This window comes from Leptodactylus fuscus, chromosome 5, assembly GCF_031893055.1.
Source record: "Leptodactylus fuscus isolate aLepFus1 chromosome 5, aLepFus1.hap2, whole genome shotgun sequence".
Lineage (NCBI taxonomy): Eukaryota > Metazoa > Chordata > Amphibia > Anura > Leptodactylidae > Leptodactylus > Leptodactylus fuscus.
In genome coordinates, this window is record NC_134269.1 from 109,294,293 (window position 1) to 109,582,650 (window position 288,358).

Sequence of the window (288,358 nt, forward strand, 5' to 3'; positions counted from 1 at the left end):
TATTCTATTAGCCTGATGAAGTAGAGCTGAATGTGTGTGCTAAGCACACACATTCAGCTCTACTTCATCGGGCTAATAGAATGCATTGGCCAGCGCTGATTGGCCAGAGTACGGAACTCGACCAATCAGCGCTGGCTCTGCTGGAGGAGGCGGAGTCTAAGATCGCTCCACACCAGTCTCCATTCAGGTCCGACCTTAGACTCCGCCTCCTCCGGCAGAGCCAGCGCTGATTGGCCGAAGGCTGGCCAATGCATTCCTATGCGAATGCAGAGACTTAGCAGTGCTGAGTCAGTTTTGCTCAACTACACATCTGATGCACACTCGGCACTGCTACATCAGATGTAGCAATCTGATGTAGCAGAGCCGAGGGTGCACTAGAACCCCTGTGCAAACTCAGTTCACGCTAATAGAATGCATTGGCCAGCGCTGATTGGCCAATGCATTCTATTAGCCCGATGAAGTAGAGCTGAATGTGTGTGCTAAGCACACACATTCAGCACTGCTTCATCACGCCAATACAATGCATTAGCCAGTGCTGATTGGCCAGAGTACGGAATTCGGCCAATCAGCGCTGGCTCTGCTGGAGGAGGCGGAGTCTAAGGTCGGACCTGAATGGAGACTGGTGTGGAGCGATCTTAGACTCCGCCTCCTCCAGCAGAGCCAGCGCTGATTGGTCGAGTTCCGTACTCTGGCCAATCAGCGCTGGCCAATGCATTCTATTAGCCCGATGAAGTAGAGCTGAATGTGTGTGCTTAGCACACACATTCAGCTCTACTTCATCAGGCTAATAGAATACATTGGCCAATCAGCGCTGGCCAATGCATTCTATTAGCTTGATGAAGCAGAGTGTGCACAAGGGTTCAAGCGCACCCTCGGCTCTGATGTAGCAGAGCCGAGGCTGCACAAGGGTTCAAGTGCACCCTCGGCTCTCCTACATCAGAGCCGAGGGTGCGCTTGAACCCTTGTGCAGCCTCGGCTCTGCTACATCAGAGCCGAGGGTGCGCTTGAACCCTTGTGCACACTCTGCTTCATCAAGCTAATAGAATGCATTGGCCAGCACTGATTGGCCAGAGTACGGAATTCGGCCAATCAGCGCTGGCCAATGCATTCTATTAGCCCGATGAAGTAGAGCTGAATGTGTGTGCTAAGCACACACATTCAGCACTGCTTCATCACGCCAATACAATGCATTAGCCAGTGCTGATTGGCCAGAGTACGGAATTCGGCCAATCAGCGCTGGCTCTGCTGGAGGAGGCGGAGTCTAAGATCGCTCCACACCAGTCTCCATTCAGGTCCGACCTTAGACTCCGCCTCCTCCAGCAGAGCCAGCGCTGATTGGCCGAATTCCGTACTCTGGCCAATCAGCACTGGCTAATGCATTGTATTGGCTTGATGAAGCAGTGCTGAATGTGTGTGCTTAGCACACACATTCAGCTCTACTTCATCGGGCTAATAGAATGCATTGGCCAGCGCTGATTGGCCGAATTCCGTACTCTGGCCAATCAGCACTGGCTAATGCATTGTATTGGCTTGATGAAGCAGTGCTGAATGTGTGTGCTTAGCACACACATTCAGCTCTACTTCATCGGGCTAATAGAATGCATTGGCCAATCAGCGCTGGCCAATGCATTCTATTAGCGTGAACTGAGTTTGCACAGGGGTTCTAGTGCACCCTCGGCTCTGCTACATCAGATTGCTACATCTGATGTAGCAGTGCCGAGTGTGCATCAGATGTGTAGTTGAGCAAAACTGACTCAGCACTGCTAAGTCTGCATTCGCATAGGAATGCATTGGCCAGCCTTCGGCCAATCAGCGCTGGCTCTGCCGGAGGAGGCGGAGTCTAAGGTCGGACCTGAATGGAGACTGGTGTGGAGCGACCTTAGACTCCGCCTCCTCCAGCAGAGCCAGCGCTGATTGGCCGAATTCCGTACTCTGGCCAATCAGTACTGGCTAATGCATTGTATTGGCTTGATGAAGCAGTGCTGAATGTGTGTGCTTAGCACACACATTCAGCTCTACTTCATCGGGCTAATAGAATGCATTGGCCAGCGCTGATTGGCCGAATTCCGTACTCTGGCCAATCAGCACTGGCTAATGCATTGTATTGGCTTGATGAAGCAGTGCTGAATGTGTGTGCTTAGCACACACATTCAGCTCTACTTCATCGGGCTAATAGAATGCATTGGCCAATCAGCGCTGGCCAATGCATTCTATTAGCGTGAACTGAGTTTGCACAGGGGTTCTAGTGCACCCTCGGCTCTGCTACATCAGATTGCTACATCTGATGTAGCAGTGCCGAGTGTGCATCAGATGTGTAGTTGAGCAAAACTGACTCAGCACTGCTAAGTCTGCATTCGCATAGGAATGCATTGGCCAGCCTTCGGCCAATCAGCGCTGGCTCTGCCGGAGGAGGCGGAGTCTAAGGTCGGACCTGAATGGAGACTGGTGTGGAGCGACCTTAGACTCCGCCTCCTCCAGCAGAGCCAGCGCTGATTGGCCGAATTCCGTACTCTGGCCAATCAGCACTGGCTAATGCATTGTATTGGCTTGATGAAGCAGTGCTGAATGTGTGTGCTTAGCACACACATTCAGCTCTACTTCATCGGGCTAATAGAATGCATTGGCCAGCGCTGATTGGCCGAATTCCGTACTCTGGCCAATCAGCACTGGCTAATGCATTGTATTGGCTTGATGAAGCAGTGCTGAATGTGTGTGCTTAGCACACACATTCAGCTCTACTTCATCGGGCTAATAGAATGCATTGGCCAGCGCTGATTGGCCGAATTCCGTACTCTGGCCAATCAGCACTGGCCAATGCATTTCTATGGGGAAAAGTTAGCTTGCGAAAATCGCAAACTGACAGGGATTTCCATGAAATAAAGTGACTTTTATGCCCCCAGACATGCTTCCCCTGCTGTCCCAGTGTCATTCCAGGGTGTTGGTATCATTTCCTGGGGTGTCATAGTGGACTTGGTGACCCTCCAGACACGAATTTGGGTTTCCCCCTTAACGAGTTTATGTTCCCCATAGACTATAATGGGGTTCGAAACCCATTCGAACACTCGAACAGTGAGCGGCTGTTCGAATCGAATTTCGAACCTCGAACATTTTAGTGTTCGCTCATCTCTAATAGCTAGAGCTGTGAGAATTTAGGTTTCATGTGATACCAGAACCCCTTTACTTCTACAGCTGTGGATAAAGCCATTTAAGGTGACTATTCCCCCTCCCCTCTGTCAAATTGTTCCTGCCTGGTATCAGCTCAGTGACGCTAGGTTCACACCTGCGTTCATCTGTCCGTTCTGAGCTTTACGTCTTCTGCATGCCAGAAGTCGGAAAGCTCAGACCGGGTCCGGCCGTGAGCGGCAGTGAGCGTTTTATGCTCTCCGCCGCGAAACCGGATTTTTTTTATCCGGACACAGAGTACTGCATGTCCGACTCTGTGTCCGGATTATAAAACCCGGTTTCGCGGCGGAGAGCCTAAAACGCTCACTGCCGCTCACGGCCGGACATCTCTCTCACCCATTCAAATGAATGGGTGAGAAAGACTCCTGCAGGTTTCCGTCTCCTGCCTCTGTTTCAGGTAGGAAACGGAAACCTGAACTACGGAGTTCACAACGCTGATGTGAATGAGCCCTTAGAGGGGTGCTAGACAGAATTTTAGAGCCTGTTTTCTATTAAAAGGAGGTTAGATAGTTTAATTAAGTATATTATAAAAATGTTCAACTGAAGTGAAAGGCAAAGTTGCTGTGTAGCCCTATAGTAAAATGGTACTGTTAACTCTGGTACATCTGAGTGATCTGAGCATTGTGGGTTAGTGTAGGACCTGGTAGCCAGTTGTCAGTCTTTAATGGAAACTTGGCTAACTCCCACTGACTAAAATCCCTGAGGACCTCCTATGGCAGGTGTAGCGGCATCTGAAAAATTTCTAGGTGGGTAGTCCATGGGTGGGTCACTGGAAACTCCTGGCTAGCTGTCAGGTAGAGCAACTTAGGAAATTCACAGGTGGAACTAGGCCAAAAGTGAAGGAAGCAGGCTATTATTGACATTTTCGACAAGGTAGTCAATCCTAGTTGGGAGGTAGAATGTCTATTTAGAATACAGGGAGTCCGGAAAGTAAGTACACAAAATAAAAGGGTGTACTTTAGCCAGTATATGAAGCGGTTTTTTTTAATAATGAACATGTGATCAATTTAATCACTGTTATTTATTTACAAGAATTGCTCAAAGTGCTGGCCGCCTGCCTCGATGCAACGCTCGATGGAGGGTCGGGCATCGGTAACAACCGGAAAGTATTTTAAAATTTTTCTCCTGAGCACTACATGGTAAGGGCAGCTTATGTGAGAGAAGGAAGCAGCGATCCCAATCAGCAGCAGAGAGGCGAGTCCCCAGATCTGATTCCCAGGGTCGAACGAGGGGGGGGGGGGGGGGGGACCCTGGGTTGCTACCTTCAATAAAACGTCGTAAAGAAGGGAGAGGGTGCGAGGAGGGGCCTCAGCCTGTCCCAGCAGGCACTCCAATGCCGTGTGAGCAGGGGAAAGCAATGATTGCATGGAAAACTTACGCCTAAAAGCAGCTAACTGGTGGTATTCCAGACAGGACAGGGAGGAATCCGGAAAGGAAGTCTGCAGTTGAGCAAAGGAAGGGAGAGAGGAGGAGGGGCCGGGGAGCGATCCCAAATGGACATCGTTGAAGGCAACCTCTTTAACTGTCACCACCATCATCCGTTTTAGCCATGTGGTTACCATCATCTTTTGATGTGTGCCTTTTTTTTTTTCTTTTCTTGTTATGTACACTTTAATATTTCATTTTTCAGTTTCTGCCTTTTAAACTATTAACCTTAATGTAACTCCTAGGGGTATCTGAATACTGGGAGACAATTTTAGTATCTAGGTAAGGGGACTACTACAGGTCCAGTTCTACTCTAGAAATACTGTCTAGCTGGCATAATTACAGGTCACTTTGAACAAGATATGACAGCTACGAGTAAAGCTCATACTTGTGATAGCACACTGAAGTGATCATGTAGTGTTTTCAGGGCACGCACAAGTAAAGAACAACATGAGTGACCTCTGATTGAGTCATCATGTAAGCACTTGGATGTGAAGTGACAAGTATGACCCTCACGTTGCTTAAAATTTAGTTTATGATTATTAATCTTAGAGTCAGCAACTGGAAGTGTACCGTTTACGTACATTTGTCTCAATGGTGCAATATGTATGTACAGTAGATATTAGTGTATTGCTAACATTCAATTTAAAGGCAGCTTACAGGCTTTTATACAAGCTGCTGAAATCAGTTTGTATACTAATCTTTATGACACATATGTAAACAATCTACACACACACACACACACACACACACACACACACACACACACTTCTTCTTACTGGGTTTACATCCTTTTCATATTTGTCTATTCCTGCATTAGAACAAAAAAAGTGAAAATGATGGCAGTACCAAATCCATCAATGATGGATACCACAGGGCCTGACAGCCTGACAGACTAGATGAACATAGTTTATAGGGAGACTTAGAAATATTTAATTCTGTTATTTTGTGTCTGACTGAATGACTAAAGAAAACAAATATTTAGAAATGTGTTGCGTAGTTTCATTCTGCTACGTAATTACTGAAGTCTTACAGTAGGTCATGCTGAGTCACAATTTGAGTTGAGTCAGAATTACAAAAAAAAAAAAAAAAAAAAACAATGAAAATTATTTCTAGACAACTAAAAACCATTTAAGAAAGATCTAAAGGAAATTAAAAAAAATCCTCTGCTGTGCTCAAATGCAGTGCCCTCTAGTGGTAATAATAGGGATTTGTACCAGCGCTGTTTGCAATAATTAGGATTTCTACATCTGTTTATAAAAACAAATGGCCACTGCTTGATTTCAAGCCAGGTATGGGTTAACCATTAGCTTAATTACCTTATGTCCTAATTTTTTAAACTTCTTAAATAAGACCTGTAAGCTTTCATGCTTTTTAAAATCTTAACAAATATGTGTATTCCCCGTATAATAACAATTTTGGAACTTCTTTTTTTAGAACTCATTGTTGGGCCATTCTTACAGTATTCCTCTAAGTTTCTAGAAATTTATGAATAAATTGACAAGGAGGAATTCCAGGAAAAAAACCACAATGTAGAACTTCAAGAAAGTATTGTATGATGCTTTTTAATGCGCAATACAAATATTTATTAGAATACTATGTCAAGAGTGGTGATGACAGGTCCTGGCTGAAAATCAAAGTGGTTTACCATTAAACCAATTTAATGAGACTTTTTTTTTCTGGAACAATAGTCCTTATTAAATATTAATTCCTTTCTGACTCAAAGTGATGTCAGAAAAATGCTATATATGCATCTAAATATATTTGTTGCCTGAGCTCCTTGTGGCCTGAAGCAGGCAAATATCATTGCTTTTGTTTAATTTGCCAACAACCATTGCACTTTAAATATTGCATATGCTCAGAAGCAAAGCAGATGCAATAACTTCCGGTTGTTTTAAACCCCCAAAGGTACCCCCTGCCTACTGACTTACTTTATGATGCCAGCTTTGCTCCTATATGGTGAGATTGCAGTAGCCAGGAGCTTTGTGAAGGCTCCCAGGCCTGGCACAGGAATATACAGTACCTATTCTGGTTTGCCTCTGGCTAGCCTTAAAGAGGACCTTTCATTTCCTTGGGCACATATGGTTTTTTATACCACTAGAAAGCGGACAGTGCGTTGAACTCAGCGCACTGTTGGCTTTCCTGTTATGTCCCCCGGGGGAAGAGATATTGGTGCAATTACTGATAGCTCTTCACTGTCAGAAGCGTGTTCCTGATAGTCTAGCTGGGAACGCCCTTCCTGACAGTACTGTCCATAGCAGTATACTGTGGCGTTCCTTACCGCCCTGCGATGACACTGAGAAGTGAGGAACACATGCCCAGTAATAGTCTATGGACGAGTACTATCAGGAGGGAAGTATAGCACTATGGACAGTACTGTAGGGGGGGCTTTCCCAGCTAGACTTTTAGGAATGCCCTTCATCAATATTTCTTCCCCTCAGGTGAGCACATAATGGGAAAGGTGACAGTGCGCTGAATTCTGTGTACTGTCGGCTTTCTAACGGTATATAAAACCACATGTGTCCGAGAACAAGAAAGGCCCTCTTTAATAGTTACGTAGGGAATTTCCCATAGGCTGCAATACCGAAGTATGGCACAAATGATCTAGCCAAAAAGAGTTTCAAAAAATGTTTTAAAAAATATTTTACAAATAAAAAAACCTAAAAACCCCCCCTAGACTGGTTATTTGCATACTCTAAAATAAATATCTCAGTTACAGAGGTACAAATTTTCATGGGGAAAATGTTGTAACGTCCAAGTAAGCCTGACCAATATAACTATGTTACTGGTTTAATATACTTCAACTTGGTGACAGACTCTCTTTAACCCTTTCTTGACATTTTCCGTGCTAGGAAGGAAAGATAAAATTAAGTAACAAGTGATTAAAAAAGAACAAAAAAAAATCGGAAGCTATATCAGAAGAATGGAAAACTCCCTAGAACAAACCCCCACCTGCAACTCTCTCACATGGCTTGCAGTTGCTGACAACATGATATGATTTCCATTCATTTTTGGGAATAGACCCTAAAAAATATGATGCATAAGACTCTTCAATTAATTTTCAGTTTTCCTAAAGTGACACAGTGTTTTGTAATTTCTCACTGATTTACACTGCAGAGAAAAAGGGTAACAATGTTTTGAACTCACCCATTGGCAATTTTCTTCTAAAAAACATTAGCGCATTGGAGGCTTGAAAAAGCGCTCAGAGGAGCCTGAAACAGCTGTTGCCTTTTCTGTCGCCATATATGCTGATCCTTCCCTCTCAGATGGTTGTTTTTACATTAATGTTTACCCTTATAAAGGATGTTTGTTAGAAGAAAATCGTCAATGGGTGAGTGCTCCTCCTTTTTTCTTTTTTGCACTGTTTATTTTCAAATGCTATTTTTTGGATGTTGAGCACCCCCAACGTCTCCTCGTGGACCTGCTTATTAATTTCTGATTGGATCCATACATGTATCGAGTCAGCAGTGCCATCCTGATTCTTTTGTGATAAATGTTTTGAACTTTTGACTTTCATTCTCCATATCTCACCATCCACTACAGCTTAGAATATGAGACTACTATCATTTTGTAGACAATCATCCTGGCTCTCTCATACACAAATGTGACTTGCAACTATTTAGCATATGATTAGTTATACTGATTCTTGTGATGTAACTGCATTGTTACTGTTTTGCTCCTGGTGGTACAAAAATCTTTTTCTTCTTGTATACTACAAATTACAACCTATCACATTCCCTAATAACTAAGGCTCCATTCCCACGGAGTAAAGCGCCGCTCATTTAGACACGTAAACACGTGTCAGAGTGAGGTGCTTCAAAACAGATATCATTGACTTCAATGGGTGCCAGCTTACGCGCGCTACACATTGAAATCAATGGGAGGCTTTATAACCCATTGATTTCAATGTTTAGCGCATGTAAGCCGGCACCCATTGAAGTCAATGGGATCTGTTTTGAAGCACCTCGCTCTGACACGTGTTTACGTGTCTAAACGAGTAGCGCGTTACAACATGGGAACGGGGCCTAAGTGTGTTATTAGATTAATTCCTAAGCAAAAGCTCAATGATTCAAATCAAGGATCAGCCATGAAGAACTTTTTCCATAAAAAGAGAAATAGCATCATCCAGCTCATTCATAGCGGTTTCTCAGCCAAGAAAATTGTGACTGCCATGACAGATGGAGGAATACAAAATGAATCCATTCATCCATTCAAAAGCCAAGAAGTAGACGTCCAAGTAAAATATTGGAGTCAGCAAGTTGGTTTATCAAAAGGTCTATCAGTTCTGGAGCGACAAACATGGCAGTGGAAGTGACTCATATGCTTTGTAATAGTGAGATCACAGACATCCATGCAAGCACTGTGGAACATGTGTTAAGTCTGGAATGGTTACCCGAAAAAGGGTGAAGAAGCCTCAACTACAATATCGTCATAAGAAGCGTTGGCTCGAGTTTGCAAAAAAGTACATGAAGTGGACAGTAGAAGATTGGAAAGAAGAGGAAGAGGTGGCTTTTGTGGTTCATAATAGTGAGATCACAGAGGTCCATGCAAGCACCATGTGACGCACATTTCACAAGTCTGGAATGATGGCCTGAAAAAAGGTGAAGAAGACTCGATTGATTTCAATATCATCATAAGTACAAAAAAAAAAAAAGTACAAAAAGTGGACAGTAGAAGATTGGAAAGGTGATTTGGAGCAATGAGATGAAAGTCAATAGATGGGCTCTGATGGATGCAAATGAATCTGAAAGAAACAAGGGAAGAGGGGGCTAACAGATTGAGAAATTGTAGGAACTGTCAAGTTTGGTGGAGGTAGCTTGATGGTATATGGTTGTTTCACAGCCAAAGGCATTGGAACTTGACTAGGATTGATGGTGATTAGAGATGAGCGAACACTAAAATGTTCGAGGTTCGAAATTCGATTCGAACAGCCGCTCACTGTTCGAGTGTTCGAATGGGTTTCGAACCCCATTATAGTCTATGGGGAACATAAACTCGTTAAGGGGGAAACCCAAATTCGTGTCTGGAGGGTCACCAAGTCCACTATGACACCCCAGGAAATGATACCAACACCCTGGAATGACACTGGGACAGCAGGGGAAGCATGTCTGGGGGCATAAAAGTCACTTTATTTCATGGAAATCCCTGTCAGTTTGCGATTTTCGCAAGCTAACTTTTCCCCATAGAAATGCATTGGCCAGTGCTGATTGGCCAGAGTACGGAACTCGACCAATCAGCGCTGGCTCTGCTGGAGGAGGCGGAGTCTAAGATAGCTCCACACCAGTCTCCATTCAGGTCCGACCTTAGACTCCGCCTCCTCCGGCAGAGCCAGCGCTGATTGGCCGAAGGCTGGCCAATGCATTCCTATGCGAATGCAGACTTAGCAGTGCTGAGTCAGTTTTGCTCAACTACACATCTGATGCACACTCGGCACTGCTACATCAGATGTAGCAATCTGATGTAGCAGAGCCGAGGGTGCACTAGAACCCCTGTGCAAACTCAGTTCACGCTAATAGAATGCATTGGCCAGCGCTGATTGGCCAATGCATTCTATTAGCCCGATGAAGTAGAGCTGAATGTGTGTGCTAAGCACACTCATTCAGCACTGCTTCATCACGCCAATACAATGCATTAGTCAGTGCTGATTGGCCAGAGTACGGAATTCGGCCAATCAGCGCTGGCCAATGCATTCTATTAGCCCGATGAAGTAGAGCTGAATGTGTGTGCTAAGCACACACATTCAGCACTGCTTCATCACGCCAATACAATGCATTAGCCAGTGCTGATTGGCCAGAGTACGGAATTCGGCCAATCAGCGCTGGCTCTGCTGGAGGAGGCGGAGTCTAAGGTCGGACCTGAATGGAGACTGGTGTGGAGCGATCTTAGACTCCGCCTCCTCCAGCAGAGCCAGCGCTGATTGGCCGAATTCCGTACTCTGGCCAATCAGCGCTGGCCAATGCATTCTATTAGCCCGATGAAGTAGAGCTGAATGTGTGTGCTAAGCACACACATTCAGCACTGCTTCATCAAGCTAATAGAATGCGCTGATTGGCCAATGCATTCTATTAGCCCGATGAAGTAGAGCTGAATGTGTGTGCTAAGCACACACATTCAGCACTGCTTCATCACGCCAATACAATGCATTAGCCAGTGCTGATTGGCCAGAGTACGGAATTCGGCCAATCAGCGCTGGCTCTGCTGGAGGAGGCGGAGTCTAAGGTCGGACCTGAATGGAGACTGGTGTGGAGCGATCTTAGACTCCGCCTCCTCCAGCAGAGCCAGCGCTGATTGGCCGAATTCCGTACTCTGGCCAATCAGCGCTGGCCAATGCATTCTATTAGCTTGATGAAGCAGAGTGTGCACAAGGGTTCAAGCGCACCCTCGGCTCTGATGTACGGAACTCGACCAATCAGCGCTGGCTCTGCTGGAGGAGGCGGAGTCTAAGATCGCTCCACACCAGTCTCCATTCAGGTCCGACATTAGACTCCGCCTCCTCCAGCAGAGCCAGCGCTGATTGGCCGAATTCCGTACTCTGGCCAATCAGCACTGGCTAATGCATTGTATTGGCGTGATGAAGCAGTGCTGAATGAGTGTGCTTAGCACACACATTCAGCTCTACTTCATCGGGCTAATAGAATGCATTGGCCAATCAGCGCTGGCCAATGCATTCTATTAGCGTGAACTGAGTTTGCACAGGGGTTCTAGTGCACCCTCGGCTCTGCTACATCAGATTGCTACATCTGATGTAGCAGTGCCGAGTGTGCATCAGATGTGTAGTTGAGCAAAACTGACTCAGCACTGCTAAGTCTGCATTCGCATAGGAATGCATTGGCCAGCCTTCGGCCAATCAGCGCTGGCTCTGCCGGAGGAGGCGGAGTCTAAGGTCGGACCTGAATGGAGACTGGTGTGGAGCGATCTTAGACTCCGCCTCCTCCAGCAGAGCCAGCGCTGATTGGTCGAGTTCCGTACTCTGGCCAATCAGCGCTGGCCAATGCATTCTATTAGCCCGATGAAGTAGAGCTGAATGTGTGTGCTTAGCACACACATTCAGCTCTACTTCATCAGGCTAATAGAATACATTGGCCAATCAGCGCTGGCCAATGCATTCTATTAGCTTGATGAAGCAGAGTGTGCACAAGGGTTCAAGCGCACCCTCGGCTCTGATGTAGCAGAGCTGAGGGTGCACAAGGGTTCAAGTGCACCCTCGGCTCTCCTACATCAGAGCCGAGGGTGCGCTTGAACCCTTGTGCAGCCTCGGCTCTGCTACATCAGAGCCGAGGGTGCGCTTGAACCCTTGTGCACACTCTGCTTCATCAAGCTAATAGAATGCATTGGCCAGCACTGATTGGCCAGAGTACGGAATTCGGCCAATCAGCGCTGGCCAATGCATCCCTATGGGAAAAAGTTTATCTCACAAAAATCACAATTACACACCCGATAGAGCCCCAAAAAGTTATTTTTAATAACATTCCCCCCTAAATAAAGGTTATCCCTAGCTATCCCTGCCTGTACAGCTATCCCTGTCTCATAGTCACAAAGTTCACATTCTCATATGACCCGGATTTGAAATCCACTATTCGTCTAAAATGGAGGTCACCTGATTTCGGCAGCCAATGACTTTTTCCAATTTTTTTCAATGCCCCCGGTGTCGTAGTTCCTGTCCCACCTCCCCTGCGCTGTTATTGGTGCAAAAAAGGCGCCAGGGAAGGTGGGAGGGGAATCGAATTTTGGCGCACTTTACCACGTGGTGTTCGATTCGATTCGAACATGGCGAACACCCTGATATCCGATCGAACATGTGTTCGATAGAACACTGTTCGCTCATCTCTAATGGTGATCTCAATGCTGAGCTATATGTGAGCTATATGTGAGTATCCTACAAGATGAGTTATTTCATACACTCAAGTACTATGGGTATGAAAAGGACGACATATTGTTCTAGCAGGACAATGACCCGAAGCATACATTGAGATAGCGATGCTCTGTGTTGTGGCGTCAGCAAAGGGACATGGGTCAGGCGTCGACTATTGAAGCTTATGTGGTGCAGTGCTTGCCGTACAGTCCTGGTGGAAATTGGGTGCTGGCGCCCCACATTCAAATCAGTGGCGATTTGGCCTACAGTACACCATCGAGAGCCCTGTACAACTCTGCGGAGATGACGTGACGTCCGTTCATAAAACACTCGTGGTTGACCAGTGCTCCGGTTTATGCGCCTGCCAGTGTTGACTCTGCAATATTGCAGGTCCACCTGAGACACTGTTGACCTCGGAAACCCAAATTCCCGGGTAATCTCCAAAATGCTATGCCCATATGTCTTACACCAATTATCATCCCACATTCAAATTCACTAAGCTCGCAACGTGCTGCCATGTTCATGAGACACCTGTCTGCATCAGACTGCTCAGATATTCTGGCGACACTAGTGCCATAGGCTGCATCACGTCACACTGTTTGACACAACTGGCCCTGGGGCACACCTTCCCGTGACTTTTGGCCAGTCCGTGTATTTTGAACAGATTATTCAAGCTGCATTAATGCCCAGTATATTGAATTCTTTCACAGTCTTCTTGATCATTTATGAGATGTTGGCAATAAGTAGTTTCCACTTAGGTGAGATTTTAAATTCTTTTCTATATTTATTGTGTATTTATTAATATCTACCTGTGCATATTGTTTGTTTTAATGTATGGGTGTCATTGTGATATTAAATACATATAGGATTTTACTCCTTTTAGATGAAAAGTTATACTTGTTTGCTACCTGCTGTAACACCAGGTTGTTTTTAAAGGGGTGTCCAGTTCATTTTTTATTTATAACCTATCCCCAGCATAGCTGAGCAATCTAAGATCATAGAGGTCTGACACCTGGGACCTCTGCTGATTTGCTATTTGAAGGGGCAGCAGCACTAAATACGAGCACCTTGACCTCTTCACTTTTTATATTGCACTCTGTCTGTTTCATAGGGCCATGCAATGCAATTCCAGCCTCATCCCACAGAAATGAACGGGTCAAGACTGTAATTATATTGCACAGCTGCTGTGAAACAGATGCTGTGTAATGTAAACTGAGAAGAGGTCACATTGCTTATATGAGCGCTTTAAAAAGCTGATCAGCAGGGGTCCAGAGTTTTGACCTATTGATGACCTATGCGATATTTGTGTCAGATATTGTTTTATCTTGACTCAACTATATTGACTATTTTATTTGCTTTATTATTTATGTACGGTTTTATTTTATGTACAGTGTTTTTAAGGGCATACCATATTGGTCTCCTGAATGAAACGGATTGTTCCTGGGCCAAGACAAGACATTTCCAGTTTTTTTTTGTTTTGGGCACTGAGCACTAGGTGCATTTGTTTGTTTGAGAAAACTGGGGTCTGCTAACAAAGACGCTCAAAAAATCTAAAAGATAAAGCATAAATATATATATATCATTTCAAGAAATTCCATTTTCAGCTAAATATACTATAGACTTGAAAAGGTATAACATAATAGCACGGCAGTTAAAGTTTCTTTCTTGGTGTATATTTATTATTAGAACTAGTATACCATAAAGCAGACATATGCTGTAACAATGTATGATTTCTAAGACTATAAAGTGAGCACTATATACTATATATATACAGACTATCACATCCTCAATGCCTAGCCGGCTGTGTTGCGTAGAATTACCAGCAGATGGCGCTCTTCCAGACCTGCTGCCAGAACGGTTCTTGACTGCTTTGTACTCACTGCCCAGGAAAGGAGCCTCATTGACGTGCACGGGGTTTTGGTGCAATGCGAATTATCTCTCAAGTCATTATTGAGTTAGTGCTGTCAGGCTGAGCAGGGAGCTCACACACAGGCTACAGTGTGCTATCCCCATAACAACATGCACTAATCCTCCTCTGATAGCACAGTAGCAGTAGGGGGAGCCCAGCCTGCAATTGGCAGCACCACCCCCTGCTTGTGTCTGATAACACTGCCATGCATTGCTGTCTGCAGGGAGGGAGCTCTCTATGACAGGGGATACCTGCTCTTCAGTTCTCCTCACCTCCCAAGTGCACAGCTCAGTGCAGGACTTATGTCAGGCTGGAGTGGCTGCTGAACACCAGAGCAGCACATCCTTCAGCTGAGGAGGATTCACCTTCAATGTAACAGAACGGTGACATATTGAGACTGATTGGCTCTGCTTATTTGGGGTTAAGCAAACCAGGAAGTATTTATTGAAAGAGGAATTGACAAGGGACAGGAGGAAGGGGCATCGTGAGGTGAACTATTGCCTTGTGCTTGACAGCCGAAGTCTTACTTGTTGCCATGGCTCGGGAGAACGGAGAGAATAGCACCTCCTGGAAGAAGCAGGTGGAGGACATAAAGAAGATTTTTGAATTCAAGGAGGTTCTTGGCTCGTAAGTACAGAATTGTCTCGAGAGGTACATTGTGTCTGAGTGGGCACAAGAGGACTGTCATAATGTATCTGGTACATAAAGTGATGGGCTACATGGAGTATTTGAGGCAAGGATGTTTACATGGAGTGCGGGAGAACAGAGGTTTAGCCATGTGCATGAAGTGAGGGAAGACTGTGCTGTGGCACATGGAGGGAAGGCAGTGCTGTGGTTCATGGAAAGACTGTAGTTCTGTGGTACATAGTGTGTGTGTAATACTGTGGTATCTGAAGAGAGGGTAATGCTGTGGTACCTGGGGAGAAGGTAATGCTGTGGTACATAGTGAGGGTACTGGAGTGGTATATAGTGAGGGTACTGGAGTGGTACATAGGGAGTAATGCCGTGGTATCTGGAGAGGGGGTACTGGACTGGTACGTAGTATGGGTTGTGCTGTGGTACTGGAGAAGAGGGTACTGGAGTGGTACGTAGTGTGGGTAGTGCTGTGGTACATAGTGTGGGTAGTGCTTTGGTACTTGGAGAGAGGGTAGTAGATAGATACATGGAGAGAAGGCAGTGCTCTGGTTCATGGAGAGAGGGTAGTGCCATGGTATATGAAAAAAAGGATCGTCATGGTGCATGAAGGGGTGGTAATGGATAAAATGAGTAAAGTGGACTGTGGTGAGGGAAGCAGTGATGTGGCATATGAAGTGAGAGAGGGTGATGCAGTATGGTGCACAGTGGAGTGGTACATGGCGTGGAGGACAGTGGAGTGGTACATGGCGTGGAGGACAGTGGAGTGGTACATGGCGTGGAGGACAGTGGAGTGGTACATGGAGTGGAGGACAGTGGAGTAGTACCTGGAGTGGAGGACAATGGAGTTGTATATGGAGTGGAGGACATTGTAGTGGTACATGGAGTGGGGGACAGTGGAGTGGTACAATGAGTGAAGGAGTACAGTGGTATTGTACATAAGGTAAGCAAAAGCAGTGGTGAAAAATATGACATAAGGCGATGGCAGGGGTGTGGTATAGATGGTAAATCAAGAAGTGTATCGTGTGAGTGAGATTGGACAAGTCTGTGGTATCTGATCAGACAGAGGATGAGCAGAAGCTCAGTTAAGGTGGAGATTCCAGTTTTGAGTGTGTATAGTACAGTATATACAGTAGCCATGGGCATCATGTAGCTGCTACTTAGTTTAGCACTATCATTCTAACTTTCTAAACACTATCCCTAAGGAAAGAAGGCTTCATTGTATAAAATATGTTTTATATAATAAGTTGCAGTGTACATGGTAGATTATAGATAAAAGAAATAATATGCTGTTGTGTGTATCTTTTTATGTTGGGGCTAATCTTAACTATTGATGTAATCCTATCCTTCCTACTAATCCTAATGTGAAAGTTTGTGTGTTTGTTTGGATGTTTGTTCCTCAATCATGCAAAAATGGCTGCAGGGATTCAGCTGACATTTGGCACATGCATACATTGGAACCTGGAATGAAACATAGGCTACATATTTTCCCGGTATATGCCCTCACATCACCACGGCAAGCCCCGAATTTGCTGTGCTGCAAGGCTAACAGAGCTGAGATGACGTCATCCACCGTTCTTCAGCCGCTTTCTAATAGGCCTGCTGCATTGTGTGGGCGGTGCTAAAGATGCTGTACATGCTGGCAAACATGGCGCCTACTGCAAGCTCCGGAGCAAGCGGCCGTGCTGTGGGTGTGCGAGAAGTCCCTTGGCTGTGTCTGCTTTGTGCGCACGCTGGGGGACTGAATGGTTCTGCCTCTGCCGGGGAGGGGTCACCTGCACCACTGTCAGCAATGATGGGTCAGCCTGCTGTGCCGCAGTGGATGAAGGCAGATGCGACCTATGGAGTCTTCCAGACAGTCCGGCATGTAGCGCAGTCGCTGTCTACAGTCACACACAGTATTGCATGCCTAATATTTCCTATGCCGCGGGAGGGTTTTTTTGGAGGAAAGGCGGTGGGTCAGTGGTTGGGGGGGTGCCGTCCCACACCTGCGTACACTGAATAAGGGGGGGGGGGGCGGGTCTGTTGTCGGGTGGGTTGCGGGGGGGGGGGTTGGTACTAGTGGTTTTGTATAATGCAATAGGTGATTTGCAATCTGAACACTGTGCGTGCTCGAGCTGAAGATGCTAAACAGGTTGATACATCATTTTTTTGAGAATAGATACAATGTATTTTTGTTTTGTTCATTTATATCTCTCCTTTTTCTGGGGCAGTTGTCAAGAGGACAGACTGAAAAGGTTGAGAATCTGAGTCTGTCACTGCTAATAATCTTGGTGGTGAAAGGCTTTTATCTTCATTGGTTGCCAATGGATACAACCATGAATGCAGGAACTTTCTATGGTCTGGAACTTGTTAGAAATTAGCCATGATTTCTTTATTTTGGTCAGGTTATCAGGCAGAAATCTTGACCAGGTTTCTGACAAGAGAAGATCTTTCAAACTCTGCAAACTTTGTAAAAACTTATTTGTAAAAATGTTTAACTTTTAAAGGTATTTTCCAGCCCCAAATCAATTTTACATACTGATGATCTATCGACAATATAGGTAGAGCAGTGCACTGACAGGAGTAGAGCAGTGAACTGAATATTTGCCCTATCTAAAAGATAGTCTAACTATGACTAAGTTGGTATTTAATATAAACATAACACATTGCAAATCATTTATCTGTACGAACCCCACACAGATCAGTTGTTGCATTAGTATCTGGCTGCTGCTGGATTGCCCTGTTCTTATTCTAGTAGTAGTTCTGCAATTCTCTGGAAGCACCACTATGCAGTAGATGGGGCTTCTGTGCCTTGCCTCATGCTTGAATAAGGCTGCGTTCATACGGAGCAATACAGTCCTATGGTGAGGTGTTTTAGGAGGAGGAATTTGAGTCAGTTTCCTGACCAAAAAAACTCTGTGTGAACGCATCCGGTTCTGTACCTGCTCCCCATCCACTAGCAACGTCTGCTACCGGAAAGCTCCTACAGTTGATATGTGCGTAGTCTGGGTGGCAGACCCCCACAGATCACATAATGATAAACTATCCTGTGAATAGGTCACCATTATGAAAAATCAATTTCAGCCTGGAAAACCCCTTTAATTGTCTAAAAGTTTAAATATGGTTATGTTTTTGCAAAATCTATTTAAATGACAGGTTATACCAAAATTTTTCTTACCAAATTACATATTACTCTGCTCAGCTCCTCCTGCTCTCTAACATTCAACTTCTAGATTGATCTGCATCTTCATGCGACAGGTATACGTTACAATATAGGGTAGAGAGGTGAACTGAATCTTTTCCACAACTAAAGGACAGTTTACCTATGACTATATTGGTATTTCATATAATCATAACACATTGTAATTCATATATGGATACTGCTTTACAAATAAAAGGAGGTTGCTTTTATTTTCTAAACTGTGTTAGGGCGAGTTCACACGGAGTTTACGGGCACACATTCTGGCACGTATACACGTGTCAGAATGTGAGGGCTCAAAACAGATCACATTCATTTCAATGTATCGTTACGGGCGTATAACGCACGTAATTTTTCCAGAATGCCTGCCCATAAACTCCGTGTGAACTCGCCCTTAGGCTGGGTTCACACTAGGGCTGGCTCCCCGTTCAGGGATTCTGTTCCCCTCTCCGCTTGAAAAATGTGGGAAGAAAAGCGCTGCAAGTAGTGCTTTTCTTTTCGCACTTTTTGTGCAGAAACCAGGCAAACCCCATTATAGTCTGATGTCTGGGGGTCACCACTTTCAGCAGATTAGACTTCCGTTCGGAGGGTCCCCAAGCGGAACTCCTAATGGAAACGCAAACGCAGATGTGAACTTAGGCTTAGGTTTTTGAGTTTACAGTGGAATGTTCGTGAATGGGACTCCATCCTATCCCTCCACCCACTTTTAGAAAAGTGGTGAAACCAGCGTAAAAACTCAATTTGTGACTATTTTAGTGGTTATCGACTTGTTAACAACAAAATCGTAGCACAGATTCTTAGTGAATCAACAGCTATGTTTTATTCGGAAACACCTCCGTATTTCAGAGAATAGGGAGAAGAGCATGTCCCAGGAACAGGCTTGGTTAGGTTGTCAAGTTTACTCCTACTGTGTATAGGGAGATTCCTGTCAAGCAGAGCTGGGCAGGATGAAGCTGACATGAGACTATTCTGCCTGTTTCTGGCTTTTTTTTTTTTTTTTTAAATTTAAACTATGTTTTCCCATTTGTTTTGGCTGCATAGATATCCGAAAACGCAAGGCTTAAAAAATCTACCCCACTGTGTTTTAATATCTCTCTTGATATGTATGGTATTGTACTCTGTTGGACAGAGCTATGGAGGCCACATCAAATGTCATGGCTGCTCACATAGTGGTTTTCTAATATAATTTATCTGCCCATTGCCCTGATCACTTTGACACTATAGTTGTCTGAAATGCATAGGGAATTACAATGGAGACAATCTTTATGGGTTGCATATTTCTGCTTTCCTAGGGCAGCACTAGGACTCCAACTGATTGTGATACAACCTAGGTTGAGCCATTAGTATGTAGTATGCCACTCTTCTCAGTACTGCAAAAAAAAAACAACAAAAAAATGAGGGACGCGCATATTTTTTTTTGTCATTGAAGTCTATATTAAACAAATCTTTCTATGGCATCCATTTTCATTTATTTTACATTTTTTTTTAATTTAAAATGGAGGCATGAACTGTATAAAAAAACAAAAAAAAAAAAAACTATGATGTGATCCCAAGTTTAATATTCAGAATTTGATATTTCAGTGACTATAAATTTATAGCAAGAACCCTAAAGTAATAGGACGGAGCTTGTTACCTCACTAGATATAGTTTTACAGGTCATATGTATGACCTGTAGTACTAAAATGAGTTAGGCTGGGCGTACAGTAGGCAGGCCTTTAAGGTCTGTAAATAATTTTTTTTTCTTGAAAATATGAATTCATGTTTCAGGGTAATTACTTTAAGCTTGGAATTTCCAGTTTGATGATGATCTCATAGTTTCTTGTACGTAGCAGAACAAGACTGAAACCCATTAGTAAACTGCTGCTTTTATATGACAAGACTTGAAACTTGATTGGGTGCATTTCTTATAGTGTTAGAGAAAGAGGGATGTTCTGCAAAATAGATTCAATAAGCAAACGTAGAAAACCAGCTGCTTGCTTCTGTCTTTCCTTCTGCAGGTTCTGTGGTGTGTTTACCATGGTTTGTTGGATTATATGGGGATAAAGTCTGCCTTTTCTGGGAAACTAAGAACCAATAGTTGTGTTAGTAAGATTAAGATCTAATAAAGCACTGTCAGAATATCCGACTAGATAGCCACACTTTACCAGAGGTCATATACTGACCTATTTATTTCTTCCCTCTGCAAATCTGAGGTCCACAAATGAGTACTCTGTAACAGGGCTGGACAGCAATTTGTCAACCAGCCAGTGAAAGGAGCACTTTACTTAAAATCTAGACTGACCTGGCCCAATGTCACTACCAATCCTGCCTAGTGTTTGGCTTTGCTTTTGCTCTATCCTTCCCTGATCAATTAATTCTGGATGACTGCAAGAACTCTAGATATGTATATTTGTAGGCTTGTTCAAGTTGTATAATGTAGACCTAAAATGCTTTAAATTAACATGTTATATACCATGATGCAATAAAATTTCAATTGACATTGATGGAGTATTTCTGAATAAATAAAACTGTACTTAAAGTAACTAAACATGGGGGTCATAACCTAAAAAAACAGGACTCCCTTGTCACTTATCTCTCGACAATCTAGTTCTGATGCTGCCCAGCTCCCTGTGGCTCTTTGCTTTCTTGTGTTCAACAACCACAGCTATTGCATGTAAATGACGGCACAGTGAATCACTAGCTGCTAGATTTTTTTTTTCTAGTGGTAGAGCCCTATATAACACTTTCCATTTCTAATGTCAGTTTAAGATTTGCTATGTCATGGTACATAACACATTAAATGTTATTATCAGAGACAGCCCCTTACAAAATGCAACCCCAGAGTGATCAACTTCTGTTATCTCTGAGAGACCACTGATTTTACAGGCTAAGCTGCACCCAGTCATATATTTCTCCAAGTGGCTATCCATTCTGGATCATAACATTGATATGTCTTCATAGGGCAAATAAAGAGGGCTTGTCCTCATAAGACAGGCCGTTAAATAAAGCTATGTAGCATTTAAAAAATATATACATCGCTATAAATGTATTGCTACCCTGTTTCCCCGAAAATAAGTCATCCCCCAAAAGTAAGACATAGCAGAGGTTTTGTTGAATTGCCTAATATAAGGCACCCCCCGAAAGTAAGACATCCCCCAATAATACGGTAATAATCTTTCTGCACAAAGATTGTATGAAGAAAAACATTGCGCGATGTTCTGTGTGCATAGATATGCCGGCTGCTGACGCCGCTGCAATACGTTATATCCACTGTTCCTGCTGCAGTAGGATGAGCTGGGAGATGCCCGTGGACATACACTAAGCATCATATGCGGCGGGGGGGTCCACTCTCCCAGCTCATCCCACAGCAGCAGGAACAGTGGATACAAATAATGGGATCACAGCAGCAGCAGCCGCGGGCTTTCCTGTGAAAACAGAGCACCGCACACAGCGTTCAGCCGGCTGCAATGTTTTTCTTTATACAATCTTTGCACAATCTTAGCACATAAGACATCCCCTGAAAATAAGACATAGCATGTCTTTAGGACCAAAATTTAATATAAGACACTGTCTTATTTTCGGGGAAACAGGGTATGTAGATCTTTTTGTTATTTTATGACAATTATGATTTCTTAATGATTTAAAAGTATGAAGAAATATGATTACTGTAGAAATGTCCCTATACCTAAGCATAAAAACTATTTTTTTGTATTATACAGTTGAGCCTTATGAAAATGCAGGCTTCACATTGTTTTTCGTTGTGAGTGGCTGATTTGTGATTTTAGATGAGTAGTCAGAATATAAGGTGAACAGGTGGACTAAGATGGTGCTCTCTCAGCACCTTGTACAATCTGCGGTTATCACTGTTACCCTAGAAGCAGGAGATTAAACAAACAGTATTTCACTTTTTTTAAGAGCAGGAAATGAGTATGGGGCAAACAACTTCTGTTAAACGCTTGTTACTTTAACTCTTTCTATACCCAAGATTTGGCATCTTCTCTAGCTCATTTTACATGAAAACATGTTTTGTCACCAGTCAGATGAAGATAGTGATTAGATGTTCCTATGTCAGCAAGCAAGCAAATGCTTTTCTAAATTCTCTGTTCACTGAATGGCAAAGAAAGATCACATTATTGGATCATAGATCCTTTAGACTCCCAGCAGCCACGCGTCTAAAATTCTTTTACCCACAATAGCCTTTTTTACCTGTAAAATCCTGCAGCCGTGGGTAAAGTTTCAGCCATGTGTAGCCTTTTATTTTCTGTGAAAAAAAGATATATTAAAGACAAAAAGTGAAACAGTTTCTCAACACTGAGGTTAGCAAACATAGAGACTTTAACAAGAAAATGACAGCAGTTGTTATAACACTCATTCACAGAACACACTTGGCAGAGACTTACAAGAAGAAACATGAGAGGGATCCCAGGTCTGAAGAAAGCTATCATTGGTTCCCCTGGAATCATATTTGTTAATTTCTAAAGCATCTCTCAATTTTGGTGTGAACAATGTTCAGCATCAATCCTATTAGACTAAAGCTGTGTAACTTTTACACCGTGCAAAGTTAAACTAGATAGTCTTAGGTTCAGGTACTGTGTTGCAGCTTTTTTTTTTTTTTTGTTTGTTTTGAGCCAAAGCCAGGAGTGGATTGAGCAGAAGGTAGAAGAATATGAAGCTTCCTATGTATTTCCCATTCCTAATGTAGCCACGCTTGGCTGTGGCTCAAAATACTGCTACAATGTGTGCAATAAAAAAAGCTGTTTTTTTCGTATTGTGGGGTCATAGGTTAGCATATTAAGCCACGCCTCCTTTTCAAGAAGCTCCACCAACATGTCATACAAGGTGCACAAACTGTTAGAAAGTGTCTAAAACCCATAGAAAATGAGGTGTAAAACATGTTCAGTAGTTATATGTTGCAAATCACAATACTATTCTGGTGCATGTTTATTATTTTATCTGCCAATATGTTTTTCATAAAAATGATAAATTACAGCTAGTCTTTGCCTGTCCTTTTGAATTATTTATATAGTCAGTTGAACAGTAAGTTAGGGATTTGACTGCTGACTCTGGGTAACTGCTCTACTTTTTAACTGCATTAGTTTTTTACACTGTTGTAATTAAAGGGAGTCTGTCACTAGGACACAGCAGCATATCAAGCCAACCAGATGTTAGGTTAGGGTCACATAAATCAAATAGATAACGCATAGTTTATGGGTTAAAAGGAAATTAAATCCTAACAAGACTCTGGAGAAAAAGTCACAGCCATGAAGTGGCTTGCTCCTTTCTCTGTATCTGTCAGGAACTTCAGTTTTGTTACTATTGTTTTAAAGGTTACCATGCCCACCTGGGAAGCTTCTGCAGTGTCTCTGGGCTTAGCCAGTCAGCAGCTGAGGAGGCATATTTAAACTCACTTCCTTCTCAGTCATGTGCCTTCAATTGGTTGTGTCTTGTCTGGCTTTCATACCCGGTTCTTTGTGCTACACAACTTCATAATCTTAGATCTCTGAGACCTGACCCTTGGTTTGATAATGTATAGACTAGATATTCCTTCCCAAACTGACTACTGGCCTGGACATTCACTCTCCTGATTTGTCACCCTGATCCTGATTGACCTTGTAAGTTTATTGTGGGTTCTGACTTGATTTCTGATAGTGGAGTGTTTATTTCCTGCCTTGCGGCTGGTGATTATGGAGGACTTGGGGTGTCAGTGATATTTCAGTGCTGTGTAGAATTTAAACAGCTATCAGCCTGATATTGCGATTTTCTGATGTTTGTTCCAGGGACTCTACCATAACAGTATCACGTGGTTGGATATCCAGAAGACTGCCAATCACTGTAACCAGGACTCTCACTGTCTCTCGTAAGAGTCCTCTCAGGACATACTCTGCTTTTTTACACAAAAATTCTGCATCAGAATGATAAAAATGTATACATCACAGAGCTGAGATGCTCTCTCTTTGTCATATAATACTGAGATAGGACAGCAGAAATCTCCTGACAGTTTTGCTTTAAGGACTAAAGTAAAAAGCATGATTTGAGAAATCTATTTTTAGTCCATATAGAACATTAAGGTTGTGCAGTAAAATTGTAGTGTTGTTACTATTTCAGGTCCTGCAGTCTGTTAGTTTGTGACATCCTGATTTCCTATCCAGTGAAGCATTCCATGTTTATATTTGCCTGCACTTTGCACATCATGCTCTGTGTATCTGTAATTCACTCTGACTTCACTGAATTGCCTAGAGCTGACTAATCATTGAGGAAAAAACAGGCATGCATCAGAAGTAGAGTGAATATGGGGTTCTTGCTTTTTTTTGCTTGCAGATAAATATACCCTTCCTTCTGAAAGGTATCTAAATGTCTTTCCTGTTCACTTCAAACACCTTTCAGTTTTGCTCTTATTTTTAATTCACTGATATGTTATCATTCCATATAAAGTAAAAACTTTGTACATTTTAGTATCAGTACTGTGTTTCCAACATTTTGTTACATCCCAACAAATATGATCTTAATTTATCTTTACCCCTTAACAATGTTAGGGCCGGGTTCACACGGGATTGTTTGTTTCGGTTCAAAATACAGGTAGCCGCAACTGAATGCCGGTGCAGTACACTGGCATCCAGTCGCCCAATCCGCTCCGTATTAGGCCCAAATGAATGAGCCTAGTCGGGAGGAGGGAGTGTCTTCAGGAGGATTCGTGAGGCAACTCCGCCTGAAGAATGAGCATGTCCGTTCTTTTTTCCTGGAGATGGAAAAACAGCTCTTGGAAAAAAGAACTGACCTGCTCCCATTGATTTCAATGGGAGTCGTCTTTTTGGTCAGGATTTTGAGGCGGATACGGCCTCAAAATCCTGACCAAAATACCCTGTGTGAACTCAGCCTTAGGCTGAAGCCTCATGTTGGCAAAATACATTACAGTACCTGCAAAGTGGATGAGATTCTGGCTAATCCAATCTTTACATCGCTGAAAAAAAATCTACAGTAGAAAAGTTGTGTTTTTGAAAATGACATCATATCAATTATGCCTGTGGGAACACTACAAAGGAAAATTCATCAAAGTCGCAATTAAAAAATGCAGTGGGAAAAAATGTGATGCGTTTCCGTCACGTTTTTTTCCGCAGTGTTTTTTTGCTGCACTTTATTTTATGGGGCCTTAGCCTTAAGGCCAGAGCCCCATGGGACAGAAACACTGCAATTTGCCCGTGGCAGAAACACCGCAGGAAAAATCACAGCGTTTTACAGTAGATGGGATTCTAGCAAAGTAGATGGGATTCTAGCCAATTCCATGGCCACTTTGCGGTAAAAACAGTGGTGCAGACACGCTGCGATTTCCAAAACTGGTGCAGTTGACATACTGTGATTTGGAAATCACAGCATGTCAATTATTCCTAAGGAAACGCCGGGGTTTCCCTATAGGTATAATCGTAACAGAAAGTCTGCTGATGACAATTCTGTGACCTTTATGTCTAAAGTAATGCGGGAAGAACTGTGATGTGTTGCCGTCTCTGTTTTTCCCGTAGCGCTTTTTTGCTGTGGGACGTCCTGTGGGGCCTTAGTTTTCTGATGTTTTAAGGGGGCCTAACCTTTTTTATTTTCTGGTTTCCCAAAATAGTTATTGATTTGTTTGTTTGTTTTTTTTCAAGACAAATGGAGCCATTTTTTAAATATCTATTTGTTTTGTTAGGAGTTTGTAAAAAGGAAAAACATTTTATTTTTGTTAATGGTTCTATATTATTGATATTGAGGAAATGTTGTTGCAGTTTCTATTCACTACATGCTTATTGTGCACTACGTAGTCTACAGTGGTGAAGATAGAAGCAGTTGGCGTCTCCTCGGACCCTGACAGCCAGGCGCCTGACCTGCTCCTGCTAGACTGCAGTGGCTTAAATCTGCACTACACATTTACAGTGCATGGTTTTAAGCATAAAGAGATTATCTAGCACTCAGAAGATCCTATGTAGTAGTTCCTGTACCATTTCTCTTTAATGAGACACATTACCTCTTCTGACCCATGCCTAGACCTCTTACAAAGCCAGCCAGTGCCCTTCTCTGCACTGAAAGCGCCTACAACCTTAAAATATCTGTCTGCAGATGGCTCCCCCTTCCTTTCGAAGGAGTTATTTTGGTTTGGCTATTATTCCCAGATTATGTTCTTAGTTTTTTTTTTTGTTTTTTTTTTGAAAACCATGAATTCTAGGGAGCTACCTTCCAAAAGGTGTCGCTAGAGTATGTTCCTCTTTTGCACAAATAAGGTTTTACTGTATTTGCATATTCCTTACCCAGAATTCTTAGCAGGGCATGCTTGATCTGATAAGTCCTTTCTCCCCCTGATCAGAAATAGGAAGCCTTCTTACCCAAATAGAAGGATAATAAACTTTGCTAAATATTTTCTTGAGCTATTCAGATGATTGACATCTCTAACCATAACATAAATGTCTGGTCAGTGATGCTTTGTTTTGTCACTATTTCCAGAATTCAGCGGCAAACGTAGCGTTTTTTGGCTGCTGCAGAAACACAGCAGAAAACTTCAGTGTTCTACAGTACCAGCAAAAGGAATGAGATTCTGGTTACTCTCATCCACACGTTGTGGTAAAAAAAAAAAATGTAGAAAATCTGCGTTTTCAAAACTGCTAGCAGCATGTTAATTCTACCGACAGAAATGCAAACATTTTCCCTATCATTTTAATATGGGAATAAAAAACCGTAGAGAATAATGCACCTAAAAAAACGCAATGAAAACTACTGCAGAAAAAAACGATTAGTTTTTGTGTTTGTTTTAACTGCGGTATGCTATATGTGGCCTTTGCCTTAATATTCTTCTCCAGATCACAAGAAAACTATGTTTTCCTATTAACCCCATCTATTTAGATTTAGTAGCAGAATAGCTGGAAATAACTGCCTTTTCTTCAAAGGTCCGGTAATGGAGCGATTCATTTCTGTAGATCTTGGGAAGGGCTCTCAGTGGAATTACTAAGTGAGCAATCTTGTAAGTGTGAAGTTTAGCCCATGCCTCTTTAAAACCATATGCCCTTCTCAAAATATACCTTAGATGAATAAAAAAAACAAAAAAACAAATACAGTAATGGCATCACAGTATTGCAAAATAGGCTTGTGAGACTGTATGGATGCACATTAATTTTATACGTTTTGTAATGAAGAATTGACATTTGTGTGACCTACATCAGTTCTATACTGTAAAATCATCATTTATAGCTGAAGGCTCTTGTGTTCCTGACTCTGGTCAGCAGCATTGTATTGTGCATGTTGAGCATTGTGAATGTCAAATTGATTTAATCCAGTTTATAGTTAACGGTACATTGCTATGGAAGTATTTATTTTTTGTGGCTGATGGAGGGGTCAACAGATGTATTTGGTTTTTTTTGGTTTTTTTTCTAATCACAAATTGCCTTTGTACCTTCACCCATATAGTTAGGAAATTTCTGTTTTAACAGGTTGTCTCAATTTTATAACTATCAGTATTTTTATCAAGCTTTTATTTGTCTTTTTACAAATGATATTTTTTTTTATAAACTGTAATTTTTTTTTAAGTTATACAAATTATACGCACAACTGATATTTTCAATAACAGTGGTGCTATAACCCTTCCCATATCCCACTCCTTGCATTAGATGCAGTTATTTTATTTCTTCAATTAAAGTCTATCACCAGCCAAAAAGTAGACCCTGCTTCTGAATTCTTACAGATGGGTCTACCCTTAACTTAGCCCTTATTTGGTTAAAAACTCAATTTCTCATGAAGCCAATTTAATATACGGTAATATTGTGGCATTTTTGCAAAGTGTTTGACTAGCTGCAGTTCACATCCCAACGACAGTGTAATCGCACAGAGAAATATAGGATCTCCCTTTGTGATAGCATATATAACAAAAACCTGTGTATCTCATGATACACATACTGTATATACTCATGCAACCATGAGTATAGGTAAGGGGAGATATATCTGTAAGTGTAGTCACACTGCAGCAATTTTTTTCTGTAAGCTCCGCTTTATTTTTCCTGTTGTATTTCAGCATAGCGGTATACTCTAAATCTACATGCAGCAAACTCCCTAGACTGTGAATAAAGCAGCTTTGCCTGCCTTTCTTGCAGCAGAAAATACCAGCAGTGTATCAGGTACCTAACAGTCCATGAGTTGTATCCAACTATCTACTGCACAGAAACAAAGTCTCTGAAGTTACAGATGGCCATACAATTAAGATTGGTGTAAGATCAACCCCTTAATTTTGAGACCTTTCCAGATCAAGCTACTGTCTGGCATTTATGGGGGAGAGCATTAAAAAACAAAAACCTTCTCTGCTTTTCTCCAATGGTAGCCATTGGCACACAACACATGCACTTTCTCTTTCCAAGTAGCAGGCTAAGATGCCTCTGCTGCGATGAATGGAATCTATGTCTGTGGAAACTTGATAGCCTGGATCTGGCAGATCTTTTTTTTTTTTTTTTCTTTTTTTTTTTCTTTCTCTCTCTCTCTTTTGTTCTGACACCTTCACTCCACCTTGTCTCTTTCTATCCTGTTTTATTTCTTGTCCTTAGGGTTAGTTCACACGGGGGCAATGAGGCAGATTTTGACAGCAGATTTTGCCTCAAAATCTGGCTTCATACAATGGTGGTCTATGGAGACTGCTAGCTTTGCTTTTTTTCTGCTAGCAGAAAAAAGAAGCGACATAACCTTTCTTCAGGCGGATTCTGCCTGAGGAAAGCAATAGAAGTGAATGGGAGGCCTAGCGTTTTTTTTTTTTTTTTTACAGTCCATTCACTTTAGGGGAAGGGAAAACCCCCTGGCGTTTTCTGAAGTAGTTTTTACCAAAAATCCAGAAAACGCTCCAAAAAAATGCCTCAAGGTCAAAAAACCACTTGCTAATTAGGAACCTTTTTTTTTTTTTTTAGGACCAAAATAAGCCAGGCGGTTTTTACATGTGAACTAGCCCTTAGTCTTGTTATTCTCCCTCTTCCCTCTGGTTTTATTTTTTTGCCTTCGTATCTCTCTGCTACTCTGACTGCTTGAGATGGTTTGTGACTCCTCCTCTATTCACTCCTGGCTATTCTTAGATACACAATACAGTTCCATACCTGCACAGGATAGCCGCCATTGCCAAACCCTGTGATGCTTGCTTCAGGAGATACAAGGCTTTGTCACCACTCTACTGTTTCTATTATCTGTTGTTTTATATCTGGCCCTGCAAAGCTAATATTTTCCAATTCTTATTCTTTAGTTATTTTGATATTATGATTTTTTATTAAACTTGTTGCTAAAAACTAATTCAATTAATATTTATGAGGATGTCCCCAACTTTGTCCAAAATTTGTTTGGGAATCAATCCACTTTTAAAGGGAACCTGTGAGGTTGTTTCTCCAGCCCAAGTTGACCGTAGCCTGTGTAGTATCAAGTAATGACCTTTCCTATGGTGTCCCTCACTAAGATTTCTGTTCTTGAAAAGTCGTTATAAGCTTTTAAAACCTGTGATTGGCATATGCAAATTCACCTTAACTAACCATACGAGACAGGGGAACAGCTTTATCTAGACACACAGTCATTGCACTAATTCACATCCTGTGAGTATTGTATCAGACTGACAGTGAGGGATATGTCAGTCACGCTGCACAGGCCTTGATATATCGCAATGACTGCCTGACTAATTGAAGCTGCTCCCCGCCCCCCCCCCCCCCCCCATTACTAGTGAAAGGGCTTTTGTCATCTAAGTTATTCAGGTGCCCTCTTGTCTCCTCTCCCCTCCACTGAGTACAGCAACATGTTCTATGCGTGTTTCTAAATTACTGTTATCTATGGATTTAAATACAAAGATAAGAGGCAATACTCAAGAAACTGTACTAGTGCTTATCAGGGCTCAGCAACTGAAAGCAGTTTGCAGAGAGAGGTAGAGAAGAGAATATAGATGACAGGAAATGGGAGCTGAGCCATCAGCTGACCACTAGAGCTAGTTAAACAGAAGTGGCCTAAAACCTAGGCAACAAGTTGTAAACACTGAGGAAGGTTATTGAGCAGGATCTGGCAAATGGAGAAAGACAGATGAAGCAATATATTGGGTAAAACACTTCACATAACTTAAAGGGGTATTCCCATAACCCTTGTTCACCAACCTGCAGGCTCTGTGCTCTGTTCACTTCCTGGTTTTCTCGGCACATTGGTGGGCGAGGTTTCACTTGCTCTGCTATGTTTGCAGTCAGTAATGAGGGATTGATTGTAAATGCATTACCATAGTATGAAGCTGATGTAGCAGAGCTGGATTTGAGTCAGCTTGCATTACATACAGAGGTAACGGACTCCTTTTCTCAGCCCTTCAGTTTTGATAAAGCAATGTATTTAGGAAAAGTCTTCCAATCCACATAAACTAGCAGTATGGATAGGATGGTTTTCATGGGACAACCCCTTTTAAAGAGAACCTTTCATGTCCCCGAAAATGGGTGGCATTGTATACCGCTAGAAAGCTAACAGTGTCAGCTTTTCCAGTATGTACCTGGGTGCTGGAGATATCAGTATCATGACAGGCATATTTTAAGCTGGTCTTATTGTCCCCTGCACCAGGTGATTAGTGTGCCCTATCATGAATTAGGTGCAACGTCCTGGCATCCTTGCACCTAGGCACAAATCCTAGTCACACTTAGTTGTACTTTGATGTGGAAGGCTGGCATTATCTCCAAATTATTTTTTGATGTATAGAATGACATGTACCATTGTAGGGTATCAGACTCCAATAATCTGGTAATACTGATCTTCCCCCTATGTTAAACATTGATTGTTACTAGTTATTTAGCCACTGTAATTTTACAATCTCTCCTCATGGTTAAAAAGCTGCTTATTAGTCTCCCAAGCAACAGGGACGCTGGCACGTCCAAGAGATACCCCTCCAAGGAGGATCACAAGGAGAATGTGATTTGCTGTTGTACAATGGGTGTGACAGACAGGCTGTCCAATCAGCATCTATAGCTTATCTGACACTCAAGGGGCTGTGGGTATCTTCCCAGACTATTTAACAGGCAGTTGTTTGATGACCTCATGGTCCTTATTAGTGATGACTAAGGTTGAGCGATCGTGTTCGGAAAAGATCGGATTCCGATCGGCAATCGAGAAAATTTCTCGATCGTGATCGGAATTCCGAACACAATCTTTTTAGGTGGGATCGAGATCAGTGATCTTTTCCCACAATGCTTTGCTTAGCCTTCACACTGAGTATACGCTGTATACTCAGTGTGAAGGCTCCGCTGCAGGTCCATAGAAATGAATGGAAGCAGCCGACACACAGCCTTAACCCCCTGCATGCCGGCTGCCTCCATTCATTCTAATGGAAGACTAAACTAAACATCTGTAGTAGCTACTTACCTCTAGAGATGGCTGGTCCGGTGCCCGGTGTGTTCTCCTTCTGCCTCTTGCTGCCGCTCCACCCTGGTCTTCTTGCTGCCCCACCTCCTTAGTGTTTAAAGAGCTAGGAAGGCGGGGCTTGTGGCTTAGGAGCGTGTGGGCGGGTACGGGGCGGGGAGACGTGACGTCTCCCCTCCCATTACCCGCCCACACTCTCCTAACCCGCCCACACTCTCCTAACCTGGCAGGGAGGGGGCAGAGAAGCAAGAACAGCGTGGAGCGGCAGCGAGAGGAAGAAGGAGAACATACCGAGCACCGGACCAGCCATCTCTGCAGGTAAGTGGACACCAGGGGGGACTAAGTAGCCAGAGGATTAAAAAAAAAATCCTCTGACTACTTTAGTGATTCACTACACAGCGTGGATTCTAACAATTGTTAGATTCCATGCTGTATAGTGAATAGGATTGCTTTTAAAATCCGATCTCCGATTAATAAAAAAATCCCATTGACTTGCATTGGGATCGAGATCGGGTTCGAATGGAAAAATGATCGGAAATCGGATTTTAAAATCGATCCTGAAAAGTCAAGATTGGCTCAACCCCAGTGATGATACATGCAAAATGAGTTTCCGCGTTGTTTTTACTGTGTTTTTCAGTGAGCTGGCTTGTGCCAGCAGTCTTTTGCCATGTCAACTGGTAACCTATCCAGGGTCCATTCACACGGAGGAAAATGGTGAGGAATTTGGTGTGGAATTTCAGCGCTGAAAAAGTCTCCCATTGGCTCTCTGCAGCCCCTAATAGAAGTGCTTCAATTTTATAATGTATTATCGTTACAATGCATTGTATTAGTGATCAGACCGCTAGGGGGTCCAAAAATTTAAGTTAATAAAAAGCTATTAAAAAAATGATGTGTTTCCTTAGAACACATATAAAAGTACATAAATAAAGTGAAACATAGACACATTAGATATCTATCCCAAAATGTCTGGTCTACAAACTTATAAAAATATTTTCCCCTGGCCGCTTGGCCCGTGTCCCGGGCCCTTTGACTCCCCTCTTCGACAACCCTATGTTCCCTCCTGGTTGCTCGGTTGACCGGTTCCTCTGCTGGGACCGGGCGGATTCTACTTGTCTTCAGGAGGTGGCGGGTGATTCTCCGCTCCTTCCGTTCGCCCAGCTGTGTAGTTCTCACCCTGACCTGCGCCTCTCGTGGTTGGAGTACGCTCAACTCCAGTCCTTTCTGAAGCAGTTTTCGCTCACTCCTCGCCTCTCTTCTCCTCCATTAGCCCTTGAATCCTATGTCGGGCGTCAGACCTCCCCCTCTCGTGCCCTTTCGCTTCTGTATGATGTTCTCCTCTCGGATGTCACTGCGGAACTCCCTCCCTACGTCGCCGCTTGGAACGCCGACCTTCCTGTGGGTTTGTCATCTGCGGATTGGGACCGGTCCTTTTTGCTCTCTCACAAGCTGGCCCTCCCTTGTAGTGCTCAGGAGAGGAATTATAAGATTCTGTCCCGGTGGTATAGGTGTCCAGTGCTTCTCCATAGGATTTTTCCCGCTGTTCCGGACTTGTGTTGGCGCTGTGGCTCCGCTAGGGGTACTATGTTGCACATATGGTGGGAATGTGACGTTCTGCGCCCCTTTTGGGACGCGGTGTTTTCTTTGTATTCCAGGGTCAGTGGGCGCTCAGTGACTGTCTCTCCCCAGCTGGCACTTCTGTCGGTTATCCCTGGTAAGCTGTCGGGGATTAAGAGGGACCTCCTGGGGCACTTTCTCGTGGCCACCAGGACCGTCATCCCCAGACACTGGCGCAGCCCTACCCCTCCCTCCTTGATTGAGTTCCTCCAGGAGTTCCTTCTTATTCTGCGGATGGAGACCTTGGTGGCGGAAGATTCCCCTGACTATTCCAAGTTTGAACTTCGTTGGCGTCCCTGGGTTATGTTCCAGGAGTCGTCTGCCTTCTCTTCTGCCTTTGCTTGAGTGTGACATGGCCGTCTGTTTTCTTCTCCTTTTCTTCTTTTCTTCTTTTGCTTCCGTTGTGGTTCTTTTAGTCTTCGTCTTGTGTTTGTTTGTTTGTTTCTTGTCTATTCCTTTTCCCTTTTTCCCTTTCTCGTTGGGCTATATTTGATTTGTGCGGAGGGGGGTCTTTTTGGCCTCCCTGTCCGCGGACTGTTATGTTTTTTTCATTATTGCTCGACTTCGTGTTTGTTGTTTGTTCTGTATTATTTTGAAAAATCTTTAATAAAACCCGTTTAAGCATAAAAATATTTTCCCATATGGTGAACATAGTAGTGGGAAGAAGTCAAATCCTCAGTTTTGTTGCGGTTTCTCCTCCCATAAAAATTTGGATAAAAAGTGATCAAAGCAATAGACATTCTCTGAATTGGTCTAAATAAAAAGTACATTTGGCCTTGCAAATAAAGATACCTTATGCACGTCTGTACATGGAAATATTAAAAACGTATGGATGTCTGATTGTGACAACTACAAGAAATTAGTTTCTCTCCATTTCCAACCTATTTAGAATTCTTTTCCAGCTTCCCAGTACAGAATATTAAATGGTTCCACTATGAAGTATAATTTGTACCCCAAAATTTCAGTCCTGTGAATGGAAAAAGTATAACTGTTATGGCATTTGGAAAAATGTCTGCAACGGGAAGGAATTAAAGGGGTATTCCCATGAATATAATTTCTGTATTTGTAGATAACTAAACGCTAAACATTTTTGCAAATATAAGTTAAAAATTCTACAGAGTTTTAAAGATTTCCTCTAACCATCTTAGTGGTGACAGTCTGTTGTCTTGATCGGTTGCCAATGGATACAAACACAAATACAGAAATTTTCTATGGTCTAGGAATTGTCAGAAACCCAGCCATGATTTTCTTATTGTAGCTGAGTTATCAGACAGGGACAGTGTATGTATGAGAAGATATCATGACTGGTTTTCTGGCCTTAGAAAGTTCTGCATTCATGGTTGTATCCCCTGGCAACCGAGCAAGGACAACAACTTGTGACCACAAAATATTTAAAGAAAATCTTTACAACTCTGCAAAATGTTTTATTACTTATATCTGTAAAAATGTTTAACTTTTAATTATCTACAAACTTAAAAATAGTTATGATCATGGGAATACCCCTTAAATGCCCTAAAGCATAGATGTGAAATTCATAGTGACTTGTGCAACTCATTACTGCAATTAAAGGGGGTTTTCCCATGCAGGACCACTGACCACTGATCTCAGCTCAGGACTTCTGGCAATATGGCCCTGGCAAGAGCCGCAAAAACATACACAACAGAATAACAATGAGAGAAAGGTGAATATGATTTTGTTTTTTTGTTTTTTTTACATGTCTCCTGAGTTGTTCCAATTCCTGAACAACTCCTTTAAAACACTTAAGAAATAATTACTTTTTGTGTCACTATATTGTAAGAGTTGTGACTTTTTTTTAATCAAAAACATTTGTATAAGGGATTTGGTTTTTTGCTGCTTGTTGACACTTTTAGGAAGCAAAAAAAAATTATATTGTCTTAACCAAGACCGAAATAAAAAACATGCTCTTACAAAATATTCAAATCTGCTCTTCCCAGTAAAATCATAAACTACAATCTGAAGGTTATGTTTATACTTCAAGCTTATAATTATATTTTATGTGTGACTTCTTTCATCCTTTCCAGTTGGCAGATCTTAAGGAGGACGTGTCGCCACTCCTGACTTGTCTGTTTTATAAATACTTGTTTTCCCCATACAATAACAATTGTGGAGCAACTTTTCTCTGTGTTGTGCTGTTCCTCTTTTAATCTTACTAGAAATGTATGACTAAACTAGCTTTTACCCGCGACTTCGTCTGCGGTGATTTGAGAATTGGGCGGACACAGACGTGTGAAACTGTAAAAGTGCTTTAAAAAGTTTGGTGGGCTAGCAAATGTGATGTGTTATATTGTGTATGTCATGGTACAGACAATGTGATGTGTTGTATTGTGTATGTCGTGATACAGACAATGTGATGTGTCATATAGTGGAAAGCTATATGTAAATGTGAGTGAGTAGAGTGAGGGCTACTCCTGAGGTGACAGTAAGGAGTGTGCAGGCAGGTTGAGGCAGGAAATGCCAGGCAGTGTGTGTGAGTCTATAGCTGGGGCTAGGAGTCCTGCTTTTGTGAGTCTCCTGCTAGGAAGCCATGTTGTTTAGTGGCACCAAAAGTAGCCTGTGACTCAATCCTAAGGGAAAACTATGTTTGTGGAAAATTGCACGCAAATCCGTCCAGGCGTTTTAGCGTGATTGAGGAACAAACATCCAAACTCACAAACATCCAAACACACAAACTTTCACACTTATAACAACTAGTTGTTTCCCCACAGTATATGATATATATATGACAGTATATCAAAACTAATTCAGCAGTATGATGGTACAATATATATATATATATATATATATATATATATATATATATATATATATATATATATAATTTTTTAGTAGATTTTCTTTATTTTTTTTTAAACATTGTTTAACTTGTAATACACTTTTGCCGATTTCTCACAGAACTGAGGCTAAGGCCTGGTTCACATCTGTGTTTGGTAATCTCTTCGCGGAGTCCGCATGGAGACCCCCTGAACGGAATGCCGAACGCATTGACAAACGGTGAGCAGTGAAAGCACATGGGGTCCGTGTGCTTTCTGCACAGTTTCCACACTGAACATGCGGACAGGAAAGTAGATCATGAAGTACTTTTCTGTCTGCATGTTCCCAGCACGGAAAACGCACGGGCCCCATTATATAGGATCCGTGTGCTTATGACCGTGTGCTTATGCATTTGGTATTCTTTTGGGGGGGGAAGGGGGGTTCCTATGCGGACTCCCCGAATGGATTACTGAACGCACATGTGAACCAGGCCTAGGCTCTATTAGCTCCAGTTACAGAAGGAAACACAGCCTCCCACTGATCTGGGACCTAGTATCTTCTGCAGTTCCCAGCACCGGAGAATCGCATGACTGCCGGTCTGGGGAAAACCGCCTCATAGCTCCCATATTTGTACACACCGAGCTGACTGAGCTCTGTGTGTCCAGCAATCAGGAATTCAAGGACAGTAATAAACCACTCCTGTCTTATTTTTGGGATGTCTGGTGTCTTACTTAGCAGCTGCTATTTCCCTGGAACCCTTAAATGGAACGTGTGCCCAACTCCCTGAGGCCAGTTTGCTACTGAAATATTTTGCTCCTTTGAAGACAATATTATATGATCACAAAAACATAATAATAGGTCTGCTGCTACATGAACCTCCAGCCGGCATACATTAGGGACTCTGTCCATAATATGACCTTCTAGATATACGGAAAAAAAAAATTCTCATGCAGAGATGTCTTTTAGTATATGCTAAAAATGGACAGGTTTTAAACTTCACACCATCTGGACATATCAGCAATCGCATGTGGAATTTGGCAAGTGTATCCACCTAGAGATCCCTTGTGCCATCTAGACTGATAATGCAAAAGAAATCAGGACAAGCAAAATGGGGCTCCTGACCATTCACTTAGTCAGGCCTAGACAACCTAGAGGCTGCTCAGCTGCTGGAAGTGACAACCTCTTCTCATCATCTGAGCATCTAGAAGAACTAAGCAATGAGAGCATTAAACGTAATGATGATTATAATTATTTTATAGTAATAACTTTGATATAGCGCCAACATATTCTGCAGCACTATACAAGTAAGAGAGTACATGAGCAGACAGTATTTGACATTACATTGTGACAAAGAAATTAACATATCAAACAAAAGGAGAGCTTACAATCTATGAGGAATTTAGTGTATACTAAATTTTAATTGGTTCCATCAGGAAGTAAAATTTGACCCACAAAAATAAACCATTCTACAGCTATGTGGATGGAAAAATATAAGGGTTATGGCTCTTGGAAGGCAGGAAGTAAAAGGCAAATTTTGAAAATGTCTTTTTCATGAAGGGGTTAAATGTGTCCTCTTTACTACGCTATCTACAAGCCCAGCTTTGGATAAATGCATTGAACACTGCTATGCTATTGTACTGTATGCATCTAAGTGTTATATGTGCAGGTTATGTATTATGCATGGCTTAGCTCTTTTATACTGTACGTTTTCTACAAACTGAACTGCGGTGGGTATCTGATACTATTTAATATTTATCAAGGCATCCTACTACGATAGTTTTGTCTGACATTTCAGTACATCTAGTAGTGATATGAACAAAAGCGATGCTACATAACATACATCATTCATCGTTTAAAGCTTATTGAAATAGTTTGTTACAATCTTCAAAATGTGAATTCACTTTTACAAAGATTACTTTTATGACATTTCAAATTCTTCTGTGCTATGTACAGACATTGTTATACATTTTTAAAAAAATCTTATTGTACTATAGAAATCAGTAAAATGTATAGCGTTTCTGAGATGGCTACAGACGTAAGATAAGAGAATAGGACAAGAATTCACATTGTTAAATCCTTGCTTACCCCAAATGGCAGACGCTAGTTAAAAGTTTTCCAAACTCCTTTGAGATTCGATTGGAGATTACAATAAAATCTACTGTCTATGGCCAAATTAGCACCAGCCTTTTGTCTGTTGTAAAGAGGTGAGTTTAATATATTACTTGAAGATTTCATTGTCAGGCTGTAACAAAATCAGAACTTACAGAGAGCCTGTCAGCAGTAATTCAGTAGAACCTATAGAGAGCCTGTCAGCAGTAATTCAGTAGAACCTATAGAGAGCCTGTCAGCAGTAAATAGGTTAGAAACCTAATCGCAGCACCTTGTAGAGGTGATTCTGCAAATGTCTCTCTTATTCAACTTTGGAGCCCCTAACTTTCTTAGATTTCCGTATACAGGGCTGCACTAGTTATTGTATTGTGTGAGGCCAGAGGCCCTTTTTATTTAGAACATTTTGGGGAGTGTCTAATAATGTGATTATTTTTTTTATTGGAGGCAAAGAGGTGAAAAAGCGGCAGTTTATTTATTTATTTTATTTTTTTTAATTTCCTGCTGCTCTTTTCTCTATAATATTTTTATAAGTTTGTGGTTTGGGCATTTCTGTACAGAGGGTTAACTAATGCGTATGTGTTTTAATTTATTTTTGTATCTGGTCTAGAGAAAGGGGGTGATTTAAGAGTTTACTTTTTTTTTTTTTTTATATTGCAGTAGCCTGTAAAAGACCTATACTAATGAAAGACTTGTAAGACTTCAATAGGCTCTCGGCTGTCAAGGCAATGGATAGGCGATCCCAGAACTAATTTGGCACATTAATACCAAATATCTAGCCATAAACCAGTTAGCTGCAGTAACAGTATCATTGGATACATCTTGGATGTTGTGAATTACTTTCTAGGTTTGGTTTAAAGACCCTCATCATTCACAGTTTCCGGATCAACCTTTTGATAAAACTGGAAATTCCACATTTCCGTTGCTGGTTGTGGACGGCATTTTATATATTTGGAAGAGATCTTTGTGGATTAGTGTACTGTGTTTCCATGGCAACTTGAAGCCGAGCTATAGTAACATCAAGTGATTTTTAAGGAGGGAAATACATTTCTGTATACAAAACATTGGTGACTTCTATGTGTTGTTAAACTGACTGATCTAAAGCTTTATTGATGTAGGCGAGTGTCATCAAATGTAGAAATCACTATAAGAAATAAGTATGATGTAGTATTATAGTGCAGCTTATGGATAGGAGTATGCTTTCTTGTTATTTATATACTGAATCCCTTTTAATGCCTTTTTATTTGGCATAGGCTGATTAAAAATATTTTGTTAGCACAGGATCTACTATACACTATAAATATTATATAAAGTGCTCTGTTTATGTATTAGATTAGATATCATGGTACTTTTCCACTTAATACTTTGATAACCGTTTTGTTGACTTGTGCAGAAATCATTAATCTTTATGGCTAAGGCCCCACGGGCCGGAACCGCCATGCTAAAGCTTCTTCCCGCAATGCTTTAAACAGAAAGTTCACAGAGTTTTCCTCCGCGGACTTTCTGTTACAATTATATCTATGGGAAAGCTGCTGGCGTTTCTGTAGCTATAATTGACATGCTGCGATTTTCAAAATCGCAACGGTTTTGGAAATCGCAGCATGCCTGCGCTGCGATTTTTTTTATTTTTTTTATTTTTCTGCAAAGTGGGCATGGGATTGGCATGTAATGTAAAATGCCGCGATTTTTCACCACAGCCAAATCGTGGTGTTTCCGGCCCGTGGGGCCCCAGCCTATAATAGTTAGAACAATTTTTAATTCTCAACTCTCAAGATTAGAGATTATTCACACAACCATCTTCCTTGGCCATGTTCTATCTGTTATTTGTGAAAAAATGCTTTATTTTCATTTTCACTGATCCAATTCATCTATAGAGGTGAATGAGTTCATGAAAAAGAAATAGCTCACATACGGATCCATGAAAAACCCTGCCGAATCTCTGTGTGAACAGAGCATAATTCTTGAAGGGGTCGCCTGTAATTAGATATCGATGGCCTATCCTTAGAATAAGTCATCAATATCAAATCACTGGGGTCCGACCCCTGACACTCCACACTTTAGCCCATGACCACTTGATTGGGAACAGAGCTGCAATATTGTTTCAATGCCACTGCACAGTGTATATTACATGCTTATTACATGTGATCCTCAGGTTGTATTTTGTTTGGCCATACACAACAGATAAAGATAAAGGTTGGCTATAATTCTACTGATAGATCAGTAATTACTGATAGATCAGTAATTCTACTGATAGATCAATGCAGATAGATCAATGCTGATATTCATTGTTTTTATGAACAATCTCAACTTTAACATATGCAACTAATCTGCCTTAGGCCAGTATAAAGAAAAATGCTCTGAGCTTGTGAAAAATGGTTGATAATCTTTTGCCTTTGCAATGTTCGTGGCAATTTTTTAATTGATAGTCATTGGCCATTTTGGTCCACCTTTATTTCCTATGCATAGAAACCTTTAGGCATTACATTGTTGTCCTACCAAAATAATCATGTTCCAGGAATAAAAATCTAAAGTTATCAGACAGTGTTAAAACAAGTGCAGATAATCTTCAGAGATATATCCAGAATTCAGAGATTTGTCAATAAAAATATACCTGTCTATTTTCATATGTGTGTTAAGTTTTTATGTCTGCATAGAGGAGAGACCTGATGACCTTCTGAGACATTTGTCTTCAGTGGCCTCCAAGTTAGGTCAAACATCTTTGATATTGTTTAATGGCAGTCAAGAAATGAAAGTTTCTCAGAAGAGGTACTGTAGTACTTCTAGCAGTCTGCATTTTGTTTACTGTTTGAGTCTACGTGCTATGGAAACCTTTGGTCTGTTCGAAAAATGCACCTTATACAGTTGACCTGAATCAATATGTGTTCAGTAGTTCAATAGTTCACTCTGAGAAAGCACATATCAAGTTACTGTACAACACTATAACAGTATTATAATTATAATAATTAGAATGATTTAACCCTCTACTCTATGCACATAGTGCTACATTTTATCTACTTTCTGCCTTTTTTGTATTAAGCACTTTGCATAAAAGAGAGCAAGAGGAATTGTTCTAATTGTGTCAATTCTTATTTCAGGGCTTGTTCTATAAAGCCACGGTATTGCAGTACATTTTACAAGGGATATTTGTAGTTAAGTGAAATATCTTCATCTCCCCAAGGATACAGTCACGTGAGATGCAGTCACAGTGGGTTAAGTGCTGCAAACTTGCAGGTGGGTAATCCACTGCAGTGTAGAGTACCTGCAGGTGGATGAGATTTTACCAGATCTCATTCACATTCTCTGTGGGTTTTCAATTTAAGCGGTGGTGTTTGCAATCAAAAACTTTGCAAACATTGAAAGACTTGTGGTGATTCCACCAGGATTATGACTGCAAAAACCACCTATTTTGGGTCTTTTGTTGTTTGCGGAGGAAGCTTTAATGCTAAGGCCCCATGTTGCAGAAAAGCTGCTTTTTTTTGTCGCAGATGATGTCGTGGTTGTTTGAGCCATTTCAAGGAGTTGATTGTGCAGAAGAGAGAATTATAAGGGTAAGTTCACATGGAGATTTTTGGTCAGGATTTTGAGGCCGTATCTGCCTCAAAATCCTGACCAAAAAGACGGCTCCCATTGAAATCAATGGACGCCACTCAGGAGTTTTTTGCAGGAGCCGGCCTGAAGACACTCCCTCCTCCCAACTATGATCATTCATTGGGCCTAATCCGGAGCAGAGTGTGCGACTTAATGCCCATGCAGTGCACTGGCTTTCAGTTGTGGCTATCTGTATTTTGGACTCTGTAATCTCCTCAGGTTACAGTCCAAAAAACCCTGTTTGAACTCACCCTAAGTGCTTTCCTTATATTTCCCATTACTTTTGTAGCCACACGTGGGTTTGACTCATACAAATACAGCAAAATTCTGCAACAAAAAAAAAAAATCTGCAATATGCAACAAACTCATCTTTCTGCCAAATCGCATCTTTTTTTGTTGCAGATTTCATTTTTTTTGAGCCAATGCCAAGAGTGGCTTGAAAAGGAATAGGAACTATATAGGAAGCTTATAATATATTGGAACTTCTACCTTCTGTTCAATCCACTCCTGGGTTTGGCTCGAGAAACCTCAGCAAAATTTACAGCAAAAAAAAGCTGCGTTTCTGCAATATGGGACCTCAGCCAAAAGCAGAAATGCTGTGGCAAAAAACGCTGCAAAGTGGACAGGATTCACAAAATCAACAGGATTCTGGCTAATTCCATCAACATATTGCAGAAAAATATTCACAGAGTAAAAACTGCATCGCTGCCACAGATTTTCCTGCAGCTCTTTTTTGCTATGGGATGCTATGAGGGACCTTAGCCTTACTGTTACCTGCAGACTCTCATTATTTCACCGGTCTCCACTCTTTTTAATGTTGCTATCATTTTGTAGACACTCCTAGACTTGGCTCAAAAAAAAAAAAACACAGCAAAATCTGCAACAATGAAAGCTGCTTTTCTGCAATGTGGGGATCTTACCCTTTACCAGTAAATTGAAGAGAATGCTCAACTTTTACCTGATTCATATATTGTGAAGGATCTTACCCTTTACCAGTGTTTTACCAATGTTTAATTGTTTCTGGATTCTTTGTATTATTGTAGGATTTATTCATATTTTTACCACCTGTGTTCCCAAAGGTATACATTATAATTATTTCTAGAAACCTTAGTAAGCCATTCATAAAACACTTCTATCCAGTTCAATGTTTAGAATCATTCTCTGACAAATAGATATATTTCTGTGATTGAAGGTGGTGAAATAATTGAATTATTTATCATGTGATCCATGCTGCCCAAATACTTGGACTCCCCAGCAATAGGTTTGGAAATGAAGGGCAGGCTCAACTTTTATCTAAGATAAGATAAGATAATCCTTTAATAGTCCCACCTTGGGGAAATTTCAGCGTGTTACAGCAGCATAGTAATACAGATACAGGATAATACAGAGTAATATGTTACAGACGTAGACACAGATAAGCTGAGAAGAGAAGATATACTAGGAGTCCATGGCAGCTAAGGAAAAACAGAAGAGAAAGAGGAAGACCTCATGGTCATCCTCATAATCATTAGTTCTCTGTGCGGAGAGCTCTTCGTTTGGTCTGATGTAGATTATACAGCCTGGTCGCGGTTGGAAGGAAGGACCTGCGATAGCGCTCCTTCTCACACTTGGGGTGAAGCAGACGGTCGCTTACAGTGCTGCCAAGTCCCATCAGGGTCCCATACATGGGGTGGGATTTGTTCTCCCGCATGGAGGTCACCACAGACAGTATCCTTCTGTCACCCACCACCTGTACTGGGTCCAAGGGGCTCCCCAGGACAGAGCTGGCCCTCCTGATCAGCCTGTCAAGTCTATTTCTGTCCCTGGTTGATATACTGCTTCCCCAGCAGGCCACACCGAAAAAGATGGCTGAGGCAACCACAGAGTTGAAGAAGGCCCTAAGAAGTGTCCCCTGGACTCCGAAGGCCCTCAGCCTCCTGAGCAGGTAGAGTCTGCTGTGGCCCTTTCTGTGCAGCGCCTCCAGGTGATCAGCCCAGTCTAGTTTATTATTGAGGAGCACGCCCAGGTACTTATAGGTCCTGACTATCTCAATACATGTTCCTTGGATCTCCACCGGGGTCGGAGCACCTCTCCGTTTACTAAAGTCCACCACCATCTCCTTGGTCTTCCCAGCATTAATCCTGAGCTGGTTCTGCTGGCACCATTCAACAAAATCCCGGTTTAAGTCTCTGTATTCCCTATCATCGCCATCAGTGATAAGGCCGACTATAGCAGAGTCATCGGAGTACTTCTGTAAGTAACAGCTGGATGAGTTGTGCCTGAAGTCAGCAGTGTACAGTGTGAAGAGGAATGGGGCAAGAACTGTACCTTGAGGTGCCCCCGTACTACAGATCACAGTGTCAGACACACAGTCCTGGGCTCTCACATACTGAGGGCGGTTTGTCAGGTAGTCTAGGATCCAGTTGGACAGGTGATGGTCCACACCACCAAGGTTCAGCTTCTCCCTCAGTAGCCCTGGCTGAATGGTGTTGAACGCACTGGAGAAATCAAAGAACATTATTCTCACAGTGTTCCCGGGTTTCTCCAGGTGAGAGAGAGCTCTGTGAAGAAGGTGGATGATGGCGTCATCTACCCCAATGCCTGGCCGGTAGGCAAACTGGAGGGGGTCCAGAGCGGAGCTCACTAGGGGGCGTAGGTGTGTCAGGACCAGTCTCTCTAGTAGAGATGAGCGAACAGTGTTCTATCGAACTCATGTTCGATCGGATATTAGGCTGTTCGGCATGTTCGAATCGAATCGAACACCGCGTGGTAAAGTGCGCCATTACTCGATTCCCCTCCCACCTTCCCTGGCGCCTTTTTTGCTCCAATAACAGCGCAGGGTAGGTGGGACAGGAACTACGACACCGGTGACGTTGAGAAAAGTAGGCAAAACCCATTGGCTGCCGAAAACATGTGACCTCTAATTTAAAAGAACAGCGCCGCCCAGGTTCGCGTCATTCTGAGCTTGCAATTCACCGAGGACGGAGGTTTCCGTCCAGCTAGCTAGGGCTTAGATTCTGGGTAGGCAGGGACAGGCTAGGATAGGAAGGAGAAGACAACCACAACAGCTCTTGTAAGAGCTAAATTCCAGGGAGAAGCTTGTCAGTGTAACGTGGCACTGACGGGCTCAATCGCCGCAACCCAGCTTTCCCAGGATCCTGAATGGAATACACTGTCAGTGTATTCCCGTATACCCGATATATACCCCCGATACCCGTTCCAACGGTGTGCCCCCCCACCTTCACCCCAGAAATACCCTGCAAGTCCCCTAGCAATAGAATTGGGGCTATATACACCCACTATTTTTGCTACTGCCATATAGTGCCATTGTCTCACTGGGAATTCAAAGAATATATTGGGCTTACATATAACTTCAATTCCAGGGAGAAGCTTGTCAGTGTAACGTGGCACTGACGGGCTCAATCGCCGCAACCCAGCTTTCCCAGGATCCTGAATGGAACACACTGACAGTGTATTCCCGTATACCCCATATATACACCCCAAATCACCGTTCCAACGGTGTGCCCCCCCACCTTCACCTCAGAAATACCCTGCAAGTCCCCTAGCAATAGAATTGGGGCTATATACACCCACAATTTTTGCTACTGGTATATAGTGCCATTGTCTGACTGCGAATTCAAAGAATATATTGGGGTTACGTGCACCCACAATTTTTACTACTGGTATACAGTGCCAGTTTCTGACTGGGAATTCAAAGAATATATTGGGGTTATAAATACCCTCATTTCTTGCTACTGGTATACAGTGCCATTGTCTGACTGGGAATTCAAAGAATATATTGGGGTTATAAATACCCTCATTTCTTGCTACTGCCATATAGTGCCAGTTTCTGACTGGGAATTCAAAGAATATATTGGGGTTACGTGCACCCACAATTTTTACTACTGGTATACAGTGCCATTGTCTGACTGGGAATTCAAAGAATATATTGGGGTTACAAATACCCTCATTTCTTGCTACTGCCATATAGTGCCAGTTTCTGACTGGTAATTCAAAGAATATATTGGGGTTACGTGCACCCACAATTTTTACTACTGGTATACAGTGCCATTGTCTGACTGGGAATTCAAAGAATATATTGGGGTTATAAATACCCTCATTTCTTGCTACTGGTATATAGTGCCATTGTCTGACTGGGAATTCAAAGAATATATTGGGGTTACGTGCACCCACAATTTTTACTACTGGTATACAGTGCCAGTTTCTGACTGGGAATTCAAAGAATATATTGGGGTTACAAATACCCTCATTTCTTGCTACTGCCATATAGTGCCAGTTTCTGACTGGTAATTCAAATAATATATTGGGGTTACGTGCACCCACAATTTTTACTACTGGTATACAGTGCCAGTTTCTGACTGGGAATTCAAAGAATATATTGGGGTTACAAATACCCTCATTTCTTGCTACTGCCATATAGTGCCAGTTTCTGACTGGTAATTCAAAGAATATATTGGGGTTACGTGCACCCACAATTTTTACTACTGGTATACAGTGCCATTGTCTGACTGGGAATTCAAAGAATATATTGGGAATACAAATACCCTCATTTCTTGCTACTGCCATATAGTGCCAGTTTCTGACTGGTAATTCAAAGAATATATTGGGGTTACGTGCACCCACAATTTTTACTACTGGTATACAGTGCCAATTTCTAACTAGGAATTCAAAATGCGCAAGGCTCCCGGAAAGGGACGTGGACGAGGCCGTGGGCGAGGTCGGGGGAATGGTTCTGGGGAGCAAGGTAGCAGTGAAGCCACAGGGCGTCCCGTGCCTACTCCTGTGGGGCAGCAAGCATTGCGCCACTCCACAGTGCCAGGGTTGCTTGCCACATTAACTAAACTGCAGGGTACAAACCTTAGTAGGCCCGAGAACCAGGAACAGGTCTTGCAATGGCTGTCAGAGAACGCTTACAGCACATTGTCCAGCAGCCAGTCAGACTCTGCCTCCTCTCCTCCTATTACCCAACAGTCTTGTCCTCCTTCCTCCCAAAATTCCCAAGCTTCACAGAACAATAACCCCAACTGTCCCTGCTCCCCAGAGCTGTTCTCCGCTCCTTTCATTGTCCCTCAACCTGCCTCTCCACGTCACGATTCCACGAACCTAACAGAGGAGCATCTGTGTCCAGATGCTCAAACACTAGAGTCTCCTCCATCTCCGTTCGATTTGGTGGTGGATGACCAGCAACCCACCCTCATCGACGATGATGTGACGCAGTTGCCGTCAGGGCATCCAGTTGACCGGCACATTGTGCGGGAGGAGGAGATGAGACAGGAGTTGGAAGAGGAAGTGGTGGATGATGAGGACACTGACCCGACCTGGACAGGGGGGATGTCAAGCGGGGAAAGTAGTGTGGATGTTGAGGCAAGTGCAGCACCAAAAAGGGTAGCTAGAGGCAGAGGCAGAGGTCAGCAGCTTAGGCGAAGCCAGGCCACACCCGGAATCTCCCAAGATGTTCCAGTTCGTACCCAGCCCCGAAAAACTCCCACCTCGAGGGCACGTTTCTCGAAGGTGTGGAGTTTTTTTCAAGGAATGCGCCGAGGACAGATATAGTGTTGTCTGCACAATTTGCCTCTCGAAATTGATTAGGGGCTCTGAGAAGAGCAACCTGTCCACCACTTCAATGCGCCGTCATTTGGAATCCCAAGCACTGGAATCAGTGGCAGGCAGCAACGGCAGGACAAAGGCCGCCTGCCGTTCACGCCACTGCCACTGCCTCTGCCACTGCCTCTGCCTCTGCCACTGCTGACTGTGCTGGCGATGCACTCCAGAGGACGAGCCAGGACACCACTTCATCTGCCTCCGCCACTTTGTTGACTTCTCCCTCATCCTCCCCTGTTCCTGTCTTATCTCCTTCTCCTGCACCATCAAAGGCACCATCAGGCGCTTCTTTACAACAACCCACCATCTCTCAGACATTGGAGCGGCGGCAGAAATACACTGCTAACCACCCACACGCGCAAGCCTTGAACGCCAACATCGCTAAACTGCTGGCCCAGGAGATGTTGGCGTTCCGGCTTGTTGAAACTCCCGCCTTCCTGGACCTGATGGCAACTGCGGCACCTCGCTATGCCGTCCCTAGCCGTCACTACTTCTCCCGGTGTGCCGTCCCCGCCTTGCACCAGCACGTGTCACTCAACATCAGGCGGGCCCTTAGTTCCGCGCTTTGCACAAAGGTCCACTTGACCACCGACGCGTGGACAAGTGCATGCGGACAGGGACGCTACATTTCACTGACGGCACACTGGGTGAATGTAGTTGAGGCTGGGACTGCTTCCCAAACTGGCCCGGTGTACCTCGTCTCCCCGCCTAACATTCCTGGCAGGGACACGAGAAGAACACCCCCCTCCTCCTCCTCCGCCACCGCCTCCTCCTCCGCCACCGCCTCCTCCTCCGCTGTTAGATTGACCCCAGCTACGAGTTGGAAACGTTGCAGCACTGGCGTTGGTAGACGTCAGCAGGCTGTGCTGAAGCTGATCAGCTTGGGGGACAGACAGCACACTGCCTCCGAGGTGAGGGATGCCCTCCTCGATGAGACGGCAATATGGTTTGAGCCGCTGCACCTGGGCCCAGGCATGGTCGTTTGTGATAACGGCCGGAACCTGGTAGCAGCTCTGGAGCTTGCCGGACTCCAACATGTTCCATGCCTGGCCCACGTCTTCAACCTAGTGGTGCAACGTTTCCTAAAGAGCTACCCCAATGTTCCAGAGCTACTGGTGAAAGTGCGGCGCATGTGCGCCCACTTTCGCAAGTCGACAGTAGCCGCTGCTAGCTTAAAATCTCTCCAGCAACGCCTGCATGTGCCACAACACCGGCTTTTGTGCGACGTCCCCACACGCTGGAACTCAACGTTTCAGATGTTGAATAGAGTGGTTGAGCAGCAGAGACCTTTGATGGAATACCAGCTACAAAACCCTAGGGTGCCACAAAGTCAGCTGCCTCAGTTTCACATCCATGAGTGGCCATGGATGAGAGACCTTTGTGACATCCTACGGGTCTTTGAGGAGTCCACAAGGAGGGTGAGCTCTGAGGATGCGATGGTGAGCCTTACAATCCCGCTCTTGTGTGTTCTGAGAGAATCCCTGATTGACATCAGGGATAACTCAGATCACACAGAGGAGTTAGGGAGAGCATCCGATCCGTCACAGCTGGAGAGTAGGTCCACACATCTGTCCGCTTCACTGCGTTTAATGGAGGAGGAGGAGGAGGAGGAGGAGGAGGAAGAGGAGGAAGAAGAGTTGTCCGATGATGTGATGGTGATACAGGAGGCTTCCGGGCAACTTCGAATCGTCCCATTGTTGCAGCGCGGATGGGTAGACATGGAGGATGAGGAGGAAATGGAGATTGAACTTTCCGGTGGGGCCAGAGGAGTCATGCCAACTAACACTGTGGCAGACATGGCTGAGTTCATGTTGGGGTGCTTTACAACCGACAAGCGTATTGTCAAAATCATGGAGGACAACCAGTACTGGATCTTTGCTATCCTTGACCCCCGGTATAAAAACAACATCTCGTCTTTTATTCCGGTAGATGGGAGGGCCAATCGCATCAATGCTTGCCACAGGCAATTGGTGCAGAATATGATGGAGATGTTTCCAGCATGTGACGTTGGCGGCAGGGAGGGCAGTTCCTCCAGTAGGCAACCAAGTTCTCACCGGTCCACACAAACGAGGGGCACACTGTCTAAGGTCTGGGACACCTTGATGGCACCCCCTCGCCAAAGTGCCGCCACGGAGGGTCCTAGTGTCACCAGGCGTGAGAAGTATAGGCGCATGTTGCGGGAATACCTTTCCGACCACAGCCCTGTCCTCTCCGACCCCTCTGCGCCCTACACGTATTGGGTGTCGAAGTTGGACCTGTGGCTTGAACTTGCCCTATATGCCTTGGAGGTGCTGTCCTGTCCTGCCGCCAGCGTCCTATCTGAGAGGGTGTTCAGTGCAGCCGGTGGCATCATCACTGACAAGCGCACCCGTCTGTCAGCTGAGAGTGCCGACCGGCTCACTTTGATAAAAATGAACCACCACTGGATAGAGCCTTCATTTTTGGGCCCACCTGTGTAAAGCACCCCAACATGAAACTCCATGTCTGTACTCAACCTCTCCAATTCCTCCGCATCCTCATACTCATCCACCATAAGCATTGCACAATTCTGCTAATACTAGGCTCCCTCCACCCTGCTTTCCCACAACTCTGCTGGTTAGAGGATCCCTCCACCCTGCTTTCCCACAACTCTGCTGGTTAGAGGCTCCCTCCACCCTGATTTCCACCAACTCTGCTGGTTAGAGGCTCCCTCCACCATGAATTGGTCCAAACTGGGCTGTTTAGCGGCTCCCTCCACCATGAATTGGTCCAAACTGGGGTTTTTAGAGGCTCCCTCCACCATGAATTGGTCCAAACTGGGCTGTTTAGCGGCTCTCTCCACCATGAATTGGTCCAAACTGGGGTTTTTAGAGGCTCCCTCCACCATGAATTGGTCCAAACTGGGGTTTTTAGAGGCTCCCTCCACCATGAATTGGTCCAAACTGGGCTGTTTAGAGGCTCCCTCCACCATGAATTGGTCCAAACTGGGGTTTTTAGAGGCTCCCTCCACCATGAATTGGTCCAAACTGGGGTTTTTAGAGGCTCCCTCCACCATGAATTGGTCCAAACTGGGGTTTTTAGAGGCTCCCTCCACCATGAATTGGTCCAAACTGGGGTTTTTAGAGGCTCCCTCCACCATGAATTGGTCCAAACTGGGCTGTTTAGAGGCTCCCTCCACCATGAATTGGTCCAAACTGGGGTTTTTAGAGGCTCCCTCCACCATGAATTGGTCCAAACTGGGGTTTTTAGAGGCTCCCTCCACCATGAATTGGTCCAAACTGGGCTGTTTAGAGGCTCCCTCCACCATGAATTGGTCCAAACTGGGGTTTTTAGAGGCTCCCTCCACCATGAATTGGTCCAAACTGGGCTGTTTAGAGGCTCCCTCCACCATGAATTGGTCCAAACTGGGGTTTTTAGAGGCTCCCTCCACCATGAATTGGTCCAAACTGGGGTTTTTAGAGGCTCCCTCCACCATGAATTTGCCCAAACTGGGCTGTTTAGAGGCTCCCTCCACCATGAATTGGTCCAAACTGGGGTTTTTAGAGGCTCCCTCCACCATGAATTGGTCCAAACTGGGGGTTTTTAGAGGCTCCCTCCACCATGAATTTGCCCAAACTGGGCTGTTTAGAGGCTCCCTCCACCATGAATTTGCCCAAACTGGGGTTTTTAGAGGCTCCCTCCACCATGAATTGGTCCAAACTGGGGTTTTTAGAGGCTCCCTCCACCATGAATTGGTCCAAACTGGGGGTTTTTAGAGGCTCCCTCCACCATGAATTTGCCCAAACTGGGCTGTTTAGAGGCTCCCTCCACCATGAATTGGTCCAAACTGGGGTTTTTAGAGGCTCCCTCCACCATGAATTGGTCCAAACTGGGGTTTTTAGAGGCTCCCTCCACCATGAATTTGCCCAAACTGGGGTTTTTAGAGGCTCCCTCCACCATGAATTTGCCCAAACTGAGCTGTTTAGAGGCTCCCTCCACCATGAATTGGTCCAAACTGGGGTTTTTAGAGGCTCCCTCCACCATGAATTGGTCCAAACTGGGGTTTTTAGAGGCTCCCTCCACCATGAATTTGCCCAAACTGGGCTGTTTAGAGGCTCCCTCCACCATGAATTGGTCCAAACTGGGGTTTTTAGAGGCTCCCTCCACCATGAATTGGTCCAAACTGGGGGTTTTTAGAGGCTCCCTCCACCATGAATTTGCCCAAACTGGGCTGTTTAGAGGCTCCCTCCATCATGAATTGGTCCAAACTGGGGTTTTTAGAGGCTCCCTCCACCATGAATTGGTCCAAACTGGGGTTTTTAGAGGCTCCCTCCACCATGAATTGGTCCAAACTGGGCTGTTTAGAGGCTCCCTCCACCATGAATTGGTCCAAACTGGGCTGTCTAGAGGCTCCCTCCACCATGAATTGGTCCAAACTGGGCTGTCTAGAGGCTCCCTCCACCATGAATTGGTCCAAACTGGGTTTTTTAGAGGCTCCCTCCACCATGAATTGGTCCAAACTGGGGTTTTTAGAGGCTCCCTCCACCATGAATTGGTCCAAACTGGGGTTTTTAGAGGCTCCCTCCACCATGAATTTGCCCAAACTCTGCTGGTTAGAGGCTCAATCCACCCTGATTTTCAAAACAAATGTTGGTGCCAACCTCAACTTACTACAAGGGCCAAATTCACTGCTGGTGACAAGCTCTCCTCACTGCAAGTGCCAAATACACATGTTTCAAGGTGTTTTCCTACTGTCAGAGAGGTGGTATTGAGTGTGTAAAGTGTGTAGTTGTTAGGCTGTGATGTTGGGGTAATAGAGGGTCTTTGGTGTGTTAGATGCCCCCAGACATGCTTCCCCTGCTGTCCCAGTGTCATTCCAGAGGTGTTGGCATCATTTCCTGGGTTGTCTTAGTGGACTTGGTGACCCTCCAGACACGGATTTGGGTTTCCCCCTTAACGAGTATCTGTTCCCCATAGACTATAATGGGGTTCGAACACACGAACATTGAGCAGCTGTTCGAATCGAATTTCGAACCTCGAACATTTTAGTGTTCGCTCATCTCTACTCTCTAGGACCTTCATTAGGTGTGATATCTGACTAATATATTGTGAAGGATCTTCCCCTTTACCAATGTTTTACCAATATTTAATCTCTTTGACCCTGTATGGGGCTTTAGTTATTGGATTTTGTGGAGACCTGCAAACATTAAGAATTAAAACCAAAGTTGTTTTAATTAACCATTTTTTTTTAAAACTTTTATGACCTATACAGATTAATTATTAAGATCAAGAAAGTATGCTAGGTAGGAGTCTAACCTTTGTCTTTAGCCCCATGTAAAGAGGTGGAATTTAGGTTAGGTCACACAAAGTATTTAAGGAACATACACAGCATTTCATGCATCTGGATGGAGGACACTATATCATCTACAAGGGCACAGTGCTGGCAGTGCCAGCAATTAACAAATAAAGAGCTGACTTGACATCTGCTCTCTTACTAACTGTATTGTAGAGTTTTCCTGCTTCGCTGTTTATTGTAATTTCATTATTTTCAAGGTCTGGCTTGTCCATTTCATTACACTATTTGCTATTGTTACAGTTTCCTTGTAATCCATTTTTTTTTTAATATCAAAATACTTTAATATCAAAGTTCTTTTGTTTTTCATAGTGTTTATCCTCAATAGAACTAAAAGTAACTGGTACATCAAGATTAGGATGTATCATATGAAGGCCAATTCAATTGGCGATTGTTTCTGGATTCTTTGTATTATTGTAGGATTTATTCATATTTTTACCACCTGTGCTCCCAAAGGTATACATTATAATTATTTCTAGAAACCTTAGTAAGCCATTCATAAAATACCTCTATCCAGTTTAATGTTTAAAAACATTCTCTAACAAGTGGATATATTTCTGTGATTGAAGGTTGTGAAATACCGTATTTTTCGGACTATAAGACGCACCGGACCATAAGACGCACTAAGGTTTTAGAGGAGGAAAATAGGGAAAAAAAATTTTTAAGGAAAAAAAATTGGTGAAATATTTAATAACCTAATAATATAATATTTCATCAATGTAAATAGAACCGGGGGCTTTCGGACACAGGGATACCAAATGTGTATGTGTTTCACAGTAATGTTTTTGTTTTATATGTATTGTAGGGCTATGGGGGTGATTTGAACATATCTATCTAATCTATCCTATCTATCTAATCTATCCTATCTATCTATCTATCTCCTATCTATCTATCTATCTGTCTGTCTGTCTGTCTGTCTGTCTATCTATTCTATCTAATCTCATCCATGGATGGAAAGAGACACCCTGCAGTGAAGCTATGTAAGAAGAGAAAAAGGGGCGGGCCAGACGGGTGAAGGAGGTGTGGTTTTCTAAGCAAACTTGAAAACACACCTCTTTCACCCGTCTGGCTCGTCCCTCCTTCACTGCCTCTCAGATGTCGCTTCTGCAATGATGCCACACAGGCAGGGAAATAGGGGCGGGCCAGACGGGTGAAGGAGGCGTGGTTTCAAGCTTGCCGAGAAAACCACGCCTCCTCCTCCCGTTTGGCCCGCCCCTCCTTCCCTGTCTGTGTGGTTTCATTGCCGGAGCCAGATCTGAGAGGCAGTGAAGGAGGGGCGGGCCAGACGGGAGAAGGAGGCGTGGTTTTCTCGGCAAGCTTGAAACCACGCTTCCTTCACCTGTCTGGCCCGCCCCTACTTCCCTGCCTCTCATATCTCGCTCCTGCAAACACGCGACACAGACAGGGAAGGAGGGGCAGAGCAGGCAGGCACCGTGCTGCTCTTCTTTTCATTCGCACAGACGGGACACAGACGCTGCGCACGCTGCATTCGGACTATAAGACGCACACACATTTTCCTCCCATATTGGGAGGAAAAAAAGTGCGTCTTATAGTCCGAAAAATACGGTAATTGAATTATTTATCACGTGATCCATGCTGCCCAAATACTTGGACTCCCCAGCAATAGGTTTGGAAATGAAGAGCGTACTCAACTTTTACCTGACTGATATATTGTGTATCTGCCTGAAAATCTGCATTCTTGTCTTATGAAATGATTGCGTATTGCTAGTATATTTGTGGGGGTCTGACCTCTCCATTCCCTGCCTATTCTGAGAATTAGGAATGCAGTTCTTTGGCTTCTTCATGGTTTTTCCCAGCATAGTGACATCCCCATGCAGGGGAATCTCACTACAGTTTCATTAATGCACAACTCCAATTATTAAAAAAAAAAATAAATCAGAAATGAATAGTTCAGACAAAAATAAGAAATTTTGTAATATAACTTATTTAAAAAATGTGTCCTTCTTCATTTCTGAAGCCGAGTTATGTTTTACATATTAGTCTGTGGAGAAGGGAGGGGTAGCAGTTGCTTCTGCAAAAACAGCAAGATAACTTTTTCTGGTACACTCTGCTATTGTGTTTTTGAGGGGGAGCTCTGTTAATACTGCCATGAGAGCCAATACATCATCCTTATCCCTCTCACATCCACATTGACTTCTGTGTGTGAGCAGGATAGCCAGATTCTATGTAGACAAACAGGCTGATTGAGATGAGGAGGGGGAAAAGGAAACTGGTATCCTTCACCTCCTATCAGTCACATTAAAATTGCAAAAACCCTTGCAAAAATGTTACTTTTTATTGCAGATTTTGAATCTATAGCTCAAATAAATATTGCTAGGATATAACTCTGGTGCCTCTTCAATATTTAACCCTTTTAGCGATCTAACAAATTTTAGCCTTAGGCTGGGGCCCCACTGACCGTAAATGCTGCGATTTGGACGCGGCGGAAACACCATGGTAAAAATGGCGGCGTTTTACCATACTTGCAAAGTGGATGGGATTCATGCAAATCCCATGCCAACTTTGTGGGCATTTTTCTGTAAAATGACTGAAGCATATAAGGCTAAATAGCATGTATGCTATCTGTTTTGATAATGAGGAAGGGGTGAGATCATGAACAAAAATCTATGGTACCCCCTCCCCTGGGACCATCGTTAGTCATAGGGACTGGAGAATAATAAAGTCCTTCTGTTTTTCCTGCACTCTGTCAGCTGCACATGTTCAGCTGCACAGTGGTTAAGGGGGTTCTATCATTGGGAAAAGTCATTTTTAACTAAGCACATACATGCATAGCCTTTAGAAAAACTATTCCACACCTACCTTTTGTATGTAAATTGCCTCAGTGGTTTATTAATAATAATAATAATAATAAATTTTATTTATATAGCGCCAACATATGAGCCCGTTTTTATTTGTACGCTAATTAGCTTCCAGCCAGCACAGGAAGTTCCCAGCAGCACTGCTCTCTGCTTTTGTCTCTTATCTGTGTGTGCAAGCAGGAAGTTGAGTCATCAGCAGCAGCCTGTGCTGTATACATACATAGGAAAGAATGATGGGTGCATGATGAGACTTCTGGGGTGCACCAAGAGGCTAATTGGCATATCAATAAAAACGGGCTCATTCAAAAACCACTGAGGCGATTTACATACTAAAGGTAGGTGTGGAATAGCCCTTCTAAAGGCTATGCAAGGATGTGCTTAGCTAAAAATGACTTTTCACAATGATCGAGCCCCTTTAGAGTGAGGCTGCAAGTATATGCAGCTCTGCTTTAACCAGTGATATAATCTAGGTAGGCTACAGTTATGATCTTGGTCTAGTTTTTTTAGCCAAGGTTGTTTTACTGCTAAGATTGTGGCTCTGAAGTTAGAGCCATTTCACCCCTTCCCTTTGGTGGCATTTTTCTTTTTTTGTTTTTGACTCCTCTCATTCCAAACCCTATAAGCTTAATGTTTGCGGGACAAATTGCTCTTCTTAATGGTACCATTTATTATTCTGCACAATATACTGGGAAGATGGAAAAAAAATTCAGAATGAGTTGGAAATGGAGTTTATTTTCTTATTTCGACTTTCTTACAGGCTCGCCATACCATGCATAGGGAATTTTTTTTTTTTTTTTTGTGGAGACAGGTGTGCTTCTTAGTTGTACCATTTTGGGGAATGTCTATTTTCTATTGATCACTTTTCTGCCGTTCGGCACTTTTTTTTTTTTTTGTTCCCTCGCTATGGCATTCATTGTACGGGGAAAATTATTAGTAAAAATTAAGTTTGTAAACTAGGCACTTTTGGACACAGGGATACCTAATGTGTATGTGGTTCACAGAATTATTATTTTTTATTTGATATATACTCTCTCTCTCATATATATATATATATTTTATAACATTTTTTTTTTTTTTTTTTTTTTTTAGACCGCAATTATTAAATCCCATGGGGTCTGATCAGTAGTGCAATGCTAATACATTGCAAAATACTGGCATTTGAATGACTGGCTGCATAGATCTCGTTGCGGGTGCTGGCAATCCATGCCAGAATGGCATGGAAAATGGCGCCTCAGTCATCTATGACCAAGGCACCAGGGGCCTTAATGCCCGCAATCAGTGCAGGCACTAATCCAGGGCATTAGTGCAAGGTTTCTGCTCTATAAGCGGCTATAAGCAGCCACCATATTTAATTACCTGACATCCACCGTACTATCTCCACAGATGTCAGGAAGGTGTTAATGTGACTGCTCCCTTTGCAGTCTACTTGAACATATTCACGAGCAAGGTTCACTTAGTACTGTAGGGGAGTTAATAAGATATATTAGGGGGCGTTCACACTACCGTCAGTGTCCAACAGGTAGTGTCTGCTCCTAGTGTCCGTTCAAAATCTCGCACGGACATTAGGAGCGGACACTAGCTGTGTCCGTGACACTTTTCATTCATTTAAATGGCGATCGGGTGCGTTCTTTTGCACTCCGTGCCTGTCCTTCACTGTCCGCTAGTAAAGAAAAAACCTACATATCGGGTTTTTCTGTCCGCTTGAAAAGTCGGACATATTTACAAGCGGACAGTGAAGGACAGGCACGGAATGGCAAAGAACGCACCCGATAGCCATTTAAATGAATGAAAAGTGTCACGGCTACACAGCTAGTGTCCGCTCCTAATGTCCGTGCCAGATTTTGAACGGACACTAGGAGCGGACACTACCAGTCGGACACTGACGGTAGTGTGAACGCCCCCTTACAAATTTTTTTTTTTTTTTTTTTTTATATATGTATATGCACTATTTATTTATGAAAAGTTGTTTATAAGTGGAGGTGCACTTGAAAGTGAATGGGGTTAACTGAAGTTCCCTGTATAGCTGGGCAGGAAAAAATGTGAGGCTCAGTCTATGACGTGACCCCTTCATTCTCAGGAACAGTAGGCACAAAGGTTACTTTTTGAGATGGGAATACTGCTTGAGGCCCGGTGCCCCACATGGCGTAAACTGCGGCGTTTTACAGTCCCTGCTAAGTGGATGAGATTCCCATCCGCAATTGCGAAAAAGAACACACAGCAGAAACGCTGCAATTTCCAAAGCCATTGGGTTTTAGAAATTGCAGCATGTTAATTATACCTACAGAAATGCTGGCGGTTTCCCTATAGGTGTGATGGAAACAAAGTCTTTCTATAAAAAGTGCTGTGGGAAAAAACGCAATGTGTTTTGGTCAGTTTTTCCTGCAGTGCTTTTTTTGCTGTGGCCCGCTTTGTGGGGCCTTAGCCTTAAATTTTCCTCTATACCAATACTTAGGGATTGTAATTATTTAAAGTATATATTTACCCAATTTAGTGTTCTCTTTGAGGCAGCGAATAAAGGAAATGGTTGAATATATTCTAGCAAGTTTCTAGGGATAATCTTCCAGATGATGTGTGGTCCCTTAGGCAGTGATTTTGAAATAAACCAAGCCTTTGCATTAGGCGTGAGACAGCAAGGAAAATGTGCTTATTGGAAGCAAATCACACCCATGGGAGGTCAGAAGACCCTGGGTAAATGTGATTATGTTGCTTCTTTCCCTAGAGCGCTGTTCTTGTTATACTGCAACAGCCTGTAGTTTGGTGACAAATGGATGATGCTTGAAAAAGCACAATCCTTGCTCTCCCTGAATGCTCTGTTCAGTAAATATATATTTTAATACTTTTATTAGCATTTTCTTTGTGAATCAACTTATGTATTGGTTTGCATCAAATAAATAAGATAATGGCATTTTCAGACTTGGTTGTCACATCTTTATTCTTCAACTAAAAATTGTTTAGACCTTATTCATACTTGAGCACATTTGGGATCTTGGTTAAAAAACTTAAAACATGTTTGACTTTCACCATTTTTAGCTGAGAATTCACATGGTAGCCCATTTGTGTCTGGGAGTCTCAGTGTTATGTGTATGGTACATAAGGCCTAAGGTTTTGTTCACATCACATGTTTTCACATTAACTTCCTAACACTTTTGCCCAAGTTCTGCTTAGGGTCCATTCACATGGAGGAAAATTGTGAGGAATTTGGTGGGTTCCTTTTTCTGCTAGCATATTCTGGTCGCAGCCGGCAGGGGGTTAAGCGGCCAGTCGCCGGCAAAGTCTCCGTGCCGGCCTCTTCCATTCATTCCTATGGCTATGTGCTATTTGAAACGGCTGTTTCGAATAGTACTCACTCATCTCTAACGACCTATAAAATAAATTTAGTTTCATTTATCCTGCATGACCAATACCACACTGGACCATAAAATTCAAATGCCAAAATTGATATTTTCTTTTAATCTCGCCTTTCAAAAATATAGGCTAATAAAAACTGATCAAAAAGTCATATGTACCCCAACAATGTACCAACAAAAATTTAAAGCAGTCCTTGTAAAAACAAGCTCTGACACATCCATGTTGTCAGAAAGTGAAATGTTTGCAGACATGGTGAATCTGCTGACTTGTCGACTCCTTTTTTCTCTCCCATTGATGGCCTATGACTATTGCTGAAGAGGCCAGTTCTTCTCTGTGATTGGTGCTCATACTGTTTCTAAGTTTATCCCATTTTAACAGTTATGTACCCTTGTTGCCTCTACCTGAGACCTAATCTCAGCCATCTATAGTTTGCTCCTAGGTGTCTCTGCCTTTTTGCTCCCGATATATGCCTATATGACTAATATGAAGTTTGTCTGGGTAGGGAGTTGCTATTGGAACTGTGGACTATTATTTGGGCTAGATTCTGAAAAATATTCTGCCCATCCTAACCAAAATCTGTGGGAAAAATGGAATGTGAAAGTATAGTATATCCAAGCTTACTGTTCTGCGCGAGCTGATAACCATGGCCATACATCTTGTTTGTAAAAAAACAAAATAGAAGAAAGTCTCATTTTTTTATGATCTGTTCAGTTTTGAAAAAAACATTGATAGATTAAATAGACAAATTAATATTCTACAGTATTATATGTATTGTTTTTTTTCCTTGCAATAATAAGTCACATCACTATTGCTTACCTATTCTCAAAGTGGCACATTTCACCACGTGTATTAGAATAGCCCTGATCTATTGTTTCTATTGAGAGAAGGTACCAAGTCAAAGGCTTTTTTTCGGATTGCTGTTTTTCCAAAGTGTCAAATTTAGAGAGACCAATGACATACAAGGGCTGATGAAACAAGGAACCTGTCATAGAGCTTCACAGATAGGAGAAGATGGCATTTCATTTCTCTGTCAGATTGAATGCAACCACTTGCACATCCACATGCTAGCGTGTGTGGTTTGCTTTGCAGTGTAAATATTAAGGACATTTTATTCTTGTGCCGTAACAAATATACACTACGAATTAGTGCTGCTTTATACTTATAAATGGCTAAGACTTTTTCAGTTATCTGCTAAGAAACACAAAATTGTTCTGTTTTTCTGTTACTGAGCTAGGTTCGCATCTTGGCACAAATCATGAGCATTGAGAAGTGAAAAACATGGTCTGTCTGACAAGGGCCATGCACTGTTCCCATGATCTTCTCTCTGAGTGACTGAATCACTATTTACACATGGTGGTGATCTGGAGATGGATATTGCTTGCAATTCACTTGCCTTCAGATTGATTTGTAGTGCAAGAGATAAGAATGTTCTGTTGCTATCAATGAAAGATTGAGACATTAGAATGTTAAAAGGGAAGCAGATAGCTTAATGAATAGCCTCATCTTTACAATACTATCTGCTTTTGTTCAGCTAATGGATTGTGACGTAACTTCCCTATGTACTGTTTGCCAAGAGATCTGAATTCTCTCTTGCTGAGAATGCTTAGGTTTTCTCCCAGTCATCACTAATCTCTCTTCATTCATCCCAAAGACAGAAGTTACAAATGTATAGAATTGTCTCACCCAGTGTTGTGTGTAGAAGTTACAAAGAGAATGTGACCACACAAACACAGGGCGTGTTAAATACATCCAGGGAAACAATATAATGCAGTAACATGAGATCACTGGGTTAATATTAACTTCACTTGCTCTGATGCTCATATGCAGCTTTCCTGCAGAGGCTTCAGTGCTGTACTCGCAGCATTATCCCTCAGCCACAGTCATTTGTTCGTCTCTGCATATACAGTAAAGGCTGATTTCCTCTCTGGCGTCTTATATTACTCAACAAATAGTCAGTAGCAGAATCCATTATAGTGCTGTAACATAATATGAATCTAGTGAAGGCAAGATTGCTTTATAAATTACTATGCTACTACATGTCTGGCTGTTCTTCTTGTACACTTCATACATACATTTATTTATTGATCTATTTATGGTGTAACAGAAAGCTATAAAACCCAGTCAAAATCTGCAACAGGGCCCCCATGTGCCATACTCTAGGACTAGTACTGGTATATTCTTATGTCCTTTGGGCACACAGAAACATCAGACCCTGAGCGCAGATGCTACCTCCTCTTTCTTGGTCATCTCCTGAATCTTCTCCATACAGTCCCTTTCCACATGGGGCAGAGGTATGGAATGGAAAGAGGCTTTTGGAGGGTACATTTTGCTGGAATATTTTTCGGTGCCATGTCTCCTTTTCAGGGCCACTAGGGTACAAATACAATGGGACTCCCCCGAAAAGTGACACTATTTTGAAAACTATACCGCTCACAGAATGCATCAAGGGATATAGTGAGCATTTTGACCCCATAGCCGTTTCACAGATTTTATTAACATATGTTTATGAGGCTTATTCTGTATTTTTCACTATAGATAGGAGATTGCACACTAAACATTGGTAAGCTGAATTAGCATGTCTAGGCAGGAAGGTCAGTGTTTTATCTTTTAATGCGTAACAAGTTTTAAAACATGGCAGCATCTCCAGAGCCCGGTTTTGCTATTTTTAGCTAATCTCTGCAGTTTCCCCAGCTGTTCCACTCACCCTAATACAGCTTATACTAATGGACAGAGACAGATCTGGAGAACCTTACATTGCAACTAGTGAGCTTTTCGTCTTGTATTTGAACGTCTACCTTGTCATGTAATAGTTCTTTTGTGTAGATTATAGTTTGTCTCAACTGAACACAGAACCAATGGAAAAGCATTTCTGCAATATGCTGCAAAGTTAAAAAGAGACTTTACCCTCATCACTGAATCTGGGGTTCATTTCTGTTCTCAAATAAGATTGCATTTATTACTCCAAGCAAGCCATTATAAAGTATTAGGGTCCATTCACACGGAGTATAAACGCGCGCCCATTTTGGCAAAATACACTTGTAAAAATAAGACTCCCATTGACTTCAATCACTTTTTACGCGTGTATTTTGACGGTTTTTTTTTTTTTTACATGTGTAAAAAAAAAAAAAAAAAAAAAAAAAAATGTCATTGAAGTCAATGGGAGGAAGCCTTCACACGGAGTTTACGCTCTGCTCATTCTGAACGTAAACTCGTTCTGAGTGAGCGGTCGTAAAAACCAGATACCATTGACTTCAATGGGTGCCAGCATACGCGCGCTACCCTTTGACATCAATGGGAGGCTTTTTTACCTATTGTTTTCAATGTGATACGTGCATGAGAAGTCAGCAAGACCAGCAGGAGCCACTAGAGTGATAGTCCCAGGGTGTTGGGCCTTTGGGGTTTACAACATTGTCTCCTATTTTTAAAAAATCTTGGACAACACCTTTAATCCTAATCAGACTGCTGACATGCGACATTAATGCAAATGTATGGGGTGTTTCATACATCTCACTCTGGTATACTGTGGAACAAATTACATGAAATATGCAGCTTGCTGTATCCTGCATAGAAAGTCATAGATTGGTCCCATTGAATGACAATGGGACTAACCTTGTGCTTTCCCATAACACCCACAGTAGAGTTATCTCCAGGACTATCATTCTTTAGCAAATTAAATCGAAGAAGTAATCTAAGGCTCCGTTCTCACGAAGTAACGCGCCGCTCATTTAGACACTGTGACAATTGGGGGTAATTTAGCATCAAAGGTAAGTGTTTTTCCTAGATTTACAGAGGTGTTGGTGGTGCTGGGTGCCAAATAAACAGCAGTTCTGGTGATAACAAAACAAAAAACAAACAGCCTAGCCTACATACAGGGCAATACCTCACTCCTTGAACCCTGACTTATCTACTGAGGGCAAGATACTTCTCTGAGGCTTCTTGTCAGCAGTCTGGCTGACACTGAGCTTAAGCAAGTCCCATTTGGTTTTCAGTTTCCTTGGGACAAACCTCCTGTCTGTCTCCAACTGCTCCACAGTCCACCTGCTCCTGCAGGTCACTAACAGCACTCTCCTGCTGTGTGCACTCCTTCTGGAGTTGAGCCCTTTTCTCAGGTATGGGTGTGGTCCAGGTCCTTTTTAACCCTGTTTTGAGTCGCTCTACAGCGCCCTCTAGGTTCACACCCTCACAACATATATACATATGTCAGAGTGCGGCGCTTCAAAACAGATTCCATTGATTTCAATGGGTGCCAACTTACGCGCGTTACAAAGTTACAAAGCCTCCCATTGATTTCAATGTGTAGCGCGCGTAAGTCGGCACCCATTGAAATCAATGAGATCTGTTTTGAAGTGCCGTGCTCTGACACGTGTATAAGTGTCTAAATGAGCGACGCTTTACGCCGTGAGACTGGAGCCAAAGATATGTGGACATACCCTAAGCTTGAACCTTGCAAAGTATATAAGTGCACTACAGATATATAGTATTGTCTGGTAATATGATTGATGTATCCTTTGTAATGTAATATTAGATCTCTCTCTGTGTGAGGATTTCACCTCGGTAAAGTATTTTAGTGCTTCACAGTTTTGTTAGGTATGCAGAGTGATCTTATGAAATGAGAGCCTTGAATAAAAATGCATTCCAGCACACATATCAGAGCAAGGAGAATCCATTATCGCTGCACATCTTCAGAAACAAGTGTTAAGTAACTGATAACATTTTTGACACTAGTGCTGCGGATTGCCATTCAAACTGAAAAAAACATGTATTTTGCTTTCTGAATCAGTCTGCAGCATCGTCATCTTGTCGAAAGAGTAGAAATGTCTATATGTACAGTACAGACCAAAAAAACTTCAAAGAGTTTACTGTTTTTTTCCTGACTGTGAAAATTATAGATTCACACTGAAGGCATCAAACCTATGAATTAATACATGTGGAATTATACACTTCATAAAAAAGTGTGAAACAACTGAAAATATGTCTTAAGCTCCGTTCCCATGGAGTAACGCTCCTCACATTCAGACATGTATACATGTGTCAGAGTGTGCGCACTCAAAACAGATCTCATTCACTTCAATGTGTGCTGGCTCATGCACGCTACACATTGAAATCAATGGGTTAAAAAACCTCTCATTGATTTCAATGTGTAGCGCCCATAAGCTGGCACACATTGAAGTGAATGGGATCTGTTTTGAGCGCTCACACTCTGACACGTGTATACGTGTCTGAATGCAAGGCGCGTTACTCCGTGGGAACGGAGCCTTATATCCTAGGTTCTTCAAAGTAGCCACCTTTTGCTTTGATTACTGCTTTGCATACTCTTGGCATTCTCTTGAGGTAGTCACCTGAAATGGTCTTCCAACAGTCTTGAAGGAGTTCCCAGGGATACTTAGCACTAGTTGACCCTTTTGCCTTCACTCTTTGGTCCAGCCCACCCCAAACCATCTCGATTGGGTTCAGGTCTGGTGACTGTGGAGGCCAGGTCATCTGGCGTAGCACCCCATCACTCTCCTTGGTCAAATAGCCCTTACACAGCCTGGAGGTGTGTTTGGGGTCATTGTCCTGTTGAAAAATAAATGATGGTCCAACTAAACGCAAACCGGATGGAATAACATTCCGCTGCAAGATGCTGTGGTAGCCATGCTGGTTCAGTATGCCTTCAGTTTTGAATAAATCCCCAACAGTGTCACCAGCAAAGCATCCACACACCATCACACCTCCTCCTCCATGCTTCACGGTGTGAACCAGGCATGTAGAGTCCATCTGTTCATCTTTTCTGCGTTGCACAAAGACACGGTGGTTGGAACCAAAGATCTCAAATTTGGACTCCTCAGACCAAAGCACAGATTTCCACTGGTCTAATGTCCATTCCTTGTGTTCTTTAGCCTAAACAAGTCTCTTCTGCTTGTTGCCTGTCCATAGCAGTGGTTTTCTAGCAGCTATTTTACCATGAAGGCCTGCTGCACAAAGTCTCCTCTTAACAGTTGTTGTAGAGATGTGTCTGCTGCTAGAACTCTGTGTGGCATTGACCTGGTCTCTAATCTGAGCTGCTGTTAACCTGCGATTTCTGAGGCTGGTGACTCGGATGAACTTATCCTCCACAGCAGAGGTGACTCTTGGTCTTCCTTTCCTGGGGCGGTCCTCATGTGAGCCAGTTTCTTTGTAGTGCTTGATGGTTTTTGCTTCTGCACTTGGAGACACTTTCAAAGTTTTTCCCAATTTTTCAGACTGACTGACCTTCATTTCTTAAAGTAATGATGGCCACTCATTTTTCTTTACTTAGCTGCTTTTTTTTTTGCCATAATACAAATTCTAACAGTCTATTCAGTAGGACTATCAGCTGTGTATCCACCTGACTTCTGCACAACACAACTGATGGTCCCGACCCCATTTATAAGGCAAGAAATCCCACTTATTAAACCTGACAGGGCACACCTGCGAAGTGAAAACCATTTCCGGTGACTACCTCTTGATGCTCACCAAGAGAACGCCAAGAGTGTGCAAAGCAGTAATCAAAGCAATAGGTGACTACTTTGAAGAACCTAGAATATAAGACATATATTTTCAGTTGTTTCACACTTTTTTGTTAAGTATATAATTCCACATGTGTTAATTCATAGTTTTGATGCCTTCAGTGTGAATCTACAATTTTCATAGTCATGAAAATACAGAAAACTCTTTGAATGAGAAGGTGTGTCCAAAGTTTTGGTTGGTCTGTACTGTATGGCTCACCATCTTTCTCTAGAATTTTCTGATATTGTAACAGCTTGCATAAAAATTCCTTTGTACTATTTAACCAAAGTCCACCTTTTTTATCACATTGTCTGAACTCTGCTAGTCATAGCCACATCTGCCATTGAGGTTGTGCAAGCATTTCTATAGTATGTATTCTTATCTTTTTTCATTCAATGGGCAACATTTACTATAACAGTTACGACTACTTTTAGTCATAAAATTTGGCAAAATTGAATGGCTTGAGCCATAAACCTTTAAGAAATAGGACTTGCTTGATACTTTTCCCACTAAAGCTTGAAGATAGGCATGGCTAATGATAGGCAAATAACTTGTTTTAAAAAAACATCTAACTCAAAGCTGGTCAAAGAATAACGATAATCACACCTAAATATAATAATTGTTTAATAAATGAAAAAGATCATACTTAGCTGTGGTTATAAAACTGATGAAAAAATGGGACTTGCAGCACTTTTTCATCTGCTGATTTTCAACACACACTGAGGTAAAGTCTCCCAAGGAAGAGTCTCTGATACAGATGTGAGCATAGCATTATTGTGTTTTCAGGCTGTTTAAATTTGCACCCAGTGGTGTATTGGCCCAAGCTCCCCAGAGCATATAGCCCTCAAGAAGCTGTTATAGTGGTAGTTCCACCACTGGGGTGTTATTTGTTATTTATTAATACCGTAACAGCTCAGTATCCACTCACAGTCAGCGCTGATAATGTCAGACTGTGTAGTGACAAACTCCTTTGACATGAGGAATTATAAACTTCCAGGAGGAATAAAGTTGAGGTACACATTTTTTAACCACTGTGATGTGACCATTTGACCAGTGGTGGTATTGTTCTGATGAAAGATCCCATTTTCAATATTAACAACTAAACTGCCCTATTGGGGGACGGAGGGGCAGTTTAATTTAGAAAAAAAAATCAGCCAGTCTGCACAGATTGGCTCAAAATTAGTCAAAATTCAACACAGTTGTTACTAATTTTTCTTATTGACAGCCAAAACAACAAAATTGGTCCTCTAAAGTGTATGGTCAGAGAAACATAACACATATTTCTAAGAAAAGTTGTTCCAATATATTTATACTATGTGGAATATAAAATTAATAATAACAGATATTCTAAATACATTGCGTTATTTAACAAGTTTTCACTATGTTTCTTGTTGACATTTTCATCTTGCTCTTGATTCTTTGTGAGAGCTATATTGCTCACATCAGGTTGCATATATACTGATGGGGTCATAATAGCCCCAGAGATATGCTGTCTGTAAAGGAAAATTAATTAACAGGCCAAGATCGGCTACAGCCATCTTTGACCTGGAGAATCAACAGAGACACATGGTGGTTGGTGTTTCAAATGGATTCTGTTTAATGGTGGCTAACAGTATATATCACATGGCATAGACAGAACAGGATTAGCTAGTATAATTAGCATAACATCTATTGGTGGAGAAGTTTGTAATAATAGCCCTGATGCATATCCATTGGATAAGAAACTGGAGAGAGGTCACACCCCCCGAAGGGCTAGCTCAAGTCTAAAATGGAGTCTGTGAGCTCATGGTATGGTGGCTGCATGGTCTCACAAAATGGCAGCCATCAGCACTTGTCTCAAATACACACCCTAGATGTCTATCTCATGGTATTCTAAAGACAATAGACATCCTTGTTGGAGACAATTAGCTTAATTACCCTTCTCTTGTCCCTTTATCTTAAAAGGGGTCTTTCGTCTTTGATCTTCTCCTAACCATGCCCCTGGTCCAGCCAAGCTGTCTCCATTTTAATTAGCTTAGCCAGTTCACTTTGTGAGACAAAACTACCTATCTTTGATAGAGACAAGATTACTGAAAGGACAAGTAATTTCGGCCCTCACTTTATGTAATTTATCATAAGATATTGTTAGCCCCCCACAATACTATAAATTACTCTTGCTAACATTTAGTTAGCACACATCTTTCTAGTGTATAGATATTCTATATAGCGATATATAAAGTATATCTCAATCACCCACAGATTGGATGTGGGCATATTATACCCCTCTTACGATCTAAGGGTAAGTTCACACAGAGTTTTTTGGTCAGGGTTTTGAGGCCGTAATCGCCTCAAAACCCTGACCAAAAAGACGGCTCCCATTGAAATCAATGGGAGCCACTCAGGAGCTTTTTCCAGGAGCAGTTTCTTCCAGATCCCGGAAAAAAGAAGTGAGATGCTCATTCTTCAGGCAGAGTCTCCTTGCGATTCAGCCTGAAGAAACTCCACCCTCTGGACTAGGCCCATTCATTGGGCCTAATCCGGAGCAGAGTGCGTGGCTGCATGCCAGTGCAGTGCACCAACTTTCAGTTGCTGCGACCCGTTTTTTAGATCGGAACCTGGGCCTCCGCCTCAGGTTCCGATCCAAAAAACTCAGTGTGAACTTACCCGAAGAGGATTATGTTTCTGGTTGACAGTAACTGCCACTGACAATCCCTATCAAGCGTAGTATGTGGAGCTTCAGATAGTCACTTTTTATGTGTGTCTGCAGTTGAGTGAAATATGATGCCAGAGGGCTGCCTGCAAGTTTTTCTTATCTAAGATCTCTTTATTTTTCAGAGAAAAGGATTGCTGAGTAAATACAAAACACCTTGACAAAGACATTTTTTTCCCACACTTACTACATAATAGTTTGTGTTGAATATGCAAAGTAATAATTATATGGGAAAAAAAATACTGTGTGATACGTGTAATATGCTACAGGTTTAATTTTGGTGTATATTGATTGTTTATTATAATCAGTTATTAGAATCATCATTGAAAATTGTATGTTTTCTATTCACATATTGCAGACATCTCTGCGATTTTAGTGTTCTGCGTTAGTATTTGTAAGCCAAATCTAGAAAGGAAGCCAAGCTAACTCTGTAAAGGCTAGTTCACACAGGGATTCCGCGGTGCATATTCCGTCGCAGCTGCTGCAACAGGATCCCGGTGCAGTGCACGGCATACCATTGCAGCTCTCCGCTCCGGATTAGGCCCAAATGAATGGGCCTAGTCTGGAGGGTGCTGTCACGAGGCGGACGCCACAGCTGAATCCGCCTGCAGAATCCGCTTCTTTTTTCTTCTTTTTATGACGTGGATTCAGTGCCAAAATCTGCCCCCTCTTGCCCTGTTTGAATGGGGCCTAAGAGTTACATCCCTTTGCATTGCAGTTTGGTGTTTTGGGTTTGTGGTTGTGTTTTCATTCCTGGTTTTAGCTTACAAATACTGATGCAAAAATACTGAACAAAAATGCTGCCGTATCTCGGAGTTTATAATGTTAAAGTAGTCCCATTAGCTTATAGGGACTATGAAACGGAGGGATAGTTAGGGACAGCTGGTCTGAGGGATAGCTTTGTGGTACTTCCCTTGTAAGGGCGGGAGTTTTTTTGGGGGGGGTTAGGGCATACACTTAACCCTTTCATCGCCAGGCACGTAGCTTATACGTGCTCCCAAGGTGGCACTTCAGTAGCGGAGGACGTAGTTACTACGTCCTCCCTACTAATGCCAATATCTCTGGACTGCATCAACATATCTTGATGCTTTAAAATGCATTTTAAAGAAGAGACTCTCATCTTTAAAATGATATCAAGATCTCGATGATTGGATGTAAAGTTTTGGAGGGATTCACTGTTGAAAACACTATTTGGCATTGAGATCCGACTGCAGATCTCAATTCCCGACAGCGTTTCAACAGTGAATCGCTCCAAAACTGTACATCCAATCATCGAGTTCTTGATATCATTATAGAGATTCTCCTCTTTAAAATGCAATTGAAAGCATCAAGATATGTTGATGCAGTCCAAAGATATAGAGCTCCAAAGTGTCCCCCCCCCTCCTGTCTAAGCAAGCAATTTGTGATCTCTAACAAGAAAGGAAGAGGGACAGGAGCAGCCCAGCAGAGAGAGAGAGAGAGAGACAGAGAAATGATCTGACTCTCTGCATAACTTGTATGTGACAGCAGGAGGGGGGTGGCAGGGACTCTATTGTCCCTATTAACCCTTCTCCTGCCAATCAGAGCGTATACTATACATTTGTTTCTGATTGTCACATACAGTTATAATGTAATTCCCCCCTGAGCTTTACTAGTGGGGTATTCTTATGTTATACCTCCTGAACATAACCAGGAAGTTTATTGGCGCTGTGACCTAGGCATTTACCATTGTCCAGGTCGCAGCTCCAAAAAAAAAAAGTCGCACCAAACACTTACACAACATATACATAAAGTCGCAAATAAAGTTTACATTTCACCCAATCCCTGTCCTGTCTATACCTGAGCTTTCTACAGTAAAATACGTCTCTAGTGATATCCGTTACACACTAAAATAATAGTAATAACGATTATCACTAGAGATGAACGTATAGTTTGCTAAAATTTTTATAGGGGGATTGAAAATAAAATTTTTATGTAAAGCCCTATTTAATTTGCATGCACAAAATGGGATGGCGCATTTCTGCGATTTTTGGCGATTCTTTAACACCCGCCCCTGTAAATATATACATGTGTGGTATGTATGAACTCCTCACATATTGCAGTTTTATGGACAGTACATTATGTTTGCAGAAAGGGATTGCTTGAGCCGCACTTTAGTGGCAAATTTGAATTTTTGCGCAATTTTTGCTAGCAATCTCTGTTTGCCGCAAAGTTGAATGAAGGTGCTTGTATATATAAACTATTAAATTGTGTTTTTATATAAGGTATGCTGTGTACTCTGAAAAAAGTTAGATTTTGGTATCACAGTCACCGTTTGGTAGGTGCAGTATAGCTTTTTAACATATTAGTGAACAACAGCAAAATCCTGCTTGTCTTCTGTATTTGTGTTTTTGGGAGTCTGAGCTCTTGTTGTAGTTGATGTTTGCGGTACATATAGTATATTTACACATTGTATACACCATAAGCTATTATTTTAACAGTATTATGAATCTGAGATTGAACATGAGTTTTAGGTGCAAATATGTGTTTTAGCATATTTTTTTTCAAAAAATTATTTGTGTTGGTCGCAAAGTTGCATGAAGGTGGATGTGGCTATCCATTAAGACATTTGTAATCTTCAGGTTGTCTACTTTCAAAAAATATATACGGTTTAGGGGTTCACTTGCTTTTCACGGTGTGTAATCCCTACATTTTATAGGATGATACTTTTTTAACATTTCCAGCTTCAAAGCAGATTTTTGTTCCTTCCAGTTCTAGCGATTTTCTGAAGACACGTGCATGCGGGTTCAGGCCATAGTGATATGTATGAACTCTGCACATGTTGAACTCTTATTTTTAGGAGGTTTGGTGCATTTAATTTTTTGTTTGGTTTCCGGTTTTAACAACTAATATACATTTATTTGCATTTTTTTCATAAATCATTCACTTTAAATCAAAATTGCATGAAGGTGCCTGTTCGTATAAAGTACCAAGTGGCATTCTGACAATGCTGCAGGTGTCTACTTTAAGAAAATATATAGGTATGGGGGGGTTGGATACTTTTTTAATGTTGCAATTTAGGTTTGATTTGTCCATCTCAAAACTGTGAAAATTGCTCTGGCTACTGGAGGTGCAAAATTTCCAGAGACCCTTGGCAGCGAAAAGGTTAAAGGGATCCTATCATTCACACTATTTTTTTTTTCTAGGTACCACGTCGGAATAGCCTTAAGAAAGGCTATTCTTCTTCTACCTTTCGTTGTCTTCTCTGTGCCACCGTTCGCCTACAATCCTGGTTCTTGTCGGTATGTAAATTAGCTCTCTGGCAGCACAGGGGGTGGGCTCTAGCACTTAAACAGCACTGGGAGCGTCCCCAATGCTGCGAGAGGTCTCTCTCCAGCACCGCCTCCATGTTCGTCAGGAGCGTCCTCTTCAGCCTCTTCTTCTGGCAGTGGCTTGTAACTTCTAGGCCTCGGGCCTTGGGCAGAGCAGACTGCTGATGCCCACAGGCCACGAGAAAATGGCCGCTTGCGGCGCTGGAGAGAGTTCTCTCGCAGAATTGGGGACGCCCCCAGTGCTGCAAGAGAGCTAATTTGCATACCGTCAAGAACCGGGATTGTAGGCGAACGGCGGCATGGAGAAGACAACGAAAGGTAGGAGAAGAATAGTCTTTCTTAAGGCTATTCTGACGTGGTACCTAGAAAAAATAGTGTGTGAATGATAAGATCTAGAGATGAGCGAGTAGTATTCGATGGAATATTATGGTATTCGAAATACTCGTACGAATACTATCGCTATTTGCAGTAAAGATTTGATTCAGAACCAGCGTTGCTTTGCCACATGCTATACACTGTATAGCATTCGGCAACTCAACGCTGGTTCTGCAGCAGGCTCTTCCTTGCTATTTGGGAGAGCTGGCAGCTTGCTGTTACGAAGGAGCTGACTTTTTCTCATAGGAATGCATTGACCAGCGTTGATTGGCCAGTGTACAGCATTCGGCCAATCAACGCTGGTTCTGCTGAAGGCTCGTCTGTGAGGAGGCGGAGTCTAATATTCAACCACAATGGAGACTGCTGTGGTCCTATCTTAGACTCTGCCTCCTCACAGACGAGCCTCCGGCAGAACCATCATTAATTGGCCGAATGCTGTACACTGGCCAATCAACGCTGGTCAATTCGTTCCTATGAGAAAAAGTAAGCTCCCTCATAACAGCAAGCTGCCAGCTCTCCTGACTAGCAAGGACGAACAGAATATCAGTGCAACTGCAAGCGCTATGCAGTTAAAGCGCACGGACCCCATAGACTATATTGGGGTCCATGTGCTTTAACTGCATAGCGCTCCTCCTAAACACACTCCACCTGCTACTCGTGGATTTGGTGACTCTCCTTTAGTCGAATAGTGGTTTCCCCTGAAATTAGCATTTTTTCACATAGACTATAATGGGATTTGATATTCGATCGAGTAGTCGAATATTGAGGCTCTACTCGAATCTCGAATATTTCACTACTCGCTCATCTCTAATAGGATCCCTTTAAAGCAGACCTGGGCAATGTCCGGCCCGCGGGCCACATCCGGCCCTCTGACTGCTTCTATCTGGCCGCATAGCTAGATGAAGTTTGTTCAAGGACCTGAGATGATGTCATCACAGCCTATCACCAGGATAGGCTATGACTCATTAGTGGGCGGAGCCACACTGGACTGGGTGCTTGATGCAAGCTGCCGGCAATGGAGGCTGCTGGATGATAAAGAGAGAAGAGACAGAATGTGTGAGCAAGAGGGGGGAACTAGTGGCAGATGTAGGGGGGCAGTTAAACTGAATGCACATGGAGAGGAGACATTAAACTAGGGGAAAGATGGAGGGTGACATTAAACTGGGGCAGCTGGAGGAGGATATTGAACCATGGGGGGTAGCTGGAGTGGGACATGTCTGCCTCTAGTTGCCACCAGTTTAATGCCCCCCCACCCCTCCAGCTGCCCCAGTTTAATGTCCCCGCTAGTTTATACTGGGGCAACAGGAGAGAGACTTAATACTGTGGGACATTTGGAGGGAAACGTTATAATGTGGGTGTGTATAATGTTAGGGTGACTGTAGGAGGATTTTACTTTGTGGGGCACATTGAAAAATGATTGTGAATGGGTGGAGTCAGCGGAGAAGTGGGTGGAGCTAAATTTGCCACTGTGCGCATGGCCCTCTAGAACCATTACAATTTTTCATGTGGCCCATGGGAAAATTAATTGCCCACCCCTGCTTTAAAGGGTGCACAAGGGATTAATCAACTTCGACCTGCCACCTTATGCATCTGACCTCCTTAGAGAATCAGCTGAACAGTGAGACTAAACCTTTTTACAAACTTTTACTATTGTTATCTTCAGCAATACAATTTCATATTTGGTTGGTTTGAATATTTGTTGTGTGTATCAAATGTTTATTCCTGCATAATACCTTGAACTGCTGACTGCGGAATTTTTATGGTATTTTTTGGGCATAGGAGTTATCCCAAATAGGATTAACAGCCATTTGTGTGATATTTTGTCTATTTACTAGGATATTCGTAATTTATTTATTAAACATTGTTTTATATCTGTTCTATGTTTTGACACTTTTGCTGGCTATTATTTGTATGCTGATTATAATGTAACTTCTCGGTGTAATGGTTGAAGAACAGCTGAGGAGGAAGGAGTTATTGGGCAGGATTCAGAGGAGCCTATGAGTGATAAGGAGTTTCTTGTGGAGCAGTAAGGGCTGTATTACACTGATGAATCCTGTACAGGATGGGCGCCAAGTGATGATTAACATTTGCATCAGTTCATTACACAGGTCAATGCAAAGTGAATGGAGAAGGAGAGAGTGTTACTTTAATCTTTCATTTGGCTGCATTGATTATTGGCAGCATATTATGCTGCACTGCTGATACACGATGCAGCTGAATGGAGGAGTAACAATTGCGGTAGATGCAATCAACCAATATCAATGCCCAATAATTGCCCTAAGTACCTGGCTGTCCAATAAGCCCCTAAGAGGTTGGATGTGAATTAAACTGTCTTTTTTTCCAGCAGTACTATAAAAATAATAATTAGATAATAAATTGGCAGACCATTTCAGATGTGTTGTAAACCATCACGCCTAGAGCAGGGAACACGGTCTTACATACGGAGAAACATAGTGAGTGTTTTAAATCAAAACTATTCTTCCAGTAGTCTGCAGGTGGACAACAAGTGGCAAAATTCACTTGGATGCGCGGAATGAGAGCAGCAGCTCAGAAGAATAAGTATTCACAATTATTCATAAAAGAAGAGTAAGAAGTCTCACCCCTATCTTAATGACACAATCGCAACTGAGTATATAGAATTTTTCTATGGACTGGGATGGATGTCTACCAAGAGAGTATCACTTAGGAATAGAGGAAACAGTACCTAATGTACAACACCAACCATGTAGAGTGCCAGCTTCACTCAAGTACAGTTAAAGTTGCAAATTGACTAGAGAAGCTGGGAGTAACTGAAGATGTCACAGAACAGAATCGGATATCAGAATGGATATGTAGTATGTTAAGTATCCAGGCAGGCTGCTATACACATAGATCTGAAAGGTTTAAAAAAGCACTGAATTGCTTTTTTTTTTATATAGAAGCCACCATAGAAGAAATCCTGCCAATCTTAACAAAAGTATAGTTTTCTCTTAAATGCTAAGTATGGCATTTTGCAGATTACACTTCATTCTAGATCCCTTCTGGGCATTACCAATGGCAGTGTATGTCAAGAAACAGGAGGCCTGTCTGGAGTGGACGTTATTAGGGTGCATTCACATTAGTGATACGCTGCCTGATTCTGAATGTTAAAACACGTTCAGAATCAGCGCGTATAAAGCAGTTCCCATTCATTTCAATGGGAGCCGGCATACGAGCGCTCCCCATTGAAATGAATGGGCTGCTTTTTTCACTACGAGCGGAAGTGAATGGGAAGTGCTCGAGTGTACCGCTGGGCATGAGCAGAGCTAGCCGTACACGCGAGCACTTCCCATTCATTTCAATGGGAGCACTCGTAGTGAAAAAAGCACTCGTATGCCGGCTCCCATTGAAATGAATGGGATCTGCTTTATACGCGCTGATTCTGAACGTGTTTTAACGTTCAGAATCGGGCAGCGTATCAGTAGTGTGAATGCACCTGACAGATGATTTTCTGGTGTATAACTGTGGTAACATTGCAGAGAAAAAAAAACACATATAAATCTGAGTCTAATCGCTTAGGCCGAGTCTACACATTTTGGAAAGCTGCATCTTTGCTGCAGATTTTGCAGCATGTTTTTTTTTTTTTGCCAGAGCCAGTAATGTTTTACAAAAAAGTCAATTAGTTTTACATTATTCACATTGAGACAAATTACTATACCATCTAATAAAAACACAGGAAATTCCCAAGCCGTAATCAATTTTGTGGTCCCTTTCAAAAAAGGTCAGTTAGTGCTATTCCTAGGTTAACAAGTCACCCAAATACCTTTGGCAGTGTTTTTAGCCATTTCTGATTTTCTCTTTGAGCTCCTGACATCTTCTCCATTTGTTTACATGGACAGCTTCCTCTTCTGTGTTTTTGTACAACTACCATGATGCCTTGGGCTACACTCGGAGCCGACTCATACCTCCTCCCTCCTCCTCCCTTTCTAACTCACACTCCTCCCTGTTTCCCTAGCTAGCTCACCCACTACTATCCCTTCCTCGCTAACTTAACCCCCCCACACCTCATCATACTTACCAGTCTTCCAATCCGGACCTACTGGCACGGGATGTCACTTCTTCTGGGCGACCAGCACCTCCTCTTCTTGATATCTGCCGGCTGTCCACTCCTGCGCAATAGAGCCAGAGTGCCCAGAAGGTGTGACATCCTGTGCCCAGAAGGTCCGGACTGGTTTAGTATAGGTGACGTTCCATTTTCCCCCTTCCGTAAATGAAACGTCACCAGAAAATTGGAAAATGTGCCTGACAGCGATCTAGGTCAATATAAATTTTTGGACTCTATGTAATTTAGAAGGTAGGCAGGAGGTGGCTAGCTTAGATTAGAAAGATCAGTTTATCCCGGACAACCCCTTTAAAGAGGACCTTTCATCAGATTGGGCACAGGCAGTTCTATATACTGCTGGAAAGCTGACAGTGCGCTGAATTCAGCGCACTGTCAGCTTTCCCGATCTGTGCCCCGGGTAAAGCGCTATCGGTCCTGGTACCATAGCGCTTTATAGTCAGAAGGGCGTTTCTGACAGTTAGCCAGGGACGCCCTTCTGCCCAGCAGCGCCTATCGCACTGTACTGTGGAGCGTGGAGGAACTCCCCCCTCCCTCTCCTGGTAATACTCGTCTATGGACGAGCTGTGTGAGCAGAGGGAGGGGGCGTTCCTCCTCACTCACACTGTACAGCGCGATAGGCGCTGCTGGGCAGAAGGGTGTCCCTGGCTAACTGTCAGAAATGCCCTTCTGATTGTAAAGCGCTATGGTACCGAGACCGATAGCGCTTTACACCGGGGTACAGATCGGGAAAGCCGACAGTGCGCTGAATTCAGCGCACTGTCAGCTGTCAGCTTTCCAGCAGTATATAGAACTGCCTGTGCCCAATCTGATGAAAGGTCCTCTTTAAACTGACAAGCTAAACTGTACCACCTACTGATTGATCATGATATAAGACAAGTAATAAATCACTAAAACTGTTATGCTTTATTAGAACAAAAAATAAATTAAAATAGGCATGCAATAACCATTGCCAGTAAAGCAAACAGACATAGAACAGGAAGCAAAAATAACAAGTGGGTATCAAAATTCTGATCAGTGTGATAGACCATGTGGTAAAGTTGTGGATGGAGTCTTTTTTTCACCTAGATTCATGGCTTAATCTATTTAAAAGCAAAAAGGGAATTTATTCAACAGAGACTGCATTTATTTTTCTGCTGAAGGTTTAGGTAAAATTGGGAAAAAGGGCCTGAGTTGCTGGAGTGGGAAGAGTAGGGTGGCCCCCTCCATTCTGACAGACTGGGTCTTGGGCCGTTTTAATTATTAATCAGTGGGTGTGAAGACATTTGGTAAAGTCTGCAGCTCAGTCACACTGTGTTCTCAGCCTGGGGATGGGGGTAGTACAGGTACTATAAGCCTGTGACTGCACTGACCAACTGCATAACAGGTTGTATAAACTGTTTTTAGTCTCAGACATTATGTCTGACACTATTTTCTTATGTTTTTTTTTATATTTTCTGACACGATTTTCTTATGTTATTTATATTTGTATCAACCTGCAAATAAAACTGGTTGCGGTTAGTAACACCTAAAAAGTTTGTGTGTGAACTGCCATTTCTGGAGTGCCTGCTACAGTATGCCCATCTATCCCAGGAAACCAGTCTGTGACTATCCATCCCCTTCAACAGTCTGGTATCCAGTAGCATATATAAATAGGTAGATGCAGAGCAAATATAACAAAACAGCAATTCAGAGAATGAGTAATGAACACAATAATAAAGCATAGCAGAAGTGCCACATTATACCGCCAAGACGATGTATACATGACAAAAAAGTAATAAAGGCCACAGATAGCATACCCACTTTTCATAGCCCTGAGATGTGACAGATGCAGGCATCCAATAGAAATAATCACGATCAGTGGTGAACCTAGCCCCTCTGTTGCCTGAGGCGGTCTATCAAAAGACGCCCCCCCCCCTCTCCGGATTGAAGACCGGGGAGGGGGGGGGGGGGTTTGGGGGGTGGCGCGATTAGGTTTTTCTTTTGATCGTCCGCATCGGGTAGCGGGCGGAAGGTGTGCGTCTATATATATTATGTCCCACAGAGGCTCCCTGAAACCTCTATTATGCCCCACAGTTGCCCACCCAACTCAATTATGCTCCATAGCCACTGTGGGGCATAATAGTGGTTGCAGAGGGACACTGCTACTCTTTTTTTAAAGGGACCCCCCCCCCCTTCTGAGCGCTACTGCACATGCCCGAGCGCCATTTTCTTGTGGACAGACGAAGAAAGCACGCAAAAAATGATGATGAGAGACGCTGGAGGCGGTTACAGGGAGAGAGAGGATTTTTCTCGAGCGCAAGCAAGACGGGGCGGTTTGAAGGTGCATATAGGTTTCTGTTTGGGGAGTGTCCAAGCAGACTCCCCAAACGGAAACCAGAACACAGATGTGAACCGGGCCTAAGCATCACATTATACAATACAATTTTAGTATGTATAATGGTAGACATGTATAGAAGCAAATACAGATAGATAGATAGATAGATACAGTCCTATGAAAAAGTTTGGGCACCCCTATTAATCTTAATCATTTTTAGTTCTAAATATTTTGGTGTTTACCACAGCCATTTCAGTTTGATATATCTAATAACCAATGGACACAGTAATATTTCAGGATTGAAATGAGGTTTATTGTACTAACAGAAAATGTGTAACATGCATTAAACCAAAATTTGACCGGTGCAAAAGTATGGGCACCTCAACAGAAAAGTGACATTAATATTTAGTAGATCCTCCTTTTGCAAAGATAACAGCCTCTAGTCGCTTCCTGTAGCTTTTAATCAGTTCCTGGATCCTGGATGAAGGTATTTTGGACCATTCCTCTTTACAAAACAATTCAAGTTCAGTTAAGTTTGATGGTGGCCGAGCATGGACAGCCCGCTTCAAATCATCCCACAGATGTTCAATGATATTCAGGTCTGGGGACTGGGATGGCCATTCCAGGACATTGTAATTGTTCCTCTGCATGAATGCCTGAGTCGATTTGGAGCGGTGTTTTGGATCATTGTCTTGCTGAAATATCCATCCCCGGCGTAACTTCAACTTCGTCACTGATTCTTGAACAATATTCTCAAGAATCTGCTGATACTGAGTGGAATCCATGCGACCCTCAACTTTAACAAGATTCCCGGTGCCGGCATTGGCCAGACAGCCCCAAAGCATGATGGAACCTCCACCAAATTTTACAGTGGGTAGCAAGTGTTTTTCTTGGAATGCTGTTTTTTTGGACGCCATGCATAACACCTTTTTGTATGACCAAACAACTCAATCTTTGTTTCATCAGTCCACAGGACCTTCTTCCAAAATGAAGCTGGCTTGTCCCAATGTGCTTTTGCATACCTCAGGCGACTCTGTTTGTGCCGTGCTTGCAGAAACGGCTTCTTTCTCATCACTCTCCCATACAGCTTCTCCTTGTGCAAAGTGCGCTGTATTGTTGACCGATGCACAGTGACACCATCTGCAGCAAGATGATGCTGCAGCTCTTTGGAGGTGGTCTGTGGATTGTCCTTGACTGTTCTCACCATTCTTCTTCTCTGCTTTTCTGATATTTATCTTGGCCTGCCACTTCTGGACTTAACAAGAACTGTCCCTGTGATCTTCCATTTCCTTACTATGTTCCTCACAGTGGAAACTGATAGGTTAAATCTCTGAGACAACTTTTTGTATCCTTCCCCTGAACAACTATGTTGAACAATCTTTGTTTTCAGATCATTTGAGAGCGGACTGTCCATGCTCGGCGACCATCAAACTTAACTGAACTTGTATTGTTTTGTAAAGAGGAATGGTCCAAAATACCTTCATCCAGGATCCAGGAACTGATTAAAAGCTACAGGAAGCAACTAGAGGCTGTTATCTTTGCAAAAGGAGGATCAACTAAATATTAATGTCACTTTTCTGTTGAGGTGCCCATACTTTTGCACCGGTCAAATTTTGGTTTAATGCATATTGCACATTTTCTGTTAATACAATAAACCTCATTTCAATCCTGAAATATTACTGTGTCCATCAGTTATTAGATATATCAAACTGAAATGGCTGTTGCAAACACCAAAATATTTAGAACTAAAAATGATTAAGATTAATAGGGGTGCCCAAACTTTTTCATAGGACTGTAGATAGATAGGAGATATACTTACACATATACCCATCTACTCACACACATACAGTCATATACAACATACACACACACACACACACCTCTATCTACACACATACAGGACTCACACAGTATATAAGACACATAATGTAAACACATATACACATATTTTACCCAAGAATATATACTTTTCAGACACCGGAGTATAATGATCAGAGGGTCAGGGGAGAGGAGGGAACATAAAAAAACATTTAGTTTCCTCCCCTGCAATCTGTGGGCATTTGGTGATATCAGACATCATGTGGGCCAGGCCGGCGTCATTATGCGTCACAACACCGGCCTGGCTCAGGTGACGACTGGTCCAACATTGAAGATGGCCGAAAGTAGCGGGAATGCGCCGGAGCCAGAGAAAGGTAAGTAACATTGTTTTTATGTTTGTATCCTCCCCTGGGTCTCTAATCATTATCCTCTGTGATTACACTCATAAATGTGTCTGCAGCAACTCCAATTAAAATCGCATTTGCAAGCTATAGGCAGTTCCATGTACATGAGATTTTCATGCATCTGTCACACAACACGTGGTATATGGAAGAGAATGGAGTGGAATGCAAATGATTATGTGCAAGTCTCTCCTGAATCTCACAATATTTTCTTGCATTATGTAAAAGTTGAAACTAGACTGAGTTGCAGCTCAGTATGTGAGCAGTCCAGGCATAAATATTAGAAACTTTTTTTTTTTTTTAAGCTTAAAGAGGAACTTTCATGAGTTGGGGCACAGGCAGTTCTATATACTGCTGGAAAGCCGACAGTGCACTGAATTCAGCGCACTGTCTGCTTTCCCGATCTGTGCCCTGGGTAAAGAGCTATCGGTGCTGGTACCATAGGTCTTTACAGTCAGAAGGGCATTCCTGACAGTCAGTCAGGAACATCCTTCTCCACGGCAGCGCCTATTGCGCTGTACGTACAGTGTGAGCGGGGAGGAAAGCCCCTCCCCTCCTGATAATCATCTATGGACGAGCACTGTGAGCAGAGGGAGGGGGAGTTCCTCCCCGCTTACACTGTACAGCGTGATAGGCGCTGCTGTGGAGAAGGATGTTCCTGACTGAATGTCAGGAACGCCCTCCTGACTGTAAAGCGCTACGGTACCGGGACCGATGGCTCTTTACCCGGGGCACAGATCGGGAAAGCTGACAGTGCACTGAATTCAGTGCACTGTCAGCTTTCCAGCAGTGTATAGAACTGCCTGTGCCCCAACCCATGAAAGGTCCTCTTTAAGCTAAATATATGGACATGCTTTGGAGGTTAACCCCTTAAGGACCAGGCCATTTTTTGGTTTCGCATTTTCGTTTTTCCCTCCTCACATTTCAAGAGCCATAACTTTTTCATTTTTCAGTTCACAGAGTCACATGATAGCTTATTGTTTGCGGGACAAATTGTACTTTGTAATGGCACCATTCAATATGCTGTGCAATGTACTGGGAAGCTGGAAAAAAATTCAGAATGAGGCGCAATTGGAGAAAAAATGCATTTGCGCCATTTTCTTATGGGTTTAATTTTTACAGCATTCACTGTTTGGTACAAATGACATATTACCTGTGTTCTACGTGTCAGTACAAACGCGGTGATACCAAATTTATATAGTATTTGAAATTTTTTGATACTTTTAAAAAAATGATAAACTTTGCAAAATAGAAAAAAAAAATTGTGTCATCATGTTCTAACACCTGTAACTTTTTCATATTTCCATGTATGGAGCTGGTTGTGGTGTCTTTTTATGCGGGACAAGATGACGTTTCTATTGATACCATTTGGGGAAAGATCCGATGGTTTGATCACTTTTTATTCAATTTTTTATAGGAGGCAAAGTGTTGAAAAAAACGCTTTTTGGCTGTTTTTATTTTTTTGCCGCTACGCCGTTTGCAGTACGGGATAAATGTTTTAATATTCTAATAGTTCAGGCATTTTGGAGCGCAGGGATACCTAATATGTTTATGTTTAATGTTCTTTAATTACTTTTATAGCTGATCTAGGGAAAGGGGGGTGATTTGAACTTTTATATTTTTTTTATTTTTTTAATACTTTTAAAAACTTTTTTTTTTCTTCTGTTATATTTATGATCAGACCCCTTAGGTACCTTGAAACCTAGGGAGTCTGATCGCTCATACTATTCACTGCAATACTACAGTATTGCAGTGAATAGGAAAATCGCAGCACTTCTATTAGACGATGCCTCTGGCATCGTCTAATAGATCTAGTGCAGAGACAAGCCTGGAAGCCTTCAATAGGCTTCCGGCTGTCATAGCAACCGATCACCGCCCTCTTGTGACGTTCAGGAGGGCGGCGATCGGCAAAACATGGCGGCGCCCATGCCGCCGGCGCCGTTTACACACTGCGGTCACGTTTGACCGCAGTGTGTAAAGGGTTAACAGCAGCGAACGGCTCGGGCACCGACCGCTGCTGTTAGTGGCAGGTCCTGGCTGTATTATACAGCCGGCATCTGCCGTGTATGGAGCGAGCTCAGCGTGTGAGCTCGCTCCATACATCCCCATGCGACCCATGACGTACAGTTACGTCAAGGGTCGCTAAGGGGTTAAAGGAAGTCTATTAGGTCTAAAATGCTGTCCATACCAGTGCCATATCACTTTGGCCACAAACAGATGAAGCAATGCAGAAAATGTACATGTTCAAGGATAGGCAAGACTGCCTGCAAGTGCATGGTGGGTGGAGCCAAATTAGCCTACAAATGGTCATAATGCAGGCAGAGACTAAAATGTTAAACATAGCTGAATGAGTGGCCTTCCGTCCCTACACAGCACTTTAATGGGTTGAGGAGTCATTTTGGACCTTGTAGTCTCCATTTAACGATCCAGTACAAATGGATTAGATAGTTGGGTGTAATATGTAATTGTGTGATTTATAAGCATAATGACAACCCAGGATTATACTGATCTGCAGATTATTGGTTCATGGGAATTTTAATTGATACTATACTTTCGATAAGGTACTCCTTGGATTTATAAAAGTTTAAAGGAATTCTATCATTAAAATTGTATTTTTTCTGCCTACCACGTTGGAATAGCCTTAAGAAAAGCTATTCTTCTACCTTTAGATATCTTCTCCACGCCACCGTTCGGTAGAAATCCCGGTTTTTGTCAGTATGCAAATGAGTTCTCTCGCAGCACTGGGGTCGGGCGTCAGCTCTCAAACAGCACTGGGAGCATCCCCAATGCTGTGAGAGAAATCTCCGCCTTGATCTTCATCTGGAAAGGCCTCTCTTCGCCTCTTCTTCCATAGCTGGGTTTAAACTTCTAGGCCATGGGCAAAGCTGACTGCGCATGCCCGCCGGCCAGAAGAAAATGGCCACTTGCACAGTTAAGTGTAAGCGACCATTTTCTTGTGGCCGACGGGCATTTACAGTTTGAACCCAACTCTGGAAGAAGACGCGAAGAGAAGCCGTTCCAGACCAAGATGCAGACAGCGCTGGAGAGTTCTCTCGCAGAATTGGGGACTCCCCCAGTGCTATTTAAGCGCTGGGGCCCGTCCCCAGTGCTGCGAGAGAACTCATTTGCATACTGATGAAAACCGGGATTTCTACCAAATGGCGGCGCAGAGAAGATATCTAAAGGTAGGAGAACAATAGCCTTTCTTAAGGCTATTCTGACGTGGTAGGCAGAAAAAATACAATTTTAATGAAAGAATCCCTTTTAATGTTATTATGTTTGTTTACTTGTTTTGTATTACAGATTAAGGATGTTGCAGAAATGTTATGTTTGTTCCTCATTCTTATTACATTTATGAGGATGTTACAGAGAGCGTTGGATTTGTATCTGTCGCGCTTCTTCCACAGTTATTAACTTCATAGGGCTGCTCATCTGATTAGCAGGACCAAATGCACAATTTTAATGTCTTACAAGACTTGTCTTAATATCTGCACAAATTGTAATCAACATTGTTGAGGGTAAGTAATTGCAGAACAAATTGAAGTCAACTCTATGCATCAGAATTGTACGCTTCTACAGAAACTCCATTAATGCAGAGATTTTTCACAATACATTTTTTCATAATTGTGCCAGGGATACTTATTATAATTTTACATGTTTTCATATTTAGAAAAATCACATGATTAGTAATTTAGAATTCAATGCAATGCCCTATTTTACATGCAGTTGTCTAAAATGTGGCACAAGAAAAACAGAGTGATTATTCTGATGTGTAGGAGAATCCTTTGTACCTAATTTCCCCCCTACTGTCTCGAGTAAGAGATTTGACATATATAAGGATTGGTAGTAATTTGTTGAATTGGAGGCTATTAAAATAGTGACAGAATTGGTAGGAGAAACCAATCATTCGGACGACGCTGGGGACCACTTTACGTCCAAATAGCAAAAATTATTTTCTCAATTACATACAGGCCTTTATGGAGACTATAGAACAAGATTTGTGGGTTTCACATGTATACCAGATTAAAAATGACAATGTGTGTTCTGAAGACCGTGGCTTTAAAAGAACTATATCGCTTGTTGAATGAGATTATAAATCCCAGTGATAAGAAAGCAATGTGGTTTATGTAAGGAAGATGATGATATTGAAGAAGCCATGCATCAACTCATCTCAGATGGTTATTTAAGCTGGATAATAACCTCAGTCAAGCGAGTCTAGCATATGAGGAGATGATGATTAACAAACAGGAGTATGAGTGTTTGAGGTTTAATATCCACAAACCCTGACCCTCTAGCTTTTCCAAAATTGCATAAGAACATGGAAATTTAAAAAAAAAAAAAAAAAAAAAAAAAAGCCAGTTTGGTCAATTTTTTTCTGGTAATGGCGGGAATTCCAGTAAATTAGGTACTAGTAAATAGATTGATATTGAATTACAATCCATTTCTGAAGTCTTTATAATCCGCTGTTCTAGATACGGTGGTGTCCTTAAAAAATTGTCAACTCTGAGTGTCCCTGTAATGGCATTACTAGTGGGGATAGATGTGTGTGTGTGTATATGTGTTTGTTTGTGTGTGTGTGTATATATATATATATATATATATATATATATATATATATATATATATATATACCATTAGAATGGAATATTTGCAGTAGAATCCTTTTTCAAAAATAGGTTCTGAGCAGCCCAAGATGAGTTTATTGTTGATAGGTTGAATATTAAAGAGGACCTTTCATCAGACTGGGCACAGGCAGTTCTGTATACTGCTGGAAAGCTGACAGTGCACTGTATTCAGCGCACTGTCTGCTTTCCCAATCTATGCCCCAGGTAAAGCGCTATCGGTCCCGGTACCGTAGTGCTTTACAGTCAGAAGGGCGTTTCTGACAGTTAGCCAGGGACGTCCTTCTGCCCAGCAGCGCCTATCGCGCTGTAGAGTGTGAGCGGGGAGGAACGCCCCCTCCCTCTGCTTACAGGGCTCGCCCATAGACGAGTATTACCAGGAGGGGAGGGGGGAGTTCCTCCCCGCTCCACAGCACAGCGTGATAGGGTCCCTGGCTAACTGTCAGAAACGCCCTTCTGACTGTAAAGCACTACGGTACCTGGACCTGCCTGTGCCCAATCTGATGAAAGGTCCTCTTTAAACTTCAACATAATGGGGCAGATTTATTAAACTGGATTAGAAAACGTGTTTCATGCTAAGGCCCTGTGAAGCAAAATGCAGCCGAAAAAATGCATTATTTATATAGTTTTTGCTGCTTTTTTTTTTTTTTTTTTTTCTCTCCCCCTATTAAATATAAAGGAGTCCACAGCTTAGATTAACATATTGCATTTTTTTAAAAATGCACTGCCCACAACTCTTTTTTTTTTCCCCCCACAATGTGTGGATGAGGTTGATGAAATCTCATTCACTTTGCTGGTGTTGGACAATGCAGCATTTTTTGTTTTGTTTTCTTCTTCACAGTGAGGGGCCTTAGTCTTATGTAGGTTCACACTACCGTAATTTATGGGGTTGAGTCGATCTTGAGATTTCAGGATCTTTTTAAAATCCAATTTTCAATAATTTTCCAGCCGATTGCGATATTTGCTTGATCAGGATCCGATCTTTCCCGATCGCTCAACCCTAGTTATTTAATGTCCATTGCTCTCATCTGTTACAGGATGAGAACAACAAACGTTAAATGACAGATGAAAACAGAACCCTCTTTCTGATGTTGAAAAAAAAAAAAACATGGCGAAAGCTTTCTTCTGTCATTTTTACCGTTATGACGGAAGAAAAAGCCCTGCAGGCTGGACTTTTCCTTCTGTTACAAAATTAAACAAACATGACAAAAGATAGCATCCGTCATGTTGTTTACATTGCAGTCAGTGGGAGCAGACACAGATGCTTCATCCATTACTCTGAATCAGTTACATTCTGTTGCTGTTATACTATGACGGGTTACAGCCATCAACTTTACTAACGGCAGTGTGAACGTCTGAAATATGGGGATGTAATTACTGAGGCATACAGCAACATAATAGATTTAGTGGAATAATATAAAAATATGCCACTAGGAAGCTGACAGTGTGTTGAATTCAGTGGACTGTCGGCTTTCCCGGTATGCAGCCCAGTGCTGGAGGTATCAGTGCTGTTAGTTTCAGAACTGATATCTCCCCACCGACCTTTGTGACAGTGGTGACATATCAGTGCCAAAATTAACGGCACCAATATCTCCACCATCGGGGAGCGCACCAGGAAAGTCAACAGTGTGATGAATTCAACACATTGTGGACTTTCTAGGTGTATATAATACAGACATTTAATATGCTGTTAGGATTGTGCAGCAGGTACAGCCATTATATGGAAGTCACAGCCTGTTCCACTGCACAGTCCAGCATTGCAGGGGTTAACTTCCCTTGGCTGCCTGACTGATTGGGGTGTCGGCCAATGTACGCTCTGCGTGGGCAGCTGAGCTGTTTCCTTGGGACCGCCCCTTCCCTATTTAAGGGGGCTGGTCTGGACGCCCAGTGCTCTAAGATCATTCCTCAAACCTAAATGATATATGTGTGTGCGTGCGTGCATGCGCGCGCAAAGGTTCCAGCCTGAACAAATATTTAGTTGGCCCTAGCTAGTAATTACCCCTGAGATAGCATTGCCATTGTTAGTTGGGCAGCATGCTGCCTTGTGTGTTGTGTGGTGAATAATCTCAGTGGCCTTAGCTAGTTTACCCCTAAGTCAGTATTCACACTGAAAGTTGGTTTGTCAGTAAGCTGCCTTTATGGGTTGGGTGGAACCGTGGCACACAGGGTTTAATCGGTCTCTGTCTAGTCCAGGAGTTCTGGCTAGACTGTTGTGTTTATTGTAGCGGCTGCTCTGAAGCTGTACAGGTTTCTGTGATCTATAACAGAGCACACCTGGTTAGTTTAGTTATCTGGCAATGACACTAACTGGCAGACCATGTTCAGACTAGGGTGTTTAGCAGTTCAGAGTCCAGTAGGGCTCCGCAGGGTTTTTGTTTGTTTTTTTTTTTTTTTTAATAAACCCTGCTGACCATAACATACACACATCTATGAGGACATGAAAGGTGTTCTTAAAGCAGGGTCTCTATTAACCCTGCTGTTCTGTTCGCATTTGCTATACACTTGTACTGTTCCTGGGTCAATATGACCCGACCTATTAATTCTTGATTTTTAACTACTCTAATTGTTTTATTTGAATATTTTTTCATTGAAATACTGTATGTGAACATGTTTGATCATAAACAAAAGAAAAATTTAAATTCAAACTTAATTTTTTAATTTTTTTTCATAAAAAGGTTACACAGGCTTTTTGCAATTATCTTCGATTGTTGACATTCTGCACACAAATAATAAAGAAGCTTTACATTACTATTACTAAAACATGAAATTTATCTTTTTGAAAACAAATTTTATAAATCAACAAATGAAAAATCATAAAAACTTCAACCATTTTAGAAAGAAAAAACTGAACATGTTCATGCATTTTTACATTGAGCACAATAATAAGACCCATGTCCTTTACACAGATATTTTGAACATCCAGCACATGTCAGATTAGTCTTATTGTCACAGGAAGATGGACAGAAGCTCCATCTCTTCCTTTTTTTGCTGGTAGCTGTGCTGGTAGAGGCCGTGGATGTGGAGTCTCTTTCTTGAGCATGCTGGACACTTTTTACAATGGCTGCTGCTCCCTCACTTCTGGGGGTCACTTTTCTGCTCTCAATATATGGCCTCACCAGGGATTTTCCCAATTCCTCAAGAAATAATCTTCTTTTATGCAGCTTATTCCGGTTCCAATCGGGGTCGATTTCTCTCCATAAGACAAATGCATTGTATGCAGAAATGTCCAGTATGTTATAAAATAAAATCATTGGCCACCGATTGTTTTTGCGTTTGCATGTATATGTTGATATTACTTGGTCTAAAGTATCAACTGCTCCCTTTGTGGCATTATAATCCAAAATAATGTCAGGGTTTCTGTCTTCTCTATCACTTACGGCATTGTCATGGTGCATTGTGCTCATGAGAATTACCTGTTTGGTTTTTTTTGGAACATAAGAAACAACAGTTGTATTTCCAGAAAAATAAAAAGTTGAACTGTACACCTCTCTCTTGCTAAGGATACCTTGCGGTAGTTCAGGTTTGTTTTTTCTCATAGTACCCAGCATGGTAAGTTGTTTTTTCTTCAACATCTGGCCTAGTTAATAGGATGTAAAAAAAAGTTGTCACATGTGACATTTTGTCCTTTTAGTCCATGAGTCAAATCTAGAACAACACGCATACCCTGATTTTTTTCAGGTCTTTCATCAGGGGCTTTTCCTGTATGCACTTGAACATTTAGAGCATATGAACTTTTGCTGTCGCAAAGTGTCCAGATCTTGATGCCATATTTTGCTGGCTTACTTGGTATATATTGTCTGAATGGGCACCTACCTTGGAATGCCACCAGTTGCTCATCAACAGTTACATTTTCACCACTGTTATACAATTTTGGTAGAATCTCTACCCATTGATTCCAAACATTTCTAATAGGGGCTAGTTTATCTTTAGCTCTTCTTTCCATTCTATCTGTTTTAGAATCAAACCACAATACTCTCGAAATGTCATGAAACCTTTCAAGACACATTGTAGCTCTAAATATGTGGCGACCGGTTTCGCAATTCCACGAACTTTTACCCTTTGAATGATAGACAACCAGTCTCCTTTCTCACAAACAGACTAGATAATTACTTGCTTACTGATAAGAACAGTGAAACTACCACCATTTGGGGATGAAGTACACATAAAAAAACATAACTTTTGCAGTCAGAAATAATCAGAGACCTGTACAACAGTATAAAATGCTATCGGGTCATATTGACCCGAACAGTACAAGTGTAACAATCAGCGTGTAGCAAAAAGTAAACAAAACCCCCCCCACAAAAACAAAAAAAAATGTAGAGCTCCACAAATGAGGAAAAGTCAAGGAACCACTAGTTTCAAATCCTCATTAAAAAAAAATCTGCAGGGTCTCAAAAATCATTTCAGGTCATATTGACCCGAACAGAACAGCAGGGTTAAGGGAACCTGGTAGCTACCTCTAAAGAGTATCACAGCAGTGGTGCCATCTTGTGAAAGAAAGAATACCCTAGGTCCAATCATTACTGCTCCAAGGCAATTAATATTGTAGTCTGATGGGGGAGCATTAAGCTATGAGGACATACAAGAAATAATACTTCCATCAACGAATCATTAAGACAAATGCACTCAATCTCAGTTGACCTAACTTTTAGTAGAAATGGGTAGTAAAGAAAGAATGAAGTGGTAGATTTGACATAATAGAAATGTTTCATTTGAAAGTGGAGTATATATTTCCTGAGAGTCAGTAATGGCAAGTATTGTTACCTCTGGTAAACTGCTTGAAGTATTTTATTGCATTTTTATTAAACCAGTGAAAGGATTTGCATTCCAAACGGGGAAACATTGGATTAGAAACAGAGATAAAAGAAGATAGGTGACAATATAGCATTGGCATGGTCTTCTATGGCTCTTTAACCACTCTACCTTCTGCTGCTTTCATATTTACCTCTCACTATGTGTATTACTGCGACTGTCTCACTCTTTGTCTTCTTGTTTGTTTGTTACTGTCTCCTGTTTGGGGATTGGTTTTATGTGGTTTGTACTCCCTATGTCTTTGCTAGCTTTCTGGGTTATAAATAAAGAATTAAAAAGAGGGAAGGTGTAGGATTAGAGCTTGAATTCAAAGTGGTGTTGTCTCCAGACTCATAGAGAGCAAGTTGTAAATGGGGAACTACTATCTTAGATAATCAAACGAGAAGTGTGTTATATCCCACTTCAAGATATGGATTAAAAACGTATTCTAGGGTAACCCGTAGGGGATCCAGAGCGGGCTACTGCTATAAAATATTATGCTGCTTGAAATCTAAAGTTGATGCTGGGTAATTCCAGGACATTTACCTTACTAAATCAATCAATAAATGAATGGGTGCATAGAAGTTAAACTCCAAGATATTAGGATGAGTAAGGATCTGAAGTGATATAAAAATTTTGACAGTATAAACCTGACTAAGCCATGGTGTAGCCATCTGGGAAAATCGGAGATTAACCTTTGAAGCAAATAGCAAATGTAGTATTGAGGGATTCTATATGCCTACGTTTATGTGTTAACAGTTTAGCCATTTTATTGGTGTAGCTATAAAAGGCAGCATGCTTCCATCTCAAGGCTCTCTGTATGAGTTGTCTAGAGGGCCGTGGAGTTTGAGGTCACAGATTCGCTTGCTAAGGTGTATAGAGATAATTGATTAGCGTGTTCTAATTTAGCTAGTTGTTGTCAAGGTCAGTTTGCAATTTGGTCCTGTCCTTCTTCTTTTCTTGGAGGCAAAGTGATACTCATCTCCTATTTACAATCTTATTGTATTCTTAAGTATTTAAGTGAGGCATTATATAAAATTAACATGAATTTCAACTCTATTTTTAATTTTTTTTTCTCTGTAATGAGAAAGTATGGATGTCTTTGTTAGGGTGCTTCCACATGTGTCAAGCAATATGCATAGTTTCCCTCTAGTGTGATTATACGAGAAACATGTCAAGAAATTCTTAGGCTAAGGCCCCACTATGCGGAACACTGCTAAAAAAAGGCCACAGAAAAAGAACCCAGCACAAATGCTTTTTTTTTTTTCACAGCAATACGCTGCACTTTTCTCTGATGTTTCTTTTGCCTTATTATAACTATAGGGAAAATGCAAGCATTTCCACAGGTAAAATGGATTTGAAGCTTTTTTTCTGCAATATGTAGATGAGATAAGCCACAATCTCATTTACTTTGCTGATATTGTAAAACACAGTGTTTTTTTTTTTCTGTTGAATGGTGCCTTAGCCCCTACAAACCTCTGTGAACTCTGTCTAAAGCACTGCAGGAAGAACCATAATGCATTACTGCTGCGTTTTTTCCCGCAGCACTATTTTGCTGTGGGAGGCCACTTGGGACCTAAGCCTTAAAGCGATTGTTACACTATAGACACTTATCCCCTATCCACAGTGGTTAAAGCCTCAAGTGCTTAGAAGAACTGGGACGCACCTGTTTGTCTGAGCCATGCGCATCATGTTGTAGGCCCCTGTTCTCCTGATCTTATGGATAGAGTATAATTGTATACAGCGGAGAAACACCTTTAACTAGTAATTTCAAGAAGAGATCATTTTTTTCAATACTATTTCAAGCGGAAATTAAATAAAATTGATTGAAAAAACAAACAGTCACCACTAGAGATGAGCGAGTATATTCGATCGAATACCTCCCGAGATAGACATTCGTGTTAAAAAAGGCTCAGGGGAGGTTGGAGGGGAAACAAATATTTCCCACCTTTCCACGTGGTATTCAACTGAGTACACCAATAACTATGCAAATGGAGGTTTTTGATCGCATACTATTTGCTCATCTCTAGTTACCACTATTGTATCAGAATGTTTTACCTATTCAGTGTTTCTGAGCTTTTTTAAAGCTAGAAGCTGCAGCTCCTTTTATCAGGTTGTGAAAAGGACATCTTGCTTATCTGCTTGTTTGTAGCTCTGTACAGGCTGCACACAGGGTTCTTTAGGACACTCACTAACAAAGAAAAACCAGAAAGGTGCAACTGACAAATTAGAAGAGAACATTGCTTACAGGCAGTCTCACACCCAAAATGCCTGCCAAACCAGTTATAGTTCTTGTACAAGACAATGCAGTGACTTAATGCGTGCACATCTTTCTCTCACTTTCTTGAATATAGATGTGGTTCCCAGGTATAGCCATAAATACCAAGATGGGGATACCCCTTTAAACTTTAGTACCAATAACTGGAACCAAACACTTCTTGTAAAAAATGTTTCACTTCTTACATTGCTTAGACCAGTCTTTACTCCTTTCACTGGTATTGATGTATGCAATGTAGTGACTTGGGGAAGGTAACTTGGTAGAAACAGTGGTGCGGACCCTACCAGTCAGAGACAGGGACACAAATCTTGCAGCAAAAACCTGTTTATTTAAAAATCAGCAAAATAAATAAACCTTTACGTCAGGCACAGGATAAGCAAAATAAAATACAGCCTTAACTTCAGGCAAAACAAAACCTGCTCGTTTGACCACTAACTAAACAAAGTACTAACTGTACTTGTGGCTTACTACCAGCCACATGAATCAACTAAAACAGTATACAGTATCATCTCACCAGACTCTCAGTGTTAGGATAGACAAAGCCACTTCCTCTCCTCCCACAATCTGCCCTGAAGTGCAGGCTCTGCAGCCTTTTATGGCCCAGTAAGGAGCCTATGACCCACACCTAGGCTGCAGCTTATTCAAGATCTGCCCTGGACCACACATATGTCAGGAATCTGGGGGAGATATACCTTGTCTCCAGCACTCTGTCTGTCATCTTCTCGCAACAGTTTCCATATCTAGAATACCAGGGCTAGAACTTAGATCTTAAATCACAAGCACAAAAGCTTAGAAATCAAATTACACTAAGACCAGAACTCAGTAGGGGAAATGTACCATAAGGGGAATTTTTAAAGTCTGTATTGGTGGAATAGGATGGCTGAGTCATTTTCAGTCATAACATTAAAATCAGCGAGAAGAGTGTATATTATACAGCAAACAGTTCATTTTTAAAGTTTAGGTTTTGGAAGCAGAAAAAACTTAGAATCCTTCAGGCCGGGGCCTCACGGGATGTAAAGGATCAGTTCACACAGAATTTTTGCAGATGGATTATGAGGTAGCTTCCGCCTAAAAATCCGCCTTACAAAACACCTCCCATTCATTTCAATGGGAGTCACTAGCAGTTTTTTCCACTAGTAATTTTTTTCAGCTAGCATAAAAAAAAGCGACATGACCTATCTTTTGGCGGATTCTGCGGCTGACTCAGGACTCCTTCCTGATTAGGCCCGGATGAATGGGCCTAATCAGGAGCGGGATGCCGCAAAGGAATGTTGATGCTTTGCATCGGCACCCCACCATGGCGAAAATACCGGCGGTGGAAAATGAAGAGAAATTCCTCTTCATTTTCTGCCGTGTGAACATATCTAAATGCTGCAATTTGCCCGCGGCGGAAAGGCCGGCGGAAATATCACGATGTTTTCCAGTGAAGGCAAAGTGGATGGTATTCTAGCAAATCCCATGCCCACTTTGTAGTAAAAACTACGGTGTGGGTACGCCGCCATTTCCACAACTGGTGCGGTTTCGGAAATCGCAGCATGTCAATTATACCTACTGAAAGGCCAGCGGTTTCCCCATAGGTATAATTATAACAGAAAATCTGCAGAGGAAACCTCTGCAAACTTTGTCTAAAGTGCTGAGGAGGAACCCCAATGCATTGCTGCTGTGTTTTTTCCCGCAACACTTTTTTGCTACAGGACGTCCTGTGGGGCGTTAACCTAAGTGTCTCGGTGCCAAATGATGATATTAGACAGCTAGGTCAAAGCATCTCTGAAGCAGAGGCTCTTTAAGGTTTTCCTTCTGTGAAGTGGTAAGTCCCAACCAAATGTGGTTCAAACAAGGAAGATATTGAAATTAGCAATGGTGTCTTAGGTGCCTGTTTGTTGCGATCCCACAGAAGAGCTATTGTAGCACAAATTACTGATAAAGTGAAGCTGAATATGATGGCCAAGTCATGAGAGCACTACACTTGGGCTGTATAGATGCAGCACCATGTGCACCAACAAAAGCACCTACATTGGGTGCGTGTGCATCAGAACAAGCCTATGGAGCAGTAGAAGAAGTTGACCCAGTGTTAAGAATCACACGTTCTTTTACTGTATATCATGTGGATTCCAGTTGCTTTTACGTAAGGACAGTGGCTTCTTTAGGCTGGGGCCCCATGTTGTGAAAAACAAAACGCTGCGTTTTACAGTACCTGCAAAATAGATGGGATTAGCCATTGCAGAAAAATATCCGCAGTGAAAATACGGCGATGCTTGTAAATCACAGCATGTCAATTATACTTATGGAAACACTGGTGTTTGGAAAACAATTCGATGCATTTCCGCTGCAGTCTTTTCCACAGAGCTTTTTAGCTGAGGCCACATCACAAAGATTATTCAGGAATAGATTGTGGTACATTTGGTGTTGACGGCCCCCAAATTACTCAAATTCAATCAAGAATCTGAGAAGTGTTCTGGAAAACAAGTCCAGTCTCTGGAGATTTGCTGTTCAACCTTCTAGGTCTTATTATATCTAGTACCACTGTCTTGTTTATGGAAACCACACAACTTCTGCAAAGGGTTTGCAGATCCATGCCTTGATAGATCAGAGCTGTTTTAGAAACATGGGAGAGACCTACTGTATACAATAGTAGGTAGTGTTAGTGTTATAACTGATCATATATCTACCTCTCTTCATTGAAGATGAAGTTTATATTTGGTGTCTGTTGAAAAACACGCACGCGCACACACACACACACACACACACACATATATATATATATATATATATATATATATATATATGTATCCACTGTACATGTTTGTATATATTAATGTGCTGTATATACCATAGGCATATTCCTGTAGTCAGCCTCACACAAAAGTCTTTATTTTTCATTCTCCACATGGGCATTTTGAGGTTATATTTTTTATCAGCTTACAAAATTAAATTTAACCCACTGTTATATATTTGATCTCAGTGTGTGAATACTACATTATTTTCTAAAGAATGGGACACTCCTATTATAAAAAAAATTCTGGGGAGCGAACACGTGCAGTAGCTGCTTGAAAATGCCTGTCTCAGTGGAAGCTTTTGTTGTCATCCACAGTATTTCTGTTGTGGATCCAGCACAACTTATTTCTATTCTGTTTAACCTTTTTCCTGCTGTGAAACTTGCCTGACAAGCTCTACATTTAGAGATCTGAAAATAAATGCAAAGGTGTTAATTACTACTATTATGTGATACATGGCCGAAGGTTTCTAGGGATAAAGGATCTATAGCACACAGCTACAGAAACCAGCTCTGTGTGAAGACATTTCTATTTTAATTGTATTAAGTACAGATAAATTGTGATACATACTGTAGCTTTCTACTGTTTTCAGATACCGTATTTATATGTCTGGTATCTTTACTACCAGACTGGGGAATACTTCATATTGTCACCCTTATGTATCTCTGTACCTACATATAAGCACATTCTACATTAAAGGGGCTCTATCATTACATTTTAGTGTTTTGAGATAAAGATATGCCTGAATAGCCTTTAAAAAGGCTATTCAGGTGCTGTTAGTCGTTTTGAAATGGTTATGTAAATCCCTTTCTTTGTGCACATTGGGCGTTCTGTGCACCCTCCAGTGTCATCTTGCTTTTGCTGCATAAGGGTGAATTCACACTGAGTAAACGCTAGCTTATTCTGAACGTAAAACACGTTCAGAATAAGCGGCGTCTAAAGCAGCTCCATTCATTTCTATGGGAGCGGGGATACGAGCGCTCCCCATAGAAATGAATGGGCTGCTTCTTTCACTCCGTGCAGTCCCATTGAAGTGAATGGGGAGTGCCGACGTATACGGCAAGCTCTGCTCATGCCGGAGCGTACATGCCGGCACTCCCCATTCACTTCAATGGGACTGCACGGAGTGAAAGAAGCAGCCCATTCATTTCTATGGGGAGCGCTCGTATCCCCGCTCCCATAGAAATGAATGGAGCTGCTTTAGACGCCGCTTATTCTGAACGTGTTTTACGTTCAGAATAAGCTAGCGTTTACTCAGTGTGAATGCACCCTAACTCCTTCTCCTCCTTCTTCTTCACTGCCTCCAGCATTGTCCTTCCTGGCGGCTTCTATTGAAATTTTGCGTATGCGCAGCAGCGCTACTGTGCATGCTCCAGCGCCAGCTCACGATGTTATTGGACAGAAATAATGGAGCTGGAGTGTTTTCAGTAGCGCTCCGGAGGGAGTGCTGCTGCGCACGCGCAAAATTTAAATAGAAACCGCCGGCAAGGACAGTGCTGGAGACGGTGAAGAAGTTGCAGGAGGAGTTATGCAGCAAAAGCAAGATGACACTGGAGGGTGCACGGAACGCCCACCGTGCACAAAGAGAATGATTTACATAACCATTTCGAAGGTAATTTAAAAAAACGGGGGGGGGGGGGGGGCTTTTTAAAAACGACTAACAGCACCTGAACAGCCTTTTTCCTATAGTAGCATTACACAGATTTGTGAGGACTGCAGTTTTTAATGCCCATTTTCATATTTGATGCAAACAGTGGGAAGTGCACTTCATAAATCATGTACTTACACTGATATCTACACTTGTAGATGGAGTAGATGTTAAGGATCAGATGTGAAAATCAGCATGCAAGGCATAATAAATCTCACTCATTGTGTATTACCAAAAGCAAGAAATATTATAATAATTTACACAAAATGATCACTTTGTTAAAAACATTAACAGCTGACATGGATCAGTTCACGCTGTATGCACCAAATTCTGGCCCTCTTAACAGCATGATGTAACAGTATAACAAAATGGATTCAGAAGTAATTTTTTCTACTGCTCAGCGATATAATATTTGTGTTCTTTTTGCCTTTCACTTTCTCTTACACAGCAATGGCACTCCACTATCTGTGTGGCAATACAGCGCATCCATAATAAAGAACAGTGAGTTGTGTGTTTGAACACATTACTTGGCGAACCAGTGTTGAATTCAGGTGCTGTTTGTTGGCTTTGTACCATCTGTTTATATGAAGGGTTCTCCTCTGACCCCTTGTCGACTACCTGGAAAGATCCCCTTAGGGTGAATTCACACTGAGTAAACGCTAGCTTATTCTGAACGTAAAACACGTTCAGAATAAGCGGCGTCTAAAGCAGCTCCATTCATCTCTATGGGAGCAGGGATACGAGCGCTCCCCATAGAAATGAATGGTCTGCTTCTTTCACTCCGTGCAGTCCCATTGAAGTGAATGGGGAGTGCCGGCGTGTACGGCAAGCTCTGCTCATGCCGGAGCGTACACGCCGGCACTCCCCATTCACTTCAATGGGACTGCACGGAGTGAAAGAAGCAGCCCATTCATTTCTATGGGGAGCGCTCGTATCCCCGCTCCCATAGAAATGAATGGAGCTGCTTTAGACGCCGCTTATTCTGAACGTGTTTTACGTTCAGAATAAGCTAGCGTTTACTCAGTGTGAATGCACCCTTACTCTGGTTGTTTTGAGATACAAATGCTGGTTAGTCACCTAGTTAGACCTTGCCTTGCTTGATTTTTCCATTCAAGGCTGAAGACACACATGGAGTTCTTGTTTGGTGCACATTTTGCTCCAGGTATAAGCAAGCAGTGGGTTAACAAGGAAAGACAAAAATAGAGAAATGATTTATACTGCTTCCATATGTTGAATCCAATCTTGGTTTTGGCTCACAAAACTGCAGCAAAATCTGCAACAATCTCGCAACAACAAATATTTTGTGTGTCTCATATTCCAATGTGGATTTGCATAGAAACTGACCCAAGGAAAGCTTGCAGTCTTGATTTTATGCTGCACTCATGAAGGGGGTGGGGAGGGTCACCTGTCTAATTTCCATACAGGGTAGCTGCAGTCATGAAAAAGCAGGTGTCCCTAATAAAGTAGCCATTATACACAGTCTATTATACAGTATAAGCATCTATTACGTTTCATGACATCATGAGTCCACAAGGAGCAGGTTTTTTAATGCCAAAAGCGTATTTTATAGTGTTTGTGTATTAGAGTGCAATAACTTCATATTAAATACGGTATATGGTAATATCCAGAATTATTTAGCATAAATGTACATACCTTGTGCCAGTTACATAGGTTTAGTTTTTAATACATATACAGACCATATGCTTTCTTTCCTACTTATTTGACTGTTTTGAGATGTACCAAGAAAAATGGCACAAAAATGAAAGAAAGAAAAAAAAAAATAATAATAATTGTGTAGTTGTAGTTTTTAATATTTTCAAAGCCGGACATCTAATGCCATTTATCTTGGCACATTGTGCAGTTAAAAAGGCAAAGATGGACACATTTGTACTTATATTCTTCATTCAGAAGTAACCTCTGGCCATGTTTCAGCAAATCTTCAATCTTTATCTTATCTGAGCTGGCATTTCTGAGCTGCCCATATTCTTTTCATTTTAAAGTGAAATGAAACTATCCTGGCATTTACTTAGCTTATAAAAGTTGTCACTGTTTTCTTGTCAATGTCATAAGGTGTTACAGAGGTACAATATATTCTTTCTATAAATCTGAATGCATCAGAGCTCTAAGTTTCTTTGCTGCCGGGACTGCACAGATTCTAATATATTGGAGTACTGCATCTCTTAAGATACTTAATCTGTGTTTAATATTATGTTTGTTGAAAAGGATTTAGATGATATTTACTGTAGGCCATGTTTTTTTGTGAAAGTGCAGTTGTAGAGTACTCTGCATGATTTGCCTTTGACCTATTAAAATGGTTGTCTAGGAATCTGAAAAAAAAAAATAAAAAAAAATAAATAAGTGGAGAGCATGGAAAACCACAGCTCCCCATTCCTTGATTCTGATCTTTTTGGTACCCCAATCATGGGGTGTCTATGTGGCACCAGCAGCCAATCATTGGCATCAGCAGTCATGGATTGTAGCCAGGTATGTCATGACTGAAACCCATGTAGGGGTCTGGAAAACCTCTTTAGACTAAGGCCCCATGTAGTGAGCTGCAGCAAAAATGCTATGGAATAGACCACAGCGGAAACTCATGAGGTTTTTTTTTAATTTTTTTTTTATTAGCAGCGTTTTTCACAGACAGTCAACAGTTTTCTTCTGCTGACTTTCTTCTCTTATTTTACCTATACAGAAAACGCTAGTGTTTCCATAGGTATCATTCACCTGCTGCGATTTACAAAAACGAGCATTTTGGAAATCGCAGCATTTCCGCTGTGGTGTTTTTTTGTTTTTTTTTGTTTTTTTGCAATGTGTGGATGGGATTAAAGGGGTATTCCCACCTCACATACTCAGCAGTCTTCACTCTTGTAAAATCTTCTTTCTTCCTGGTTTCTTGCATCATTTGGTGGGCGGGGTTTCACAGGCAACCTGCCGTTTAGCTCCGCCCCCAAATTTGTATGTAGCTCCGCCCACCCACATTGGACTATGAAGTACAGGCAGCAGCAACTCCATTCTGTGTTACATACAGAGACTGCCTGTCTCTGGCATAATGAACACAACTGAATTAGCTAGCCTGATAACGGGAGAACAGAAGAAATGAAAGCAGCTCCTCTCCCCTATCTGAGTGCAGGACCTAGGTCACATGGTGTAGACACAGGATTAGCTAGATACACAGGCTCCTCCCTGCACTTAGCCCCTCCTCCCTCACCCCTGAGAGCAGGCAGATACATCATTTGACTCAGGAGCAGCTAGGTCAGGGCTGTGGCCACAAAAAATTGAATAACGTAAGATAGTGGACAAACAAAGCAGTTTTGCTGAAGCAGTGTATTTAGGAAAAGTCTTACATTCACATTAACCAGCAGTATAGATAGGATCCTTGTGATGGGACAAGCCCTTTAAGCAGAATGTCTTCCGTTTCGCAGGTAATATAAAATGTGGCTATTTTTGACAAAGTGTTTCTTTCCACCAAGGCCAAAACACTGCATATTCATAACGTGGGTCTGCAGCCAAAAATCGCTGCTGTAAAACTTTCTGCTTCCATTATACCTATACAGAAACCACCAGTGTTTCCGCAGTGATAATTGACATGTAAACATTTGTTTAAATCGTAGCAGTTCCGCTGCAGATTATTTTCTTCAATGTGTGGATGAGATTAGCCAGAATCCTATCCACTTTGCAGTTAATGTAAAATACTGTGTTTCTGTTGCGACTAAATTGTGAGCATTTACACTATGTGGGGCCCCTTGCCTAAAGGTATAGTACTCCACATTTCTGTCAGTATAGTCAAGTTTGCACTGTCTGAACTGGAAATCCCTGCGGACCTTCTGTGAACAGCTTTTTTGCTGCAGCCCACTACATGAGGCCCTAAGGGCTAGTTCACACGGGGCGGAATCCGCGTCAAAATCCTGCCGCCTTCTGTTGAAATCAATTGGAGACGGTTATTTCCTTTTCCCGCGAGCAGTTTGTTCCCGCTCGTGGGAAAAAAGTGATCTGTCCTTTCTTCAGGTGGATTCCGCGGCTGATTCAGCCACGGCGTCCACCTCGCGACACCACCCTCCAGACTAGGCCCATTCATTTGGGCCTAATCCAGAGCATGTGTTCACGTGGAACCCCGTTTGAACTAGTCCTAACCTGAAGGAGCATTGTGTGCATGATACCTTAGGGTGCATGCACACGGAGTAACGATCCGCTCATTCAGACACGTAAACACGTGTCAGAGTGACCGCTGTAAAACAAAATCCCATTGATTTCAATGGGTGCCGGTCTTACACGCGCAACACATTGAAATCAATGGGGGGCTTTTAAACCAATTGATTTCAATGTGTAGCGCGTGTAAGACCGGAGCGTTACTACGTGTGCATGCATGCTTACTCTGAGGCTGATAAGCAGCTATTCATTGTAATATTGAAAGAGCTGTGTACTTTTGGCATTGGCACCTAGTGTATAAAGTTAGGATCTATTAGCTAAGTGAAGAGAATAATTTGGTCTAATGCAGTTCTGGCATTTCTACAAACCTTTACCCTTTTGTTCTCCTTGTACCACAACTTTCAGGATTTCACTCAGCCCTGGAATTATTGCCAATTCATCCAAGTAATCTCAGCTCATATTTTTTGCTTGGATGCCAACTAGTGTTTTTGTCCTACACAGTAAAATATATTACACTGATGACCAAAAACTGAAGTAAAAGCAAACCTATAATAGAGAATCTGCTTCAATATTCTGTCAATCAAAAAACAGATTAGCTTGCATTTTTAATACACAAGTGAAGAACCACCACAAAACGTGCTGTTCTGGATTATTTTTGGCGTTTATCCGGTGCACCTTTGACAAACATTTTGAATAAATGCACTTACCTTATAGGGCTGTGGAGTCAGTAGGTCGAAGCACCAACTCTACCTCTTCTGTTTTTCCACATCCGGACTGTTATTCCTGCTCTGATTCAGACTCCTTTATAAATGGCTGACAGCCTTAGGCCTGGTTCACATCTGCGTTCAGTATTCCATTCGGGGAGTCTGCTTGGGGACCCCCTGGACGGAATACCAAACACATTAGAAAAGTGGTCAGCAAAGAAACAACACGGACTATAGTGGGGTCCGTGTGTTATCCGCACGGATCGTGCGGAGAGAAAAGTGCTGATTGCAGTTTTGTCTCAATACAAAGTGGGCACATCATATTGGGCACTGAAATTGTATATTTCTTTAAATTCAATTTTTAAAGAAATATGCACATAATTTTTTGGGAGGCAGTCTTGGGCTCAAAATGATAACACCCTGGCTAGCACATTGACAATTCAGATGGTCGGTCACATGCAGGAGGCTTAATGCTGTAAGATCAAGGCGGAGAAACTAATTTGTTAGTGAAACTGTCTGTGTGGGTAGCTTCATGAAACTCACCTGGTTTTTTATTTTTTTTAAATAAAATCGCCATCTGGTTAGTCCAGAAGTCTAGTCTACTTTATGCTAAATATGTTAGGTGCTTTTGCACTGCTTTTCAGCTTTCTCCTACACACTCACTATGAGTCTGCACCATTAAAGGGATCCTATTGTTCAATCACAATTTTTTCTCATTAACACGTCGGAATAGCCTTAAGAAAGGCTATTCTTCTCCTACCGTTCGCTTGTAAATCCAGTTTTTGTCGGTATGTAAATGAGTTCTCTCGCAGCACTGGGGCCGGGCCCCAGCGCTCAAACAGCTCTGTGGGCGTCCCCAATGCTGCCAGAGAAGTTTCCAGCACCGCCTCCATCTTCTTCTGGAACGAGGTCTTCACCGCGTCTTCTTCCGGTGGTGGCTTGTAACTTCTAGGGCAAAGCCAACTGCGCAAGCCCGCGCCCACAAGAAAAATGGCCACTTACACAGTATTGTAAGCTGCCATTTTCTCGTATATATGGAGTGTATATATATATATATATATATATATATATATATGCATCTGCAGTTATTCCCAGTCCTAACTGCACTCAAACAGTGATATCTATGGAAATATTACAAGTAGAACTACAGCATTATAGGAAAGAATGTTCTCTTTCATACAACACCAGAAATCGGTTCCTACATCTTGTAATGCCTGAGATATAGCTGTTTGAAGTCACACCCACCCTTAATTACCCTGCATTACACAAATGACCGTACACCACACTCGGTGAGAAGCCGTGTATAGCCCTCAATGGAGAATCAAGGGATCAAATAAAGAAAGGATTTCACAGAAAGGAGACATTTCTTATTAAAATATATTACAAAATGTATTCATGCTGCCAGAAAATCAAAAATTTGCTCTGAAAAATCAGAAGCGCTCTCTTCATTGGACAAGCTGAAAGGATTTGAAGCCATCTTTGCAGATCTTGAGAAGTCACTTGTTTCTGCTTCTTAAAATACCATTCTTTTCTGTATTTGCACCTTTTTTTTATTATGTAGGTGCAAATAAAGGGGCAAGACACATGGTGAGGACTTGTGCATGGTGAAGACAGCTTGTACCCGATTAGTAAATCATGCCAGGAATTGAAAGGGTGCACAAAAGACACAACTGCACAAAATTTCAGCAAAAAAAGGCACATTGGATAAATAACTCCCAATGTGTCCAAAACACGTAATAAATGTGATGTAAGCCATATACATCAGTGGGGTTTTTTTTGCAAGTATTGCGGTGCACTTATTAGTAAATCTGCCCCACTATACTCCTTAGGCCTCCTGCACACGAATTCCCAATTGTGGATCAAAGTACGGACACATGCATTTCAGTTGACCCAGACACAGCTGTAACAGTGTGTCCAGGTGAATTGGTGATATGCAAATTGTGGAGCAGCTCCTATACCTGGCCACAATTTTGGCTCTGTCAATTCGTTTGATTGTATGGGTCAGTGAAAACCATGGATGACACATGGATACCAGTCCTTGTGTCATCCATGCCGTTTTATTGACCTGGAGACTACACACGTGTGCAGGAGTCCTTAGAGCAAATGTATTGGCAGAATGATATTACAAAATGATATAACACACCCCAATAAATAATAAATGTCCTATAAATTATACTAACAAAGTATTGATCAGCAAGTAAAGCCAATAAGAAGTTTTATCTTGTTTCCCTACTGTATCATTGAACACTCTAGTTTTATAGTCGGATCTGTTCCTGTAATATATCAGGGAAACTACAGAGATTTCAACATTCTGTGTATGCAGATACAGGTTTTTTTTGTACAGCTTGTGTTTTCTGCTTCATTACCCAGAAAATTCAGCTCTTTTCACACTAGTGTTTATCTTCAGTTTTTAAAGTAGGTGCTTTCTGTTCTATTTATTTTCATAGCTTCACTGGTAAAAGTGGAATATCAGATTCTTATGTGTTATTGAGTATAATAATTCATGTTAAGCAACAATGCTTTGTGCTTCCTGATTGAATGAATGTTACTGATAGCTACTGATTTGCTGTCAAGTCATTGAAATAATGGGGCTTTTGATGGAAGTGCTTCTTTACATTTTTATGTAAAATGTTAATCGGATTGGCCACATTCAGAGCAATATTCAGAAAATGTGTAATAAAAGAGTTGTATAATTTTCCAATTTTTTTTTAATCAACTAATCATGATTTTCCAGATCTTATTGCTGTCATTCATTGTTTACTCCCAGTGGATAAAAATCAGTCCATAATCATGTGATATACAGTCCATGGTCATGTGATGGAGACACAGGTGCACAGCTCGTTATAATCACAGCACAGTAATCACACATCTGCCTAGTAACGAGCTGTGCACCTATGTCCATGGACTGATTTTTATCCGCTGTGAGTATGAAGAATGGATAAAGGTAAACAGAGATCTAGAAAACCATGAGGAATTTAAACAGAGACGCCTTTAAGACCGGGGCCCCACATGGTGTAAACACCATGGAAAAAACCTCAGTGTTTTATAGTCAGAAAAGTGGATGGGACTCTAGCGAATCCCAAGGCCCCCTTTGCAGGAAAATACGTGCAGTGGAAATGCTGCAATTTTGAAAACCGTGTCAGTTTTGGAATTTGCTGCATGTTAACTATACCTATGGAAATGCCAGCGGTTTCCCTAAAGGTATAATTGAAGCAGAAAGTTCGCAGAAGAAAACTCTGCGAACTATCTTTGCAAAGCACTGCGGGAAGAACCGCTAGGTTGATGGGCCGCATCATTCTATACAAACCAAATGTATTGTTAAATAATACAAGCCATGGCCCCATACAGGTTCATGTTCTACATTTCAAAAATTTACTGATAGGTAAATTTCAATAAAAACAAGTGACCCTGTAATGCAGCCACTGACTCTCCTATTCCACAACTTTCCATGCGCTTTGAATTCCCTGTGCGAGAAAAGCGCTTTACAAATGTTTTTTAGGCCTGGTTCACATCTGCGTTTGGGCTATAGTCTATGGGGTACGCAGGTAACTGCTTTTCCATGCGTATAGGTTTCCGTTCGGGGGTCCCTAAGCGGACATCCTAAATGGAAACCCAAACGCAGATGTGAATGGGCCTCATTGTCATTATACCTTCATGATCTTTCTTGTTTACTAAATAAAAATGGGTAAAAAGGTGCAAAAAATTACATATTTATGGTAATATAGAACATAAATCAGCATGTACAGAGCAGTTGCTAAAGTGGATCTGTCACCAAATGCTCTTTTTCTATGTGTTTGGACTATTTTTAGAGTGATATATTAAGTATTTTCTTCACCTAATTTATCGCTCACTACAGCATCAGCCTTTGCACATTTACAGAGGCAGGCAAACCCTTTACTTATGGAAGAATAAGTCTAAACACTCCTGAAATAAAATTAGCCACATAGAATGTTGAAAAAGTAAGCAAGATAATGAAAATGAGAAATAATTACTCATTAACTCCTCATTACGTATAAAATCAGGTGATTGTTCAAACACATTTGGAGGACTTTTTAGAAAATTTTGTAGCCTCAGAAATTGAATTAATAATTGAATAATCCCAATCGCATTAATCAAAATCACAAAATAGTAAATTATTTTTAAATCTATTAAAAGTTAACCCATTAAAGGGGTTGTCCAGGATAAACTGAGAATAAACCCCTAAACTAAACTCCCTCCCCTCGCCTAACTTCTAATTTACTTCAATTAAAAAAAAGAATCTATAATTATCCATATCCCTGGTGCGCTCATGTGACCACCCCAGGGACACTTTCTGATAATCCAGTGATGCTCCGTTTCAGGGCTTCCAAAATGGAAAATCACCATTACTTGTCTTCACCCTGCCCTATCCCCATCAATACTTACAAAGCCTTCCTGTGTCTGGGGAATGGCTCCTCCCCTCTTCCTGTCTTCTAGCAGTGGGCAGATTAAGTTAGCTAGGAAGATGGGGGAAGGTGGGAGATGGGGGAAGGTGGGAGATGGGGGAAGGTGGGAGATGGGGGAAGGTGGGAGGGGCTAGTAATGGGCAGGATCGCTAGGTTAGTAAGACAGGGAGGGGGGGTTGAGTGAGATGGAACTAGTGTAGCAGCTGCACAACACTCAGTTTAGCCAACTGCTTCATTGTTAATATCTGATTATTACATGACTAATATAGCAAGAACATAACATTGTGGGTTGGTAAAGCCTTCTGCCTAAGCTAAAAATTTTATGGAAATTGCTGTATCTTGGTGGAGAAAACAAACTGTATTCAGCAAAGCATTAAAGATGCTCCATGATTGTTGTAACAAGCCAGGGGTGAGTGGTTCATTTTTAATCCTATTCGAAGTTTATGAATAAATTGACAACTGGGTTTCCTCTGTGGACTTTCTGCTTCAATAATGCCTATAGGGAAACCTCCTGTGTTTCTGTAGGTATAATTGACATGCTGCAATTTCCAAAATCACAACTGTTTTGAAAATTGCAGCAGTTCCACTGCACATAATTTTTCTACAAGTGTGCATGGATTTTCGCTAGAAATCCCATCCACTTTGCAGGGACCGTAAAACTCTGCAGTTTACACCATGTGGGGAACCAGCCTAAGCACTTTCTTTTTATATCCCATTCCTTCTGAAGCCATTATTGGCTTTCACAAAAATGCAGCAAAATCTTCAACAAAAAAATGCAGCTTTTCTGTGTTGCCTCGGTTTCTGGATTTGTTATGTCCTTGAAAATCATCATCAACAACACTACAAAATACAGCTTGTCTGTGTTTTTTCCATGGAAGTTTTCATGACCCCCTGCAATATCAATGGGTGTGCATGAATAGTCTGTGATTATTATGGTGTTACGGTTCTGTCTATATATATGAAAATAATAATTTTAAATGTGACAGAACTGCTAGACTGCAAGACACTGCAGTGAGGTCCACAGGCCCCCTGAGGGGCAGCCGTGTGCCTGAAAGGCTCACCACTAGAGATGAGCGAGTACTGTTCGGATCAGCCGATCCGAACAGCACACATGCATTGAAATGAATGGAAGCACCTGGTACTTCCGCTTTGACGCCGTCTAGCCGCTTAACCCCCCGCGTGCCAGCTACGTCCATTCATTTCAATGCATGCGTACTGTTCGGATCGGCTGATCCGAACAGTACTCATCTCTACTCACCACCAGTTAACTGCACTGGCAGTGCTGTTAGTGCGGTTACAATGTGAACAGACTGCAAACGCTCTCACCAGTTAACCTCACTGGGAGAGTGCACCTGTATAAGGCTGCTGGCTGAAGCTGAATGAAGCCTTGCAACAGACCTCTGCTAAATCACAGCAGAGGAATAGGCACTAGTAACATCTTCAGCCTGCTACACAGGAAAGGCTGCCAAAGGTTAACCGTCACCCCTGGTCAGGAACCCAAATGGCTCCACAACAGCTTTGGAGCTACTGTATGCTGGACAGTTCAAGCAGGCTATTCAGATTCCCACTGGCAGAGCCAAGGAATCCTCACTAGATCCCTAGACTGCTCCTGCCTTTCACTGGAACCTAGCCCTGACCTCCTGTCTCAAAGTATTAAGTCAAAGTGTGAGCCCCGGGCGGGCGTCGGCTCACACTATAAAAAGGCAAGTCCCCGCCCACAGGGGCGGTGGCATAACTTCACTGGACATGCTCAGTATGGGCAGAATGGGACTTAGCCTCTAAGTACCTCCAAAAGGTCTGAGCATGCTCAGTAGGCAGAAAGCTGGACTTAATCCATACAGCTCACTGCACGGCGCCGAGGATTGGATTGGCCCGCAGGTGGTGCTGTGCGCTGGACGGGAAGTCTGCGGGACCCCATCCTAACATATGGACATCACATGTCTGTAAAATGTGAAGCTCTTCTAGGTTCACACCTACGCTCGGGCTTACATTCTTCGGGTCCGCTTGGGGACTTGAAAAATGGAAACCCATTCCACTTAAAAAGCGGTTACCAGCCCCAATTTCCGTCCAAAGAATGCAGAAAGGAAATTCCTGCTTGCAAGACTTTTCTCGATGCATTTTTCAAGTGGAATCGGGGATGGAATCCCCAAACGATAACTGATCACTGCTGTGAGTCCAGCCTTAGGTATTATTGACAAGTACATTTTTTATGTATGTGTATCTTTAAAGCATAATTGTAACAATAATTAGTAAACAATAGCTCAAATCTTAATGTTGATTATGCAGACATTTAAGTGCAACAGGCAAATCTGAAGCTTGTAACTTCCGAAGAAGATTTTATAGGTGATTTCAATGTAGAACAAATACTAGAAGAAGATAGATCAGAGAAAATCTATTTACAAGAAACAGACACTTATGAATAGCAAATAATGGACATAAACACTGCAAATTGATACTAAGTTATTTTTATGGGCTCTATGGTTTGGCTTTCTGGCTGACATTTCCAGTAATTGCATTTTTAATAATGATGTTCTTTCCAGACTTAGCTGGTCTATTTGTAATCTCATCGTACCTTGCTTTATTGAAGGAATGGAAATATTTGTGCAAACAAATAATTCAGAAAGTAATCAAATAACTGCAAATCCTATTTGCACATGTCTGGGGATATATATTAATAATGTAAGTGCTATCTGTCATTATAGTATATCAATATGTTCAGAATTTTGATTCTAAACAATTTATATGTCTGTCAAAAACAACAGCAGTATAAGATGTGTGTATGTGTGTATATGTAATATATACAGTATATATATAATCTATCTATATATCTATCTATACTGCTCAAAAAATACATTACAATACCACATCCTAGCTATCAATGAATTAAATATTCCAGTTGAAGATCAATCTTCATTGCATAGTGTAATGTATTAAGAAGAATAGAACATAAAAAAGATCAATGTAAATCTAAATTAATATCCCTTGGAGGTCTCAGTTTGGAACTCAAAATCAAAGTGGAAAATCAAATTTCAGGCAGATCCAACTTTAGTGGAAATGCCTCAAGGACAAGAAAATGAGACTTGTGTGTATGTCATGCACATGCCTCTGTGACCTCCCTACAATACTGGGCATGCTCCTGATGAGGCGGTGGCAGATGTTCTCCTGAGTGATCTCCCAGTCCTAGATTAAAGCATCAGTCAACTCCTGAACAGTCTGTGGTACAACGTGCCTTTGGTGGATGGAACAAGACATGATGTCTCAGAAGGAACCCAGGGCCCACTGCACCTGCATATGGTCTCACAATGGGTCTGAGGATCCCATCTCTGTACCTAATGGCAGTCAGGATACCTCTGTGCGGCCCTCCAAAGAAATGTTTCCCCACACCATTACTGACCCACTGCCAAATCGGTTATGCTGGAGGATGTTTTAGGGAGCAGAACATTCTCCACGGTGTCTCCAGACTCACATCACGTCTGTCACATGTGCTCTTTGCGAACCTGCTCTCATTCGTGAAGAGCACAAGGCGCTAATGTCAAATCTGCCAATCTTGATGTTCTCTGGCAAATGCCAATCACCATTCACTGTGTTGGGCTGTGAGCTCAACACCCACTTATGGATGTTGGACACTCATACCATCCTCATGGAGTCTGTTTCTGATAGTTTGAGCAGACACATGGATGTTGGTGGCCTGCTGGAGGTAATTTTACAGGGCTCTGGCACTGCTCCTCCTGTTCCTCCTTGCACAAAGGAGGAGGTAGCCGTCCTGATGCTGGGTTGCTGCCCTTCTATGGCCCCCCTCCACCTCTCCTGGTGTACTGGCCTGTTTTCTGGTACCTGCTCCATGCTGTGGACACTGTGCTGACAGAGGCAGCTAGACTTCTTGCCACAGGTTGCATTGATGTGCCATCCTGGATGAGCTTCACTACCTCAGCAACTTATGTGGGTTGTAGACACAGCCTCATGCTACCTCTAGGGGTGAGAGCAGTGAGAAAATGCAAAAGTGACCTAAACAATAGCCAACAATCAGTGTTACTTCACTGGACAGGAGGATTTTACAGTAGTGTCATTGACTTGGAGTTACATTGTGCATTGTGTTGTTAAGTGTTCCCTTTATTTTTTGAAGCAGTGCGTGTGTGTATATATATATATATATATATATATATATATATATATATATATATATACACACACGGGGGGGGGGACCCAAATATATATTGTAAATGCGGGACCTTCAGAGAAGGTAAGTTGCTAGGTCAATCAGACGGAGGCAAGGATATCAGCTCTCAGTTGTAGTCAGTTTATTGGAGGCAGTTCACACAGTCCACAGAATGTAAATCAAAAACAGCTTTCTTCAGCAAAAGGATAACACAAAGGAGCTTTCTTCAGCAGGGTACAAAAATGAAACAACAAAACAGTCCTTACTTCAGGATGTAAAGAAGGTAAGTCCTCAGGCTTTCCTCACTCACACACAAGGTGAATTTTAAGGTTTTATCCTCCAGACACACACACACACAGGGCAGTGTGTACAACAGGTTTCTCCTCCAAGAGACGACCACACCCCACTTCCCATGGGCAACCTCAGTGCTTTAATAGCTGATCCTTGGGTCACCTACCAAACCAGGACTGGAGTATAGGCCTGGGTCTACAACTACTCCTAAATCCTGGACCCATACACCAGGCAGTCACCATGTGGACACCAGCCACCTCAGTGGAAGATACCTGCCATCTACCACTTTTCCATCTGCCTGTTTACAATATATATAATTATATATATATAAATACATACACACACACACACACACACGAGGGGGGACCCAAAAGTTTCCAGACAAGTTGTTTTTGAAGCGTGTATTTATTTTTTTTTGTACAAAATTCCTTCAATCTCCTTCAAAATACTCTCCTTTAGCGGCAATACGCTTATCAAATCTCGTCTGCCATTGTTTGAAACATTTTTTAAACTCATCTACTTTGATGTCTGCAAGCACCTCCGTCGTTTTCCTCTTCACCTCCTCCACGTTGGCAAAATGCTTCCCCTTGAGGTTCCTCTTCATTTGTGGGAATAAAAAAAAGTCACTGGGAGCTATATTGGGTGAATAGGGTGGGTGGGGCAAGACAGCCATGCCGTTTCTTTCCATGAAAGTGGTCACCGAGATGGCGGTGTGGGCTTGGGGCATCGTCGTGGTGTCGTGTTTTTTTTTTTTTTTTTTTTTTTTTTTTTTTTTAATATGTTACAGATTTTGCTATGTTTTTCTTTTTTGAGACAAAACCTAAGAATGGCTACAAAAGGATTGGGAAATATATAGGAAGTTCCTATACTTCTACCTTCTTCTCAATCCACTCCTGGTTTTGGCTCAATAAAACGTAGCAAAATCTGCAGCAAAAAAAGCTGCATTTCAGGGGAACACAGTGGCTCAGTGGTTAGCACTGTAGCCTTGCAGCACTGGAGTCCTGGGCTTGAATCCTGCCAGGAACAACATCTGCAAGGAGTTTGTATGTTCTCCCTGTGTTTGTGTGGATTTCCTCCCATTCTACAAAAACATACTGATAGAAAAATAAAATCTACATTAAAAAAAAAAAAAAAAACTGCTATTCCGCAACGTGAGGCCTCAGCCTTAGTGCAATAAGTTGCACTTTTCTATTTCAGCATGTTTGGAAACATTAGATATTGCTCAATTTGTATTCTTTCTTAGTGATATGAGAAAAAAATTTCAGTTTTGTTATCCTTTTTATGTTCTACTAGATGGTACCCGCGACTTCGTCTGCGGGGATTGTAGAAGTGGGTATATACAGGCGCGGGTAAGGTTTTCGTACTGTGTATAAGGTATGGGATATGAAATGTAACTTTGTATCTTGTTTTTGCTGTAATTCAGAGAATACGTGAGACTTTTGTGATAAATGTAATTTGTATTTCAGCTGCTATACGGTGTTGGTATAAACTGTACATAGTGTCTTTGGGACAGAGGTATTTCAAGTGAATATACTTGGATATACGACATTGTATGATTTGTTATTTTCCGCCAGTACATGTACATTTTGGGCACAGGATACTCTTGAGCAACCAACATAAAGTCTGTCCCTGTGCATGATAGTTTAGTAACTCCATGTGCCTCTTATTAATAGCAATTAACCCCATCATATCCCTCACATTAACCCTTGTGTAAGAGTTACTGATATGTGAGAGACTTTGAGGTAATAATTAAGTATCTTCATTATTGAGGTCTTTTATTATTACCTCCATATGTCTCCCATATTAGTAACCTTTATATGAGTCACACAGGGGTTAATATGAGGGACATGATGGGGTTTATTCCTATTAATGTGAGGCACATGGAGTTACTAAGACTAAACTAATAACCCCAAATACCTGACACTAATGAGAACAGTAATCCTATGTACCTGTGTGTTTTTCAGTTTCACTTTGCTAGCAGCTTCCTGTCCTCCTCGGGGAATGTTTGCAGGGTGCAGATGGCAGGAGCTATCACTATAGTAGGCAGGCAGAGACTTGAGCGATTAAGCTCCACCCCTTGGGTTTCCTGCACCCCTCTCAAAGGGGAGTGTCCTTATGCCTCAGCTCTAGCAGAGCACTGCAGGGACCTCAGACTTCATTTAACTCTTGCAGGTCCTGTGCTGCTGGTGTGCCAGTGAAATATGGCAGGAGTGCCACTCTTGGCACGTGTGCCAGGGGTTGCTGACCTCTGCTGTAGAGGGTAATATGAATTTTGTGGCTTGCTATGGTCCAAAGTGTGTGAGATTGCAGAGATAGTGATGTGAGTTTGGGTTTTGTGGGGGTCCTGGGAAAAACGTATGTGCGATATTGTGACGAAAAGTAGCCTATTGCGCAATCGAGTGAATTTCAGCCATATCGGTCGAGCGGGTTTTGCGTGATTGAGGAACAAACATCCAAACACAATCCCACAAACATCCAAACTCACAAACTTTCTTCTTTATAATATTAATAGGATATTTTGCCTGGTGCACTGGGCATCATGACTAGCATGTTACCTTTATTCTGACCTTAAATCGGTATGATTTTGGTGATTCCAAGTTTAAATAGGGTTTTTATGTTGTACTACTGTTACCAAAATTATGTTGTAGTGGCACCATATTCTGAGAGCGTTTTAAAAAAAATAATTTTCCATAATCTGTGCTGTGCAAGGGCTGTTTTTCATGAGAGCGGCTGTCGTTTCTAATAGCACCATATATACCATGACTAGCACTCACCAGTTTAAGTATGTCACTTTAATTCTTCATGCCATATAAACAGTACAGCTGACTCCTCTGAAAAGTCAACAGCTGTTTCACGTGTATCAAACGCTTTCTCAAGCCTTCCTGTTGTAAGACACCGGAGCTTCGCTCTGATAAGCACCGCCAGACATTGCTGCCCAGCAACACATAAACAATGAAACCCTCCAAAGGAGAAGTACAGCTATTCACATCAATTAGATCAACTGTATGTAATGTTATAATATATGCAAATGCACATTTATTTTCACAGATACCCAGACTCACAATCCAATTAAGGTCCCAGAAAGAGAAACCATTTTAAGCAGGACCATCACATCTGTGCAAATAACTTATGCTGCCTCTTGTCCCAGCAATAACTTAGGACGGAACTGTAACCCACTCCTCTACAGCAATCCACAAGTGGGACATATCCCCACTGTGTAAATCCTGCATACTTGTAATGGCCACAAGTGAGGTTTTTCAGCCTTCTGTTGATTTCTGTTGAAACAATGATGTTGATTCTGTGGAGATTCCTCTCCAGTAATTGACATGTTAGTACTTTTTTTCTTGTTGTGGTTGAGAAAAACTTGATGGGTAAAAAACTTCGCTATTCAACAAACTGGACAGTTTACCATTACAGCGAATGGGAGATTTCTTACAAGAGTCTTGAAAGTGTTTTCAACGAGATTTTGATGCAAAAGCTCTCCATATCCTCATGGAAAAACGGTGTGTGAACATCCTCTTAATGATTGGTTAATGCCTCTGCCCTTTGTCTCTCAACAGATTGAAATGATACATAAGCTCATTCTAATATACTCTTCTTCTGCTCTCATCCTGAGTAAGGGCTCTATGTGGACCAGTCAAGTTCTTCCAAACCAAACACACTCAACCATGCCTTTAAGTCTGCTTTCACACTGAGTAATGCTCTGCTCATTCTGACACGTAAACATGTGTCAGAGTGAGTGCAGTAAAACAGAATCCCATTGAGTTCAACGGGTTCGGTCTTATGCACGCTACCCATTGAACTCAATGGGAGGCTTTTTTACCTATTGCTTTCAATGTGATACACGCGTACAGTTGCAACAGTTCTGGCATTCGCCAAACCTAGACTTCTTCATAAGACTCCCAGATGGAGACACCTTTTTATTACTCTAAAGTATGGCACAACTGAGTGTTTCATCAGCCATTACAGTAGGAGTTCAGATAGTACTGGCAAATCAAGAAAAACACTGCTCTGTAAATAATGAGAGATGCCAGTATATCACATACTGTAGCCTTTGCCCACCAAAAGGCAGAGGAAAATTTCTGGCGAAGCCAAACCTATCAACAATGTTAGGCTGACCATACCTCAGCTGTGCCCATCCCTATGCACATGTTTTGAATAGGGAGAGAGATAAAGCCACTGCCCGACACCTTTGGAAGAGGCTTATCTCTCCCAAGAACATACGCATTGGACACATTGATTTCTTTCTCCTGACATTGGCAATTAAAGGAGAATCAGGAGGTCCTACACAAATTAGATTATTGGATTCTGCTGACGTACCCATTACTGACTCCTTTTAACGGTCTTGACATTTTTCTCTAAATTCTTGAACTTATTTGGAACCATTAAAGGCAGTCTATCATTGGGGATATTGTTTTCTTAAGTAAACACACATTGGAATAGCCTTTAGAAAGGCTATTCTAGTCCTACCTCTCTTTCTCTCCTGCTTGCAGCCGTTTTTGAAATGTATAATTTTTGGCAAATATGGTAAAGCCTTTATTGACTCTGGCTCTGTGGCTAATTTTCTGGATTTTTGGGTTGGTAAGTAGTTGGGGATCTCTGTTTCTGGTCAATGTAATTGCTATGGACAGTACCTCGCTGTCTCAAGGTTCAGTTAAATATGCCACTCCACTGGCGATACTGAAAATAGACTGCATTTTGAAGCTATACCTTTTGTTTTTCTTGATTTACTTGCTGAAATTGTTTGGGGGCTTCCCTGGTTATGCTCTTACAACCCAGCATGTCACTGGGAAAACAGGAGGTAAATGGATCTCTAAATGTAATGCTTTTTGTTTTTCTTTGCCTGCCTCTAGTATATCTTGTGAAGCCTTGTCTTTATCTAAAGATATTCAGGATTCTGTATATAATTCTGCTGAGATGTAACTCTCTGCCACTTGATATACATAATAAGGCCAATTGCTCTGTGTGTTACATTAAAACCTAGTTTTGATTATTCCATCTTCACAGCAAAGAATCTTGAGGTAGAGATGTAATCTAACAAGCTGTATATAGTCTGGGATTAGGACCAGTTTCAAGTGAGAAAATTTTAGTCTGTTTCTAGGACAAAAACAGATTCTATGGAGTCCAGTGACCCCTCCTCAAAAGGGGTAGTACTGTTACATTTCCAAGTATGCTGTTTCAGGACTTTGTGACGCTTAAAGGGGTTTTCCCATTTCAGTGTATCAGTCTTTTATTTTCACTTCCTGTACTTCTTCTCGGTCCCTCCCCCTCTCTCTTGCTAAACGGGCCAAGAAGTCTCACAACACTTCTGCAGATCAGATAATATGCAGATGCTTTACAGAAGGGACTCTGTTATCTGTTTGTTTTACATAGAGAGATAACAGACTTAGCTTTATCAACAAACTGCAGTTAGTTGAACGATTGTCCTGCGGAGCACTGAGTAAGTGATGTCACTTGTCCTATCTCACAGGTCTGTGGTTATAGCAACACTGTCTAAACAATGGGAGGAATAAAGTCACATAGCAGGCAAACAAAGCAGAATTTCTAAAGCAATTACTTAGGAAAAGTCTTCAATTTATATAAAATACCGGCATAGATGGGACAACGCCGTGCCTGTTTGTTTTTTTTCTGCTGTTATACTGACCTTGGCATGTTTATCGGATACTCCCTTATCTTCCGATTTTGAATTGTGAACTTTTAGATTAACCATGGACTGAATAAATTTACTCTTTTAAATTCTGCTCTCTAAGTTTCTCTTCATTGTGAGTTTTGTTATGGATTCTGGTTTTGATTTTAAATTGTAAAGGCATCTATTTTTTATATTAAAGGGGTTTTCCCATCTCAGTGTTTCAGCAGTCTACCTGCAGTCTCTTCTTCTCACTTCCTGTATTCCCTGCCCCCCTTCCAATTTGCTGAACAGGCCTGAGAAGGATCACAATACTTGTGTAGATCAGATAATATGCAGATGCTTGCAGAGGAGGACTCAATGTTATCTGTGTGTTTACATAGAGAGATAACAGACCAGGTTTTATCAGCAAAACTGCAATTAGCTGAGCTGATTGTCCTGCCAGCATGAGCAGCGAGAGACATCACTTGTCCTACAGGTCCATGGTTTAGCAAAGCTGTGTAAACAGTGGGGGGAAAAAGTTCACATTGCAGGCAAACAAAGCAGCATTTCTACATCGATATACTTAGGAAAAGTCTTCGATTTACACAAGCTACTAATATAGATAGGATCCTTGAGATGGGACAGTCTCTTTAAGCTTCTGGGGCAATAAGCTGGGCCTAAGGCTTGGTTCACAAATGCTTATGAGATCAGTCCGTTTGAATTCAGTTTGAGACTAAAAACGGACTGATGCACATACTGATTGCATACTGACACCTTTTTATGCTGATAGCAAACACTGTCCGTTTAAAATGTGTCAGTTTGCTTTAGATATTTTTTTCCTTTAATCTAGGAGAAGACTTGACTAGAGGACAGATAAGGGGATTAAAAGTAGAAAATTGTAAACAGAGTAGAGATCGCGACATAAGGACACTTATTATATGTTCTTGTCTCTACTCTGTTTACAATATTCTATTTTTAATCCCCTTATCTGTCCTATGGTCAAGTCTTCTCCTATATTAAAAGAAAGATATCTAAAGTAACGTTGGGTTCACACCAGGATCCGACACTCCGTTCTCAGGTTTCCGTTTTCTGCATGCAGAAGACGGAAACCTGTAATGCCGAGTCCGGCCGTGAGCGCCGGTGAGTGTTTTATGCTCTCCATGGCAGACCGTTTTTTTTTAAAACCAGACACAGAGTACTGCATGTCCAACTCTGTGTCTGGTTTAAAAAAAAAAACTGTTTTGCCGCGGAGAGCATAAAACGCTCACCGGCGCTCACAGCCGGACACTTTTCAAACCCATTCAAATGAATGGGTTTGAAAAGATGCCGGCAGGTTTCCGTCTCCTGTCCAGTTTTGTGCAGGAAATGGAAACCTGCAGAACGGAGTCCCGGGCGCAGATGTGAACAAGCCCTAAACTAACACATTTTAAATGCACAGTGTTTGCTATCAGCTTAAAAAGGTGTCAGTTTGCAATCAGTATGTGTATCAGTCTGTTTTTAGTCTCAGACTGATCACCTAAGCATGTGTGAACCAAGCCTTAGAGCTCTGCGGCAGGCTCTGGTGAAGTTGTGTGAGCAACCTTCACCTCCATCTCCCAGCACTGTGCAGGATTTAGGTAGCTTGTTCTATTGCTCTCAAGTATCAGCCAGTTTCTGCACTTTCTGGAATTTGCTCCTCAGTCAATATCTTAAAACTGCCTGTGTGATGTCCACTCTCCCCCCCCCCCCCCTTACCTGATGTACAGGATGTCACACATCACAGGCCTATTTTTGCTATGCTGTCTGTTTCCTTTATTGTTTTCCCTTCTTATCTGTTAATTTTAAAATAAAATCCAGAAAATATGAATATCTATTACCAGTACCAAAGATCAATGATTAGGAAAACAACCAATGAATGTTACAGAGAAGCCTCTCTACAGTTACGTGTTTTCCACAACAGTTTGCTTTTTTTTTTTTTAAAGCTTTGAATTCTAAAAAATTTAATAATGGTGTTCATTAAAATTGTGCAAAGTAGTCAACAACAACATATATGCTTTAATGCTGGCTGCTTGTGCTTGTCACTATTATTTCTTCGTTTTCCATTCAAGCTGCCATACTTTCTTCTCTTCCGCCTCTGCCTCTCACTCCTCTGCCTGCAGTGTGCATGCACTGGCTCTTGTTACTTTTTAAAGGCTAGCGTATACTCTTACTATTCTGTACCCATCCAATTCTAGCCTGTCCCTGTCTGTATATTTCTGTCATGGCCACAGCAAAGGTTTTATTTGGTAAATTTCCTACCTAAGATGTATTCTCTGATGATCTGGCCATTGTATTGACTCCAGGCTTGTTATGTGATTATGTCCCTGTCTGACATTTCATCATAATTTCTATTTTTGACCTTGGGTCATACTTAGCCACTGCACCTGTGCCATCAATCCTGACTATCTGCTTGTTTCTGGACTCTGCACAAACTATTCCTGCCCAGACCTTGGCCTGTACCTGGATTATTCTCTTGTTTGACCCCTGGTACTCACTTCTGTCAGAAGTAGTGACCTAACACTCTCCTTACAGCAAACTGGGTTTCACCTGTAACCTGTAAAATTAAGAAACTAAACCAAAAACAGCATCAAATCTGCATGCTCCATTTTTTTCCTATATAATTTTGATGTAGCTTTTACTACACTCAGCTGCATTGTGGGAATTATAATTTCAGCGATTTTATTGTAAATGAACTGCTATTTTTTGGGGGAATCACAATTCCCCAGTTTCAAGATCAGGTTATCCGTTTACAAACTGTCAGTAAAGCAACCAAATGTTTTATAGGTTAGAGCTGTTGAGAGTGAATGCCAAATATATTTACTGTACCTTCATAAAATATTAAGGCAGCAAAAATTCAAATGAATAAATAAAGTGTTTTCAGTAACAATAGGTTGTTTAACATGGAGTAGATATGAGATTGAAGCAAGCCAAAGAGAAGTGAATAAGTGATGATTGACTGAGGAAACACAAGCCAGTTTACACACAGCACAGTGCTAGTGGGTCAGTGCAATGGAAAATGAGAACCTCAGCTCAGCATGTTATGCTTACAAGTCAGCAATTTACAAATATATGCCACAATGTAGACTTTATCTTTTCTTTGCCTCAGTAATGCCAACACAACTAATGCAAAAACGTTGCAGTCAACAAATTACAAATTAGTTATTGATTTTAATAACAAACCATGAATCAATTCTAATATATATATATATATATATATATATATATATATATATATATATATATATATATAAACTTAATATAAATATAAATAACTTAAATATATACTACTTTCTTAGCAATGTGAAGATATATAACCATTGTGGACTAAATCTGCAAAAGTAACTGTATAATAATAATAATAATAATAATAATAATAATAATAATAATAGTAATAATAACATTCATACAACAGCCTGATAAATGCCAAACCAGGATATTTATCAGATTTATGGGAAATTTTACAGTTTCAGTTTACAGTTACAGTATCCATGCCATTGTTATGTCACTGCCGCAGTTTCCTCTAAGGGAGTCTGTCAGCAGTAAATTGGAGATTATTCTACATTTATTCAGCTTTAGAGCTCTATTTTCATCTAAGATACTCTTTCATTCTTGTGCAGAAAGTGGGAAAAATGCTTTGTGACAAGCCTTAGCTGACCTTGCCTTTGTTCTCAGCTGATATGCAGTGGATTTTCTTAGAAAAATCTGAAGGGGCAATAACTGCAGAAAATAAAATGTTTCTTTATGGAATTCACAATGTAATATCTACTGGATTGGCACAGATTTCACCCGATGTGTTGCAAAGAGTTAAGTTAGCATTGATAACGGTCAACATAAATTGATATTTAAAATCTGCATTGCAGGTCAATTTACACTGCAGATTTTTCTGTAATGTGAGGATAAGAATTTGTGAAAGCTTATCCACTTGAGCTGGTACTATAATATGCTTCAGACATATCAGCTACGTGTAAACATAACCTTAGATTTATGAATTTCACTATTTTTATAGCTATTTTGAAGTTAGAGGGACTTTACTTTGCAGTTAATCAGATTTTATTTACACAAAACTTATGTAACAAATAAAGGATCCATAGGGCAAACTGTTAACTTTTTTTTTTTTTTTTTCAATTTTACATCTGTGCTGAATTATTGGTGGTTTAAGTTACATGCTGATGTGCTGTGGTAATCTCATGATAACGTTTTATTTTCTTATACTGTATATGTCAAATTCAGCCATCTATTGTACATGTATTTGCACACATATAAACATTAGTACTTTCATGTGAATAGTGATTTGGCTCCACACAATGTGGTTTACCAATACTACCATATCTGAAACATATAGAATACCTAGGAAAAGGAAGCAGTAGCACTCAGAGTATATGGAATAAAATACAAATTTTATTGAAAAATAGTAAAACAAAATAGTAAGAAGAAACAAACACTACAAAAATGTCAGATGAGAAATACAGAGACCAAGAGAATAATAGTCCACGTAAATAGGACAGAACTATGCCTCTAATAACAGGATAATATCAATGTTCAAATAAGGTGCAGACAGGAATAGCAGCCAGACAGGAGATACCTCAGTAAAGTGCAAGTGCTAATGTCAGAGGAAAGCTGCAGAGTAAAGACCAATCAATCCAGATAGGCCAAAAAACATCCTAGTCCATAACATATGAAATAAATAGAGATATAGTACCCATAGCGATGGTAACACCTGGCCTCCGTCCTCTGGCAAGTCCCAATGTACGATTCGGCAAGAAGTTGCCCCAGATGTCCTCAGACTTCTAAAGGAAGGAAATGCATGTTTTATGAATGAATAAACATAACTGAATACCTTTGTGTGTTTGGACCATTGTTAGTATTCCTTGGCTTCTATTTCCTGGTTGTGGGAGTGTCAGTGGTTTTCCAGACAGCCCGTACTAGCATCTGCCCACTGCGCCTCCTGCAGTTTTTCATTCATGCCCATTATACATACATACTTTATCTATGTGTATATATTTATAATCTCAAGCGTTGGACATGTAACCTCAAGCAATGATAGGTCAGCATAGAAATATGTTTTCCCAAAATGCAATACACATTTTTAAATGTACAGTGTCTTTAGATTTTTTATAGTAGGTCTTCAAATCCCTTATGTTATGTTATGATAGAAACAGACAATATTTTGATATCTGATTACAAATTACGATCTATATTGCATTCCCCAAATCTTTATATTGGAAAGTACTTTATTTTTGACATACAGTAAATGAGCCAACTTCTGCCTCTTTAACTACAAGTTGTAGCATGCTATCAGCTTTGAAAAGCTATCACAGGCTGGGGACCTCTTAACTAGATCATAGCACATAATTCTCAAGACACATTGAGACAGACTGGTCCAAGAATGACTAATTGCATTTACTGTATGTTATGTAGTCTTAGTTATGTATAAAGTGAAAATATATATTTAACATACATTTCAGTTCCAATTCTAGAATATTGCACTGTACTGTTATGACCACTTTAATGTATGTCTGTAAATATGTCCGGATGCAAACGTTTTATTGAAAATGACATACAAATGTCTCTTGTAAAATTGTTGATGTGCAGCTGATTGCTGTATCAACAGTAAACAGATCAATGATCTGCACTGATTTGTGAGCAGAAGCTTGGGACTAATCCATCACGACTGTGTGTTCAATACCTTATCATTTCTTTGTCATTCAGCAACCAAAAGAACAGAATGGAGTCAGTTTTGCCTGAATAATTTTGAAAGTGGTGTTAATTTTGCTATTGGACAGTCCTATGAATATAGAGGAATTTTCTGTTTCACTTAATGGAAGCTAAATCTTGTGAAGACTTTGAGTATGTTGTGTAATTCAGAGATCAACTGATCTTTCAATCCTTTTATTCTTATGTGAACTAAGACTTTTTTTTTTTTTTATAAATTCTTTATTTATAAACACATATACAATAGAAAAGAATCAACTGTAATTACAGACAAATAATTGCCAGAACAACAAAGGGCCCATAAAAACAAGGACCCGGGGAACAGAACAGGCCAAGAAATGTGGAAGTGGGGCCCCTCCATAACCAAAGGGCGAGGAAGGGCGCCAGCATCGTACAAAAGAAACAAAGGGAAGGGGAGAGCGCAGAGAACAAGAGGTGAGGGGGGGCGTAGGGGAAAGGAGGGAAGGGGGGAGGGACGAAAGGAAGGAGAGGGGAACAGAAGGAGGAGGGGGGGTCCAAACCCAGAACCAGATCTCGAGCCAAACCCAAGATGTCCCTATACGGCTGGGATCCCTGAAATAAAATCCACGAGGTCCAAGCCCTCAGGAAGGATTCATGTTTGTCTCGAAGAGACGCCATAAGGTCCTCCATAGCCTGAATGTCCTCCACCTTACGGATCCAGTGGCGTAGGGACGGGGGGTTAGGAGACTTCCAGAGGGCAGGGATACAGGCTCTGGCAGCATTGATCAGGTGGCGAATCGCCGAGCGGCGGTAAGCCCGCCGGGGAATATTGGAGAGGTGTAGAAGGAAGCAAGCCGGGGTATTGGGAAGGGAAGACTGGAAGATTTGAGAAGTCAGGCGGTGGACACCATCCCAGAAGCCCCTCAAAGCCGAACAACTCCAGAAGACATGAAGGAGGGTCCCCTCCTCCGAACCACAGCGCCAACAAAGCGGAGAGGTGGTGGGGAAAAACTTGTGCAGCAAGGCCGGGACATGATACCATCTGGTGAGAATCTTGTAGCCCGCCTCCTGAAACTTACAAGCCACAGAGCTTTTGTGGGCGAGCTCCAAGATCCTGACACAGTCCACATCCGAAAAGGAGAGAGAGAGATCAGTCTCCCATTTAGCTAGGAAGGGGGGTCTATGGCCCGGAGGAGGGGAAACCAAGAGCGAGTAGAGCTCCGAGAGAGAATGGCGTAAAAGGCCAGATCCAGAACAAGCCTTCTCAAAGCCCGTAAGAGGTCTGTCAAAGGCGTCCGGGTCTGACAGCGAGGAAAGGAAGTGGCATTAATGGAGGAGAAGGTCAGGGAGTCCATGTTCGGGATCCGGGACCCACCCCGGGGGGACGAGAGAAGGAAGGGAGGTAGGGAAAAATGAGGAGAAAAAAGGGGGGAGAGAAGAAAGGGTAGGGCGAGGAAGAGGGGGGAGGACCAAGACAGACACCAGTTAGGGAAGCGGAATTGGGATAGGGTAAGATAGACCAAAAGGGACAACACAGACAACCAAGTGGAAACCGAGCTCGGCTAGTTCAAGCCCGGGAGACACCAAACAGTGGGACAATCCCACTAATGCAAGTCTCAGAGGCACACCGCAGTACGGACTCAGAGAGCTGCCGAAGAACTCTAACTGGGGGAGAGGTAGATCCGAAAACCCAAGCTACCCATTCCCACAACGACAAAACCCATCAAAAAGCAAAGGAAAGAATGAAGGGGTCAAAACCAACAGCAGCCGTAAGGTCATGAGCTCCTTCAAGTTCTAACACCTCCGCGCCCCGGGCAAACCGGAGCACCCCACGATCAGAAAAGAGCAAGAACAACAGAATCGTCTGCAACCCCAGATACGGCGCACCCCGAATGGAGTGCAACACAGCCAGGAGCAGAGGAGAGAGAGACGCGGGGCGCCCCGGCCCAGCCAGGGAAGGGAGGGGGGGCGAGACACGTCGCAGGGGGGCAGCGAAGACCGAGGGCCAACACCGCCCCCATGCGGGGCACATAGCTTAGCACAGAGTGAAAAGATAAAAATAAACAGATCCACGGTAAACAGTAAACCAAAATATAGCAGAGCAACGACGTGTGGGCCTCAATTGGCCCCGACTGGACCATCAAAGTCTATGTAGCAGGCAGAGATGCAGATCCTCCGGGAGAGGCTACAGAAGAGACCACAAGTTGGCGCCTCTGGCGCGGCAATGGGGGGGAGGAAGGCCTTGCAGAAGGGGGGGGGGGGGCAGGGAGAGGATACTCCAGCCAGTCCGGCAGGGACAAGTCCGGGACATCCAAGAAGTGAGCCAAGGCCTCCACTTGATCCGGGGAGTGGAGGGTGAAGACGGCACCATTGCGGCGTATTTGCAGGTGGAGTGAACTAAGACTTTAACATGTGTAGCTAGTCTTTTATTTTGACAAGACTGAGACTTTTATGACTGATTTTGCATGAAACTGTTTAATATGAAAATACTGAATGCACTAACATCCATTTAACAAATTACTCTGCAACCCTCTTCATCCTTACTAGGCATAACTTTAACATGTGAGTCACCATGGATTTCTTAATTGTGGCAATAAGCAGTAGTTCCAGTATGACATAAATACTGGCAATATTAAAAATGAATCCCAACTTTGTAGCAATGCCAATTTAAATGGTATAATATAACTAGTATATTTAAATGATGCAAATATGAGTATTTTATTTATTTCTCCAAATTTCTTACTTTTTTTATTTTAATGTGGCTGTTGAGCACCATTCAAAGTTAAATGTAGCTCATAGTGAATAAAAGGCTCAGGACCTATGACCTAAACTTTAGATTCTAAAGCAGAGGCAGATTATTCTGGTATTGCAAGGCCTGGCAAAAAAAACCCAACCCAAAACCCCTAAGGGCTAGTTCACACGGGGTTCCGTGCAGTGCACTGCTATCTCGTCGCAGCTTTCTTCTCTGGATTAGGCCCAAATGAATGGGCCTAGTCTGGAGGGTGGTATCGTGAGGCGGACGCCGTGGCTGAATCAGCCGCAGAATCTGCCTAAAGAAATGGCAGCTCGATTCTTTCTTGCTCGCTCAGTCGCGGAAAAAGGAAATCAATGGCTCCCTTTGATTTCAATGGGAGGCGGCAGGATTTTGACGCGGATTCTGTGTCAAAATCCTGACCATTTTGCCCCATGTGAACTAGCCCTTAAACAGCTGCACTGAATGAAAATCAAAGGAGTTACAACTTTCAAAATGCAACAGTGAGATGAAAAACATTACTGCATCCTGAAGGATGAAGCTAGCTGCATCCTTGAAAAAGACCTTTCTCTGCCTCCACCATTTCTAGTTTTCTTCATAATTTAATCATAAGACAATAGGCTCCATTCCACTGATTCCAGAACAGTTGGAATTTTTACTTTATCCCCCACCATTCTCAAGCAATGGTGCAGTTAGTGCCTGATATGCAAAATAAGGCTCTCTACTGTCAAGTTTGTAGTCTTGGGAATAAGGGGAATGTTTCTGACTGTCTGACAATGTCCAATTAAAGGTGGACAAAATCACACCCCCTACTGCCTGAGATCACCCAATACAGTACAAAGCCTAATCTGCCTATTGGACACCAAAACTAACTGCACTTATTGCTTGGGAATGATGAAAACTAGAGAACAAATTCCCACTGTGCCAGTAAGAGTGGAGCTGTATGTATTAACCTCTTCCCTACTTCTGCCATAGTAAGCATGATGTGCACACTTAAACAGTATGTAAACCATGCCTGGCGGGTGTCATCCATTATATATGACTGTCACTTTTAATAACACACTGACCGTGGCATCTCAGTGGTTTTTCTATATGATTTGCCCCCGAATGCCATCCCTGTGTTTGGGGCGAGCCAATGTTCCGATTTGGCCGCCCTGGGTCTGATCAATGACCCCAGATCTGCCCTGCCACTGTATACCAGGTTGATCCTGCCAAAACCTATATGGTGAACAAAATATAAAAAAACAATGTAGAAAACCACAGGAAACAATTTTTTTTCCCCCGCTATCTTGCCACACAAGATATTCCATAAAAAGTCATCAGAATGTAAAATGTGCCAATAAAAAACTCAGCTTTTCTGGTAAAAATAAGCCCTCAACCAGCTTTGTCATCAGAAAAATAAAAATGTTATGCCTTTCAGAAGCTATGAACCCCAAAATGGTGTCATTAAAAAGCAAATCTCATTTTGCAAGAATGAAGCCCTCATATAGCTACATTACCAGAAACTAAAAAGGTCTGCTTTAGGCCAGGGCCCCACGTGACATAAAGGCTGGATGTTAGGATTCTGCCTTGTGTACTGGAATCAGGTGCCCTGAAGCAAGATGGCGGGAAGGGCTTCGCTGAACTAAGTTTCCTGTTTCCTGCAGCTGGGCTGGACTCCTGGTCACATGCCTCTGGTCACATGCCTTTTAAGGGGCGTGGTATCTTCTGCACATTGCTTGTGTATTCTGTTGGAGTTTCCTCTGACTGACCTCAAGCTCCTGGAGCTGGCTTTATCCCGCTGGTTCCCCAATCCTGCTGGGTCTTGCAGTCCTCCTCAAGATCATCTCTATTTGCTGCTGTACCCCTGCTGGGCTCCCTGACTCAGTCACCTGACTACTCATCCTTCGGCTTAGCTGCTGCACCTGGCGACTCCGCTGCCCGCACGGAAGTGCGAAAGGTCTGCGCCTGCTGTCGCTGAAGACCCCGGTGCCTATTCGTCCACCTGGTCCGCTCTCCGGGATTCCCGTCCACCGACAGACTCTATCTGCCCTGACATCATTTGACCTCTGCCTGGTTACGCACCGCCTTCCCGCTCTCAGCCGGCCCTTACTGTCTGCTTGTCTATCCTGTGTCAGATTTGCAATAAAGGATTGAAACCGGACCACTGGCCTCCTGCGTATCCACTCATATTGTGACAGGATACACAAGCCATCATGGAGGTCGTCACACTTCAGTCCCTAGACGCTCGCCTGAAACAGGTGAGCAGTCTCACGCAGACGCTGGCTACGGAGGTCCAGGACGTCAAGAAGCGCCTGGCTCTCCTGGAGGTACAGGTCAACCAAAATGCGCAGCAGATTGGAACTGCTTTACAGGACATAAGCGCTCGTACTCAGACGTTGGAACGTCACATTTCCAGTGGCCCCACTACGCCTCCAGCACCAATTTCGCCAAGTTCAGGGGCTTCATCAATCAATGCCATTTATATTTCGGCACTCATGAAGCACAATTTCCCACAGATCGCTCTAAGGTGCTGTGCATAATAATGTTACTAACCCACAAGGCCATCGCTTGGGCTAACCCCCTTATTGAGACAAACGATGATCGACTCAACAACCTTGATGAGTTTGTAGCCGCCATGACACAGATGTTTGATGACCCCCACCGGAGGGCTACGGCAGAAACCACCTTATTGGCGCTCAAACAGGGTAGACGTCCGGTTATCGATTACGTCATGAAGTTCCGGAGATGGGCGGTGGATACCACGTGGGACGCCAATGCCCAACTTCCGTTGTTCCGTAAGGGCTTATCAGGAGCTATGAAAGATGAATTAGCCCGGGCCGAGGCTCCCGACAATTTGGATGACTTCATTAATCATTGTGTCCGGATTGACGCCCGGATGTCGGAGCGCCGGCTGGAGAGATGGAAGGCTCTAAATCGCAGTAGTGACCCATCCTCATGGGGTTTCCCAAGGGAGGTTACAAGCAAGCCTTCCCAGCGGCCGGAGGCCGAACCCATGCTGGTCGACTCCTTGCAGCATCGCGAGAGGAATGACCGCCGAGAGCACCGGCTGCGGGAGAAACTTTGTCTGTACTGCGGTGATCCCAGTCACATGTTATTGAACTGTCCCATACGACCTCCTAAGATGGTAGCCGCGGTAGCTGATCACGAGTTATCAGATGAGGAGTCTGTCAGTTCAGATCAGAATCTACCATTAAACGCAATTATTCAGACTGTTTCCTCTATGCTGCCTCCTCCTCGGCTCGGGAACAAGAGAACGCATTGCCTTGTGTCCGTCCGCATTAAGAAGGGATCTGACTGGTTGGAGACATCGGCCATGATTGATTCCGGGGCCAGTGGAAATTTCATGGACTCCACATTTGCCGCTCAGAATAAGATCGGGATCAAGAAAAGACAGGCTCCTGTATTAATGGAGACGGTAGACGGTTCCCCCCTAGCTTCGGGTCCAGTGGATCTAGAAACAGAACCTTTACAGATCTACATCCCACCGGAACATAAGGAGACGCTGTCCTTCATGTTGATTACATCTCCTCACTTCCCCATCATTTTTGGGCTCCCCTGGCTTCAGGCACATAATCCCTCAATTAACTGGGGAACAGGGCAGGTGACCTTTCCAACACTGCCCCTAGTGAATGCAGCAGCCACTGAGGTACCGACTGCCAAGTTAAATACTGCTGGTGTTCTCCCCCCGGAGTATGTGGACTTCGCAGATGTCTGTGATAAGACCAGGGCAGACTCTCTGCCTCCACATCGGCCGTATGACTGCCCCATTGAATTGCTACCTGGAGCGGCTATTCCATTTGGACATATTTACCCGCTTGCGGGGCCGGAATTAGAGGCCTTGAAAGTGTACATCGAGGAGAATTTGGGCAAGGGATTCATCCGTCCTTCCTCGTCCCCGGCTGGGGCCCCGATATTTTTTGTCAAGAAGAAGGACGGGTCCTTAAGACCGTGCATTGATTACAGAGACCTTAATAAGGTGACGGTACGTAACCGATATCCGTTACCCCTAATTCCCGAACTTCTAGAGAGGGTCCGCCATGCCAAGATCTTTACCAAACTAGATCTCCGGGGGGCTTACAATTTGCTACGCATCCGACCGGGGGATGAATGGAAGACCGCATTTCGCTCCCGCTATGGGCACTTTGAGTATTTAGTAATGCCATTCGGACTATGTAACGCGTCGGCCACATTTCAGCATTTGGCCAATGACATTTTTCGAGACTTACTGGACCGTTTCGTCATCATCTACCTGGACGATATCCTGATTTTTTTCTGATTCCATTGCCGATCATCAGGAGCATGTCAAGACGGTCTTGAGGCGCCTCCGGGAGAACAAGTTGTATATTAAATTGGAGAAATGTGACTTCCACACGACTAAAGTTCAATTCCTGGGCTATATCCTTTCACCTCAAGGTATTAGCATGGACGATAGCAAGGTCCAAGCTGTGCTCAACTGGCCGGTTCCCAAATCCATCAAGGAGATTCAGCGGTTCATTGGCTTTGCCAATTTCTATAGACGCTTTATTAAGAACTTTTCGGAAATTGTGGCCCCTATCACTAAACTGACAAGAAGAGCAGCATCTTTTAGCTGGACTCCACAAGCCCAGGAGGCCTTTGACAGACTTAAGGACAAGTTCACATCGGCACCAGTATTGGTACACCCTGACCCGGCTCGCCCTTTCATAGTCGAGGTGGATGCCTCCGATTCAGCTGTCGGAGCCATACTGTCCCAGAGGGTCGGGGAGAAGGAGTTGTTGCATCCCTGTGCTTTCTACTCCCGGCAACTTTCTGCGGCAGAACAGAATTATGATATCGGGAATAAAGAACTGTTAGCTATCATTTCGGCCTTTAAGGAGTGGAGGCACCTTCTGCAAGGGACCTCTCAGCAGATTATTGTGTTAACAGACCACCGGAATTTAGAATTTGTGCAGTCCGCCAGGTGTTTGTCTCCCCGGCAGGCGCGGTGGAGCTTATTTTTGACTCGTTTTAATTTCTTGATTTCTTACAGGCCAGGCTCGCGGAACGGGAAGGCGGATGCCTTGTCCCGTATGTTTGCAGAGGGAGCCACAGCAGAGGTCCCTACGAGGACAATTGTTCCAGATTCTAATTTTGTGGCGGTGTTGCATGATCGGGACCTGTTGAACAACATTAAGGAGGCATACGAGACGGACCCCTTCCTTGCTCAGCCATCTACGGACGTGTCATTAAGGTTCAAGAACCACGTATGGATGGTGGGGCAGCGCCTGTATGTTCCAGAAGGGGCACGCTTGAAGGTCTTGAAATTTCTTCATGATTCCAGGTTGGCCGGACATACGGGAACTCAGAAGACGCAAGAGCTGGTCGGGCGATTCTTCTGGTGGCCGGAACTCCTAGGGGACGTTAAGAAGTATGTCCAATCCTGTGAAGTGTGTGCCAGGAACAAGGTGCCACGATCCGCACCTACGGGCCTTCTACAACCCCTGCCGGTCCCTTCACGTCCTTGGGGGTCTATATCTATGGACTTCATTGTGGAGCTTCCAGTTTCCAAGGGGAGGAACACGATCCTCATGGTGGTGGACCGTCTGACGAAGGCGGCACATTTCATTCCTTGCACAGCGCTACCATCAGCCAAAGAGACAGCGGATTTAGTGGTAGAAAACGTGTTTCGCCTGCATGGAGTCCCGGACGACATAATTTCTGATCGGGGGGTCCAGTTCACCGCAAGGTTCTGGGGGGCTTTCTGTGCAGCTCTTGGAATTCAGGTACAACTATCTTCTGCCTTCCACCCGCAGACCAACGGACAGACAGAACGGACGAACCAGACGTTGGAGCAGTACATACGTTGTTATATTTCACAGCTGCAAGATGACTGGGTCCAGCTACTACCTTTAGCAGAGTTTTGTTATAACAATACACAGAGTTCTTCCACGAAGATGTCGCCATTTTATGCGAACTTGGGATATCATCCAAAGGTCGTGCCGAGACTGACTGTGGATGGTCCGGTTCCCGCTGTTTCGGAGAGGGTGGCTACATTGCAGCAGGAGCTGGAGGTCCTGAAACAAACACTGTTTGCAGCCCAGGAACGTTACAAGAGAGCAGCAGATCGACACCGGCGACCGACCCCGACGTTCAAGGTGGGCGATGCGGTCTGGCTTTCCACCAAGAACTTAAAACTCAAGGTCCCATCGAGGAAGTTGGCTCAAAAATTCATGGGTCCCTACAGGGTCGTGGCTCTAGTGGGTGCGGCGGCTTGTCGATTACGGCTACCGAAGACCATGAAGATTCATCCGGTATTCCACGTTTCCTTACTGAAGACCGTAGTTCCGAATCCTTTTCCTGGACGTACACCTGCTCCACCGGGTCCGGTCAAAGTGGAGGGCCAAGAGCACTTTCTGGTAGAGAAGATTGTGGATTCCAGAATATTTCGGAACAGGCTGCAGTATTTGATCAAGTGGCAAGGATACCCGTCTGAAGACAACTCCTGGGAGCCACCAGCCAACATCAACGCCCCTCGTCTGATCGCTCAGTTCCATCAGAGGTACCCTAGGAAGCCAGGTCCTGGGCCGTCCAGAGGCCGTCCTTAGGGTGGGAGTACTGTTAGGATTCTGCCTTGTGTACTGGAATCAGGTGCCCTGAAGCAAGATGGCGGGAAGGGCTTCGCTGAACTAAGTTTCCTGTTTCCTGCAGCTGGGCTGGACTCCTGGTCACATGCCTCTGGTCACATGCCTTTTAAGGGGCGTGGTATCTTCTGCACATTGCTTGTGTATTCTGTTGGAGTTTCCTCTGACTGACCTCAAGCTCCTGGAGCTGGCTTTATCCCGCTGGTTCCCCAATCCTGCTGGGTCTTGCAGTCCTCCTCAAGATCATCTCTATTTGCTGCTGTACCCCTGCTGGGCTCCCTGACTCAGTCACCTGACTACTCATCCTTCGGCTTAGCTGCTGCACCTGGCGACTCCGCTGCCCGCACGGAAGTGCGAAAGGTCTGCGCCTGCTGTCGCTGAAGACCCCGGTGCCTATTCGTCCACCTGGTCCGCTCTCCGGGATTCCCGTCCACCGACAGACTCTATCTGCCCTGACATCATTTGACCTCTGCCTGGTTACGCACCGCCTTCCCGCTCTCAGCCGGCCCTTACTGTCTGCTTGTCTATCCTGTGTCAGATTTGCAATAAAGGATTGAAACCGGACCACTGGCCTCCTGCGTATCCACTCATATTGTGACACTGGAAAAGATAACAGCAGTCCCACATTGCGGGAAAATATGTGCAGCAGACATGCTATGATTTCCAAAACCGTCACAGTTATGGAAGTTGCAGCATGTCCGTTATACATACGGAAACACTGGCAGTTTCCCTCTAGATATATTTGAATCGGGAAACCTCTGCAGACCTTCTGTGAAAAGCACTGCGGGAAAAACCGTGATGCTCTGCCATGGCAGTTTTTCCCACAGTGCTTTTTTGCTGCAGCCCGCTATGTGGGCACTTAATCTAAAGGGTTAAATGACTTACAGTATGGTGTGTGTGAATCTAGTTCTAAAGGCTCTATTACGTAAACTACATTGAGTTCTTCAGCTGTTACTTGACCTGGCAGGATTCAGAAAACAGGAGGTTGTCTGGGTGTACCATATGCTACAACATACTTGTATTGTAACCATTCAGTCCTCTTTTTTAAGACAGAATATTCAGTTACTATATACTTTAAACGTGATCTATTTGTTTTAATGGTATCTCTCTATATAATTCAGCACTAATAAATCTATAAAGATACACTATTTAATTTTGTTCAGCTACAAATTCATCCAAGTACTAAAGTCTTAGATTAGAAGTAAAACATACCTTTGTTATATAGTCTGTTGTTTCCAGGTTTCTGAATGCTTATTTATAGATGTGCTTTTAAGTGACACACAGATTTGATGGCAGCTAAAGGGAAGCTAGCAATAGTAAGAGACCCTGAAGTGAATACATAGCTTAGATAAAGATATGTCTGTGGCACCCTTCTGCTGTGGACATGTGTTCAGTGTAAGCATTAAACAATTACCATTAATTCTACTTAGCAACAAAAAACATTGCACATGCAATGTTGATAAATCTGAGCAGATAAAATCAAAACAAGTTGTTCCCGGTATTCAGAAAACAATTATATGAAAGATTCATTTTTAGGCTAAGGGCGGGTTCACACCTGCGCCCAGTCTCTGCTTTGCAGGTTTACATCTTCTGCCCGAGAAACTAGACAAGAGATTGAAACCAGCAGTTAGCTTTCAAACCCATTCATTTGAATGGGTTTTGTAAAGTGAGTGCCCGTGAGCGGACACAAAGTTGGACCCGGTTTCTCCGCGGAGACCAGAAGACGCTCACGGGCGGACACAGACCACCGGGTTTCTGTCTCCTGTCCAGTTTCTTGGGCAGAAGACGGAAATCCACAAAGCGGAGACTGGACGTAGGTGTGAACCTGCCCTTAGACCCCATGTTGCGAAAACGCAGCCTTTTTTTGCAGATTGTGTTGCATTTTTGTAAGCCAAAGCCAAGAATGGATGCAAAAAGACTGGGAAATATATAGGAAGTTCTTATACTTCTGCCTTCTGCTCAAGCCACTCCTGATTTTGTTTCAAACATCCCCCCCAGCAAAGTCTGCAACAAGAAAGATGCGTTTCCGCAATGTGGAGACTTAGCTTAAACTACTTTTTAGTGCATAACTTAAAGGATTTTGCCACTAAAGACACTTGTCCTGAGGGAATTGCCATCCCAGCAGCCCCATAGACACAAATTGAGTGCTAGTCATGCTAGCATGCTAGAGCTACACACACACACACACACACACACACACACACACACACACACACACACACACACACACACACACACATATATATATATATATATACACTCACCGGCCACTTTATTAGGTACACCATGCTAGTAAGGGGTTGGACCCCCTTTTGCCTTCAGAACTGCCTCAATTCTTCGTGGCATAGATTCAACAAGGTGCTGGAAGCATTCCTCAGAGATTTTGGTCCATATTGACATGATGGCATCACACAGTTGCCGCAGATTTGTCGGCTGCACATCCATGATGCGAATCTCCCGTTGCACCACATCCCAAAGATGCTCTATTGGATTGAGATCTGGTGACTGTGGAGGCCATTGGAGTACAGTGAACTCATTGTCATGTTCAAGAAACCAGTCTGAGATGATTCCAGCTTTATGACATGGTGCATTATCCTGCTGAAAGTAGCCATCAGATGTTGGGTACATTGTGGTCATAAAGGGATGGACATGGTCAGCAACAATACTCAGGTAGGCTTTGGCGTTGCAACGATGCTCAATTGGTACCAAGGGGCCCAAAGAGTGCCAAGAAAATATTCCCCACACCATGACACCACCACCACCAGCCTGAACCGTTGATACAAGGCAGGATGGATCCATGCTTTCATGTTGTTGACGCCAAATTCTGACCCTACCATCCGAATGTCGCAGCAGAAATCGAGACTCATCAGACCAGGCAACGTTTTTCCAATCTTCAATTGTACAATTTCGACGAGCTTGTGCAAATTGTAGCCTCAGTTTCCTGTTCTTAGCTGAAAGGAGTGGCACCCGGTGTGGTCTTCTGCTGCTGTAGCCCATCTGCCTCAAAGTTCGACGTACTGTGCGTTCAGAGATGCTCTTCTGGCTACCTTGGTTGTAACGGGTGGCTATTTGAGTCACTGTTGCCTTTCTATCAGCTCGAACCAGTCTGGCCATTCTCCTCTGACCTCTGGCATCAACAACGCATTTCCGCCCACAGAACTGCCGCTCACTGGATGTTTTTTCTTTTTCGGACCATTCTCTGTAAACCCTAGAGATGGTTGTGCGTGAAAATCCCAGTAGATCAGCAGTTTCTGAAATACTCAGACCAGCCCTTCTGGCACCAACAACCATGCCACGTTCAAAGGCACTCAAATCACCTTTCTTCCCCATACTGATGCTCGGTTTGAACTGCAGGAGATTGTCTTGACCATGTCTACATGCTTAAATGCACTGAGTTGCCGCCATGTGATTGGCTGATTAGAAATTAAGTGTTAACGAGCAGTTGGACAGGTGTACCTAATAAAGTGGCCGGTGAGTGTGTGTGTATATATATATATATACACCGTATTTTTCGGACTATAAGACGCACTTTTTTCCCCAAAATTTGGGGGGAAAAGAAAGGTGCGTCTTATAGTCTGAATGTGGTGCCTGGCACCCGCTGTAATAGAGAGGCGGAAGCCGGCAAGGGATAGACGCCGGGGCCTGAGACATCGCTGCGCTCCTCTGCCCTGCATGAAGCCAGCAGCGGGAGGAATGATGCTATTCCGCTCCTCCGTCCCCCCGCCGCTGGCTTCATGCAGGGCAGAGGAGTGTAGCGATGTCGCAGGCCCCGGCACCTGTGCCAGCGTCTATCCCTCACCGGCATCCGCCTCTCTAGTACAGCGGATGCCGGGTCAGTATCGGTGGCCCCTTCTCCCCCGGGGCCGGTCCCCACCGGCCCCGTACCTCTGAAGTTGCAGGCCGGCTCCTGCGCGGCGATATCGCAGGAGCCGACCTGTTTGGGTGACAGCCGGGAGCCTAATGAGGCTCCCAGGTCTGTCACGGCTATATTAGTATTGCGGCTGGTCTCTATGACCAGCCGTAATACTAATAGACAGAATGTCCCATAGATGGCAATACACTTGTATTGCCGTCTATGGGACTTGCAATCAAGCGACCGCAGGTTCAAGCCCCCGGGGGGGAATAAAATAGTAAAAAAAAAAAAAAAAAGCTTTAAAAATATCTAATAAAAATATGAAATAAATAAAAGTTCTAAATCACCTCCTGGTTTTTTTTCAATACAAGGTGATCTAAGAAAAAAACATTCCCCAAAATGGTATAACTAAAAAGTACTTCTGGCTCCGCAAAAAAAAACACTCTATGCATCCCCGTACAGCTGCAGGGTCACCTGTCAATGTGGCCTTGCAGCTGTTGCAAAACTACAACTCCCATATATTAAATATTTTACCAGTTTTTGCTTCAAATTTTTTTTTCCCTATTTTCCTCCTCTAAAACCTAGGTGCATCTTATAGTCCGAAAAATACGGTATATATGTGTGTGTGTGTGTGTGTGTGTATATATATATATATATATATATATATATATATATATATATATATATAGAGAGAGAGAGAGAGATTGTTATATGTGATATGTGTCTATGTAGCAAAACTCCTTTAACTACTTGCTAACCAACCACAGACTATGTCAGTGACAGCTGAGCTCCCTATAGAGAAAGTAGTGGTAGTTTGATGACACACCCCTGAGGTCTTCATGATCACTGTATACACAATGGCCCAGATTTACTATTGTGGTTAGGACTAGACATTGGTGTAACTGTGGTGCATTTGTGGCACATCTTTGGTGCATCTTGATTGGAATAAAACTTTTCAGCTTACTAGACATGTAGATGTGGTTTCTCAGGAAAAGGGGCATGGTTTAAATATGCCAAAATGCACCAAAATAATGTTATAAAATTCTGACTAATGTAGTTAAAGTAATCCAGCTAGATTTATAATTCAGCATCAATCACTGTGATAAATCCGGCATATTTTCAAATTTGGGCGATATATATACACACACACACCAGGGGAAATGGCCTGGCCATTAATTGAGTAATCAATGTGATACATAATACACAACTATAGGGCAATTATATAGTCTAATTGACATATCTAAAGATTATCTTATATGGTAGATGAACTGGCAGTGATAATGGCTATATGTGCCTCTCAGGCTTCTATTCCTAACAGAAATTAGAAGAAGATCACTACATACAGGATCCCACCTGACACAGCCTGTGTAGACAGGAGAATCTATAGTAGATACACAGGTAGTATGTAGCAGACTGTGACAGCAAGGTCCTGGCCCCATTTCCTATATACTGTCTCTGCTGCTAGGAACGGACCCTGCATGACAATAGGCAGTGGATAACAAGATATAAGGAAGTGACCCGCCTAGTAGTTAGAATTTTGGAGGGATTTTCAGCACAAAGCGATTTGCAGTTTTGATCATATTGGTTATCATAGAAGCACAGATTAGTGGAAACAACAATGTCCATTTAGTTTCAGTTGCAGTGGAACACAATACATTCTTTTGGGTTCCTGCAACCTACAAACAACTTATCATAAGAAGCCCCATTTAACAAACCTAAAAATCAACCCCATAAATATTGCACCAATATTATTGGTGGAGGATAATTTCTGTGTTTTTTAGTTCATAAATGTGGCAAAACCTACCGTAATTTATCTAACACTATTTTACACTTCCATATACAATGTAAATGTAATCTTTTGACATTTAATAACTTTGTCCTCTTTTTTTGCTTTTCCAAAGGGGAGCATTTTCAGAAGTTGTTTTAGCTGAAGACAAGCAGACTGGTAAACTTTTTGCTGTGAAGTGTATTCCAAAGAAAGCTCTAAAGGGAAAAGAAAGCAGCATAGAAAATGAAATTACTGTTCTGAAGAAGTGAGTACCTATGATATCAAAAACCAAAAAGCAAATTGCAATGTCAAAGATGATGTTTATATTGTCTTTAAAGCTAATATAAGATTACACAATTATTTTGCATACATTTAGACCTTATTCACACAACGGACCTTGTATACACACTGCATAACGGCTATTTACGTTATATATGTTTGTCTCACAGCTTTTTTTTAAACCATGAACGTCCATGGTTCTATTTACATGTACTTTTTTGACAGATTGTTTTTCACAGCTGTCAAAAAACTGACACACTCGATCTTTTTTCATTTTAACCCCTAGACGTCACTTATCATGTCGCTCTATATGATGCCTGATGCTACAGTCACATTAATTTGCCAGAAGTTCTTTTCCCAGGTAGACTGTAATATTAGTTTGTCACCGGTGAGTCAAATAACAGACATGGACACCAGTGTCCATCCTCTTCCCAACCCAGCCCTTCAGGGTTTATTTTATAAGCTCAGATAAATAAAGCACGTCCATCAAAATATAGGTATCATTTTAAGCTACATTAATAACCATTTTGGGAAATTAAGCAAGAACACGCGTCACTTCTGGGACGAACCAATACTGTGGGTCTGTATAACCATCTCTGGGTTCTGTGGGCTGGTCACATTGTATGAAAATGATAACATCTAGTTTCCTAATGGGACAAGAATGGCGTGTATATCAGTATCCAACTTGGGCAGAACAAGAGGTCCATATAAGGGTGAAGAAAAATGTTACGATATTACACAATCTGATGGTGTTACATAACTTGACAAAATGGGTTCAGCAGCTCTTTCAGACCTTTGTAATACAAGAATATAAGTACACATATAAGAAATGAGAATTCCTCTAACAAATTAAAGTCAAACACCTGTGATTTATAGCTGCTCCTGCAGGAGTGATGAGTTTTGGAATCTCCATGCTGAAGCTACCATCCTGGAGTTATACTGCGATAAGGGAAACTTTCAGGACTTTTAGCAACAAAATGAAACCCTTCTTAGTGATCATACTAGAGTGAAACTGCCCAATCGCATTGTTCTAGTTAATAACAGTTCAAGTTGAGATTTTACCAAATCTCTCCCACAAGCTGCAGAAATGTTCCTCACAGAAATTGAAGGGGGCATTCATGCTAGCGCCGCTGGGTGTCTTTTCTGAGTCTGGGGCTGATTTGCTTCCCCCTCACAGGTCTTATGATTCTAAGGAATGGTTATACAATATTTCCAATATGGAAAGACTGGCCATGAAAGATTATATTAAAGAGAGTCTTCTCAAAGGTCATATCCGTCTTTCTACATCTTCGGTGGGTGCTGTTTTGGGGGTTATTTTTGTTAAAAGTAAAGACAGAGGATTAACACCATGTATTGTTTACTATGATTTAAACAAAATTACAGTTAAAAACCAATGCCCTTGTCCTCCCATCACTGACTTACTAAATCAAATCTCTGGATCAAAGTCGTTCTCCAATCTTGATCTACAGGGATGTGTTTAAGACAGTGCAGATACCCCAGAGGGTCACTGTGAATTTTATGTCTCAAAATTTGGTCAATGATATTTTTTAAAATTTTATTGGACATTTGTTATTGTGTATCTTGAGAATATTCTTGCATTTTTTTCCCTGACTGGGCTTCTAATGTCAAACATTTAAGGTCATTTCTCTGGCTAGTCAGGAAAAAAAACACTTGTATGCAAAAATGAAGAAATGTGTTTTTGATGTACAAGAATTTACATTTTAGGCTGTATTCTGTTTCCTTCTACAATTCACAAGAATCCAGCCAAGGTCCAAGCTATTGTATATTAGACACACCCTACATCTCTTTAGGAATTGTAAAGATTTTTGGGTTTTGCTAATTAGTATAGGAAATAATTTGTATTATTTTTCTTCCATATCACTAAGTGTCCTCACTAGAAAGAGAGCTAACTTAGCTTATTGGAATCCATATCCTATTTTGTCCTTTAAATTACTTAAGTGTAGCTTTATGGAAGCTTCAGTCCTGGTTCAACCTGAACTTTCATGTCCATTTATTGCTGAAGTTGATGCCTCTGAAGTAGGTGTAGGTGTTATCCCATGGTGTTGCCTTCATGGCTAAACTACATCCTTTTGTCTTCTTCTCTTGCAAATTCTCTCCTTCTGATATTTATAATCATGAACTGTTCGCTATGACATGGCTTGTAAGTTTACCATGTGTTCTGGTTTGATTTCTTTTTTTTTTTTTTTTTTTTAAACTCTAAAATTTTATTAAACATTTTCATGAATTTTTACAAACAAAAACGGGGGAAAATCAAACAGATATAAAGCAGTAGACAAGTTAATCAGCAAATACCATTGCCTGAGAATCTGAAAAAAACGGGGGCGGAGCCCATAAGGAAGGGAAAGAGCAAGGAGCAGGAATAGTCATAGGCTACATAGAGCACAGTAGATGTCCCAGGGGGACCACACAGCCTGGAAAGCGTCTAGCGCATTGTTGAGCGGGGCAGTGAGATACTTCATGCTGCGAATGTCCTTCAGTCTGGCGATAAGATCCGGACCCATAGGGGAAGAGAATCTCCTCCAATGGAGAGCCATGAGTGTTTTAGTAGCCGTACACATATATAGGAACAGTTTTGAAGTCTGCTTGCCCAGGTGATTTGGCGGAAGGTTAAGTAGATAAACAAGTGGATCAAGTGGGACCCCCTGAATAAAAAGGGCTTCCAAGAGAGACTTAACCTCCAAGAAAATATGATAAAGTGAGCCCAGTTCAGTTTGACAGTGCCAGCACTGGGGAAGTATGCTGGGGTTTAGAGATTGGAGCAAAGCAGGGGTATGGTACCAGTGCATGAGAAGTTTGTATTGAGTTTCACAAAATGCAACACAAGTAGAGGACTTAGCTGCACAGGACCAAATAATCTGCCACTGACTGGGTGAGATTTGCCTTCCCAATGCTTCAGACCATTTGGTCATATACTTATGAGAGACCGGAGGTCCGCCCTCAGGAGAGGAAATAAGTCTGTAAATGGTTGAGATTAAGCCAACTGTGGAGGTACCTGCTCAGCAAATCCTCTCAAAGGCAGTGGGCGGAGAGATTTTGAGGGAGCCAAATTGAGAAACCATAAAAAGATGCAATCTGCTGGTAGTGGAACCACTCTAAGGTTGGCAAGTGAAGCTCCGAAGTAAAGTGATCAAAGGGCCTGAGCTCCAATGTCAGTGGATCTACTAAGTCGGCTATGCGAAGAGCCCTAAACGGCTCCAGGGTCTCACCATTGCTGCCGTGAGCCCCACAGGGAGGAGTGGTTTAAATAGAAAAGAGACCATGGATGAGCATGGGGAAGCTAGGGGGAAGAGTTTAGAACAAGTAGGCCAGTAGTGTTTATTTCTCAAATGGATACAGAGAATGTGTTGGTTGTGATGGGTTGGTGGATGGAATTCATCAGACCAAAGCTACTAGATTCATGCCAAACCAGGGATAACCTGCTTCTAACCACTTCATTCTAGCATCATCTCTTATTTACTGTTCTTCTTTTCCTGAAGTTCACTTGTTGCTTTGACTCAAGGACATTTTGGTCATGTGATGTCACATGATGTACTGTCTTATACAGGATTGTACAGGGTTGCACTCAAGTCCTACCCCGTTCAGTCCTCGGAGAGTGCCACCTGAAACTAGCCTCATCGATGGTGTGGTCTTGTCCACTTTAATGCCAGGCCTAAAGTTTTCCTATAAGGAACGGAGTCCAAGAATCACACTGATTCCTTCAGGTTGCCTGGTTCCCATACAGCATCCAGGTTCATTCTCTTCTACAGATAAGCAATGCACATACATATGGCCGACACTACGATTTAAAAAAATAGATTTTTATACTCCTTCATTGTCCTGTTCTCATGCAGGACACACCCTGGAAGAACTAATGGAAGATTTGAGCAAAATACAGCTATGCAGACCCTTGTATATCAAACTGTGTTGTACCATTTTCTGACACCTTTTGCAGGTGTCATCAGTTTTTCTTTGGACCAATCTGGGTGCATACTAAAAACTGTTTACACCCCTGACCTGTCATTTGATTGATGGGAAGAATCTTTTTTTTTTAAGTATATCATAGAGCATATTTTAGACAACGCCACATTATATTTAATGTCTTAATCTTATGTACAAACACTATTTCAGCATTAACATTTTTCAGACCATTTTAATATCTTATGTATAAGAGCCCTGAACTGAAAATCTGCTTTTCCTGGCTTCACACATTGATCTCATGCTGTTTTTTTTTAAAAGCGTGGCTAGTCAGAGTACATATGCTCAAGTGGATTTATGTAGAAAATTGGAACATAAGCACAACAATCTGAGTGAGTGCTTATTTACATATCTTGTTCCAGAATCTCCCACCACAACAGATGCTCAGTATGATAAGAGTGTCTATACGTGACTATGTGCCTTTTCTGCAATTTTGTATTAGAGTACCTATGAGATACATCACATGTCCATCATATTAATTTTAAATATAATGGATTTTCAGTAATTATTGAGTAATATATGGAGAGCTCTTTTTTAATTTTTGAACACTAATTTTATTAAGATATTTTCCACATAATGAACAGAATACAACATTAGTACCAACTAAACCTACCGACATGGCTTTTCAAAAGCAGTAGGAGGAGTACAACTAAGTGAGCGGAATAATGAAAAGGTAAAGTGAACTATTTGGCGGTAGTGGAACCACTCCAATTCAGAGAGGCGCAATTTTGGGTTAAGTAGTAAAAGGGCCCTAGTTCCAATGTCAAAGGGTCAGCAATGTCTGCTTGTATAAAAAGACCAAGAATGGACCATAGGAGACGATAGTGCCTCTGGGAGGAGCGAGTTATACAAAAATGAGGTCCTAGAGGAGTTCTGAGAGGTGAGAGGGAACAACATACTGCAATCAAGCCAGATGGTGAAGGATATGGAGCTGAATGTGGGGGTCCGGAGTCTGGGGGCAACAAACCCACATGAGAGTATTAGGGTGCATGGGGAGAGCCACAGCTTTTCAGTCTCCAGCCATTTTATAAAGGCCTTGGATGCGGCTCAGAAGGGTATGTATCGCAGGTGGGTGGCTCAGTAATAATGGAGAAGATGTGGGACTGACAGAGCCCCAGCCCCCCTGGGATCTAATGGCATCTGACATTCCATATAAACTGAAAGATAGCCTTCTGGAGATCTCATAGGGCAGAGCCAGGAAGGTAGAGTTTCAAAAAAGAAGAGAAGCTTCAGAAGTAAAGTCATTTTTACTGCAGCTATCCACCCTAGCAGAGAGATATGCAGGGGTGAACCTTCCCCTTTCGCCGCCCGAGCTAACTGCAGAAAGCCGCCCCCCCCTGCCGGAGGAGGGGCGGATCGGGGGCGTGGCCGAGTGAAGGGGCGGGGCTTAGTCCTGTTCGCCGGCAGAGAGTAGGCCCGGAGACTGCCTGCTCTCTGCCTTAGCGTGAGGGGAGGCTGCTGGAGCAGCACTGCTCCAGTGGCCTCCCCAAACCACCGCTCGGCGATAAGCCAGTCCAGGACAGCTTGTCCTGGACTGGCTTAGGTTAGCAAAAATGCCGCCCTCCCTGAGGCCCTGGCATAGTGCCGCCTGAAGCGCTCGCTTCAGGTCGCCTCATGGGAGGTGCGGCACTGGAGATATGTAATGGGTGCCACTTTTCTAACAGCACCTTGAGGTCTCGGAACAGACTTGACAATCTTACAGAATAGAACGTGGAGCAGGAAGGGGACAAGTGAATCCCTAGATATTTAAGGGACTGCTCTTGCCATTGGAAGTCAAAATTATTATTTAATAACTATTCTGCTTGATGGGGAATATTCAGGGGGAGGCCTTGGTTTTATAACCGGATAGGCAGGGTCAGGTGTAATGTAGCATCAACAGTGGAATAGGCGCTCCTACTAGGAATCAATTAAACATCATTTTCATTAGAGGGAGGTCATCATCTCGGAAGGTTTTGTAGTTTAGGGGGTTGATGACTAGTATCTACAGTTTCTTAGTCAGTCATGTACAATCCATTTGGAAATCATTTTCAGAGTTGGCTCACATAACCTAAACCAGAAGGGTCAGTTTGGTGACAAATGCACTGGAAGTCTAGTGGCCTGATATTTTAGCTATTAGGTACTTTTAGTCTGAATGTCTTCTGATATGAACAGCTGTCAAGTCTCCTCACTTGACAGTCATTATGTGTATATGGGGGCTAAAAGGTAATAAAAAATATGACTGATATTTGCTAATGTATTTTCCTTTCCTTTGATCTATTTGTATCCTTTGTTGAAACAGCCTCACTTTATTTCCTAGTAGTTTCCTAGCAGACTATGCCCTCTACAAGGCACTCACTGTGGGTTTTCTAATACTCTAAGTAAAGTGAAATGTGTGGAACGTATTGCAGTGACTGTATCACAGGATAAGCACAACCATATCTTTAGATGCCTTTACATTTTTTTTGTTACATTTTCTTTTGGTCGTAAAATTCTCAGGATGAATTTGTTAGGATGTTTCACAATGATATACCAGCTGGTTTCTTATCAGTGACATGTTTTTCACCAGATGTGACAAATAATCTCTGTTAGGAAAATCAGTTTTTCTAATTAGTACATTTAAAGTGTATCTGTCATTTCAAGTGACTTTTTTTTAAAAATAAGCTGTCATTTGTGCACATGATGAATACTAGATTTCACAATTATATTACTTGTATATGGTATTTTTTTTTTTTACTAGTTTTCCCCTCTGCAGGCTCCATCTCTAGTTATCAATTTTCCCTGAGCTTGTGGGTAGAGACCAGCTTCAATATTCTCTGCGATATACTGCATACAAAGAGAAAATGAGATTGTGCTTCTTTGTCCTTTTGTAGCTTAACCTTAGGTTGGTTGCAGACGACCATGGCCATGTTCAGTGTGCTATTCATGTATTTCATGGATAGCACACTGACACATTCATTTCTATAGGCCTGTACAAATGACCAAGAATTACACGGTCACATGTGTGGGCCGATGGTCTGGGCCGCAAAATATAGAACAGGTCCTATTTTGAGGCCTTGTCTTTTGTGGATCCTATTCATTTAATGAAAGGAGCCGCAGAAGCATGGCCCATGCACAGACGAAATATGGAGGACATCCACATGTTCCCTGTGTGCTGCCCATGCCTTTAATTCATGGCCAGCTGGCAGCACATGGTCGTGTGCAACCAGCCTTAGGAGCAGCAGCAACTTGAAAGATAGTATACAGTGCTACAGAGCTGTGTAGCTGTTGCAGAAGAGCTTCAAATTTTGGATCGCTGATTTTGGACCAAAAGTTCTATTGGGGTCTGAACAGGGGTGGACTGCTAATGAGGTGAGGTGAGATGAAGCAAGGCGGCACTTTTGGTGGGGCGGCAATTTGACCATTTTTTTTTTTTCTAAACTAGCCCGACAAGCCAATCTGAAAACAAAACAAAGCAGCATCTGTCCTGGGCTGGCTTAGACCTCTGTGTCTCACTGCAGGCAGCGATGTTAATTCTCCTGAGATGCAGACGTCTTATGTGTGGCCAGGTGAAGAGGAGGAGGCGGCAGCAGCAACTCCATCAAGGGATCGTAAGGTAGGTAAGTTAAGGATCTATATATTTTATTTAATAGGCTGCTACCTGCTGGAGTATCCCCAGCAGGTAGTGGCATATTTCCCTACCTATACCCAGTCCTGCTTATGGCCGCCCCTGCTTCCCCTTCTGCTATAGGACGCAGAAGAGGGGAGAAGAAGCAGCTGTGAGAAGGCCCGGGCTCGCGAACCCAGACAACTACTACTATTAATGGAGCCCCAGGGAAGGTGAATAAACCTAAAAAAAAACACTGTTACTCACCTCTCCTGGATCCTGGATTTATGGTAATGTCCCAGACGTAGGAGTAATACCAGATTCCAGAGAGGCGAGTTAGTAACAGTGTTTATTATGTTTCTTCACCTCCCGTGGGTCTCTGATTATTATACTCGAGGTCTGAAAAGACCCCCCCCCCCCACCCGAGTATAATAATAGTTCATGGGTGGGCTACAATGGGGCATAGTAGAGGTTCGGTGGGTAACTGTGGGGCATAATAGAGGTTGGGTGGGTAACTGTGGGGCACAATAGTTGGATGGGCCACTGTAGCCCCTGCAACCACTATTGTGCCTGGGACCCAAGGATGAAAGTAGGCCCAACAGCAAGCAAGTGTCCATCCATTTGTCCCATGAGGATGAAAGGAGGCCCAACAGCAAGCAAGTGTCTATTTGTCCCATTTTAATCCAGCCCCATTATTGAACTGTACTATCATCTGCCTATACATTCGTACTGTGGTGGGGCATGGGAGTCTACTGGAAAGTGAGTAGACTGTTTACTCATCTCCAGTGGGCCTACGCTTATTATACTCTGGGGTCTGATGAAACAACATAGTAGAATAAAACTTCGTGTTCGTCTGAACCCAAAATTTTTGAAAAATCTGTAAGGAGAGCCCATTCAGTCATTCATATGTGTGTGTTGCTATGGCACATTATAATGTATGGAGGGGCTAATATGGGACATTATACTACGTGGAGGCTACTACAGGACATTATATTGTATGAAGGCCACTACGAGACATTATACTGAGCAGAGGAGCCACAATGGGACATTTTACTATGCGAATGGGGGGCCCATAGCCTTTCTGATCAGCTGGGAACTATGTTACTCTTAATTTGCCCCTGGCTTCTAGTGACATCCATAAAAAAGGGATTCTCATATGCAGTTCAACTATATCCAGAGATATTAGTTGAAATACAGTTAGGATTGAGATATTTATAATTGCTTATACACCAGAAGCAAATGTCTACATTTTATAATCCCCAAGATATAAGTGTATCTAGTGACCCTCATCCATTCTCATCTTCAATATCCACAAGCCCATACACCATACACGGTGAACTACAATTTATCATAAATCCTACCAGCTGTTAATAAAGCACTGTTACAGTATCCTTAAACATTTTACAACTATGATGCTGAGACAGTTTTCAGTTCTGGAAAAACAGCAAAAATAAGTCCATATTTCATTGACTGAATATGACCTTACAATACTTTTTTTTTTTTTTTTTTAACAAATCATCAATACATCCCACTCAACTCCTATTATTTCAGTCAATATACATTTTGGGATGCATACCATATAAATGTAGATAAAACAGGTATAGAGGAGGCAAGATAAAAGAGGTTTATAACAATTAAAATTCTTTTTACTGTAAGCCGATGGCTGGTCAGGTAATGGAGGGGGTGTACATCTCACCCAGACTACTCAGGTGGGTGAGATGAGAAACTCCAGAAAGAATGGTTCTCAGCAGATACTTTAGTCTTCTGAGTGTTATTTCAAAGTTCTGTTTATTGGGCTGGATTTTTTAGGAATGGCAGGTAGGTTGGCAGTGGGACCTGTCATTCCACCCCCTCCAGTCCACACTTTGCGCTTGTTCCTGCAGCGACTCAGCTGTTGAGAGTCTCCTCGTCAAGGACGCTTAAGAAGTTGCTCCAGCAGCAGACCTTTGGCAGAGATTGGCTGGAGAGCCAACAGAGAGGTCATATTTTTTTTGGATCTGTGTCCTGAATGATTCTACTGGCTTTTGGATTTCTGTTATTTTAGGTGAGGTAACCTATTCTATGTTTAGTTAGAGCCTAGCCGGGCAGGTATTTACTTTTGTATTGTTTCCTTTTGTTGCTGCACTATATTTTTGAGTGAAAATAAAACTCTACCGTTGTTTTGGACTAAATAAACTGGACTTGTGTGTCTATGCCACCCCACCTAGCAACCCCAGACCCTGACATTACATATAATTTTCAAAATCTTACAGCAGATGGATATTTTTGCAATGTTACTGTACAGTTTGCACTTCCACTATTATTGCAATTCAAAAAATACATAAATAGTATGCACAGTATATTTCATGCACAGATAGCTTGCAGTATGGTCAAATTACTTAATTCCACCATTGGAGAATGGCTTTAGCAAAAGTGACTCACTTGTAATCACCAGTTGCATAAATTTTCCATTCTATACATTTTCCATTGTAATGTTATGGATTTTACTTCAACAAATAGGGAAACGTAAACCTTATTATGCTAACAAGTTCCTGTTTATTTTTACAGAAATTATGGCTTAAAATATTATTTCATTGACATTGGAGCATAACTGATCTGCCTCTTTTTTCCGCTGCCTGCTGTTATGTAAGCAGCTTAGTGAAAATACAAATCCTGTTTAATATAATTCTGTCCCCTCTAAATAAATCATTTCTGAATGTGAAAGCCATCGTTTTTCTTCAAAGCTCAGTACCTTTGTCTTATGGGTTTATTTTAAGAATATACATCAGACTAAAACAATCTTCATCCACATGAGGCTGTAAAATAAGCCAATTAATGTCTTCAGGGCCTATTTACACCTGTGAATAAGCTCAAATGCAGTTCTTTGTCCATGAGCATAAGGGACATAAAGGTACCAGAATAACTAACACAATCATGGAGAATAGTTCAGGTGACTAAATGCAGTATAGAGTCTACACATTATAGTCACTAACATAATTGTTTAGAATACATAATTAAGCATCTCGGAAAGCCTAAAGTGAGAGACATTTAGAAGGTTAGGCTTTTCATTATAAAGTGAATGTATAAGAGGAGCTGGTGATGATTATATGAACATCCCTCTCTGGCAACTCTGCAGGACCCGATGTTTTCACTCCTCACTTTCACAAATGTTTTCAGGACCTCTTGGTATCTTCACTCCAATGGGTATTTAATAGTCTCGATGGCAACACCCTGTTCACCCCTCAGTCCCTCTCAGCGCTGATCACTCTTATTCTGAAAAACGGCAAAGACCTGACCAACTGTGCCAGCTACTGTCCAATTTTCCTTCTCAATGTTTAAGTTAAACTTTTTTCCAAGATGCTTGCTAACCACCTCTCTCCCATATTGCAGAGCTTTGTCCAAACTGATCAGGTTGGCTTCATCTCTGGACACAAAGCATGTGATAATATCTGCAAGACACTCCTGGTGATAGAATTGGCCTGTGAAGCATTTTCACCCATGTGCCTCTTATCTGTGGATGCCGAAATGGCATTCAAACGTGTTAATTGCAGATTATTGCAGGCTACTCTTGAGCAGATGAGTATAGGCCCCCGGCTTTCTGGGGAAGATTCTATCTCTATACGGGAATGCCTCATCTAGGGTCCGAACTAACAAACTAAATCCTTTCTGATCCATTCTCTGTGCAGAATGGAATGAGACAAGGATACCCTTTATCACCTCTTTTATACACCCTGGTAATGGAATATTTGGTGGTGGCCCTACATGCTAGCCCCAGTGTGCACGGTCTCCAGGTGGGGAGCTGCTAGGTTAAATCGGCTTTATATTCCAATGATTTACTCCTCAATGTCACTCGTTCCACTCGATACTACATGACTTTCAATTGTTCGGATAAGTTCAAAGTCAGTCTTTCTAAAAGCGATTCGTTAAACGTTACCTTGTCCTCGGCCAAGATTGCCCACTTGGCTGCACAGTTTCCTTTCAAGTGGTAACCCTGCTCCACTAAATACCTGGGGATTCAGATTACATTAAATCTGCATAAATATGGTGCGCTCAGCCTCACCTTGATCGACCACATTAAAGTTTTGAAAATGGTTGGTTTTCTCTGCTTTCTGTACTACTTGTTCCAAGCATTATTGGTTAGAGTCCCACATTCCTTCTTTTCATGGTTACAATCAGTCTTTGACCACTTCGACTGGTCTCAACTCACCATTGACTCTGCTTCTGGACACTGTCGCAACGCAAATGTGATGTGGGAGTGGAACTTCCTGACCCCTATCTATGGTATAAATCGGTGGTTCTGCTACGCCTTTTGATTAGCGTTACCAGAGCTCTGAAAAACTGAGTGGCTATTGCAGAGAATTTTCTCTCGGTTCCTTTCCTTCCCCGCCCTCGATCCCTGCACACTCCTGCACGAAGCATGTTCAGTACACATTCCTCTCTCTACATTTCCTTTTGGCAAGGAACTCAATATGCCATGGAGCTAGTATCACTAGGGTCCCTGGTCCTTTAAGTTCTCTGTTCCTTAATCCGATGTTTCTGCCCGGATTCTCCTCCTGTTGGTTCTTATGCTGGTCTGACCGAGATGATGTGAGTATGAGCCTTGTACTATGTTGGGACAACTCCCCCCCCCCCCCCCCCCCAATCTAACACTCTGTCAGACTCAGGCCCAATGTTTCTTTATGTGATATAATGTGTAAGCTTTTTTTCTCAAGTGATTAAAAATACATACCAGTATATATTCAAGGCTTTACTTATTTATTTGTATCAGTTTTCCGACTACATGTTATTGTATTCTATTGCTGTGTATTGTTTCGGAATTCGCAAAGCTACCTGTGTTGCTGCTATAACTTCTGGTAAAAATGATGGAATTGGCACTTCCATTGGGTGAAAAAAGGCAGTGAAAAATGTCACCCAACTTTCACAAGACGGCTGTTAATGTCTGTTAAAAACGCCTCTGAATGTCTTTTGACAGCCATTTTGTATCCACTGTGTCTTTTCCATTTTTGAAGAACAAGTGTCATCCATTTTGGCATCAGGTGAATTTGATTGGTCTCCCTTTTTTTACCTAACCCACTGACCTGTTTATAAGCAAGTGCATAATATAAACAGTGCATACTGGGAACAAAGAACCACCACCATGAGTCCTTATGTATGCTTCACCCCTTTTGCTTTTTCAGGGGGCTACAAGGTTGAAGTCCAGCACTCCATTTACATAATACCTGCACAGGTGTAAGCTATCTACAATTCCCCAGTGGTGCCATTGTGGATGATGCATAATGCCCATATGCCCCTTTGAGTCTCAAGAGGCTTTGTTGAGATATTGCAAGTTTTGCATTCCCCGCACATGCGCATTACCTCTCTCAGACACATTTATATGATCATAGTTATGCGCACATACTCAAGATCTTGCAAGGTCCAATAGTTGAAGGCAAGTATAGATATAGTCGGAAACTAAAAGCGATGCAGCATCATAATAAAGGCGAGTAATGCATACATCCCATTCTTGCTTTATGTATGTCATTAGACAAGGGTGAATGGGCAGAAGCATGCATGTCAAAAAATAAAGATATAAAGATCTGCAACATGTTTTTTTTTTTTTTTTTTTTTTTTATTGTTGTTGATTTCTGAATAAAATTAACTTAATTATCTATGATTTATGTGTTTATGAATTCGGACTATATCCATATAGGAAATATGGTGGATGTAATGTGGATTAGCATAGCTAATTATAATTGCTAGGTATTTTTGGTGATTTATAGGTTAACAAATGGTATTTTGTACTGGTACAATTTAATATTCTATTAAATGTGCTGGGAAACAAATCAACTGAATGGAATTAGAAAAAAAAAACTGCAATCGCAACATTTTTTTTTCTTTTTTATATGAGTTTTGTACATGTGCTGCAAAAATATATTTATACCATTTTGGAGATTTGTCATTTTGAACACATTTGTGAAATAGCAAAAAACTGACGATTTGGCCAAGGGGATTTTTTTTTGTGTTGCTGGTTTTCAACGCATGAGATAATTATTTTTAACCATCAAATTAGATTTTATGTATGGCCCATTTGCCCAGCTTGACAATCCTACTAAACTGCTTATTCAAACATTTGCTTTTTACAGACATGTACAGTGTGTGATAATCATACTCATGAAAATAAGCAGCATTGTGTGTTGTCAGGACTTATTCACACATCCTCATTTTGTGCATGTGTGTTGTCTTTGACAGTGACAAAGTCCTTCCTCTATATTTTGTATTCCTTTTGAATCCATTTGTTGCTTTAGTGCAAAAAACTGCAGCAGAAATTGCCACTAGTAGGCTGAGGCCCCATGGGGTGTCCTGCAGAAAAAAAGCGCTGCGGGAAAAACCGTGGTGGCAACACATCGGGGTTCTTCCCGCAGCGCTTTAGACAGAAAGTTCACAGAGTTTTCCTCTGCAGACTTTCTGTTACAATTATACCTATGGGGAAACTGCCGGTGTTTCCGTAGGTATAATTGACATGCTGTGATTTCCAAAACTGCACCAGTTTTGGAAATCGTGGCATGTCCACACCTTGGTTTTTACCACAAAGTGGGCATGGGGTTTGCTAGAATCCCATCCACTTTGCTCTGACTGTAAAATGCAGCGATTTGACATTTACCGCAAGGGATTCAAAGTGCTGGAACTGTTGTGGAGCATAAGGGAGTTAGTGACTGCCATACAGGCGCTCATCCCCAACACCCACAAGAGTCAAGCAGGTTTACCTATCACTATAATTTTGGCATGTGGAGGAAATTGGAATACCTGATAAAACTCACACAAACACGGGGAGAACAGGCAAAAATCCATGCAGATGTTGCCTATGGACAGATTCAAACAGAGTATACTAGCGCCAACCTAGTGTAAAACACTGACCAAACCATGGTGACCACATGGTAGTGCAAAAAAAAAAAAAAAAAAAAACACCTTGAAAAATATACAAAATGGTCCACTTTTCACAGCTGGTATGCATCCATGGAGCTAGAAATAGGACGTCCTATTTTTTGGCATTCCATTAAAATGGACAATTGAAAAAATGGTCATGTAAATGGCCATTACAAAAACAATTATCACACAGCCATTTTGATGTTTGTGTGAATAAGGCCTTAAAATTCAAACACTAGCAATTATGCAAGTCAACTACTGTTGCTCCTCAATAGAAAAGTAGAATAAACTCAGATAAGTTCATCTTCTTATTTACCAATGATTATAGAAATCTCAGCCTGAAATGAGAAACTGTGTGTTACGCTTGAAAGAACAGAACAAAACAAATTATTAGTATCCTGATTGTCTCCAGAGAATTTTGCGATTTTGAACTCTACGACCATATAAATTGTTTTATTCTGTTTTATACCATGCCTGATCATTTTTACCCTGACCAGGTTCCTGTAAATTCTCTAAATAGCTTATGAAATCCTTTCCCTATGGGAATCTACCAAGTGGCACTTTCTTTCCCAAGCATTTCATCACATTTACTTGCACATAAATGACTTGGTAGCATTTGTGCTTCTTTAGGTTCTTCAGCTTGTGAATGCAATTACAGAATTATATGTCTTCTATTTCTATCGCAGTTAAAAGATTTGGCTTGCTTTACCACATTTTACATGTGTATTTTTTTTTTTTCTGAAAGTGAATAATGAAACTATTACTAAAAAATCAATGTGATCCTTCAGATTATATATTTATTTGAATAGCATTGAATACCTATGAGATAAACACACTACAGACTTTCTAAAAAAAACTTTACAATAAAATATGCCCATGCAAATTAAGCTGAGCTCTAATACTAGACACAGCTTATCGATAAAAGTGATACCAGTTTCCTTAGTACCAATAGTGTAAGAGAAAATGTTTCCATGCCGCATTATGCCTCAAACTGCATACAACATCAGTTTTACATAAATCTATTCTAACACTAAAGATGTCAGAATGTAAGTAACACATAGGATCATAAATATGTATCAGGCTCAAACCGAGCCTGAAGGATGTTGGGAAAGGCAATGCGGGAGGAAAGATGGATATTAAACAAAAATTAAAGAACTTTTTTTTTTTTTTTTTATATACCTAGAGGGAGTTGAAGATCACCTAACTTGTGTCTTTGTTATGCCTGTCTTTCATAAAGAAAACATTATGTAAACTTTCTGTTAACATGTTTCTAGTGAAGTCAGATCGATTTTCTAATTGCAAATGCATAAGTGTTGTTAGCAAATTGCCACTGGAGCAAATCCCAAGAAATGCAAGACACTGTGCTGGGAGATAGATCTTAGGGCTCGTTCACATCTGCGCCCGGTCTCCGTTCTGCAGGTTTCTGTTTCCTGCACAAAACAGGGCAAAAGACGGAAACCTACAGGCATGTTTCAATCCCATTCATTTGAATGGGCTTGAAAAGTCTCCGGCCGTGTGCACCGGTGAGTTTTATACTCTCCGCGGTGAAACCGTTTTTTTTTTTAACCGGACACAGAGTCGGACATGCAGTACTCTGTGTCCAGTTTAGAAAAACGGTTTCGCCGCAGAGTGCATAAAGCGCACACGGCCGGACTCTGCATGACAGGTTTCTGTCTTCTGGTGTGAACCCAGCGTAAGGCACTCCAAATGTTATTCACCAGCACCTACTGTGAAGCTGGTTGGCCTAATGCTGAATCTGGACCCAGGTTACCGTCCCAGTTACTAAGTGCAAAAGATAGATGCTCTGCAATCTGTATATAAACCATGTGCCAAAGTACTACTAAGGGCTCGTTCACATCTGCGCCCAGGTGTCCGTTCTGCAGGTTTCCGTTTCCTGCATAAAACAGAGCAGGAGACAAAAACCTGCAGGAGTCTCTCACCCATTCAAATGAGTGTCGGACATGCAGTACTCTGTGTCCGGATTAAAAAATATGGTTTCGCGGCGGAGAGCATAAAACACTCACAGCCGCTCACGGCCGGACCCAGTCTGTGCTTTCTGTCTTCTGGCATGCAGAAGATGGAAAGCACAGAACGGAGACCAGAACGCAGGTGTGAACCTAGCATTACTAGGAAGATAAAACAGGAGATCTGTGTAAATTGTAGAGAAAATTATGGTAGGGAGGGCCACTTCAAACAGTTATATCTCAGACATTATAAAGCATACAGACTTGCTTTTGATTTGGATAGTTATATACAGCTGTTTAAGATATGATATGTGTTTTCATCCAGTAATATTTCTGAAAATAATGTATATAGCATTGTAACCTGCAAGTTTTTATATTTTATAATGTCTGAGCTTTAACTGCTATGAAGTGACACTTCATAAATCTGGTGTAACGATTAAAAAAGGCACAAGAAAGGCGCAGCACTTGCCAAATTCAGGCGCAAACACGTTGATAAATGTGCCCCAATGTGTATTGCCCATTTTTTTGACAGGCTGTTTTAAAACAGACCTAAAAAAACTGACCTGCACTATACAAAACTGACAATACAGACAGTACCATGTGAATAGACCCATTCAAATTTGGCTGTCACATGGCCATTATTCACTGTCATGTGAATAAGTTTAGTCATTCTACTTGCACAGACACTTACTGCCATTTTTTTATGGTCATTAGGTCTGTGAAAAACAGCACATAAGGCCTCTTACACGACCAGGTGTGCAAGCCAGGGGGAGAATGATTTTTATAGCGGAATGCAGTTGGATGGCATTCAGATGATATGTGAGCGTCATCTGAGTCCCTTCCATTCCCCATTGACTTCAATGAAGGTGTTCCATTCTGCTCTGTGCCGATGCCATGGAACAGGAGAGGGCCTGCTCTATAATCATCAGAACAGAATGAAGCATCAGAGCCCCCATCGGAAGAGCCTTGACCTGCACACTCGGCTGTGTGCATGAGGCAAAAAGTCTAAAGGTAGCTCCAGTCTTCAAATACATCATAATTTCAGACATTTTGATTGCTACTAATGCTTTATACATAGCTACTCATATACTTTCTAGAAGTCACCCAAAGAATAAAATATCCATGTACAAGTGTTGACTTCAATTAGAGATGTCAGATTCTCCTATTATGCATATTTTCCCAAGTTCAAAACCATTTGTTTTACTGTACTGCTAAGAAAGATGGTGGTCTTCTATGTGCACAGTTTGGCCAAACTTGTAATTGTAATAAAGAAAAATGCATTGTTACATTGTTCATTAGTTCTCACTTGCTTAAAGCAATAAAACTGAATGCGCGTTTGTTCAATTTTCTTTGAATCCCATACTGCCTAGGCTTGGAAGATTGGAGTTAAACAGGGATTACTAGTTAACCTTTGCCTGATGAAGCTCTAGCTGAAGGTCAGCACTCAAACTGATTATCATGTGTTTCTCAGAAATTATTTTAGGAATAAATTGCTGCAGTGGCCTCGCTGTGAGTCTCACAGGTAATTGCTATAGAGAATGATCTGTGAGTTTAACTTTAATTCTTCTGAATGGTAATTTGTACTTTCTTTTGATTCTATAGGGAAGTGCATTATTTAAGCAGCAGTTCTATTTCTTAATACAATATCTTTATGTAAAAAAAATTACATATTAATAAAAATAATATTAGACAGTGTTATTTATTACTTATTTTTGGAAGAAACACACTTCCATTCTCCAAATATTCACAAAAGCAAATATAGCACCACTGGTATTTTCACCTGTTTTAATGATATAAACTAGTTTGTTTCAATGTTAGTGGTAGTACTATCTGTAGTAACAGCTTTAGTGATAGTATAAACAATACAACTATTTCGTATGCTAAAATACATGCTATGGCATAGATCCGATCATGTTTTCCAAGATATTAAGTGTCTCTATCATGCCGCTCAGTAATTGCGATAATATCTCTATTGACCGTAATCTCCCCCTTATGTTGGTTCAGCTAGACAGAAAGTTATAATAAAAGGGAAGCATACAATATTCATGTGAGCAGCACTCTCCTTAGCTTGCAAATGGGTCCACTTATGACTGGCATCCACCATTTCAAATAGAAGCTTGTTTTAAAGGATGGGCAGCACTCCAGGTAGTTGAGCTTGAAAGCTAGTTTCTGTCCAGAGCTTGCATACATCTCCCCCATCCTTGGGTTCCTTACCAGGATCAGTTCTCCTGGGCCCCACGAGAGATATATTTGTGCTAGATATGTGGCAGCCATCACACCTTCTAATTCAGATTCTGCATGCCTGAGGAAGGGCTCTAGCAGACTAAAACGTTACCCTTGGCTCTTTGCTCTTACAATTTCTACTCCCTGTATATGTTATATTGGTCTAACATGGAATAAAAAAAAAACCTAACAAGCAAGCTCAACTACCTGGAGTGCTGTCCATCCTTTAAAAAAAGGGAGCAGAGAATTTGAAATAACAGAAAAAGATCTCCAACCATAATAAAGATATAAAATAGAATATATAAAAACAGAATTTTGGAACATTATGGAATCGTTAATGAAAAATTCTAGTCCGGTTCTTTCAGGATAACGTTACTGCTATACTCAATCTGGGCCCAGCTCTACATATTGCTCATATTCTGAGTCAGTGAGTGAGACTGCAGCGTGATTTACCATATGGGGAGAAACAAGAAATGATTGTTAGCTATAATTTTGTTGGCAAAGCAATATACAGTTTGCGAAAAAAATATGGTGGAAGAAAGTAGCACTATTAATATATATGAAATGTGTGGACTGTAATTCCGAGAAGGAGATTGAACATGGAGGTCCAACTCCCTCTGCTCCCATAGCTAGCAATAGGATGTTTTAACCCTTTTTTCCTGACAATGTTCTTTAACTAGTCATGGGGGTAGAGACTCAGGTCTGGCTAGACAAGCAGACACATGAGGCATGATTGACATCTTTCTGGGCTCTGAAATCAGTTAAGTCTCCAGAACTCTTTTTGAAATCTTGCACAGGTGCCTAATTTCATGAAGATGGATCAAGTAAAGGCCATGTCAGCTGACGAGAGCTGAGAAGGATGGCAATTGCATCTCACAGTATGATAACCAGGATGACTACTTGAACATCTATATCTGGATTTTCATCCCCATGACTAGACAATGTATATTTGCATACTACAGAGTATCAGGCAGTTTATATAGGTGCATGATAGGAGAGGTGGTTTAAATGATGTTAGGTGCTTTCTGGACCCCAAACAGGTCCTAGCTTGTCTGATAGATCCTAAGAATGGGGTAACATATAAAGCTTCTAAATTTTTTACAATAATGTTTTTGTTAAATCTAGAAGCATAGTAAATGACACAGAACTAGCTTTTCTTACAGAATACCCTTAATTACATTTCTATAGCAACTGTACAATTTGCCATTACAACACTGCTGGCTTGAGTCTAGTTATGTCATTTTGCACAATTTAATTGTTGAAAATTATTTTAAAAAAAGTTTAGCTTGTCCAGAACTGTCACAGCTTATTTGTTATTGTTACTAATTGGACATTTATTAGAACTGTTACATAACTTCTAGTCTGTGTTCATTAAAGCAAATACTGCACAGCTCATAAATGAGAATTGAAGAGAAATGTGTCCTTTGTATCATGTCTAACAAGACTATTTTCTAGGACCAGATTTTCTGTTCTACTCCTATAGCATCTCTGTATGCACACTAGTTCTTAAAGAAGACCTGTCACCAGGTCTGACAAGCCCCATGACGTCATCTGATGATCATTAGGTCAGATGATCCAAAACTGCAAAAAGAAACCAGCGCTAACAGTTATGAGCTACATGGCAGAGGGGCCAAGACTTTCACATGTTTAAATTTAAAGGGTACCTTTTTCATCAAATGCTGAAATATGCGCAGGGTTTTGTTGGACACTCTGTCCGCTGGCTGTATAAGTCTTCATACATGGTGTCCTATCAGTGTTGCTGCTGCTAATAGCCTAATTTTGGCTGGAGCACATTTTGCATTTCTAAATAATTTTAGCTGCAGTCACTATGAAAACCTCTTTGGTCTGCACATTGGCTACAGCCAGACATGTGATTGTAGGGAGGAAGAGGAGCATGGCTCATCTCCTGGAACATATCATTTATATAAGTGTATATAGAGATGTGTGTGTGTGTGTGTGTGTGTGTGTGTGTGTGTGTGTCAGCAGTGACAGTAGTATAACTACTTGACCATGAATTTTTCATTTTTAAAAAGAAGTACTGTCTTTTCTTTTGTACTGTGATACATATGACTATAGGGGCAATTCTGATCACAGAAGAGACATGCAGTCATTGTTGAATTCATAAAAAAGGATGAGAAATAAAATTTTCATAATCACCCTTCATTTTGTGATTAGTTTGTTACAATAGGCAAGCTATGATAGTCAGTAGCAGTAACAGTGCTCTGTTATTAATAGTTATTAAAAGAATCAGATAAATGTCATAAGGTATTAAAATGATTAGTCATCTTCTCCATGCCGCTTAAATTAAAGATAGGTGTGGATGTGAGATAATTATATAGGAAGAAAGGTGGTGTTTTTCACCTATCTGAATGACAAGATGTTTATTGTGATCATTTTATATGTGTGCATGTTATAACCTAGCCTAAGTTCCACATTGTATAAAAACAAGACAGATAGAAACTATTTATTTCTCACTTTTCCTGTTCTATCTCACTGTAGAGAAAATGATGTCATGTATTCTTTCTAATTATTATAATTTTTTTTTACTTTTCTTTTTACCATGGCTTTTATCTCTGTGTAATGTTGTAGCTTGTTAGATTCAAACCGGGATATGTATATTGTAATTGAGAAGGCAAAGGTACTAAAAAGGGTTTCGCTGGGGGAGATTTTTAATACTGGCACATCATGCAATCGTTACATAATTATTTCTCCTTCATATAGTATGCAACGTATTCAGTAGCAAGCTGTAAAATCAAAAATAAATCTAAAATCCCAGTTTTTGGCAGTTTTGATGGGTATAATACAATGTGGGTTTTTTGCACCCACAGTAAAAACGATACACCTGTACTTCCTGTACTCATCAGATCAAGAATTATGACTCTCTAATGCCAGTAATGATGAACCACAGGAACTTCAGAGGTTGCGTCCATAATATGTGAGCAATAAAGCAGTCACGTTACACCAATCTGAAACCAGCGCTAGTAATCACATTAGTTAGGCATCGAGATTATAATTATTCATTAGAGTTACAATTTTTATAGGGGGGTAGAAAATTATATTCTTATGTAAGTCCCTATTTAATATGAATGCACAAAACTGATTTGATGCATATGTGCGATTTTTGTCCTTTCTTTAACACCTGCACCTGTAAATATATATATATATATATATATATATATATATATATATATATATATATAATGTTTAGTAGCAAATTTGAATTTTTGTGCAATTTTTGATGCAAAGTTGCATGAAGGTGAATGTATATGTGAAATATTGAGTTGTGTTTTTATATATGGTATTCTATGCAAGCTCAAAAAAGTTATTTTTTGATATCATAGTCAGTTTTCTAGGTGCATTATAGATTTTTAACATATTAGTGAATGACTGCAAAATATAGCTTGTCTTCTGTGTTTTTGAGAGTAAGGGCTCTTGTTGTAGTTCATGTTTGCAGTATATAAATTGTGTACACCTTAATTATTTTATATGTTTTTTTGTGTGTGAAAGTAAAATTGAATATGAGTTTAGGTGCAAATATGTTAGTGCATTTTTTTCAAAAATTTATTTGTGTTTGTCACAAAGTTAAATGAAGGTGGACGTGGCTATTAATAACAATCATAATCTTCAGATTGTCAACTTTCAATAAATATATAGGACTTATGAGTGCACTTGCTTTTCATGGTATGTAATCCCTACATTTTATAGGGTGATACTTTTTTTTAGCATTTTCAGCTTCAGGCTGGGGCCTATCGTGTTGTAAATGCTGATGAAATACTGTGGGAAAAAAAATTGTGGCGTTTTACAGTCACAATAAAGTGAATGGGATTCTAGTGAATTTTATCTCCACTTTGCGGAAAAATATGCGCAGTGGACATGCTTCGATTTCCAAAACCATTGCAGGATTTGTTCCACAGTTCCCTAAAGTTTTGCACAGTACTGTATATTAAATCTTCTCCCTTACACATATCCTACAAATGACATCCTCCTACCCCAAACATAGCATATGCATTAATGTCCTTCCTCACACACAATCACCCTTTATATAAGCTCCACTACTCTTACACCTATCCTTTACAGCTCCCCTAGATCACAAAACATTATTGAATATTCATTAAAATAGCAGCTCCACTTTCTAGACTCATAACATCTGTGGAGCCTTCTTGGCTTGAGGTTGAAGATAAGTGTGTAGTGCACATGATGGCATTTCCCCTTAAAGGGGTTGGCCACTTTCAGACCTATATTGACAAATGTACAATAAAAAGATATACAATTTTCCAATATACTTTCTGTACCAATTCCTCACAGTTCTCTAGATCTCTGCTTGTTGTCATTCATTCTGTTACTTCTAGAGGATAAAACTCTGACCATGGTCATGTGATTTACGGTCCATGGTCATGTGATGAGGACACAGGTGCACAGCTGATTACCAGGCAGTTGTCTGAATACTGTGCTGTGACTATAATGAGCGGCACCTGTGTACTCATCACATGCCCATGGACCGTAAATCACATGACTATGGTCAGAGTTTTATCCTCTAGAAGTAACAGAATGAATGACAGCAAGCCAAAATCTAGAAAACCGTGAGGAATTGGTACAGAAAGTATATTGGAAAATTGTATATCTTTTTATTGTACATTTGTTTGTCAATATAGGTCTGAAAGTGGCCAACCCCTTTAAGTCCTCTCAACTTACTGTCAGGCCTGACTGCACTATAACTCATGGGTTGGCTACAATATACAGTGTTGGCCAAAACTATTGGCACCCCTGCAATTCTGTCAGATAATACTCATTTTCTTCCAGAAAATGATTGCAATCACAAATTCTTTGGTATTATTATCTTTATTTAATTTGTCTTCAATGGAAAACCACAAAAAGAATTGTCAAAAAGCCAAATTGGATATCATTCCACACCAAACATAAAAAAGGGGGTGGACAAAAGTATTGGCACTGTTTGAAAAATCATGTGATGCTTCTCTAATTTGTGTAATTAACAGCACCTGTTACTTACCTGAGGCACCTAACAGGTGGTGGAAATAACTAAATCACACTTGCAGCCAGTTGAAATGGATTCAAGTTGACTCAACCTGTGTCCTTGTGTGTACCACATTGAGCATGGAGAAAAGAAAGAAGACCAAAGAACTGTCTGAGGACTTGAGAAGCAAAATTGTCAGGAAGCATGAGCAATCTCAAGGCTACAAGTCCATCTCCAAAGACATGAATGTTCCTGTGTCTACCGTGCGCAGTTTCATCAAGAAGTTTAAAGCCCATGGCACTGTGGCTAACCTCCCTAGATGTGGACGGAAAAGAAAAATTGACGAGAGATTTCAATGCAAGATTGTGCGGATGGTGGATAAAGAACCTTGACTAACATCCAAACAAGTTCAAGTTGCCCTGCAGTCTGAGGGTACAACAGTGTCAACCCGTACTATCCGTCGGCGTCTGAATGAAAAGGGACTGTATGGTAGGATACCCAGGAAGACCCCACTTCTTACCCAGAGACATAAAAAAGCCAGGCTGGAGTTTGCCAAAACTTACCTGAGAAAGCCAAAAATGTTTTGGAAGAATGTTCTCTGGTCAGATAAGACAAAAGTAGAGCTTTTTTTGGGAAAAGACATCAACATAGAGTTTACAGGGAAAAAAAGAGGCCTAAAGAAAAGAACACGGTCCCTACAGTCAAACATGGCGGAGGTTCCCTGATGTTTTGGGGTTGCTTTGCTTTGCATGGCATTATGAAGTCTGAAGACTACCAACAAATTTTGCAGCATAATGTAGGGGCCAGTGTGAGAAAGCTGGGTCTCCCTCAGAGGTCATGGGTCTTCCAGCAGGACAATGACCCAAAACACTTCAAAAAGCACATGAAAATGGTTTGAGAGAAAGCACTGGAGACTTCTAAAGTGGCCAGCAATGAGTCCAGACCTGAATCCCATAGAACACCTGTGGAGAGATCTCAAAATGGCAGTTTGGAGAAGGCCCCCTTCACATCTCAGGTACCTGGAGCAGTTTCCCAAAGAAGAATGGTCTAATATTCGAGCAGAGCATTGTAAGAAACTCATTGATGGTTACCGGAAACAATTGTTCGCAGTTATTTTGTCTAAAGGTTGTGCTACCAAGTATTAGGCTGAGGGTGCCAATCCGGCCCATTTTTGGAGTTTTGTGTAAAATGATCAATTGATTTGACTTTTTTTTTTCATTCTCTTTTGTGTTTTTTCATTGCAAGAAAAATAAAGATATTAATAACAGAGTTTTTGTGCTTGCAATCATTTTCTGGAAGAACAAGAGTATTATCTGACAGAATTGCAGGGGTGCCAATACGTTTGGCCAACACTGTATCTACTTGTGTGGGGAGGAGGGAGAACTCCTAATTCTGTATAGGCCTGCCACCATTTTAGCTCTAGGCAATATAGCACATTACATTTTGATATTGTTCAGTTTCTTGATGCAATATACAGTGGCAGATTGGAAACATCAGTTTCAGTGATGACGTTTTGTTATGGACATGTGACCACTGCAGTGGTGACTTCAGCTGTGTCCGCTGCTGCCACTGATTCCTGTGTTCAAACACCATCACTGCAGGCCAATGTTACACAGACGGCTAGGGGACCCTGAAAAGCCGGGCATTATTTGGTTTACTTTATATCATTGAATGTTTTTAGTAGAATATTCTTATAGTATTACATATTAATGATGATTAATTATCTCCATACAAAGTATCAACTGCAAAAGATACTTTATATTCTCTAAAGAAAAATATGTGCAGCAAACTTCAACTTCTATAATGTAATACATATTCTGAAATTCAGCCACAACCTTATTGTGAAAAGTTCTCATGTATATAGAGTTATAGATTAGGAAAAGGAAAAAGAAATAATCAGAAACCAGGGTGAGGCTGCGGTCTCACGGGGTGGAAATGCTGTGGGAAAAATCGCAGCATTTTACAGTGGGAGTAAAGTGGATGGGATTTTAGAGAATCCCATGCCCACTTCACGGTAAAGACCACAGTTCAGACATGCCGAGATTTCTAAAACCGACACGGTTTTGGAAAACACGGCATTTCAATTATACCTATGGAAACACCGGCGGTTTTCCTATAGTTATAATTGAAAAAGAATCTCCGCAGAGGAAACCTCTGCAAACTTTGTCTAAAGCGCTGCGGTAAGAACCTGTTCAGGGATCTGCTGTTGGGGAGGAGCAGGACATCCTTATTGATATGATATAGTTAGCCAGTCCTGCCATCATTGATGGGTTTGGCCAGCATCTACGTAATATGTATGGGCATCCATTAATATCACCTGAATATGATTTTATGGTCCATGATCAGATGAGTCTTTTAACTACAAAACTATGAATCGGTTTTCTTCTGTATTTGACAGTACTTACTTTTCTTTATCAATTTTGCCTGTCAATTGCATATGTTACACACACATCACTCAATATTGAGATTTTCTTGTAAAAATGAATCAATCTTCTGTTAGCTTATAAATATAATAAAATTGTACTATCAACAAAGGTTCACTGCAGCAATGAACATGCTGTACATTATGAAATCCTTTCATGTATCTTAATTAATATGCTCCAAGACATACCTCAAGCTTTAAAAGATGTGTTTTGACTTTAATTTGAAACTAAGAAGGGTTTCATTTAGAACAATCATTGCTTGTGTGTGCCGTACAAAGTTTATGCTGTTATTTTCTCTGCTTATATTATCATCTCTTGAGGCATTGGGCTATTTTAATTAGTAATTGACTTTATGTAATGGAATGCAAGTTAATAATTGTTGCTGATGGTTGTTAAGGAGGCAATATAGAATTTTATAACTCTGAACGTTCCGTAACTTTAATTAGTCGTTAACTTGATTTTATCACATAAGAATAACCTTCATATGCGTTAGAATAGTTGTAGTTTGCAGAGGAATTATAAATTGGTTACATATCCTTTTTTTATAGTTGTATGCAGCCCAGCTGGAGGAACGTCCCCCCCCCCAACTATACTTGTCCATATATTAGTACTGGGGAGCGTTCCTCACAGCTTAGTGTCATCACTGTGCGGTAAGGAACGCACCTCTGCCAGTACAGAGCTATGGATGAGGACAGTCAGGAGGGGCGTTACTCACAGCTCAGCTAGACTGTAAGGAACGCCCTTCTGACCGTGGGCAGAGATTAGCAAAGGCACCATCTCTTGCCCCGGGGCAAATAAAGGGAAATGCAACAGTGCACTGAATTCAGCGCAGAGTCGGCTTTCTGGTGGTATATGAAATGTGCCCAAGAACATGAAAGGTCCTCTTTAATGCTAAGTCCCCATGTAGCGGGCTGCAGCAAAAAAGTACTGCGGGAAAAACTGAGGCAGCAACGCGTCATGTTTTTTCCCGCAACGCTTTTCACAGAAAGTCCGAAGAGGTTTCCTCTGCAGACTATCTACTTCCATTATACCTATAGAGAAACTAACAGTGTTTCTGTTGGTATAATTGATACGCTGTGATTTCTAAAACCGCACCCTGTTTGCAGTGCATATTTTTCCACAATGTGTGGATGGAATTTGCTACTTTTCAGAGACTGTAAAATGCTGTTTCTTTTGCCGCACCATTTCCACTGCGAACAAACCACAGCATTTGCGTCATGTGTGGCCCCAGCTTAAGGCTAAGGCCCCACGGGCCGTAATCGCAGCGCTAAAGCGCTGCGGAAAGAACCGCTGTGTGAACGCATTGCAGTTCTTTCTGCAGCGCTTTTAAGAGAAAGTTCAGAGTTTTCCTCTGCAGACTTTCTCTTAACATTATATATATGGGAAAGCCGCCGGCGTTTTCGTAGATATAATTGACATGCTGCAATATGCAAAGCCGCAACGGCTTTGCAAATCACAACGTGTCCGCACTGCGATTTCTTTTGCAAAGTGGGCATGAGATTCGCAAGAATCCCATCCCCTTTGCTTGCACTGTAAAACGCCACGATTTTTCCCGCAGCGTCTCCGCTGCAGCCAAATCGCGGCGTTTACGTCCCTTGGGGCCCCCGCCTAAATTTTTGGCAGTGTTATTAATGGGTTAAAAAGCCATTAGAGCAATCAAAACCAGTGACATCTCCTGTAATCAAGTTATTCCTACACATAATCCACATCTTGAAGCGCTGTTGACCTTTTGGGAAATGCAATTGATGAGGGCAGTAAGGATTTCCTACACTGCTCTGTAATATACCACATATGAATAAATCTGTTGCTGAAAGTATTATGCTGTGCATTAAACACCACAATTAATGGGTGACCCAAATTCTACCCAATAGACATAAATTTGTCTAAATTCTCCAACATCTTGCCTTCCTAATACATTAGATTCACTTATTAGCATCATTAACCCAGGCACTGCCACCCCAGCTAGATATGGCACAAAAGACTGCACTAGCCGTAATTGTCTGATAAAAAGATCTCCAACATTTGAACTTTTGAAATAAATATAATCTGCTTGCCCCATTGTTTTACACCTTCTGTTTCTAAGAAATCAACATAATTATTTGTCGAATAGAAATAGTGATACTTTTGATTATTACGGACATGAATTTAAATGCACTTTGTATGGGATGAGGCCTTATAATTATTTAGGAAAATCCTGCTGCTTCACTTCAGACGATTACACATATTTTGGATGCTCTGGGCTGAGTAATAGTCGTGTAAAAGTTACGGGAAGTTGTGCTATTAACAAATGATTATATATAGATGCCAGACTTTTAACACCTTACATTGTTTCCTGCATATTACTGTGCACCTTTGTATCAAATGGTGACAGAAGAATTTAAACATATAGATCGGTGTAATCTGATTTTCTTGTTAAAGCCTCTCTATCAATCAACTATAGCTATTCATTTAATTCACTTAGAGATAATCTATATGTTTGGTCCAAGGAAAATGTTTTCCTAGAAGTACAGTATTTAACTTTGGGTATTAGTAATTCTGGACATTACTTTTAACAGACCTTTCCTTTATAGACCCTAAGTTTTTAATACTCTATTTCCTATAGGGAAAATAAAGAGGTCTCTGACTATATAAGGGGGTTGTATGCTTACAAAGAGACAGCGTCCACGCAGTGTGATGGGAAAAAAAATTAAAAATCAATCACTGGAAAATATGGTTGATTCTGTATAATATCTATTCAGTGGTCCCTACACATTGTAATGCTGTTCACATGGAATATTTTCCATTAGTGCCCCTCACAATATAATGATCCTTTGTACCTCCTTAAAGGGGCTCTATCACTGGGAAAAGTCATTTTTAACTAATCACATCCTTGCATAGGATTTAGAAAGGCTATTTCACACCTACCTTTAGTATGTAGATTGCCTCAGTGGTTTCTGAATAAGTCTGTTTTTATTCATATGCTAATGAGCTTCCAGCCAGCACAGGAAGTTCCCAGCAGCACTCATCCCTGCTATTATCTCCTATGTGTGTGTGCAAACAGGAAGCTGAATCATCATCATCATCAGCAGCAGCCTGTGCATAGGAAACAATAGCAAAGGGGGTGCACGATGGATCGATGCTGCAGTCTAATTAGCATATGAATAAAAACGGACTTATTCAGAAACCAATGAAGCAATCTACATACTAAAGGTAGGTGTGGAATAGCCTTTCTAAAGGATGTGCTAAGATGTGATTAGTTAAAAATGACTTTTCCCAATGATAGAGCCTCTTTAAACCCTCATCCAATATAATGCATCTTTATATCTCCCACACAGTATAATGCCCTCTAAAGCACAACACACAGTGCCCACGACCCACAGCCAGTGTAACACCCCCAGCCCAGACACCACACAGTATAATGCCCCTAGCCCCCTCATAATATATGACAGAGAGTGAAATGCCTGCTGGAATGTACAGTGTCTGCAGAAAAAATTGGTAGGAGGGATAATGGCATCTAGCTTTCAGGGTTTAGACTTGGCCCCTTATTTGCAGTGGTGGGTAAATTTAATGGTATAGCATACAATTACATTTTTCACAATTGAATGATTTAGGGTAACATTCTGGAAAGGCCTTTCCTTTGCCAACATTACTGTGCTCCTATGAAATAGGGGAGATCTATAGAATGACACTTTGAGAAATCAAGTATAGAATGGCTTGAGTAGCTTGCACACAATCCTGACCTCAACACCTGTGGGATGAAATGAAAAACCAAACCTTCTGAGACTGCGCCAGAGTGTCCATCTTTTCTCTCTGCCGATTTCTGTTTGAAAACAGTGGACACCCAGCAGACCCCATCAAAATCAATGGGGTGTGTCGGTGTCCATGTGTAACTGCTGTTTTGTTGGCCCAATTTTTCCTGTCGTTTGGGTGAATGTGAACCTAACATCATTCAACATCAGTGCCTGCGCTTAAAATTGCTTGTTAGGCTAAATGGGCACTAATTCCCACAATCACTCTGGACAGATTTACTAATACTGTAGTTAGACAAATAAACACAAGACTAGACTTAAACTCTTCAAGATTTATTACAGTGACTGACGCTGGATGATAAATCTGTTTATTTTTAGACTGTCTAGTCTAACTTGGCACCACTTGTTTGTAGGTTTTGTTTACACCAAAAATGTACCTAAATGTTGGTGTTTTTATGCAAACTATGTCACATCGTAAGCCAAAAAAAAAATTACAAATAAAAGGTTTAGACTTAATACTAACATCTGAGCTAATGTCATTTACTTCATTGCAATAATTATAGGAGAAGTAGTAATGTAAGGCATATTTGGCATGTTATTAAACCAATTACAGAAGACAGGTACTCTTGATAAATACCTTTGTCAACTTCATTTTGTCAGCTAGTCTCTTCAGCAGACTGGATTTATGGCAGAAGGGTGTGTCATTTATAATACTTAATCAGCTATAAATGTAAATGTCCTATTTAATCATTAGAGCAAACATTAAAAGGCTGAGATGAGACAGGTGTGTCATGCAATTATTTACAGCCCTTAACTATATAAACACTATAGAAGAAGGCACAAGTGAGTACATGTTAGGGAGCATTGTGAGATGGATCATCTCAGAAGATATCAGGATTTGTCATGAAAGCGTATGTGCTTCAATAAAACCAGGTAATGGAAGCAAGGAGTCTTGCTTGCTTAATTATTGTATGTTGTTTGACTGGATTCACATTTAGGTCAAGAAAACATTAGGATATTGCCTTCAAATTTGTGCTGTCATTGGCCAAATGCCCAGGCACCCATGGTTGCTGTATCATATGGTCATACCCTTGTACTTCTACAAGTATGTTCCCATCCTGGAAACTGCTACATAACCCAACATCAATGGGGCTTTTTGTAGTTCTCTGTACAGTGGCTAAACGGTTGTGCCACTATGCAGGGAAAATTGGAATATTGGTTCCTTTATGCCACACTAGCTGGTACCCGCGACTTTGTCTGCGGTGATTGTAGCAGTGGGTATATACAGTCATGGGTAAGGTTTTCGTACTCTGTATAAGGTATGGGATATGAAATGTAAGTTTGTATCTTGTTTTTGCTGTAATTCAGAGAATATGTGAGACTTTTGTGTTGAAGTTAATTTGTATTTGAGCTGCTATACGGTGTTGTGAGAAACTTTACATAGTGACTTTGGGACAGAAGTATTTGAAGTTAACCCTTTGCCGCCGATGGCATGTTTTGATTTTCGTTTTTCGTTTTTGACTCCCCTCCTTCTAAACCCCATAACTTTTTTATTTCTCCGCTCCCAGAGCCATATGAGGTCTTAATTTTTCCTGGGACAAATTTTTCTTCATGATGCCACCATTATTTATTCTATATAATGTACTGGGAAGCAGGGAAAAAATTCAGAATGGGGTGGATTTGAAGAAAAAATGCAGTTCTGCGACTTTCTTACGGGCTTTGGTTTTACGATGTTCACTGTGCAACCAAAATGACATGTCCCCTGTATTCTGTGTTTCATTACGATTCTGGGGATACCAAATTTATATGGTTTTATTTACATTTTGACCCCTTAAAAAAAGGCAAAACTGTGTTAAATTTTTTTTTTTTTTTTTTGAAAAGTCGCCATATTCCGACAGCCATAACTTTTGTATATGTGCATGTACGGGGATGTATAGGGCGTCTTTTTTTTGCAGGACTGGGTGTACTTTGTAGTTCTACCATTTTCGGGAAATGTTATTGCTTTGATCACTTTTTGTTCAAATTTGTATCAGAATCAAAACAGTGAAAAAATGGCGGTTTGGCACTTTTGACCATTTTTCCCGCTACGGCGTTTACCGAACAGGAAAAATATTTGTATAGCTTTGTAGAGCGGGCGATTTAGGACGTGGGGATACCTAACATGTATGTGTTTCACAGTTTTTAACTACTTTTATATGTGTTCTAGGGAAAGGGGGGTGATTTGAATTTTTAATCCTTTTTATTTGTTTTTATATTTTTTTTCCTTTTTTTTTAACTTTTTTTTTTTGCATTTATTAGACCTCCTAGGGGTAATGACATGGGTTGGCGGTGTTGCGGATTGTCAGAGCGGTGGGGGTCGGCAAACATGGCTGCTCCGGAGCGTTAAAGAGAACCTCCTGGAGTATCGGTAAGGTGAGGGGCAAAGTGGTAAAGTATATGTATATGTGATTGTGTGGGGTTAGGGGCTAGGCTGTAGAGGGCAATATGAATTTTGGGGCTTGCTATGGTCCAAAGTGTGTGAGATTGCAGAGATGGTGGTGTGAGTTTGGGTTTTGTGGGGGTCCTGGCACAAACGTATGTGCGCTATTGTGACGAAAAGTAGCCTATTGCGCAAGTGGGTGTATTAACTATGTTTGTGGAAACTTTCAGCCAAATCGGTCAAGCGGGTTTTGCGTGATTGAGGAACAAACATCCAAACATCCAAACATCCGAACACACAAACCCACAAACATCCAAACTCACAAACTTTCACATTTATAATATTAATAGGATGCACACTATGTTTGTAACCAAATATAACTGGGACAACTGTATGGCAATTGATTATAAAATGTAAATCTTTATTAAAGAGTATTTAAAATGACCTATATATATAGTGAACCATGTGTTATATTTAATTCTGGTGTCTTTTTCTGTAAGGAGGCTTTTAGGCACCTTTAACCTCCAGGTTTGGTAGAGTCTGCCATATCTACACCCCCTATGACATCTGTTCCTCTAAGGCATGATCACAGGTATAATAGAAACATGTTTTTTTCTCATGGGTTGTCCATGTACTACTACTGTATATGTATACTTAGTACATCTCTGCATTGCCTAAATACATAAAGGTCCTAAATAGAGGACTCTCCTTTATTATTCAGAGATTACCAATAGGGCTACCAAAACCAGTCAACACCCTTAAACATAAATTTCCTTATAGGTACTTTGCAGAACAAATGTTACATTTTACTTACCAATTCTTTCAGGGGTAGATGTAACAAGGATTTAAATGGTCACTAACTTTACAGACAATTTAGGGCACAGGGGGGTGGATTATGGCGCGGAATCCACATCATAATCTGCCCCCTCACAATGGTGGTCTATGGAGACTGCTAGCAACATGCTGCTCACGGAATAAAGAAGTGAGCTGCCCTTTCTTCAGGCGAATTCCGCAGCTCATTGAGCCGCGGCTTCCACATCGCGGCAGCACCCTCTGGACTGACAGTCACGGCAAGTGTATTTTTGTCTCCCTTCTGACTGATTTACATTTGACTCCTTTGATACTGGCGAATTGCATCCCTATAAGAAAGATGGAAGGACAGTGAGGTGCAGATCTGTCGGATAATACTCGTCTATGGACGAGCACTGTGAGCAGAGGGAGGGGGCGTTCCTCCCCGCTCACACTGTACAGCGCGACAGGCGCTGCAGTGCAGAAGGATGTTCCTGACAGAGTACTGGTACCGAAAGCTCTTTACCCGGGGCACAGATCGGGAAAGCCGACAGTGTGCTGAATTCAGCACACTGTCAGCTTTCCAGCAGTATATAGAACTGCCTGTGCCCCAAACCATGAAAGGTCCTCTTTAAGTGATTTTCAGGACACAACAAATTTACTGTTTTACTTTAGATTATATCAAAGTGTCATTTCTTTAGTGTTGTCCCATGAAAATATATCAATTAAATAATTCCAAAAATATGAGGGGTATACTCACTTTTGTGAGATACTGTATATCAAATTATAGTAATTTTCCCCTTCACCACACTGTGGACACATTTGTAATCGTTTATTTATATCCTGCTAGGCTTACCGGATACGATCAGATAAAATACAAAATAGTTGCTTTATTTTCTGTAGGCATGGTGGCAGAATTCTCAGAATGAGTAATTGGGACCTATGTGTTCTACACATGAGTAATATGTGTGATATGTGATATGTGCTATGTGTGTCTGTGTTGTCTGAACTCTAGATAACAGACCATCTGCTGCTTTGCCAGAATAATCGATGCTCTGGTGCACTTTGATATTAAGCACCACTATTTGCTGTGTTTTATCACATTATTCTTGTCCTCCCCCTCTAGTCAATGTAAGTGATAAGAAGTACTTCAGACGAGGCTCTTGTTGAGTGATGAGCTTTACTTGATCATCAACCTGCATGAAAAGAATGGGCAATACTGTTAGGCCCTATTCATACCATAGTCCGAGAGTATAGTTGCTTTTTCTTTTACCTTTTCTAAAAAGTGCTCAAATTTATGTGAGAAATACAGAACATCTTTTGTTCACGGTATTGATTGAGCATGCTTTAAAGAAAAAAAACACAACAATATTTAGATGTTAATATCAACAGGATACTCTTTTGTACCCCATGAATATCTTACCTGATCTATTTGAATATTCGTTTTTTATCCCTCTTAAACATATATTTAAATATTTACACACTAAATTGACGAAACATATTTCTTAGGCTAGGTTCACACTAGCTTTGATCTCTCTGTTGTTCAGGTCTGCATAGCGACGTGAAGACTGAGAGCCTGTCAGTTAAAAAAGCGGTTACCTGTGGACACCCACAGACTCTATAGATTGTAATGGGGTCCGCCGGATGTCCATCGTGCAGGACTGTTCTCCTGCACTGATTTAAGGGTTCATTCACATGGAGTAAACGCGTGCTCAATTTGGCAAAATACACGTGTAAAGAATACACGTGTAAAAATAAGGCTCCATTCCCACGGAGTAACGCGCGGCTCATACTGACATTCTGTTTACGTGTCAGAATGAGCGGAGCGTTACTCCGTGGGAACGGAGCCTTATTTTTACACGTGTATTCTCTACACGTGTGTTTTGCCAAAATGTGAAAGCACCTCAAGGCTTCCATTGTCTTCAATGACTTTTTTTTTTTTTACATGTGTAAAAAAAACAAGTAAAAAAAACACGTCATGTTTTTTGGCGCGTTTTTTACACGTGTAAAAAATGTCATTGAAATCAATGGGAGTCTTATTTTTACACGTGTATTTTGCCAAAATGAGTGCACGTTTACTCTGTGTGAATGGAACTTTAGGCAGACTCTCTTTTACAGAGACTCCAGTGCAGATGTGAACCTAGCCTTAATTATTGAGTTCAGTTCCAGTACCACAGGTGTATAACATCATGCACCTAGCCATACTGTCTTCTTTTACAAACATTTGTGTAATAATGGCTCATTTATTAACTCTTTTATATTGTATATCTTCTCAGTAACTAAAAGCGCACCTGTGTTTTCATCACACGTTGAAATATCTACAGCCTCTTGCTCAGCAATCTGTATTCTGGCTGCTTAAACATTCACATGTGACTTCCTATTGGTTTTTCTGCTGCTAAAAGCACCATTATAGCTGCCCATTTCTCTAATTTAAGAGGGGTGTACAATACAGAGCAGTCTGCCTCCCCCATCCATTACTACAAAAGCTTTTATTTACATGTAATTCAGCCAAAATAACTATAAAATACCAAACAGACAGAGGAGAAAACCTGAACATGAAAAATGTACATGAAAAGTGAGATCTGAGCACAGGAAAGCTGTTTGCTGTCTACAACTGCCATACCATCAGCAATAATACAAACAGTTAGGCAGATGTATATCGCCTGTCACTATATGTGCACTGTGAGAAGCCGCAAACTCCTCTGTGACTAATGTGCTGTACATTGCGGTTGTTCCAGGGAATTGCAGCAGCACTGCTATTACCTGAATAGGGGTGGTGCTGCGCACGCTATCCATCCACTTACAGCTTCTTGCACCAGGAGGCTGTTAAAACAACTGATTTGTGTAGGATCCAGGTGTCTGACCCTGACAGATCACAATATTTTTTTTTTGTCAAATACCATGGAATTTTTTTTGCTGAATACTTTGAAATTTTGTTCTTGCCATTGCTCCTGTCTACCTATGCTATCATTACTTAGGCTTGTCAATAGAACAATAGAGTTGTCTTTATTTTCCTCCTAGCATTATGAGATTATCTTGGAAATAAACTCTATCCCCTTTACACCAGTTGTTTCTTCAACCATTTAGAAGTTTTGAGAGCAATATGTTGTATTTAATTTTAAGTGCATAGTTCTACTGAAATCCAAAAGTTAAAAATGGCAAAAATGATAAAGGTTCTGCATAAATATGTAGCGGAATAAAACTCATTTCTGATAGAATTGTCCCTTTAAATTGTACCTATTATTTAGTAGATTATCCCTACTTAAATATTACATGTTATGACAGGCCTAAAGGATTCTATTAGCGTCTACTGCCTCCTTCCCTTGTTTTCCTGTCTTTGTTGATGGAATCTGACTTCACAACAGGTAAAACACAGTGCCAATGGTTTGTTGCTATGAGGATTCCATCTTCCTGATTTGTCTGCAGTGAAAATGAATCTCATCTCTGTGGGGTCCTGTCATCTCCCTAAACCACTGTCTATCCAAGCATCCGTTGTTTCTTTGGCCTTTCTAATACTACAGTAAAGGACCATGGAATGTGGGGCCAGGGCCAAGTCTACTACATCTAGTGGCAGATGCAGGAGAATGGTTCCAGCCCTTTAGGTATACTCTATTCTGGATTTTGAAGCAGGAATGTTGCAATGGATTAGAAAAAATGGTGAAAAACATACCAAACAGTACCAGTACTAATAGCAACAGTGAAGGGGGGGGGGGGGCATACAGGGATATTTTATGACGGACTGGCCAATGATGGGTACACTTTAAATTGCACATTCTAGTTTCATCTACAAAAGCATTATCATAGGAAGGCCAGTTGTCTGCTAATATGTTTACATTGAAGTATTTAGATTTACTCATTTTTGTTCACTTGCAGTTCATCTGTTCTGATTTATTAAACTTCCACTTGGAGAGGTCAAATGGTTTTCATCCTAGAAAATGTAAATAGGTTAGACCACAAACTATTCAGCATTGACTTATATATTTTTCACAGTCTGAGAAGATTAACTCGCACAGTTATTTTCCTTAGGGCAGTACTGGTCTTTGATGTCAGATTGTACAATTTTAGATATAGTGCCTAGCTCCTCAGCTCTTTGGCAAGTTACCAGTCCTTTCGGCATGAAAAGTAATGTATGTAAGGAGCTTGCTTTTTCCTACTTTATGTATAACTAGTCTAAATGCCTAATTTATTATGTCACCATCATACACTGGCCTCAAAGAATTTTAATTTTTCAAATGCATTGTAAAAGAAAATGTATGATTTCTGAAAATGTTGATGGTTTAGGAGGTGTTCAGATTTGTTTGTAAAGAGTACCAGAATTAGACTGCATTCACACACACAGCAGATGTGTTGTGCTGTACTGCTGTTACAAGAGGAGACTTTACCACTGACGTTGGGTTCACACCAGCGTTCGTTTTCAGGTTTCCGTCTTTCTGCATGAAACCTGTCATACCGAGTTCGGCAGTGAGCGCCGGTGAGCGTTTTAAGCGCTTTTTTTTAAATCGGACGCAGAGTACTGCATGTCCGACTCTGTGTCCAGTTTAAAAAAAACGGTTTTGCAGAGGAGAGCATAAAACGCTCACCGGCGCACACGGCCGGAGACTTTTCAACCCCATTCAAATGAATAGTCTTGAAACTTGCTGGCAGGTTGCCATCTCCTGCCTCTGTTTTGTGCAGGAATCTGAAACCTGCAGAACGGAGTACGGGCGCAGATGTGAATGAGTCCTGAGGAATACAGTCTAAGGCTAAGGCCCCATGGGCCGTAATTGCAGCGCTAAAGTGCTGCGGAAAGAAATGCTGCGTGATCGCATTTTGGTTCTTTCCGCAGCGCTTTGAAGGGAAAGTTTACAGAGTTTTCCTCTGCGGACTTTCTCTTCCCATTATATCTACAGGAAAGCTGCCGGTGTTTCCGTAGATATAATTGACATGCTGCAATATGCAAAGCCGCAACGGCTTTGCAAATCGCAGCGTGTCTGCACTGCATTTTTTCCTGCAAAGTGGGCATGGGATTCGTATGAATCCCATCCCCTTTGCTTGCACTGTAAAACGCTGCAATATTTCCCGCTGTGTCTCCGCTGCGGGCAAATCGCGGCGTTTACGTCCCGTGGGGCCCCAGCCTAAGGGTGCATTCACACGGAGTTTAGTGGCACTGTTTTTTTCCACAATAACTCCCATTGACTTCAATGGGTCCCGTTTTCCGCGCGAAAAATGGAACCCATTGAAGTCAATGGGAGTCTTTTTTTCAGCTCTGATTCTTTACTTGAGTTATTGTGGCAAAAACAGTGCCACAAAACTCTGTGTGAATGCACCCTAAGTGGAGAAGGAAACATTTATTCCCTTGAAAAGTTATGTTACAAAGTTTCTTATATTCATTTTGTACTTTTTTTTAAAACTCTTTACTTAAATTTTCAGTCGTATAACAAAACATCATGTAAAACCGTGAAGTCTCCGAAAAGAGACTCACAGCCCCCATTACATGGGAATAATAGTGTCAAGTCAGTCACATATCCGTTTACTACAAGGAAAAAAAGAGGAATTCAAGTCAGAGATGCAGTGCCTTATGAGACAGAAGAAGCAGTAATAAGGGGAAAGGAACAGGAAAGGGCGAGAGGTGAGGGGAAAGGAAAGCAAAAAGGAAGGGGGGTACAGTAAGGGGAATGCAGATCAGGCAGCCTCCCCCACGCCATATTATGGATTTATATTCAGACGAGTCCTGGTTAACGTGCTAATAATGCCAGGACCTGCGAAAGACGTCATCGCAATTATGTAGTTGAGCAGTCAGGTCTTCTATTACTCATATTTCTCAGGGAGGGGGGTTTCTTGATGCCTCCAAAGTGGTGGAATACACACCCTTGCTGTATTGATGAGATATTGGACAATAGAAAGGTGGTAAACCTTAATTGGAATATAGCACAGATGAAGTAGGAATAAATCAGGATCAAAAGATAGCAATCAATCTATGAAGGATGAGACTATCCTCTAGACCTCTCTCTTGAGAAATGGTGAAAAACTGGACATCTCTAAAAAAAAAACATGCAGGAAGTTCCCTCTGCAGCATCACATCTCAGCAGGTGGAGGGAGTTGATAGTATTGGCCTAAGCAGCTGAGAGTGAACCCATTACGGGTCCATTCACACGGAGCGTGGAAAACTCCACACCAAATTCCTCACCATTTTCCTCAGTGTGAATGGACCCTACTGCTTGGACAAAACATTAGAGGCTGCTTCCTGGTACTGGCTAGCTAATGATGAGCTGTTGGCTACAAAGAACAGTTTCACAATTCTGCAGATAGGACGAGTCGTACAGCTCCAGGGGAAATATCAGAGAAATAACATTTAAATAGTAAAGGATAGAATTTGGAGAGCACATAGATAAACACGTTAGCTGTGTCCTCCAAATATGTATAAATTTATAGATCTTCTAGTTGTGCTAGAATATAATAATGCTCTTGTGCTTATAAATAGTCACTGCTGCCTCTTCTCTTCAGATGCCAAGTGCAGCTCTGTTTTTTATGGCAGATCTATTTCTCTTGTATTGATTCTTACCCATAACATGATTACCCTTTCTGCACTTGTGGGTGGACAATCTTATGTCTCATGAATAGCACTGTATGTATCTCATCCTGGCAGCTATATGCAGAATATGGGCTGACAGTTTTCTCCTAACCAGAATACAGTGACTGAAAACATATTTGGATTTCTATATGCCTGCCAGTTAGGCTTAGACTATAGTAAGCAAACTTCAATATATTTTAGTGCCATAGCTAGTGCATATTAGCATATTTTATACAGTCTATGATCCATTTATCTTATTTGTGTCTTGCTCTGTAGGACTGTCTATGTCTATTCACTGTGTAAAATTATTTTAACATTCTTACATTGTCTGTCTATTCAAATGTGCAAAGCAACAAATCTAGTTTACTTGCACATTAAAAAATTAAGGAATTGCTTTTTTATTTTGCCTTCATGTAGGTATATAAAATTAAACAGTTCAAAGTTTATAACAAGGTCATTACAATCTTAAAACTCAAACCTATATGTATGTAAAGCTTCTCAATTTTAACACTGTCATACCACATTCATAGAGGGCATGTGGTGTCATAGTTAACTGCTTCCTCCTAAAGCCATCTCCTAAAGCCATCGTTTGAGTGCTTCATTTTTGCAGAACAAATTGTACTTCGTGTTGGTACCATTTACTATTCTGTATGATGTACTGGGACGCGAAAAAAAAATACAGAATGGAGTGGAATTGGAGAAAAGCTGCACTTATGCAACTTTCTGATGGGCTTAGTTTTTACAGTGTTTACTGTGTAGCCAAAATGACATGTCACCTGTATTGTCTTTTTTTTTTATCGTTTAACCCCTGAAAAAAAAATCCAAAACTTTTGCAATAAAATTTTTTTTCTTGGAGTCAACATTTTCTGACACCCATAACTTAGTATTTTTTTTATTTGTACCCATTTGTGGAATTGCTTTTTTTCAAATTTTTAGTGAAAAAATTACAGTTTGGCTCTTTTGATTTATTTTTTTACCGCGATAGCGTTCACCCTAAATATTTTTATATGTATGCAGAATGGATGTTTTTGAACACAGGAATAACTAATGTGTATTTGTTTATTAATGTACTTCTAAGTGTTTTTGGTAAAGGGGGGTGACTAGAATTTTTAATACTTGTTTCAATGGCTTTGAAAATTGCAGAAAAATGAGCGCAGTCTCATGCTGCAATGTCTTGCCTAACCGTGGTGTTTACGCCACGTGGGGCCCTAGCCGCAAGGGGTATTCTGGAAATTGCAGAATGGTGACGTATGCTTAGGACAGATCATCAATATGTGATCGTTGGGGATCTGTGGAGCTCACAAGCAGAGCAGCCTTTTCCCTGTGCTGATGGCTTAATTAATATTGTAAAAAGCCAAGCGCCTACAGTACTGTAAAGTGAAGATGCTGAATACGGTAGCCTCTTCAAACAGGTGCTCTTTGGGGAGGGGGGCCAGGTGAAGATCCCAACTAATCATATATTGAAACCTATCCTAAACCCTTTAAAAATGGATTGCTGTAAAATAATACTGAGCCTTTACTGCACAATGCTTGTAGTTGCATTTTCATGTAGATCACTTTGACTACAGTTAATGATTTACTAAGAAGCTAATTTATTGTTTTTCGTTTTTCCTTAGAATCAAACATGAGAACATCGTTGCCTTGGAAGATATCTATGAGAGTCCAAGTCATTTGTATCTGGTCATGCAGCTGTGAGTAGTTATTAATTATAAGTTTCATGCTGTCCCCTGCTGATCCCTCAAATTCCTTTCATAATAGCTCTTATACCGCTGTACTGCTTCATAAACATGTACTGTGCTGGTGTCATAGCCTGTAGGTAGAATTTGCTATGTTACTATGACAACCAAAGTGTTGTATATTATGTTTCATTATAGAGATAATTAGCAAACATAATTCTGGTAACTTTTTTTCTTTAGATGCCTAGAAATCATTACACTTAGGCTATGGTCACACTAGCATTGTATGGGAATCCACAAAATACATTTTGATGAAAAATATTCACCTCACTTATAAATTAAAGATTTGTCACATGGAATGGTTTCTTAAAGGGAGTTTAAGAAACCATATAGGGCTGCTTCTACGCTTTCCAAAGATGCCTTTATTACTCTGCATTGCAACTCCATTTTCATGAAAATCTGGATTTTATTCCTATTCAGATTAGTTAAAAATGGCTTTAGGGGCATTTCTTTTCCCTCTGGGGCTTCACTCTCTACTCTGGATTATCAGCAATCCAGAATAAGAAAGATATCTTTAGAAGGTGTAAAAGCAGCCTTCAAGGTACTGTCCTTAGTGTGTTACCAATTTATCTAACTCTCCTTTCACATTAGCCTCATTCCACATGTAGACATACCATTATATCCTAATTGCAATGGTCTTACCATCACCAGTGGTTACTAGGTGAAATATACAGCTGACATACTGTGTTATAGTAATGGCACAGATTGGTGGTACTTGTTTCATACAAATAAAGTTTAATACATTGGGAGATGCTTATCAATTGGCTTTATTCCAGAAGGCTGGTGTATTAAAGTCGCAACTATTTGTGCAACAGTCATTTGAACAAGATTTTGTGTCTTTTGCCCATTTTTCTACTGCTTTCAATACCCACAGAAAGTAGGTAGGGTTTAAGAGAAGAGAATGTGAGTGCTGATGGATTTACTTATCTATAATTTACACCAGAAACTGGCATAAAAGTTAGCTTTATCCTCTGACACCTGGACAGACTAATCTGAGATTTATTATGAGGCCTGTGTTGATGGACTCTATTAACTGACAATGGTTTTAGTAATTTCAGTAGAAAAAATAGCACTGCATGCAATGCAATTTTTTTCTGTGAAATGTAATGGAGTCACCAACCTAGATGTCAATAGAGCCTTAGGGTGCATTCACACGGAGGAAAATGGTGTGGAATTTAAGCACTGGAAAAAAAAGCCTCCCAATAATATACCACTAATACATTCACATAATAAAGTTTTGGTTGTTTCTGCTTGGATCTGTTCATATTTTTGTTAAAAAAAAAAAAAAATGCTTATTCTAGTCTTGGACAAGAGGTCAGTAGTTTTCAATGGAGTGAAATATTGTTTTAAGTACATATTCATATTTGGAATATCCAACAAAAAATATTTGCCATCCAGAAGTACTTATTAAAATGATTTCCACCCACACAAGTTACTGCTGAAGCTCTTGACTGCTCTGAAATGAATTGTTTCATCAGCACACTTCAGTACACTTCTACTCCTGCTGTGCATGTCAATCTCTCATTATATTACCAGATTGTGAGCAGCATCTGAAAAAATCTGTTTCATCATGCTTAGAAATCTCTTTGAAGCACTTACAATCTAACTCAGTACATTTTACGTAGTAATCAATACTATTTAGTCATTATACTCACATTTTAAGGCAATACAGCCAATATCAAAGAGTGAAAGAAAGTCAGACAGATAAGGAAACGTATAAATGATATTGTCTAATACCAGGTTCACGTAGGGTACGTGTGCTACTAGAAACCACTTCATAGAAACATTCCATACCTGCTTTGGCAGAGAGTCTGGGAAGCTCCAAGCCTGTACCCAATTGTATGGCATCCATATATTTTAAATGTACACATGGAAAGGAGTTCAAGGGTTGTGCTGATGGTTTACACATCAGGATTTTATGTTTATATATTTTGTAGATCAGGTATGGTACTGGTGTGCCTGATGCCCAATCCCAGAGGAAGGCATTCAGGATTGGGCAGGGGCTTAACTAGCAAAGACTGGGCCCCCCAGCAAACTTTTGACTTGGGACCCCCCTCTCTACGGCACCCACACTGTATAATGCTCCATTTACACACACTATAATGTCCCATAGTGGCTCCTCCACACAGTATAATGTTCCATAGTGGCCCCACCACATTGTATTATGTCTGACAGTGACTCCTCCACGTGGTATTATGTGCCACAGTGGCGCCTCCACACAGTATTATGTCCCACAGTGGCCACTGCACACGGTATTATAGCCCACAGTGGTCCCTGCACATGGTATTATGGCCCATAGTGGCCCCTCCGCACAGTATTATGTCCCCAAGAACTATTATTATACTCTGGGGTCTTTTCAGGAACAATGTCTTTTGGAGACATTGTGGTATCTTTAGGTTCTGTTGTATGTTTATTGATATAAAATGTTCTATATGTGGGTTTTTTATATGCCCATTATCTGCTTTCTTTAGATTTATGTGTTGTAAGATCTGTTTTAGGCTAACGCCCCACGTAGCAGGCCTTAACATATAAGCGCTGTGGGAGAAACTGCAACAGCAACACATCACGGTTTTTCGTGCAGTAGTTTTCCCAGAAAGAAACAGCATATCAATTATACCGTTTTCCCTATAGGTAAAATATAGGCAGAAAAACAGCATAGAAAAACTTTGTCATTACTTTTTTGCACAGTTTTCCTCTGTGTACTTTCTGCCTTTATTATACCTATCCAGAAAACACGTTTCTGTAGGTATAATTGACATGATGCAATTTTCAAAAATGCAAGCAAGCATTTTTGAAAACGCAGCTTTATCGCTGCAGATTTTTTCTGCAATGTATGGATGGGATTAGTCAGAATCCCATTTATTTTGCAGGTACTGTAAAACACTGCATTTTCGCAATGTGGGGCTTCAGCCTAAAAGGGGTTTCTGTTCCAACGACATTTATGACATATCCATATATATATGGAAGCGCAACATGGTCATTAGATTCTTCTTATATGTGTTGACGTATACAGGTCTTTCCACTGCTAATCATTTTCATTAGGCCCTGCTCTTACTGAAACCATCAAGTCTGTAAATTGATGGCCTCTAACTTTTGATTTATGTACAATATTATAACAGTGCCCTATGATGTTGATCTTGGACAGCAGTTCTAGGGTTAAGGGAGGTACTTTTCAAAACATCTGACAATTGTCTATTAATTTCCTGCATTACAAGCCTAAATTGCTTTAATAACATCCTTTGTGCCGAGCACAAATGTTCTTCTAATAAGACAAATGCACCAGTGACAGGAATTACTTCACAAAAAGGTGTAAACAGTGAAACCTGTTCCTGTTTTCTGGATCCCATCTTCAATATAAAGTGGTATCTCTAATATAAGACGACTTTGAATTATTCTACCAATTTGCCTTTTTTTTTTTTTTTTCTAGCATCGCTTTTCCTTTGCAGACTTTCTGTCCCTATTATACATATACGGAAACCGTATAATTGACCTGCTGCGATTTACAAAAAAAACCGCAATGGTTTTTAAGTTTGCAGCATTTCCTTTTTGGATATTTTTCTGCAATGTGTGGATGGGATTAGCCAGAATCCCATCCACTTTGCAGGTAATGCAAAACATGGCAACCAAATCAGGGCGTTTTCACAACGTGGGGCCCCAGCCTTAAGCGTTTTATTGAACAAAATTAAGACCAGAATAGTCATTTAAAGTTCTACTAGAAAGAAAGCAACTGGCAATATTTGATGCTATACCAATTTTCATTCAAAGATTTTTATTATGTTTTAAGAAGATCTAGGAACATTAAAAACAAGTGAATCAAGTATTATAAGTGGAAAATAGGGGAGAGAAAACAGATGGCAGGGAATAAAGACCACAAATAAGGGGTTAAAAGGGGAGAGGAGGAGGTTCCGACTCAGCGGAGAAACAAACATAAGTATAAAAATCAAACTGTATAGTGTATATAATAAGGAGAAGGATAATCCTCCAAAAAAGGGGGGTAGAGGAAGATGTGCCGGAATTGTGGGTAGCAGAGTAATGTGGAGTGGGGCGAGTTAATGAGGTTAAAATAAAGGGAAGAAGGTCTGAAAGGTGGAAGAGTAGTAGAAAGTGTTCCATAGTGACCAATCCATTGGTGGGCACTATCGTCTAATTTAATGTATGCAACCAGGGTCTCCATGCGTCTGATGTACAGGAGTTCCTGTAGCCAGGCCAGGATGGGGAATAAGGTAGAGGATTTTGGGATGATGGACCTCGCCATTACCAGCAGGAAGCCAACCAATTTGCAGGTGTGATTAATGATTTTCCAAGGTAAAAATGGAGAATAGGAGAGATGCAGAGTCGTTTTTCAGGGCCACCTTAGTGACCGTCTCGAGGGGCCACTAGTAAGAAAATGAGGTTCCAAGGAGAGTAGTAACTAGCAGCCATCCAGGCCCAGTGATGAGTAAATTGAGAGGTTGATGGGGAGAATAATAAGAAAGCAAATTAAACAGTTAAATGGTCAGGGCAAGACAGCAATATTGTAATAAGCATAGTCCTGCAGTAAAATAACAGTTCAAGAGGTGGATATCACTTGGAGGGGGGCTTCTCAGGTAGGAGGATTCTGGACAGGAGGAAGTCTTTGTTTACGGCGAGAGCGGGGGTGACGAGGAGAATCCCTGTAGCAGTCGTCAATGCGGTCGCTCAGGATCAGACAGAAGTTGCTCCCAGGCAGGAAGACAGAGAGGAGGCAGGTCCTATGACCACAGGAACAATTCTAGGTCTTCAGGAAAAGGTCCTCTTTAAACATTGAAAAAGAATAAATGAAACAGACCACACTGGAAGAGTATATTCTGCTGAGCAAAAATCTCCACCTGCTTGTCCACCACCTTCCTGAGAACTTTGTATAAGAGAAAAAGGAAAAAAAAAGGCATAAGTTTGTGTGCCCAGCTGATCAGTAATCCACAATGGTACAGGGTGGCCCAAACAAGATAAAGATTCCTTTATTTTGCATGGCTTTGGGGTGCCATTACAATGAGACCTGGTAGCCCCATCTTGTTGACAATTCGTTGAAAGACCCAGAAATTCAGAATACATTCTGCAGGATGGAGGGCACTACATTGAGCAAGATTGCTTCCCAGTTATGGCCACCTGTTTGTGGACTGCAGAATTGTAGATGAGATTGACCTTCGCTCAAAACAATATGATTTTTGACTATCTGGTGATTAAAGCAGCCCTTGTTACCTTTCTGCTAGTTTATGTAGTAAACAGAGGCACAATTGTCCATTTCAGCAGGGACATTGCAAATTGCGCAGGAGAGGACAAAAATGTGCAAAGGGTCAACTTGCTAGTACTCAGTTTAATTATATTGGAAGAAAACATCCTTCTCTGTAGAATACAGCTCTGTTGGCATCATTGACTCAACATGTGATGACAGCAAAATTAGTCTGTCTAGGAAATTTTATGGCTGCTCCAGGCAGACAAGATTTTGGCTTGAATGGTATGAATGTGGGCTTAAGTCCAAGGGACAGCATCAGTGGTTGATGTAGAGAGGCTCAGCAGCCTTCTAGCTATGCAAATAGCAGTTTGTTGACTTAAATGAAAAGAGGCATCACCTGAAATATTTTATCCATGTGCTTTTGGATAACTTGAGAGACAAGTTGATAATGATGGTGAAAATTGATTTTGTACCCCATGAATTTTATCTTTGAACTGGAAATAGTTGAGTTTTTTTTCCTCAACCGATCCTCCTTGACGTCTGAAGGGTAAACCTAGATGAAGTTCCACTGTCAGAATCACAGCAGTCTACAATATCCATCCCTGTGCCTGTTCTCACTCTGAGATGTTGCACATGCCCATATCTTAGGTGGCCATCTTGGATAGAAACTCCTCCCACATCCAGTAATATAATGTATATGGAAACTCCAATTTCACTTTAGGATGCAACAAGCATATTAAAATCGATGTTTGTTCCTGCTGTTGAACTGGAACGACTTCACAGTGTGCAGCCTAGAATAGGAAGGATCTCTAACTGGTTAATTCCATTTTGTCATTGCGGGTCATAGCCCTCCACATCATATTCATGTGAATAGAGCCTAATTGTACTCAGGGAATCATTAATTCATTGATGTGCTGTCAATGGACAAATAGGAAGGGCTAATTTCCTTCTTTATAATAGGAATTTATATATTGTTTCATTTTTAAACTGTATTAATTTATTAACCCCTTTTCCTCCTTTATGATATGCGTTGACACGTGTAGTCTCATTGTTACCTAGGTAGGTTAAGGTGCAGCCTGCAAATCCAATAAATACATATGTACAACACAAGTATTCTTTGCAGTGCAAGAATAACACACCTAAACCCTTGTTATTGACACATGTACAAATACAAGCAGAGCTAGCATGAAACTGATTTCCTCTGTGCGTTGTGTAGGTCGTGGCCAGCATGGTATACAGGGGGTGGGCTGATTGAAATTCTAGTTCCAGCTATAGGCAGAGTCTTTCATCTTGATATGCAATGCATGAAATTTACAGCAATCAGGCAGTATGTTCTGTTACAGTTCACTGAAGCAAACGCAAGATGTAATTTAGCCAACATTACTTCATAACTTGGACTTCATTGTTATAAATGTGTTACCTAACATACTGTATGCATCGCTTAATGGGAGAAGAATTATCAAGGCAGGATGTTACTAAGCAAGAAGAAAGCCTTACCAGCTAGATGGTAGTCACACAGAACATTGAACAAAAATTGAAGGATAAGTGAGTATACTATCTCAGGACGTCTTAAAACAATTAAATCTTCATTAATTCAATTAAAATGAGTAAAAATCTACAAAACCACAATCAATGAATAATTGGTTGGGACCACTGTATCTGGGAATTGATATAAACCCACTTTAATTGTGAACCAACCAAACTAATTTTTACAGGCCAGGAATATCTTCGTTCTGACCCAGTCAAACCCCCATTCCAGAATTCCTACAGGTATCGAGAGCAATAGGACACCACTAAATGATGTATATCTTGCCACCAATAGTACTTAAAATAGAGGTGGACTATGAATCTCATTAAGAATCTCTATAGTAGTACAAGACTCCTAACACCCTCAATATAACTGCTATTGGCTATAGATCTTAGCTGCATAAATTGTCAGCAGCACATAAGACTATCCATACAGCCAATGCTAGAACTGATAGTATCAGAGAAGTACCATAGTAGCCTAGATTGCTATCAGTAATTCTCAATAGATATTTCTAATAATGTATCAGTGGTAGATTCTAACTCTCCAATAACCTGACTAAACCGCCAGTAAATCTGCTCTAATTCTGGGGGATAATCATTGCCTGCATTTAGATGGCCCATAGAAAAATTGCCAGAAATGGCCAGAAATTACTGCTACAGGTAACACAAACAACACTGCATTGCATCCACTACGTGCACAAATATTGCCTTTGATTGTGTCATTCAGTATCATTTTCAATGAATCATTTCCGGACTTTTGTTGTCTATTCCCATGACTATGCTGTACTTTCTCAAATTGTGATAGCGTACTCTGCGGAGGCACTGTGTGGGTCATTATACTGTATTACATGTGATGTACTGAAAGGGTCATGTGATGTACATGTGGGGGCACTGATGGGATCATTATACTACATATAGTGGCGCTTAATTTTTTTCTACGTGGAACATTCCACACCAAATTCCTCACCATTTTCCTCTGTGTGAATGACCCTAAGGGGACAGAGTTGAGAAGTAGAAGAAGTAGAATTTTTTGGACTATAAGACGCACCAGACCATAAGATGCACCTAGGTTTTAGAAGAGGAAAATAGGAAAACAATTTTGAAGCAAAAAATGTGGTAAAATATTTAGTATATGGGAGCCTGCACACGGAGTTACGCTCCGCTCATTCTGAACGTAAAACTCGTTCAGAATGAGTGCGTAAAAACCAGATCCCATTGATTTCTATAGGCGCTGGCTACCCATTGAAATCAATGGGAGGGTTTTTTCCCCTTATTGCTTTCAATGTGATACGTGTGTATCTCCTGCATAGTTATTGGTGTAAAAAAGCGCCAGGGAAGGTGGGAGGGGCATCAAAATTTTTACTGTGTCTACCAGGTGGTATGCGATCGATTACACCAAGAAGTATGAAGAGGAGGTATTCCATCGAATACTACTCGCTCATCTCTACAGACTGGGCATTTTTGGACACAGGGATACCTAAAGTGTATGTGTTTCACAGTAATTTTCTACTTTTATACGTATTCAAGTGGGGTGATTTAGAACTTTTTTTTTTTTTTTTTTTTATACTATTTTATTAGCCGCCCTATGGGGCTTGAACCTGCAATCATTTGATTGCAACTCCCATAGACTGCAATACAACTGTGTTGCAATCTATGGGATATTCTGTACATTACTACTGTGGCTGGTCACAGTTTGGGGGACTTACAGGCAGTAATACCCACGATCAGAGTGGACTCTGATCGCAGGCATTAGCTCCGGGTGTCTGCTGTACATTATAGTGGAGAGCTGATAGCTATGGTGGATGCTGGGATGGGTTTGTGCCACCAGAACACCCGCTGGTCACGCCCAGGGCCTGCAGCATTGCCTCAGGCCTGCTGTTGCAGGATGCCCCGCTGCAGAAAGCCGGTGATGACAGGAGTGGATGTGTTCGGACTATAACACGCACCTCACATTTTCCTCACAAATTTTGCAGAAAAAAAGTGTGTCTTATAGTCCAAAAGATACGTTCCAGCATGGTCATTACTAGGCCTTCTAAGATGAATGAATGATGTGAATGATGTGTGCAGAAGAATTATTGTTGTTTTCGGAACAGATTAATTCAGGAAATGGTTTATAGTTAGAGACAGCAGGGGGTGGTGAGAATGTGGTTGTGAGATTTTTATGAAAAAGCAGCTTCAAACACCACATCTAAGCAGCAAGCTTGGGAAGAAGGTGTTAGTGGGGGTTATAAATAGAGATACACTTGGGGAGAAGATTCTGAAATGATCTGTCTAGTCCATTGTTAAGCCTGCACTTAAATGTATGGTAAGTGGTAAATAATTTTTATGTAAACAAGTAACATGCTTTCAATATATATGGAAATATATTTTGATCCTTGTTATTCTACCGAGTGCTTACAGAAACTTCAAATCTCACTAAATGTCTCCTGAATAACTATCTGCTATGTAATATATGTACACCTCATAGTCAGAAACAGTGTTTAGACATTTGCTTGATGATTTTTTGGTGGGCAGTCCACCATTCTACTTGTAAAGTTTATATCATATACAGTTTATATATAGTCAATAATGAAAGAGTATGCCATAAGCACTTAACCCCTTCACACTCAGAGTAATACTATAGTTAAAGCTCTGCATTGTAACAATATGGCACTGTCATGCTGGACATCTGGGTCCCAGCTGTGTTACAGAAAATACTCAGATGGGATAACCCTTCAGATGCTGTGATCAATAGTGATTTGGGTAGTTGGGGGCGAGATTGCCCCCACTCAGCACCTTGGATACCACATGATGAAATATTTGAACGCAAGATGTTGCCATAGCAGCCAAGAGGCCAATCATTTACACATAGGGAGTCTATGGGCAATGTGCTGTATAAAAAATAAATAAATAAGTATGAAAAACCCCTTTATAATTAAAAAAATAAAATAAAACAGCAAAACAAACACATATTAGGTACTCCTATATGCGTACAAGTACACACTATCCAAAAATAACATTATTTATCCTGCACATGGAAAGCTGTTGAAAAGATAGAAAAAAAATACTGTAATGTGCAAATTAATGTGATTTGGTTACATCTCCTCCCCCAAAAATAGCATTAAAAAGCGATCCATAAAATGTACATACCAGAAAATGGTACCAATCAAGACTACAACTTGCCCCCCATCCAAAAAAAAAAAGTTTACTTACCTCAATCAATAAACTAGTAAAAAAAAAAAAGTTATAGATGTCAGAATACTGTGCTCTCAGGCAAATCATTTATTTTCAAAAAATGGTATTTTATTTTTAAAACCCCCCACAAAAAACAGTAAAATACAATAAAACTATTAGAAATATGGTCTCATTGTAACAATCCATCACACAAAGTTGGCATGTCATTTGTAGTGCAGAGTGAAATGAATATAATAAAATGAAAATAAAGAATTATGCCCTGTTCACATCAGTGTTTGGATTCCGTCTGGGGGAGTACGCATGGGTACCCCCCCCTCCCCCGAATGAATACCAAACGCAAGTGCAAAGCGCTGTGCTGTAAAAGCGCACGGACCCCATAGACTATAATGGGGTCCATATACTTACCGCCAGATCGCCATAGGGATCATGCGGACAGGAAAGTAGTTCACCATCTACTTTCCTGTCCGCTTGATTCGTGCGGGCAGTGTGCGGCAAGCACACAGACCCCATTATAGTCTATGGGGGGGGGTCTGTGCTTTTACAGCACAGCGCTTGCAATTGCGTTTATATTCCGTTCGGGGGGCTCCATGTAGACTCTCCCTGGATGCAATACAAGAGCAGATGTGAACCAACCCTAAAATTGTAGGTTTGTTTCACACAGAGCACCAAATATTAATAAAAGCAAATCAAAACAGTATGTGTACCCCAAAATGGTGCTAACAGAAAATAAAACTTGTCACTCAAAAATTAAGCTTTCACATGATTATGTTGACAGACAAGTAAAGAAGTTATGTCTTTTACATGGTGGAGATGGAAAATATGAAAAAAGTCACTGCAGTTAATGCCCAATCTACCCTACATCCTTAAAAGGTTAAAAGGGGTTGTCCAGCCTTTTAATTAAAGGGTTTTTCAGAGTTTTAAATATTGATGACCTGTCCTTAGGTGGTGGGAGTCTGACACATGGGACCGCCACATATCAGCTGTTTGAAGAGACTGTAGTGTTGGGTGAGCGCTGTGTCCTCTTCACTGAACACCAAACACAGTGTTGTATATTGTAAGGGCTAGTTGACACGGGGCAAAATGGTCAGAATTTTCAAAATCCTGCCGCCCTTCCCTTTGAAATCAATGGGAGCCGGTCATTTTCTTTTTCCACGAGCAGATTGTTTCCACTTGGAGAAAAAAGAAGTGGGCTGGCCTTTCTTCAGGTGAATTCTGCGGCTGATTGAGCCGCGGCGTCCACCTCACAACACCACCCTCTGGACTAGGCCCATTCATTTGACCCTAGTCCGGAGCGGAAAGCTGCAACGAAATGTGTTCACGCGGAACCCCATGTGAACTAGCCCTAAAGAGGCTGTGCAGCTCAACCTTATTCACTTGAATGGCAACTGCAACAGGTCACATTGAGAATGGATGTGACCTCACTGACACGTGAAGCAATATTCATACAAGTGCTGTTTTGATTACTTATTACTTTTTGTGAGATGCTGCAGTGAAAAAAAACCTGTGATTTGGGCATATTTCTGTTGCAGCATTCACTGTATGGGAAATACATTTTTTATATTTTAAAAGTATGAACATTTTTGGATGTAAGGATAAATAGTGTGTCAATATAAAAGTATTTCAGTTTAATTTATCATTATATCAAAGGGAAAGGGAAGTGATTGGATTTTTTAATAAACTTTTGTTACACTTATTTTTAACAGGCAGTGCTTAATAATAAGATACCATTGGCAGGGCTAGGAACCTTCAGAAGGCTCCACAGCTCCTGCAATGTCCTCATGGGAGAGCCATTCCATTGCTAGAAACAAAAATCAATGTAAGGCCCAGTTCACATCTGCGTTCGGGCCATTCCGTTACCCTCTCTGCAACAAAAATGCAGAGAGAAAAGTCCTGCAAGCAGCACTTTTCTCTCCACATTCTTCGTGCACAAACCACACGGACCCCATTTCAGTCTATGAGGTCCGCAGGTTTCCTGAGGTAACCGCTTTTTTTTTTTTTTTTTTTCTATAGCTTGTGAGCCCCATATAGGGATCACAATGTACTTTTTTTTTTCCTATCAGTATGTCTTTGTAGAATCGTGCTTCGGCCCTGGAGGCTGAAGGTCACTTAGAATCACATGCCCTGGTAGTAGTGATATCGCTGGAAACCCCAGTCCATTGCCTCCGCTGGACAACTCCTTTAACACGGTGCAACTGAAAATGTTTTTTTGTGCAGCTCACTTACAGGTTTCTTTGCTTGCTCCCAGAAGCTGAGTGTGAAATACACAGCAATGACTGATATGCTGTAGGTTTAAAACACACAGTGAAGGTCAGTTTGCACTTCAGGTTTTAGATGTGGAGGAGTATTGTTTAACTCTTAACCACAATACTGCTACTATATATTGCAGTGAGTGCCTGGCTAACCTGGTGTGTGTGTACTGCCCATGTGGTCTAAACCATAAAAGGGTTTTCCCACAAACAACTGTTATTGCCTATCATCTGCTGAGATCCCCACTGATCACTAAAACCGAGGTTGTACTGGAGAAATTCTACTGCTAAATAACACTGTGGCAGATAGTAAAGTCAGTTCCCATAGCACAGATTACTCATGGTGAACGTGGGAGAAGAGGTGAAGATGCCACAGGCTGATGCCAGTTCTAAACACATGACCTGGGGTTGGAACCACCAGGAACTGGAGTTAGTAGCTATTCAAGAGCTTCCTGAAGAACCATTTTAAAGAAATGAAAATATTTAAATGCTAAAATATAAATGACATAATGACAGTCAGGATTGGGATATTTATATGCAGCTGCAACCTTAGTGAAAGATGAGAATCTCCTTTCATTTGACACCAAATGCAAGTGTCAACATTTAAAATGCCTGAGATATAGCCGTTTTGTAGAGACCCTCCCCTACACTCATTTTCTGTTCTGTACATAATGAGAAGCAGGGGGAAGGGAAGCTCTCAATAGGGAAAGAAAAACGGGAAAAAATGCAGGATTTCACAGAAAGGAGTCAAATTTGTTAATAAGGTATTTTACAAATATATTAATGACACAAATGCTGCCACAAAATCAAAAGTTGTCTTAAAGTTTAGTTATGCTTTAAGTATGTAATCTGGATGCTAAAATCCTCCCTTTTGCCATTGGCAACTATATGATAGAATTATAACTAGTTGTAAACTTTACATCTACCCAAATTATTATTGATCATTTTCTATCCAAACATCATGTGTCCACGGATGCTCATAAATGTAGTGGTAGCTTGCTGCCTGACCATGATGTCAGAGCACCCTAAGAAGCAATCAATAAACCAATAAAACATTCATTTGATGATCATGCACATCTAGATTAACATGTACTAAGATGCTTTAGAGCTCACTTTTGCATAAAATATGGATTTCTGCAGGTCTGTGGAGACAGTAAGCCCAACTACTGACCTTTATTCCTTAATTTTTCCACAAGCCAACTCAATTTGTTCCTGATGGGTTCTCTATAGCAAAGCAAGAAGCCTTATAAATATTGATGTTTTTCACAAATATTCTAGCCAAAGTGGTGAGAAATAAGAATGAATTGTGCGAATTGCCAAAAAAAATAGTGTCTGAAACTTCAAGAAGAGGGCAGAGGAAGTAAATCTAATCTACAGGTGGCCACACTCTTCACAAAACACTGCGCTGATGCTCATAAACCATGGCTGAAAGAACATTTTCTCATAATACTTGGATGTGTGGTCCATGTATATCTCTAAAATGTTGGTTTCACTGCAGGGGAAATGGCTAAATAAACTGAAACCAATTTTCACCTCTGCTTTTCCACCCCAGCCAGTGACTGGCCAAACAGGCATTTCCAGCCACTTCTTATGTGGTGAGATGAGACTAAAAAAAACAGTGGGAACAGTAGCAGCAGGAATCAATCATGGCATTGCTTATTCTATTTTTTTCACCCATTCTTTCCATTTGGTAAAATTTTTATTCTGTTGGAGAATCCTTTGCAAGGACCTAAAATGCTGTTCTATTAAAAAAAAAAAAAAAAAAAAAACAACAACTTTTTATTCTTTTTTTTAATGTATTATTTGAAATGGCAGCTGAAAAACATTGCATATGTCCTTTTGGTTTGCATGTTCACAGCAAGAATATTTATGACTTCTGTATCCGTATTTAGTTCTGTGTTAGACTCTAATTGGTGTAAGAGCTCTGGATATTGATCTTAGAAGACTAATTATTCTCTTCTTGCCCTTTTAGAGCAAAAACCATGAATCCTTTAAAAGGAATTAAATAACCTAATAGAGCATATAGATCTCTTCTCATTAGCTATAATTTCTTAAAACACAAGTATGTCCTAAATAGTTCCAGTATTCGGTCCTGCACTGGGGATTGTCGAGAGGACAGTGTTCGTCGCAGTCATCTGTCACAAGGCAATGTGACAGAGAGTTGCAGAGCCCTCCTGGGGGAATACCATAGAACAGCATTTGTCAGACTCGAGGAAACATCAGAACAAGAGGCTACCAGAAGGTTAAAGTATTTTATCAGTAGGAAAGTAATGGAAGCAAGCAAAGACAGATGTGCTGCAGGCACAGTATCGTGTCCATGGAAAAAGGAAAGGCAAAGTGATAGCAACAGTGCCAAGCTTAAAAGGATTGGGAACATGCAAGTGAACTTCAACATTCATGAAAATGATATGAATTGTCAGTATTGAATATATTAAAATATTGTTTTGCATAAAGTTCTTAATTTTGAAGAGTTATTGAATGTCACTGGGAATTAGCTGAGGTTTTTCACAGAGGCTTTTATTCTGAGTATGGTGCAGTAGTAGTAATGTCGCTAACAATATGTTTCCGGTATTCTGAATGGTTGTATTACTAGTCTACTTTTTTTTTTTTTTAACTGTAATCTTTATTAAGTTCTTCAATAAAAAGTAAACAAGGAAAAACATCAAAATACATAATGAGATAACAAAACTGGTGCCATCGCAAAACCAGTACAGAAGTAAATCAGTGGATGAATAATCATAAAGAACAGAAGACATATGGAGGACAACAAAAAAAAAAGGAATAGAAGGCAGGCATAGATGTAAGAGACTTCCAATTATACAGTAGGTATCCCAGTGAGACCAGATAGCTTGAAAGGCCTCTACTGCATTGTTAGGGGTGGCAGTCAGGAATTGTAGGCGGAGGACATCCTTCATGCGAGCTATCAGCGCAGGACCCATAGGGAAAGTGTGCTCTTCCAGTGAAGGGCAATGAGTATTTTATCCACAAAGCAAAAGAACAAAAACAGCTTGGAAGTCTTTTTTCCCCAGGTGTCTATGGGCGGATTAAACAAATAGATAAGAAGGTCTTATGGACACTCTGAATGAAAAGAGCATCAGTGAGGATTTTGACCATCCAGAAAGGGCAGAATAATGGGCATTCCCCAAAAATATGGAACAGCATGGTTAGGGTGGATACTAGGGTTGAGAGTCTGAAGCAGGGCTGAGGTGTGATATCAGTGCATGAGGATGTTATAATGGGTCTCACAAAATGTTATGCATATAGAAGATTGGGCTGCATGGGACCAGATAATCTGCCACTCACCAGGTGAGATCTGTTTGCCCAAAGGTTCAGTCCACGTATCCATGTACTTGTGAGCCAGGGAAGACTGTCCCTCCAGAGATGAAAAGAGCATATTTATGTCTGAGAAATAGGGAGGTCATAAAATGGGTTATTTGTTAGTAGTGAAAGCACTCAGAGGCGGGTAAGTGCAAATATTCTACATTCTAATGTGACCTCATCTCGGGAACTTTTCTTTTTGGTAGCAAATCCATCAGATAGATCCCAACTCTTTGGTGAATCCCCTAGTTGATTATGGACCCTCAGCTCTCCCTGGCATGGCAAATCACAGTGCACTCTTTATACTTCATTTAGATCATTGCACATCATGTCAACCATGCTATGTATTAGTATAATATACTGGGTAGGTTATTTATTAGAGATGAGCGGGTACTATTCGAAATGGCTGTTTCAAATTGCATGCACCCATAGGAATGAATGGAAGCATTATCCTTCCATCATGGGGCCCCATCTTATGAGTCAGATTGCAGGAGCCCCAATCACCAATCATCTTTCCTCAGCCTCAGGCCTGCTGCTGTATAGGCACATATCCTCAGCTCAGCTAGCTAAGAGGGCCCTAGTTTAAGACCAGAGCCAGGCTGCAGACTACTTTCAGGACCCCATTACAATTAAAAGCAAAGGCTAGACAGCAAGCTACTTTTGAAACATAAATTTATGTTGCCAATATTTTAGGAATTTGCGAACAGGTGTCTGGTAATATTTACAGATGTCTAGTGGGCTCCCTGAATCCCATCCACAAATTGCAGAAAAATACTCGCGGCGGAAATGCTGCGATTTCCAAAACCATTGTTTTTGGAAATCGCAGCATGTCTATTAAACCTAAGGAAATGTTGTCAATTTCCCTATGGGTCCTGTATAATTATAGCAGAAAGTTTGCAGAAGAAAACTTGGTGCAGTATGGTGTTTCTGTGTTTCGCTTCGGACATGTTCGATCTGAACAAAACTGCAGGTGTAACCTCACAAGTATTGTAATGACTGAACCCGAAATAACTGACGTGATTTTGTTCACATCAGTTATTGCAACACTGATTGCGAGGTTCTACTTGCAGTTTTGTTCGGACTGGACACATCTAAACTGGAACTGCTAATATTCTCTGGGGTTGATATTTGATTTGGGTTATTTTTCGATTACTTACCCACTTACTTACAGTCAGCCATTCCTGGTCCTTTGTTTAGGTACTGCATTCCCCGTTCCCTCCAGTACCAGGCAGGAAGTGGCCTCAGTAGTCACATGTGCTGTCCCAGTGACATCATTACTGATATGGGGATAAACGACCAGAATTCGGGAATAACACTGCGCTGACTCCAAACGTGTTTAATTCAAACAACGCACTTTATTGGATTTCAAACACACACACACACGTTGCACAGTGTTATTCCCGAATTCTGGTTGTTTATCCCTGTTATACCACCCGGTGTGGGTGTTGGGTTTCCTGCTGCTCATCAGTGCTCCAGTTCATTACTGTCAATACCTCCAAAAGGACTGTTGGAGCGGACAGAATTTGGTCTCTCGGTACAATTGTTTGTTCCATGTTTATCATTACTGATATGTCACCAGTATTGCACAATTGAGTCTCATCACTTCTGACCAGGCCTGGAATAGGGAACATATGCACAAACTGAGGGCCAGGTGTATGTGAGTATTACTTATTGTTTATTTTAAACTTCCTCAGCTACCCCTGTATAGCTAAAACACTAAGTCCTACAAAAAAGTTTAAGCCCACAAGAAGTGCAAAAAGCAAAAACCTTTTCTGTTATTAATAGCATTATAATATTAGTATAAATAACTGTTGTTCCTTGTTGCCAGCCATTGTCACAAGATTGTATACAGAAAATATGTTACGTAATTTCATCGCAGCAAAGGATTTGTGGCCATAATATTACAACAGACACAGCCATATTACACTAGTGAAAAGTTGTTTCTTCTGGTACAATCTCCAGGATCCAAAGCTTCTAATGTAACGGTGTACATAATCATCATAGTCCTACATGGGAAGTTATAGTGGCACGGTTGCCTATACCAGCCAATCCTATTTGTTCTATCATTTTCAAGGCCTTGGTCCATTGACATCTGAAATTGGATTACATCAGTTTTGATAAATCATTGCATTTTATGCTTCTTGAGTATTAAAGTTTTCAGTCATAACTCTTAAAGAGGGTTGGAAATTGTCAGGTGGTCTTCCTGACTTCAGTGAGAGTCTTTAGACCTATTAAGAAGTCTTAAAAACTTAAACCAAGTGCGGAGGAGGCTTAAAGCCATGATATGAAAGTCTGTTGGACTTGGCTTGGGGAATGGATTGGCCTCCTGTGCATCCTTTGAAATAAATCCAATGAACACACAGACTGACAATTTATAACCAGACAGCAGCTGGTACTTTTTCTAGTTGACTCATATGAAAAAAAAATCAATATACCCAAGAAAATTACCTAGCAATGACCACTACATGAATACAAATTGTCAGTATACAAAAAGTAAATGCAAAGTGCAAGAGGTCAGAGGGTACAAATACTGACCAGGGAAAGCTTGTGACCCAACAAATGTTTCGCTCTGGCTTCTTTCAGCGGGAAAGTATATTAAGGGACCAGAGTCAGTGAAAGTGGAATTAAACAGCTGAGGAAGTTACATAGGTTTTCCAGGCACATTGTTTATATTTTAAACAGATGAAAAAAATTCACAAAATCAAACTCGCCCGTACCCAGTGCTCTGGTGTCCTCCCAGCATGGTCTTATCCTTCTGCTCCCATGTCTTCTCAAAGTGAAACTGCTCACTGGCCTTGACGTCCTAGATCCCTTCTGATGAAGCAGCAGCCTCAGGAAGAGACTCGGGATGTTATAGATAGTGACATCACATGCCCTTCACTGAGGTCACTGATTGGCCATTTTTGCCTGGATAACTCCTTTAATGATGCCGCAAAGAGGGATGGCATGGTTATAGTTCCAGTTTTAGTGTGAAATTGTAATGGCACTTTATCACTTTTACATGATCCTGAAGTATGCTGGATCACGTGTTTTGTTATCTTGTAAATCATGACCAAATGAGCTATTGTTTGCTAGTTTCATAATATAATTATAAGGACATAACTGTACAATATATATTTCATAGCAGCTAACTTGTTTTATTTCCAGAATTCATTTTTTCACCTTTTTCACAATTAGTTTTTCAGGATTTGCGGCTAAATCTTATTAAGTGTTGGTGAAAAAAGTGTGGCTAATTTATCTCTGAACATCACAAATCCAGATGCACGTATTTATCAGTGACAGATGTTGCCAGCTTTAGGGAAATCATGTCTTTACAAAATTGTCACTGGTTTCTCTAGCCACCAGCAAAATAGACACTCAGCTTTTACAGTGAGGTTTATAGCATAGTTGTTCAAACAAGGCAGAATGGTGTTAGTGCTCCCCCTACTGCATAGTTTTATGTATGCAACCACAGATTCCTAATAAAGTCATATTATAAATTTTATTTTTATAGCCCAACATATTCTGCAGCAATTTACAACGATTGTAATGTAAGAGGTTGCTTTTATAAATAAGGTGTGTGATTTAAATGGACTGTCCCACAAACACAACTTAGCTCTGATGTTCCCCATTTGAATGGCATGAATGTTACACATGCACTGCCACTCAATTTATTTTGAGACTGATGGAGATAACTGAGTTCAGTGCTTGGATGGCTTTGTCAGTCCCACAGACTGTGAAGGAAACAGAAGAACTTAATATATATAGCGTTATATAACGTAATTGATTAGTGATTCATTCACATCTGTGTTGATTAACTCATTATTCTGTCTATCGTAGGGCCCACAAAACCAGTTAAACAATAAAACAAATTAGTCTAAGGACAGATACCAATAGATTCAAAAGGACCTCATTGTATTTAATGGAATACTTCAGATACAGTGGAGGTGGCGGAGGTGGTGTAGAGGTTGCAGTCACAACTGAGCTCTGGCAGCTTAGGAGTCCTCAATGTCCCGCTGACACATAAAACATACCACTAGTCTAAATGGCACATTGCAAACAGAAGTCTCTTTAAAGATTTTGAACTGGGGCCCAGGTCCTACACATTACACAGGCTTGCAGGACTTTTCCATCTTTTCATTCACACAGACTCTATGCCTGACAGACTGACACAGATGTGAACGCAGCCTTAATTGTTTTCTTAGAGGATTTTAAAGGTCATCTACTTTCTACTATTAATCAATGCATGTGCAAAATAAATAGGCGTCACATACTAATTGAACCTTTATTGATGTTTTGCATAATTTTTTTATATGTATAAAAGTCTCTACATATTTGTCCCTTCCATAACGACTGCTAAGGAGGAAGCATGTGACCTTATATGTCCTTATATGCAGGGCTGCCTCTGTCATGAGGAGAGATAAATATCTCGCCTCAGGCGGCACTGACAGCATTTGTTGAGCAAATATCAAGAGATTAGTCTTGCAAGGTTCGCCCAGCGGTTTCGTTCAAATCAAACACCTCCGAAAAAGAACTGCTATTATTATACTCTGTACCCAAGCAGTCACTTTGGTTACATTAGCATCATTATGCATCATGCTTGCCAAGACTTGATTAAAAAGAAGATTCTCTACTTTTTCTCTGCATGGAAACCTTGTACCTCCTGGCCAGAAGACATTCAAGATATTGACATGTTTTTGAAAAGTGAACAGTGTTGTACATTTTAATAACAAAGCATTTAGGCCACCAGATGGCCCCATTCTTGCATTGCTTACACAAGTAGATGTTCAGCAAAAAGAAATACAGATTGTTCTGTTTGGTTGTGTTCACAGCCTTAAACCTGTTGTCAACAGATGGGAGATGTTTCTGCTGCAGTTTTTATCTCAATATGTCAAGAACACAAGTAAAGCTAAAACTGATTCTGTATTCTTGGCTTGCGGTTTAGGATCCAGTGTAAGGTAATAAGTAGAAACAACTCCCACAGTACATATATAGATTTCTAATGAATATGCACAAATCTTCATATCTTCTAAATTAAAACTAATTAAATAAGTTTTCAAAGAAGTATAAATCAAATCTAAATAAACAAATGAAGAATTGTTCTGCTCTCTTAACATTGATGTATTTGTGTTTTTCCATGATCCAAAATATTCTTCTTTCTAGCTTTATTACTAGTCTACTAGCTTTACTCAGCCACCTCATCCTAGCTTTATTAAATGTCATCTATGACTGTACTATAAAGGTCATCGTTTCACATTTTGCTGACAGGAGCTAGCAATGGATGACATGATGATGCATATATATATATATATACTCGCTCTGTTATAGTTTGCAATAGCAAAGGAAAAGAACAATTGAAAGAGAGAATATCATACATTGAAATCTCATAGATTGTAAGCTCTTTTGAGCAGGGCCCTCAGTCCCATTGTGTGAAATGACGTTCTTTGTTATGTATGTCTGTCTGCATCTGAACCCTATAAATTGTACAGTGCTGCGGAATATGTTGGCGCTATATAAATAAAATGTATTATTATTATTATTATTGAAACCCCTGCACAGTCAAGATAGTGTTTAATAATTCCTTCTTTACTCTGGGAATATTGGTATAATTCCACATCACGTTGACATTTGGGTAAAATAGCATTCCTCCATGTTTGTGTGGCAGTGAATAGTGAACCTGTGCTTGGGAGTTAAAGTGGAACCCTTTGTATGTCTGGTAAGCCATTTTCCCTCCTGTGCTACAGATGGTTAGTGCAGTCAGTGGAATAACAGTGTTGTATCTTGACCACAATGTGTAGCTGCAGTGTTACTTTACACAGTTCCAGTGGCTTGCCTCTGCCGCTAGCCATGGCTTCATCCAATGGCTGCATCTGGTTGCTAGGCAACTGGATGCTTTATCTTCCTTCCATGTTGTAGCAATGCTGTGGTTCTCCTCATTCTTCCACCATCTACATTGTGTTTCCCCTCTCTGTCTGTGTTGGCCTGGGATTTACATTATCTTTGGTGTGCACTCAAAAGTGTCCATTTTAAAAAGAAACAAAAACGGACACCTATCATAACGGACACAAACGGTCAGTAACTGATGGCTATCAGTTACTGTCCGTTATATGTCTGTTGCCCATAGACCGCAATGTTATTTAAAAAAAAAAGACACTTTCCGTCCGTTTTTTTCAAATGGACAGAAAAGTCCTGCATGTAGGATTTTTTTGTCAGCTTGAAAAAACGGACATGGTTGTAAACGAACACTAAAGGACACAAGATAAGATAAAATCTGATTTAAATTAATGGAAATTGCAAACGGACCAGCTAGTGACCACCCCCTAATGAGTTCAGGCCTTAGAGCCTAGTTAAAAGAAAAACTACTAGGCATTATTTTCCTGTAGACCAAGATACATCTTCGGTTTGGTCTTCTAAGGCTTCTGATCTTTACCTTCACCGTGGTCCTGTTGTTGGATTACATTCCTCTCTTTTATCTTGGATTTGTTGCCTGGTTCTTATGGTTTTAATCCAGATATCAACTTTTTGCCTGTTATCAGACAATGTTTCTTTTTGATCCTCTGGCTTTCTGAATCCTTAGTGCTATTCTATTGATATCCCCTGGCTATGATTCTGACTCCACTAGAAGTTCTTTGCTACAGCTCACCTTTGGTGTCTCGTCGACTGTGTGGATAACGGTTCATTTAGACTCTTAGCAGGTGACCCCTTCTGCAACAGTTACGCTGGGTTCACACCAGCGTCTGATCTCCGTTCTGATGCAGAAGACGGAAACCTGTCAGACAGAGTATGGCCGTGAGCATCGGGGAGTGTTTTATGATCTCCGCGGCGAAACCAGTTTTTTCAAACCGGACACAGAGTACTGCATGTTCGACTTTGTGTCCGGTTAAAAAAAAAAACGGTTTCGCCGCAGAGAGCACAAAATGATCACCAGCACTCACGGCTGCACACTTTTCAAACCCATTCATTTGAATGGGTTTGAAAAATGCCAGCAGGTTTCCGTCTCCTGCCCAGTTTCGGGCAGAAAACGGAAACCTGAAAGCAGAGACCCCGGGCGCAGATGTGAATGAGCCCTTAGCAGACAGTTGTGGTAACTCTCTTATCACTTATACCACATGAATACATCTCCCTTCCAACAGTTCCAGTTTGTCTTCAAGATTGGATTAGAGATGAGCGAACACTATTCGAAACAGCCGTTTCGAATAGCTCGCTCCCATAGAAATGAATGGAAGCGGCCGGCACGCAGACTTTGCCAGCGGTGGCCGCTTAACCACCTGCGTGCCAGCTACATCCATTCATTTCTATGGGAGCGTGCTATTCGAATCAGCTTTTTCGAATAGTGTTTGCTCATCTCTAGTGTGGATCTTTCGTTTTGCCCCCCCCCCAAGAAAAAAAATGATTATACTGGTTCTTTTACACCCTTCTGGTCCTGTTCTCTGTAATCAACCTAGATCAAACCACACCTTCTTAATTACCCACTGTGGTACTTCCTGTTATCAACATTGGCTACTTGGACTGAACCACAATCTGGTAAACATGAAAATCTAGAAGAATATTTTCAACTTCCCAAGCATGCTGGAAGTTTGTTCCGGGCCTCAGCTACTGTTTCAGTGAAAACATATTTCCAGACATTGCTTTTGATCTGCCTCCTCACCTAATAACAGATTGTGTCCTCTAGTTTTTGTGTTAAGGTCTGGACACCATTTTCCAGATGTGATCTCAATCTTTTTCCTTCTACTGATTATACCTTTAGCTATAAGGTCAAGTATCCTTTCCCAGCCATCTGCCTACATTATGCTCTCATTTTGAAGCTGTCTGATATCAAGGATCCTTAGATCCTTTTCTTCTGTAGTTCTGTCTAATAAAGAAATGCCAATACGATATACAGATAAAAGGCTCCTTCACAATTGTATGATTTTATATTTCAAAACACTGCATAGTTTCCATTGGTTCGAACCTCCAGGAATATCAACCCTATTACACACTTTTGTAAAATTTACAAACGCACAAACCTACCTTACCTTTGAAACCTTCCTCTATGTCACCTATATAAATATTACAAAGAATAGGACCCAGGACAGATCCTTGAGGTACACCACTTGTAATTTGTCTGTCCTGAGAATGCACATCATTAACATCAGAACTAGTCTGACACAACTACGAATCCACTGAGTTATCCTGGAATTAAATCCAATCTTTAATAATTTATCTATCAACTCTTTATGTGGCATAGTCAAGAAATCAATTAAATTAGTTTGATGTGATCTGGCCTCAAGAAAACCATGTTGTTTTGGACTCAAGAAGTTGCTCTTTTTTCAGGTCAATTATCTCCCTTTCAGAAGGATTTCCATTAATTTTATTATGGGGCTTAAAGGGGTATTGCCAACTCCCCTGTTCACCACCATGCAGGCTTGCGTGCTCTGTTCACTTCCTGGTTTTCTCGGTAAATTGGTGAGCGGGGTTTCACTTGCTATCTCACAGACAAAGCCAGCTCTCCTAGCTCTCTTTATAGCAGTACATATTTGCAGTCAGTAATGAGGGATGGTTGTTCATAAATTACCACAGTATCACTGGAAGATACACAATATGAAGCTGATGTAGCAGGGCTGGATTTGTTATGTGATGAGAATCCCAAATTTACATGCTACAGGACCACAGGTCAGCTTGCAATATACTCACATTTAGGTCTGTGTTTAATGGACTCTCTGTCTCAGCCCTTATCAGCAAAATTCTATCAACCGACTGATAACTGGAAGAGTCGGAGATAAACAGCTCAGAAATACAAGCTGCTCTGAGCATTCAGCTCTCCCTCCCCTCAGTTGTCTTGGGCGGAGAGATAAAGAGCTCAGAAATACAAGCACCGAGCACTCAGGTCCTCCTCCCCTCTCTGAGAGCAGGGAGCGTCGTCAGAGATAAGACCATCCCCAGGTCCGTGGTTATGGAAACGCAGTGTAAACAATGAAGTGAATAATCTCAGATAGCGGCCAAACAAAGCAGTTATGATTAAGCAATGTATTTAGGAAAAGTCTTAAATCCACATAAGCTAGCAGTATAGATAGGATCCTTGAGATGGGACAACCCCTTTAAAGGGGCTCTATCATTGGCAAAAGTCATTTTTAACTAATCACATCCTTGCATATCCTTTAGAAAAGCTATTCCACACCTACCTTTTTTATGTAAATTGCCTCAGTAGTGTTTGAATAAGTCAGTTTTTATTCATATGCTAATTAAGCTCCAGAGTGCACAGGAAGATGTCATCCAGCTCTCCTCTCTATGCTGTGTGCTATGTATGAGCGCAAGGAGGCGGAGTTAGTAGCAGCAGCAGCCTGTGCTATATATACAGAATACAGTGCACTAAGAGACTTCTGTGGTGCACGGAGAGGCTAATTAGCATATGAATAAACATAGACTTATTCAGGATCTACTGAGGCAATTAACATACAAAAGGTACATGTGGAATAGCCTTTCTAAAGACTATGCAAGGATGTGATTAGTTAAAAATGACTTTTTCCAATGATAGAGCCCCTTTAAGCTACCCGTTATGTAATTTCCAGTTTCTTTTCTGCAACCCGCTTTATGGATGGGTACAACGTTAGCCATTCTCCAATCTTCAGGAACATTACGTGTTAGGTGAAACTGATTAAAGAAAGTCAGTAGTCGGTAAGAGGATCAGAATTCTTTACAGACTCTAGGGTGGATGCCATCTTGACCCATTGCCTAGTTTGAATTTAAACATGCTACTTCACCTCTACCATCAGCCTCCAAAAACACTGGGGCTGAGCCATAACAACAAGCAGTAATACCATTGCCCATACATATTATGATTTCGACACTTGCCTTCTGAAAAATACTGACCAAAATTATTAAGAGTCAGCAACAGCCACATCCCTTTTACGCAATTGCCATTTCTATTTTTTTCTCCTACTTTCTTAGATATGCTTCTCTTCCATCCAAGCTGCCACTATAGTACTGAGAGAATATGGAGAGATGGTTATTTATGTATCTTTTTCCTGATTAAAGCTGAATTCTTCTTTGGGTGAAACAAGGCCATGTATTGATTGATCATGAACTGGAGAAGATCACTCTGAAGAATAGATACCTGCTACCATTGATTTCAGAGTCTTTGGAGATTATTTTACCATGTTGGATATGCTTCAGGCCTATAATTTGACTCAGATCAGATAAGAAATCGTAGAAAAATGCTTTCAAACCCATAATAAATACCTGGTGATACCATTCAATCTCTGCACTGTTCCTGCTGTTTGTAGCAGTTTGTAAATAACATATTTAGGGTGTTTTTAATCTGCACGTCCTGGTTTATACAGGCAATAACTCAATTTACTCACAAGATTACAAAATGTATACTTCTCACATTCATTCATTATTAGCTTTGGAAGTCTCTATATTCCGAGTTGTAGAAACGCCATTCAGAAAAATCAGAGATACAATTCCTGGGCTTTATATTCTGATGGCCTTCACATGGAGCTAATGTTTCTGCTATTCACAATTGGCCTCAACCGGTTGGTCTTATATCTCTACAGACATTTCTGGATTTTTCAAATAATTATTGTAAATCCATTCGAAATCCTTTGCAGGTGGTCTGTGCACTCTTGTCCTAACTAAAGTGGGATAATAAAACATAACACACTGATTTTATTAAATTGGCTTTTATTAGATTGAATTTTCAGATCCTCTGAAGATAGGATGCCGATAACAAAGACATGTAGACATTCGATCTGTGGCTGTTATGTAGGGGAAAGTATAGCTCTGCTTTTGACAGTTCAGATATTATAATATGAGTTATAACAGTGTTATGTGTTAGCAGGTAATTTAAAATTGGTTCCAATGATCCTTATAGTCAATTTCTAATTAATTAACTGCTAATTATGCTTTAACATAATTAATCATACCTATTCCTTACCTCTGAACACGTTAACTTCCTTGACTTTGGGGATAATAAGCAAGTTATTGTGAGTAGGTTAGTACAGTTATTACAGTGAGGTAAAGATTTCATTAAAATCCAGGAGCTAAGACAGTACGGTAATTTGTTTCTAAGGGACACAAATAGATAGCCATAAACCTCTATAAATAATACATAACTTAGATGCCACTGGGATTGATAAAGAATAGTAACTTACAATGGTAACAATGGTATTGAAGTAACCGTTTACAAATCTGTGTTTCAGAGTGTCTGGTGGAGAGCTGTTTGACCGAATAGTGGAAAAAGGATTTTATACTGAGAAAGATGCAAGCACACTCATCCGACAGGTGTTAGATGCGGTTTTCTACCTTCACAGACTTGGCATTGTACACAGAGATTTAAAGGTAAGATAAACAATAAAAATGAGGTTAAAGAGGACCTTTCATGGGTTGGGGCACAGGCAGCTCTATATACTGCTGGAAAGCTGACAGTGCACTGAATTCAGCGCACTGTCGGCTTTCACGTTCTGTGCCCCGGGTAAAGAGCTATCAGTCCCAGTACCGTAGCTCTTTACAGTCAGAAGGGCGTTTCTGACACTCTTTCAGGAACGTCCTTCTGTACAAGCAGCGCCAATAGTGCTGTACAGTGTGAGCGGGGAGTAACGCCCCCTCCCTCTACTCACAGTACTCGTCCATAGATGAATATTATCAGGAGGGGAGGGGGCATTCCTCCCCGGTCTCAGAGCACAGCGCTATTGGCGCTGCTTGTATAGAAGGACGGTACTGACAGAATGTCAGAAACGCCCTTCTGACTGTAAAAAGCTATGGTATCGGCACCGCTAGCTGTTCACCCGGGGCACAGATTATGAAAGCCAACAGTGCGCTGAATTCAGCGCACTGTTGGCTTTCCAGCAGTATATAGAACTGCCTGTGCCCCAAACCATGAAAGGTCCTCTTTAATCAATTTTCTTCCTTGAATCAGATACCTGAATGGAACAAAACAATAAAAACTAAGTGTCCAATTTCTCTACTGCTTAAAGGGAATATGTGACATCAAAACTACTTCTCGAACCATAAATATTGCTGTGTAAGGGTCTTTAATAGGAGCAGAAATATGCCTTCATGGCCACAAAATGATGAAACAAGGCAGATATAGTCATCTTTTTATGGATGCGCAGATCAGCCTGCAAGTGCATTGGGGATGGGTGTTATATGCCTACAAATAGCCATTACATAGACAGAAACTGAAAAGGTCCATCACGTAGCTAAGGGGGCGTTCATACTTGCGCCCATGTCCGCCCTGTGTCATTCTACTGGGCTTCCATCCTAAGCCCCAGCAAAACTGGACAGCGGACGGTTTGAATGGGTTTTAAAAGCAAACCTCCGGTGTCCGCCTGTGGCCTGTCTGCAGGGAAACCATTTTTTTGGGATGGACACAAAGTCCTGCATGTTCAACTTTGTGTCCGGACGAAAAACATGCTTTCCCTGCGGAGAGGCTGCATAAAGACGCTGACGGTTTCCTTTTAAAACCCATTTAAATGAATGCTTTTTATATCTGACGGCTGGGAAGCCGTCTCCTGTCCAGTTTCGCAGGGACTGAGGACGGAAACCCAGCGGAAAGGGTGGACACGGGCACAAGTGTGAAAGCCCCCTAAGCTGCATTGGGCAGCGATTCCAAAGGAGATCCAGAACACTTGCAAATATAAGTAAATGTAAATTAAACTCATTTGAAATCAACTTGATAACTGATTTCTGTTTCTATTAACCCCTTCCCAACATCCGCCATAATAGTATGGTGAATGTCTGGGCTTTAAACATGATGCTGATCTTGGGCATTAACCATTAAGATGCTTCAGTCAAATATGACCAAGGCATCTGAGAACTGGTGACCAAGAGCTGGTGATGGCAATATGTTTCCATGACAGCTGGTTTCCTATTGAAAAAATGGCCTGTCCTTACTATATTTTGGTTACAGGCACCCCTACCACTACATTTCTCTGTACTATTACTATTACATCATTCTGTAACATTCCTTAAAACATAACACGTTTTGAACTAGAACTGAAAACTTGCTAACAAACTCTTTCCTATGTTTCTTTATTTTTAGCCTGAAAATCTGTTATATTTTAGTCAAGAAGGAGAGTCAAAAATCATGATAAGTGATTTTGGTCTCTCAAAGATGGAAGGTAAAGGAGATGTGATGTCTACAGCATGTGGCACACCTGGCTATGTTGGTAAGTGACAGATTGGGAAGATTTATTATGCCTGGCACTCCAAAAAGTCACATCATTTTTGTTTGAAAAACTTGACTTTTTCTTTTTTTTTTTGTGCCACTATTGCAAGAGCATACAAACTTCTTATAATTTATGCCAGAAATTTTAGTCCAATAGTGGGTCCTGCTCTCAGAACTATGGTGAAATCTATCACTTATGTCAGTTGAACCAATCATTGAGGAGCGTTTATTTTGTAAAGTCTTTTATTTTGATCTGATCTCTGTAAAAATGTCATATGTATTCTTGTCACACAACAAGGATATTTTCTTCTCTAAGTCTTCATTCTAAGGTTTAACATAATGTAAGTGTCTGACAGGGACAGTTGGAATCTTCAGGCCATCGCAACATCATTTAAGTGACATTGCATTAATGCTTCGTGCAATGCACCATAGAGTTTTGCCTCAGGCAACAAAGAATTACAGCTATATAGATGTGAATTTTACTTTATAAATAGATACAGGAGATAATAATTTGTCTTGTAATTTTAGAATATCTGAATGGTTACTATAAATGATGGGACATCTAAATATGTAATCTGTGATAAGGAAAAAGTGCACATAACACAAAGAACAAAAGCTGCAATTTGGTTTAGTGATATAAATTACTTTCCCTTTCTTTTTATATATGCATTCCTTTATGGACAGGACCAGCTAAAAATCAATCTAGGATGTTACTTATGAAGAAGTACCTGGTTTTGAACTTGCTGGGTTAAGATAATTAAAATGCTAAATTAATTTATTTTGATTTATTACATTTCATGATTTATTGTTAAGATTGACCAGACAAATTCTATAGCATTGGCTGAAGAACCACATCTTTGCAGACTTGACTGAGAGTACGTGTTCACAGTAGGAAGATTGGTGTAAGGCCTTAGTCATATGGCCATGCTGTTTTTCATGAACCTGATGACCGTGAAAAACATCTATGTCTCTGTCCATGCAAGTCCATGGACAGCACTTATTCACATGTCAATGAACAATTACCATGCGCCGGCTGTTTTTGAAAAGGTCATCACTTAATTATAAAACCCATAAATTTCAATGGGTCTATTCACATGGCGCGATCTATGCCCGTTTTGATGGACAAAGATAGTTGCAGTCCAGTTTTTTGACGGCTGTGAAAAACAGTCCATCAAACAACTGATCATTTGAATTTGTGCACTGGGATTATTTATCATATGACTTTTTTTTTGGACATATTGTTGAAAATCAATATTTTTCAACACAAACATGAAAACTATAATATACAGCATTTTGGTTTGAAGTGTTTAAAACATGGTCCACTCTGTTACAAAATAAAAAGCCACCAATTCATTCCTTTTTTTTTTTTTTTTTTTTACTAAGACTGTCTAAATGTAAGGCAATTTACAGTTAGGGTTTGTTCACACAATGAATTTCCACCCTCCATCTGCCTTCCATTGTATTCATTAGGCATCCTGCTTGATCTTGCCATGGATTCCGCTGCTGATTCAGCCAAAGGGAAACAAAGTGGAGAAGAATTTGAGGTGGGAGTCCACCTCAAATTACTCTTCATTTTTGCTTTGTAAACACACTCTTAGGCCTACTGCACACAACTGTAGTGATTTTTTTTCTGTTCACAAATATTGATCCGCAAAAAACATGTCTGCATGTCATCGACAATCATGGATCTGCAAAAAGACTTGCATGATCCTCCTCGACTTGTCTGTGCCGCAGAGGCGGGCAAAAATAGGACATGCTTTATAGTTTGCAGACTGTGTATACAACACTGACACATGGCCACAAAAACCACAGCTATGTGTATAGGCCCATGGAAATAAATGGGTGTGTACTTTTATCCACAACTGCACATAAAAGCTATTGTCGTGTGCATGAGGCCTTGCTCAATACGGATTAATAAATCTGGCTAGTCCAAGTTTACACCAAGTTGGCCTATTTTTCAATAACAACAAATTTTGCCAAATGTTGGTGCCCACAAAACTGGTGTAAAGTAGAACTAAAGATTCAATTTTTAAAATGAAAATGAGACCTGGAATCTGATTGCAGGCAACTCAACTAGTTCGATGTGGTCATCTCCCACATAGAATCCCATGCCTCAGCGCAATGAACTTCCATGAGTTGTTTTTGTGTACAGTTTTTGTTTTTTGCGTGTAAGTATAAATCTTTAATGTCTTTCATGTTTTCAGCTCCAGAAGTCCTAGCCCAGAAACCTTATAGCAAAGCAGTAGACTGCTGGTCCATTGGCGTAATTGCATATATTTTGTAAGTACCATATGTCACAAAATCTTTCTGCTCATATATATATATATATATATATATATATATATATATATATATATATATATATATAATCAAGATTCGCTCATTGTGGAGTTCTATTTGCTATCATGGCGCATGCTTCTTAGAAAGGCGTGTATTCTGCTCAACATTTCCAATCTGGGTGTCGTATTGGTTAACTTTTCCGTTCCTCTTTAGATAAATTACATAAAATTGATAAAGGACTTTGTGTCAATGACATAATTGGTGCTAGTTGAATGCTGTATCCTTGTAACTATTAAGGAAAGTAGTTTAAGGGATTTTATCTCCAGACATAATGTGTAAAGTAAATAATTTACTGTGTAGGGAATGTAACGCACTTTCATTCACTTGAATTCACAGTTCCTCTCACTAAAAGGTAGATGTAAGCATCAGTATGCAGGGAAAAAGCTGAAAAGATCTCCATACCTTCAACTGTTAAAAATGGGGGAAAAAAATTGATGTTTGTGTCAACAAAATCTGCAGAAGAGGAAGCAATTCATTTGTAATTCTCCACCACTGTCAGTAGTACATTACCTCTAGTCCAGGATGCAGCTTTAAATCAAATTTTAATCTCTAAGGCTAGGTTCACATGGCAGTAAATGAAGATAAACTCTTCTTCATTTTCAGTTGCGGAATTGCCAGGATGAATGCCAGAGCAGTGCCCCGAGTATAATAATAGCAATTTAAGTTTCCTGCTGCCTTACTTACAGATTCCAGATCCTGCTCACATAGAGGGCAGAAGGGGAAGTAGAGGTGGCCATGAGCAGAAATGGGAGTCGGTAAGCAAATAGGGCCCATTACATGCTGGGGTACTCCAGCAGGTAACAGTCTATTAATAAATAAATAAATAAATGTTTCAGGCTGTTAGCAGCTGTTATGGCTGTCAGCATTCTGTTAAATCTACCAATGACTATGGCTTAAAAAACCCTCCAAAAAACATACCAATATCTGTATTAAAAAAAAAAAAAAGCTGCGTTTCCACAACATGGGACCTTAGGCTAAGGCTATGTTCACATGGTAGAAAATGAAGAGAAATTCCTCTTCATTTTTTGCCGCCGGTATTTTCATATGCGGTCTAGCAGCGACGAGATACTGGTGCAGGGCATTGGCATTCCGTTGTGACTTTCCGCTACTGAGTAAACCCAGATGAATGGCAGAGAGACTCAAGACACGGACTCTGTGGCTGAATCAGCTGCGGGATTCGTGGAAAGATTGAGCAGGATGCTTCTTTTTTCCATATCTCTGCCTTTCAATGAAAACAATGGGAGTTTAATTCCAGGTGGAATCTGCCCCAGATTCAGGGGCGAAAGCCAGCTACCAAATCCGTGGCGAATTCCACCATGTGAACATACCCTTACCCTTTAGACTATTCTAGATGTAGTAACCATTTATTTGTTTTGTTTGTTTAGTTATTTTTTATATGTTTTAGTTTCCTAAGGTTACTTGAACATATGATTATTTCTGTATACTCGTAGTGGAGTGTAATTGGTTAAGGACATTCAAATAACAGTGATGATTTTACCTTCTATTTTTAACGGTCGTTTTGCACCTATTCCATTTTTCAGTTTTTTTCTGTTACCCAGAGTTATCTGTTTTGTATATAATGACAGGAATATGAAGTGCGAGAGCAAGTTATGGCACCTGGGATCTACTGAAGGCCTCACACCTCAGGCTGCCATGATCATGTCTCAGGGAGGTGATTGTAGGATTCAGGACACTACAGATGCTGCGCTACATCTGGGATTGGAAGCTGACAGTGTTTGTCACACCCATTGTGTATACCGTTCCGTACATCCCCTTCACATATGTATGATCTCATCACGTTTCCAAGAAGTTAGACAATTTCCACCTAAAAAGTACAAATTGACAAATATCAGTAAATGAAGAATTTGAGCAGCCATAGTATGATAATTATGTTTCATTTACTTACAGATACTCTATAATGACTAATGACATATTGCTGGGTTCATTTGGCAGCCATCTTCACAAAAGTCACAGCAGAAAATGCAACCATATTACTGGTGGCTTGTGAAACACTTTTTTTTTTTTCCATTACAGCAGATTATAGAGGCATAATTCACAGAAAAATATAGTTTGGTATGGAAAAGTGATCCTTTCATGGAGGAAACAGGCTATATTTAGAGCCAATAGTTGAACATCAGCAATTACAGGAGCTTAATGCATAATATGATGCAAAAAATACTTCTCTAACTTGCATAAATGCCAGTCAGTAAAGTATAATAATTACCAGCAGACTGTTTTATGTGGTTTATTGAAAATTCTGTCAAATACACCATTGATGGCAAAGTATGCTAGTCAGACGAGTTCTTTTGAGTTTATGACATTTCCTGTTACTTTATAACAAAAGCCTGTTTTATACAAATTGCTCTTTTATAACAGTGTCTGCATTGCTTTGTCAAATTGTAGAACACTAAGTATACACATTTTACACCGCTGGGTGATGTTAGTTTATATAGACTGCAACTTAACTCTATTTGCATAAATTACTTAATCATGTATTTACAAGAAACTAAAACTAGTAATATACTGTGTTTGCACTTCTTGAGAAAGATAGTATTTTGTATGTGAATTTTATTTGAAGAGCTCAACGGAAAAATGGCCTAAGTCCACATTTTGTCATATTTCAAATTATTACCTAGAAAGCTTCTTTGTACCTCGTTCTATGCATTGGGTTTACAAGGTACCTAGGATTAATGACCTAAGTCCATATATTTCAATGCAGAAGAATTTACATTCAATGGAATAATGGCCTAAGTCCAATACAAACTTACTTCACTCTCGTTGGTCATTTTTTCATTGAAATCGTGACTTCCGGTCTGTTGTTTATATTAGTGTAAAAACTTTGTCTTATTGTTTAAAAGGCTCTAAATCGACTTTTGCACATATTTAGCGCCGAAAAGGGAGGCAGGTAATTATTATTCTTCATCGTTTAATAATAGTAGTAATTAATTAATAATATTAAATAAATAATATTTATACATGAAGCTGCAATTTTTTTAATAAATAATACAATTTATGATTAGGATTAACGGTGTTCATTAGCTGATTACATTGGATAGATATATTCCACAATAATGCCCGTTTGCTTTAGGCTAAAACTTTAAATTTCGTTTTTCTCACAATATTGATTTTTGGACTTAGGCCATTTTTCCGTTGAGCTCTTCATTTGTTTAGTACTTTCAAAAATGTAAACAAATATAAATTGTTTTACAAAAAAATATCACTTTCTGGTACAAGTGTCCCTTTAAAAGGGAGTAGCACATACTACACTAAATCTCAATTGTACTATATATTCATAGCAATAATAAAACTTACATTGTTGTATAGATACTATATTACAACTTATCGAAAACCTAGTCATTTTTAGGCTAGTTATTCAACTATGATATTATTAAAGATAACATGTTGTGATATTGTGGGTTTGCATGGAATACAGTTCACCAGTAATACATATAATATATATCTGTTCTTTCAGACTTTGTGGGTATCCACCTTTTTATGATGAAAATGATTCCAAATTGTTTGAACAGATTCTGAAGGCAGATTATGAGTTTGACTCTCCATATTGGGATGATATATCAGATTCAGGTAAGAGAAACACTGATGTATACTCATTGACAAAAAAAATATAATACACCCGGATAGAAATGTCAGATTGCTGTAAAACTTGAGATGCAATTACATGACAGGCAGCTATGTTAATGATTATACTTCTGGTTTGATAAGACACTGTGTCTAGCCACAGGAAAGCGTAAAAGCACTTCCCCCACATGCTCAATAAAATCTCTCAAAGGCTAATTTTTCTGTACTGTGCCTCTTGGTGAGAGATCAGTGACTGCTAAACACATCCCTACAATGCACTTTAAGACATTTTGCCCAGTTGACAGGCTTTGAGAAAAGGTGCATCATTGAAACAAGAGTTTTAACTAATTGCCTTCTATCTAGACCACCACAACCTAGCTGTTAGTGGTTGGTTAGGTGGTATCTTCATTACACACCTCTGTCTCTCACTGGACCTTTCCAAGGTACTTAAACAGGTTGTCCAGGATAAACTGTTTTTGGCAAAGAGGCTGGGTAAGGGAAAAAAAACACTGTCCTGCTGTGGTCCTTCTGGCAGAAGAGTTCTCAAAGCACGTGACCACTGAAGCCAACCAGCAGCCTAAGAAAAGGACACTTTTTTTTCCCACCTTCTTTGGCCTCCTTGCCAAAAATGGCTTATTCTGAATAACCCCTTTAACAGAAGGAAACTTGGTGTCACGACACCCATTACAAGTTCTGCCATTGACAGTCAGCCACCATCACTATCATTTGAAGGAGTTTCATGAATGAGAAACCTGGACTGCTATGGACCGGCACTGTATTCTCTTTAGCAACAAATCCAGGTTTTGTTTGGGATCCAACATTGGTCAGATTTATGTATGAAGACCTTGTCGAGAGTTCTTCAGTCATGCTTTTTACATGGATTGACCGTCCCAACTGCTGGTGTGATCATCTGGAGAGCCATTGTATATAGTAGGTCACCCATATAGTGATACAACTTAAAAGTTCAGTGATTTGTTCAGGAAAAGGGTTCCTCTCATGGCAGGGCTTCCAAATGGCATTTATCAGCAGCATAATGCTTACCCACACACAGAAAGAGTTTCTTGGAAAGCACCAGATTGCAACGCTTTCTTGGCCTTCCCAGTCACCAGATTTATCGCCAGTCAAGCATTTATGAGACCAGCTGGGATTCCAATTACGCGTGTGCAGGTCCAGTGGCTGCATGTGCCTCAGGATATCATACAGAAACTGTGTGCCTTTTTGTGGGAATTTGCCACAGGATACCATGCAGAACTTATATGCCTCAATGTCCAACTGTATCTCATCTACATAGCTAAGGTAGAGGTGGCACAGCAGGGTATTAGATTATCCCCCATCAATACTTACGTGTCTTCCTGTGTTTGGGAATTCCCATAAATATATCCTTTTACTCTATAATATTGTTATAGCTTGCATATATCTTCATTACATTCACCTACACATAAAGTTTCATATCATTTCTACAATGAGTGTACGTACTTTAAAGTGTAAACATTTTTATTGATTTTTTTGCTGTTGTGTCAGGTGTTATGTGTACATTTTTGACCTGTAGCATTTGGCAAGGGGGGTTGGTCTCATCAAACATTTGTATCACCACCGAGAGGAATTGATCTGGTGTCACATGAAAACTGAGATGCTTTTATATGTTGCAAATACTGCAGTACTAGCTATAGAATAGCTTGAGATATCACTAGTTAAAAAACACAGCTTGGAATTTGTGCTTTATATACGACAGAGCTGCAATCTTGACTGCAAATGAAACTGAGCTGCTATGTCTTACCAGAACTATAAAACCGGAGAAACAGCTATTAGAAGTGACCTTTCCCTCTTGGCAAATGCTATACACAGGGATAGACGCTCCTTGCAAATGATTAGTTAGATCATTGGTACACCACTAGACATCAGTGTCTGCTTCTATTAAAAGGATGTTAGATGGGTTAATTAAGAATCTTACAAAAATGTTTACCAAACAGCCCCTCCCCTTCACAATAAGGGAGAGAAAAGAAAAGGGGTGACATTTCATTATTCAAGAATGAAGGGCTCGCCAAAACACTTGTTTTCTTGTATTCTGCTTTCTAGAAGGGGGCGCACTTAAACAGGTGTTCTGTTTTATTTAAATAAAATGTATTCATTATAATGAAACGTTACACTAATGTACATGGGCAGATTTATCAAGATAAATATTTCAGAATGAAAGTACACTTAAGTCACCATTTAATGCACAGCAATAATTGACTTGCTGCAGCTTCCTATCCCACAGCGCAAAACATTTCACAGTGGGTTACTAAACTCGCAACATATGGCCTCAGCCTAAACCTGGCACATTTTAAAGGGGTTGTCCGGTATAAAGTACAAATCTTCCCATAAACTAAACCCCCTCCCCCGCCTAACCTCTAATTTACTTATATTAAAAAAAAAGAAAAAAAAAAGTAATAATCCCCGGGGCACTCATGTGACCGCCCCAGGGACACTTTATAATAGCTTGGTGATGTTCTGTTTCACCAATTCCAAAACAGAACGTCACCAATACTCCACCCCACCCCCCCACCCAACCCCCTTCAATACTTGTGTCTTCCTGTGTACGGGAATGGCTCTTCCTCTCCTTCTCTCTTGAAGCGCCTGTGCAGTCTGGAAGTGACTGGCACTTCATCTCTGCTGCTATAATAATAGCAGTAGTGGGATCGCGGCCTGGGCCCGGGCCTATTCATTACCGCCCTCCGCGGTCTATAGTACAAAGGGAAGCGGGGCGGCAGTGAGCAGGTCCGGGGATGTTGGTAAATAGGCCGCTACCTGCTGGGGATACTCCAGCAGGTAGCGGCCTATTCTAAAACAACAACAACAAAAAAAAAGAAGTTATTTTACTTACCGACCTCGCTGCTGCTCCCGCTGCTTCCTCCTCTTCTCCCAGCATTAAGATGTCTGCATCTCAGCGTAGGCGGTGTGATGACGCCACCAGCGCTGAGACACAGACGTCTAAACCAGCGCAGGAGAGCGTAAGTAAAAAAAAATAAAATAAATTAGAAGTGCGGCGCTGATTGTGATGGAATACAGACATGGTAAAGCAGTCACAAACAATCATGTACTAAATTAATGACTCAACAAATTTGCTGCATTTCCAGAATTACTTGACCTGTGATTACTGATGTGATATTATTTATGATCTTTGGTTTTCCTAAACATATTTTGCAAATATATTCTGAAAATAAACCTGCATGAAAATTGTTAATTCTCAGCCCAATTGTGAAGAAAAAAGGGAACAGCTGCCTTATGTCACACAGCAGAATTTAGCAACTGATCTTTATAAACTTTTCATTTTATATTCCAGCTAAAGACTTTATCAGTCATTTGATGGAAAAGGATGCAAACAAGAGATACACTTGTGAACAGGCTCTCAGACACCCATGGTAACTATTTTACACTGAGTTTATGCTTGAGAGATAAGGAAAGGAGTTATCTCAGCCTCTTCCCCATATGCCGTTTTAGCATAGTAATTTATATAGGGGCTCCCCAACTTGGACCTCCAATAATAGTGCAGGCAGGAAACTGTAAATGTAATAGTACCTAACCTCTTTAATACAATACAGCTAGGGTTGTAATTGCAGATGCTTATAACAAGATTAAAATGAAATGTACTGTCTGTTTTCTTATATTCTTACTATACAATGTAAGCCATTGCAAAGTACTTAAAGGGGTTGACTGGTCCCAAATTGATTGTTCCTGTGGATAGGTATTCAGTATGTGATCTGTGCGGATCCGACTCTCGGAACCTACACAGATCAACTGTTTCAGCAGCATATGGCAACCAGAATCTATAGTAGTGGCTGGTGAATGTGCTCAGGCTCACTTAATCAAGTAATAGGAGTGGTGCTGCTATTCCCTGAAAACACTTCTGTACAGTGGACAAGGATGCTGAGTCACTCCTATTACTGGAAAAGTAGAGCGTTCACATGCCCTGTAGACTGCTATTGCTTCAGACAGCCAGAACGGTTCATTTGTGTCCTCACCGACAGGACATCAATATGAAAAATCAATTTTGGGCTGGACAACTCCTTTGAAAAGGGTTTTCCTAAAAAAAAAAAAAAAAAAAAAAAAAAAAAAAAATTGTATTTAAATTTTTAGATAACTGAAAGTTAAACATTTTTGGAAGTATAAATTCTTAAAATTTTTGAAGCATTTTGAAGATTACGAGTGAGAGAAAACATGCACAAGAAGACAACCAGGCCATAAAAAGGAAATCATGGCTGAGTTTCTGACCATTGCCAGACATTAGAAAGTTACTGCATTCATGGCCAAATCCATTGGCAACCAATTAAGACTAAACACTGTCACTGCAGAGATGGTTAGAGAAATCTTTAAAACTATAGTTGCAAAAATGTTTAATTTTTAATTGTGTGCAAATTTATATATGATTATGTTCATGGGAAAATTACTATATCCGAAGGCCCCACATTGCTGAAAAAAAGTGTTTTCGGCTGCTGTGTTTTATGGTGCCAGAAAAGTGAATAAGATTCTGGTTAATCTCATCTACACATTTCGGCTGCATTTTCATAAACGTGCATTTTCCAAAAATGCAGCATGTTAATTTTAGCTGCAGAATCCCAAGTGTTTACCCTATAGGTTTAATAGGGGAAGAAAAAAAAGCTGCAAAAACATATGAAAATGCTGTGGGAAATAAAGCAATGCTTTTTGCTGTGTTTTTTTTTTTCTAAAGTGTTTTTTTTTAAGCTGTATTTCGCTACATGGACCCTTACCCAGTACCATAATATTAGTGATAGCATCTTATCAACTTTGTGAAACATAGAGACATTGTTGAAGCATATCATAACCTAGTCATTGTCTATTGCCATATCTAGCGCATCCATCCATGCCATAGACCATTCTGCTTAGTGCCCTGGGTTTGGGGTGTGGTCTAAAGAAAACTGGTCAGAATGTCAGGCACAGGACAGTCCTGTTGTCAGGTTGCAGACTAATATCAGCTGGTCTGTATGTCTTCCTATTTGTTAAGATTACCTACTGGTGAGCTGTTTTTTCCTTACTAAGTTTGTCCACAGTACATTACAGGCACATGAAAACTATGAAGATATCAGCATGTACTTACCCATTTTCTTGGCATGACTATTGTATAGATGTTTGCAGCAACTTTTTGTTCAATTATTTATTGATTCAATAAATGTGGCATCACATTGCTAACCATAATTTTTCATTTTCCAACACTTACCCATTTTAGGACGCAGATTGTTACTTTTAAATTTTGTATGGTGCACTGCACATCATAAAACACCATGTTAACTCTATTCTTCTGGTCAGTACAATTACAATGATTCCAAACTTACATGGGATTTTTATTCTGCATTATTTTGCACCATAAAACCTCTTATTTGTCAAAAATCATTTGTTCTAGTGTCACCATATTCTGAGAGTAATTTTTTTTTAAATTTTTCCCATAATCAGAGCTGTGTGAGCTGAGTTTTGTGGCATCAGCTATATTTTCTATTGTTATACTTTTGATATACATAAGACTTTTTGGTAACATTTTTATACTTTGTTTTATGGGGGGGGGGGGGGTTTGGGGACAATGTGACCAGCAATTTTGTTTTTATTTTTCAAGAGATAATTGGTGGCATATATATTAGTGCATTTCAATAAATTAGAATATCATCAAAAAGTTAATGTTTTTTTTAGTAATTCAATTGAAAAAGTGAAACACATACAGTATATTATATTGAGTCATTACAAACAGAGTGAACTTTTTCAAGTGTTTCTTTCTGTTAATGTTGATGATTATGGCTTACAGCCAAGGAAAACCCAAAAGTCATTATCTCAGAAAATTAGAACATTATATAAGACCAACTGTAAAAAAAAATATTTAACACAGAAATGTTGGCCAAATGAAAAGTCTGTCAAGTAAATGCCCTCAATACTTGGTCGGGGCTCCTTTTGCATGAATGACAACATCAATGCAGCAACCTGGCATGGAGGCAATCAGCCTGAGGCATTGCAGAGGTGTTATGGAAGCACAGGTTGCTTTGATAGTAGCCTTCAGCTCGTCTGCATTGTTGGGTCTGGGGTCTCTCATTTTCCTCTTGACAATACCCTATAGATTCTCTATGGGGTTAAGGTCAGGCAAGTTTGCTGGCCAATCAAGCACAGTGATACTGTGGTTTTTAAACCAGGTGTTGGTACTTTTTGCAGTGTGGACAGGTGCCAAGTCCTGTTGGAAAATGAAAATTTCCATCTTCAAAAAGCTTGTGGGTAGAGGGAAGCATGAAGTGCTCTAGAATTTCCTGGTAGACAGATGCAGGGACTTTGGTCTTGATAAAACACAATGGACCTACACCAGCAGATGACATGGCTCCCCAAACCATCACTGATTGGGGAAACTTCTCACTAGACCTCAAGTAGCTTGGATTGTGTACAGCGTCTCCCTTCTTCCTCCAGACGATGGACCTTGGTTTCCAAATGTAATCCAAAATTTACTTTCATCTGAAAACACTTTTGACCACTGAGCAACAGTCTAGAACTTTCTGATGATCTTCTAATATATTGAGATGCACTAGTATATGCATATAGCCTTACACCATAGATATCATCCTCCTTCCAGTAACTGTCAAGTGATTTTCATGCGCAAAACTATTGCAGACACATCTAGATGGAAGCTAAATTAAAAACAGATAAACACTGGAGGAGTCTTAAGTGATTCTTGTGTTCTGGAATGTTTGAAAATATACATATAAGCTCCTGGTGATTGAAATCATGTATTTGAACAGGCTTGTCTGTTTTCTTTCTGATACATCAAACATCAGATCTTTCTTTTTTTTTTTTCTTAAATCAGTCTAAAACTAATATCAGCATGGGTTTTTATAGCATGTATTTTCTGCTTTTACATTACAGCTACACTACATAAACATCATTCCTCTAGTTTATATAAAATGCAATGTTTAACTTATCAAGTATCATATACACGAACATGGACACTATGCCTAGTAAAATCATTTAGACTTTAGACTGCACAAGATTTCTATGTGATATTTCAACAATCTTAGAAATGAGGCTGTTAAGTCATACAAAGTTAGGAGGCGTTCACACTACCGCTGCTGTCTGCCCCATGGCATCCTAAATCCTGGGGAAACTGGACAGGGGATGGCTTGCTGGTGGTCAGCTTCAAAACCCGATCATTTGAGGCTGCATACAGACACCATGGTTATGTGATGAACAACAATAATCAGACATCTGTGTGTTCTTCACATAGCTATGGCATGATCTACTTGAAGTAAGCAAAATGAAGGAAAGCAAGCAAAGATCTAGAAAACAGTAAGGAACTGATACAGAAATATATTGGAAAATTGTACAAACAATAACATTGGCCTTTCCATATTGGTCTGAAAATGGCCAACCCATTTAAGCTATGTTATGCTCCCATTATACTTATATGTACAACAGCATTCCCGCAGAATTACACTTATGAAAGGAAGTCAGGTTTAGGGTAAAGGTCTACATGACAAAGGAAGTATTACATGAAGTCTACATGACTGTGGAAGTATTTGTAACTATACTTATGACATGGAGGAGGATTTTGACAGCGGAATCCACATCATAATCCTCCTCCATACAATGTTAGTCTATGTAGACTGCTAGCTTTTTTTTTTCTGCTAGCAGATTTTTCTGCTAGCAGAGAAAAAGAAAGCAACATGACCTTTCTTCAAGCATTTTCCGCCTGAAGAAAGCAATAGAAGTGAATGGGAGGCGAAAACCGCACGTTTTTTTTCGCACAGTTTTTTGCAAAAAAATGCACGGAAAAAACGCGACTCTGTTTTTTCAGCCCATTCACTTTACAGGAAGGGAAAACAGCCTGGCTTTTTTCTTTTTTTTTTTTTTTAGCTGTTTTTATAAAATAAAGCTCCAAAAAAGCTTCCTAATTAGAAAGCTTTTTTTTTCCGGTGCCAAAATAAGCCACACGTTATTTACGTGTGAACTAACCCTTAGTGGTGTCATTACATGGTTTATATAATTAGCTTTCTAGTGCCACCTTTGTCCACAGGCTGTGTCTGGTTTTGCCTCTGACAGCTACACAGATAAGGATAATTGTGTTACTGTTCTTCTGGGCTGTGTTGTCACTTTACCCTTAAACTCCTTTTGACAGTCCAACCCTGAGAAGATTTAGTATTCTATATCAAACTACTGATAAAATGTTCTGTATTTGGAATATTTTTCAGGATTGCTGGAGATACAGCCCTCTGTAAAAACATACATGAATCTGTTAGTGCACAAATCCGTAAAAACTTTGCAAAAAGCAAATGGAGGGTAAGTATTACAAAATAACTTTTTTTCTACTATTTAGGTACTACATAAAGATAAAATGTATGGTACCATATGCAATGGAAAGTAAAACATGGCACATAAATGTCTTACTTTATGGTATTGTAAGGCGTGGGGGTGGGGGGTTATCAGGCTATTGTAGCACATTGACCATCTTAGGTTGGTGGATCTGATCCAATGGTGATACATTTATACAGCTACTGTTTACTTAGGGAAAACCAGATAATCATTTTAATAGTATTACCTATTTGTTCAACAGTAAATGTCCTTTTCTGTCATGTTATTTCTGCCCTCTTTCAGCAAGCATTTAATGCTACTGCAGTAGTGAGACACATGAGAAGATTGCACCTTGGAAGTAGTCAAGACAGTTCAAGCATGTCCAGTGGACACAGCTCTGCAAGCTCTCTTCCAGATGGAACAAGTCATAAAGACTGTAAGTACAGGTTAGCCATAGTTTGTTTATTTGTGTTATGACAAATGAAACTCAGCTTTGGAGCTCTATAATAATAGCATGCGGTAATTCTATATTGCTGATATAATATTGTAATTACTCTTTTTTCTCAGCAAAATCCAATAGTAACCTAAGGAGCTATAGAAAATGCAAATTTACATTTGCCTTGCAAAATAAATTAGAAGAATATAAGCACCATTTAAGGCAGGCTGTATTCTGTCAAGGGAATGCTGACACAAACCGTTCCAGTGGTAAAATTCAGACTCCGAAACTCAAAAATACAACAAACCGTATAAAGCAAATTGAGAATTTTCAGTCGTTACCTTAGATCACCTTAGCAAGCTGTCACTTTGTTGCCATTCACATATTCTAGGGAGCTATACAATGACCAGTGACACCCAGAATAACTGACTGGAACATAAAGAGTAACGAGTTTATCATTCTCTCCAGCTAATGGGTCATAGCTCTAAACCAGTGATTCCCAGTGATAGTGATCAGGAAAAGCCTGGTTTCCCAACCGCTAAACATTTTGTTAATGGAATGGGGCCTGGCAATATTGCAATAGCAGCCTGCCCAGGGGAGGTGATTAAAAATAACAAATACTTATACTCTTCTCTCATGTGATTAGGCCTCAGCAGTCACGTGAGGCGTACCAACGTAATTACACTGCACTCCCCATGTGACCGCTGAGGCCCAATCACAGGCCCCAATGGTGATCACTGGCGTGCGTGACCACGGTCACAGGCATAAGGACTGAGGCAGAAAACCGGATAAAGCGAGGATGCCCAGGAGAGGTGTGGTAAGGGGAGTATAACTGTGTATTTTTTTCCATTACCTCCCCTGGACCTCCAATTTTTATACTCTGGGGTCTGAGGCAACCCCAGTGTACAATAATAGCAGCAAAATTAACCAGCATGCCAAACCTCATGAATATTTGTCAATTTTCATGAGGCTCACCTGAAGAGGCTCAAGGGGGTCTCCTGGGACCATTTTATACTGTTTGGGGCCACCGTGAAGCATATTATTCAGTGTGGGGGCCACTACTATAGAGCATATTATACTGTGTGGTGGCCACTCTGGAGCATTAGGCCATTTGACAATAAGATGTGCACACCTCCTTATGTAATTAGTTCACTGATTGGGTAAAGTGGCACGCGAGGCTTATTTCCCTGGCACGGCAGTCCATGCCCAACAGTTTAAACTGGACCAAACACGACTGAAACAAAACTGCTATTATTATACTGTGGGGTCTCTTCAGACTTCAGAGTATAATAAGTGGAGTCCCAGAAGAGGTGAAACATAAAAAAAGCAATGTTACTCACCTCTCCTGCGCTCTGGAGCACCTCCCTGCTATCTTTGGTGCTTCTGCCTGACTTAAAATAGCGCAGATATGGCCTCAGGGGTCAAGTAGGCATCATTATGTCATTTAGGACTAATCAGGTTTTTAATTTCCTGAAATCACTTGCCCCACTCAACCCTGAGATTGCCTCCACTAGTTTTGAGATATTGTGTTTATACCGAGTGGCCATTAGAGGCTCTCTCTCTTTCATATATGGTTTGCTGAAAGTCCCACCTCTGATCTTAAATTGGACTTTATGGCAGCCTTTGAAAGGGACATGGAGACCTCTCTAACTCCAGCTCCGTTGATTGATTGCTGCACCTTCATCAGCAAGGACAGTTGACAGGTCACTCTTTTGGAGCCCTCTCTAAACATTTTATGCTACGTTTTCACTCCTTTGTTTCCAGGTCTGTAATGCTCTAGGCGATATTCCTCATGTTTGGTTGAACAACCATCTAGCCCATCGCTTATGGATGTCCATAAAGTTATCACCCTCATCCACAAGGCTCTATAATGCTGCACCTTGCTACATTTCCTCCCTCATCTGTATCTACAGCCCAACCCGTGCTCTCCGTTCACTCAATGACCTAACACTTACATCCTCTATTATCAGAACCTCCCACTCTCGTATACAAGACTTCTCCCAAGCTGCACCACTTCTCTGGAATACTCTACCCTGGACAATCAGATTAACTCCCAATTTCTACAGTTTCAAACGCAAACTAAAGACACATCTTTTCATACAGGCCTATCACAATTTCTAATGTAAACCCCTCCATACTATAATTAGAATCCCCAAAATTTAACCCTCCTCTGTCCCCGCTCCCACATTACCCCACTTGATATGATGCCATTTCAGGCTAACTTTATATGTCCAAGCTCCATCCACATGTCAAAGGACACGACTAGTGACGGCTCATAAAGTTTTAAGTTTGTGTAATCACAGTAACCTTTACAACATTGTCTGACCACTGTATAAGCAATGCCGCCCCTGCTACCTCGTGTCACCCCCTCTACCTCATAGATTATAAGCTCTTGCGAGCAGGGCCCTCAGTCCCAGTGTGTGAAATGACTTTCTTTGTTATGTATCTTTTCTGTCTGTATTTGAACCCTACTAATTGTACAGTGCTGCGGAATATGTTGGCGCTATATAAATAAAATTATTATTATTATTCATAGAATGGTGCAAAGACTCCTTGGACAGTCAACTGCTCCAATTGTTTGCTTTGCCACCTACCCGGCAATACGCACAATATAAACTGCTTCAATATATATTGATGGCAGCAAGAATCCGCATTGCTTCCAACTGGTAGAAACCGTCTTTCACTAACTTAATTAAAGACTTGCTTCATGAAAAAAAATCAATACCATTATCTCTAATACTTGCACACATTTTGATGGTCTAGTCTCCTTGAGTCAATAGATTCAATATGCAAGGATCCCAAGTCTGTCATATTGTCTTCAGCTTTGACATCCCCTGGGTTGCGAGTGTCTTGTTAATCCTTAGACAGGGTCTCCTTTTTCCCCCCTTCCAACCTATGCTACTTGGTGCTGTAAATCCCTTTCCCTACCCCTTTATGTTTGATGCTGGGTTAGAACTCCTTCTTATCCCTTTTACGCATAAGCCTTAATATTTTAGATTACCTTATTCTTCTCTTGTACTATACTATGCATTTCTTCTTGTTTATCCTAATGTCATTTGTCTACCTGCACATTGTACTTTATAACTGGTATTCAATAAAAACTTTTGAAACAAACTGTATAAAAGTATATTTAAAGGCCCAGGCATTCTAAAGTTTAGATATGTCCTGAAATATTGTTAAAATACAAGAATTAATGATACAATACAGACAGTGCAGTTTGGCTTTTATAAATCTGTTCTATGTAAACCTTAGCCAACAGGAAACCAGACAATTTTCCAATGACTGTTACTACATAGGAAAATATTATATTAGCTTGTTTGTCCAGCTATGGCTGAGTCAATTATTTAACTGGTTTCATTTGAAGCTGAGAAGAAATATAAACTATTAAAATAAAATGATCATACAGATCCTAGCTGTAATACAATTTATAATCTACAGAATGCCACTGACTTATCAAAACTTAACAAAAACAGAGGCTTAACTTTAAAAAAAAAAAGAAAAGAAAGGAGAACAGGAGAGCATATATAGCATGGATGAATATAGTTACAGGATTTTCTTGAGCATCCCCTTCTCCTGGCAACTACCTACACCAGACATTGCTACCAACCTGTGTGCTGTCTGCCCTTATATACACACCTCAGAACTGCAATGAATTAGTCCCAATCATGCTTCTACTGCTGCTATGTGAGTATATATATATATAAATGACTCACAGAGTTAAGAGAGACCTTGTCCAATGCAAGAGCTAGGCAGCAGGCTACTGACAAGATTCCAGGACAGAAACAATCAGGGGCAACGACAAGGCAGCAAACTACTACTGAAATATATATTTTGTGAGTGTCAGGTAATATTTGTGTGTAGCGCTATAGTTATGCCCTAGACCCCCTAGTCCAACACTGCCCAGCTCCCATCTTACTTGAGCAGCAAGAGCAGTATAGGTAGGCATGCACGGTGAAGTACAGTAGATAACGTGTGACATTGTGGATGCAATGATGAGTTATGTATAGAGGTGTTATCTTCTGTTGTAATCCTTCCAGTCTTGTCTGTGTTGTAAAAGAGTTAAATGATGCATAGAAAACTCCTACAGTATTAGCAAATGTCAGTCTATTATTGTTATGATAGTGTCTTGAACAAATTTCAGAAATTGCAGGAACTGACTGACAACAGAGAACATGTTTTATCTGTATAATAAGTTTTCCTCCTGAAAACAGACTGGGATTTTTTCATCAGGTACAACTTGTTCTGATCCCTAACTGTGCTCACTTTGTTAGACTCCATCTTCACCTGCAGGCAGCACTTTTCTCTCCGCATGTTTAATGCGGAAACCTCACGGACCCCATTATAGTCCATGGAGTCCATGTGTTTTCCAAGGTAACCGCTTTTTAATGCATATAGGTTTCCATTTGAGGGGTCCCCAATCAGACTTCCCGAGCAGAATCCCAAACACAAATGTAAACCGGACGTAAGAGAAATATGCTGAGACCCTTTTGTTGTTCAATCCATAAGGAATAAGCTCTCAAATGAAAATATGACTGGCAGCTTTCATAAAAAAAAAAATTAACAGAAGTCCTGTGATCTCTAGAAAACCAATCTGGCAGTTTCATCTTGGGTTCAAGCGAAGCTGAGCTAGTAACAGGCACTTGGAGTTGTGCAGATGCTAAGTTTTACAGCAAGTTCTTGAACCAGCTCTGACAGAAAGTGCATTTGATCCACTATGTGCTGTATTTTTTCCATTTTGGAAAATAACAATTATAGGCCTTCTAACCTGTTATGATGGAGTTTCTGGAGCAAATTTCAAAAATTGCTGGCTGACACTAGAGAGCAGTAGAACTAGCTATTTCCATCCTATGCAGCACTGAGAGATAGATCCTACCTTCACCAGAGCCAGCCGCTACGCCAGATGGACAATTAACTGAAATCAAACAAGCATCTACAGTACCTTGCTAGGCAGATCAGGCAATGTCGGAGGCTAAATCAGGAGACATGCATATTTCCAGTATCAAGAAAATAGTAAGTTCTGAGCAGCCCAGAACACACAATTGTCCAGATGAAACCAATTAGCAGGCACCTGGCTCATAAGGAAGTGGGTTCAGAATAGCTACAGATTCGAAAAAGCTTCATATGTCAGCATGACAACCTTAAAGAAAAACGAACAAGCAGTATTGCAGTGAAAAGAATCTTAACAATTACTAGGTTTAATGGTCAGAGTGAAAATTATAGGACTTATTACTTTTTAATATAGATAATACTATAGAAATTTTTTAAAAATACATAAAACATAGCACAAATACATAAAACATAAATATTTGATTTTATATTTTTAAATAATTTTCTTTGTTGTTTTGAATGTTTATATTATTACTCAACCATGCATCTCTCATGCGCATAAAGTTTCCTATAAATTGTTCTATAGCTGTTTTAAAGCAGCTATGTGCTGTACAATGATAGATGCAGACCATTGGTTATATGTGCCACAGTTTACTAAGAACACTTTAATTGTTGGATTGTAAGTTCATACGAGTAGGGCCCTCTTTCCTCTTGTGTGAATTAATTTATCACTGTGTAATGTCTCATTTTGTATGTATGTGAACCCTTTGAATTTAAATTATCTGTTTGCTTGGGAATTAAAGGGATTCTATCATTAGTGTCAGTAGTTTTGAAATACAGACATTCCTGGATATCCTTTAAAAAGTTCAGTTCAGAGCAGTACTGCGCATGTCTAAGTACCATTTTGGTGTAGCTTGCTATAGAACCGCATACTGAGCAGTACTGTGCATGCCCGAGATTTGAAATGCAGCAGAGCGATCTGGTCAGAAGAACATCCAGAGAGGAGAAGGGCAGATGGCACAAGCAATGGAGGGGTGTAAATAAAGGTGTGACGTGAGGTGGTGCTTGGAGGTTCTGGGGAAGGCCTGGGGTGCTCGGTGGGCTCATTTACATAAAGTAATTAACCAGGATTACAACAGAATGGTGGGCAGAATCGATTAAATAGCATTAGTAGAATAGCCTTTTTAAAGGCTATCCAGGAATGTCTTTATCTCAAAACCACTGACCCAATGATAGAATCCCTTTAAATAAAATCTTTTCAAAATGATTTTGGGCATTCAAGCCTGGACTATAAAGAAGGTTGTGTAAGATTAGTTTTGTGTCGCTTATAAACAGTATACTTGTATGTAGTTTCATAACATCCTTATTTGTACTTTTTTTCTTTACAGGTAAGTCTCCATCTAGTCCATATAGCTTCCTGTCTGGAATAACCTCATCTTCAGCTATTAAAGCAGTAGGTGGAGATCGTAGGCCGAGACCAGCCTCAATCACAACAGTGCATTCTGGAAGCAAATAAGCAGCCAAAGATCGAGTCAGGGAGAAGACTCTCTTCATTTGATTTCATTCTGAATTGTGCACTGCAGGATAGACTCATAGTATATAAAGGAAATTTTTTATGGCCATATTTTATATTTCAACAAAGATGGTTTCATGTATTATAATCTGCAATGGCTCCAGCTCCAATAAGGCAAAATAGTTTGACTGGTGCTGCATGAGCCTTGCATTATTCTTACTACTGGACATTACTTTTTTTCTGATAATTTGGTTTATTCTCAATGTGGGTATTGGTATTGTATATGTTGTATTTTTTCATTAATTAATCAACTGGATTATTTAATTAATACTAATTTAGGTGGTTTACTTTATATTTTTATGCTAATATGATATTTTGCATTGAAATCATGTTTTTTATTCTGGCAGAGACAGAGAATATAGTAAGTAAACCACGAGATTCTGGGGGAAAAAAAAGTCAGAAATCTATTGCACTACTATGTGTAAGCAATGACACTTCTTTAAGTAATTGCAATCAATTCTTTCCTCCTCATCTAATCTCCCATTTGTCTTTTAAAGAGGACCTTTCACCGATTTGGGCACAGGCAGTTCTATATACTGCTGGAAAGCCGACAGTGTGCTGAAATCAGTGCACTGTTGGCTTTCCCGATCTGTGCCCCAGATAAAGAGCTATCGGTACCGTAGCTCTTTACAGTCAGAAGGGTGTTCATGACAGTCAGTCAGGTACGTCCTGCTCCACAGCAGCGCCTATCACTCTGTACAGTGTGAGCGGGGAGAAACGCCCCCTCTGCTCACAGTGCTCGTCTATAGACGAGTATTATCAGGAGGGGGGGGTTCCTCCCCGCTCACACAGCACAGCACGATAGGCGCTGCTGTGGAGAAGGACATACCTGACTGACTGTCAGGAACGCCCTTCTGACTGTAAAGAGCTACGGTACCGATAGCTCTTTACCCGGGGCACAGATCGGGAAAGCCAACAGTGCACTGAATTCAGCGCACTGTCTGCTTTCCAGCAGTATATAGAACTGCCTGTGCCCAAATCAGTGAAAGGTTCTCTTTAAAGTGCCAGCTTTTTCATGAAAACATATTAATGGCTTATCCTTAGGAACATTCATCAATATGAGATCAGTGCAAGTCTGACCATCTGAACTCCTACTGATCAGAAGAAATTGCTGTGGTCCTCCCGCACTTGCACTGGGCTGAGCTGCAGTACCAGATATGGCTGCATGTACTATGTTGCCTTAAAGGGTCACAGCAATGCTTTCATTATGATTAAAGGAGTTTCCAGAGTGGTGATATTCCCTTCTTTGATTACAAAGATAGTCTATCAATGTATATTTGTAGAAAATTCTTTAATGGCTGCTGTAAAACATTACACTCTTCTTTGTTTTATAGATTGGGAAAGGGGTTCTTACACTACACTTTTTTTTCTGAGATATTTCCTTTAAAAAGTGTATACTGTAAATGTTCCACAGTAACACCTTTACTGTATCAGAGTTTACTTGTGGGCGCTCTGGTTACCTGCCACTAGATGTAAAGTTTATTTCTTTAAAATATATTTCCTAAGCATTTTCTTTCTAAGCCTGGGCCGAGGACAGCGTATTAAAAAGGGCTTTGTGATTAACCGTAAGGGACTTGCTGTCGTGTTATATTTTACAGAAGAGAATAAAATGAAAAATATTTTTATTAGTTACAAGGAAAGATGTATAATACCACAGAGCAGCTTTAGGAGTGTAATGCATATTAAAAAAAATTAAATTTAAAATATAGTGTAAGTAAATTACATATGCTATCAAATGTTTAATCCACAGTTTTGCACAAAATTGTGATCTTCTGAAAGCTGGTGTTTGCAATCAGTTTCACAATTTCATGCTTCAAACATAGTAACATTTTGATGTTTTACTATGTTAGAAGTTCTAGAGCTATACAAAGTGGACCTACAATTGTATTTTGTTTCAAAGCATGAATAATCTATTGAAAACTTGTATTACGGGGTTTGAAGTCTAATGGGTGTTATAATTAGGCAGGCGGACCTTATAGCTAGCAGACAGACATTTTTCAGTGCAAACAGATTTCATAGGCGTCACTTGCTGTTAGATAGTGTTCTCATTTATCTCCAGATCTTCATGCAAAAGTATTTGATTAGACTTTTTAATCATTAGTTATAACTTTTCTTTGTCTTGTGTTGTATTGAATCATTTAGGAAGAATTAGCTTTGCATTTGTTTGTTTTTTGTTTTTTCAATAATATCTAATTTTTAATATCTGTTACTTTCGCTATAAGGATAGAATCGATAATACTTTTCAATGTATAAGAACATTCACAGAGGCTACCAACTAGATCGCTAAAATCCGTAGGAAGAAAAATGGAGGGGGGGGGGGGGTCTGATTATAGGTGTGATTTTCAGATTGTCAAATATCCTGTATCAACACTATGATATTATGCACTGAATTTCCACTTTTTCACCATTGGAGCTTCTCTCTCTTGGTATTGGACTAAGCTCCTTGCAGACAACTGTATGACTGGTCAGTGTGCTATTCAGGTTTTTTTCAGAATAGCACACTGACTCTTATTTCTATGGCTGGTACTACAGCCTGTGCCCAGGTGGCATACAGGTGACATCTGTATTTCCTCCATGTGCCACCCGTGCAGTTCATTCATGGCAGCCAGTTAGCACACGGTCGTGTGCAACAGTGTCAAGAATGGTGTGATTAATGATTTTGGAATGATGGAATATTTCTTTTACACATCCAGAGTCCTCTGAGACATGTGGATAATATCTGTGTTCACACTGGATTGTTGGGAGTCCTGAAGGCCAAAGGAGGTTCAACCCGCTACTTAGATGGGTGTCTTTAATAGTGGCTATTCAGTGTATACAGAAAATACTACCGAAAGTTGGCAAAATACTGTTTAAAAAAAAAAAAAAAAAAAATCTATATTCTGGAACTTTGGGGGTCCTATTGGAAAACTTAGATTCTTTTCTAGTATTAATAAAACTGTCTTAATTTTAAAACATTTTTAATAATATACATGACTGTTCATATGGGAGAGTACAACCTCATCCTTTATCTGAGCTTCCAAAATGGCCTTGTTATATCAAGTTGTATGCTTGATTTAAATGGGTTTTCTCATTTGGTCACATTCCATCCTTATACCTTTACAGGGTATAAAGTCCTCATAGAGGTAGATCCCCCACAAGAACTATTTATCATCTAGAATTTCGGGAACCAGATCTGCAGTGATAAGCTGACCATCAGGGTGGCTATTTTTTACTGATCAAAAAACTCCACAAAACCTAAGTGAATAGAGAAAGCTGCACGTGTGTGGCCACCTCTCCACTTTCATGTTGAAGGACCCCCTTTCTTGAGCTAGATATAAGTCGCAGTGCTAATACCCCTTAAAGTCTTCCTGTCTGTCCAGTGGTATTGAAGTTGACATCTTTTGACTCTTATTTTCATTATATATATATATTCAACAAAACTTAATTTAACATTTAAAAAAGTTTGATAGTAATTAATTTAAGTACAGTGCCATGAGTTTTTTTCTTTCAACATTTGTGCATAATAAAGTTAAAAATTTGGTATAAAATTTATCCACACGTTTGTTTAATTCAGGCTGAAGCACCACATGTCGTAAACACTGCTGCTTGGCCCTGGCACTTTTACACTCCCTGCAAAGTGGATGGGATTCTATTCTACATACCCATTGTGGAAATGCTACGATTTCCAAAAATGTTTTTTTTTTTAAATTGTGGACGCTTTTTAGCTTCAGCCCGCTACATGGGGCCTTAGCCTTTTAACCTCGAATCAAAAATCCAATAGACTTTTGAAGTTAGGGTTCTATATGGATGGAGAAAATATATAATATATAAAAGCAGAGCAAAGGTAAAGCAAAATATTCCTGTTCTGCATTTTATGTAGAATTAAACTGGAAAGAGGCATCTGTTTTCAAAGTTACAACACTAAATAGAAAATAGACAAACAAAAATGCAAAATGGCACGGATCCCTGAGGTGTCTATTCTCTCAGATCCCTCATAGACTTGAATCAATTGAGGAATCTGTGAAAATGAACAAAAATAGGATGTGTCATACTTTGTGATAGTCCATTAAAACGGACAGCCATTTATCATGTTTTTGTGCATAGAGACTAAAAGTAGATTTCACGCCTTGCTGTGCTTTCCTATGAAAAGCTAAGGCCCTATGTAGCAGGCCACAGCTAAAAAGCTCTGCGGCAAAAACTGCAGCGGAAACAAATCACGTTTTTTCCCACAGCGCTTTTCACAGAAAGTGTTTCTCTTTCAATTATACCTGTAGGGAAACCACCAGCATTTCCTTAGGTATAATTGACACGCTGCGATTTCCAAAAATGCAACGGGTTTGGAAATTGCAGAATTTTCACTGTGGGTATTTTTCTACAATGTGTGGGTGGGATTTTTAGGGGACTGTAAAACACTGCATTTTTTCCTACGGCGCTTACGCCACATGGAGCCCTAGTTTAAAAGAAGCATGTTGCAGGAATAGGTTGGCTGTCCAATGAGCCAAAATAGCCCAAAAATATTGTAGCAACTTCTTAATACGAGTTATCTAAGCATACAGGTCAGATATAGTCATGAGTACACTGTATTCATGAAGGGATCCATCCTGTCACCACTGTACAGTAGCAGATCCACTTTAAGTACAAGAGCACTTCATTCAATCTGGAAGCTTATTCCTATGCCCATTAAAGTGTTTCACCACATCTTTCAATCCAATACTTCCAATGGTTTGACATCAATGTATGCAATACCGTTTAATGAGCCGAATAATGCTTGAATTAGCTTGAACACCAAAAGATCAATTTAAATAACTAAGTTGCCAAATTAGGCCACGTGTAGATTGCTTACCTCTCTATTGCTCTGATCTACCACGTTCTGCATCCATTTCGGTCTGTTGTTTTTTTTAAAGTACATAATGTAGCAAGAAGTCTTCCTTATTAATAGATACAAACCAACACTTTGCCCTGCCTAGTTTCCATTTCTATTTAGTTAAATAATGTTGCAGACTAACTATTTTGTAAAAAAAAAAAAAAAAAAAAAAAAAATGGAGGAGCCCATCTGTTTGTTTTTTTTAATTTTAATATTGAAGTGAGTTATGATGCATACAAATGGAAAATCTCCCTTTTGTATCTGTCAGAAGTGAAAATTTGTTTTTGTGCTTCTAAAGGATCAGAACAATGGACAGGCATTGGCAGAGTAAACATGACCTATTATTTCTTTCTAAAATTTCTTTAAAAAATTGCAGTCATACTCTATAGACATATAAATCAAGTTCTCAGACTGACTTACAAATTCTAAACATTTCACGTTCACATAAATGTTATATTGTTCAGTTTAGCTTTCTTAAAAAAGTCTGCCTGTCTTACATTGTGTTATGACTAATATCTGAAATATGCCAGCAGATGGTTTTCTAGTTAGTGTTTTTGTTTCTATCTATTCAGCAGGACCTGGATATTTCACTCCAGTAGTTGCTGGAATACATACTTTTAGGCTAGTGTGCTAAATATAGATTTTTTTTCATTATAGTATAATACCCATTTCTATTTGTTTCTATATTATTATAGAGGTGTAAAGATTTTCCACATGGAAGTTGATCTGCAGTGTAGATACAGTCCTATGAAAAAGTTTGGGCACCCCTATTAATCTTAATCATTTTTAGTTCTAAATATGTTGGTGTTTATAAAAGCCATTTCAGTTTGATATATCTAATAACTGATGGACACAGTAATATTTCAGGATTGAAATGAGGTTTATTGTACGAACAGAAAATGCGCAATATGCATTAAACCAAAATTTGACCGGTGCAAAAGTATGGGCACCTCAACAGAAAAGTGACATTAATATTTAGTACATCCTCCTTATGCAAAGATAACAGCCTCTAGTCGCTTCATGAAGCTTTTAATCAGTATCCTGGATCCTGGATAAAGGTATTTTGGACAAACAATTCAAGTTCAGTTAAGTTAGATGGTCGCCGAGCATGGACAGCCCGCTTCAAATCATCCCACAGATGTTCAATGATATTCAGGTCTGGGGACTGGGATGGCCATTCCAGAACATTGTAATTGTTCCTCTGCATGAATGCCTGAGGATTTGGAGCGGTGTTTTGGATCATTGTCTTGCTGAAATATCCATCCCCGGCGTAACTTCAACTTCGTCACTGATTCTTGAACATTATTCTCAAGAATCTGCTGATACTGAGTGGAATCCATGCGACCCTCAACTTTAACAAGATTCCCGGTGCCGGCATTGGCCACACAGCCCCAAAGCATGATGGAACCTCCACCAAATTTTACAGTGGGTAGCATGTGTTTTTCTTGGAATGCTGTTTCTTTTTGGACGCCATGCATAACGCCTTTTTTTATAACCAAACAACTCAATTTTTGTTTCCAAAATGAAGCTGCCTTGTCCAAATGTGCTTTTTCATACCTCAGGCAACTCTATTTGTGGCGTACGTGCAGAAACGGCTTCTTTCTCATCACTCTCCCATACAGCTTCTATTTGTGCAAAGTGCGCTGTATAGTTGACCGATGCACAGTGACACCATCTGCAGCAAGATGATGCTGCAGCTCTTTGGAGGTGGTCTGTGGATTGTCCTTGACTGTTCTCACCATTCTTCTTCTCTGCCTTTCTGATATTTTTCTTGGCCTGCCACTTCTGGGCTTAACAAGAACTGTCCCTGTGGTCTTCCATTTCCTTACTATGTTCCTCACAGTGGAAACTGACAGGTTAAATCTCTGAGACAACTTTTTGTATCCTTCCCCTGAACAACTATGTTGAACAATCTTTGTTTTCAGATCATTTGAGAGTTGTTTTGAGTAGCCCATGATGCCACTCTTCAGAGGAGATTCAAATAGGAGATCAACTTGCAATTGGCCACCTTAAATACCTTTTCTTATGATTGGATACATCTGGCTATGAAGTTCAAAGCTCACTGAGGTTACAAAACCAATTTTGTGCTTCAGTAAGTCAGTAAAAAGTAGTTAGGGGAATTCAAATCAATAAAATAAGGGTGCCCATACTTTTGCACCGGTCAAATTTTGGTTTAATGCATATTGCGCATTTTCTGTTAGTACAATAAACCTCATTTCAATCCTGAAATATTACTGTGTCCATCAGTTATTAGATATATCAAACTGAAATGGCTGTTGCAAACACCAAAATATTTAGAACAAAAAATGATTAAGATTAATAGGGGTGCCCAAACTTTTTCATAGGACTGTATACAAGTCTTTCGATGCACATTTTAACTGCGGGTTTCATCCCTTTCATTGTAGATGGGAGAAATCTGCTGAAAATCCACAGCAAAACCAGTATGGTAGGCAAGCAGATGTTGGACATGTTCAACATGGATTTGCAGATCAGATTTGTGGAAGAAAAATCCATCTGTGTGGCAGGTACTTTTAGGCCAAGACCCCACGTTACAGAAAAGCTGCTTTTTTTGTTGCAAATTTTGCTGCGTTTTTTTTTTTTTTAGCCAAAGCAAGGTCTGGATTGAGCAGAAGGGAGAAGTATAAGTGCTTCCTTTATATTTTACATTCCTTTTCTAGCCACTACTGGGTTTGTCTCACAAAAACGCAGCAAAATGTGCAACAAAAAAAGCTGCTTTTCTGCAATGTGGGTTCTTAGTGTAAGGCTCTGTTCCCACCAAGTAATGTGCCGCTCATTCTGACACGTAAACACGTGGGAGTATCACATTGAAAGCAATAGGTAAAAAAGCCTACCATTGAGTTCAATGGGTAGCATGCATAAGCCGGCACCCATTGGAGTCAATGGGATCTGTTTTGAAGCGCCTCACTCTGCCACGTATTTACGTGTCAGAAAGTGTGGCACGTTATTCCGTGGGAACGGAGCCTTAGGTCGGGGCACCATGTTACGAAAACGCAACATTTTGGCAGTGGCGGAAATGCTGAGGAAAAAAAGAAAAGTTACATTTTACATTACCTGCAAATTGGATGGGATTTTGGCTAATCCAATCCAATTGTAAATCACTGCATGTCATTTATACCTACAGAAACTATGACATTTTCCATGTAGGTATAATAGAGGCAGAAAGTCCACAGAGAGGAAGATTTGGCGGGCTTTCTGTGAAAACGCTGCAGAAAAAAAACGCAATGCATTTCCTCTGCGGTCTTGTCCACAGCATTTTTTGGCTGCAGATCGCTACATGGAGCCTGAGCCTTAAGGAGTTTTACAGGTAGTGTAAGTAGTGGTCATAGGGAATAGCCCTTTAAAATTAAACATTGGACACAGCTTAAATGCCAAAGGAAATTCAGGGGTCAGTTGAAGTTTCTACCAGGGGACACCTTTGTGTGTCAGATAATTCAATGGGCATCCAAAACAGCTGTCATCGCACCACATCCATGTCCTTAACCTGACTTCAACAGATTGTGGGGCTATTACTTTGACACCCCTAAGCAATGCTAGTCTAGTCCCTAACTGTAGTTTCCATCTAAGTCACTGCTCCTATACATTTTGTCAGTATATACCTGGCTTATCAGTGAGCTGGTCCAGAGTGACAAATGCAATGACAGCAGTGGCTATCGCAATGCTTTACAGAGTCCTCCTTTTGAAGCAAAGGTTTGACCACCTTGGTTTGACCACCAGCTACTGTCTACCTCAGTGTGCTGTCTAGTTAATAAAAAAAAAAACAAAAAAAAAAACACCTTTAAGATGCAACTTTTCCGCTAATATTAACCTTTACAGATAAATTAAACAGTATGCTGAAGATTTAAGTATATCCAGTGAATCTTCGGGTCCATTCACACATAGGAAAATGGCACTTTATTTGGCACTGAATTTTCAGCGCTGAAAAATAAGCCTCCCATTCCCATTGACTTCAATGGGAGCCGCTAGCTTTTTTTTTTTCCACTAGTGGAATTTTTCGTTAGCGGAAAATTCCGCTAGTGGGAAAAAAAACTAGCAGAACCCATTGAAATCAATGGGAGGCGTTTTTTCAGCACTGAAATTCCACACCAAATTCCTCACCACTTTCCTCCATGTGAATGGACCCTTCCTGTAATGATGAGGCTTCAAACCATACTGCAGGGAAGCTGAGGCTAGGTGGGGCGGGGGCAGGATGGTAATAACTTCAAATAATTATATCTCGGGCATTCTAAAATTTTGAACAGTGGTTTTGGCAAGTCATCTTTCACATGACACCAAGTTCTCTACTCTTGTTCTGTTACCCATTTTTATTATTATTATTATTATTATTATTATTATTATTGTGCATAATTTCCAAAGATTATCATCAATTATTTCCAAAGATTCCATCATTTGAAAGCACAATCAGGATATAAAACCTATTACAAAAAGGTCCATACACCCCTGTATCCAGTAAAAAACAAGGAATATTGAGAAAGGACAGAAAGTGGATTTAAGTACAGGATTTCATGGAAAGTGTTTCACAATATTTATTAATGACACAAATCCTGCCCCCCCCCCAATTGAAAGTTGTGTGATTGGCTACCTACCCTTTCAGATGACTATTTGGGATAAGTAGTTGTTTATGTACATGAGCAATAGCAATATTTATTTGTATTGTGTTTTGCTTATTGGTTTTCCCTTTTTAGGATCTGATGGAAACTAGCAGCTAAGATGTATCCCATAGACAGCACATGGAGATAACAGGAGATTTTTCTCTCTGTCTTTGAAGCAGGATAAAATACATTATACTGAAAAATATTGGTGAGATAGAACACTTACTGTTAGCTATAGCGGCATGTATGTGTGCATTCATCTACTTCTCTTGTATATGTAAGATTCTCTCTTCCCCTTACCCTCTCCATAGCCTTCTATGGACAGCTGTAATTTGTGCCCTCTTTTGATCCCGTTTTGTAAGCTAATGGTGTGTCTAGGAAGAATAAGATGGATTTAACAGCAGTGAAGAGTTTGGGAGGAAATGAGTCTGGTGAGTTGATAAAGAGGCATTTTTCTCTGATAAGTTATATTACAGATCTTCTTATCCTCACCTGAACTATTCATTGATGCAAAGTACATATTTAATCATTGCATCGACTTTGGGTTTATATATCCTTAAACTAGATTACGTTCATTTTCCTAGCCACATGTCCCTGCTCTAAAAATAGACACATTAAAACAAATTGTGTAATAATCCTTAAAATTCAGAACTATTTCTTGTTACTTATCAGAACTGTACATGAAAAGTCACTATTTACATCAGTTTCTGCCCTTAAGTCACAAACATACAGAAGATACACTTTTACTAAAAGTAAAACAGCTTAATATTATGCTCTTAAAGTATGTACAAATGCTAACGTGTCCAAGAGAAACTCACAAAAGGTAGAATTTACAAATTTTCAACATACAGTGTTTAATACTAATCATATTTTATGTTTTGATCAGCAATGCCAGCATACGGACTTTGACAGATATATTTTTCAAATCGATACCAGTCAATACATTTTGACTTGCAAACACAGGTCCAAATTGGAATATAGCAAAGGCACATGAAACTGTATGACCGTGTATATGCAATCTCAGACACTGCACATGCATATGCAATACATAGGTTTAATAGTTTTTCAAGTTCAGGTAAAACTTTCTGATCTGCTTGCAGCTTTTTTGTTTCAGAGTAGAAGCAGCATATCATTGATGGATACTTTTGTGGAAAAACTTTCAGTATTAATGTTAATAATTGAGTTCTCTGCTAAAAGTAGGCTTATGACTCCAGAGGAGTAATGGAGGGATCAAATCAATAAATGACAAAATTATACTGACTTTTTTCACAAAAAAAACAAACTATGGAGGCGATTTAATATCCAATCTACAGCAGGTTTTTTTTGGCATAGATGGATGTTATTGTGGCACATATTAGGTGCAAGATCCTTTCCTTCACCAAAGTTGTGCCATGTTCCCTGTTCTGCACTTTGCTCGGCACTTTATGCAAACATAGGAGAAGTGGGTTGAAGAGCAGGCAGTCCATGGACTACTCGGCCTGATATATAACTTAAGTTATATAGGAAATCTACGCCAGTTCTTGACTTCATTTCCATTCTGGTACACCGTTTTGCCAGAGAGTGGCCAAAGCCACACAGTGCCACTCAGGGACTTTATTAAGACTATTGTGTGAAATGCCAGTCTTAATAAATTTTCCCCTGCTCAGCACCTGCTGCTCTATAAAATGCTACCCATGGAGCTGCATGTTTAGCATGACAAGTTCCCTTTAAATATTTGCTAATAATACAATATATTCCGAAGTGACCTCACTATTAAAATAACTATACAAAATCAGGCGGTCCTATAAATAAAATCAATATGTCAATGCTATAAGGTAGTATTAAAAGGATGTGATGAATGAAGAGCTGTTAACAAGATGTGAAGTTATGTTAAGAGGCAGGATTATTCTCACATTTGATTATTAGATAAATAATTTGTCCATGAGCCATATAACGGAAACGAGTGCACACAGAAAAGATCAAACTTGCAGGATTCTTACATCCTTTAACCTCTTTTGCACAGTGGACCTGCATATTGAGTTACACTTTAATGCTTACCTTGCCTGGTATTAAGAACCTAGATATGACATGAAAATTGAAAAAAATAGAAATTAATAAAACTGCATGAGATGAAAATGCATGCTCAGCGATATAACAGTCTCTTCCCTACTTCTGTTGCCTTTTCATTTTCTTTGGAACAACTTCCAGGCCAAAGTACTGCTCATTGAAAACAATCCACACAAATGAAATGGTGTCTGTTCTTATGAACGATCATCCTGAGGGCTCTTTTTATGGAAAGATTTTGGCTTAAGGAGATGCAACAAGTTCTTGTGGAAAATGTCCTGTGCTTGATATCTATGCAGTATGTCATGTGGCTAGATTCTCTTGCCAGAATTTGTCACTCTTGTGTGTTGACAATGCGTTCCATGTTTTCTATGCATGTTTCTGTATGTCTGTGTCTTTTTATGCCTTGTATCACTGTCCTGAAACAGTAGCTCTTTCACCCCACTATTATGCATATCTACTGAGTTTATGACTTTGTGTATATAATGTAAATGCATGATTTTGGTAAGATAGAATTGGAATCTAATATTTAACACCCTGTATATATCTGGGTGAGGAACATAGGCAGTCAATATCTGTAACTTAACTCTGTAACTGATAATGCCAACACAAGTCTCCATAAAGAGGGTTTACTTTGGCATAGTCATGATCCCATGTGATAAAATTATGTTCTTTTCTTCCTTATCTTCCAGATATGATAACTATTACTGCAGTTTGCAATATATTGTGTATATATTTACAAAGAAAATTGTTGTTGGAGATTAAGAGACAGTAAATTTAAAGGACTGAGTCATGAAATCTCAGGCTGAATATTTACACATTGTTTTTCGTTACAGCTTGATATGTGTATGTCCATTCCCAATGTTCTTCTATGTACCATTGACACATTATGTACTCTTGTTCTTTCTTATTCTAAGTGTATGTTGTTTTGTTTTTTTTATAAAAGAAAGAAAGTTATGATTAAAACTACCGTAAATCTACAGAAAACAAACGTACCATGGCACAGTTAGTTTGGGTTTATTAATACACTATTGACTTAGAATATTAAGATGCAGCATGCACTGCAATATGTTGCATGTTTAGCTATCAAATGGAAAACTACCAATTTAATGCTGTTATTTCGGGAGATAAGTGTCCTTTATGTCTAATTCAGTGAACAGGAGGGGGATGTATTATAAAATGCATGCAAAAATAGCAGCCAGCTTCCAAACTTCTGGATATGATTAAAATTGAAGCTTTATGTAGCAAATGATTTTCTGCCTTGACAATCATATTTACATATCAATATTTCCATTGTAACAAGAAGCTAAAGGGATGCCAGACTGTTTCCTCAAATAAATCCAGTTTAATCACCTCAGTATGAAGTATGATTCTTTTTTACTAAGCTACTTTTTCCTACAAACTATGGTGTTAGGGAATATGAATTAAACACAGCCATACACAACAAAACAACAGGATTTATATTAATATCTATGGACTCTTAAGGGGGCATTCACATGGAGTAACACTGGGCGTGTATTACAGCCTTACACACCGGCATTACGGCAGACTGCCGAACACTTCCCATTCACTTCAATGGGAGCGCTCGTAACAGCGGCGTTTACGAGCGCTCCCATTGAAGTGAATGGGAAGTGTTCGGCAGTCTGCCGTAATGCCGGCGTGTACGGCTGTGATACACGCCCGGCGTTACTCTGTGTGAATGCCCCCTTAGTGTGTTAGGAGTGATGAGTGAATATTATTCGAAATGGCAGTTTCAAATAGCACACTCCCATAGGAATGAATGGGAGCAGCCTGTGCGAAGGAAGTTAAGCGGCCGGACTCCAGTGCCGGCTGCGTCCATTCATTCCTATGGGAGCGTGCTATTTGAAACTGCCGTTTCGAATAGTAATCGCTCATCTCTAGTAACCACCCACTCACCAGGTACTAGGCTCTAGGTTATACAAATAGGTGAGAAAGATGATCTCAATATATACCTGACTAACAGGGAGAAAATATTTCTTCTAGGTTGCTATCTGAATACCCACTATACCTGATAACCAAGTCTAACAGCTGTTTGTATTACCAGGTCAGCAACAACCGAATACAGTGTATAGCATAACATTGAAGGGTGTTAATCTAAGACTTGGTATATTTAACATATAATTCAGTTTTTGGTAATCATGACTTAATAGAATTATCAGTTTTGTGTCGTATCAGTTCCGATGCAGTATGCTGAACAGCTGTCTTGAGAGGCAATATTATTTGTAAAAGAAAACAGTACTAACTTGCCTCCGAAACATCTCATAAGGAATTGGGAACATCCTACTAATATTGTAAATGTGAAAGTTTGGATGTTTGATCACTTAAAAACCGCTGAACAGATTTGAATGAAATTTGGCACATAGTTTGTAACCTCGATTAAAACATAGACTACTTTTTATCTCGGTAAATGACATGGCTTCACGACTGTTATGAATTTATATTCACATGCTATATTATACTGCTATTGCTGCAGCTTTTCTCAGAGAGGTAACAGACCTGGCTTTATCAGAAGCTATGTAAACACTCAGCTAACCCTCAGTGGATTGTGTACATGCATTTGCATATTATCTGATCTTCTCCAGGCAACATGCTGACATATTGAAATGGGAAAACACCTTTTATCCAAATTGACAGTTTGTTACTCTTAAACATGCCGGAAAAAGAAAATCTAATTTGTTGCAAAATTCTAAAACACCAACAGCTATGAAGGTAGCTAGACGTCAACAGAGTTCTCTCAAGCAGAGCTGACTGGGATCATCGGCGCCAAAAACACGCTCAATATATGACTTCCCAGCAAGCTGCTGAGATGCCGGAACAATCACAGGCACAGCATGAGGAACAAGTTCAGTACAGCTTAAGAACTGCCAAAACACCAGAGCAGGCAAGCCATGATATATCTCCACTGTCAAAGGTGGAGCTTAAAGTTTAGTGTCAGAGGAAGGATCGACCCCTACCCTCCTGACAGTACAATAGAAGAGTACTGTCAGGAGGCATTTCTTATAGCCCAGTGATGACACTAGGCTGTATAAGGCCTGCCTTTCTGACAGTGGAGAGCCATCAGTGCTGAAACTAATGGCACTGATGGCAGCATGGGAAGGCCAGCTGAATTGCGATGAATTCAGTCTGCTTTCTAGCAATATATAACACCACACATCTCTGAAGATATGAAAGGTCCTCTTTAAGAATTCAGCGCCTCAAACATACCAAAATACTACAATGTAGACATAGATTATGCATATAAACAGGAAGGATCTTACCTGTTCAGATGCAGTAGGAGTTATTAGGTGTAATCAATTTCTATTAAAGATTTTGGGAACAATAATGTAATAGACACAAACAAAAAACAAGCAAATGAAGGGGGGACAACATATCCCAAGTAACAACAAGGTGGCCACGCAGGGCCACAACACAAAGTGAGAAATAAAGGGTAAGACCCCAACAGGTAAATCAAAGTCACACAAGAGACCCCAAATCACAAAGACAAAGAGAAAAAGTAAAAAGAGAGAGAACAGGAGGGGGAGGACCAGTAGGAGTTATTAGACAATGCAAAGGTACAGGGATAAGTAGGCATAGGTCCCCACACTTCCCCACAAAATATTCTTGCTGTCACCAATAAAAGACTTCCGCCCTTACAAGGAGGATACCCTTAAACATTGCATTGTGATTGGTTGCTATTGGTAACTAACACAGTTTTGCTTTTAGACCATTTTAATAAATATACCGTATTTTACGGACTATAAGGCGCACTGGACTATAAGCCGCATTGCCCATGAGCGCCTTATAGTCCATCTCGGTTCATATATAAGGCGCACCGGACTATAAGCCGCAGTCCGGTGCGCATTATATCTTATTGAAAGCGGCGGCAGGCAGACTTTGCCAGCGGCCGCTTAACCCCCCGCGTGCCAGCCGCTTCTATTGGAAGCGCTCGGCAGGCGAGGAGGGGCTCTATCAGCAAAATCATGCTGATAGAGCCCAACCGTAAACGTTAGGTTAAAATACCCCCCCCCCCCCCCCCCCCCGTTTTAAAATAAAAGCCTGAAACAGAATGTGAAACTTACCAAGCGGTGTAGGGTGGGCGGGCATTCAGGCCTCCTCTTCCTCCGATGTTCCGTCCTCCTCCGGCGCTCGCAAGCTGATAATGGCCAGGGCACATGCGCAGTAGAAGCATTATGATATTGCGCATGCGCCCCGGCCATTATCAGCGAGCGCCGGAGGAGAAGGACGGAACATCGGAGGCAGAGGAGGCCTGAATGCCCGCCCGCCCGCCCTGCACCGCTGGGTAAGTTTCACGTTCTGTTTCAGGCCAGCGTGACAGCGGGGCTGCCGGACACTTCCCATTCATTTCTATGGGAGCCGACATGCGAGCGCTCCCCATAGAAATGAATGGACTGCTTTTTTCCATTCATTTCTATAGGGAGCGCTCGCATGCCGGCTCCCATAGAAATGAATGGGAAGTGTCTGTCCATTCATTTCTATGGGGAGCGCTCGCATGCCTGCTCCCATAGAAATGAATAGGAAGTGTCCGGCAGCCCTGCTGTAACGCCGGCGTGTACGGCTGTGATACACGCCGGCGTTCGGTAGTGTGAATGCACCCTTACGGTGCCTTTTATGTATGTATGGAAGCGGCACGCAGTCTTTGCCGCCGCTTCCATCCATATATAAGCCGCACCGGACTATAAGCCGCACTTACGATTTCTGAGGAAATCGTAGGTTTTTATGTGCGCCTTATAGTCCGGAAAATACGGTACCCATTGTATTTATTTTCAGTAAATATTGATCATATTTCATCCTGCGTTAATGGATCTTGTGTCCTGGATTAGGGCCAAAGAGATTGTCTGGTTATACAGTATATTCTTTTGTTTGCCTACTACTAAATTCTTGAGCAACACAATCCGGCCAGACTGGACAAGGCTGCATTTCAGAGAATGCGATGAATCCTTAAATATTTCCTAAAGTGTTGTGCCCGGCAATGACATCAGGTGAGTTCATTCTGTATAGCGCCCCAGATTATCATAGCCACTAGAGTATAATATACAAGGAAGTGCTCATCTTTATTTCTGTTTAGAGTGCAAGAACTACACAATTTATTGATGGCTTTCCTAGTTTAGTACACAGTCCAGTCACATTAATGTGACCACCTGTCAAAATCCAGAATAACCACCTCTCGCAGAACGCACCGCTGCAAGACGTGCAGGAAGAGAGGGGATGTTGTAATAATGTTCAATGGGATGTTGATCCATGCCAACTCCAGTACCGTGTCCAGCTGCGCTAGGTTACACGGTTGAGCATCCATGGTGTGAAAAACCTGATCAAGGTGGTCCCACAGATTCTTGTTTGGGTTCAAGTCCAGGGAATTTGCTGGCCAAGGGAGTACGGTAAACTCATCCTGGTGCTCCTCAAACCACGCACGTACACTGCGAGCTTTATGACATGTTGCATTGTCCTGCTGGTAGATACCATCATCCTGAGGAAAAACAATTTGCATGTAGGGGTGAACATGGTCCGCAAGGATATATGTATCGTGCCTTCCACAATGATGAGTGCAACCAGTTGGCTGATGACACGTGCGTTCTGCGATTGGTTATTTAACACAGACATCAAAAGTAGGCGGTGGTCACATTAATATGACTGGACTGTGTAATATGAGGAGGATATAATGGGAATTATGATCTGGAGCTAGTATTTCAACATTTATGTACAAAAAAAATATACATATAAGTCTTAGATTTGCAGTTAAAAAAATAATAATATACTCTTCAAAAAGCTGAGCTGTACATTTAAAATAAGTTGGATTTAAAAAAAAACAAAAAACCTAGAGTCATGTAACAAGGTTTATTATTCTTGTCTACAGACTTAAATATAATCTTATTTCTGTGCAGCTAACAATTGACTTAGCATGCTTTGAGCGATTTGATGGAAAGAAGAAATCCTCTTGTTACATTGTTTTTGGTTGGGTGGGGACATTAGAACAGATGTACAGATTATTTTGAGAAATGTAGACACATCAGATCCCTTTTGTGTAACATCTACAAATCCAGAAATACAAAATGAAGTGGACAATTTGAAGACTTTAGAGATACAGCTGTCTATATCAGATGGTTAACAGACACATGGGGAGACATCAACACTACTTTTAAGTAAAATGAAACATCACTTAGGAAAGGCATTCAAAACACTCATGTCAAAAGCAAAATTCTTCTTTCCAACATACAGTATATGACAGATGTAAGACAGTTTACTAGAAAGCAAGTCATTCTCAAAAGTGCCTTTATTGAGCACTAGCATTATTGTCCCAGTCAGTATCTCTATTCACAAATATGTACATAGATGGGGGGTATACCATATGTGAGAGAGTGAAGGGTGTGGTCTGGGAAGACAGGTATGTCCCAGCCAGGCAGCTAAAGGGTGTTTGGTAAAGACTCACACCAGGGAGGTCAGCTGACTAATCAAGGCCTGATAATCTGTGTGTGAAGACTGAGAAGTGTGGCACCACACTGACAGAGCTGACCAAACAAAGCAGGTACTGTGCCACCCATTGTTGTTGCCAAGGTGGGAGTCTGGTAGCCAGGCTTCTGTATGGACAGGGAAGTTTGTTTGTGTTTAGTTTAGTTCTCAGCCAAGAAGGGTTTTGTTTTGTTTATTTGAGCCTTTGCAAAGGCAATTAATGCACTGCAAGTGAATAAAGTCCAAACTTGTGTGCAATCCAGTGTCTGTGTCCCTGTTTCCTGCACTGCTACAAGCATCTACCTGAGCGATTCCCCACACATAGCATAATGTGGTACAGTGCCTTTAAATTGCACTAGCATGATTGTTTTCTAAGGAGTATGTCAATTCAAACATTTTATTATTATTTTTTTTTTTTATAAATGAACAGTTTAGATGAATATAATAACCTTAAAACGACAGTTACTTTGTAAGTCAGTATCTCTATTCACATCTAATCACAAAGCCAAGGGTGTAATAAGTATGTATAACCCCATAGCATAACCTGGAATAAAGCCCCATTGACCATTAACAAAAACAGAACATGGAAAGCTGAATATTATTTTAGTCACACAGAGATAATGCATACAGTAGTGTCAAAGTAAATTGTAAAATGTCTACAGTGGTTAGTGATGCCAAAGTAAAAGAATTAGTAATGCAAAAAAGTTACATTAGAGGAATCATCCGAACTGTAATGTCACAATATTGTGATATAGCCAAGTGACATCACAGTACTGAAATACACATAGTGATGTCACAATATATGATAATGCAAACCATGATACAACCATAGCATAGGATCACTATACATAAAGATCACAATGCACAGGAACACAAATGTCACATACAAGTATAATGGACATGGAAAGTGACACTACAGGTAGATGGACCACCCTTAGTTACTGGGCCATGTATCAGCTATTATGGCTGCTACCCTGGTAGTTACATCGCTATCCAGAGCAGTTTCTGGTTTTTTTATCTTATCAGCATGGGAAAGATATCTAGTTAAGGTATATGGGTGCCAATGAGAATTCTGATACTCTAAGAACAGCTCCAATTTCAAAAGGTTTCAATACATTTATAGTGAGTCTACCATCACCAAAACTGCTTTGGAATCTTTTATATACTGTTGTAGGGTTGGTTAGTAGGTGTCCATCGTACCACACTTTAAAATAACATTGGTTCCTCTGATCAACCCAATTGCCCAATGATAGTAAATTGTCAGCCAACTGTGCAGTAGCTTGCAAATTTTAAGTTCAATTTATTGAACAGTACATGGTTCTCCAAGAGCAATAAAATGGTTAGAACCCAAACCATTTCATAATGAGCTATCCACAGAAATATAAGTATTGATGCAGCTCATCTGGCAATGCTTCGGTCTGAATATGACCTTCCTCAGGACAGATCTAATAGGGTTTGCAGGGCTTATATTGTATGTAGAAGCTTTAGTAGTAGTGATATAGTGAACATACATTTCTTAAGACTGAAAAGCAGTTTTGCTACCAAGAAGTTTTAGACCATATACAAATTAGCTGTTTGTTTTACATAATATTTAGAGATGAGCGAACAGTGTTCTATCGAACTCATGTTCGATCGGATATTAGGCTGTTCGGCATGTTCGAATCGAACACCGCGTGGTAAAGTGCGCCATTACTCAATTCCCCTCCCACCTTCCCTGGCGCCTTTTTTGCTCCAATAACAGCGCAGGGTAGGTGGGACAGGAACTACGACACCGGTGACGTTGAAAAAAGTAGGCAAAACCCATTGGCTGCCGAAAACATGTGACCTCTAATTTAAAAGAACAGCGACGCCCAGCTTCGCGTCATTCTGAGCTTGCAATTCACCGGGGACGGAGGTTTCCGTCCAGTTAGCTAGGGCTTAGATTCTGGGTAGGCAGGGACAGGCTAGGATAGGAAGGAGAAGACAACCAACAGTTCTTATAAGAGCTAAATTCCAGGGAGAAGCTTGTCAGTGTAACGTGGCACTGACGGGCTCAATCGCCGCAACCCAGCTTTCCCAGGATCCTGAATGGAATACACTGTCAGTGTATTCCCGTATACCCGATATATACCCCCGATACCCGTTCCAACGGTGTGCCCCCCCACCTTCACCCCAGAAATACCCTGCAAGTCCCCTAGCAATAGAATTGGGGCTATATACACCCACTATTTTTGCTACTGCCATATAGTGCCATTGTCTCACTGGGAATTCAAAGAATATATTGGGCTTACATATAACTTCAATTCCAGGGAGAAGCTTGTCAGTGTAATGTGGCACTGACGGGCTCAATCGCCGCAACCCAGCTTTCCCAGGATCCTGAATGGAATACACTGACAGTGTATTCCCGTATACCCGATATATACCCCCGATACCCGTTCCAACGGTGTGCCCCCCCACCTTCACCCCAGAAATACCCTGCAAGTCCCCTAGCAATAGAATTGGGGCTATATACACCCACTATTTTTGCTACTGCCATATAGTGCCATTGTCTGACTGGGAATTCAAAGAATATATTGGGGTTACGTGCACCCACAATTTTTGCTACTGGTATATAGTGCCATTGTCTCACTGGGAATTCAAAGAATATATTGGGGTTACAAATACCCTCATTTCTTGCTACTGGTATATAGTGCCATTGTCTGACTGGGAATTCAAAGAATATATTGGGGTTATAAATACCCTCATTTCTTGCTACTGGTATATAGTGCCATTGTCTGACTGGGAATTCAAAGAATATATTGGGGTTACAAATACCCTCATTTCTTGCTACTGCCATATAGTGCCAGTTTCTGACTGGTAATTCAAAGAATATATTGGGGTTACGTGCACCCACAATTTTTGCTACTGGTATATAGTGCCATTGTCTCACTGGGAATTCAAAGAATATATTGGGGTTACAAATACCCTCATTTCTTGCTACTGGTATATAGTGCCATTGTCTGACTGGGAATTCAAAGAATATATTGGGGTTACAAATACCCTCATTTCTTGCTACTGGTATATAGTGCCATTGTCTGACTGGGAATTCAAAGAATATATTGGGGTTATAAATACCCTCATTTCTTGCTACTGCCATATAGTGCCAGTTTCTGACTGGTAATTCAAAGAATATATTGGGGTTACGTGCACCCACAATTTTTGCTACTGGTATATAGTGCCATTGTCTGACTGGGAATTCAAAGAATATATTGGGGTTACAAATACCCTCATTTCTTGCTACTGGTATATAGTGCCATTGTCTGACTGGGAATTCAAAGAATATATTGGGGTTACAAATACCCTCATTTCTTGCTACTGGTATATAGTGCCATTGTCTGACTGGGAATTCAAAGAATATATTGGGGTTATAAATACCCTCATTTCTTGCTACTGCCATATAGTGCCAGTTTCTGACTGGTAATTCAAAGAATATATTGGGGTTATGAATACCCTCATTTCTTGCTACTGGTATATAGTGCCATTGTCTGACTGGGAATTCAAAGAATATATTGGGGTTATAAATACCCTCATTTCTTGCTACTGCCATATAGTGCCAGTTTCTGACTGGTAATTCAAAGAATATATTGGGGTTATAAATACCCTCATTTCTTGCTACTGGTATATAGTGCCATTGTCTGACTGGGAATTCAAAGAATATATTGGGGTTACAAATACCCTCATTTCTTGCTACTGCCATATAGTGCCAGTTTCTGACTGGTAATTCAAAGAATATATTGGGGTTACGTGCACCCACAATTTTTGCTACTGGTATATAGTGCCATTGTCTGACTGGGAATTCAAAGAATATATTGGGGTTACAAATACCCTCATTTCTTGCTACTGGTATATAGTGCCATTGTCTGACTGGGAATTCAAAGAATATATTGGGGTTACAAATACCCTCATTTCTTGCTACTGCCATATAGTGCCAGTTTCTGACTGGTAATTCAAAGAATATATTGGGGTTATAAATACCCTCATTTGTTGCTACTGGTATATAGTGCCATTGTCTGACTGGGAATTCAAAGAATATATTGGGGTTATAAATACCCTCATTTCTTGCTACTGGTATATAGTGCCATTGTCTGACTGGGAATTCAAAGAATATATTGGAGTTACAAATACCCTCATTTCTTGCTACTGGTATATAGTGCCATTGTCTGACTGGGAATTCAAAGAATATATTGGGGTTACAAATACCCTCATTTCTTGCTACTGGTATATAGTGCTATTGTCTGACTGGGAATTCAAAGAATATATTGGGGTTATAAATACCCTCATTTCTTGCTACTGCCATATAGTGCCAGTTTCTGACTGGTAATTCAAAGAATATATTGGGGTTACGTGCACCCACAATTTTTGCTACTGGTATATAGTGCCATTGTCTGACTGGGAATTCAAAGAATATATTGGGGTTACAAATACCCTCATTTCTTGCTACTGGTATATAGTGCCATTGTCTGACTGGGAATTCAAAGAATATATTGGGGTTACAAATACCCTCATTTCTTGCTACTGGTATATAGTGCCATTGTCTGACTGGGAATTCAAAGAATATATTGGGGTTATAAATACCCTCATTTCTTGCTACTGCCATATAGTGCCAGTTTCTGACTGGTAATTCAAAGAATATATTGGGGTTACGTGCACCCACAATTTTTGCTACTGGTATATAGTGCCATTGTCTGACTGGGAATTCAAAGAATATATTGGGGTTACAAATACCCTCATTTCTTGCTACTGGTATATAGTGCCATTGTCTGACTGGGAATTCAAAGAATATATTGGGGTTACAAATACCCTCATTTCTTGCTACTGGTATATAGTGCCATTGTCTGACTGGGAATTCAAAGAATATATTGGGGTTATAAATACCCTCATTTCTTGCTACTGCCATATAGTGCCAGTTTCTGACTGGTAATTCAAAGAATATATTGGGGTTATGAATACCCTCATTTCTTGCTACTGGTATATAGTGCCATTGTCTGACTGGGAATTCAAAGAATATATTGGGGTTACGTGCACCCACAATTTTTGCTACTGGTATATAGTGCCAATTTCTAACTGGGAATTCAAAATGCGCAAGGCTCCCGGAAAGGGACGTGGACGAGGCCGTGGGCGAGGTCGGGGGAATGGTTCTGGGGAGCAAGGTAGCAGTGAAGCCACAGGGTGTCCCGTGCCTACTCCTGTGGGGCAGCAAGCATTGCGCCACTCCACAGTGCCAGGGTTGCTTGCCACATTAACTAAACTGCAGGGTACAAACCTTAGTAGGCCCGAGAACCAGGAACAGGTCTTGCAATGGCTGTCAGAGAACGCTTACAGCACATTGTCCAGCAGCCAGTCAGACTCTGCCTCCTCTCCTCCTATTACCCAACAGTCTTGTCCTCTTTCCTCCCAAAATTCCCAAGCTTCACAGAACAATAAACCCAACTGTCCCTGCTCCCCAGAGCTGTTCTCCGCTCCTTTCATTGTCCCTCAACCTGCCTTTCCACGTCACGATTCCACGAACCTAACAGAGGAGCATCTGTGTCCAGATGCTCAAACACTAGAGTCTCCTCCATCTCCGTTCGATTTGGTGGTGGATGACCAGCAACCCACCCTCATCGACAATGATGTGACGCAGTTGCCGTCAGGGCATCCAGTTGACCGGCGCATTGTGCGGGAGGAGGAGATGAGACAGGAGTTGGAAGAGGAAGTGGTGGATGATGAGGACACTGACCCGACCTGGACAGGGGGGATGTCAAGCGGGGAAAGTAGTGTGGATGTTGAGGCAGGTGCAGCACCAAAAAGGGTAGCTAGAGGCAGAGGTCAGCAGCTTAGGCGAAGCCAGGCCACACCCGGAATCTCCCAAGATGTTCCAGTTCGTACCCAGCCCCGAAAAACTCCCACCTCGAGGGCACGTTTCTCGAAGGTGTGGAGTTTTTTCAAGGAATGCGCCGAGGACAGATATAGTGTTGTCTGCACAATTTGCCTCTCAAAATTGATTAGGGGCTCTGAGAAGAGCAACCTGTCCACCACTTCAATGCGCCGTCATTTGGAATCCAAGCACTGGAATCAGTGGCAGGCAGCAACGGCAGGACAAAGGCCGCCTGCCGTTCACGCCACTGCCACTGCCTCTGCCACTGCCTCTGCCACTGCCACTGCTGACTGTGCTGGCGATGCACTCCAGAGGACGAGCCAGGACACCACTTCATCTGCCTCCGCCACTTTGTTGACTTCTCCCTCATCCTCCCCTGTTCCTGTCTTATCTCCTTCTCCTGCACCATCAAAGGCACCATCAGGCGCTTCTTTACAACAACCCACCATCTCTCAGACATTGGAGCGGCGGCAGAAATACACTGCTAACCACCCACACGCGCAAGCCTTGAACGCCAACATCGCTAAACTGCTGGCCCAGGAGATGTTGGCGTTCCGGCTTGTTGAAACTCCCGCCTTCCTGGACCTGATGGCAACTGCGGCACCTCGCTATGCCGTCCCTAGCCGTCACTACTTCTCCCGGTGTGCCATCCCCGCCTTGCACCAGCACGTGTCACTCAACATCAGGCGGGCCCTTAGTTCCGCGCTTTGCACAAAGGTCCACTTGACCACCGACGCGTGGACAAGTGCATGCGGACAGGGACGCTACATTTCACTGACGGCACACTGGGTGAATGTAGTTGAGGCTGGGACTGCTTCCCAAACTGGCCCGGTGTACCTCGTCTCCCCGCCTAACATTCCTGGCAGGGACACGAGAAGAACACCCCCCTCCTCCTCCTCCTCTACCGTCTCCTCCTCCGCCACCGCCTCCTCCTCCGCTGTTAGATTGACCCCAGCTACGAGTTGGAAACGTTGCAGCACTGGCGTTGGTAGACGTCAGCAGGCTGTGCTGAAGCTGATCAGCTTGGGGGACAGACAGCACACTGCCTCCGAGGTGAGAGATGCCCTCCTCGATGAGACGGCAATATGGTTTGAGCCGCTGCACCTGGGCCCAGGCATGGTCGTTTGTGATAATGGCCGGAACCTGGTAGCAGCTCTGGAGCTTGCCGGACTCCAACATGTTCCACGCCTGGCCCACGTCTTCAACCTAGTGGTGCAACGTTTCCTAAAGAGCTACCCCAATGTTCCAGAGCTACTGGTGAAAGTGCGGCGCATGTGCGCCCACTTTCGCAAGTCGACAGTAGCCGCTGCTAGCTTAAAATCTCTCCAGCAACGCCTGCATGTGCCACAACAATGGCTTTTGTGCGACGTCCCCACACGCTGGAACTCAACGTTTCAGATGTTGAATAGAGTGGTTGAGCAGCAGAGACCTTTGATGGAATACCAGCTACAAAACCCTAGGGTGCCACAAAGTCAGCTGCCTCAGTTTCACATCCATGAGTGGCCATGGATGAGAGACCTTTGTGACATCCTACGGGTCTTTGAGGAGTCCACAAGGAGGGTGAGCTCTGAGGATGCGATGGTGAGCCTTACAATCCCGCTCTTGTGTGTACTGAGAGAATCCCTGATTGACATCAGGGATAACTCAGATCACACAGAGGAGTTAGGGATAGCATCCGATCCGTCACAGCTGGAGAGTAGGTCCACACATCTGTCCGCTTCACTGCGTTTAATGGAGGAGGAGGAGGAAGAAGAGTTGTCCGATGATGTGATGGTGATACAGGAGGCTTCCGGGCAACTTCGAATCGTCCCATTGTTGCAGCGCGGATGGGTAGACATGGAGGATGAGGAGGAAATGGAGATTGAACTTTCCGGTGGGGCCAGAGGAGTCATGCCAACTAACACTTTGGCAGACATGGCTGAGTTCATGTTGGGGTGCTTTACAACCGACAAGCGTATTGTCAAAATCATGGAGGACAACCAGTACTGGATCTTTGCTATCCTTGACCCCCGGTATAAAAACAACATCTCGTCTTTTATTCCGGTAGAGGGGAGGACCAATCGCATCAATGCTTGCCACAGGCAATTGGTGCAGAATATGATGGAGATGTTTCCAGCATGTGACGTTGGCGGCAGGGAGGGCAGTTCCTCCAGTAGGCAACCAAGTTCTCACCGGTCCACACAAACGAGGGGCACACTGTCTAAGGTCTGGGACACCTTGATGGCACCCCCTCGCCAAAGTGCCGCCACGGAGGGTCCTAGTGTCACCAGGCGTGAGAAGTATAGGCGCATGTTGCGGGAATACCTTTCCGACCACAGCCCTGTCCTCTCCGACCCCTCTGCGCCCTACACGTATTGGGTGTCGAAGTTGGACCTGTGGCTTGAACTTGCCCTATATGCCTTGGAGGTGCTGTCCTGTCCTGCCGCCAGTGTCCTATCTGAGAGGGTGTTCAGTGCAGCCGGTGGCATCATCACTGAAAAGCACACCCGTCTGTCAGCTGAGAGTGCCGACCGGCTCACTTTGATAAAAATGAACCACCACTGGATAGAGCCTTCATTTTTGTGCCCACCTGTGTAAAGCACCCCAACATGAAACTCCATGTCTGTACTCAACCTCTCCAATTCCTCCGCATCCTCATACTCATCCACCATAAGCGTTGCACAATTTTGCTAATACTAGGCTCCCTCCACCCTGATTTCCCCCAACTCTGCTGGTTAGAGGCTCCCTCCACCCTGATTTCCACCAGCTCTGCTGGTTAGAGGCTCCCTCCACCCTGCTTTCCCACAACTCTGCTGGTTAGAGGCTCCCTCCACCCTGCTTTCCCACAACTCTGCTGGTTAGAGGCTCCCTCCACCCTGCTTTCCCACAACTCTGCTGGTTAGAGGCTCCCTCCACCCTGATTTCCACCAACTCTGCTGGTTAGAGGCTCCCTCCACCCTGCTTTCCCACAACTCTGCTGGTTAGAGGCTCCCTCCACCCTGATTTCCACCAACTCTGCTGGTTAGAGGCTCCCTCCACCCTGCTTTCCCACAACTCTGCTGGTTAGAGGCTCCCTCCACCCTGATTTCCACCAACTCTGCTGGTTAGAGGCTCCCTCCACCATGAATTGGTCCAAACTGGGCTGTTTAGCGGCTCCCTCCACCATGAATTGGTCCAAACTGGGGTTTTTAGAGGCTCCCTCCACCATGAATTGGTCCAAACTGGGCTGTTTAGAGGCTCCCTCCACCATGAATTGGTCCAAACTGGGGTTTTTAGAGGCTCCCTCCACCATGAATTGGTCCAAACTGGGCTGGTTAGAGGCTCCCTCCACCATGAATTGGTCCAAACTGGGCTGTTTAGAGGCTCCCTCCACCATGAATTGGTCCAAACTGGGGTTTTTAGAGGCTCCCTCCACCATGAATTTGCCCAAACTGGGCTGTTTAGAGGCTCCCTCCACCATGAATTTGCCCAAACTGGGCTGTTTAGAGGCTCCCTCCACCATGAATTGGTCCAAACTGGGGTTTTTAGAGGCTCCCTCCACCATGAATTGGTCCAAACTGGGGGTTTTTAGAGGCTCCCTCCACCATGAATTTGCCCAAACTGGGCTGTTTAGAGGCTCCCTCCACCATGAATTGGTCCAAACTGGGGTTTTTAGAGGCTCCCTCCACCATGAATTGGTCCAAACTGGGCTGTTTAGAGGCTCCCTCCACCATGAATTGGTCCAAACTGGGGTTTTTAGAGGCTCCCTCCACCATGAATTGGTCCAAACTGGGGTTTTTAGAGGCTCCCTCCACCATGAATTTGCCCAAACTGGGCTGTTTAGAGGCTCCCTCCACCATGAATTTGCCCAAACTGAGCTGTTTAGAGGCTCCCTCCACCATGAATTGGTCCAAACTGGGGTTTTTAGAGGCTCCCTCCACCATGAATTGGTCCAAACTGGGGGTTTTTAGAGGCTCCCTCCACCATGAATTTGCCCAAACTGGGCTGTTTAGAGGCTCCCTCCATCATGAATTGGTCCAAACTGGGGTTTTTAGAGGCTCCCTCCACCATGAATTGGTCCAAACTGGGGTTTTTAGAGGCTCCCTCCACCATGAATTGGTCCAAACTGGGCTGTTTAGAGGCTCCCTCCACCATGAATTTGCCCAAACTGGGCTGTTTAGAGGCTCCCTCCACCATGAATTGGTCCAAACTGGGGTTTTTAGAGGCTCCCTCCACCATGAATTGGTCCAAACTGGGGGTTTTTAGAGGCTCCCTCCACCATGAATTTGCCAAAACTGGGCTGTTTAGAGGCTCCCTCCATCATGAATTGGTCCAAACTGGGGTTTTTAGAGGCTCCCTCCACCACGAAGTGGTCCAAACTGGGGTTTTTAGAGGCTCCCTCCACCATGAATTGGTCCAAACTGGGGTTTTTAGAGGCTCCCTCCACCATGAATTTGCCCAAACTCTGCTGGTTAGAGGCTCAATCCACCCTGATTTTCAAAACAAATGTTGGTGCCAACCTCAACTTACTACAAGGGCCAAATTCACTGCTGGTGACAAGCTCTCCTCACTGCAAGTGCCAAATACACATGTTTCAAGGTGTTTTCCTACTGTCAGAGAGGTGGTATTGAGTGTGTAAAGTGTGTAGTTGTTAGGCTGTGATGTTGGGGTAATAGAGGGTCTTTGGTGTGTTAGATGCCCCCAGACATGCTTCCCCTGCTGTCCCAGTGTCATTCCAGAGGTGTTGGCATCATTTCCTGGGTTGTCATAGTGGACTTGGTGACCCTCCAGACACGGATTTGGGTTTCCCCCTTAACGAGTATCTGTTCCCCATAGACTATAATGGGGTTCGAAACCCGTTCGAACACACGAACATTGAGCGGCTGTTCGAATCGAATTTCGAACCTCGAACATTTTAGTGTTCGCTCATCTCTAATAATATTGCATCTACATATTCTGTAGCACTATACAGGTATTATTATCTACCACTATCCCAAGTAGGGGTCACAATAGAAAATTCCCTTTCAATGCGTCTTTCAAGTGTGGGATGAAACAAGAGCATCTAGAGAAAACCAACCAAACACAGGGAGAACATACAAACAAAGTATAAAAACCTCGTCTTTGTCCATATGTTGTTCAAAGAATGGCAGAGTTTTACAACACAAGCAGAATTTTACATCATGTAAGAATGACAGTCTGAAAATTTCTAAGAAACAGCAAAAATGAACTTATTACTTCTGCCAAATTACAATTAATTGATTTCAACAGGGCAACATGTATAAATTACTCAATTCCTTTAACAACTGTCCATTATGCAGTCACACATACAGTCTCATGATCATGATCCTTGTAAAACATCTAGTACTTGGAACAGTGAATATCTCTCCTTCTTCCTCTTCCAGAATGTCATATGACATGGCTCTTTTCTTTACTGCTCCTGTGCACTCCCCTTCCTACCATGGCCCAGGAGGGATGATGTTTCTCATACTGGGTAGCAGATGCAGTGAGTAGTGTAAACATAGCACAGGTGTAAGCAATTCTAATCCATCACAAATGAAGCCCTAGTAACATCAAAACAATAACTCTATACAGAGCAGTAATATACTGTAGAAGTTAATGAGCCATGATGGTGACACCTCCTGAGTATTCAAACAGATTTTGGTACTCTTTATGTTATAGGGTTGGAAAATTCTTTGAATATGAACTGTCATTTTTTTCTAATCATTTTGACAATATATTCCTTCTTAGTGAAATGCCTGCTCAATCTTTATCAATAAATAAAACACTATTTCAGGTTCTTTGCAATTTTTGCCTCCATCCGGCTTTTAAAGATGTGAAATTTCAAGTAAATTAAAAAATCCAGTTTCAGTGCTGGGTCCTGCCCTGTTAACATCAATTGATGCTAATAATATCCGATGACTACTGCTTTATTTCAGCAAGCCAATGATGAGTCATGATGCTTCAAGCATATTCAGACCATTTCCCTCATACTTCTAGAACATCTTGCCAATAGAAAGGAAAGCAGACAAAGTGAAATATAGAACTGTGGCATTTCTCTTACTGAATTATTCATTGCTGCCTACATTCTACATGAATATGAGATGTTTAGGTTTATGTTTTCAATACACAAGCACAGATTGCTAGTAATAGCCTATGGCAGTTGAGCTAAGCATTAGACGTATTGATTCTTTATCTTCAGCATAGACAAGTGCATTGTCGTGTTTGTTTTCCACAATTATTGTAATAGTTTTACCACTGTCTTTTTTCCATATAATACATGGAATGACATTACAATAAAAATAACACATGCAAAAATTATAACAAGCACATGAAGGCGATTAACACTATCATTCTCAAAGGAAACATTTCTGTATTTATTACATCAATACCCTGAGAAATAATATTCTTCTTTCCCATAGCAATAAACTTAAAAGAATATGCAGAAAATAAAAAACAAAAGGAAAAAACGAGTTAAAGCCAGAACTTGACTATAAAATTATATATTTTTCAATAATTCAATGGATACTACTTCAGTAATATGTGGATGGGTTGGTTCTTTCCATGTCTAGTAATTGTTAAAAGGGTTTTCCCATCTCACTGTTTCAGCAGTTTGCCTGTTGTCTCTTCTCATTTCCTGTATTCCACCCCCTCACACACTTTCTCTAGCTGAACTACTGTAGACACTGCAGTATCACAACACTTATGCAGATCAGATAATATGCACATGCTTGTAGAGAATGGACTCAGTGTTATCTGTGTGTTTACATAGAGAGATAACAGACTGGGTTTTATCAGCAAAGTGCCATTAGCTGACCTGTAGAGGAGTTAGTGGCATCATTTGTGCTATCTCTCAGATTCATGGTTATGGTAATGCTATGTAAATAATGGGAGGAATACGTTCACATAGCAAGCAAACAAAGCAGCATTTCTAAAGCAATATATTTAGGAAAAGTCTTTAATTTACATAAGCTACCAGTATACATAGGATCCTTGAGATGGGACAACCCCTTTAATATAGTGGGCATTAATCATGATCTATTATAGTCCTGAATTGGATTGAGAAACCATCAACTATTATTAGAAGTAAAGCTATTTGGATATATTCTGTTTCAATAGGTTTGATATGATACAATTAGTGACACTCCCTAGGGGCTTAATTTTACTACATTTCCAGAATAGATCTTGAAAAGTTGCTTTATAAACACAATTTCTTCAGCATGCCAAGAACATCTTATTTAATCTGTCAGGGGTGTTGTTCTAGCTAAGGTAAATTGTTAATGCTGCCTTTTGATTGTGCTGTGAAAAGTCTTTTTTATATAAGATTGAAGGAGATTTAACAGTGTTCTAAGGGAATAATTTGTAGGTCCTGTCTCTTATAATAATGTGATCACTAAAATCAGAATTTGTTTTCAGGTTCTGAATAAGGTATTAAGGGATTTTTGTGAAATGATTTGCTGGAAACCCTGTGTCATATGACTAACCCCTTAAAGATAAAATGGTTTTGTTGTTTCTGCAGTGGGACATTAATAAGATAAGATAAGATATTCCTTTAATAGTCCCACAATGGGGAAATTTCAGTGATACAGTTTCATAGATGGTACAGTAGTATATAACAAGAGAGAAACACATAGAAGCTCATGGCAGAGAAATCCTAGGAATCATAGCAACTAAAACGAAAGAAACAGACACACTGCAGGATCATTTAGTTCTCTGTGCGGAGTGATGTTAATAATACAGCCGAATGTGGTTGGAGGACACGAGGAGGGGGGTCACAGCATGTAGCTATAACAGGCAGAAAAACATTTTTGCAGAGGTGGGGGACATATGCAGCTATCATGATAACATGTGGCAGTTCCTTTGGTAGGTGGTGAGATCTCCTGCTGATAGTTTGGTATCTTGCATCAGCACTGTTGTCCATTAACCACAAAAAAAAATGCCCCAAATGTCCTTCATCACAAGCCCTCCTCCTCCTTACCACTGTGTTCTACTTCCCCAAAGAAGTCTGAAGCCATCCAGGTATACATGGTGCTGTTCTCTTGCCAAGCTTCCATAACTCCTGGGGTAGGTGGGTGATGGTAGGTTTCCAGGCTGTAGCAGAGTCCCACGTGTACACAGTAATAGAAAGAAATACCAGTCAGCTGTAGCATCTTCACACATCAGCAATAGACTCCAGAAATCATCTCCTTGAACGAAGAAGTCCACATTTCCATGTAGGTTTCTCTTCCATGCCGCATGGTGAGACATGCTGTCCTAGCTCTGGGGGGATGGTAATAGGCACATGTGTAGATACAGGAAACCAGCTGAACCAGGTCTTGAGTCCATGCTTTACAATAGAAACAAAAGGAACAAAAAACTTCCACTTCCAGGGTCTTCCATTCGATTTATAGTTGCCAATTCATAGTGCTAGTTTCTTGGTTACAGGATTTTTGAAGATACAGAGAAAAAGAGTAAGAAAGGAAAAGAAAGGAAAGATAAAGGTTGCTCCCAGCTTGGAGCCCTGTACCGAGGCAGCCACTAAGGGCGCCAGGAAGAGTAGCACAATCCCCCTAAGAGTAATGGCTTTTTAAAAATTTGTTTTGCTCTTATTTCTCATTCATTGCCCTTTTTCCAACTTACCGTATTTTACGGACTATAAGGCGCACTGGACTATAAGCCGCATTGCCCATGAGCGCCTTATAGTCCGTCTCGGTTCATATATAAGGCGCACTGGACTATAAGCCGCAGTCCGGTGCGCATTATATCTTATTGAAAGCGGCGGCAGGCAGACTTTGCCAGCGGCCGCTTAACCCCCCGCGTGCCAGCCGCTTCTATTGGAAGCGCTCGGCAGGCAAGGAGGGGCTCTATCAGCAAAATCATGCTGATAGAGCCCAACCGTAAACGTTAGGTTAAACTACCCCCCCCCCCCCCGTTTTAAAATAAAAGCCTGAAACAGAATGTCAAACTTACCGAGCGGTGTAGGGTGGGCGGGCATTCAGGCCTCCTCTTCCTCCGATGTTCCGTCCTCCTCCGGCGCTCGCAAGCTGATAATGGCCAGGGCACATGCGCAGTAGAAGCATTATGATATTGCGCATGCGCCCCGGCCATTATCAGCGAGCGCCGGAGGAGAAGGACGGAACATCGGAGGCAGAGGAGGCCTGAATGCCCGCACGCCCGCCCTGCACCGCTGGGTAAGTTTCACGTTCTGTTTCAGGCCGGCGTGACAGCAGGGCTGCCAGACACTTCCTATTCATTTCTATGGGAGCCGACATGCGAGCGCTCCCCATAGAAATGAATGGACTGCTTTTTTCCATTCATTTCTATAGGGAGCGCTCGCATGCCGGCTCCCATAGAAATGAATGGGAAGTGTCTGTCCATTCATTTCTATGGGGAGCGCTCGCATGCCTGCTCCCATAGAAATGAATAGGAAGTGTCCGGCAGCCCTGCTGTAACGCCGGCGTGTATGGCTGTGATACACGCCGGCGTTCGGTAGTGTGAATGCACCCTTACGGTGCCTTTTATGTATGTATGGAAGCGGCACGCAGTCTTTGCCGCCGCTTCCATCCATATATAAGCCGCACCGGACTATAAGCCGCACTTACGATTTCTGAGGAAATCGTAGGTTTTTATGTGCGGCTTATAGTCCGGAAAATACGGTATTTTGTAAAAGTAAATTTTTACTGCAATCTTTCTTAACTTGCAAAAAAATGTAGGTATAGTATGCATCTGGGCATGCTTCACTAAATGGGGAGTGTAAGTGGGGCAAGGCAGTTAGTTGTTATAACAACTTATAATTATAGGGGATTCTATAATCAGGAAGATGGAAAGACTAATTTGTTGCCAGGACTGCCTCACCCAAACGGATTACTGTCTCCTTGGTGCCAGGGTTCAGCATGTGGTGGAATGGGTGAAAAAAAATTGCTGGGAAGGGCTGTGGAAGACCCAGTTATTGTGGTCCATGTGAGTACCAATGACAAAATAAATGGTACATGGAGGTTCCTTAAGAACAATTTTAGAAAACTAGGCTCCAAGCCTTTTTTTTTTTTTTACAGAAACAGCAGGGAGCACAAGAGAATGAGAGGTAGGAACAGAATAGCATTTTTAAATGCTATTCCAATGTGCCATTAATTCAAAACTTCATTTTCTAATGATAGATTCCCTTTAAAGAGTTGAATGGCCAAGGTCAATGTAATTTCCAATCTTTATTGTTACAGCATTATTCCAGCTATCAGTTACTACCTAGCGCTGAAGGTGATACGGCGGGTACAACTTTTGAGCCTATGGAGTCACTGTGATGTAACTGTACATCAAGGTACTCAAACTACCTTGGCATCTTCACATACAGTTACATTAGGTGCAGGAAGGGGTTTCATGCAAGCACATATTCTTTTATGGAAGGCAATTGTTAGGTGCAGTAAGAGGTTTTATTACTGAATAACAACTACCTACCAAATGCTTAGTGCGGTTTCAGCAAAGCAACCATAAAAATATATATATTTTTTTTAATGTTATTGTGGAGGAATTTTTCAGTGTCATGAACCACATAGTTAACTAACTATAAAATCTAACAGACACCAAAAATCCCTGTAGAACAAACTATTTATGTATGCACTTATACGTCATATTCAGTGAATGTCAAATATTCCTAATATAATTCTTCCTTCTATTGTACTGTTGGCTTATGTTCAACAAATATGCTAAGGGAAATATAGAATACTTACAACAGAGTATTGGGTGAGTTATACAGGCATTATTAGGGCAAGTTCATATTTAGATCTATTATTTATTGTCAGTCATAGGATTATATCAACGGACATTACACAACAGATTCTAACATTACAAAAGTAAACAAATATGTCAGAAGAAAGCATCAGGGTTTTTTTTTTTTACATTGTGGTCAATGAGAATAGATGCAGACAGAGGGGGCTCCATCTGTGTCACTCTTCTACTACTAATGTTCATTGATATCAACCTATGACAGCAACATACTGTAATTACGGTATTGTGAACCCACCCTAGAGGGAGGAGAGCACACACAGCAGTCAGTAGGGGATGAGGGACTCTCATAACCTCTCTGCATCAATGTCTCTAGATGGCTGTATCATTGTCAGCAGAAAGGGAAAATCAGAACGGAAATAAAGAAAAGATTATTACATTTATTAGAGCAAGTAAGCTACAGCATATATTCCTGGGAGGGGCTCATATGAGAAAGTCTGAAACTAAGAGTAGATTGCAAAAATGTTTTTCAGTATGTCTAAAATGAATAATATAAACTGAAACTGGAAACATAGTGTAACATTAAATTACAGTAACCACTAGCATATGAAAAATACTTTTTTTCTATTGTCAAGGATGTCCAGAGCCTTTCATAAATGCTATATCTCCCAGGGGACCACTTTTTTTTTCTGAAAATGAGCTTGAGAATCAGCCATATTGTAAAACTGGAGCACTATCTTGAAAGAGGACTTAGATATATTGTGCATAGCCACACAAACAGTGAAAATGCTCAGAAGCCTGTCTGGTTTACATATGTTCTCTAGGATATTATTTGACCTTCAAAAGGATTACAGACAATTATAAGCAAACCATCTTACATTCCATTGTAATACAGAACAGATTCTCCAGAATTCTACAATATTTTGAAGTTTAACCTTATTCTGTTGTTGGCGGTACCGTCATTTGTTCATTTTGAAGACTTGGCTGTGTAGCACTTATGGAAACATCGCTATGGACACTTTGAGGAGTGAATGAATTGTCCATACTGTATGTAACTGATTTATTTAGCCAAAGGGATACACATGTCTGAATAAAATGACATGATGTCACCAACGTGATGAGCAGTTTGTGTATTTATACAAGGAATACATCTACAGAACATTCCAAGCAGTTGATTCATCCATTTTAAAAATATAAGACAAATTAACAACAGGCACCCATAAAAAGGAATGTATTTGATTATTCTTACCCAATGTACATAGCAGATTTGTCTCCAAAATGTTTCCTGGAAACAATGCGCAATAATGATAACAATCTTCGAGTCAAAACACATGGAACCAGAATACACATTACGAGAGGAATTCTAGTTGCAAAGGATAAAGGGAATGTATCATTGGAAAATTACCTATTATGTCAAATACAGCTTTACATTTCAATTATTTTTTTTTTCAATTCAAAAATTTTTATTGCAAGAGTTTTAAATACAACAAGGTCTGGGAAAGACCAGCAAAAAGACAGGAAAACCAACAAAGGAAAGCACATGTATAAACAGGAGGCAAGGAGGTTGCGAGTAGGGAGCAGACAAAAGACAGAGCAACCAAGGAGTCCACCCATGAAATGTCTCACGGCCGATGACGGGGAACAAAGTCAACAGAGCAGTAGGAGCATCTATCCATAGCAACCATGAGTAGAGTACACCTCTACGAAGGAAGTCCAGAGCCCAAGAGCATCCAATACTCCCCAGAGCGCTGGAATTCATCCAGTAGAACCATATTTTAGTGTAGGCTTCAGTCGTGCCATGCAGGAAAGACGAGAGATTCTCCATATGCATAATCTTATTGACCTTCAAAATCCAGATGGACAGAGCAGGGAAGATTTCAAATTTAATAATAATAATAATAATAATAATAAATTATACATTTTCTTTATATAGCGCCAACATATTCCGCAGCACTGTACAATTTGTAGGGTTCAAATACAGACAGATACATAACAAAGAACGTCATTTCACATAATGGGACTGAGGGCCCTGCTCGCAAGAGCTTACAATCTATGAGGTAGAGGGGGGTGACACAAGAGGTAGCAGGGGCGGCAAATTTAATTCAAAACACAAAAACAAAACATTTTTGTGTTTTTTTGTCAAATTTTTCATGTCACTATATTTTTTAGACTGATCACTGACTCATAATAGGAAGACATTTCCTATTTTGCAGAGATCATTTCTCAACAGAATTTCATTCAGGAGCTATAGGATAAGGCCAGGGTCACTCACAACAATTTTGATAATGAGTCTGACACAGAAAATGAGTCTGAATCAACATCGGAATTAGATAACCAATACTTTTTTTCAGCAAGCTGCCTGCCCTATCTTAACATGGTTTTGGTGTTGGAAGCAATGCTGAAACCATGGTGGGTGTCCCACACCAATCCCCCGATCAAAAATATTATATTTTTTACATTGGGTATTTTTGCTTTATGAACATATGCTTACAATGCCAGCAACCCCCTCCCCCATAGAAATCAATGATGCATTGTAAATATAGTTTCATATGTCTATCTGGCTGATTTAAAGTATATCCTTAATTTCTCTTCACAAAACACAGTACCAGCTCAGGCAAGACGACTGCCCACATAATTTACATCAAATTAAAATACATAATGACTAGAGATGAGCGAACAGTGAAATGTTCGAAGTTCGATTCGAGTAGCCGCTCAATACTCGACTGTTCGATCGAACCCCATTATAGTCTATGTGGAAAAATACTCATTTAGGGGGAAACCAATGTTCAACTCAGGAGGGTCACCAAGTCCACTATGACACCTCAGCAAATGATGCCAACACCTCTGCAATGCAACTGGGACAGCAAGGGAAGCATGTCTGGGGGCATCTAACAAGCCCAAGTCCCAGTATTACCCCAACATCACAGCCTATCAACTACACACTTTCCACACTCAAAAAACCCACTATGAAAGTGGAAAAATACCTGGAAACCTTTTTTCCTCTCCAATTGGATGGACAGAAATCCAAATTTTACTCTAATAAAACCTTAACAAGCACCCCTTTAAATCACGTTGCCCATGACAACCACAGATGGAATAAACAATGGGAAATCCAAAAGCCCTCACCCTTAACTGTCAATTTGAGTGTGTGTGTGATGTGGTAAGACCTTCCAAAATTCACTTTCCTGGCCCTTAACGTGAGCCCTTCCAAATTAAGTTAGAGGCCCATAAGCTGAGTTACCAGCAGAGATTCAGGCCCTTTAGGTGACTTCAGCCTCTTACCAGCAGAGTTTTAGGCCCTTTAACTTAGTTGAGCTTTGCACCAGCAGAGTTTTTGGCTATTGGGGTTAGTTGAGCCTTGCACCAATAGGGTTTTTTTTCCCTTGGAGTGAGTTGAGCCTCTAACCAGCAGAGTTTGGGGAAATCAGGGTGGATTCAGCCTCTAATAATCAAAGGTCTCTGCTGCTCAACCACTCTTGCTCAACACATGATATGTTGAGTTCCAGTGTGTGGAGACGTTGCACAACAGCCGGTGTTCGGGCAGATGTAGGCGTTGCTGGAGTTTTTTGAGGCTAGCAGCGGCTACTGTATACTTGCGAAAGTGGGCGCACAAGCGCCACACTTTCACCAGTAGCTCGTTCACATTTGTTGTATGTCTTTAAAAAACATTGCACCACTAGGTTAAAGATGTGGGCCAGGCATGGAACATGTTGGAGGCTGGCAAGCTCCAGAGCTGCTACCAGGTTCCTGCCGCTATCAGACACGACCATGCCTGGGCCCACCAGGTGCAGTGGCTCAAACCATATTGCTGTCTCATCGAGGAGGGCATCCCTCACCTCGGAGGCAGTGTGCTGTATGTCTCCCAAGCTGATGAGCTTCAGCACGTCCTGCTGACGTCTACCCACGCCAGTGCTGCAACGTTTCCAGCTCGTAGCTGGAGTCAACTTATTGTTTCAGAGCCTCTGCCAGGAATGATAGGCGGGAAGACTAGGTACACCGCCCCAGTTTGTGACCCAGTCCCAGCCTCAACTACATTCACCCAGTGTGTGTCAGTGAAATGTAGAGTCCCTGTCAGCATGCACTTGTCCACGCGTCGGTGGTCAAGTGGACCTTTGTGCAAAGCGTGGAAGTTAGGGCCCGCCTGATGTTGAGTGACATGTGCTGGTGCAAGGCGGGGATGGCACACCGGAAGAAGTAGTGACCGCTAGGGACGGCACACTGAGTTGCTGCACTTGCCATCAGGTCCCGGAAGGCCGGAGTTTCCACAACCCGGAATGGCAACATCTCCTGGGCCAGGAGTTTGGAGATGTGCGTGTTCAAGGCTTGCACATGTGGGTGGTTAGTGTTGTATTTTTGCCTGCGCTCAAATGTCTGAGAGATGGTGGGTTGCTGGGAGGAGGTGTAGAATGGTGCAGGAGAAGGAGCTGAGACAGGAACAGGGGAGGATAAGGGAGAAGTCCCCAAAGTGGCGGAGCCAGATGTTGCGGTGTCCTGGCTGGTGCTCTGGACTGCAGCGCCAGCACTGGCAACAGTGGGAAAGGCAGTGGCGGCAACGCCGGACGACAATTGTCCTGTGTTTGCTCTCTCCCACTGAGCCCAGTGTTTGGATTCCAAATGACGGCGCAAGGAAGTGGTCGAAACATTGCTCTTTTCAATGCCCCTACTCAGTTTCAAGTGGAAAATTGTGCAAACCGTACTATATTTGTCCTCCGCGCATTCCTTGAAAAATCTCCACACCATCGAGGAACGTGCCTTCGATGGGGGAGTTTTTCTGGGCTGGCTATAATAGGGAACATCTTGGGACATTCTGGGTGTGGCCTGGCTTCGGCGAAGCAGCTGACCTCTGCCTCTGGACATGCCTCTGCCTCTAGCTATCCTCTTTGGTGCTGCACCTCCCTCAACATCGACACTGCTTTCCCCGCTTGACATCCCCCCCTGTCCAGATCAGGTCAGTGTCCTCGTCCAGCACCTCCTCTGCCAATTCATTTCTCACCTCCTCCTCCTGCACACCACAAATGGCAACAGGCTGCCCTGATGGCAACTGTGTCTCGTCATCGTCACTGAGGGTGGGTTGCTGGTCAACCACCACAAAATCAACAGGAGATGGAGGAAACTCCAGTGCTTGGGCATCTGGACACAGAAAGTCGTCTGGTAGCTTCATGGAATTGGGAAATGGAAGGACAGGGAGAGGGACAGTTAAAGGACCAGAGAACAGCTCCTGGGAGCAGGGAAAGTTGGGATTACTCCGCTGAGATTGGGCATTTTGGGAGGAAGGCTGACCAGAATGTTGTGTAAGAGGAGGAGTTGAGGTAGAGGCTGACTAGCTGGTGGATAATATGGTGGAAGCATTATCTGCCAGCCATTGTAACACATGTTCCTGGTGCTCGGGCCTACTTAGGTTTGTGCCCTGTACCCTACTTAATGTGGCCAGCAAGCTGTGGGACTGTGGAGAAGTGCAATGCTTGCTGCCCCTGAGGAGTAGGCACGGAATGCGCTGTGGCTTCACTGCGACCTTGCTCCCCAGCAGCATTCCCATGCCCACGGCCCTTACCGGTAGCCTTGTGCATTTTTAGATGGTTTTGATGGTTTGGTGGGTACACACTGACAACCTAGATGAAGCGTATAGCCTGAGAATTAGAATGTATATCCCACTGCTTTTTTGTGGGTACACACTATGACAACCTGGATGAAGCGTCTATAGCCTGATAATTAAAATGTATATCCCACTGCTTTTTTGTGGGTACACACTATGACAACCTGGATGAAGCGTCTATAGCCTGATAATTAGAATGTATATCCCACTGCTTTTTTGTGGGTACACACTATGACAACCTGGATGAAGCGTCTATAGCCTGATAATTAGAATGTATATCCCACTGATTTTTTGTGGGTACACACTATGACAACCTGGATGAAGCGTCTATAGCCTGATAATTAGAATGTATATCCCACTGATTTTTTGTGGGTACACACTATGACAACCTGGATGAAGCGTCTATAGCCTGATAATTAGAATGTATATCCCACTGATTTTTTGTGGGTACACACTATGACAACCTGGATGAAGCGTCTATAGCCTGATAATTAGAATGTATATCCCACTGATTTTTTGTGGATACACACTGTGACAACCCGGATGAAGCGTATATAGCCTGAGAATTAGAATGTATATCCCACCGATTTTTTGTGGCTACACACTATGACAACCTGGATAAAGTGTGTATAGTCTGAGAATTAGAATGTATATCCCACTGATTTTTTGTGGGTACACACCGTGACAACCTGGATGAAGCATATATAGCCTGAGAATTAGAATGTATATCCCACTGCTTTTTGGGGGGTACACACTGTGACAACCTGGATGAAGCATATATAGCCTGAGAATTAGAATGTATATCCCACTGCTTTTTGGGGGGTACACACTGTGACAACCTGGATGAAGCGTATATAGTGTATATGGGCTGAGAATTTCAGTGTATACCGCTTAGTTTCAGGGGGGAAGGGGACACTGTTGAACCCTGGATTAAGCATATATAGGGTATATCGGCATACAATTTCAGTGTATCCCACTTAGCTTAATTCCCACTTTGGAAAGCTGGGTTGCGCAGATACAGCCTGGCTTAATTGCTGTGAATGCCACTTTAGCGTTTGTGGGTAGACAGTGTGCCAAGCTTTTTTCAGCTTCTCCCTTTAGTGTAGCTCTTAAAAAAGCTGTTGTGGTTCTGCTTCTTTGCTATGCCTGCCTAGCAGAATCTAAAACCTAACTAGCCCTCAGCAGATATCTCTCTCTAAGTGCAAGCACAGAATGAATCGGAGCTGATACCGCCTGTTCTTTTGAATCAGAGGTCACATGTCCTCGGCAGCCAATGGCTTTTTCCTAGTTTTTCTATGCCTCCGTTGTCATAGTTCCTGTCCCACCTCCCCTGCGCTGTTATTGGTGCAAAAAAAGCACCAGGGAAGGTGTGTGTGTGTGGGGGGGGAAATCGAACTGTAAGTGCATTTTCAACGCGGTGTTCGTATGGAATCGAACAGTGTGAACAGCGTGATGTCAGATCGAACATGTACTCGATAGAACGCTGTTCGCTCATCTCTAATAATGACCAGTTTGAGTTTCTCCTGTATTTGCTTCAATGTCGTAGCTTTGAAAACTTGTCCTGGCTAGTATAGCCTCCATGTCTCATTATTTTATGAAGTATAATTACTTCCTTTCGCTCCATAACTCTTTTGGAAATGGTCCAATTTGTTTTTGAATAATTGGCAACCAACATTCCATAAGTCTTCAATTTGGATATGAAGGATACAAAGTCCAGACATAATGTTCATCTTCTAAAAAAAAAAAAAAAAAAAAGGATGACATGAAAAAAAAAGATGTGGTCAGTATCTAAATTACAAATCCCAGTTTTTGCATCAGAGAATATAAAACATGCCTATGTTGCTGTGCCTGCATTGCAGCAAGATTAAACAATACAGATGTGTAAAAAAAAAAATAAATAAATCAGGAAATCCAATGAGTCACATCATAAACCAATCCTTGTATTTAACTTGTAAGGGTGCATTCACACTGAGTAAACGCTAGCTTATTCTGAACGTAAAACACGTTCAGAATAAGCGGCGTCTAAAGCAGCTCCATTCATTTCTATGGGAGCGGGGATACGAGCGCTCCCCATAGAAATGAATGGGCTGCTTCTTTCACTCCGTGCAGTCCCATTGAAGTGAATGGGGAGTGCCGGCGTGTACGCTCCGGCATGAGCAGAGCTTGCCGTATACGCCGGCACTCCCCATTCACTTCAATGGGACTGCACGGAGTGAAAGAAGCAGCCCATTCATTTCTATGGGGAGCGCTCGTATCCCCGCTCCCATAGAAATGAATGGAGCTGCTTTAGACGCCGCTTATTCTGAACGTGTTTTATGTTCAGAATAAGCTAGCGTTTACTCAGTGTGAATTCACCCTAAGACTACAGATGCAGTAACTGCCAAACAAACTGGTGAGACGGGTTCCTATGCTAGAAGTGTGTCTTACAAATTTCTTAAGCCTTATACTCCCTCTCACATGCACTGTTTCTTTGAAAAGCATGGCTGCCGGGAGAAGTGAGAAAATGGCTAGCCGCAGTACGTGTTAGTCTCTAATACTGTATTTAAAAAACCAAAAAGACATGATTTGCATCATATGGTCCTGGTTGTCAGTGGTCATTTAACCAGGCGATATGTACAGTATTAATACTGGAGCTGGCATGCTGTCGTTCGACACAAAACTGTAGTTTACGGTCTATATCATTTATGCCCCTTCTAAGTATACATACCCATAGGAGACACTGTAATAAACTCTGTGGTGCAGAAACATGTAGGGATAACATTTAACAGGGATCAGACAACTTAGCATATACATATAGCAAACAGGTGCTCTGATATGAGGTCTATGATGACCCATTAACAGAATAGGTTTTAATACAATTCATAAATTAAAGTGTCTAAATTGTCCTTTCAGGCTTTACATCAGTATATTTTTCACTGAGGTGTCCTTGTGCTAGGAAGGGTTATTCATGGTCTACAGTATAAAAATCACCTTCAACGTTGCTATATACTATAGAATAGTGTCCCCAGCAATACCGCATACAGTATGCATGCCAAACTGCATTATGTAAGTGCTATGACAATTGAAAGGATACAAAATACAAAATTACATCCATCTACCATTCAAAAGCCAAAAGGTGCACGTTCAGCCAAAATATCAGAGTCAACAAGTCAGTTTATTGAAAGGTCTATCAGTTCTGGAGTGATAAACATGGCAGTCAGTGGCGTAACTACCACCATAGCAGCGGTAGCAGCTGCCACAGGGCCCGGGACATTAGGGGCCCGGTGACAGCTGCTACCGCTGCTATCATTATTCTCAGAGGTCTTTTCGGACCCCCGAGTATAATGATCGGGGCCCCCTGTGGTGGAATACTTTCCACCAACAGGGGGCCCCGAAGCTGCAGCAACGGCTGAGACACAGGAGCTGCAGCTCTGGCTCCTGTCAGCGCTTCAGATGCTCCCCCTCTCTCCCCCCTCCCTTTCTCTGCTGTCCTCTGCCCACCAATGAGAGGAGGAGGCGGGGCTTATCCCTGCCGAGCTCCTGCCGTCCTGCACTGGAGGAAGAAAGGAAGAAGGAAAGTGAAACTAAAGCTACACAGGTACGTACTGGGATTACTTATTAATGTCAGGCATATGGGGTGATTACTTGTGTTTTAGTAACTCCATGTGCCTCATATTAATAGCAGTTAACCCCATCATCTCCCTCACATTAACCCCTGTGTACCTCACATAAGAGTTACTGATATGTGAGACATATGGGGGTAATAGTAATGAAGATACTTTATTATTACCTCCATGTCTCTCACATATCAGTAAATCTTATGGTGAGGCACACAGGGGTTAATGTGAGGGAGATGATGGGGTTAACTGCTATTAATATGAGGCACATGGAGTTACTAAATTGTAATGCACATGACCAGATTTTTTATCCACAATTTGTCCTGGTATAGCGGTCAGCGGGTGACGTGACAGTATTTAGTCCTGTAGGGGCCACTATTGGGTATAATACTGTGTGCAGGGGCCACTAAGGGACATAATACTGTGTGCAGTGGCCACTAAGGGGCATAATACTGTGTGCAGTGGCCACTACTGGGTATAATACTGTGTGCAGGGGCCACTATTGGGTATAATACTGTGTGCAGGGGCCACTATGGGACATAATAGAGCGCGCAGGAATGCGTAGGAGGGACGCGGTCGAGATCTTCGGTGTCGGGGGGGCCCCATGTCAAAAGTTCGCCACGGCGCCCCACCATTCCTAGTTACGCCACTGATGGCAGTGGAGGTGACTCGTATGCTTCATAATCGTGTCATCACAGACGACCATGCCAGCACCATGCGATATGCCTGGAATGGTGGCCCAAAAAAGGTGAAGAAAGCTTGACTTCAATAATACTATATTTGCAAAACATTTCAAAAAGAGGACAAAAGAAGATTGGAAACAGGTGATTTGGAGCCATGAGACGAAAGTTAATAGACTGAGCTCTAATGAATGCAAATGAGTCTGGAAAAAACAAGGGAAAAGGGGGGTTAACAGATCGAGAAATTGAAGGAACTGAAGTATGGTGGAAGAAGCCTGATGATATGGGTTTTTCTCAGCCAAAGACATTGGATACTTGACCTACAGAGTAGAGATAAGGACACTTATTATATGTCCTTATCTCTACTCTGTTTACAATTTTCTACTTTTAATCCCCTTATCTGTCCTCTAGTCAAGTCTTCTCCTAGATTAAAAGAAAGATATCTAAAGTAAACTGACACATTTTAAATGGACAGTGTTTGCCATCAGTATAAAAAGGTGTCAGTATACAATCAGTATGTGCATCAGTCCGTTTTTAGTCTCAAACTGAATTCAAACGGACTGATCACATAAGTATGTGTGAACCAAGCCTTACCTGTGACCATTGGTTTCTGCAGGCTAAGGCCGGGTTCACATCTGCACCCCGGCCTCCACCATTAAGCAGGTTTCCGTTTCCTGCCCGAAAGTGGGCAGGAGATGGAAACCTGCAGTCAGTTTTTAATCCCATTCATTTGAATGGGTTTGGAAACGGTCCGGCCATGAGCGCCGGTGAGCGTTTTGTGCTCACCGCGGCGAAACCATTTTTTTTTAACCGGACACAAAGTCGGACATGCAGGACTGTGTCCGGTTATAAAAAAAAAAATGTTTTCCCGGCGCTCATGGTCAGACACTGTCAGGTTTCCGAAGAGGGAAACCCGACAGACGGAGATCGGGCGCAGATGTAAATGAGCCCTAAGAGCTTCTGCAATACCTTTGCCACATGTGACATCCTTGTTTCAGTGTGAATGACTGTGTCCTTTTGTTATGTCTATATCACTGTGATCCGTGGCCTTTATCTTCTTCAATACCACTGCTAACGGTGACCTTTGGTTTCTGCAGTTGAAAGCATAGTCAGGATATGGCAGTTGTAGGTAAGTATAGACACAACTCCTATTGTATATCCTATGTTTTCAACTGGTGATATGTCCGGAAATAAAAAAGGAAGAATTGCAGCATACAAATGATGAAGGTGTCCTCTTTTATGTGTTACCAGAAGCATAGCTCTACATTTTATAATGCCTGAGATATAATTATACTTGTATTCCTCTGTACTCCCTATCAGAAGTTGTAAATTGCCTATGTTAATGGAGAAACAAGAGGCAGAAAGCAGATTTCAATGCAGGATTTCACAGCAAGAAGCCAAAACATATTAATAAAGTATATTATAAAAGTCAACCCACTGCAGAAGAAAGTGCAGATTCTGGAGTAGCCATAACAGGTTCCTGACAAACAATTTTGCAATCCTGGAGAGGAGATGGACAAGAATGCAGAATTCTAGGCACCACAATGAGCTAGTGAAGGGACTCCTAAACTAGAGTCTCTGCACTAGCTACAGTCCTATGAAAAAGTTTGGGCACCCCTATTAATCTTAATCATTTTTAGTTCTAAATATTTTGGTGTTTATAACAGCCATTTCAGTTTGATATATCTAATAACTGATGGACACAGTAATATTTCAGGATTGAAATGAGGTTTATTGTACTAACAGAAAATGTGCAATATGCATTAAACCAAAATTTGACCGGTGCAAAAGTATGGGCACCTCAACAGAAAAGTGACATTAATATTTAGTAGATCCTCCTTTTGCAAAGATAACAGCCTCTAGTCGCTTCCTGTAGCTTTTAATCAGTTCCTGGATCCTGGATGAAGGTATTTTGGACAAACAATTCAAGTTCAGTTAAGTTAGATGGTCGCCGAGCATGGACAGCCCGCTTCAAATCATCCCACAGATGTTCAATGATATTCAGGTCTGGGGACTGGGATGGCCATTCCAGAACATTGTAATTGTTCCTCTGCATGAATGCCTGAGGATTTGGAGCGGTGTTTTGGATCATTGTCTTGCTGAAATATCCATCCTCGGCGTAACTTCAACTTCGTCACTGATTCTTGAACATTATTCTCAAGAATCTGCTGATACTGAGTGGAATCCATGCGACCCTCAACTTTAACAAGATTCCCGATGCCGGCATTGGCCACACAGCCCCAAAGCATGATGGAACCTCCACCAAATTTTACAGTGGGTAGCATGTGTTTTTCTTGGAATGCTGTTTCTTTTTGGACGCCATGCATAACGCCTTTTTTTATAACCAAACAACTCAATTTTTGTTTCCAAAATGAAGCTGCCTTGTCCAAATGTGCTTTTTCATACCTCAGGCAACTCTATTTGTGGCGTATGTGCAGAAACGGCTTCTTTCTCATCACTCTCCCATACAGCTTCTATTTGTGCAAAGTGCGCTGTATAGTTGACCGATGCACAGTGACACCATCTGCAGCAAGATGATGTTGCAGCTCTTTGGAGGTGGTCTGTGGATTGTCCTTGACTGTTCTCACCATTCTTCTTCTCTGCCTTTCTGATATTTTTCTTGGCCTGCCACTTCTGGGCTTAACAAGAACTGTCCCTGTGGTCTTCCATTTCCTTACTATGTTCCTCACAGTGGAAACTGACAGGTTAAATCTCTGAGACAACTTTTTGTATCCTTCCCCTGAACAACTATGTTGAACAATCTTTGTTTTCAGATCATTTGAGAGTTGTTTTGAGTAGCCCATGATGCCACTCTTCAGAGGAGATTCAAATAGGAGATCAACTTGCAATTGGCCACCTTAAATACCTTTTCTTATCATTGGATACATCTGGCTATGAAGTTCAAAGCTCACTGAGGTTACAAAACCAATTTTGTGCTTCAGTAAGTCAGTAAAAAGTAGTTAGGGGAATTCAAATCAATAAAATGATAAGGGTGCCCATACTTTTGCACCGGTCAAATTTTGGTTTAATGCATATTGCACATTTTCTGTTAGTACAATAAACCTCATTTCAATCCTGAAATATTACTGTGTCCATCAGTTATTAGATATATCAAACTGAAATGGCTGTTGCAAACACCAAAATATTTAGAACTAAAAATGATTAAGATTAATAGGGGTGCCCAAACTTTTTCATAGGACTGTATATGACTTGGGTTACTCCTGATCACATTGAGAGTAAATCACTGATATGATGGGAGTAACTGATCACATTGTTATTTAGGGAGAGCTGGGCACAGGGAAAGCTGGAGCTGCCCAGCAATTCATAAGATTTGCTAGGTGTCTACTGGATTTACAGCAGGTACTGCCCAGCAATTCATTTGAATTGACAGGCATCTACTGGAAGGAGAGAGCAATCCAGGCACAAAAGATATGTAGACATGTATATGTGAAAATAGACACCACACAATGGGTCCATGTGTTGTCCAGTTTTTTCACAGATCGCACATGAACAAAAAAATTGTTAGTGTGAAGAGGACCCACAGTTTATGTTCTACTTTTGGTTTACTAACTAGTATACTCTCTTTTAGCAGAATTTTATACAGCAATGTTCTGCAGAACTGCTGCTAAGTGAATCATATATTCTTTTAATCTATGTTATTTGTCAAAATTAACTTTCAAAAAGGGATTTAACCTAATAAAACATGAAATTTACATAAAAATTCACTGCAAGAACTGTGCTTACCGCAGAACAAGTATGAATTATATAGATACTGGCCCACTTCCATTTATTGCTCTCACAACATCCCTTCAAAATATACAAATATGGTTTGTTAATGGAACCTATATTAGAAACAAATCTTGGCCAATGAACTTATCAAAATCTTCTAGGAAAAGAAAAATGTGATTTCCTTAGTACTGTTTCAACTTATAAGGAGCATATAAGCAATGGGAAATTAATGCTTGTTTCAGTAATTACACACATTAGCTACTTAGCTGCAGGAAAATTGATTTTTTATTCTTTTCCCAGGACAGAACATCTTTAAGGAGCACCAGACATTTAACAGACAGTTATCTCACTTCATGTGAATGCTTCCTTTGTAAAGCTATTCTTGTATATATTTCCTTTTAAAATATATAAATTGGCTGGTCATTCAGCACATGGTCAAAACATGAAGGACTCTGAAAACTAAAATATCATAATCCCTTACAGTTTAGAAATATGCAGTTATAGCTCATCTTACCGTGATGGTTAATAGTATTATTTATTTATTTATTTTGCTTACTTGTATAGCGCCATCATATTCCACAGCGCTTTACAGACATTGACAGTTACTGTCCCCATATAGGGCTCACAATCTACAGTCCCTATCAGTATGTCTTTGGAGTGTGGGAGGAAACCGGAGTACCTGGAGGAAACCTACGCAAACACGGGGAGAATATACAAACTCCTTGCAGATGTCCTTGGCGGGATGTGAACCCAGGACTCCAGCGCTGCAAGGTTGCAGTGCTAACCACGGAGCCACCATGATGCCCGGATGGTATTTCCAATTGCACCGCTTAAATAACCTACATATACAATTTAATCCGCTACATAATAACATATTACCAGATTAAAGGAACCTACACCACATTACAGTACCTCTTAGGGCTCGTTCACATCTGCGCCCGGTCTCTTTTAAAGTAGATTGTGAGCCCCACATAGAGCTCACAATGTACATTTTTCCCTATCATTATGTCTTTTTTGGAATATGGGATGGAAATCCATGCAAACACGGGGAGAACATACAAACTCCTTGCAGATGGTTTTATGCCCTTGGCGGGATTTGAACACCAGGACTCCAGCACTGCAAGGCTGCAGTGCAGACCACTGAGCCGTGTGGCCCTGTCCAGTAGGAAGCTTCACCACGGTTAGGGAGTTATACTGTGACCAGAGTATATCGGACATTGTTAATTAACCCCTTCCCGACATGCGCCGTAATAGTACGGCGCGTGTCGGGTCTGTAACTATGGCGACCGCCCGGGAGCCGGGCGGCCGTCATAGCCCGTCATAGCCCGTCATAGCCCGGACCGATCGGAGGCATTAACCCCTCCGGCGCTGCTGTCAAAGGCGCCGGAGGCGCCATTTTCCCGGTGGCGCATGGGCGCCGCCATTTTGGCAAGGATCGCCGGCTCCTGGAGCATGCTCCAGGGCCGACGTCATGTTGCAGTGACAGCCGGGAGCCTTGTTAAAGGCTCCCAGCCGGTCTGCAAATTCTCTCTTTTGCAGGCTGGTGTATACAGCCTGCAAAAGAGATGATGCTGTTTTGCAATGCATTGCAATGCATTAGCATTGTAATGCATTGCATTAGTGATCAGACCCCCTGGGGTTCAACACCCCTAGGGGGTCTAATAAATGCAAAAAAAAAATAAAAAAAAAAGTAAAAAAAAATATAAAAAGTATTAAAAGTTCAAATCACCCCCCTTTCCTTAGAACAAATATAAAAGTAGTTAAAAACTGTGAAACATATACATGTTAGGTATCCCCGCATCCGAAATCGCCCGCTCTACAAATCTATAAAAATATTTTTCCTGTTCGGTAAACGCCGTAGCAGGAAAAATAGTCAAAAGTGCCAAACCGCCGTTTTTTCACTGTTTTAATTCTGATAAAAATTTGAATAAAAAGTGATCAAAGCAATAACATTTCCCGAAAATGGTAGAACTAAAAAGTACACCCGGCCCCGCAAAAAAAGACGCCCTATGCATCCCCGTACACCTATGTATAAAAAAGTTACGGCCGTCGGAATATGGCGACTTTTAGAAAAAAAAATTTTTTAACACCGTTTTGGAATTTTTTTTAGGGGTCAAAATGTAAATAAAACCATATAAATTTGGTATCCCTGGAACCGTACCGAAACACAGAATACAGGGGACATGTCATTTTGGCTGCACAGTGAACGCCGTAAAACCAAAGCCCGTAAGAAAGTCGCAGAAATGCATTTTTTCTTCAAATCCACCCCATTCTGAATTTTTTTCCTGCTTCCCAGTACATTATATAGAATAATTAATGGTGGCATCATGAAGAAAAAATTGTCCCGCAAAAATTAAGACCTCATATGACTCTGGGAGCGGAGAAATAAAAAAGTTATGGGGTTTAGAAGGAGGGGAGTCAAAAACGAAAATCAAAAAATGCCATCGGCGGGAAGGGGTTAAACAGTTAAGGCCCAGATACTGGCCCTTAGGATCAGACAGGACCGATTCCAAGGAAAAAGCTACCGAATCTCTGATCGCAATCAGCACCCCTTTGCGCTTGGCTTTACAAGAGGCTTGAAATATGTGGGGATAAGAGGGATTTGTGAATTTAGGACTCTTATCTAAGTGGAAATGAGTTTCTTGCAAAAAAAGAATGTCACAACGGAGACGACAGGCTTCCCTCCAAACTGAGCTCCTCTTCAAGGGACTATTCAGGCCCCTGACATTAAGGGATGGAAAGAGGCAAACAACTAAACCCACCCTGGGCACCTTACAAAGCATAGATAAGTGAAGCATAAACCTGAAAATTAAACAAATGTTAATCCAAATAACATACATGAATAATGAAAAATGCAAACACAACATCATAGTGTCAAAAACACCAAATAATCTATATGCATATGGGGGGGTGGGAGATGAAACTGGGTATTTTAGCACTCCGTGAGAGTGAACATTTGCAAAGCAATTCTATCGCCCTAAACCGTAAACCAAACAGAAGTAAGACACCAATGGCACCACTCTACAGAGATATGGCAAGTCACTGCGAGTTATCCACCATAAGCAAGTTCTTAGGCACATGGGAAGGATGGACGGGATCCATGGCCATGGAGGGGGGGGGGGGGGAATCAGCAGGGGACAATTTCCATTTGCGCAAAAGGGACAGCCCGGCCTCCAGGGAAGGGACAGAGTGGATCACTCCGTTGCGAGGTATCAGGAGCTTGGTGGGAAATCCCCAACAATATCTGAGGCCATGTTCTCTAAAAATCCTGGTGATGGGCGCAAGGTCGCGCTGAGCTTGCATAGTGGCTGCTGACAGATCAGGATACAAAGAAATAATTGAAAAAGGCATGGGGAGGCCTTTGTGAGGATGAAATCCTCAACATGATAGAAATGGACTCTCGTTAAAACATCTCTTGGAGCTTCAGCAGGGGCAGAACCCGCCTTGGGAATGCGGTGAGTCCTGTCCAGGGTAAGGTGCAATTCAGATAGGTGGGGCAGCAACTTCTTAAATAATCGTTGGAGATAGGCCAACAGGTCCTCAGAAGCAATATCCTCAGGAATTCCATGCACTTTAATGTTGTTGTGCCTAGAGCGGTCCTCAGAGTCTGCAGCTTTAATTTTTAGCCAGCAGACTTCTGCTTCAAGGGTGTTGTGAGCATCGACCACCTCATTATGCGCCATGGAGAACTCTTCCATCTTTCTATGTGATCAGTCTGTTCCCCAACAGCCTCTATATCCTACTGTAAATTCCCCAGAGAGAAGGACACACTTTTACTGATCCCCGATTGTAAAAGCAATAACATCTCTTTTAGGGTATCACAAGTCACTGGGTCTGAGGATGATGGAAAGTCAGAAAGCTCAGAATGATTAAAGAGAGAGGACTCGGTAGAAGCAGGAATCATAGCCTGGTTGTTTTTTGTTTTGTTTTTTTACAGGCCGGGCCTTTGCTAGTCGGTGACCCTTGAGGGGACACGCTTGGACCCTGCTTTCCCCCATCTGTGCATTGCATACAGATAGTCAGACCACTAAAATTATATCCTAAATCTCATGTCCCAGATCTCTGCTTTATGTCGGCATCAAACTTTAGTCACCCTTTTATTTTTTACGGACATTATAAGGTTTACAAGTGAAACAACAATATTCAAAATTTAAGAAATTTCTAAAACCCATTTTTTTAAGGGACTAATCCAGTTATGAAGGGGTTTTGAAAGACCCTTGTATTAAAACACCCTTATAAATTGCACCCCTTAAATAAGCCAAAACAACATATACCAAGTATTTCAACCCTATAAGTGCTTAACAGGAATTAAGACAAAATGGAGGTGAAATTTACACATTTGATTTTATTTTACTAATATTTTCGTTTAGCCCTAGAATTTGCACATTCACAAGGGGTTAAAAGAGAAAGCGTATCCCGCAATTTGTTATGCAAGTTCTCCGGACTACCATAGTACGCCACTTGTGGGTGTAAACTAATATATGGACGCACAGCGAGACGCAGAAGGGAAGGCGCGCCAAGGAGCTTTTAGAGGGCAGATCTGGCTGTGATCAGTTTCAAGAACCATGTCACACTTACAAAGCCCTTGAGGTGTCAAAACAGTGGAAACCTCTAGAAAGTGACCCCGTTTTGAAAACAGCACCCCTCAAAGAATTTATCAAGTGATGTAGTGAGCATTAGTAACCCCGAAGTGAATGTGTAAGCTGTGCGGAGTAAATTGGGTACACCAAATCCCATTCTATTTTCCCACTAGCTCCTATGACACGGATGGGGAAGAGGGGCATTCTGGGGGATCAGCGCTGGTGTATAATCTCTCATAAGCTCTAAATATGGGGTGTCCCCTGAAAATGCTCGCACAGATTATACATTTCCCTCTAGTCGCATCCACTTATGTCCTAATGATTTGGCGACTTTTGGGCTTTTTGTCTTCACATTGTACAAGCTAGATTTTTATTTTTATTTTCTGGCAATGTGGCCATATGAGGGCTTGGTGTTTGTGGTATTAGATGTGCTTTTCAATGCCACCATTTTGGGGCCTGTAACTTATTGACTACATTTTATTAACTCTTTCTGGGTGGAATGTAAAAGGAAACATGAATACTGGCATTGCTTTTTAGCATTTTTTTTCCCCCGTGCAGCGTACAGCGTAAGTAATGTGTTACCTTTATTCTGCGGGTTGGTACGGTTACGGCGATACCTCATTTATATGATTTTTTAATGCGTTGCTATTTGTGCAGAATAAAATTCAATTTAGGGGAAAATAAATCAATTATTTTTGCATCGCCATCTACTGAAAGGCATAACATTTTTATTTTTCGGTAGACAGCTGGTTGAGGGCTTATTTTTTGCGGGAAGACCTCTTCTTTTTATTGGTACCATTTTGGTTTTCATCTGACCATTTGATTACATTTTATTGAACATTTTGTACGGTTTTTTTTAATGATGTTCGCTGTTTGGGTTAAATAAGGTTTTAATTTTATGGTTCAGGTTATTACGGACGAGGTGATACCAAATATGTCATGTTTTTTCTCCTCTTTTTCTTTATTTTACATAAAACATTTTATATGGGAAAAATGGGATTTTTGGGGCTTTATTTATTTATAATTTATTTAACCTTTTTTATTTTTACTTTTTATTACTTTTTTTTCTGTCCCCATGGGGGATTGAAGCAGTGATCTGCTGATCTCTGCTTAACTACATGTACACTGCAACACATGTGTATTGCAGTGTACAGGAAGCTCTCAGCCATGTGAACACGCACAGGGCTGACAGCTTCCATTTTGGCAGGATCAACCAGGTACCTGGAGGGGGAAGTGATGGGGCAGACCCGAGGTCACTGATCAGACCCCGGGATGCCCACTACCAACACCGGCACCCCCCATGTTTGACCGCCGGCATCTTAGGGGTTAACGCCCACGATCAGACCCGATTCCGACCGTGGGTGTTACAGGGCATCGTCAGCCGTAACATACGGCTGACACTCGCAAGGCATGGTGCGCACACAGGTTCTGTGTGCACACCATGCAGCCGCCATAGTACCTTCCCGGCAGCGCTGTACTATTACGGCGGATGTCGGGAAGGGGTTAAAGTCTCATTCAGTTTACTATTACTTTAAAATTCTGCAAGTGCATTATGATTTTCTACATTTCCATTTATATACATGCCAACGTTTTTCTAGCACAAGCACAGGAGAACTTATACTATGTATATGTGTACTTTGAATGTATGGGATGCTGAGAATACACCCGTTTTTAACTCTGCTATTTATCTTGACTTTTTTCCAATATAGTGGCTGCCATGTGATCTATCTGTATAGTTTTGAACTGGTTGATGGTTATCTACATAGATGTTCTATATTAATGCTCTCTTTCTTTGTTGGGCCGGAGTTCAGTATTTCGAGTATAGGGGTTGTTGTGTGGCTGCCACTTTTTGTTAAAAATGCTGCATGGAAATGAAGCCTAATTGTATGTTCAGATCTTTGCCAGCTGTCCTGAATTTGCTTTACTTTCAGAGACCCAGCAAATACTTGTCCTGGGCACAGTCCCAGCAATTTGGAAATGCAATGAATGTTTGCATTACACTATAGTAGAGGCACTTTATGGGAAGCCCTGGAAGTGAACAGTAAACATTAGAGATGAGCGAACACTAAAATGTTCGAGGTTCGAAATTCGATTCGAACAGCCGCTCAATGTTCGTGTGTTCGAACGGGTTTCGAACCCCATTATAGTCTATGGGGAACAGATACTCGTTAAGGGGGAAACCCAAATCCGTGTCTGGAGGGTCACCAAGTCCACTATGACACCCCAGGAAATGATGCCAACACCTCTGGAATGACACTGGGACAGCAGGGGAAGCATGTCTGGGGGCATCTAACACACCAAAGACCCTCTATTACCCCAACATCACAGCCTAACAACTACACACTTTACACACTCAATACCACCTCTCTGACAGTAGGAAAACACCTTGAAACATGTGTATTTGGCACTTGCAGTGAGGAGAGCTTATCACCAGCAGTGAATTTGGCCCTTGTAGTAAGTTGAGGTTGGCACCAACATTTGTTTTGAAAATCAGGGTGGATTGAGCCTCTAACCAGCAGAGTTTGGGCAAATTCATGGTGGAGGGAGCCTCTAAACACCCCAGTTTGGGCAAATTCATGGTGGAGGGAGCCTCTAAAAACCCCAGTTTGGACCAATTCATGGTGGAGGGAGCCTCTAACCAGCCCAGTTTGGGCAAATTCATGGTGGAGGGGGCCTCTAAAAAACCCAGTTTGGACCAATTCATGGTGGAGGGAGCCTCTAACCAGCCCAGTTTGGGCAAATTCATGGTGGAGGGAGCCTCTAACCAGCCCAGTTTGGACCAATTAATGGTGGAGGGAGCCTCTAACCAGCCCAGTTTGGGCAAATTCATGGTGGAGGGAGCCTCTAAAAAACCCAGCTTGGACCAATTCATGGTGGAGGGAGCCTCTAACCAGCCCAGTTTGGGCAAATTCATGGTGGAGGGAGCCTCTAAAAAACCCAGTTTGGACCAATTCATGGTGGAGGGAGCCTCTAAACAGCCCAGTTTGGGCAAATTCATGGTGGAGGGAGCCTCTAACCAGCCCAGTTTGGACCAATTCATGGTGGAGGGAGCCTCTAAACAGCCCAGTTTGGACCAATTAATGGTGGAGGGAGCCTCTAACCAGCCCAGTTTGGACCAATTAATGGTGGAGGGAGCCTCTAACCAGCCCAGTTTGGACCAATTAATGGTGGAGGGAGCCTCTAACCACCCCAGTTTGGACCAATTAATGGTGGAGGGAGCCTCTAACCAGCCCAGTTTGGACCAATTCATGGTGGAGGGAGCCTCTAAAAAACCCAGTTTGGACCAATTCATGGTGGAGGGAGCCTCTAAACAGCCCAGTTTGGGCAAATTCATGGTGGAGGGAGCCTCTAAACAGCCCAGTTTGGGCAAATTCATGGTGGAGGGAGCCTCTAACCAGCCCAGTTTGGACCAATTCATGGTGGAGGGAGCCTCTAACCAGCCCAGTTTGGACCAATTCATGGTGGAGGGAGCCTCTAAACAGCCAAGTTTGGACCAATTCATGGTGGAGGGAGCCTCTAAAAAACCCAGTTTGGACCAATTCATGGTGGAGGGAGCCTCTAACCAGCCCAGTTTGGACCAATTAATGGTGGAGGGAGCCTCTAACCAGCCCAGTTTGGACCAATTAATGGTGGAGGGAGCCTCTAACCAGCCCAGTTTGGACCAATTCATGGTGGAGGGAGCCTCTAAACAGCCCAGTTTGGGCAAATTCATGGTGGAGGGAGCCTCTAACCAGCCCAGTTTGGACCAATTCATGGTGGAGGGAGCCTCTAAAAAACCCAGTTTGGACCAATTCATGGTGGAGGGAGCCTCTAACCAGCCCAGTTTGGACCAATTAATGGTGGAGGGAGCCTCTAAACAGCCCAGTTTGGGCAAATTCATGGTGGAGGGAGCCTCTAACCAGCCCAGTTTGGACCAATTCATGGTGGAGGGAGCCTCTAACCAGCCCAGTTTGGACCAATTAATGGTGGAGGGAGCCTCTAACCAGCCCAGTTTGGACCAATTCATGGTGGAGGGAGCCTCTAAACAGCCCAGTTTGGGCAAATTCATGGTGGAGGGAGCCTCTAAAAAACCCAGTTTGGACCAATTCATGGTGGAGGGAGCCTCTAACCAGCCCAGTTTGGACCAATTAATGGTGGAGGGAGCCTCTAACCAGCCCAGTTTGGACCAATTCATGGTGGAGGGAGCCTCTAACCAGCCCAGTTTGGACCAATTCATGGTGGAGGGAGCCTCTAAACAGCCCAGTTTGGGCAAATTCATGGTGGAGGGAGCCTCTAAAAAACCCAGTTTGGACCAATTCATGGTGGAGGGAGCCTCTAAACAGCCCAGTTTGGGCAAATTCATGGTGGAGGAAGCCTCTAACCAGCCCAGTTTGGACCAATTAATGGTGGAGGGAGCCTCTAAACAGCCCAGTTTGGGCAAATTCATGGTGGAGGGAGCCTCTAACCAGCCCAGTTTGGACCAATTCATGGTGGAGGGAGCCTCTAACCAGCCCAGTTTGGGCAAATTCATGGTGGAGGGAGCCTCTAAAAAACCCAGTTTGGACCAATTCATGGTGGAGGGAGCCTCTAACCAGCCCAGTTTGGGCAAATTCATGGTGGAGGGAGCCTCTAAAAAACCCAGCTTGGACCAATTCATGGTGGAGGGAGCCTCTAACCAGCCCAGTTTGGGCAAATTCATGGTGGAGGGAGCCTCTAAAAAACCCAGTTTGGACCAATTCATGGTGGAGGGAGCCTCTAAACAGCCCAGTTTGGGCAAATTCATGGTGGAGGGAGCCTCTAACCAGCCCAGTTTGGACCAATTAATGGTGGAGGGAGCCTCTAAACAGCCCAGTTTGGACCAATTAATGGTGGAGGGAGCCTCTAACCAGCCCAGTTTGGACCAATTAATGGTGGAGGGAGCCTCTAACCAGCCCAGTTTGGACCAATTAATGGTGGAGGGAGCCTCTAACCACCCCAGTTTGGACCAATTAATGGTGGAGGGAGCCTCTAACCAGCCCAGTTTGGACCAATTCATGGTGGAGGGAGCCTCTAAAAAACCCAGTTTGGACCAATTCATGGTGGAGGGAGCCTCTAAACAGCCCAGTTTGGGCAAATTCATGGTGGAGGGAGCCTCTAAACAGCCCAGTTTGGGCAAATTCATGGTGGAGGGAGCCTCTAACCAGCCCAGTTTGGACCAATTAATGGTGGAGGGAGCCTCTAACCAGCCCAGTTTGGACCAATTCATGGTGAAGGGAGCCTCTAAACAGCCAAGTTTGGACCAATTCATGGTGGAGGGAGCCTCTAAAAAACCCAGTTTGGACCAATTCATGGTGGAGGGAGCCTCTAACCAGCCCAGTTTGGACCAATTAATGGTGGAGGGAGCCTCTAACCAGCCCAGTTTGGACCAATTCATGGTGGAGGGAGCCTCTAAACAGCCCAGTTTGGGCAAATTCATGGTGGAGGGAGCCTCTAACCAGCCCAGTTTGGACCAATTCATGGTGGAGGGAGCCTCTAAAAAACCCAGTTTGGACCAATTCATGGTGGAGGGAGCCTCTAAACAGCCCAGTTTGGGCAAATTCATGGTGGAGGGAGCCTCTAACCAGCCCAGTTTGGACCAATTAATGGTGGAGGGAGCCTCTAAACAGCCCAGTTTGGGCAAATTCATGGTGGAGGGAGCCTCTAACCAGCCCAGTTTGGACCAATTCATGGTGGAGGGAGCCTCTAACCAGCCCAGTTTGGACCAATTAATGGTGGAGGGAGCCTCTAACTAGCCCAGTTTGGACCAATTCATGGTGGAGGGAGCCTCTAAACAGCCCAGTTTGGGCAAATTCATGGTGGAGGGAGCCTCTAAAAAACCCAGTTTGGACCAATTCATGGTGGAGGGAGCCTCTAACCAGCCCAGTTTGGACCAATTAATGGTGGAGGGAGCCTCTAACCAGCCCAGTTTGGACCAATTCATGGTGGAGGGAGCCTCTAACCAGCCCAGTTTGGACCAATTCATGGTGGAGGGAGCCTCTAAACAGCCCAGTATGGGCAAATTCATGGTGGAGGGAGCCTCTAAAAAACCCAGTTTGGACCAATTCATGGTGGAGGGAGCCTCTAAACAGCCCAGTTTGGGCAAATTCATGGTGGAGGAAGCCTCTAACCAGCCCAGTTTGGACCAATTAATGGTGGAGGGAGCCTCTAAACAGCCCAGTTTGGGCAAATTCATGGTGGAGGGAGCCTCTAACCAGCCCAGTTTGGACCAATTCATGGTGGAGGGAGCCTCTAACCAGCCCAGTTTGGGCAAATTCATGGTGGAGGGAGCCTCTAAAAAACCCAGTTTGGACCAATTCATGGTGGAGGGAGCCTCTAACCAGCCCAGTTTGGGCAAATTCATGGTGGAGGGAGCCTCTAAAAAACCCAGCTTGGACCAATTCATGGTGGAGGGAGCCTCTAACCAGCCCAGTTTGGGCAAATTCATGGTGGAGGGAGCCTCTAAAAAACCCAGTTTGGACCAATTCATGGTGGAGGGAGCCTCTAAACAGCCCAGTTTGGGCAAATTCATGGTGGAGGGAGCCTCTAACCAGCCCAGTTTGGACCAATTAATGGTGGAGGGAGCCTCTAAACAGTCAAGTTTTGGGAAATTCATGGTGGAGGGAGCCTCTAACCAGCCCAGTTTGGACCAATTCATGGTGGAGGGAGCCTCTAAACAGCCAAGTTTTGGGAAATTCATGGTGGAGGGAGCCTCTAACCAGCCCAGTTTGGACCAATTCATGGTGGAGGGAGCCTCTAAACAGCCCAGTTTGGACCAATTCATGGTGGAGGGAGCCTCTAACCAGCAGAGTTGGTGGAAATCAGGGTGGAGGGAGCCTCTAACCAGCAGAGTTGGGGGAAATCAGGGTGGAGGGAGCCTAGTATTAGCAGAATTGTGCAACGCTTATGGTGGATGAGTATGAGGATGCGGAGGAATTGGAGAGGTTGAGTACAGACATGGAGTTTCATGTTGGGGTGCTTTACACAGGTGGGCACAAAAATGACGGCTCTACCCAGTGGTGGTTCATTTTTATCAAAGTGAGCCGGTCGGCACTCTCAGCTGACAGACGGGTGCGCTTGTCAGTGATGATGCCACCGGCTGCACTGAACACCCTCTCAGATAGGACGCTGGCGGCAGGACAGGACAGCACCTCCAAGGCATATAGGGCAAGTTCAAGCCACAGGTCCAACTTCGACACCCAATACGTGTAGGGCGCAGAGGGGTCGGAGAGGACAGGGCTGTGGTCGGAAAGGTATTCCCGCAACATGCGCCTATACTTCTCACGCCTGGTGACACTAGGACCCTCCGTGGCGGCACTTTGGCGAGGGGGTGCCATCAAGGTGTCCCAGACCTTAGACAGTGTGCCCCTCGTTTGTGTGGACCGGTGAGAACTTGGTTGCCTACTGGAGGAACTGCCCTCCCTGCCGCCAACGTCACATGCTGGAAACATCTCCATCATATTCTGCACCAATTGCCTGTGGCAAGCATTGATGCGATTGGCCCTCCCCTCTACCGGAATAAAAGACGAGATGTTGTTTTTATACCGGGGGTCAAGGATAGCAAAGATCCAGTACTGGTTGTCCTCCATGATTTTGACAATACGCTTGTCGGTTGTAAAGCACCCCAACATGAACTCAGCCATGTCTGCCACAGTGTTAGTTGGCATGACTCCTCTGGCCCCACCGGAAAGTTCAATCTCCATTTCCTCCTCATCCTCCATGTCTACCCATCCGCGCTGCAACAATGGGACGATTCGAAGTTGCCCGGAAGCCTCCTGTATCACCATCACATCATCGGACAACTCTTCTTCCTCCTCCTCCTCCTCCTCCTCCTCCATTAAACGCAGTGAAGCGGACAGATGTGTGGACCTACTCTCCAGCTGTGACGGATCGGATGCTATCCCTAACTCCTCTGTGTGATCTGAGTTATCCCTGATGTCAATCAGGGATTCTCTCAGAACACACAAGAGCGGGATTGTAAGGCTCACCATCGCATCCTCAGAGCTCACCCTCCTTGTGGACTCCTCAAAGACCCGTAGGATGTCACAAAGGTCTCTCATCCATGGCCACTCATGGATGTGAAACTGAGGCAGCTGACTTTGTGGCACCCTAGGGTTTTGTAGCTGGTATTCCATCAAAGGTCTCTGCTGCTCAACCACTCTATTCAACATCTGAAACGTTGAGTTCCAGCGTGTGGGGACGTCGCACAAAAGCCGGTGTTGTGGCACATGCAGGCGTTGCTGGAGAGATTTTAAGCTAGCAGCGGCTACTGTCGACTTGCGAAAGTGGGCGCACATGCGCCGCACTTTCACCAGTAG

General features: G+C 41.5%; 1 protein-coding gene across 1 annotated transcript; it reads left to right on the forward strand.

The window, feature by feature from the left end:
• Positions 1–14,355: 14,355 nt before the first annotated feature.
• CAMK1D (calcium/calmodulin dependent protein kinase ID) lies at positions 14,356–227,873 on the forward strand. The gene is made up of 11 exons (XM_075274016.1): positions 14,356–14,996; positions 136,367–136,498; positions 177,616–177,690; positions 204,351–204,489; positions 206,192–206,318; positions 208,522–208,597; positions 212,130–212,242; positions 215,559–215,637; positions 220,447–220,534; positions 220,850–220,982; positions 227,198–227,873. The coding sequence occupies exons 1-11, from the start codon at positions 14,905–14,907 to the stop codon at positions 227,323–227,325; spliced, it is 1,182 nt and encodes a 393-aa protein (XP_075130117.1). The 5' UTR covers positions 14,356–14,904; the 3' UTR covers positions 227,326–227,873.
• Positions 227,874–288,358: the final 60,485 nt, after the last annotated feature.

Bases quoted from the DNA above. Each gene is read 5' to 3' on its own strand.
- CAMK1D (XM_075274016.1), top strand. From the start codon at position 14,905: ATGGCTCGGGAGAACGGAGAGAATAGCACCTCCTGGAAGAAGCAGGTG. The intron at 14,997-136,366 runs GTAAGTACAGAA...GCTTTTCCAAAG, and splicing joins TTCAAGGAGGTTCTTGGCTC to GGGAGCATTTTCAGAAGTTG. The intron at 220,983-227,197 runs GTAAGTACAGGT...TTTTCTTTACAG, and splicing joins TGGAACAAGTCATAAAGACT to GTAAGTCTCCATCTAGTCCA.